The sequence below is a fragment of the Hemiscyllium ocellatum genome, chromosome 22 (genome assembly GCF_020745735.1).
Source record: "Hemiscyllium ocellatum isolate sHemOce1 chromosome 22, sHemOce1.pat.X.cur, whole genome shotgun sequence".
Classification (NCBI taxonomy): Eukaryota; Metazoa; Chordata; class Chondrichthyes; order Orectolobiformes; family Hemiscylliidae; genus Hemiscyllium; species Hemiscyllium ocellatum.
In genome coordinates this window covers 24,777,795-25,066,152 of record NC_083422.1, presented here as the reverse complement: position 1 = coordinate 25,066,152, position 288,358 = coordinate 24,777,795, and the positions used below count along the sequence as shown (strand labels likewise).

The 288,358-nt window shown below is 40.8% G+C and overlaps 1 protein-coding gene across 18 annotated transcripts; it reads left to right on the top strand.

The window, feature by feature from the left end:
- The first annotated feature begins 101,740 nt into the window (after positions 1-101,740).
- Positions 101,741-286,263, top strand: jakmip3 (Janus kinase and microtubule interacting protein 3). 18 transcript variants are annotated; one of them, XM_060842406.1, is made up of 21 exons: positions 101,741-101,875; positions 119,843-120,340; positions 201,390-201,617; positions 203,148-203,258; positions 209,082-209,228; positions 228,997-229,128; positions 232,296-232,331; positions 233,276-233,335; positions 237,474-237,602; positions 247,931-248,059; positions 251,494-251,577; positions 253,017-253,079; positions 253,227-253,325; positions 254,991-255,089; positions 255,220-255,273; positions 263,506-263,571; positions 265,418-265,486; positions 265,578-265,655; positions 269,368-269,571; positions 285,730-285,795; positions 286,213-286,263. In XM_060842406.1, the coding sequence occupies exons 1-21, from the start codon at positions 101,741-101,743 to the stop codon at positions 286,261-286,263; spliced, it is 2,538 nt and encodes an 845-aa protein (XP_060698389.1). The 18 variants fall into 18 exon arrangements, with proteins under 18 accessions (XP_060698389.1, XP_060698388.1, XP_060698383.1 ...); XM_060842405.1 differs by having other exon boundaries at positions 203,145-203,258; positions 247,931-248,053; positions 255,220-255,279; XM_060842400.1 differs by having other exon boundaries at positions 203,145-203,258; positions 265,388-265,486.
- Positions 286,264-288,358: the final 2,095 nt, after the last annotated feature.

Genomic DNA, 288,358 nt, shown 5'->3' with positions numbered 1-288,358 from the left:
GCTCGGTAATATTTAAACTCTGTTTGAAATGGAAGATTCTCATTCAATGATGCTGTAAATTTCATTTTAATCTCATTCCACTCACTGTTTTGTAATTGATGTAAAGCCTTGCGTCTGGTAACTGTTTAATATGCAGACTGCAGCTTTTAGACGTGGGACATTCGGAACCTGAAGGATCAGTCAAACCTGCCATGGTTCTTCAATGTATAACCATGTATCTGTTTTTAGTAAGGGCATCCCTAGTACTTTATCTGACAATTATAATTGAATTAGATATTTATTGCTGCTATTTTATTGTGCAATTTTTTATGGTCCTTGGTTACTGTGTGTGACGCGATGTTTCTCTCACTCTTGCTTGTTAACTGCTGAGATCAATATAATTATTTATTGAAAGCAACAGGAATGTAATTTTGTTTTATAATTGATACATTTCCTTCAAGTTGTGCATAAAAATGCGATGGAAGATATTGTGCTGTGGTTGTGATTTTACATGGATTGCAAAATGCAGTTAAATGCTCTTTAAATGTAACTTTCATCAGAGAAGATGGTAGCTGCTTCGCTCAGAGACAGGATGGTAGGAGTTAAAGACTCTACAAATATTCTCAAGATCTAGCAGGCATTTGTATTCTAGAATGGCATTTCAAGCCTGGTGATGAAGAATAGGATTATTGTACCACCACTATAAAGCTCTTTTGTAAGAAGGCTTACATACAGATGTAATTGTAACCCTAAAGTTCTTATTAATGTTTGTTAAAAAATTTTAAACATAACAAATCAAAGCCAACATTTGGGTGTAATAACATAATTGCAGTTGACACAAAATGATAAATGAGAACTGATTCTTCGAAAAACTAGTGTATTATCAAAGATGTTGAACTCCAGGAAAGCTAAGTATTAGCACCATGTTTGCCTGCACAGCCAGCATGATATGGCACCTTTTTCTGTAATGTTATGCCTAAGAAGCTAACAGGGCATGGAAGAAGCTACAGGTTATATTTGTTGCTTTCCCATTTTCCATATCGCTTCCTCAGACCATACTTCAGTTATTTCAGAAATCCTTGCTACCCCCATATTGGAAATCTTTTCATTTGAAATAATAAATAAGTAGCACAGATGTGCAAGGGCAACTGTTACAAATAAAGCAATGCCTGATGTAAAATTTGCAATGCTAGTATTATCCTGTGTTTGCAATTTTTTTTATGACAGCAATTAATTCCGTTCCTAACAGCACTGCTGAAGCTTTTGCTGGATACCCATATGCCACATTATATAAAGCACTCGATTTTTCTGGTCACTGCTGGATTTGGAATGGTAAAATGAGATTATACGTGAATCTCCCAAATTTAAGTTACTGTGTGTTAGACTTTTGAGGGGTTATATCCTGATTGTGTAGATAATGAACAATGTGATATTTGCTCAATTGACCAAGCATGAATAGAGTAATTTAGTATCTATAGTATTATTACCTTCTAATCAGATAATTGCATGCTGAAAATATGTCACTCTGATCCACTGAAGTTTTAAATGCATTTCATTTCCATAAGAAATAAATAAGGCATTAGGTTAAACAATTATTTCATTAAATGGAAATGTGCTATGTTCTATCTTAAATGAAATGCAGACTTCTGTTTTGTGAACCATATTTCTATTTGCAAATGTACATAGTTATCTGCAGTTATCAAAAAGGCCAACTAATCACAGAAAAAAAACATCATTTCTATTAATATAGTTGTTTTGAACCAATGCACAAATATATGTTTTTCAATGGTAGATTTTACAAATTGTGAAATGCTAGAAAGTTCTATATTCCTGTTAGGGTGAAAGGAAAGGCTGTTAGGTTTAAGGGATGCTTGATAACTAGAGAAATTGAGGGTTCGGTTAAGAAAAAGAAGGAAGCGTATGTCAGGTAGAGACAGGAGAAATTGAGGGAATCCTTACAGCATAAAGGCAGAAGGAGAATACTTAAGAGGGAAATCAGGATGGCAAAAAGGAGACATGAGATAAGGAGAATCCAAAGGGTTTTTACAAATACGTTAATGACAAAAGTTAGGGAGCAAATAAGATCAGCAAGGCAGCCTTTGAGTGGAGCTGAAGGAGATGGGGGAGATACTAAGTGAGTATTTTGCATCAGTGTTTACTGTGGAGAAGCACATGAAAGATATAGAATGTGGGGACATCTTGAAAAATGTCCATATTACAGAGGAAGAAGTGTTGAATGTCTTGAAATTCATAAAGGTAGATAAATCCCCAGGACCTGATCAGGTGTACTCTAGAACTCTGCAGGAAGCCAAGGAAATGATTGCTGGGCCTTTTGCTGAGATAATTGTATAGTCACAGGTGTGGTGCCAGAAGACTGGAGTTGGCTAACGTGGTGCTACGATTTAAGAAAAGTGGTAAGGGCAAACCAGGAACTACAGACTTGGGAACTTGACATCGGTGATGGGCAGGTTGTTGGAGGGAATCCTGAGGGACAGAATTTACGCATATTTGGAGAAGCAAGGACTGATTAGGGATAGTCAACATGGTTTTGTGTATGGGAAATTGTGTCTTATGAACTTGATTGAGTTTTTTGAAAAAGCAACTATAAGCATTGATGAGGGCAGGGCGATTGACATGATCTATATGGACTTCAGTAAAGCATTCAACAAGGTTCCCCATGGGACACTGGTTAGCAAGGTTAGATCTCATGGAATACAGGGAGAACTAGCCATTTGGATACAGAACTGGCTCAAAGGTAGAAGACAGGGTGGTGGTGGAGGGTTGTTTTTCAGACTGGAGGCCTGTGACCAGTGGAATGCCACAAGGATTGGTTCTGGGTCCACTACTTTTCTTCATTTACATAAATGATTTGGTTATGAACATGAGAGGTACAGTTAGTAAGTTTGCAGATGACACCAAAATTGGAGGTGCAGTGGACAGCAAAGAAGGTTACCTCCGATTACAACGGGATCTTGATCAGATGGGCCAATGGGCTGAGGAGTGGCAGATGGAGTTTAATTTACATAAATGTGAGGTGCTGCATTTTGGGAAAGCAAATCTTAGCAGGAATTATACGCTTAATGGTGAGGTCCTAGGGAGGCTGCGGAGGGGACGAGACTGTATGGAGATTGAAGATGGACCGGGTCCGAAGGGACTCAATGTATAAAGATCTGGGCAATGGGAAAAAAACACACCCAATGCCACCCTCACCCTGATGGCCACCTTTGTGTGTGGCTGCATCAAGCTGTGCATGGATCCCTGGTATGCAAACACCAAGTGTCACTATGTACTGAGGTTCTACCTGTCCCTGGTGTTGCAAAGGATGGGCCTGGCCTCGCTGCCGCGGAACGCTCCGAGTAGTTGGACTGTTCTGTATCACCCGTCCTTCGTGGAGAAATTTATGAAGAGAAACACCTTTGACCACAAATCCATCAGGAAGTGGTCAGCATGTAGTATCCTTGAGACCCTTCGGGAAAAGGAGAAGGCAGATCCTATTGAGCGGTTCCCTGGGCAGACTGTCAAAGCCATTTGGCAGAATGCCTCATTGCCAGAACTTTCCAACAAGCACCAAGACATGGCTTGGCTGGTGGCAAGAAGGGCTCTGCCTGTGAGATCCTTCATGCATGCCCGGACTCTCAGCTGCACCGCACGTTGCCCTCGAAGCAGCTGAGGGGGGGGTGTGGAAATGAAACTGTCACACACCTCCTTCTGGAATGTGCCTATGCAGAAGAAGTCTGGAGAGGAATGCAGTGGTGTTTGTCAAGCTTCGTCAAGAGCAGCGCCATGACGCGGGACTCCGTGCTCTACGGTCTGTTCCCCGGGACGCACACCGAGACAAACATCAACTGAGCCTGGAGGATCATCAAATCGGTGAAGGACGCTCTCTGGGTCGTCCGAAACCCATTCATCTTCCAGCTGAAGGAGTTGACCCCAACTGAGTGTTGCAGACTGGCATATTCCAAGGTCCAGGACTACGTTTTGAGGAATGCGCTGAAGCTTGGGGCAGCTGCCGCCAAGGCGCGGTGGGGAAGGACCACCGTGTAACATCTGCCTGCCAAAGAACAGTGGTCCCACTCAGTAAGTGGGCTCCGCTGCCGCCTTAGCTAAATATATGGATAGTAAACGTACAGACCTGTATATACAAATGATTACTCGACCTTTGTATGTAAAGAAATGGAATGTTACGTATGTATGGCATGACCAATTGTATAGATCATCAAAATATTTCATGAATAAAGTATATTTTTGAATTTAAAAAAAAAATCTTGCAGTGCAGGTTCATAGCTCCTTGAAAGTAAAGTCGCAGGTAGATAGGATAGTGAAGAAGGCATTTAATATGCTTTTCTTTATTGGTCAGAGTATTGAATATAAGAGTTGGGAGGTCATGTTGCAGCTGTACAGGATGCTGGTAAAGCCACTGTTGAAATATTGTGTGCAATTTTGGTCTCCTTCTATTGGAAGGATGTTGTGAAACTTGAAAGCATTCAGAAAAGATTTAGAAGGATGTTGCCGGGGTTGGAGGATTTGACCTACAGGGAGAGGCTGAAAAGGCAGGGGCTGTTTTCCCTGGAGTGTTGGAGGCTGAAGGGTGATGTCTTAGAGATTTGTAAAATCATGAGGGGCATGGATAGGATAAATAGACAAATTCCTTTCCCTGGGGTGGGAGTGTCCAGAACTAGAGGGCATTAGTTTAGGGTGAGAGGGAAAAGATATAAAAGAGACCCAAGAGGCAACTTTTTCACACAGAGGGTGGTATGTGTGTGGAATGAGCTGCCAGAGAAAGTGGTGGAGGCTAGTACAATTACAACATTTAAAAGGCATCTGGATGGGTATATGAATAGAAAAGTTTTAGAGGAACTTGGGCCAAGTGCTGACAATTGGGACTAGATTAGGTTGGGATATCTGATTGGCATGGACAAGTTTGACCGGAGTGTCTGATTCTGTGTTGTACATCTCTATGACTCTATAAGATCAAAAGATGTAGGGGCAGAGGTAGGCTATTCGGTATGATCATGTCCAATCTTATAATCCTCAATTCCTCTTGCCTGCCATAGCCCTTAATTGCCTTCTCCTTGAATATACTTAATGACCCAGCCTTGACAGCCCTCTGAGATAAAGAATTCCACAAATGGTCAGTCCTCTAGAAGAAGAAATTCCTCCTCATCATTATCTTAAATGGATCACCCCTTAGTCTGAGATTATGTCCTCTAGTCTTCGACTCTCCCACAAGGAGAAATAACCTCCCTGGAGCTGTGTGAAGTCCCCTAAGAATCTTGTACATTTAAATAAGATTGCTTCTCATTCTTCTAAACTCCAATGAGTACAGGCCCAACCCACCCAACCTCTCCTCACACGACAGACCTTCCATACCCAGGATCAACCTAGTGAACCTCCCTTTAGGCTTCCTCCAATGCCAGTATATCTTTCTAATCAAAAGGTGTAGTGCTGGAAAGGTGCAGACGGTTAGGCAACTTCAGAGGAGCAGGAGAATCAACGTTTCTCAGCAACATTACTGATGAAGAGCTTATGCTTGAAACGTTAACTCTCCTGCTCCTCAGATGCTGCCTGACCAGCTGCGCTTTTCCAGCAACACATATTTTGACTCTGATCTCCAGCATCTGCAGTCCTCACTTTCTCCTAGTATATTGTTCTATTTCAGTTTTAATAAAGAATTAACTTTTAGATAAGGGGCTACAACTGTCCACAGTATTTTAGCTGTGTTTTGATAGTGACATGTAAAGCATAAACAAGGTTTCCTTGTTTTTATACCAATATCCTCTGAAATAAAGGCCCACATTCTGCTGGCCTTCCTGATCACCCATCGAACTTACGTGCTAGCTTTCTGTGATTTATGGATGAGGATTCCCAAATTCCTCTGTCAGGTAGCTTTCTGCAGCTTTTCTCCATTTAAATAAAATTGAACTCTTCAAGCCTCTTGCCAATGTGCACAAACTCACATTTTCTCATGTTGTATTTCATCTGCCAAGTTTTTGCCCTTTCTCTTTACCTATCTATATCCCTCTGCAGACTTTCTGAGTCATTCTTGCCAACTGTCTTCTTGTTCTCAACTTTAATACATTCACTTTCCTCATCCAAGTCATTGATGTATATTATAAATCATTGTGGCCCCAGCACTGATCCCTGTGGCACCCACTAATTACAGGATACCAACCTGAAAATGCCCCTCTTATGCTAACTCTGTGACTTCTGTTAGTTAGCTGATCTTCTGTCCATGCTAATATACTATTTCCAATGCCATGGACTCATTTTATTAATTAATGTAATGTGTACTACCTTATTAAATGCTACATGAAAATCCAAATGTATTACAACCATTAGATTATCTATTGTGCTTGTTATCTCCTTCAAGAATTCTAATAAATTTGTCCCTCATGATTTTTACATCATAGTTGGGTAGTTTTATGCTTGATTGTATTATGTATTTCTAAATGCTGTGCTATTACATCCTTTATAATAAGTTTAAACATTTCCCAATAACAAATGCTAAACTATCTGACCTATTGTTACCTTTTTTAACCTCCTCCTTTATAAAATAAAGGTATGTTGTTGGCAGTTTTCTAGTCCTCTGAGACTTTTCCAGAATCTAAGAATTCTATTGAAATTACGAGTTGTAGAGATTTACTGCATGGAAACAGATCCTTTGGGTCAATTCCCTCCAAACCTGTCATATTCATGCACTTTATTTAAATGTCTTTTAAACTTTGTAAGTATGCCCACATCCACCACTTCCTCTGGAAGCTGTGCAAATACAAATTTCCCCCATGTCTTTTTAAAAATCTTTCTCCTCTCTCACCATAAAAACCTGTTCCCTAATCTTGAAATCCCCTATGTTAGGGAAGAGATAACTGCCATTCACCTTGCCTATACCCTCATGATTACCCCTTAACCTCCTATGCTCCAATGAAAAAAGTCCCAGCCTGTCCTTATAACTTGAGCCCCCATTCCCGGAAACATTCTCGTAAATCTCTTCTGACCCTTCTCCAGCTTGATAATATCCTTCCTATAACTGGACCAGAAGTGGGCACAGTACTCTGGAAGAAGCCTCACCAATATCCTGTACAACCTTTAATATGACATCCCAATTCCTATACTCAAAGTTCTGAGCAATGGAGCCAAGCATGATAAATGTCTTCTTGACTACTCCATCTATATATGATGTAAACTTCAAAGAATTATCTACCTGAACTCCAGGCCCCTCTGTTCTCCAACACTACCCAAGGCCCAACTTTTAGTTGTATAAGTCGTGCCCTTGTTTGTTTTACCAAAATACATTATCTCACATTTATGCAAAATAAACTCCATCTGCCACTCCGCAGCACATTGATCCAATTGATTAATATTTCTTTGTAATCTTAGATAACCTTTTTCACTGTCCACTGTTGGTGTCATCAGCGAACATACTAACGAAGCCTCCTAAATTTTCATCTAAATCATGTTATATAAATGACAAATAAAAGTGGACCCAGCACTGATCCCTATGGGAACAGGCCTCCAGTCTGAAAAACAACCCTCCACCATCACTCTCTATCTCCTGCTGTTAATCCAGTTTTGTGTCCAGTTGACATGCTCACCTTGAAACCCACATGACCGAACTTTACTTATTAGTCTACCATGTGAAACCTTGTCAAAGGCTTTAGTAAAGCCCTAAGAGAGGCAGCAAAAGGCACAAAGAGCCAAGATTTAAGTGGAGCTTTCAGCATGAATAAAAAATGGAATATGATGATGCCAACAATATCATATTGGGAGTCAAGGTGGCTGAGAACTCTGTCATAAAGTCATAGAGATGTACAGCACAGAAACAGACCCTTCGGTCCAACTGGTCCATGCCGACCAGATATCCCAACACAATCTAGCCCCACCTGTCAGCACCCGGCCCATATCCCTCCAAACGCTTCCTATTAATATACCCATCTAGATGCATTTTAAATGTTGCAATTGTAGTAGCTTCCACCATTTCCTCTCGCAACACATTCCATACACGTACCATCCTCTGAGTGAAAATGTTGCCTCTTAGGTCTCTTTTATTTCTTTCCTGTCTCACATTAAACCTATGCCCTCTAGTTCTGGATTCCACCACCCCAGGGAAAAATGCTTTGTCTCTTTATCCTATTCATGCCTCTCATGATTTTATAAACTTCTGACAAATCAGAAATCAAAGCTGCTGGAGTACTTTTCTAAGAAATTAAACCAATATGTAAAGAAATGTTCTATGGTGGAAAAGGAACCTTTAGGATTAGTATTTGATCTTTGCAAGTTTAATTCTATGCCTGTCATGATTGTAAAGAAACGCTGATCTATACTTACCATAATTCCTTAAATTTAACAGACAAATAAAAGAGTCAAAATGTGACATTATTGCAGTGGTATTTGTCAATTCAACTTTATAATATCAAAATTGTTTATATTGCTGAATAAAATTAGCTATCAGAAGACATAGCTTCTCCCTGTAGCTCAGATCCTCCAACTCTGGCAACATCCTTGTAAGTTTTTTCAGAACCCTTTCAGGTTTCACAACATCTTTCCGATAGGAAGGAGACCAGAATTGCACGCAATATTCCAACAGTGACCTAACCAATGTCCTGTACAGCCGCAACATGACCTCCCAACTCCTGTACTCAATACTCTGACCAATAAAGGAAAGCATACCAAACGCCTTCTTCACTATCCTATCTACCTGCGACTCTACTTTCAAGGAGCTATGAACGTGCACTCCAAGGTCTCTTTGTTCAGCAACACTCCCTAGGACCTTACCATTAAGTGTATAAGTCCTGCTCTGATTTGCTTTCCCAAAATGCAGCACCTCGCATTTATCTGAATTAAACTCCATCTGCCACTTCTCAGCCCATTTGGCCCATCTGGCCCAGATCCTGTTGTAATCTGAGGTAACCCTCTTCGCTGTTCACTACACCTCCAATTTTGGTGTCATCTTGAGAGCTTGAGAATTGACAAAAATAAATAAGATACTATAGTCACAAACATATAGAATATATTTGGTGACCTGAAGCAGGAAGAAAGCAGTGAAAATTCAAATAAGAGTATCTGACATTGTGGAATAACTCGCAATATTAGCACATATTTGGCCAAGGCGATACATATTGTGTGGTTGTGAGTTGAAAGGTTGGTAGTTGGTTACATAGAGGTTGAAGCTATTAAGGATTGGCAATCAGTCGAGTCTTCTGCAGTCATAACTAATATGGAGGTGGGGTGGATTTTGTGATCGTCTAAAATCTAAGGGAGTCTGCCAGATGATGTGGGGATGGAGAGAACATTGGAAAATACTAAGTGGAAGTAGTTATCAATAAAGAAAAGGAGTTTCAAGTTTTAATGATTGTCCTGAAAGAAGATTGTGATTTTACCATCCTCTGTAATTACAAAGTGTAAAAATAAAGCTGGCACAATTCCACAGTCTCATCAGAAAGAGATGACTGGTGATGGAGGAAGTACCTTTTTATGGTGACCTTAGCCAGTGCAGGAATTGAAATGTATGTCACAAACTAGCTAACTGACCCCCTTCTGTAGTAAAAACAAATAAAGCCACTAGAAGACCTGTTTATGCAACTATAGTTAGTTTGCTTAGTAATAAACATTGCTAAGTGTGAATTTGCAAACACAAGGGTAACATACCTATGATATACTCCAGGGCAAAAGCAAGTGTTGTGAAGAACAGTTAAAGCCCAGATAGAATTCTCCATTCCTAAAACTAAACATGGAATCATGAGATTTTTTTTGGAAATGTGTGGGTTTTATCAGAAATTCATGCCTAACCTCAGCAATGAGGGATGTAATTTTAGCAATTTGTTTCCGAAATATGCAAAGATACTTCGGTTGACTGAATGCCAAACAGTTTTTGAGAAATTGAAGGCAATCATAATAATTGAACTGGTGTTGACCTTCCTGTCTTTAATGAACCTTTCAAAATGGCAATTGATACTAATAGGCTTGCAGGTATTACAAGATAATACATGGCTTGGAAAGGGTGGACGCTAGGAAATTGTTTCCATTAGGCGAGGAGACTAGGACCCGTGGACACAGCCTGAGAATTAGAGGGGGTAAATTCAGAACAGAAATGCGGAGACATTTCTTCAGCCAGAGAGTGGTGGCCCTGTGGAATTCATTGCCGCAGAGTGCAGTGGAGGCCGGAATGCTAAATGTCTTCAAGGCAGAGATTGATAAGTTCTTGATGTCACAAGGAATTAAGGGCTATGGGGAGAATGCTGGTAAGTGGAGTTGAAATGCCCATCAGCCATGATTGAATGGCGGAGTGGGCTCGATGGGCCGAATGGCCTTACTTCCAGCCCTATATCTTATGGTCTTATGGTCTTAGGTAGGTGCAATCCAATTAGAGAATGACGAATCAGAAATCGAAGCCACTGGTTCTATGGTGGAAAAGGAAACTTTAGGATTAGTATTTGATCTTTGCAAGTTTAATTCTCTGCCTGTCATGATTGTAAAGAAACGCTAATCTATACTTACCATAATTCCTTAACTTTAATAGACAAATGAAAGAGTCAAAATGTGACATTAATGCGGTGGTATTTGTCAATTCAACTTTATAATATCAAAATTGTTCATATTGCTGAATAAAATAATACAAATGAATCATCAAGAATGTAAAAATGGCAGAATAAATTAGGAATTATGTAAGACAGGAATAAGGATGAATAGATTTAAGATTCATGTTTTGTTGTGTAAGTCATAGATCTCATGCTGAAATGCATTTTTGAAATGGTATTTTATTTCTTTAAAGGGTGGAATAATCCACCTATAATCAGTGTTTTAAGTGATGTGTGTTTAATAGCTACCAAAACAAAACACACACATAGGAAGGGGTCACATGGTTACGGGAACCCAGCAGTAAACTAAGGATAATTGCATTTCCCCAAACGTGGCACATTTCAAATAAAAATATACACTGCAAGTTACGGTTAAGTTAATCAACATAGGTGGTCACAAAGAAAGATCTTTCATTGACAAAATAATATCTTAACCCCAAACGTTCAACCTTTATTCATCATGCACCTACATTGCACAAAGCCTTGATATCGTGCAGGTCTCCTATTGGTACATGTGTACATTGTTACTGGCTGTTTCCCTGGTATCTGCTGGTCACTAGGGTGATATTTATTCTCTGGGCAGGTATCATTTACATGGCAAGGGCAGTTGTCTGAATTTGATTGAATGAGAATCCTCTTTTTGTCCCCAATATTTCCTCTTGATTACATAATTTGAAGAGATGAGTTAGGATAAGCAGAATAACCTGTCTTGTCCTTAATTATCTGAGTGCTTGTGACAAAATTCCATGTGTATGCACCTCATACATAATGAGGGTGCAACTGCTCAACACCAATAGCGTGAAGCATATTAAATCAACAGTCAAATTAACATTGAGTATGGATTTTTTTATTTTCAATTTTTAATGGAAAATATTGACAAGATTTGAAATTTCAAACCCAGCATGAGCAATCACAAAACTAGGAAGTAAGTCTACAAAAAGTATAAATTATTGTTCCATGTGTTACAACCCCAGCTGATGTAATTCCTGGACAAGTTGGATGCCAGCATGAACCTGTCTTTATAGATCATAATTTTGTTTTTAACGAGGTGGTCGCTAACTGAAACAAGCTCACCATGTGACAGATTTTGTTTTAATGAGGCACAGTCTTATGTTGAATCAATGACCTCTAATTCTAGATTCTCCCAAAAGAAGAAATATTCATTTTGCATCGATGTTTCAATCTGGTCATCTCCTTACCCTTTTTAAACTGCAGCAGATACAAGTCTAGCCTGTCTAACCTTTGATTATCATTTTAGTGGTTCTGGAAAAGCTCAGCAGGTCAGGCAGCATCCGAGGAGCAGAAAATCGATGTTTTGGGCAAAAAGCCCTTCATCAGAGCTTTGGTTATGGGATGTGCTTTCTGTTTCATCTAGTAAACATCCTCTGAACTGGTCCAATGCAATTTCATCCTTTCATAAATAAGGAAACCAAAGTTGTACATGGTAACAAGGTATAAATAGCCCTGTAAAACCTGCAAAGTCCTCCTTCATTACATGTGGGGAATAGTGCCAAAATTAGGAGAACTGTTTCACAGACTAGTCAGCAATTGCTTAACACTGACTATGACTATGTCGCAGACACTGTCACCATCCTTGGTATGGCATGGTCCACCACTAGGCTATCCCAAACAAAGGCCAGCACATCAATACAAAAAATAATGCTGAAGCATTTGCGACAATCTTCAGCCAGCAGTGCCAAGTGGATGATCCATCCAAGGTGCTGCATTCTTAGCTAGCTAGTCAACTCCAGGTACAATAAGAGGTAGAGTTAGTAAGTTTGCAGATTACACCACAACTGGAGGCGTAGTGGACAGTGAAGAAGGTTACCTCAGATTACAATGGGATATTGATTAGATGGGCCAATGGGCTGAGGAGTGGCAGTTGGAGTTTAATTCAGATAAATGCGAGGTGCTGCATTTGGGAAAGCAAATCTTAGCAGGATTTATACACTTAATGGTAAGGTTCTAGGGAGTGTTGCTGAACAAAGAGATCTTGGTGTGCAGGTTCATAGCTCCTTGAAAGTAGAGTCGCAGGTAGATAGGATAGTGAAGAAAGATAGAATAGTGAAGAAGGAGTTTGTATGCTTTCCTTTATTGGTCAGAGCATTAAGTACAGGAGTTGGGAGGTCATGTTGCAGTTGTACAAAACATTGGTTAGGCCACTTTTGGAATATTGCGTGCAATTCTGATCTCCTTCCTATTGGAAGGATATTGTGAAACTTGAAAAGGTTCAGAAAAAAATCCGAATTTGAGCTATAGGGAGAGGTTGAGTAGGCTAGGGCTTTTTTCCATGGAGTATTGGAGGCTGAGAGGTGATCTTATTGAGGTTTATAAAATTGAGGGGCATGGATAGGATAAACAGACAAGTTCTTTTCCCCGGGGCAGGGGAGTCCAGGATTGGAGGGCATGTGTTTAGGGTGAGAGTGGAAAAACTTAAAAGGGACAACATTTTTACACAGAGAGTGGTGCATGTATGGAATGAGCTGCCAGAGGAAGTGGTGGAAGCTAGTACAATTGCAACATTTAAAAGGCGTCTGAATGGGTATATGAATAGGAAGGGTTTGGAGGGCTATTGGAGAGCAAGTGGGGCTAGATTTAGGTTGGGATATCTGGTTGGCATGGACGAATTGGACTGAAGGGTCAATTTCTGTGCTGTACATCTCTATGATGATACAAATTTATAAACCCGAAGAAATAAACATAGAATAAACTGTACTATTTGTTTTGATACAAATTCAAAGATTTTTAACACACAGTAATTGTATAATCTCAATCCCAAAACATTCCTTTTTATAAATTTCAAAGAACCCCAACATCCCTAGTACAGTAGCCCAAAGCACTCCTTTCACTGCACACATATCAGAGAACAAATCTTTCCCTAACACTTAAGGTAAATGTGCCTTTTACGTTCAAGAATCAAGGTGTGTACAGCTTCTTCCTGGAGCTATCACACACCTGAACTTAAACATACTATGTTTTAAGGAGCCTTTTTATCCAAACACTTCTGTTTGGAACTTGGGAAAATTCTCCACATGTTATGAGCATTGCTGTACACAACCATCTCTATTCAAGGACTTCACAGAAACGGCCACAAAAAAAAATCAAACTACAACAAAATGTTTCTCCCCCTAAGCTATGGATATTTCCTCTATCTTTAAAAAAGCCCTAAGTCTAGAAATTTTCAATTAGATCTTAAAGTACAATGGTCTACCTTGCTAAATCATAAAATATCCTGAGGTAAACAAAAAACCCATTAATGCTGCCTAAGTAGTGCTCTCAAGCTGTTTTAAAAGAAATCATATAAGCCTGGTTTATACTATAGGCATAAATCAATTTAACTCTCCATTTCTCTTGACTATTGCTGCTTTTCAATTCACAGTTTCTCTTTATTCCCGAAATGTTCTGTTGCAGGTGAAGGACATTCTATATTACTTTATGTATCATCTGATTATATTTGACCATATTTTAGGGCTCATTCAAAGAAACGTCAACATCGCCATATTTGTAAAGAAAGTAGACATTAGGAATAATACAAGACAGTTACCTAACAGCAGTTCAAATGTCTGTAGTTTGGATGGCATTCTTTTTTACTGATATCTATGAGATTATTGTATGATAATGTTTACATATTCTAATCTAATTCTTCAACTCCAAATTACTTTTGCTTTTTAGATTTCTAGATTGACAGGAAGCTACAAAACATGCAGTTTGTCCTTCCACCATTGAATTAGATTGTTTCAGCTATTTGATTTCTTCTTCAATAATAATGTACAAACATTTGCAGCCAAGTCAGAATCTCTACATTGGGTAGTTTATACGTAAAGATGAAGTTACCATAGTCCCTGATAGAGGCATACAAAATTGAGGGGCATGGTTAGGATAAATAAGCAAAGTCTTTTCCCTGGGGTTGGGGAGTCCAGAACTAGAGGGCATAGGTTTTGGGTGAGAGGGGTAAGGTATAAAAGAGACCTACGGGGCAACTTTTTCACAAAGAGGGTGGTACGTGTATGGAATGAGCTGCCAGAAGAAGTGGTGGAGGTTGGTACAATTGCATCATTTAAGAGGCATTTGGATGGGTATATGAATAAGAAAGGTTTGGAGGGATATGGGCCAGATGCTGGCAGGTAGGACTAGATTGGGATATCTGGTCAGCATGGACAGTTGGACCGAAGGATCTGTTTCCATGCTGAACATCTCTATGACTCTATAACATTAGAGCTGCTGTTTCATTAGAGAGACAACCGGTGATGAGTTTAACCTAAGAGTCATCATGTCTTAGGTGAAGGCTGACATTGACAAGGTGGGACCTTTATGGTGACCTCAGCCAGTAAATGAATTGAACTCGTGAGGTTGGTGTCACTCTGCATTACAAACCAGCCATCTAGCCAACTGAACTAGCTGTTCCATTTAGTTCTTGGCCTTTCCATTGCCTTAACACAATTTGTCATGTTATCCTAATACCTCTAATCAATCCATATTTCTGTTGTTACTCACTGGTTTCTGTTCCTCCCTCTTCATAATTAGGCACAAGTAGGTATTTTCTTGATTGACAAGGGAAAGTCAAGGTTATTGAGGGTAGTTGGGAATGAATTGCTGAGGCCACAATCAGATCAGTCTTAGCCTTTTGGATGGCAGTATAGGTTTGAGGGGCCGAATGGCCTACACCAGTTCCTAATTAGCGTGCATTCCAATAGCGTGATTACAAGCCTTAAGGGTGCTTCCTCGCTTCACTGATCACCATGAGTTACCTTTTGGTTCTCAGCTCAAACCTCTTTGTCTATGTATTTCTTCTTGATGGTGTAATTTGAATAGATGAAAGAAGATAGAGGAATAAACATGCTCCTTCTTAATTATATTGTGATTTTATGGTCAGATTCTATCTATATGCTGGTGATAGAGCTTTATATTCCATTCTGTCAAGTGACAGTTATCTGCTTCAATCGTTTGTATGACATTGTGGTCAGATTTGTCATCTGAGTTCACTGGGTGCAATGCCTGCTGGATGTCACTATTGAGAGCCCCAAAATCTCTTAATGATCGTCTCCTATTTGTGTTCAACTAGTGAGCTGCCAGAGATTCCAAAGCTGAGAGGCAGCTTAGTGTTTTGTGTGGATGTAAGAAACCTAGGTCCTGGCAATTGATTAGAGGGGAGATTAGTGCTTATGGTATAAGAGATGAAAATGTGGAAGGGGGATGAATTACAGATTAAAAACCATCAAATTAGTAATTATTCCAAGGGTATCCTCTATCAAACCTTGCAATGGGTGCTGATTTTTGGCCACTCCCTGCTCTGTATTTTGACTGCGCCTAACTGTATTAAAAATAGTGTCCTGGGTCCTAATAATAGTTATATTGAACAATGAGACTTTTCCTGTTTCTGATAAGGGTGCAGAGTAACTATACTGAGGTGTTCTTGAAAATTGCAAAAAACAGACGTTAGATCGAAAGTTAGAAATATGTTTATTTTGTCACGTTGTTGGGATGGTTGACTTATTCCTGCTGGAGAAAAAAGGGCACTGGAGAGACCAGCACCAAAGAAACTATTGTGTCTTCAGTGAGCCAAACTTTTCTCTAGCTTAATATTATGTTAGATCCAAAATATATTTCTAAGCCAGATGAATTCATTTATGTCCCTGAGCCAAGAAGGTCACCTCAACTCATTCCATCACCAAAAGTGCCTTGTTCTACTTTTGTGGCATTGCCGGTCTTCATTCCACCTGTTCTCAATGTTCCTGAAACATTGAAATCTTACCACTGCATGCCTATGCAGAATATAATGTAGATTAGATTGTTACATTATGTAAGTGTATTAAAATGTCAGTTCCATTGCTGACCAGCTCTGGCAATAGCTCAGCTTGTAATGTGGCAATGTTAAGAAGGCAAATACTTGGTTCCCTTCCTGAATGTAACCCAAAGACCTTTGCTAGAAGTACATATATGTGAATATCATTTGGAAACATAGTCGGCTCAGTCACAGTGCCCTCCAAAGTCAAATGTTCCACCCATATGCAGCTTTCTTAAAGTATTCTCTTTAATGTTACATCACAATAATTAGTATTGTGCTTATTGTTGGGAAGTCTTAATGTCTTCATTTAGCTTGTCAAATCTTACATTTTGCCTAAGCATCATTTTCATCAATTCATATCCTGGGATCTGTGGTACCTGCATCCTATTTGAAATGCACCTTGTCATTCTGGGGCTTTTTTTCCTTTACCTGCACAAGCGCTGACAGATATACCAATTTTATCTAACCCAGTTCCCCCCTTTCTATCAATTCTAATAGAAAACAGCCCACAGTATAGTAAAATGAGCCCAAACTGGTCCAGATTTTGGCTGCGCACGTCCATAAGGATAAGACCCTGACCCTGAATGTCAAGAGCAGTCAAATGACTACACCTAATGCCTAGCCCGATAGAGGAACATTGTCCTTAACTAACTGTGATGGAACTCCTGATGAAGACTGTCTCCCTTAACATGACTGAAGATGAATCCTTTTAGACTTTGAGACATGGGAATTGGGTTGAAGTACATTCAGCGTGTTTGCCACGTACACTGTTAGTATATGGCACAGGTGTGAGATTGACATAGCAAGGTGTTCCACAGTAACGTGTCTACCCCTTTGATTGAAGGTTGCTGATTACTTTTGTCTTGACTTACATTTTAGCACAGACACAAAGACAGAAATGTTATGCCTGTCTGTTAGCTCTGGCTGAGGGGGCATTGCATTCAAAGGATGCCATGGAGCATGCCCTGCGACATTATATTGGGTTTCCAAGATGGAGGTTCAGAGGAATAAGCAACAAGTTGCAATTGCTAGATACTAGTTTCGATCTGGTGAATGTAGAATACGAGAATGCATATTACTGAGATGAGATTAAGTAATAAGGAGAGTGATAATCCCTCTTTACATGCTTTTCCCTGCTTGCTAGCGAGAATCTTGACTTGACATCCAGAACTTAGTTAGAAATGCGACTTGTTATGCCTGACATTGAGAAAAAACATTGATTGACCCCTCATGATTCTCCCAAATGTCTGATCATAACTCACATCATTCAGAAGATTCCACCCTTTTTAGTAATGTTTAAGATTTCTGTTTTGTGTAGATTCCTTCCTGGACAAATGACTGAAGCTGTAATGACCAAGCAAATTTTACATGCTGATTCTCACTTTAACTATTCTCTGTGGATTTAGGTCGTATACCATTGATTTTTTATTATTTCAAATGTTTTTCTGCAAAGCAGTTTCAGTACTTACAAACTCAGACTTTTAAATCCCCAGGACCAGATGGTTTCCAGGGAAATAAAGGTAGTAGGTCAACATTGCAGATTATAAACTTCCGAAGTTCTTTTGATTCAGAAACCTTAACATTAAGTTGTATAATTTCACATGACACTGCACCTTAGGAAAAGTTAGAGAGAGAAACCAAATTGTAGACCAGTTACACTAACATATTGGCAGGAAATTTCTAGAATGTATAGCGAAGGAAAGTGTGACAGCACCTTTTGAAACTGGTGGAAAGATTAAATGGCTTATCAGGGAGTGCCAGCATGGATTTGTAAAGAGTAGGCCAAGTCTTCGCAAATCGGATTTAATGTTTTGAAGAGGCTAAAATAATAGATGACATATATCTACTAATCCAGATGGCATTTGATAATGTCTCATAATGGTGTAGCACATTGAATTGAAGAAATAGGCTGAGAAATAAGAGTCAGAGAGGCAAGCTTATTGGCAGGTAATTTGAGTACTGTAGTAGGGTGTGACTTGTGACATTCTACGAGAATCAGCTTCGAGCCTGGAATAGTCAATACTTATTAACGGCATACATCATAAAATAGAAACTCATCTCTTCAAGTTTGCTGATGAAATGAAGATAACATAGTAGGTAATTGGAAACAGTAATGAAAACATGAATTGGAAAAATGGCAAGTGTATTTCAATGTAGACAAAGAGGATAGAATGGTGAAAAGTTGGAATCATATCAGGCAGAGTTAAGTGGTCCACATTATAGAAAATAGTCAAAAGATTAATTGAATGTTGGCAGGAGGTTGTGTATTCGTTTATGAAGCCGATGTGCTTTTCTGCAGACTTTACGCCATCTTACTGGGTGATATCGTCAGTGCGCCTCTGGTGAAGCATTGGTGGTCTGTCCTGGCTCGTATTTGTGTCTATTTTCTGCTACTTCGGGAGGAGTAGAAGTTATGTTACAGCTAAACAAAACCCTAACGAGATCATTGCTGGAATACTGTTCAATTCAATATACTTGTGCTCAGTGCTGTACTTTGTTGCACATTAGTCAGAATATATGGTTTGGAGGAATTACAAATTATTTTGAACGGAATGATTTGAAATTACAAAGAGAGGTTACACTAACTAGAGTTATAATGCCTGGAATGATCTTAAGGTGATCTGCTAAGATAAATAGAAGAACATTTTTTATCTGATTGGGAAATGTAGGACTAAGGCTATATCGAAAACTTTAGAGCCAGAGCTTTCAGGTTCTTTAGTTGGGAGTTAATTCTGCACTCAAAGTAGTAGAAATTTGGAATGTTCTTCTGCAAGCAGCAGTTGATGCTGAATCAACTGTCAATTTTATATCTGAGAATGATAAATTTCTGTGCAGCAAAGATATTGAGGGATATAGAGCTCTGTTACAAATCAGCTATAATCTTTTCAAATGGCAAAACAAGGTCAATGACATATTCCTTTTCTGTATGCCTAAAATTGAAATGAGAATGAGATACATTTATTTGGAAAAGGTGTGGAATAAACAGCAACTGCATAGGTAGGAATGAAATTCACTAAGTTACATAGTTCTTGTTCTGGGCTAGAGAAGTTGAGTAGCATTTCATTGTGCGTTTTAAAGGGTATGTACTCCGATTACTATCAGCTCTGACTTACTGCAGCAGTTTAAATTGAACTTAAAAATCAGGGGTGCTGAGGATTGAGTGGGTTTAACCGTTTCTTGATGAAAGATACTCCAAGTTGCGGCTGGTGATTAGTAACGAGAAAGGAGAAACATTATGGTTTGTCCTTTGAAATATCTTTATTTATCACAGAATGAGCATTGTGCTTGATCTGAGTTTGTATTTAAAAGCTTTTCATGCCTAATATATAAAGTGGTTTTAAAAAAAACCTTGACTTTGACTGCTGCATCATCACAAATTCAAAAGCAATTACAACACAGAAGGAAGTCCGTGGCCCACTGTCTCTACACTGGAGCAATTATTCAGCTGGAATTACCTAAAGCCAATTTCTTTCCTTTTTCCTTTTTGGATAATTCCACAATTATGTCTTAACTTTGCCTAGTTTCTGTCTCCAGACCCAGTTACAGTGAAACATTCCAATCTCTGACTGTCTATGCATGACCCGTTATCTTAAGTGCTAGCAGCCTGTGGGCTCCCAGTAGCAAGCATGTGTATAGCCAGGCACAAGCTTGACTTCCACCATATCAGCAAAGAAACAGAAATTGGCATCCAGGTTTACATCTGAAACCAGTTTTAGTCCTTTTGCCCATAAGTAAGGAACCTCATGCCTGTCTAAGGCAAACTTTGAGATTGCATTGCATTGAGCCAACTGAAACCAAAGTTGATTGTATTTAGAGGTCTGGTTTCACTGACCCAAATGAGACTGAGTGTGAAGCCTGGAGATGTTGGAGTGCTTTACTCAGGACTACGTTTAATGAATGCAAACCAGTTCTCCCATCCCAGCCATCAGAACACCACCTTCTTGATTCACTGGCTGTACGCTCTTTTCTCAGTTTTTGCCCCTGAGATTCCTGGAACCAAGCCCAGTCCTGACCTTCAGATCTGACACCTGGACAGACCAGGAGCTGGTTTGCTGATGTAAGTAGGTCTTAAAAGAAATATTTCTGATTATAAGTATGACGCAGTATCACAGAAGAGTTTGGCTGGTTGTTTATCAGCAGTTTACCTACTTCCCAAGACTTTGGGCATGCTTTTGTTTAACAGAGTAGCTACATTGCTACCCTGAGAATCTATTTGCGCTGCAGTCTTGAGAAATCAAACAAATGGCCAAAATCATGAGTTCTCTTAACACAATAAATGTCTGACATTCTCTTATAGATGATTGCTGCTCTTGAGTCATTAACTTTTGTTTTCAAATTTCTTATTTCAAATGTGACCAATTCTAATTGCTTGGAGGAAGCTGTCAATTGGCAGCAGTCACAGGCAGGAGGATGGTATTTTATGCTGTGAGCATTGATTCTTTAAGAGGAGAGTTCCATGGAGACTTAGGGTTAGTCAATGCTGCATGATGTTAGTGCTTCAAAGCAATGTCCTATGGAGTGCCTGCTTTTGGATTGTAAACAGTTGCCTGCATGTTAAAGTCCTGAGGTAAAGTGGAAAGGCAGCAAGAGAAACCAAGTTGCTTGTTTGCTAATAAATCACAAATGACTCTGAGAATTGGACAACTTAATGTTGGATAATGCCTGATTCAAGCTGTTGAGTTTCGACAAATCTTGTGTCCTAACCACCTGAGCTATCTTCCTTTCTGGAAATTTACACACACTCAATGTCCAACATCAGCGTCCAAACTCGAAGCTGAACTGTGCTTCGTTAAAGTATCTACTTTTACATCTGGAAAGTTGGCCATCTCTTTTCTTCACTCACCCGTATCTTTGCTGAAACTCTCTTTGAATAATGGGTGCAGAGCTTCCTGAAGTCATTGTGTGTGGAAGATGAATGCTTCTATTCATGTCACAGCATCATTTTGGAGAGGAGGAGAGATTCTGTGAATTGTGAATGGCTGATTTGTTGCATTCCACATAAGAGTCAGCCACATTGCTATGGGTTTGCTTTCATATGCACACCAAGCCAGATAAGGATAGCAGAACATAACTTATGATACTAAACCCAAGAAATAGGAGCAGGTACAGAATATAAAGCTAGTTAGGATAGCTGCATCAGCAATGCTGACCACATCAGCTATACTGATTACTAGGTAAGGACAACTGCTACCTTTACCTGATATGGTCTGCATGCAACTCCGGACCCATCACACTACGACTGACTCTTCATTATGCTCTGAAATAAAACAAGGTCTTTTGTTTTAATGGAAATCTGCCAGCAACGTCCACACTCGGTGAAAGAATAAGGAAAAAATCCATGTGGACAATTATCGGTCTGCCTAATGATCATGCCACAAGGTGCCTGCTGCAGCACGATCTGGTCCTATGTGGTCTTATATAAATTTAGGGCTACCCATTCAACACTAATTATCAGCCTCCTCCATTCCAGAATCTGTGCTTAACTCTCAAGTCTTGTGCCTCTCGCTTTGCTCTGCCATTGGTGGGTAGCCTTTAGCCATCATAACTCCAGAGACTTGAAATAATCATCTCAGTTGCTTTACTTTGCTACACCTCTTGGCACTGTCAATTTCAAAGATTTTCATTTTAGCTATCTCTCTCACCCAACTCCTTCAGTCTGAACCTGATTTGAGTAGCAGCTTGGTGCATTTTGTTTGTGACTTGCTGTCATGTCTCCACACCAAGTTACAGCTCTAGAGTCTACACAGAGGAACCTCAATTATCCAAACGGGATGGGTGGGCACTATTTCGTTCAGCTAATTGATTATGCGGTTAATTGATTCAATGCCTTGACTCTGGGGCTCGGAGTTTTCTGAAGTTTCCTTTTTCCTCGCTCTGCCTGCCTTGCTCCCTCTCTCTGTCTCAGGGTTTGTTTCTGAGCAGAGACACACTTTTTTGTGTATAAAGGACCTGCAGCATTGCTGAAGCCTCCCAACCCCCGCCCCAACTAGTTCAAAGGGATTGACACAGTGGGCACTTGCTAAATCTGCTCCCCGTTCAGGAGACTAGGCAGCAGCACACTGCGCGTGAGCTCCCACCTCCCCATCTCATCCAACCACACACCCATCTGCACCCCCCCCACCATCTACCCTCCAACCCTGTCCAAACCCGCCCCCAGTCCGCACCCACTCCCCGAACCCTGTCGAAACCTGCCCCACCCGTCTGCCCCCTCCCACTTTCCACGCCCCCCCATCCCCATCCCTTGCCGTTGCAGCCAGACTGGACACCAACAGTAAGACTGCTGTTGTCTTTGGCACTGCAATGTTTTGACAAGTTCCATCTTTGCCCTTACAGGACAATGTTGGAGAGATTATCTGGGAAGGGGGGGGGGAGGTTTTCTACCCCTGTGTAGAACTCCAGGGAAAGTGTGGGGAAAGAGAGGGTGGGCAGTCAGTCATTTGGCGATGGTGCCTGGGCTCTATTGATGTCCAGGACTGTTCTCAGCAACATTTCAGTGAGCCGAGTTCATTTTTAACCATTGTAAACAAAAGACGCGATCAGTGTTGGAAACATGTCTTTGATGTAATGTTTCTCTCAGGACCTTGAGATCTCCTTCAGATAATCCAAAATTTGGATAATTGATATTCGGATAATCGAGGCTCCTCTGTATTTTGATTTGATTATTACACAACAATAACAAGGAACCCAGAAGTTGACAAGTTATTTAAATTTTGCATTGGAGGTGAAAGATGAAAACAATATATAAAAGTCTATTTTCAAATTATTCCAGAACTATTTAATTGTATCATCAGAAATACTAAAATGAAACTAAGAACTGCGATCGCTGGAGATCGGAAACAAAAAGTGGTGGAGGAACACAGCAGGACCATGATTTACTTACTTCTGTATTGTAGGAAGATTAATTCATTTTCTTTTCTTTCATTTCTGTGTCTCGAGATGCACCAGCCGCTTGCATAACATAAATCAATGTTTTAAAGAACATTTTGTGCTCAGATGGAGATTTGCTGCTGGTTACCACAGAAAACATTTGTGTTAAAAGGAACCAGATTGATTCAATCCTTGAGGGGTATATGATCAAGAGTATAGCTAAACTGACTGATGCATTGTGAGAGAAGTGAAAGCAATGTTGGAAATCTGCAATATTTGATTCACTTTTGATACTATATTGGTATTACACTTCATTGTTCAAAGAATAGTCACAAAAGTGAACACATAATTGAACTACCAAAATAACTAATTTATTTGACTGTCAATTTCAAGTTAAATAAAATTCACTAAAAACAAGAATAAGAAAATAACTATTGTACCCGAACTGACTTTTTTAACCAATAGCAGAAAAATGAATTGCCATTTTATGGCTTGGCAATTTAAACCTTTCCCATTTTTAAATTACCTTCCCACACATGGAGACATCCCAAGAAAAACTGACAAGACATAAATTTTATGAATTGGAGAAAAAAGTCAGGGAAACAGAGCTCTGTGTCACCAGTCCAAAGCTCAAAAACTGGATAGACCATAAAACATAGGAGCAGAAATTAGGCCATTCAGCCCATCGAGTCTGCTCAACCATTCAATCATGATTATTCTCCCCATTTCAACCCCATTCTCCTGCTTTCATCCTGTAACGCTTGATCCCCTTTTACAGTTAAGAACTTATCTATCTCTGACTTAAATATCCACGATGACATGACCCCCACAGCCTTCTGTGGCAGTGAATTCCATAGATAAAGGAAGGATTGGTTTCAAAATCCTTTCGATTTTTCAGTGATGCCACAATATTTTCTGCACAGCAGAGGTATGATTTTTGTTTGTCTGGTTTGCTGTTTGGACACAGTCTTTCTTTTCCTTTCAGTTTTAGAATTATTTTTCTCACCATCTTTGAAGGTAGTTTTTCTGCTTGTTTGACACAATAGGAGACAGTAACTTTGCAAAAAGAAATCCTTGTGCAGCAGATTTCTGGAGATTCTTTTACTTTTCTGTTCTTATTTCCCGCAAAGTCTGTGCTAAACGGCAAACTGACATTCAGAGTTGTCACCATGATGTTTCCTCCTGATCTCATAACAAAATGGTACCATTTCATTCAGACTTAATGTCCTCAAGCATAACATTGCCACACATGCATCAGTTAGCATCACTTGGTTTTTTTCAAGTTGGAAACAACTTCTGCATTCTTCCTTTTTAAAGGCAGTGCCTATTTTTCTAATTTTCAGTCACGGTGCACAAATAAAATGATGTGGTCCTATGACTGAAAATGCTGGAAATACTCAGACAATATTTGGAGAGAGAGAGAGAAAAAAAGAAGTTACTACTTCATGTTTGTTCAGAGGAAGGGTCATTATTCCCATTACTTCATGTGTTTAGATAGCCTCGTGCAAAAATTGGACACAGGAAATCTCTCCTTATTCCCACATGTTGCCTTAAGGCCTCTATTGCAGCATCAGGCAACTTTGGTACATGCTCTTTCACACAGACAGCTAGAATTAATTGTTGCACAGCACAGTATTCTCAGTACCTCCAAAAGATCCAATACAAGCTGGCTTTAAGCACTGCAAGCTAGCTTCAAGTAATGAAGAAATGCTATCATGTTATTATTTTGTGCTCCCTCTTATGTATGCAACCAAAGAATAGTCTAGTCAGCATTGGCTGCAAGTAACAATCATCGTAATGAGCAGGCAGCATATGATTGATGTGCTGCCTGCATTATACTGAGTGGCCATAGGGTAGTCACGTATCGTGATCCCCACATCCATTTTTGGGGTTATCAAATGTAGCTGTCGTTTGTTTAAGCTCTACTCCCTTGAGTACATGACCGGGTTAAAGTATACAGTACAAGGATTACCAATATGTGAATGACCTCCTCTGGGAAATTCCTCCATAAATCTCCTGATCAACCTCATTAACTTGACAGCAATTGGTAAATAATATCTCTGAGATTTGATAAAATCTATTATTATATATGTTTTCTGGTTTTACATTACCATCAACAAAATCGCGTATCCAGAAAATACTATTTCGACTTGCTGCATTTTTTAGCAGCTGTAAATTAACAAGATAAAAGAAGAAGGCCTAAATCCAGACAGCTAATGGCTTTCACAAACAATAGCGGAAGGTTGAATAGGGCGGCTTTATCTATTATTCTCTGGGGATTGTTATTTGAGTTCATTTTACTTTTAGCTTTGAATACTGGTGCATTAATGAAGTTAGAATGTAAAACCATTGGAAGTAATTGTCTCTCTGAGACAGAGCACATAATCTATCCCACTAGAAGAATAGGAATTAGATAAACCCTCAACCACAAATGACCAAAGATATGAAAGTAGAACTTCAGTCATACATGTACTTTATTGCTAGACTACCAAGAATTAAATGACCGTCAACAAACCAGTAAACCAGCAGGAATCAAGTCAAATCATTAGGACCAAACCTTCTGTCTTGTGCTTCCTGAGTTCTAATTCTGACGATAAACTACAGCCTATCAAGATACAGTGAGTTAATGTAGAAGTCATGAGCGCCAACATCTTTTAGTGAGGCTTTTATGTGTGTGTGTGCTGTCACACCTTTATTTAAACAGGCCCATTTGAAACTGGAATGGTACAGTTGAGTGAGTCGTCATATTTAAAAATAAGAACCAGACTTATAGCAGCAATACTCCCTACTCTTCAAATGTTTCAAATACTAACAATTTATCGAACATTATTACAAAACATTATTGACTGTGTGAATTTTTCATGGATCAGCAAAGAAGTCTTAATATGTACAAAAAAAGTAACTATCTAATTTTTCTAAAAGCTGACTGAAGAATGACGGACAGGTAAATGAATAAAAAGTGATCAAGAAGCTGGGTATTCTGCTTATAAATATGCAATTACTGCAAATGTTGGAAATCTGAAATAAAAACAGAACTTGCTAAAAATGTACAGCAGGCTGGTCAACATCTAGGAAGAGAAAAGACAACTTAGTATGTCTTGGTGCAAACTATTTATCAGAACTCCAACTTTGAGGCCAGGATTATAAGGAAACTGTTTTCACCAGAATGGCCTACTCTAACTTAAGGAAATTTTGCAAAATGTTGCAACTTTCTATGCGTTAATATGGTCACTGAATCATGAAATATTTAAGAATACAAAGCACACCACCTTAGATTGGTGGAGAATTAACAACCCAAAATGGCCACATGAGCTGTGAGGCTTTGCAGTTTCAAAATGTAATCATGACTTAGAAACATGAATTGCCCTATTCCCTGAAGATGATCTTTAATATTGCAAGTGATCTAAGGTTAAAAATGTATCAATTCTTCAGTCCCTTTTCAAAGACTCTTGTCAGCAAAAGTTGATATATTCTGTTTTTGATGAAGTGATAGTTGAAGGAATGAAATCAAACTATATATCATATCTTCTCACTTAACAATAGAATCAATCACCTGTGATGTGTAATTTGCTTAGATGCAGCTGCCATCCTTTAAAAATCCCATTTCCCCCAGGATTTCCTTCAAAAATGTTAACACGACTCCTCAAAAAAAACCATTTTATTCAATTTAACTGCCACCCTATGCATCAGTTTCCCTATTTGTTGAAAGTCATGCACCTTAGTACTGTCTCAGATCATCAGTCTCACTCCTCTCAATGCTCCCATGAAGATCCACCAGCTTTCCAGATTGTACAAAGAACTGCAATGCTCTAGCCACAATCATTAGCTTCTGTAACTCTGACTGTGGCATAATTTGTGTAAAATAAGGTGCTGTATTACTTGTACTTCAGGTGCTACTAGTCACCTTAGCTTTGAAACTGGCATCTGTAGTATGTGCACACATTTATGGGAAATATGCTGGATCCCATTATTCGTAAATGTACATTTGTGCACATCTAATTAACATCAGTATGTAGGGCAAGGAAATCAGTACATCAATCAACACACATGCTGACTTAATTATAGTACTGTTACTTTAAGGCTGCATTTTCCAGATGTAACCTTGCACAGCTAACCACAACATTAACAGGCCTCCGTGGGACTGGAATATCATAGCAATTATAGACACGTGGCTCAGGATGGGCAGAACTGTCAGCTTAATGTTCCAGGGTATCGATGCTATAGGAAAGTTAGAAAGGTGGATATGAGTTAAGGGATTAGCGTTTTTGATCAGGGATAACATTACGTCTGTACTTAGGGAGGATATTCCTGGGAACACATCTAGGGAATTCATTTGGGTGGAACTGAGAAATAAGAAAGGGATGATCACCTTACTGGATTGTATTATAGACCCTCTAATAGTCAGCAGGAAATTGAGAAACAAATTTGTAAGGGGATTTCAGTTACCTGTAAGAATAATAGAGTGGTTATGGTAAGGGATTTAAACTTTCCAAACATAGACTGGTACTGTCATAGTGTTAAGTGTGTCCAAGAAAATTTTCTGATTCAGTATGTGGATGTACCTACTAGAGGAGATGCAAAACTTGACCGACTCTTGGGAAGTAAGGCAGGGCAGGTGACCAAGGTGTCAGTTGGGGAGCATTTTGGGGCCAGTGACCACAGTTCTATTAGTTTTAAAGCAGTGATGGAAAAGGATAGACAAGACCTACAAGTTGAGGTTCTAAATTGAAGGATGGCTAATTTTGACAATGTTCGGCAAAACCGTTCAGAAGGTGATTGGAGTAGGATGTTTGCAGGTAAAGAAGCAGCTGGAAAATGGGAAGCCTTCAGAAATGAGATAACGACACTCCAGAGACAGTATGTTCCTCTTAGGATAAAGGGCAAGACTGGCAGGTGTAAAGAATGATGGATCGCTAGAGAAATTGAGGTTTTGGTTAAGAAAATGAAGGAAGCATTTGTCCAGTATAGATAGCAGAGATCAAGTGAATATTATTAGAGTATAAAGCTAGTAGGAGTATACTTAAGAGGCAAATCAGGAGGGCAAAAAGGGGACATGAGATAGCTTTGACAAATAGGGTTAAGGAGAATCTGAAGGGATTTTTTAGTATACATTTTAGGATAAAAAGGTAACTAGGGAGAGAATAGGACTCCTTCAAGATCAGCAAGGCAGCCTATGTGTGTAACTGCAGGAGATGGGGAGATACTAAATGAGTATTTTCATCAGTGTTTACTGTGGAGAAGGATGTGGATAGAGAATGTGCGGAAATAAATAGCGACATCTTGAAAAATGTACAGAGGAAGAGTTGCTGGATGGCTTAAAACACATAAAAGTGGATAAATCCCTGAGACATGATCTGGTGTACCCTAGAACCTTGTGGGTAGCTAGGGAACTGACTGCTGGGCCCCTTGCTGAGATATTTGTATCATCGATAGTCACAGGTGAAGTGCCGTAAGACTGGAAGTTGGCTAACGTGGTGCCATTGTTTAAGAATGGTGGTAAGGAAAAGCCAGGGAACTATAAACCAGTGAGCCTGACGTTGGTGGTGGGCAAGTTGTTTGAAGGAATCCTGGGGAACAGGATTTACATGTATTTGGAAAGGCAAAGACTGTTTAGAGATAGTCAGTATGGATTTGTATGTGGGAAAACAAGTCTCACAAACTTAATTGAATCTTTGAAGAAGGAACAAAGAGGGATGATGAGATCTGAGTGGAGGATATGGTCTATCTGGACTTCAGTAAGGTGTTTGACAAGGTTCCTCAAGGTAGACTGGTTAGCAAGGTTAGATCACATGGAATACAGGGAGAACTAGCCACTTAGATGCAGAACTGGCTCAAAGGTAGGAGACGGAGGGTTGCTTTTCAGATTGGAGGCCTGTGACCAGTGGTGTTCCACAGGGATCGGCGCTGGATCCACTGCTTTTCATAATTTATGTAAATGATTTGGATGTGAACATAGGATGTATGATTAATAAGTTAATAGATGACACCAAAATTGGAGGTGTAGTGGACAGCGAAGAAGGTAACCTCAGACCCCAATGGGCCAAGGAATGGCAAATGAGTTTAGTTTGGATAAATATGAGGTGCTGCATTTTGTAAAGGCAAATCCGGGCAGGACTTATGCACATTATGGAAAGGTTCTGGGGGTTATTGCTGAACAAAGAGACCTTGGAGTGCAGATTCATAGCTCCTTGAAAGTAGAGTCGCAGGTGGATAGAATAGAGAAGGCAGCATTTGGTATGCTTTCCTTTATTAGTCAGAGCATTGAGTACAGGAGTTGGAAAGTTATGTTGCAGCTGTACAGGACGTTGGTTAGACCAGTTTTGGAATATTATATGCAATTCTGGTTTCCTTCCTATCAGAAGGATATTGTGAAACTTGAAAGGGTTTAGAAAAGATTTACAAGGGTGTTGCCAGGGTTGGAGGATTTGAGCTATAAGGAGAGGCTGAATAGATGGAGGCTGTTTTTCCTGGTGCGTCAGAGCTTTAGGGGTGACCTTATAGAGGGGCATGGTGAGGTTAAATAGGAAAGGTCTTTCTGCCTGGGGTGGAGGAATCCAGGTCTGGAAGGCATAGGTTTAAAGTGAGAGGGGAAAGATTTAAAAGGGACCTGAGGGGCAACATTTTCACACAGACAGTGGTACGTGTATGGAATGAGCTGCCAGAGGAAGTGGTGGAGGCTAGTACAATTGCAACATTTAAAAGGCATCTGGATGGGCATATGAATAGGAAGAGTTTAAAGAGATATGGGCCAAGTGCTGGCAAATGAGACCAGATTAGGTTGGGATATCTGGTTGGCATGGACGAGTTGGACCGAAGGGTTTGTTTCCCTGCTGCACATCTGTGTTTGTAATGGAATATCTATTAGCACTACTTAAAGTGATAATCAGTTTTTGGCTTAGTCATTGGTTTATTTTTTCCGGATGTTTCTGCAATTTTGTGCAAATTCTGTGTCTGATGCTTTCCTTTGGATTAAATTTACTATAATCCACAGGCCCGTAATGGTAATGTAACAGGTGCTGGAGTCATTTTCTCTTGATGTAAAGGCTCTCTACATCTCATTTTTTCCCAGATATGGGATAACTATTGGGTTTGCCTTTTGGAAAGCATCAGGAATGGAAGAATGAGCAGAGTCATTGTAGAGTAGAACAATCCGCTAGAAGACGGAGGAACATGGGAGAGAAGGGCTCTCAACAGATGGCCCATATCTACAGAGGGTGTTCGGACAGCACCTTGGAATTTGAAATGTACTTGAACTTCAGTAAGGAACAATAGTACATGAGCAGCCTTCCCTTTTCTGAAGAGATTGTCATGAATATTTGTCCATGCTTAAGCTACAAAGCAAGCTCACCAGAAAGCAAGGACTGGATTGCCTTTGCCTGTCCAAGTGACCATCACTCTGAACATTTATGCATTTGGCTTATTTGGAACTGCTGCTGAAGGCCTAAGCAACAATTGTAGATTGTAGAGTATTTTGGCATTTGTAAAGAAAGAGAGACAGATTCCCCTGATTTCTTGTTTGCAGAGAGAAGCAGGCAATATGAGTAGAAAGGTTTGTAGAAAATCTTGGCTTTCCTATAGGTCACTGTCTCATTCATTAAATACACATTCCACTGTGCTTGGAACTACATGCAGTGAATAATATAGGCCATTGCCTGATATCCTGGCAGCAGGTACAATGTACTCATTTTGAAACAGTCCTCTCTAAATTTTAGCCATCTTGAGCAAACCAGAGGATGGCTTTTGGAAGTTAAGGGTTATCTACTGACTATCTAGTCCATTACTAAAGATTTAGGAGTTAAGAGCATGAGTAGACCATTTGGCCCCTTTGAGAAGGATGCACCATTCAGCAATGATTAATACTGATATAGTTTTTGTAGGGGCTTGCTAGGATATTTTAAGAGTCAACGCATCTGTGAGTTTCAAGTCACATGGCGAGCAGACCATGAAAGACTTTGGTGAACTAGATTGCAATCCATAATGACGTCATGGTTAGCATTACTGAGGACTAGCCTTTAATATCTAGCTTTTTATTAATTGAATTTAAATTCAGCATGAAAGGTTGGGAATCTGGATCCCCAGAACACTTGTCTGCAAACAAATTTGCAGAGTTGTATTTACATTCTATTTTGCTCAAAAAGTGCACAATTTGCATGCAGTCAATCCATGTCATATTTTATAAATTCCAGTTTGGAATTAGAACCAGTCTGACTCAAGATTGGGATACAGACAGACTCTAACCTCACACCTTTAATGCATTGTCTGAGCTGAGATGTTACCTGTTGTTATGAAAGCTTAAGTTATCCTGAGAATGCGACTTTAAAAAAAGTTCTGGGATTTCCATATTAATGAACCGAAGCCTTCAACCCATTCTGAAACAGCAATCTAGGTTTGTTCAATAAATCATTTCAGTTGCAAGACATTGTAATCTTTTGGAATAAATTTTATGTCTTATGGTCCTGCTCCACAACCACCTGATGAAGGAGCAGCACTCCGAAAGCTAGTTCTTCCAAATAAATCTATTGGACTATAACCTGGAGTTGTGATTTTTAGCTTTGTCCACCCTAGTCCAACACCGGCTCCTCCACATCATGAGCAGTGTGGCAGTGCTAGGAATCTGAAACCTATCATCCTGAGGGAGAAAAGCAGGTTTGTGCTTCGTGGACCCACCGTTACAGCCCTGGGGCAGTGCCTCAGCAATCCCAGTACTCTGTTGTGTACTGGCCTTCTGAGTGATGAAGGCAGCATGTTGGAAAGGACAGAATCTAGTCTCTGCAACAGCCCGTAACAAAATTAGTACTGAATTCCTCCTTGACATTGAAGATAAGCTTTTTGGCAGGCATCCCAAAACACTAAGCATTATATTCATCACTCTTCATCTGTAAACTGGCTCATGAAAGCGATCTGCAGTAGAACTAAACATAGTTCCAGACTAACTGCAGTGTATTTGTGCTTCGTTCAACTGTGTACTGACCTGTCTCTATGATGTTCTTTCAGTTCCGCAGTTGCCGGTATCTGAGTTGGTGTCTGTAACTGTGAAGATATGTCATCGGCTTCATGGTCTCTTGCTTTTTCTCTGCTGAATGAATGGTTTGCAGTTCTTGGATATTTAAAACAAAAGTGGGGTGTGGTCACATTTGTGATATGGAGTGGAGAAAGTAAATGTTTGATTATACCATTAACAGTTTCTCAGTGGGAAAGGGGTCAATGATGGGGGAGGTAGGATGTATAAAGAAGCATTAGGCATGTGAATATGGTCAGCTTTCTTGGCCATAGCTCTACGCTGGCCACAATCTGAGCACTGGCCTTTCTCATGATGGTTAGAGACCAAAAAAAACTGCAGCTGCATGAATCCAAGGTAGACAAGCAGGAGGCGAGAAGACGTCGATGTTTTGGGTGTAACCCTCCTTCAGAACCTGAATAAGGGTTACACCCAAAACACTGACTTCCTCACCTCCTGATGGTGCATGGCTTGCTGTGTTCTGCCAACCTCCTGCTTGTCTACCTTTCTCATAATGGTAGCAATCTCAAAAAGCTTTTATGAGGTATAGCAAGTAGTCAGAAAGGCACATGGTGTATTGACATTTATTGCAAGGGGAAATGGAATGCAGAAGTGGTGAAGTTTTACTGCAGCTGCACAGTGACTTGGTGAGACTGAATTTGGAGTGCTGCATACTGTTTGGGTCTGCTTACTTGATAAAAGATACTGATGTGTTAGAGGCAGTTCAAGGCAGATGGAAGGCTTAATCTTATGAAGAAAGGTTGGAGTAATTGGAAACGCACTGACTGGAGTTCACAAGAACAAGTTGTCTTCTCAAAACATAGGTCTTGAATGGACTTGACAGTGTGAATAACAGGCTTGTGAGGGTAACTGGAACGAGGGTACCCATTTTAACATTGAGGTGTTTTTAAGACAACAATAAAGAGATTTTTTATTATTTGCGGATTGTTATTCTGTGGACTTTTCTTTACCTGTGAGCAGTGGAGGCTGGGTGTTTGGATTTATTCAAGACAAAATGAGATAGATTTTTGCTAGATAATAAGCCCAAGGGTTATGTGGGCTTTAGAAAGAAAAGTGATATCATGACCACGATCAGATAAAAGATGATTTTATTGAATGGAAGAGCAGGCTCAAAAGATTGAATGGCCTACTCCTGCTCCTAAGTTTCTCTGTTCTGTCACCTCCCTCGTGGTTAGATTATGCAGAATCACTTGACCCCTCTGGACTAACTCCAGGTACGTCCTGTTAAGTGTATGCTATCTTTTCTCGCAAAGCAGAGAAAAGTGTGTCAGTGAGCATGATGAAATCTGGTTGGGTGATGTGGTTAGGATTGTTGAAGAACTGGCAGTATGTTCAAGTTGTGAGATGTGGATTGAGGCTTGCAGCATTAATAAGCTTTTGAAACAGATGGTTGTGGAGTATGGTGCGGGCCCCTAGCCCAGAGCTTGTCTGCTCCCATCTGCTGTCTTTCTTTCTTAACTTCTGGTCTTTTTCTTTTTTATCTTTCAGATTTTTATTCTTGTTTTCCTTTCGCTTTAAAGTCTTTTGTGGTGGGTTAATTGGTGGCATTGGCACAACAACAAGAGTGGGCTTCACGCGGAATTGTGGCTGCCTCCCGTCGGTCAGAGGTGGTGGCAGATGCTGCTCCTCCCAGCGATTTGGAGGCATTGGCAAAGACATCCTCCTGGCATACCGGGCCGGCAGCAGAGGCAAAGATCCTCCAGTGATCAAGGACATTGGTGGCAAGAACATTATTCCTCCCAGTAACCAATTGTAAGACTTGCAGGCTGACTGAGATTTCAGGCCTTGGCTAGGTCAGGGGGCCTGCATTAGTAGTTGTAAACATCTTCATAGAGATAAGACTTAGACTTTGAGATCTGGATGTTTTTCTTATCTTTTTCTTACCTGAGAGTGGGTCATGCCTTTTTGTGGCTACTTGATGTTCATGTATCCTGGGGGCTAGTTTTCTGGCTGTTCATCCAATGTAGTTGGAATGAGACCCACTCTCATTAGTATCATTACATATGGATGAGGAAGGACACCACTTTGACTGGGACAACACATTCATCCTAGGACAAGCCAAACAGAGACATGCACAAGACTTCCTAGAAGCATGGCATTCCAACCAGAATTCTATCAACAAACACATTGACTTGGATACCATTTACCAACCCCTGAGAAAAACAACAGGAAATGACATCATCATAGGGAATGATGTCACCACAGGAAATGACAATCCCAACCCAAGGAAACCCAAGCACACAAATAGAAAGCGGGCTACACCACCAGTGCTTCATCCGGATGTTCATTGAAGATGTTACCTTGTATGATGACGAAACTCTGAAAATGAACCTTCCAGCTCAGTGAGCAAACTTACATACAATACTGTGACAGTTTGAAATGAGATATTTTTGTGCTTTGGTCTCATGGGTGTCTGAAGAAAAGCTTTTTTTCAGTTGTATTTTAATATTTAATGGCTTGTGGAATTGACAGAAACAACAACTTTGTGGCAGGTATTTGACAAAGCGTTTGGTATGCTTTCCTTTATTGGTTGGAACACTGAGTACAGGAGTTGGAGGATTATGTTGCGGCTGTACAGGACATTGGTTTAGCCACTTTTGGACCATTGTGTGCAATTCTGGTCTCCCTCCTATTGGAAGGATGTTGTGGAATTTGAAAGGGTTCAGAAAAGATTTACAGGGATGATGCTAGGTTTGGAGAATTTGAGGTATGAATAGAGGCTGAATAGACTGGGGCTGCTTTTCCTGGAGCGTCGGAGGCTGAGGGGTGATCTTTACAGAGGTTTATAAAATCATGAGGGATATGGACAGAGTAAATAGTCAAGGTCTTTTCCCTGGGGTGGGGATTCCAGAACTAGAGGACATAGGTTTAGGGTGAGAGGGCATCTTTTTCATGCTGAAGATGGTGTATGTATGGAATGAGCTGCCAGAGAAAGTAGTAGAGGCTGGCACAATCATAACATTTAAAAGGCATCTGAATGCATATATAAATAGGAAGAGTTTAGAGGGATATGGGCCAGGTGCTGGCAAATGGGACAAGATTAGGTTGGGATATCTGGTCAGACTGGACGAGTTGGACAAAAAGGTCTGTTCCCATGCTGTACATCTCGATGACGCATAGAGTCAAAGTTGGGATGCAGTAAAGCAAAATGTAGTGGAGAATGTACTTGCACTATAAAAATGATGTAATTTGCTCTGGCTGGATATCTAATCACATCTTCCCCTTGCATGTTTAGTAGGTGCATGGTTAGATTGATGTGATAAATATGTGGATGGAGAAAATTAGCAAGGGGAGAGAGAGAAAAGATTCAAGTAATTGTAATCGGGGATAGTATAATCGGGGAATAGACAATGTTCTCTTTGGCCAGGATTGAGAGTCCCAAATCCTATGGTGCCTGCCTGGATCCTGCTTGAAGATATGTTATCTGGGCTGCAATGGAATTTGGAGTGGAGGGGAAGAATCCAGTTGTTGTGGTCCACACAAAGTACTGTCAATGTAGGCAGATAGAAAAAGAGTTTCTGCTGAGAGAATATGAGCTGCTAGGGGCCAAATTATGAAGTAGAACCACAAAGTTGGTAATCTCTGAATTAATGGGTCACTGGTTCTGGAGTCACATGTGGAATAGACTAGACAGACAACAAATTTCTTTCCCTAAAAGACATTTAATGAACCAAGTAGTTTTTACAACATTCAGTAGTGATTATGTGGTCACCATGGTGCTAGCCTTTCATTCCAGCTTTGTTTTTATTGAATTCAAGTCTACCATCTGCCATGGTGGGAGTCAAACCTGTTTTCTGGTGTTATGGATTATAAGTCGTGATATTACTATTATGCCATCAACTCCTCTGTCGATACTAAATAGATTTTCCTTCATTATCTTCTCTTTGATGATCACCATTGTCTCCTTGGATGGAGGTGAGTATGCACAAGATGGGGGGCGTGGGGATTGTCAGTGTGTATGTGGACAAGCTTTAAGGAGCCAGCAAGCTAGTTACTTGCCAAAGTATTCCAAGCCTGTGACCTTCTATTGAAGCCACTGTGTTTATATGACAAGTATAGTTGAGTTTCTACTCAATCGTTTAACAAAATCCATCCCCACCCCTACCCCTACCCCCAGGATGTTGATATTGTGGGATTCAGTGATAATAACACCATTGAATGTCAAAAGGCGGGGGTTAGTTGGTTCAATTCCTCTTCGCATTTTTTATGTGGATAGATTGGCCAAGTTGGGGTGGGTCTATTTGGCCAAAAGGAAATCTTAAGGAGATATGGCAGAAAAATTCTGAGGGGTCTGGACAGAGCCAATAAGGAGAAACTGTTTCAGCGGGTAGAGGGCTGAAGAATCGTAGGGCACAGATGGAGGTGATTGGATAAAGATGTAACTGCCACATGAGGGGTAAAAAAAAGTTTCTTATGCAGGGAGTGGTTAGGATGTGGAATGAGAGGTGATGGAAACAAATTTCAAACAACACCAGGATAATTATCTGGAGTGAAAAAGATGCTGATAAAGGGGGAACGGTGGTTGAACGGGAGTAATTGAGCTGCTCTTACAGTGAGTTGACAAGGACACATGGGCTGAATGGCTTTCTGTATTGTTACTATTCTATGATTCTAGATCAACATTTTCTGTGACATTATTTTTCACACGGTATTAAGTAAACTATCCATATCTTTTCAAAAACACAATGTTTGGGTTCATTTACTGAAATGTAATAGTTGCTAAGTGCTGAAGGAGGCAATACCATAGTGGTATTATAGCAAGTTTAGTAATCCAGGGACCCAGATTCAAATCTCATAATGAATCTCAAATTCAAAAGAAAAGAAATCCAGAAATTAAATAAGTATAATTAGACAATGTGTTAGACTGGGTCTGTGACATGGCAACCAACAGGAGGGGGGATTGTTTTATCTGCACAGTTTGAAAATGCATGCACCAAATTTAAATGATGTAGCCATTTTATTTTTCCATTTTTCATAGTATATTAGTTATGGATTAAGGGTTCCTCAGAATAATTGTAGGGCTGATTTTAATCTTTTAGCTCAGATAGCACCACCATCTCTCATTTGACACTGGCTATCATCTGTAATAGTAAAATTTTATATGGAAATTTTTATTGATTTTGGTAATTTTGTACAGACAGCAGTTAGTAAGCCATTTGCTGACATTTATACAGCATGATGCTGCCAGAAAAGAATCAACAATATGGGTGTGCATTACTTCAGGTTAATGAAAACATATCTTGCTGCCATTTAACAGGAATAACTGTATTTTTTAGTAGCATGAGCAAACTTGCAGTCTTGCTGAGGTATTTACAAAACATATTTACGTGCTGTGCTGAAAGATCCTTACATTTCAACACTCAGCAGTGTTGAATTGCACCTCAGGTTATGGGCTAACACAGTGTATTTGTATTCAGCAATAATACAAGTGCAATGAGGTGAGAAATGGCTAGGCCATCTGCAATAACTCTTCATTGGCTGGATAGCTCATCATTGTTGGTGGTGAGGACTATTTAAATAGAACAGGTTAATGCTTTAACCTGGCTCCTGACTGCTTCTGGTATTAACACTGGACATTTATATCTGGATCTATCTGAAGATCAGAATGGGCTGATCTCCAGCAGTAATTCTTTTTTCCCCATTTATTTTTACTTACCGGTTGTTTTGCTTATGGGAGAACATAGGTAATGATGAAACCAGCAAGTCTTCACATTATATAATCAGAATCTTCCATATATCTGAACGCAGTGGAAGCTGTAGCTTTTCTGTGATGATCATGCACAACATCATTTAAGAACTTTTCTTTTTACTTCAATCGCCTTAAAAAGAAAATGAGCAACTTCAGATCGGTATGACCAAGCTTCAGGAGACAGCCATTATCAAATGACAAGAGTCAGAGTGAAAACAAGGACAATTTCTGTCATCTCTTCTAATGCCCAAATTGAATTATCTATTAATTGCACCTCATCTTGTTTCGGAGTGCGTTTTCTATATGTGTCAGAAAAGCTGTAGTTAGACAAATTTAATCGAAATGCAGATATTGTGAATTTGAAACAGTTCAAAAATGTTAGAAGTACTCAACAGGCAACATAGCATCTCTGGAGAGAACAGAATTAATATTTCTCCAAAATAATGCTTAAAATTGCAAAGAGGATATACTGAAACTCTGTATGTGTACTGTAATATGTTTTGTGCAGCAGGTCACCAGATACATTAATTCTGCCGTGCAAAATATAGGTATTTTCAAACCAATACTGTAATATTTTGGGTTACTTTTGGGTACAAAACTTGATTTGTACTCCATTGTGTTAAAAAGTCTAATCTACTCATGACAGAAAACAATTGTGGCTCTGTTTTTTGAGGTATTTTAGGTGTTGGAGGTAACTTCCTCGAATTCCAGGAGCAGCAATTACTCTTTTAGATTAGATTTCCTACTGTATGAAAACAGGCCCTTCAGCCCAATATGTCCACACCAACTTTTCCGAAGAGTAACCCACCCAGCCCCATTCCCCTACCCTATATTTACCACTGACTAAAGCATTTAACACTATGGGCAATTTAGCGTGGCCAATTCACCTGATCTGCACATCTTTGGATTGTGGGAGGAAAGCAGAGCACCTGGAGGAAACCCTCATAGACACTGGGAGAATGTGGAACTCCACACAGACAGTTGTCCAAGGCAGGAATTGAACCCAGGTTCCTGGTGCTGTGAGGCAGCAATGCTGACCACTGAGCCACCATGCTACCCTAACAGTTTCCTATGCTATTGCATTGGTTTGGAAATTTAGGGGACAAAAGATCAAAACAACGGCACTTTAAAAAGGTGGAAGACAGACAAAGGCATTAACCACATGGTCAGAGAAGGATACCTATATTTCTGCCTGACACAGCAGTGAATCTGCACAGTTACTGTCTTTGCTGTTTGAATTCAAGTATCTGTGGACATCAGAGTGCGCCTAGGAAAAATTAACCAAATTCACAGCTGACCTTGGAGGTACCTTGTGTGGGAGAGCTCACAGCACTGGAACAGATAAGTGCAGAGTATTTAAGTGTAACCTTGCTAGTTATATGTTTTATTGAGATCTATCTCTTGTTTAATTTTAAAAATATAAGCCATAAGTATTAAGCTAGCCTGGAGCAGTGTTTTGTTTTAGAGCAACAAGGTGATGCTATTTTCTGGGTCTGTAGATTTTTTAGGAGCAAAGATGGCCTTTAGTAGAGTGATATGCTGTTCCTGTCGGATATCGGATGTCGGTGTTTAGGGAGAGTTTCCATGTTACTGATGATTATGTCTTCAGGAAGTGTCTTTGGTTTTGAATCCTATCGGATCGCATGGATCGGTTGGAGCAGCAGTTAGAGGCAATACGTAATTTACAAGAGCTGGGGGTGTGAGGGATGACAGTCATAGGAAGGGAGAAAAGCTGCATATACAGTTGGGTAGATGGGTTAACTCCAGGATAGGTAGGAGGGATAGGCAGGTAGTGCAGGAGTCTCCTGTGGCTATCCCCATTTCAAACAAGTATGCTGTTTTGGAAAATGTAGGGGGCGATGGACTCTCAGGGGAATGTAGCACAAACAGCCAAGTTTCTGGTACTTAGAATGGCTCTAATGTAATGAGGTGTATGTCGGGTTCGAAGCGATCGATTGCATTCGGAGACTCTCCAGTCAGAAGCGCAGACAGACATTTCTGCAGCCGGCAGTGTGAAGTAGGAATGGTGTGTCGCCTCCCTCGTGCCAGAATCAAGGATAACTCTGAGAGGGTGCAAAATGTTCTCAAAGGGGAGAGAGACTAGCAAAAAGTTGTTATAGACATTGGAACTAATGACATAGGAAAGGGAAAGGATGAGATTCTGAAGGGAGAATATAGATAGTTGGGCAGGAATTTAAAAAGGAGGGTGTTGAAGGTAGTCATATCTGGATTTCTCCCAGTGCTATGAGCCAGTGAGAGTAGGAATAGGAGGATAGAGCTGATGAATGCGTGGCTGAGGAGGGGGGGGGTTCACATTTTTGGATCATTGGTGTGGGACCCAGGGAAATAGTGAGGAAAGAGATCCAGTTGAGAAAAGGAGCAAGTCAAACAGTCAGGAACAAAGCAGAGAACAAGATAGGACTGATAATTTAAGTTACATTTACATCAATGCAAGAGGCCTAACAGGAAAGGCAGATGAACTAGGGACATGGTTAGGAACATAGGACTGGAATATCTGCAATTACAGACACGTAGCTCAAGGATGGAGAGGACTGGCAGCTTAATGTTCCAGTATACAAATACTATAGGAAGGATAGAAAGGGGGGGCGGGGGCAAGAGAAGAGGGGGAGTAGTGTTTTTGATAAAGGATCGCATTACGGCTGTACATAAAGAGGTTATTCCTGGGAATACGTCCAGGGAGTTTATTTGGGTGGAACTGAAATAGGAAAGTTATGATCACCTTACTGGGACTGTAATATAGACCTCCCCAATAGTCAGTGGAAGATTTGAGAAACAAATTTATAAGGAGATCTCAGTCACCTGCAAGAATAATAGGATGATTTATGGTAGGGGATTTTATCTTTCCAAACATAGACTGGAATTGCCATTGTGTTAAGGGTTTAAATGGAGAGGAATTTGTTAAGTGTGTACAAGAAAATGTTCTGATTTAGTGTGTGCGGATGTACGTAACAGAGAAGCTGCAAAACCTGACCTACTCTTGGGAAATAAGGCAGGGCATGTGACTGAGATGTCAGTGGGGGAGCACTTTGGGGCCAGCGATCATAATTCTATTAGTTTTAAAATAGTGATGGAAAAGGTTAGACTGGATCTAAAAGCTGAAGTTCTAAATTGGAGGAAGACCAATTTGATGGTATTAGGCAGAGCTTTCTATAAATGTTTCCAGGAACAGCAGAAAAAATGGGAAGCCTTCAAAAATGAGATAATGACAGTCCAGAGACAGTATGTTCCTGTTGGGGTGAAAGGCGAGGGTACTAATTGGAGGGAATGCTGGATGACTGAGAAATTGAGGGTTGGTCATGAAAAAGAAGGAAGTATATGTCAGGTATAAACAGCAGAGATTGAGTGAATCAGAGTATAAAGATGTTGGAGTATACTTAAGAGGGAAACCAGGAGGGTAAAAAAGGGACATGACATACCTATTTGCCAAAGTTTAAGGAGAATTCAAAGGGATTTTTAAAAAAAATGTTAAGGACAAAATGTAACTAGGGAGAGAATTGGACTCCTCAAAGATCAGCAAGACAGCCTATATGTGGAGCCACAGGAAATGGGGGAAATACTAAACAAGTATTTTCCTTCAGTATTTACTGTGGAGAAGGACATGGAAAGTATAGAATGTGGGGAAATAAATGTTGACATCTTTAAAACTGTCCATATTAGATGTGGTGGTGCTGGATGTCTTGAAGTGCATAAAAGTGGATAAATCCCCAGGACTTGATCAGAGGGGTGGCACAGTGACTCAGTGCTTAGCACTGCTGCCTAAGTGCCAAGGACTTAAGTTCAATTCCTGCCTCAGGTGACTGTCTGTGTGGAGTTTGCACATTTTCCCTGCGTCTGTGTGGTTTCCCTTCGGGTGCTCCAGTTTCCTGGCACAATCCAAAGATGTGCAGGTCAGGTGAATTGGCCATGCTAAATTGCCCACAGTGTTAGGGGCATTAGTCAGGGGTAAATGTAGCATAGGGGAATGGGGCTGGGTGGGTTACTCATTGGACAGTCAATGTGGACTGTTGGGCCAAATGACCTGTCTCCTCACTGTAGGCAATATAATCTAAGGTGTAGTCAAGAATTCTATGGGAAGCTAGGGAAGTGATTTCTGGGCCCCTTGCTGAGATATTTTTATCATCAATAGACACAGGTGAGGTGCTGGAAGACTGGAGGTTGGCTAACGTGGTAAGGTTAGGAAGGTGATAAGGAAAAGTCAGGGAACTATAAACCAGTGATCCTGACATCTATGGTGGGCAATTTTTTGGTGGGAATCCTGAGGGACAGGAATTATATGCACTTGGTAAGGCAAGGACTAATTAGGTATCGTCAACATAGCTTTGTGTGGGAAATCATGTGTCATGAACTTGATTGAGTTTTTTGAAGAGTAACAAAGAGGATTGATGAGGACAGAGCAGTAGACATGTTCTATATGGATTTTAGTAAGGTGCTCGACCAGATTCCTCCTGGTAAACTGGATATATCTCATGGAATACAAGGAGAACAGAATACAGAATTGGATACAGAACTGGCTGGAAGGTAAAAGACAGAGAGTGGTGGTGGAGGATTGCTTTTCAGACTGGAGGCCTGTGATCAATGGTGTGCCACAAGGATCGGTGCTGGGTCCACTGCTTTTCGTTATTTATATAAACGATTTGGATATGAATACAGTTAGTAGGTTTGCAGATGACACTAAAATTGGAGGTGTAGAGGACAGCAAAAAAGGTTACCTCAGAGTACAAAGGGATCTTGATCAGATGGGCCACTGAGCTAAGGAGTGGCAGATGGAGTTTAATTTAGATAAGTGCAAAGTGCTGCATTTTGGGTCACAAGAGTCTTAAGGGGCAACCTTTTCACGCAGAGGGTGGTACATGTTTGGAATGATAAGCCAGAGGAAGTGGTGAAGGCTGGTCCAATTACAACATTTAAAAGGCATCTGGATGGATATGTGAATAGGAAGGATTTAGAGGGATATGGGCCAAGTGCTGGCAAATGGGACATAGATTAAGTTTGGATATCTAGTCAGCATAGATGAGTTGGATCAAGGGGTCTGTTTCCGTGCTATACATCCCTATGACTCTGACATGCAGTGTAACTTTAAGACAGTTATATGTATGACAACATGGGGACAGACAGCAGGACTGAATTAGCCTCTGGAAAATTAAAATTAAAATTAAAATCTTCAAAGACCATCAATAGTTACACAATGGTTCCTAACATGACTTTTGAATAACCAATCCCAGATTTTGTGAATAATTAATTCCAGACATCGGTTTTGCATCTTAAACAAAAGATTTAATGGTTTATTAAATATATAATAACTTTTAACAGAGAAAAAATTTAAACAGCATGGTCATCTAATTTACATCTCTGCTTTAAACAAACAACTTTTGTTTTCAGCTCCCATTCATGCAAAAGTCAGACAGACAAAACACAGTTAGGATCTAAATAAAAGGAAATAACAAAACCAGTCAGATTACTTTAAATTGTTTTCACGATGCTTTGTTTCACAGGCACTGGTGTGGACTCCTTGGTTGCTTTTCTGGAAGCATTGATCACGGTCACCTTTTAGTTCATTTGGACAGGTAGCAATACTTTTATCTCAGCCTTATACTTTTTGGGCTTCACAAGGTGGTGTGAGAGTGGTTAGAGAGAGAGCTTTCAAATCTTCTTGCTGTGTTCCCAACAGCTAAACTCTTCTCCCAGGAAATGGAGTTAAATAAAAGACAACGTCAATTTTGTTCCTGCCCCGATATTGCGATGGTCTATTCCTGAGGCCTCAATTACCATTCAACATCTCCATTTGCTGAAATGTAAATTCTGTTTCAGACCATTTCCCAGGTATTGATTGTGTTAATAGCCAGTAGACAATGAAAAATCAGTGATGGTTCTGACACATGACATCCCTACAGTATAAAAATATCCACCTTCCCTTCAGTTGCTTTATAATTGTTGTAGTTGCAGAACAATAGTAAGCACAGAACACTCTGGTTGACGTTACAAGAGCTAACATAGAGGAAACACTCAGACCATGTCATACCAGCAGTGGTGTTTTATCCAGAAACCATGTTCTCTTTGCTTTCCTCCTTTTTATTAAAGTTAAATGAAAAAAAGTCCCTGACTTTAAGCAAGTGGGATTTAAACCGTTAACTCAGGTTTAGTGTCCTAATTTCATTGATCCAATGAAATATGTAGAAATTGCTCTCTGGTTTTGCAATTTGGTACAAGTTGGTACAACATAATTATCCTACTTGAATCCATTCCATTTAAACATACATTTTTGTAAAATCCTCTGTATTTGATTGCTTATTCACAAGGTCCTTTATAAATCTCCTTGCTAATTTAGGATGCCTCAATTCTGACGCACATACAATTGGAAGCCTCATAATCATAGCCACTATAAATACATTTATTTTGATGACAGAAAATTACAAAAGCGAAGTCATCAACTGGAGGTGCTACACTTGTAATTTTGAAATAAATATGACAAAGAATTAAACCAATTCAATCATCAATGAATAATTGATTTGATCTGCTCTTTATATAATTTGAACAATTTCTGACAATCAAGATTCCTATATTATTGAAAGAACTAATACAATATAAGGAAGAGCAAACATATCTGCAATCTATGTTCTGATACTTCTAGATTTTATTATCGACAAATTTAAAGTCATTTATCAACACCTAGCAGATTCTTTGATAGGAAATGAAAATGTAGGCTGTACTTTTGCATAATCAATACTTTTTATGGAGTTTTAAACTGCTTTTAAGGGATGTTGATCATCTATTGGGAATCTCTTGCTCATAGCTTCAGTTGAATTCATGCAATAATCCAGGCAATAAAGCTTACAAGCTGCAAAATTGGTCCAAGCTCAAAAATGGATGTCACAATCTGGTTTTAATATTCTCACCCACTTGCTTCCAGTGCAAGCAGCGTATAAACTTAATGCTGTTTGTTGATTTGCATGGTAGCTGCACATTGTCAGCAATACACATGTTGATGTGTGTCCATGCCTCTCAGCAAGTGGCCAAGAAGCTCAGGCTTTTACTATGCGAGTACATTCTAAAGCTAACCTGTACTGCTTAAAGGTAGCCTGCATCTGTTAATGTGCAAACATTCAAATTAGCCTCGAGAGCAAGCAATTCACTTGACCTGTGGGAGGAAACCAGAGCACCCAGAGGAAACCCACATGGACTCAGGGAGAATGTGCAAACTCCACACTTTTTTTTATTTCCAAAACATACTTTATTCGTAAATTATTTTGATGATCTGTACAATTGGTCATGCCATACATAAGTAAACATTCCATTTCTTTGCATACAGAGACAGAGTAATCATTCAGATATATAGGTCTGTACGATTACCACCCACATATTTGGCTGGGGGGTCAGCGGAGCCCCCTTACTGCGTTGGACCCCTGTGCTTATGCAGGCAGATGTTACATGGTGGTCTTTCCCCACCGCGCCTTGGCGGCAGCTGCCCCAAGCTTCAGCGCGTCCCTCAATACGTAGTCCTGGACCTCGGAATGTGCCAATCTTCAACACTCAGTCGGGGTCAACTCCTTCAGCTGGAAGATGAAGAGGTTTTGGACCGCCCAGAGAGCCTCTTTCACCGAGTTGATGATCCTCCAGGCACAGTTGATGTTCGTCTCGGTGTGCGTCCCGGGGAACAGACCGTAGAGCACGGAGTCCTGTGTCATGGCGCTGCTTGGGACGAACCTCGACAAACACCATTGCATTCCTCTCCAGACTTCTTCTGCATCGGCACATTCCAGAAGAAGGTGTATGACAGTCTCGTTCCACGCCTGCAGCTGCTTCGAGGGCAGCGTGCGATGCAGCTGAGAGTCTGGGCGTGCATAAAGGATCTCACAGGCAGAGCCCTTCTCGCCACCAGCCAAGCCATGTCTTGGTGCTTGTTGGAAAGTTCTGGTGATGAGGCATTCTGCCAAATGGCTTTGACAGTCTGCCCAGGGAACCGCTCAATAGGAGCCACCCTCTCCTTTTCCCAAAGGGTCTCAAGGACACTACGTGTTGACCACTTCCTGATGGACTTGTGGTCAAAGGTGTTTTTCTTCATAAACTTCTCCACAAAGGACAGGTGATACGGAACAGTCCAACTACTCGGAGCATTCCACGGCAGCGAGGCCAGGTCCATGCTTCGCAACACTGGGGACAGGTAGAACCTCAGTACGTAGTGACACTTGGTGTTTGCGTACCGGGGATCCCCGCACAGCTTGATGCAGCCACACACAAAGGTGACCATCAGGGTGAGGGTATGTTTTCCCACATTGCCCAGATCTTTATACATCGAGTCCCTTCGGACCTGGTCCATCTTTGATCTCCATATAAACTGAAAGATGGCCCAGATGACTGCAGCGGCACAGATTCTGGGAATAGGCCAGACCTGTGCCATGTATAACAGCAATGACAGTGCCTCACACCTGATGACCAGGTGTTTTCCCGCGATGGAGTGCGGCCGTAGCTTCCATCTGCCCAGTTTCTGCCTCACTTTGCTGATATGCTCCTCCCAAGACTTGGCGCATGCCCCAGCCCCCCCGAACCAAATACCCAGCACCTTCACCTTCACGGTGAAGTGGATCGAGGATTGGTCGGCCCAGTTCCTGAAGAGCATGGCCTTGCTCTTGCCTCAGTTAACCTTGGCATGTGCAAACTCCACACAGACAGTCGTCTGAGATTGGAGTCAAACATGTACCTCTGGTGCTGTGAGAGGAGCAGTGCTAACCACTGAGCCATCGTGCCTTGGTAAGGTGGTTGTTCCCTTTCACGAGCCAAATTTAGAAGCACATTTTAAAAAAAATCAAGACATTATATTTAATCTGCTGTCTGTGTACTCCAGAAATTGAAAGACAGTGGGGAACATTTTCCTGTCTCTGTAATACTCCTGCGGCAAGGTAGCATGCTAATCACTTTCGCTCTCTGCTTTCGTCAAACCACAATTTTAAAACAGAGATGAATTTGTTGCAATACTGTGGATTTCTAAACAAAGAGCCTTACTCTTTTGTTTTTAGCTGTCAGTACCCATCCACTCATGCTTTTGTAGGTACCAAGAAATACATTGCTCAATTATATACGAGCACATACACAAGCCTCAGTCTTATGGCCTCCTTTGTTTTAGTATTTACTGTCAGCTGCTTTACGTCTTTAGGGTCTAAGCATCTTCTTCTATTCCTTCCTATCACGTTGGCTGCTTTCACCGGAGCCAACCCATTAGCAGCTTTTCTGTCTCCCGGCTCACCATTATCAGTTCTTTTGTCTACCCAATTACTGACCTCTCTTCAGCATAAATGCCAATCTTTGTCAAGCTACAATCAGTTCTGAAGAAGGGTCACTGGACCTGAATCATTAGCTCTGCTTTCTCTCTACAGATGCTGCCAGACCTGCTGAGATTCTCCAGTTATTTCTGTTTTTGTTTCAGATTTCAAGCATCCGCAGTTCTTTGTTTTCTTACGTCTCTTGCGTAGAATAGTTTTCACATTTCTACAATATCAAGAAATTGAAGTAGTATTTAATTAACTTTAGCTTCCCAGCAGCAGCAAATTGGCCAGTGGATCAGCACAGTTAATGCTTGTCCCTTTGTAAAATGGATATCAGTATTACAATCTTGGGTCAACATTATTAATCATCCCTGTAAGTGACTTCCTATCCCTCTTGATTGTGAGTTCACCTCTGGGGAGTTTTAGAACTTACTGGAGAAACACAGAAAATAAAGAAGATGGCCTGTACATTGTCTTCTCCTGATCCCTGAGTTACCACCTTTCCCCCCCGACTTTACACTGCTAGTTAAAGGTCACTTAAGGAACGCATTCCCCTCCAAAACCATGATACATTGAGTGTGGGAAGGTGGAATAAAGGTGAATGGCTTGCATCCCTAACAGCTTTGTTAAAATGTGAGAATGAACAACGGTTCACCTCTGGCCACTGGGGGCACCCTCCAGAAAAATAGTATCACCTCCACTGTGCTTCCAACCCAGCCTTTAAATCACAATTTTCCAAGCATCTTCTTCCTCTTCACAATTATCCTCGATCCCTTGACTAAAATCCCTGGCCTTGCCATGCAGTCTGGTATCCACCTTCCTTTCAGTTCAGATTGCTTGTAGTACCAGCAATGGCCACCACGGTGTTCAAGAGCTACTGGGCCAATTTAGCTGCGGACCACTCAGATTGAGTGAGCTGAAAGTCCCATTTTCAGTTTGATAAGGCCACTCACCACATATTATCCCTGTGGGGTATCCTGTTTTAGGTTGGTGAGGTGCTGAACACCTTTTTGATCAATACCTCCCCTTTAAAATTCATCCCCTCTCATCCCTTATCTCTTGTTATTTAATAACATAGTCCATTTTGTAAACCAGAGACCTGAATCTCCTTATGTCCAATATCTCAACCCTCCAAGATCTGACACATCAGTGAAACAGGTGGCTCAGTGGTTAGCAGTGCTGTCTCACAGCACCAGGGTCCCAGGTTCGATTCCAGCCTCGGGCAACTGTCTGTGTGGAGTCTGCACATTCTCCATGTGTCTGCATGGGTTTCCTTTGGGTGCTCCAAAGAGCCTCCTACCCTGACCCACCCAACCCCACACTTATCATGACGAACCCACTTAGCCTGCACTCCATTGGGCAAATTTAGCATGGCCAATGCAGTTAGCCTGTGCACCTTTGGACTGTGGAAGGAAACCGGAGCACCCGGCAGAAACCAATGAAGCCGGAGGGAGGATGTGCAAACTCCACACAGACAGTCACCCATGGTTGAATCAAACCAAGGTCCCTGGTGCTGTGAGACTGCAGTGCTCACTGAGCCACGATGTCACCTATTTAAAAAGCTTTATTTTCTAATCTAAATGAATGAACAGTGTATTATTTTTTGTTAAGGCTTGCCTTACTTTGATTTATTTTCACAATTTTTAAATTTTTCTCAAGAGATGTAGGTATTTATGTCCAACAAACAGGAGTCAATCACATTGCTGTGTGTGTAGAGTTACATGTAGGCTAGATCAGGTAAGAACAACAGCTTTCATTCTTTAAAGTAGGAACATTAGTGAAACTATGTCTTTATTATTGGCTGCTATTAGACTAGCATCTTTAATTCTAGATTAAAAAAAAGTTCCTCCAGTTCCAATGGTCAAATTCGAACCCATATCCCCAGGACATGAGCTTGGGCTCTGCATTACTTGACAAGTGACACAACTAGCTGATGTTGTACAGAATGCAAGGAAGTATGGTTTCCTATCTTCAACAGTAGGCAAATGCACTCATAATAATTATGGTCATTCTAAACATTATATGAATATAAGTGTTATAATGTTATATAACTCTAAACTCGAGGCAGCCGCCTACCTTCTGCAGGCCTGGCTTCCCTGATAGTTTAAATTGGTCATTGACCAAATGCTTCTCTATGGCTTTGTTGAACAGAAAGGCCAAAACATGATTTGTAACTCTCTCACAGCTCTCATTATCAGTGAATTGGCCATCTGAGCTGTCAATCAAACTAGTTACCAGACTCTTAAATGTTTACAGACAGACAACCTCATGCCAAATATGCATGAAAAATGGCCTGATATGAATACTCACCAGAAGTAGTGGGATGTAATTCTAATGCATGTTTTGTCCCAAATGGATACGGATAACCTATTAGACACCCATTAAGCTATTCTACTTCTCTGTAGTTTCAGCAGCTCCAACTTGTTTCTTCAAGTAAACTTTGAAAAAATTGCCTGTGAAATGCACACAAGCTTGCGGCTGATGATGTTATAATTTAAACCAAAAGTCTCTTCCAGGCCAAGCTACTTGAACCCCTGAAATGTGAGAGTAGTTAATAATGTATGACTGCCTACAGGTTCACAGGATTGTTAATGTTTATAGTGGAACATTTCAATACAAGGATTTCCATTTCTTAAAAAAAAGGCAATATCCTGCATTTTTAAATGAAAACACAGAAAAGCCAGTTTCATTTTCATGAATTTTCAAGAGTCAACTGGCTTAATGGTAAATAATTTATGTGTGACAAATGTAATTATTGATGAGAATGTACATGTTCAAGAGAAATGAGAGGCCATTGCTATTAGACAGTCAAGTAACCTCCAACCAATGCCATTCCCATAGGCAAGCTCAAGCCTTTCACTGCATTCTAATCCCTGCACTGAAAAAGCTGTGTTAACACAATTGTAAATCATTTTATGCAAATCCGTGTGAAAACAATTATCATGCTGTGGGATTTAGATTGTATATAGGCATTTTGGAAAAGATTTACTGCAGGGTATGTTAGTAAGTGAAATGCTTAATGCCATATATTTAATATGGGAACTTAACTTCTGTGATTATGAACAAGCTTTGCTTGTTTTATCCACTTTGAATATAGAACTATTATGATTGAGTCGTGACAATGTCACTATTGCATTCCAAATGAATACATCGCATGTACTGGCGCATTAAAACAGAAAACTTGCTAAATACAACAATCATGCACCACATTTAGAACACTTATTTTTGAATGTAAAATGATTTTGTGATAACAGGTTATAATCGCTGTTTCCAAACTGAGCGAGGATGATGCAGCTGCTGCCTGCTTTCATTTTGTTTACCTTACTCCTGAAATAATGTTTTCATAACCATTTCCAGAATTAATGTCACCAAATGTTACCTGTCATTCCACAAGCAGCAAACTGCCAATTGCAAAGTTGACAGTGAAAAAAGATCTGATACCTTCAGTCAGCAAGAAGCCTATTGTTTATCATAAATCTATAACATGGTTTGCAGTTATCATCTCAGCTTCATCTTATTGTAATGTTGTTCAGCATGTAACTTGCTTCCCCTTAAAAAATGTTTCTGAACTTTTCGGCTTCCATCTTTGCCTACTTACATATTGTATAAGTGAGAAAGCTGCTTTAAAATAAATATTATTACCCTAAAAGCTATCCTGATTATTAGTTTAAAAATTTATCATTCCATGGGGGAAAATCTATGGCACAGCAGATGTGGATGGAGTTATCACTTTAGTGTAGAAAGAGGAGCTGCAATTTTTTATTTCATGCAGACATCCTGTGCATCTCCTATTCTAATCACTCAATAAATGATGGTTATGCTTTTAGGTACCTATACCCTAAATTCAGCAATTCATTCCCAAACCTCCTTTAAGACACTCCATAAAATTTATTCTTCCACCAAACTTTTGTTTCTTTGACTTAATGGGCAGAACTTAACTCTGCACTTCATGATGAAAAACCTGGCAATCAGGCCCATAATGATGGGAGAGATTGTGTGTCAGCCTCCCTATGGCAGATAAGTCTCTTATGATTAAGTCAGAGGCAAGAAGGGACTGATCTGAGAAATGTATCCCCTCATTGTTGAATCTCATCATAGAATCTCCACAGTGCAAAAGGAGGCAACTACCCTCCAAAGAGCATCCCCTTCCAGATCTAACCCCCTATCCTAATCCCCCATTTCCCATGGCTAATCTACTTAGCCTGTACACCATTGGACAATTTAGCCAGTCCACCTGCACATCTTTGGACTGTGCGAGGAAACCAGAGCAGCTGGTAGAAACGAGGATAACACACAGTTATCTGAGGCTGGAATCAATCCTGGATCCCCGGCACTGAGGCAGCAATGCTAACCACTGAACCACCATACTGCTGTTCAGTCTGAATGGATTAATTGACAGAACCCAATAGCGAATGGGGGTGCTTAATTGGGTGAGAGTCCAAAATTCAGAAACTTGATGGAAGCTAAATATTTGTGGTTAAATTCTCTAACCTTAAAAGGAAGGCCAACCATTTTGACTGGAGGTACAGGGGAGCCTATCTGTATGTATTTTCATCTCATTAAAAATATAACTCATTGAATGAAGTGTCCAGTCCACATTAGGTTCCGTCCAATCAAGAAAACCCAACACTTCATAAAAGCCATGATCATCTCCTGTTGTCTTTCACTGTGTTTCATACCTGCACACACACAACATGGGTGCTGAGGAAAATATAAGCATTACTGCAGGTAGGCAGTAGTATGGGGGTAAATAAGAAGAAAAAAAGTACCCAGGAGAATTTTCAGGGAAAGGTGGGCACCGCAGGGAGTGGAGTGTATCATTTAAAAAAAAACATAACCAGGAAATAGCACTACCACTGTTGGGGGAGGGGGGAGGGGGGGGGTGGTTGGGGTATTATAACTGAAAAAAAGCCATGATCATGGTGAGTTTGATTTCTACATGGACTTCAGAATTTGTCCTTCTCATGAAATGAAGGTTAGTGGATGAATTACAGCACAGGGCCTCCAAGTAGAGTGAAAATAGTTTGGGAGGGTCAATGGGAAAAAAGATGCAATGGTTGGGCAAAGTTTGGGTACTGCTCTAGGAAGGAGGTGCCCTGTCCATCTGATGATGAAAGGGTAGACATGGCAGTCAGCATTTGAATTATCCTGTGTCATTTTGCTGTTGACTGGGCAGGATGTGCCAAAGAGAACTGGGTGCCAAGGGCATAGTGGTGTTGTTGAAAGTTTATGTTTTGGGGGTGGAGGGATTTGACTGGTAATACTACATGGCAGTACTATGGTACAGAATGTTCTCTAGCCTGCACGCAGCTAAAAGATAAAGAGTAGGCACAGGCTGTGAACCAAGAAGCACAAGATTCAGGCAAGTGAGTGTTACAGGAATGATGAGCATGGCAGAGAAACAAATCTACAAATATTGTTGCTATCGCTGAATGACAGCAAGACAATGGTACCTTAAGATGTCCCGAGAGATGGTGTCCTCCACATGCTAATTTTTCAGATAGACTCTTTTCTCTTGGATGCTATAGAGCTTCCTCAGTGGTGGAGCTGCACATATCCAGGCAAATGTGGAGTATTCTATCACACTCCTGGACGGAGGCATTGGAGAGGCAGGAGGTGGGTTGTTCACTGCAGAATTGCCAGCCTCTGACCACTTCTTGTGCACATAATACATCTTTAGTTAGTCCAGTTCAGTTTCTGATCAATGTCAACCTCTATGATGTTGAGGGGAGGGAGTTCAGGAGAGAGAAAGTCATTGAAGAAGCAGCTGCAGATGGTTAGGTCTTGGACACTACCCTGAGGAACTGCAGAGTTGTTCCAGAACTGAAGATTATTAGTCTCAAACAACTACAAGCATGTTCCCTTTTGAGTATGACACGTGGAAAGGCTTTTCTGGATGCCTAATGACTTTAATTTTGCTCAGGTTGCTTGGTACCATACTGGATCAATTGCTACCTTGATTTTATGGCCTCACCTAAGCTCTGATTTCCAGCAGTTTTCTCCATGCACATGTTAGGATGCTTGAGAGTTACAAGTTAGCCAGGAAAGATCTAAAGAGAACTAAGAAGAGTCAGGAATGGACATGGAAGTCATTGGCAGATAGGATCAAGGAAACCCCTAGGGCTTTCTATAGGTTTATCAGGGATAAAAGAATGATTGGAATAAGATTAGGGTCAATCAAGGGTAGTAGTGGGGAATTTGCGTGGGGTCAGAGGAGATAGGGGAAGCACTAAATGAATACTTTTCATCAGTATTCACACTAGAAAAAGACAATATGGTTGAGAAGAATACTGAGATATAGGGTACTGGACTAGATAGGATTGAGGTTCATAAGGGGGAGGTGTTAGCAATTCTGAAAAGTGTGAAAATAGATAAGTCCCCTGGGCAGGATGGGATTTATCCTTGGATTCTCTAGGAAGATTGCAGAGCCTTTGGCTTTGATCTTCATGTCGTCATTGGCTACAGGAATAGTGCCAGAAGACTGGAGGATCACAAATGTTATCCCCTTCTTCAAGAAGGGGAGTAGAGACAGCCCTGGTAATTGTAGAACAGTGAGCCTTACTTTGATTGTGGGTAAAGTGTTGGAAAAGGTTATGAGGGGTAGGATTTATCATCATCCAGAAAGGAAAAGTTGATTAGGGATAGTCAACATGGTTTTGTGTAGGATAGGTTGTGCCTCACAAACCTTTATTGAGTTCTTTGAGATGGTGACCAAACAGGTGGGTGAGGGTAAAGCAGTTGATGTGGTGTATATGGATTTCAGTAAGGCATTTGATAAGTTTCCCCATGGTAGACTATTACACAAAATACAGAGGCATGGGATTGAGAGTGATTTAGTGATTTGGATCAGAAAGTGGCTAGCTGAGAGAAGTGGTGATGATGGGAACTATTCATCTTGGAGTTCAGTTGTTAGTGGGGTATGGCAAGGATCTGTTTTGGGTCCACTGTTGTTGGTCATTTTTATAAATAATCTGGATGAAGGCATAGAAGTATGGGTTAGTAAATTTGCAGATGACACTAAGGTCGGTAGAGTTGAGGATAGTGACAAAAGATGTTGCCAGTTACAGAGAGACATAGGTAAGCTGCAAAACTGGGCTGAGAGGTGGCAAATGCAGAAAAGTGTGAGTTGATTCACTTTGGAAGGAGTAAGAGGAATGCAGAATAATGGTAAGATTCTTAGTAATGTAGATGAGCAGAGAGATCTCACTGTCCAGGTACATAGATCCTTGAAAGTTGCCACCCAGGTTGATAAGGTTGTTAAGAAGGTGTATAGTGTGTTAGCTTTTATTGGTAGAGGGATTGAGTTTCTGAACCATGAGGTCATGCTGCAGCTGTACAAAGCTCTGGTGTGGCCACACTTGGAGTATTGTGTACATTTCTGGTCATTGCATTATAGGAAGGATGTGGAAGCTCTAGAAAAGATTCAGAGGAGATTTACTCACCTGTTGCTGGGTTTGAAGGGAAGGTCTTATGAAGAAAGGCTGAGAGTCTTGAGGCTGTTTTCAATAGTGAGAAGAAGGTTGACAGGTGACTTAATTGAAACATAAGATAATCAGAGGGTTATGTAGGTTGGACAATGAGAACCTTTTTCCTCGGATGATGATGGATAGCATGAGGTGACATAATGTTAAATTGAGGGGTGATAAATTAGATTAGATTCCCTACAGTATGGAAACAAACCACTTGGCCCAACAAGTCCACACCAACCCTCTGGGTAAACTACCCAGGCCCATTCCCCTAACCTATATTTACCCCTGAATAATGTGCCTAACACTATGGGCAATTTAGCGTAGTCAATTCATCTGACCTGGATTGTGGAAGGAAACTAGAGTACCCAGAGGAAACCCACATAGGCAATGGGAGAATGTGCAAACTCCACACAGACAGTAGCCCGATGTGGGAATCATACCTTGGTACCTGGCACTGTCAGGCAGTAGTGCTAGCCACTGAGCCACTGTGCCACCCATGGATATAGAACAGATGTCAGAGGTAGTTTTTTAACTCAGAGTAGCAGGGGCGTGGAACGCACTGCCTGCAACAGTAGTAGACTCGCCAACCTTAAGGGCATTTAAGTGGTTATTGAATAGGCATATGGACAAAAGTGGAATAGTGTAGATTAGATGGGCTTCAGATTGGTTTCACAGGTTAGTGCAACATCAGGGGCCGAAGGGTCTGTACTGCCCTGTAATGTTCTATGATCTATACCAAGGTTCAGTGAGCAAGTTATTACTGTGTATAAATCAATTGATAGCTCTGTTGATGACTCCATCCATCATGTTGCAACAGTAGACCAATACTGAAGCCTTTCGTCAAACTCATTCTGTCTGATTTTTATGGCAAGGTAGTATCTGGATGATTTTCCACTTTGGGCAGATGTCAGTGTTGTATCTGTACTGGAGCAGCTGAGTTAGGGAAGTGAACAGTCATGGTGCTTGAGCCTTCAATACTAAGGCCAAGTAGACCCATGGACTTTTTTTATATCTAGTGTCTTCATGTCATTTTGGAGTAAAATAAATTGACTGAAGACAGACCTGCGTTGGGGAAAACTTCAAGGGAAGGCTTAAATGGGACATCCACCTGACACTTCTGCTTGAAGATAGTTGCGAATGCACTTATGTTTTGTGCTCCCCTAGTACTGAAGATGGGGATGTTTGTGAAGGCTCCTCTTTTGGTAAGTTTTAAATATCCACCATCAATTATGACTGAATGGAAAACTTTGATCTGAACGAATGGTCGTGGGCTCTCATAACCCCAAGTGAGTTTTGAGAAGATCTGACATAACCCCTGTCTAACACACCTTACTTTTGCTGTTTTAACATGCGTGTCGTCTCATACTGTGCCTTCAGGCTGACATTTCATTTTTGGGTATTCTGGTGTTTTGTGGACATTGGACCAAGTTCCAAGTCTTCTGGGAGTTCCAAACTTGCACAATTGGTTTTTTACAATACAGAATGTAATTGTGGTTTAAAAAAAATCAAAAATGCAAATTAGAATATAATCTGTTGATTGTCTCATGAATGCTGAGTTTTGAACTGCTAGGTCTATTCTGAATCCATGCCAATTATTATGGTAGTAATGTTACAAATGAGGCTGTCCTCCATCAAGGGCCGAAGGGCCTGTTCTGTGCTGTATTGTTGTAAAAGTGGACTTTACTCTGATAATGCTTTTATGGAGCTTGTTGGAACATTTTACCATATTAAATCAGCTGTATAAATGCATGCTGTACTTTGAACAATGCCTTCATTGTATGAATACAAATGTAGGCGTCTGATTTTTCTGCCTTAGATATATATACACATTTTCTGTAACTCAGTAGTAAACTGTCAATACATTCTGTGTTTATAAGCACAAACAATATGCATGCGTTTGTTTCATACCAAACATTGTCTTAGATTTAAGTGTTTAATATTGGAACAGTGTTGGCAATCTCTATATTATAGAGTTTTAATAATTCTAGACTTAGAAGAGATGTACCCTTTAATAAACTAAAACACAACTGCATAGAGTGTACTTAATGCATCTGCATTCATTATTAAAGGAAATTCTGAAGGCCACACTGGCCCATACATGTAAATAGCTGAGAGCTGCTTCTAGTGGTTGAGACTCTATATTTGGGAAATGACTTGACAGTAAGTTAACCTGCAGTGAAAGCACCAGGTTCTCATTGCTGAGATTTCAGTCTCAGCTTATGTAAAACCTATAAAAGTACAATTAACCTCAACAACTTGAGGTAATATGGGAAAACAAACAAGCACAGGACCTAACCTAACTGATGTTGATTGATCCCTGTTGCAATGTTTGCTGGTATGGATACACATTAGGACAGGAATGAGTTTGTGTTGGATGGTGGGATGTCCCATTTGCTGGGTGGTATTGCTGTTGGGAAATTGAATAACTAAAATTCATGGAGCGTACATTCCAACATTCTGATCGGCATCCCTGGCAGTTGAGGCTGTTTTCCAAGATTACACAATCTGTAGACTTGTCTCTTTAGAATGTTGGTCACATGTAAATAATGGCCACTTGGGTGGCTGCTGAGCATTGCCAACAACTGTGAATGGAGTTAAAAAAGAAAATCTCAATTTTAAAGGCAAGTGGAGAGAAAACCATGAAAATGTAGAACAAGCAATGCAAAATAGGAAGATTGAGGAAGCATGTGAATTATACGCTATTACTTTACAGGAAGAAATTTATTTAAACCAAATGTTAGCTGTTAAACTTTAATAAGTGCCTGTAATTTATACTATCAGTTGTTTGCTGCCATCATTTTGAAGTGTCAGCTCACTATTCAAATGAAATAGAATATTTGCAGAGAATTTGTGGCAGTGACTGTATAGACAGTTTTCTCTAAACAGTTTTCAAAGAATAAGCTTCTGTTCTTTTTGATTATTTTCTTTGTCAAATATTCAACAGTGGTGTACGTATTTCTTAAATGAACAAGGTTGTTTACTGTAAGTTTTCTGGTACTGTTGATTATTAAATTCTAGAATTATCCTTCCACATTTTGCCAAAAGCTCTGCAGTTCATCAAATACTTTTTAACTGGAAAGGTATCTGAGACTGCTTGTGATATTCCAGACATGACCTCATTAATCTATTTAAGGCAAGACAATTTACAGCACCTTATTCAAAAATGCAGGACATTATTCCTGGTACGTTGTTTCATTGGTGACAGCTCTGCTTGACTCAATGCGTTGAATGGGTATTATCACTCCCAAAATTTTCCATTTTGCTTTTGTCAACCATGTAACGTTATACTTGCACCCTATTTTCTGTTAAATATTCTTAATCTCTTGATTACTTAACTTTTCTTTTCCTTAAGTTATGCACTCACTCGTTTATGTCCCTTTTTAAATGTGAATTGACTCATAAATGGTTGCAGCACAGAATCAGGCTATTGGGCCCATTGAGTCCATGCTGGTCAGCAAAGATCTAGCTACACTAATCCCATTTTCAGCTTTTGCCAAATAGCCCTGGAGCCAATGGCAACACCAATGAATATCTAAATACTCTAGTTAAATATTACCTGCGTTTCTGACCAACCTTTCAGGCAGCGAGTTCCATACTTCCACCATCCTCTGAGTGAAAATAAAGCTCCTCAATACCTTCTAACTCTCATCATAAATCAATGCCTCCTGGTTATTGAACTCTCTACTAATGGTAAAAGTGCCTTCCTATTCGCTCTATCCTTTATCGTTTGTCACGTAATGATCTAGATTAGCATCAGTAACAATCGATGTTATCTATCCTGTCTAATTCAACTTTTATGGGTTGTTATTTTCGACTTCAGGTAGTGAGGCTGAAAGCAATTGCTTTAGGCTGAGGGGAATTTTATGTGGATTAGCCAGATTTGCTAAATATGCTGGCTGCCATTGAAGTAGATTTCTATTCCTGATGCACTGCAAATTGTTAAAAAGGCATGGCTCTATCTGTTGTCTATAGTAATATACATACATGAGTGTAAACAACATACCTATGGTTTCACTACAAATAGCAAAGGATCGCTCCCCTCAAGACATTTTTTGGGACAATACTTAGTTCAGTGTACTCTTTTTGTTAAAGGTTATAGCATCAAGCGATAAACAACTATATTTGCTTAAAATATTTCAAAGAATTTGCAATTTGGTATATTGGTATAAAACCAAAGAAAATGCTCAAATGACACATACATACCATAATTCCAAAACTGGTTCTTAACCAAACGACAATGCAGAGTTCAATTATATTCCCCTTAATCATTGACACATGCATTCATACACAGACCTGACAAATCATCACAACTCTACAGAGACAACATGGGCAGGGAAAAAAATAGATGGAAATTACTGCATCAAGATTCCAAACTAAAAGGTAAGAATGAGTTGACGTCTCTCAATTCTGTTGATGAGATCAAGTTGTTTTCAGCCTCAGAGTGGTGGAAGACTCTCAGTTTTAGGGAAAGATCAGTCAGACACAGGTCCTTGTATTCAGTGAACAATTCAGCTTTTAGAGTTCAGGAAGAGGCAAGAGTTACTTATGTCTTGATCTTTTGAAGCATTTCCTGGGAACGAACAGTGAGATATCACCTCAGCTGGTTTTCTTTTAAGGGTTTGTCTTTTACTCAGAGAGAGAAAGAGAGAGAGAGGAAACTGAAAGAGTTATTTTCCTTTCTGCCAGCTTTCTTCTCACTGTCATGTTTGGATTTTTACTGAAAATAGCATTGGTTGCTGCGAGGCAACCTTCAGCACAGATCTAATTTTTTTTCAATAAGTGAGCCATAAACCTATCTCTTATCGTTTCTTAAAAGCTTTGTTGGACATTCTTTGCACAAACACTTCTCTTAGACCCATGTAATTTTTTTGGAAATATAAGTTATCACAAATTCTTTTCAACTATTGTCCAAACAGTTCCATATTCAAGTTTCTCATAGTCCATAAATATATAAATGCATTTCTAATAGTTGTACAGAATTGGCTTCTGAAAGAATTACTTTTAGAGCTTTTGTCTTCACTCTGAGAAACAATTTGTTGACGCAGTAAGTTGTGAGTGAGGGGCAGTGGATGAGGGTGCGGTTTGCGAAGGAGGAACATTGATTTTAGGATCCTTGCTGTTTTTTTTAAACAAACAACAAAATACTGCATTTGGGAAAACATGATTAGGACTCTCTGTCCTAAACATAGCACTGTCCCAATCGGAACAGCTTCTGATTACCTAATCTCACTAGGAATATCACCACTCTCTGCCTAGTTTGAAAAGGTTGATGCAAGCTCCACTCCTTACAAGCTGTCAAACAAACTCCAGGAACTTATAAAGATTGCCAGAATCAGAAGAATTTCAGAACCTCTTCCTGTTAAGCTATGTCGAGCTTACGGTATTTACAATCCGAATTATTTATCTTCTTGTCAAGTAATATCTTGATTTTACAATTCATTTCCTTGTTGCCTCACCCTTTCCTACGTCTATAATTTCTCCAGTCCCTTAAGCCTTCAAGATACCTGCACTGGTGCTATAATTCTGGACTCTCAAGCATTCCCACGTTCAAGTGTCTCAGCTCTAAGCCGTACAATCTCCACTTCTCTACCCCACTTTCTTCCTTTTAAGATCCTTCTTAAAACCTAGCATTTTTCCCAAGTTCTTGACTATCTGACCTGATATTTCCTTGTGGGCTCAGTGTCATATTTGTTTCATAATGCTCCATGAGCACATTGGGAAGTTTGGTTGTATCAAAGATGCTACATAAATATAAATTGCCATTGTTGTATTAGGGGACTAGAGTCCTTCTTACAAAGTGACACAAACACAAACCCTCCTATGGCTCACTTATCTAAAATAAATTTAGTCCAAGAATCAGCTCCTTTGAGATGTGAAATGTTACATTGTTTTATCATTTAGTCTTCAGGGGCTGATGAAAAGCACAACAAAATAATTTCAACAAAATAATTTCACCACCAGATTTGCTTTTTCATCCATACGTTTCTTTAGACAATAATTTGTTTTGAATGAGTAATTCAAGGCCTTCAGTTTACTATATTTAAAATCAGTTTGAAATATACCAATAGATACAAGTGAAATAGTGTAGATGTAGAAACAATATAAAATGAAATCTATTTCATATATCTTTTAAAGTTGCTATGTCAAATATCGGTAATATTGTTGTTTGTCATAAATGTGGAAAATATTTCAGACACTGTAAATAGATCTAGCTAGCTGTTCGTCTCGTATCAATTTATAAAGATGCCAACCCATATCTCAGGCATTGATTGCATAGCTTTTGACTGAAAATTGTTTCCTATTTAGTATAATCTGCCTTCACTGTAACAGGTGACAGCAGGCAGCATTTCAGGATCTCGGCAGTAATATCACTTTTGAAGTCTAATGTGACTTAAATATGAAACACATAAAGTACACTCCCTCTCTCTTCAGGTACCATGCCTTTAGAACGCATTGGTGATCATGGACTTCTCTTGGATTGGACTATGGTTATGCTTGGCATAGAGATGCATGATTATTATTGCAGATCCTTTTATGCCTAGACTGATTGCCTTCAAAGCGGCTATGGTGGTGATAGAGACTGTCACATATCCCTTTCTGGAATGGGCCTTTGCAGAGGAAGTCTGCAGAAAGGTGCAGTTGTTGTGCTGAGGTTCACCCAAAAGGATTCGTGATGCAGGCCTCTGTACTCTCCAGTCTGTTCCCTGGAATACACACCAAGACAAACATCGACTGTGCCTGGAGGACCATCAACTCGGTGAATAAGCTCTTTGGTCTGTCTGCAACTTGTTGGTCTTCCAGTGTTGATCCCAACCGAGTGTTGCAGCCCGGCACATTCCAAGGTCCAGGACTATGCACTGAGGAATGTACTAAAGGCACAATGGGGAAAGGTTAAGGTCTTTCTGCCAATGTTAAATGTGGGTCCATTTATTTATCAGATTTCTTGGTACCTCAAATGTACGTAAGTAGAATCTTGTCCAAGAAACAAGTGTCTTGTGTTTGTTTGCTGGATACAGTCGAACTCCAATGCTTATTTCTTCATAACTGAGCTCCTTAAGTGACTGTATGTAAATAAAGATATGTTTATGAAATAGGTATATTTTTGAAATAAAGAAAATGGCTGACAAAACTCTCTTGCTCTTATTGCTTGACTGATTATCAGCCTGTAAATTTATCTATAAATGTCATAATATGAGTGCATCTTGCAAAGACATAAAGCCATGAAATGTGATTCAAACATGGAAATTCTGGCCAAGAGTTAAGGCACTGTTCAGCATGATTGCCTACCAAGTATATTTGTTTTTGTAATATATTTAACCCATGTAAGGTATATGTTTGGAATTGTCCCTAATTATGATAAATCTAAAACTTACCATCAATGTGCTAGCTCTGTAAACCAACCCAGTATAGGAACACATCATTCCTAAATTCTGAGACCTCCCTTTGTTTTTTTTTGTATGATAAACAGTCCTGCATTCTTACTGAAAATACCAAAGTGCAAAGTGAGGTTTATGTAATTTATTTATAAATATATTAGATCTTAAGTTCTGGAGTTTGTCACAAGGACAGCAGGATTGGACTTTTTTCTGGAAAAAAAAATTCTTAAAAAAAAGTGAGGAACAGATATGTAAATGATCACTAATCTTGGAAATACTGAGCAAAGTGAATGGACATCTTTTTAAAAATCATTATAATTGACAAAGTTAGTACACAATTCTACTTTTATACATGGTTCAATATTTATCAGTCCTTTATGCTCATTAATATGGTAAATACATTTTCCATAGATGAGTGAACCATTGTGTTACCAAAAGGTATTTAAGTGGCTAAAATGTTTCACCAGTCAGGAGAAACATTCTATCTGCATATTACCTTGTCTATCACATTAGGTATCTTGTAAGTTTGAATGAGATCATGTCTTGTTCTTTGAAACACGAGAGAATGCAGACTTTTTACCCAATTGCTCTTGATTGGACAATCCTGTCATGCTAGAAACAAGTCTAATGAACACTCATGACACTCCCTCTATGCTGATGATACCTTTTGTGAGGAGAAAAAAAAATTCAGACGATACTCCAGTTGTGGTCTAACCAACTGCAATGAAGGCTTACATTCATTAGCTTTCCTAACAGCTTGCTTGCACCTGCATATTAGCCCTCAGTGATTATCAACAAGGATACCTAGGTCCCTTTTACATCCACGTTTTCCAACGTTTTATCTGTTAAGAAACACTCTGTGCATCTATTTCCCCTACCAAAGTGGATGGCTTCAGATTTTTCTACATTGTTCAGCAGAATCTTCGGTTTCCCCGGCAATTCCTTTCAAGTCTGCTATGAGGTCCCCAATGTGCAACTCCTGTCTTTGCTAGAATATGGACTGCATGGCCAGTGAAAAACTCAGGCTAATATATTTTAACAATCCTACTGATATTTTGTCTCTCGCCCTGGTGTTGTACTGGAAATGTGAATGAACCAATGGTAGAGCAGATAAAGATGAAGACGCACATATGAAAAGAAATACTGTGCTCACAGTTTTTTTTCCCAAAGGACAGGTTTAACCAACTGTTTGCCTTGGAATTATACAGCCTAAGTTCTTTATTAGTGTGCATATGTTGAATCCATTTGTGTAAAATCCTTTTTTTTTGCAGTTTAAATGCATGTTTTTAAACATTTTTAAAGGTTTAAAGCTGGCATTCACAATACATCAAGTCCTTGAAGTAGTTTGAAGGTAGAATGAAACAAAATCTTTACAAATGGGTTTCTCATGTTGAATTCACATTGCTTTCAAATAAAGATTTGATTTTTACTCAGTATTCGTTTTAACACTGTAGTATACCATAACTTCTAATTGAAGTGAATATCAGTTCTTTCACATTAAACTTAAAATATGTGCATCGTTAACTTCATTCGACAGCTGCTAAATTGTTTACCTGCATATCTGTAATGATGGCTGCAAATCTGTAAAATATCTCAATTCAGAATATTCGAGGAATATTCGAGGAATAGATTAAACCAAATATTTTTTCATTGTGGCGATACATGCTACAACAATCCTCCAAGGTATAGTGCAAATAAAGTATAGAAAGCTCTCTGCATTTAATGTTTCTTGCATGGTTCTCCAGGGCATCTTTATCATAAATCTAGAGTGTCTGAAGAAAAACGAATCAGTTATTTGCAAGATAAAATATTGCAACATTTGTTTTACAAAAAGCGCCACAAGTGAATTACATTACAATTGTATTCTGTTTAATATATCTTCATTATAGCAGGGAGAAACATCAGGTAGCAATGCAAACATGATCATTGTCCTTCAGTCTTAAACAATATAATAGATTTTTCTGGGTCTCTATCCAGATGTACTGTCTGTCAAGTATTGGAACAATTGTACAAGTCAGAGGCATATGTGCAAAACAACATGCCTGATATTTTTCTGCTAATGTAAATCCTAAAAAAGGCAGCTTTTTGTACAAATGGTGCATGCTGACCCACCCAGTTTTTCAATATTGTTTCCACCCGGGCAATCTTCCCTTTGTGTAACATCCTGCTTCTTTGCACATTGTTTAAGTGCAGTGTTGGCAGACAGCAGTTCTCTGATGGTCAAGACTGATGTTGGATCCTGAACAATTATTGATTTATTTAGGTTTGCCCACACAAACCTAATCTTGATTCAAGCAATTTAAAATGCTCTAAGAGGTCGGTGAGCAGGCTGTGTTCCTGTTAATTATATAAACAGAAGATGGAAAATGGCATTATCCTATTGGACATGTATTTAAAGAAACTGTTCATGTGATGATAGGCACCTGATAGCATTTTTAATCATGTTTTTAAACTGATGTGAAGGATAGAAATGGAAATTAAGTCACAAGGGATATTAAGTATCAACATAACTGGTGATTTTTCCATTAGTTAAATAATACTATAGTCTTAGTATGAGTAGGAATCAAAAAAAGTCTTGCATAGTAACATAACAACAATGCATTTAAAAATGTTTGAATTTGTTTTAAACTTTGAAATTTAAAATTTATATTCAGGTTTCCCTTTGTTCCAACTGACCTTGCTTATGTGGGGCTGTTTCTTGCACATCTGCCAACAACACTGTCTGACAGAAGTTGACAATTATAATAGGAAAACTATTGTTTTTTCACTTCAAGGTTGGAATATGTCAGCAAACCAGGGCAACTGCACTGAGCAGACCGCTTAGAAACTGAGATTGTTCTGGAAGATACAGATGAGAATTACTTTCACTAAATACAGATTCTTTGAAATTTTCTTCTTCAAAAGGCGCAGTATCAGTCTTTGAATAGCTGAAGGTAGAAATAGATGGATTCCTGATAAGTAAGGGGTGAAAGGTAATTGGGGAGGAGTGGACGGGAAGAATGTGGGGCGATCAGATCCGCCATTATTTTTTTCGACTTTATTAACCGACAACAGGTTTTCTAGGGTCTGATGGCCTACTCCTGCTCCTAGTTTATATGTTCATTTGGTTGTTTATCTGTATTTCCAAGACGAGAGAGAAAACAATTTCTCTGCTGATAAGACTTATGCAATAAATGTCAATCTCATTAAGTATTTTTAGTTTTTAAATTATTATTTATTACCCCTAATTTTTTCAACATCATGTCTCTTCAGGATCTATTGTTTTTACATTTCAATAAGATTACCTCTTATTCTTCTAAACTCTAAATAGTGTAGGGGCCTGTTTTATGATAAGCCCTTAATCCCATGAATAAATCGATTGAACTTCTCTGAACTGCCCTTAATTAAATTATATCAATTTTTCAAAGCTGTGCTCAGTACTGCAGTTGAGAGCACACCAAGGCCTTGTACAGCTGCAGATAAACCTCCCTATTCTTACATTCGATTTCCCGGCCTTTAATAACAATATTCTACTTGCACTCCCAACCGCTTGGACTGCTTGAATATTAACATTTGTGATTGATTTATCAATACACCAGATGAAAGTTTAGGAGCAGATTTAGACCATTCAGCCTTTCATGTATGTACTGCCATTTGATCTTGGATGATATATTTCTCAACTCCATTCTCTTGCCTTCTTCCCATAATCATAGATCCTCTTATTAATCAAGAACCAATCTATCTCAATGAAACTCAATGACATGGCCTCCACAGGCCGCTGAGGCAATGAATTCCATGGATTCACTATCCTCTGGTAGAAGAAATGCCTCCTCATCTCAGTTCTAAAGGGTCATCCATTCACTCTGAGGCCATGCCCTCAGATTCTTGGCTCTTCTACTAGTGGAAACTTCTTCTATATGTCCACTCTATCCAGGCCTCTTATTATTCTGTAAGTTTCTACCAGAACCTCCCTCATCCTTCTAATTTCCATTGAGCACCAATCCAGAGACCCTGACGTACCACTGAACACCACTCAAATTTTTCTTCATTCAAATAGCATCTTGCTTTTCTACGCTTCCTACCAAAAAGGCCAAGTTCACATTTCCCATATTATACCCCATCCGCCAGCCTTTTTTTCCTGCTCATTTAACTGGTCTAAACCCTTTAGAAGGCTCTATACCTCTCCTGAACAACTCACTTTTCTACCTATCTTGATGTCACCAATCTTACAAGTCTGGTCGTCAATGATGTTAAGTAAGGCCAGAAAGCCTGAGTGATGAATGAAGTTCCAGCAGTACCTACGCTGTCTTGGAGGAATGTAGTGAAGGTATACACCTAGAAGACGACTGTTGTGCTGGGAGAAATATGGCTTCCTATAGAAGATGGGATCCCAATCCACCCATCTGTACTGAGATTTGTGACCTAGTTTGATTCTTTTTTTTCACTAAAACTTCTCTGGATTTGAAATAAATTGGTTAAATTTTCCAAGAAATTCTAAAATGTAATCCAGTAAATCAGATTTTAAAAAAAAATTGATGTGGAATTTCTTTGGAGTTTACAGTATTAATATCTTGATGCAGATATCACTTCAGATAAAAGAATAAAGAAAGCAATTGCATGTACCTAGTCTTTAGCAAATTCAGGATGTTTAATGGGTTTTTACAGTCAGTGAGCTACTTTTGAAGAGAACTCATAAATAAATTAAGACTGTAAATAATTGTAACATGAAGAGTGTCATGTAAAAATGATGTGTTCAATTTATACACGATGTTCACCTGTAAACAGAAATGTATTATTTATTTCGTTTCTGGAGAAACTCTTGACATGGCGCTGAGACGTGAAGTTGAGTCACTGGTATCCTTGTTGTGTGATCATCACTGAGCCCCATTCTCCACTTTACTCATTCTCCCTGTTTTCCAGATGAGAGTAGTGCTGGAAAAGCACAACTAGTCAGGCAGCATCGGAGGAGCAGGAAAATCGACGTTTCGGGCAAAAGTCCTTCATGAGGAATATTCCTGAAGAAAAGCTTTTGCCCGAAACGTCGATTTTCCTGCTCCTCTGATGCTGCCCGACCTGCTGTACTTTTCCTGCACCACTCTAATCTAGACTCTGATTTCCAGCATCTGCACTCGTTTTTACCTCCCTATTTTCCACTCCACTCACCACCTAACTTTGCCCAGTGAGCAGGCCAGTGGGTGGGTTTGAAATAGCTCAAGGGTTGGGGCAGTGAGAGGGTAAACAAGAGAGGCAGCACGTGTTTGATGAGTGGAGTGGTGAGTAAAGGAGGTGGGAGCAGCGATTGACAAACATCCAAAACAGGGCAAAATCTAAAGCTGAGTGCATTAAATAGAAACAGGCAACAGGTACGTTGTTTAATGAGATGGTGATGGAATTATGGGTGAGAGAGGTGATGGAGGTAATTAAAGCAGCTTTTAAAAATCTGATGCCACAGGAATGGTGACTGGTTGTGCAGTGAGTGCTTCCCTGCAGTTGCAGTGATACCACGCACACGTTTTAATTTTCAGCAGTTAGTTTTAGTGTGTGGAGGGATTAAATTTGGCCTGGACTCAGGAGAGATTCTGATATAGAGGATGTTAAAGCCTTTGCATCCACCTGTGGAAGTAGATGGGTCTGTGGCTTCATGTTTCGTCTGAAAGATGGCACCTGTGATAGTCCCTCATTACTACAGCTACATGCTGATCACATTTTTTAAATTTATGGGATGTCTATATCACTAGCTAAGCCAGCATTTGTTACCCATCTCTAATGATCTTGGAGAAGCTGATGGTGAGCTGCCTTTTGAACTACTACAGTTGTTGTGGTGCAGGTACTGTTCCAGTGCTCGGAGGAAGCGAGGGTCAGGATTTGAATCCAGCAACAGTAAAGGAACAGGAATATATTTCCAAATCAGGTTGGTGAGTGGCTTGGAGGGGAACTTGCTGATGATGGGGTTCTTACATATCTGCTGTACTTGTCCTTCTAGATGGTAGCTATTGTGCATTTGGAAGGTGCTATCTAAGGAGTATTGGTGAATTGTTGCAGACCAATTTGTATATGGTGCACACTGTTGCTGCTGTAGTGGAGACGGTGAATGTTGATTAGGGTTGGTGTTGGTTAGGGTGCCAATCATGAAGGTTGCTATATCCTGAATGACTTTGAGCTTCTTAAGTGTTTTTGGCATGGCACTGATCCAAGCCGTTGGAGAGTATTTCATCACATTCCTGACTTGTGTCTTGTAAACTATGGATATGCTTTGGGGAATAAAGATAAATTACTTATGATAGAACTTCTAGCCTCTGATTTCCTCTTATAGCCACAGTATTTATATAGCTGGCCTACTGCAGTTTCTGCTCATTGGTAATCCCCATTATGTTGATTTCGGGGAATTCAGTGATGGTAATACCATTGAATGTCAGGGGATGATAGTTGGGGTCACTCTTACTGAAGATGGTCATTGTCTGGCACTTGTGTGACATAAATGTTAATTGCCACTTTTCACCCCAAACCTGAATGTTGTCCAGGTTTCATTGCATCTGGACTTAGACTACTTCAGTGTCTGAAAAGTGGCAAATGATGTTGAACAATGTACGATCACAGTGAAATCCTCACTCCTGACCTTACATGTTAGAATAGTGATCACTGGTGCAACAACTGAAGATAATTGGGCCTAGCATACTACATTGAGGAACTCCAGCAGTGAGAAATAACTGTCCTCCAACAATCACAACAATCTTGTTTAGTGAAGCCTCTTTTGGGGTACTATGTACAGTTCTGCTTGCCCTGCTATGGGAAGGATATTATTAGCCTGGAGAGGGTGTAGAAACGATTTACCATGATGTTGCCTGGACTGGAGATTTTGTGTTATAAGGAGAAGCTGGATTGACTGGGGCTTTTTTCACTGGAGCATGGGAGGTTGAGAGGGGAACTTATAAAATCATGAGGGACATAGATAAGGTGACTAACGAAGGTCTTTTCTTTAGGGTAGGGGAGTTCAAAACTAGGAGGGCATATTCTTAAGTTGAGAGGAGAAAGATTTAAAAGGGACTCGAGGGACATCTTTTTTCAGACAGAGATTGTTTGTTTGTATGTGGAATTAACTGCAAGAGGAAGTGGTAGATGCTGGTACATGTTGAATATTTCAAAGACATTGAATAAGTACGTGATTAAGAAAGATTTGGAGTGATATAGGTCAAACACAAGGAAGTGAGAGTAGTTTAGTTTGGTTGGAATGGATGAGTTGGACCAAAGGGTCCGTTTCCATGCTGCATCACTCACTGACTCTATGGGTAGAGGGATATTCAGTATAGAGTTTTCCCCTGATTTCCATTGATTTCAGTTTTGATTATTTTCTTGATTCCATGCAGTCAAATGATGCGTTGATGTTAAGGGTAACTATCCTGATTTCTCCAGTTAAGTTCCACTTTTGTCCATGTCTACACCAATTCTATAAAGAGGTTAGGAGCTGAGTGGCCTTGGTGGAACCCAACCTGAGCAAAAGTTATGTTATTATTGTGTTATGTTATTATTGTATGTTATTATTGTGCAAATGTTGCTTGTTGGCCCTTTGATTAACTACAAAAATGGCAAAGAATTAATTTTAGTATTGAACTGAACTTCACTGAAATGGAATCAGGAAGCACTTTTTTTCACAAAAATGTATTGTGAAAATCTGGAACTCTCTTTCCCCAAAAGGCTGTAGATGCTGGTGGACAATTCAAAGCTTTCAACGTCAGTCTGGTTTTGATGGGCTAATTGCCTCTCTGCCCCATTCTGATTTTATGACTGAGAAATGTAGTTACCAACTGGACTCACCATACAAATACAGTGACAACAAGAGCAGGTCAGAGGTTAGGAATCCTGCAGTGAATAGCTCAGCTCCTGACTCCCCAATGCCAGTCCAACATCTACAAGGCACAAGTCAGGAGTGTGATGCAATACTCCCCACTTGCCTGGATGACTGCACCTCCAACAACACTAATGAAACTTGACACCATTCAGGACAAAGCAGTCCACGTGATTTACACCACATCCAGAAGCATTCACACCCTCCACCCCTGACACTCAGTAACAACATTGTGCACTATCTTCAAGGACAACTGCAGAAATCCTCCAAAGATCCTTAGAGAACACCTTCCAATGCCACAACCATTTCCTTGAAGGACAAGGGCAGCAGATACTTTGGAATACCATCACCTGCAAGTTCCCTTACAAACCACTCATCATCCTGACTTGGAATTATATCACTGTTCCTTCACTGTTGCTGGGTCAAAATCCTAGAATTCCCTCCCTAATCACATAGTGGGTCTACCTAGAACACATGGACTTCAACAGTTCGAGAAGGCACCTCACCATCACCTTCTCAAGGGCAACTAGGGATGGGCAAATAAATGCAATGACACCCACGTCCCACAACAGAATTTAAAAAATTCTGAGGTAAGAATATTAATGAAGTTAGAGGAAAGAGAGCGTAAATGGATTCAATGTACAGGTCAACCACGATTTAATGGAGTGACAGAACAAGGTTTATTCCTGGGGGATTCCTTGACCTCCTCTCACAAACTGCTTTTGGACAATAGACATGCTCAAGGTCATGATGCACCACCTTCTCACAACCAATTGGAACATGAATATAAACTTCAATGCTCAATTGAATGGTTGTTGAGAATAACGAAACAACCATTTTCTTTCTCCATCTCCAGCATTTTGATAGTTACTTATCAAAGTATTCAAAGAAAACAAACACAGAAAATAATGTCTATTGTCCCTGTCATTGGTTGTAGTTTTGTCCTGGAGAATAGCCCTTACATTCTGGAGATTCCCTGGGAACCCTGAAGATTTGATAACCTTTATGAAGCTGTCTGCTTGTCTCTTTCCACCATCCTATTTTCTAACAGTGACAAGTTTTTCAACAACCCTTTGAGAGGCTGGAGATAAATTTTATTGTGTAAATGCTGAAAAGTTGTAAAAATTCAAAAAGCTAGTAGCCAAAATATTCAAGCTGGTAGCAAAGCAGTTTGGGTATAGGAGATGTTGCCAGTCCCCTGCTTATATTCCTTGATATTGAGAAACATGGTTCAGTCGGTATTCAACACCATTATAATAGGAAAGGTGAACTCTAATTCTATACGTTAAGGAATGTATATGGCTGCAGAGACTCCAGCACAAATCAATTTATCACTCATGCCACTGGTGAAACTATCACTGTCTGCCATATGAATTGTCTTCTTGTGGGCGATGTTGAAAACGGAAGTGTTTCAGAATATGTTTATTATTGTTCAGTCATTCAGAATGTGTTTTTTTTGTGTAATGGCATTTTTTTTATGAAAGATCCTATCCTGCTGAGGCCAGAACACTGGGATACAATTATGATTCCAGATATTTGAAAGTATATTCAATTATGTCCTATATTTATGGCTGTACCTTGTAACCATTCTGTTAGCAAGCTGTTTGCACGTTTGAAATAACTCACTGATCAACTGGGATGCAGGATTCCAACACCGAACTGCAGAAATAAGTTACTTGCAAGTGCTGTTTAACTCTGGGCACGGAGACAGAAGATGGATGGGAAGTAGAAAAATAATTTGTATTTGCGAAAATGTAGTAGGGCAGGGGATTACTGTGAAAGGATAGACATTGTGGGGATAATTTCTGTCGGTCCTCCTGACTCCACAGAAACAAATTTTTACAAACCTGTTTCTTTTTAACTTATTCCTGAGTGGGCTGCAGCAATCTCCTTGGGGGATGCGTGGGGCCAACTATCTGAATAAGACAGACTCTTCATTCATTGACATTTCAGAATTATATTGTTGTTCAATTGATCCAATTGATTTGAATGGGCTTTGGATACTGCTGTTTCCAACAAATGCCTGGGAAGATTATTTCAAGAAGCTCCCAAAATGGAGGCACTCGGCTTTTGATAGACAAGGGACGATAAGTGCAATGATCACAGTTTCCCAACAGCCCCCCCCAGCAGGGAGATGGCAAGTCAGCCAGGATGTTGGTTAAGTATGTACAACTTATTTACCTACAGTGATTGATTTTCCTTTAGAGTGAATCTATATAATGTTGTCAAGAGGACAGTATTTTTCAACTTCATATGAAGTGAAGCCCACTGAAATATCATATGAAATTCTCATGTGGATGTCAGTGGGAGAGGTCAGATGCCGTTTGGGACAGTTACAGGTGCATATCAATGTTTGTCAAATGTTCATCGTTTTGTTTGAACTACTAAACTCATTGGAACTGTTAACAGAGCTGTCAAAAGGAGCACCCCCAATGCTTCCAGCATCATTCTTGATGAAGGGCTTTTGCCCGAAATGTCAATTTTCCTGCTGCTTGGATGCTGCTTGACCTGCCGTGCTTTTCCTGCACCACACTCATGACTCTAATCTCCAGCATCTGCAGTCCTCACTTTCACCTTGTTAAAAGGAGCTGTCAAGGCATTCAAGACTCCTGCCCTTCTAATATTTAGAAATCTGTCAGCGATGTTGCAATGATCAGTACTTTCTATTTCACACTATCAGTTGACATAAGCCTCAGGGTTATCATTAAAGGGTCAGTGCTGTGTGATTGTTTTAATAATATTTCATTATCACAGTGGGGGTGGCGTTCATAGGTTAGTATGAGTTGACAGAAGGTTGGAATGGAGGCTATGAGGGGTCATGGGAGTGTAGGGAGAGGAATATCAGTTAGTCAGAGCAACATGAGGGGCTATGGGTGTTTGGAATTAAGGCATTAGATAGAATGTGCCCATGTGAGGATGTAAGGGGTTGTGAATGGTGAGAGCTGGATGGCTATTGTTTGGCCCTTGCCACTTCTTTGGAAAATATTTCATAAAGTGCTGATGCACCAAGGCAGGCTTTCTGCCCAGTCTGCTTCTGCATTCCATATCTTCCACATTCTCCTTCCAGGTCATTTTGCCATTTCTGTTACTTTCACCATCCCACTCCCAACCCTCCCACAGTCCACAATGAAAATTCTAATTTCCAGGATGTTTTGTGCCAAGGCTGAGGGTATATCCTAAAATTGTGAGAAGGCTTCAATGATTTTCAATTCATGTTCATGGGAATCAAGGCTATAGCTTGCATTATGCCATCCCTGAGGGGGTAAGGTTCTCAATAGGAGCGCACATGCAGGAGCGCACATGTCAGTGGGAGAGGTCAAGTGCACTTTGGGACAGTTAAAGGTGCATATCAACATTCATCATTTCGTTGGAACTATTAAACTTATTGGAACTGTTAACAGAGCTGTCAAAAGGACCACCCCTGAGTCTCCCAGCCTCATTCCTGATGAAGAGCATTTGCCTGAAATGTCAGTTTTCCTGCTGCTTGGCTCCTTTATTGTCCATGTGAAAACTTTCCTGGATTAACCAAAATACTTGCTGGATGGACTGGAGACAATTGGATAAAATTTCATTTTAAATGCTGGGCAGTAATTCAGTGAAGCAAATTTGCTGCCAATTGTAGAACTCTTCCTATTTTTTGCACAGCTAAAATCAATAGGTTGAGTGTTGCAATGTTCCTACAAATAGGCAAATTTCATCAGAGTATCCTAAGTAGTTTAACAAATGAAATATAAGTCTCAATCTTGTTTTGACAAAATTCTGATGAGCTTTCTATTGTGTTGAATGTGAGGCAAAATTATCATTAAAATATATACTTTTATTGATCAGGATGAGAGATATTATTTAAATTAACAAACACCACCTTAAGGCGCTGCTTAGATTAAGAAACACATTGGTTGAATTTGGGATGAAGCATCTTCACTTGGTATGCTTTAACTCCAGCCTCAGGAGACCAGTCTGAGCAATACCAGTGTGACATTTCCATTTTTCACGTCAGATATTTAATAGTTTCTCTTGAATAGGACCAACAATTTACTGCCATTTAATCTTGAGTTATGAGCAATTTTGCTCTGTTGATGCATCCCCACTGGGCATGAAGACAAGACATAACTCCCATGAATATCAGCGCAATCTAAACCCAGGTTTGCAGTTTTCTAATTCAGTCTGTTATTTAAAGCATATCTTTCCCAGCAATTCTACTGGCACTGCAAAGTGAAATTGTGCATTCTTCTGGAATAGATGTCCATATAAATTGTTTGAATTGAAATAGATAATCCCCACCTTATATATTGCTAAAATAGATTATTAGCTCCTCATACAGGAATCAACCTTATTATAAATCACAAAATATCACATTCATGTTGGAAGTGTAACAGTACAACCATTTATTTAACAAAAGAGCACAGATGGTCGGTGGGATGTCGAACATCACCAAAACAGATTAACTGGTCACTTTGTCATTTGTAGCAACTTGCTGTGCATAATTGACTGTTATGTTTGCCTCAATTATAATGAAACAACTCAAAAATGATTCATCTGCTGTGAAGCACTTTGGATGCTGTGAGCATATGAAGGATGTTCTATAAATATTACTTCCTTTCGTTTTCTGCATTCAATTCAAATGAGAATCCCCAAATCCCATTTATCGTCTTATCTACACAACACCTTAATGAATAGTGTACCAAACTTCCTTTGTTCCTCTTTGATTTGGAAAAAAAATCATTCATTATTGTTCATTTTCGTGGCAAAAATACCCGACCTCCTATTTTACTATGTCAAGTTGAAAATGTCATATTTTCTTTCTCTTTTAATAAGGCTATAAATCACAAACTGGTTTTAGAACACTGGGGCAGAATTGTGGTTGCACTGTGGGCAGGGCAGGGACATGGAATGGTCAGGATAAGAGGTGTTTCCTGAAATCATTCTTACTATGATTCCACCTTATGGCCATTTTCCTAATGGCTTGTTCATGCCAAATACTGCAGCCCCCTGCAGGACGTAGCCAGAATAAAATAATCTTATAGTCTTTTAAAGGACATTGATGGAACAGTTATTGAGGTCTTAGATTGCTTGGTGATCAATCCTAACTGCTTCAGTTCCCCATGGTAGACTTAACAACTATTTATTCAGATGCTTACAGCTGGTAGTAATCACTTACATGAACAAGACAGCTATGAATTTATATTTCCATCTCCTAATGCAGTAACTCAATGGAGTGAAGCCTAATTTCCTCTGAATAAGCAGTTGCCTGGTGATGGGGATTGCCTGCCTGTTATAGAACCTGTTGCACGATCAGTCCGTTGATTCCAAGGAAAATCAGATTGTCAGCAATCCACTCTGCCAGTTTATTACGCATGCAATGAAGATCATTGACAGTGAAAATCCTAAACAAATCCGAGGTGAAAGCACTTTCAGCTGTCTTGGTCAAATCTGCTGAAATTCTCTCTTTAAACCATTCCAACTTTTTAAAGTTGCCTTTCAAAGCCTCCCTACAACCATGCTTATTGGGTGCTTGTCCCAAAGTGGTCACGTCCCTCTTTTTGGGCCAGAAGACTTGGGTTCAAGAAGCACTTTAGATGCTGTGAGTATATAAAAGATGCTCTATAAATACTACGTTCTTTTCATTTTCAGCATTTAGTTCAAAGACCTAGGTTCAAGGTGCACCTATTCCAGAGTGTCACAAGATATCTGGACAGGTTGATTAAAAATATCTTTGACTGAGCTCCTGGACTGTACTTTATCGTACTCATAAGAAAACCTGAATCTAATGCCAATTATGGTTGTGACTAAACCATTTATTGTGCAGCAAATTGTTTGATTTATGCCATACAAAAGGCAAAACACATTACCTGGAAATGAAAATTTTAAGATCACTGCTTCATAGCAAACTAATCATGTGTGTTTAAATAGATTGCTCACAGCTGCCTGTGTTCGATCACAATTGTAGCTTATTGAATCTGTTGATCTTTGTTCTCAATGTCCAAATCTTTCAGTTTCATTTCACAACCTTGAAAAAGACTGTGAGTCAAAGAGTGTGATTAGATTAGATTAGACTTACAGTGTGGAAACAGGCCCTTCGGCCCAACAAGTCCACACCGACCCGCCGAAGCGCAATCCACCCATAGCCCTACATTTACCCCTTACCTAACACTATGGGCAATTTAGCTCGGCCAATTCACCTGACCCGCACATCTTTGTGACTGTGGGAGGAAACCGGAGCACCCGGAGGAAACCCACGCAGACACGGGGAGAACGTGCAAACTCCACACAGTCAGTCGCCTGAGTCGGGAATTGAACCCGGGTCTACAGGCGCTGTGAGGCAGCAGTGCTAACCACTGTGCCACCGTGCCGCCCATGTGTGGCGCCAGAAAAACACAGCTGGTCAGACAGCATCCGAACAGCAAGAGGGTCGACGTTTCGAGCATAAGCTCTTCATCAGCTCTGCATTCCTGATGAAGAGCTTATGCCCGAAACGTCAATTCTCCTGCTGCTTGGATACTGCCAGACTGGCTGCGTTTTTCCAGTGCCACACTTTTTGACTCTGATCTCCAGCATCTGCCGTCCTCACTTTCTCCAAGTTGAAACATACTGCCCTAAGTAGAAGTATCTTTGAAAGCTGCATCCCTCCTTAATGCCTTCATCCCGACCATTTCTATCCTACCCCCTGTTAATCTAGTTTCTTCGAGAATGAGCTGGTTATATTTAAGATCCATAACCAACCACAATTACTGCTATGTTAAAAACATGATATCTAACTGTAGGTTTTATATGCTGATAAACAACACTTAAAGAGTTAAGATGCTATTTCCTTCTAATATTTAAAAATGTTAAGTGGTCAATATTGGATCTTAATTAGCAACAGTCATTTAACTTTTGTTTGGTGCAAATAATCATCTTAGTAAAGGAGTTAAAGGTTATGCTAATAACTGGTGGTTGAATGATCACTAAGAGACTCACTGACAATTGCTTAAACTGTTATTGCTCGTTGAAGATGCTTCCTGGCATCTTGCTGGATAGCACTCCAAATACAGCCAAGCTGAATAGGAGTAATCAAATCATTCAAGATTTCAAGCACTACTTGAAGCCATACTCAATCTTTGATGTTCACCTGCTGCTGGTGATCAACTAATTACTGCGATTGAAGAGGAATTTTGAACCATATAATGTAACATCTTGGAATATTTGTCAAGACTCCATCAATACTTTACCAATTTTTATTCAATTGTTTTTCTTTGGATTTCATTTAACAGGAGTGAGAGCTTTATTATTGCACAATATTGGACACTCCCAATAGCTTTTCCAAACTTTAAACTCTAGGAACTACCAAACACATCTGAAATCACAGCAATCTCCAGTAGCAATCAGTCAGCAGGTTGCCATACAGCTGGTAGGCTTTTAATGATCTCTTCAAGTGGTACTGGTGGATGATCCTTCTTGCTGCTGAATACGTATTCGTCCAGGATGAAGAGCCAGCATGAGCTGAAATATTGAGCCCTAAGGTGACAACACTGGAATCAAACAGCCTGTGGCATAACAGTATGCCTAGCTACTTTACAAAATGACACACCATGAGCTAATCACTTACATATAACCTAGACACTATTTTGAAACTGAATTGCATTTTCTGGGCATCTTCACCATCACAACATGGTGTATAAATAGCAAACTTGTCTGAACTTAATGATAAAACATGACTTTTAACAAAGGTTTCTTTGGTGGCACTGCCATCACTGTATCATCTTTGTTTACCATTGTTTCTAGTTTTGCAGACATTGGAAAGTGGCCCTTATCATTTGTTACACTTCAGAAATATATATGTAAAAACTATGACACAATTCTAAGAGTGGTCAATCCTGAGCTGATGCATTAATCAGAGTTTTTTTGCTAATACTTACAACACAGATGTTTCGACCTTCCAAAATGTACGTTCTTAGAACAGGAAACATTTCCAGTTACTTTTGCTCCTAAGAATTGTTATCTGTTCCAATATTTAATATCTAAGATTTTTTTTAAACTACTGTGCTATGTAGTTTATATACTGTGTGGATTGAGTTTAATGTCAGTGGTCCTGATGGGCAACCCTGCTGTGGGCATTTCTGGGAACCTCAAAGCAATTACACCTCAATTGATACCAAGAAATCGATTTAAATGTTACATGTGAAAGAGGCACTGAACTCACTGCAACAGAAACGAATACTTCTAAGGTCTCATATAAATTTAAAATGTAATTCCTAGTGTCCATGGTGCACCCAAGATGAAGATGCAATTAAAGGCGGAGGTTTCCTGTTGTCAGCATCTTCTCCTTCAGAAATGACCAAATAAAATTTGATGAAGTATGGGCACTAAGAATGGGCAGAATCTTTTGAGGCTTTGAGTTACATGGGCTGTGGAGAGGTGAACAGTGAAACTGAGTGACATGTTCGGTGAGTCCGATTTCAGCATTGAAATCATCTCACCACATTTTGTACAGTTTTCTGGGTTTGGGAAGATTTTCAAAAAGTAATGATGAGCTCCCAATTGCTACTCAGAGCTTGATAAGATTCTGCCATTGAAAATCGGCATGGATTCTTGGCTCAGCCAGATGCACCCTACAGCCATGGACTTTGGCACCTGACATGTTCCAGTCTATAGGAATCCTCATGGCACATGTTCACTCAACTTATAGGGCTCTTCTGCACTTCAGTTAATGATCACTAGTAACTGGCATATAGTCATACAAACTGGAAACAGACTCTTTGGTCCTACCAGTCCATGCTGAATATCGTCCCAAATTAAACTAGCCCCACCTGCCTGCTCCTAGTCCATTTCCCTCCGAGCCTTTCCTATTCATGTATCTATCCAAATGTCTATTGAATGTTGTGATTGTACCCACATCCACCACTTCCTCAGGAAGTTCATTCCACCTGTGAACCACCCTCTGTGTAAAAAATTTGCCTCGTATATCTTTTTTAAATCTGTTTCCTCTCACCTTAAAAATACACCCTCTAGTCTTGAAATCCCCATCCTAGGGAAAACACAACTACCATTAACTCTATCGGCACCTCATTATTTTATAAACTTCTATCAGATCGCCTCTTACCCTTCTGCGTTCCAGTGAAAACAGTCCCAGCCTTTCTGTACATTCCATTCCTGGCAACATCCTCGTAAATCTCTTCTGAACCCTCTCCAGCTTAATAATATCCAGAAGTATTCCAGAAGAGGCCTCACCAATGTCTTGTACAACCTCAACATGACATCCCAACTCCAATACTCCAAGGACTGAACAATGAAGACAAGGGTGGCGAATGCCTTTCGAGCCACCCTATTTAAATGTGATGCAAACTTCAAAGAATTATGTACCTGCACCCTAGGTCTCTCTGTTCTACAAACACTAACCATGACCCTACCACTAATTGTATAAGCCCTACCCTTCTTTGTTATACCAAAATGTAATACTGTGCATTTATCCAGATTGAACACCATCTGCCATTGTTCAGCCCATTGACTCATTTGATCAAATCTGTTTGTAATCTTAGAAAACTGTCTTCACTGCCTACTATTTTTGGTTTTGTCCACAAACTTAATAACTATGCCTTCTATATTCTCATTGAAATCATTTGTATAAATGACAAACAAAAAAACCCAGAACCGATCCCTGCGGAACACCACTGGTCACAGGCCTCCAATCCGATAAGCAACCCTCCACCATTGTGCTCTGTCTCCTGCTGTTAAGCCAATTATATATCAATTGACACGATCACGCTGAATCCCATGTGACCTAACTTTACTGATTAGTCTACCATGTAGAACATTGCCAAAGGCTTTACTAAAACCCAAATAAATAATGTCTACTGTTGTACCATCATCAGTCTTTTTGGTAGCTTCCTCAAACATCTCAATCAAGTTTGTGAGACTTGATTTTCCTCACACAAAACCAGGCTGACTGTCCCTAATCCTTTCTTTTATAATCATCTTCAACAATTTACCCACAACCGAGGTCAGGCTCACAAGTCTATAGTTCCCCAGTTTTTCCTTACAACCTTTCTTAAACAAAGGTACAACATTAGCCACCCCCTAGTCTTCAGGCACCTTACCCATCATTATAGATGATGCAAATATCTCTGCAAGGTGTCTCGTCATTTCATCTCTTACTTCCCATAATGTTCTGGGATATATTCGATCAGGTTCCGGTGATTCACCCACATTTACATTCTCTCTAAGACCTCCTGAACTTCCTCTTCTGTAATGTGAACTGTTCTTAAAGCATCAAAGTTTATTTCTGTGTCTCATTGTAATGCTGCAGCAAGAACACTGCACAGTTCACAGTACCTGGTTCATGGACTGGACAAAGCAGCATCTTTGAGCTCTTTGTTCACTGTTGTAGTGCTCACTCGCTTTGAGTTTACCTGGATGCTCACAGGATCCCTGCATTAATCATCACACAATGCTCAGTCCAACACCAGCACCTCCTCATCATCCCTGCATTGCATTTCATGCCTTGCCTTGCTTTTTTGCACGGCGCTCCTTCAGCTGGAGATACTGGTCTCACATTACTGCTGTCTTGCTGTGCCGTGTAGCACAGGCACAAAACCATGAAACTTTTCACCAATCTCAGCAGACCTCAGTCCAGTTAAGGGGAAAGACCTTTGCTCAAAGGTACCAGAACAGAAAGTCAATGGTCGCCTCTGATACTGGTTCAGGGACTTAGACACAGTTAATCAGTCACTTAGGACAGAAAAAAGTCAGGATGCTGTCAGTATAGCGGTGAGGAAGAAAATGTCAGGCAACACACGACCCATCCTCACTCCTTCTGTCCAATTGTAGGCTGTTTTCCTCCTGGAATGGGATAGAGGTAGGTTTTGGGCAAGAGTTGAAAGTGGTTAGCATTATCATGGGTTTTAGTGCAGATGGGAAGCTGTCCTGAGCAAGGGAGTAGGCAGCGCAGAGGGCATCCAGGGTTGGTACTCTTGAGCGTTGATGTCATAGAAGTGAGTGAGGTACGGTGTTCCAGGAAATAGTGAAAATGGTAGCTTTGGTGGGAGGTGGTTGCAGTAGTAGAGAGAGTGTGGGGTATTGGAGAGATGAATGGGAGGGAGCATTTCCCCAGATGGATGAGATCACTCCATGATGGGTGGCACCTTTGGATCAGGTTGGCGTGGCCTGTAGTCATGGCCTTTACTGCTGATCTGGTGGGGGCGAAGAAATCCCATTTGTGCAACTCCTTGTCCAGTAGGACATCCAGAGCCAAGCCCACAAAGCAGGGAGAATGTTAGGAACAGCATAGAGCAGCTCCAGACCAATGGTATGAGTCTGGGCGCACAACAGTTCTTTAAATACAGTGGGTGGACAGTCATTTTCTGGATCTCTAATGAGTGGCAAGTTGCTCTGGGAGTGGAGCACAGTAAAATGGAACAGAAAACTGATATGATACCTGCCTTAAGTACTAAAATGCAAATTAACGCAGCGGGTTTTGTAAGACATGCTGAAAACACCCATTCAGCCTCACAGTGAGAATTACTCCATCAAACCCGATGTGATTTATACTTAGCCAAAAAGTCTATACAATTCAACCCACCGCGTGAGAACGACAAAATATTATTGGAATAGCCGATTATAAATATTACGAAATATATACAATAATTAGTTAGGAATTAACAATAATCTAAAAAGGAATTTATCACTGCCATTTTATAAGCTGATGTAATTGTGTGATTTATTTCTCATATTGTTTACAGCAGCATCCTTTCAAGCCTCCTTGAATGGGATTACTTTCTCATATGTACAATTGTATTCACAAACGGTCGTCGGCCAATGGTCTCTAGGGGTAGATATTTGCTCATTTCAATTTTCATTGGTACATACATTGATGTCAAATGGGAAAGTGTAACTGAACTGTCAGCTTCTCTACAGGCTGTAAAAGCAGAAAGGGTGAATATACATGGAGGTTCTTCTGCTCACCTACTGTAGCATTTGTGAAACTTTGTAAAAATGCTGTAAACAAATTTTGACAGATAAATGGGAAAACCCTTGAAATCTATCCCCAAATGTCAGCTTGCACTCTTCAGCAGGGATGTCAAACCAGTCAGAGAAGAGCAATGGCTTTATCAATTCCCTCTCCAATAACTTCTCTGCAAGCCACGCATGTACTGAGTTATGACGAACATCTGTGACCAGAGTATGACAGGATAAAGCACAAAGCCAGGGAAAAATCATGAATAAATTATTTCATTCATTTTTCTGAGCCGTTACAGAGCCAACTGAAAAACATACAGAACAGCATTCTGCGGCTACCATATGGTAATGGCGTTAACTAGCAAATCTTGTACTTCGGTCATACAGCCATGTTGCAAGACATACACATCCTTAGCAGGACAGAGAACCTCCTTTGCCTTACTCCTTATCCTGTTTTAAATTGAATATGAAGACAAGATTACATAGTTTGGTTCAATCAGAATCCAGTAATCGGGTGGAGGCTGAAGTCAGTCAGAGGCTAAAGGGGAGAACTTTATTGTGGAATAGAAAAGCATTGGCTTTGGTCTTTTGACATACACGTTATATTTTGACTAATTATGATTTGATGGAATGTAAAAAGTTTGACAGCTCAAAAGGCATTGAAGGTGAAGCAAGTGGAGCATAAATACTGTTGGGTATCATTAGCATCCACTTGAAGCTGGACCAGTGATGCATTTGAAGGGCAGCAGATCGATGACAAAGAAGAAGGGGAGGAGGAAGCTATGTTTTTAATCATTTACATTTGGCTCTCAGAGATACTAACATAGTTTTAATGTCACTGGACTAGTCAGGCAGAGACTTGGATGAGTGTCTGATGGTAGTGGTTCAAATTCCACCCTTGTAGCTGTTTGAATGATAAAGTGACTCTCAGTAATGATGACCATGAAACTATCCGCACTAGTTATTAAACCCATTGGGTTTAGCACTTCAGGGAAATATGTCTGTCATCCTTATCGGTGTGGACTGTATGTGACTCCAAACGCACACAATGTGGTTGACTCTTACCTGCTCCCTGAAATGGCTCAGCTAGCCATTTAATTCAAGTGCATGAACAACAAATGCAGGTCCTGTCAGTGATTCTGACATCCCATGGAAGGCTAGAGTATAAAACACAATCTATAGGTGATTATGTTATACTGTGAAGTGAAGTCCTTCTTACAAATACACTAGCTGTTTTACAACTGGAATGCTTAATCTCACCCAGTGTCAGTTCCATTGAGAGAGCAGATTGGGAAAAATGTCTGTATTACACATCCATACAGTGAGTGCTGCTCATTGGGGATGTTATGTAAGGTTGATCTAATTGTCTTGGTGTTGAAGCTGGGCTGAGAGATTTGAGCAGGATTTTTGTGAGAGGTAAGCAGAGAACAGAGGAAGAAAGCATTTTGAGAACATTAAGAGATGGAGTGTTACTTCATAGAAACAGATGAGTTGAGGGTGGATGAAGTGGATGCTGACAGCTGTAATACAGGTGGGACAGATATTGTGGTACAGTGTGGAGGAGGCTGATTTGATGCCAACAATGCCATTGTTGATTTTCGTTTGAAAAGTAGAATCTGTTATTTAGTTATTTCTGAACATATAGAGAATGCTTCAGTTTCATTATTGTTGAGTGTTTGTAGAAACATGACAGGTCCTTTGCGGAATCTTACATATTAACTCTTTGAATGAAAATTGACTTTGTTATGCCCTATTTTCTTTTGATTGTATTGTCATCATAATGAGGAAATTTGTAATATTTAATATTTTGCTTCTATGTTATCTGTCATTGGCTATTTGTGAAACTTTGTACTGATTTTGCTGAAAGCTGACGCACAAGACTCACACTGTTCCCAAGAATTAATCAATACTAAGTGAATTGGAATGGTCTGAATTTTATTGCCAAATGTATAAAATCCCATCTTCAATGTGTTCGTGTATAGCAGAAAAACTGAAATTATGCACATGGAGTGCCTAAAAAAACAATTTTTACTGTTCTGTCTAGATTTTCTGGAAAATTTTAATCTGATTACAATAAATAACAAGATCCCTGCGGAATGTTGAATATTCAATGATATTGATCTGCTGGTTGTAGCAGAAAAATAACCTTTGAATGCTAGGAGCTGATTCTGATCCATCCTATGTCCATAACATTCAGAACACAATGAACCAAATAAAGACTATGATTCATATGTCGCATATTGTGGGGTTTTTTTTTTGGCTAATTCTCATTTCACTTACACTGATTATGAGGGACTAGGGAGAGTTAAATCATTGAAAATTATGCATTGCAGACTAATTGTATGCTGACCTTCCACCTGGAGGTAGTACAATAAGGGAAATCTATAATCTGTTTAAAATGTATGTGGAATTGTTGATGCATTTTAAGAATCTTTGAAAAGGACTTTGGAAAGAAGTTTTCAAAAATTGTAAATTGACCAATTGTGATTTTCTTTGATAATTAAAATAATCACACATTTGACCAGATGCAGTCTGAGCAAGAAAGATATTTAGAGACAATGAAGTCTCAAGACTGGTAAACAAGAACGGGCTATAAGCTGGGGAGTGAAAGTGATCAGTTCCTTGATGCACATACAAAGAGAAAGCAGCTATATACAGAAAGTGGAACAAAAAGAGCTCTTGTGAGGCGATGAAGCAAACCACTTTAAGGAAGTCATAAGTTTTTCTGATTGCAAGAAGACAGACAGCAGGTCTCTGAGATGCAGTGGCAGTTGTCTAAAAGGTCTTTGCTGAAACATGTAAAAGTTTGAAGACATTTTCTTCGTATTTGTGTACTTTTCTGGTATTTAGATAATTTTAAAATGCTTAAAATAGTGCCTACATATTTCCCGAAAGTTTACATACCTTCTGGCAATTCATATTTGTCTTCCTGGGTGTCCTTGTAGCAATTCTTCTCTCCCTGAAAGAGGGAAGAACAGCAACAGGAAGAAGGAACAAGCAGTTGTACAGCTTCTGGAAATACAACTTGTGGGATTCACGTTGAAAGGAATTTTTACTCTCCCAGCAAAATGTCTAGCCCCAGGATAAGCAGTTCTCTGAAAAGTAGCACATAACAAGGCAGTGCCTCTCTACAAAGGCTGTTGCAATGCTGTTATCTTGAGGCCTTCAACTAATCACCACAGCTAGCACAGCATTGCCAGTTCCAGTCAAGAGCACCAACTCTGAACTTCTTTGCCTCAGGCCCCTTCCAGATTGCAAAAGTTGAATCAGTAAAATAAAAGTCCATGGTTCATGCTTGCATTGAACTGCTGACTGAAGCTGTTTGCTGGAACAAGCAGATTATATTTTTTCTGTGGACACACAGTAGCAGAGTAGGGCCCTCAGTTTGAATACATTGTAGAGGCCCCACATCCAGAGTTTCAATGACTGCAGCATGTCACCTGAAATTCTTTCATAAGATCTCAATGAGACAACTGCTATAACCTTGTCAGCTCCACAGCTATTGATTCCTTTGTTACTGTACTATTACTATGTGATCACCAGCAGAGCTGCATGTAGCTCTGTGCCTTTTTTTGTGTCAACTGTCATGACAGTCTTGTATTCTGTCAATCTTCCAGTTCCCACTCTGACTCTGAATGACAAGTGAAAGACTGGATGCTCAGGGCCAGAGACTATTCTTTGCACATTCAGCTTATGATTCCTCTCAGAAAGCCACATTCAGCAGCCAAACACCATGACACTCAGATCCATGGTTTGACTACAGCCCTTACTAAGAAGGTGATTGAAGTCCTCAAGCCAGTGCTTGCCAAATCTTTCCTCTCTTTGACACATTTCAAAATTTGAAAATGGTTGTGGACCCCGCAGTGGAACCATTAGTATGGGAGGACAAGGGTATAACTGCTATAAACTTGTCAGCTCCACAGCTATTGATGCCTCAGAGCTCACGACCCAAAATGTTAGCTTGTGATTCCCTTTACGGTCCTGATGCTGACTTTAGGACGCCCTGTCTCAAGCAATTTAAGCACTGTCCATTCAATCCCCTGACCAATTACATGAAGAACATCGAGCTCAGAGCCTGCATCCCCTAATGTGAGCATCCAGAGGGATGCTATCCTTGCAGATTCCTACAATGAAGGCTCAATGAAGATATTTGTGTGCTCCGTTCTTGAGAGCTGAATGCTGAAGCTCTGTGTGAGAACTTTACGCAAGTTGGTAGTGGGTTGTTCCACACTCTTCAACATGTGGTAGCAGTTTGTTAACTGGCAGTCTATTTCTTTCAGCATTTGCCTTTAAAGAGTTTGCCTTTAAGGTCTGGAGCTCTGTCATTTTCAGCAGAGCTCGATTCTGAGTAAATCTTCCAGTCATCTGTTTCCTGGGTGGCCCTTTTGCCTAGTACCTGCTCCCACTCACTGGTGCACAGTGAATCACTCCATGGAGACCTCTCCAACTCATCTCTACCATGTGCAATATTAACTTGTGTGCTTGGAAAGTTAAGAGCGTGTTCATCTTTGTGAATCTTACCTTTCTCAGTTTACGATGCTCAATGGCTCAAATTGCCTAGAAAATACAAAGAGGTAAATAGTTAGTATGTAATGACAAGAGTATATGGGAGCAGATAACTGGCATTACATGAGGTTGTGGTGTTTGTGCCACTTAAGTGAATTTGAAAAGGAAGACAAGGGACCCAGAACTCAGCTATCAGTCAGTCTCCTGCATTACACCCAGGTCCATGGAACAATGTTATTGTCATTGTCTTGTGTAGTCCATCCTCTCCATTGTTGTTGATTAAATTGAATGGGAGGGAAAGTATGGATTTCCTTGCTGTTGCATATATCCTGTAAAGTGTCTCCTTGGTAGTGGTGAGGTCAAGGATGATTTGGAGATACTGGTGTTGATCTGGGGTGTACAAAGTTTGAAATCACACAACACCAGGTTATAGTCCAATAAGTTTATTTGGAAGCACTAGCTTTCGGAGCGCCGCTCCTTCATCAGGTGGTTGTAAAGCATAAGATTGTAAGACACTGTATTTATAGCAAAAGTTTATAGTAAGATGTAACTGAAATTATATATTGAAAAAGACCTGGATTGTTTGTTAAGTCTCTCATCTTTTAGAATGACCATGTTGGTTTCATGGTTGCTGGAGGAAAACTAATTATCATGCCGCCTGGTGTTTCAATAATTCCCAATCCAGCCACCATTGATGAAACTCTCAATTTAAGAAGCTGCAAGCTACTTTTATGTAGTGCCCACCCAATCAAATTTCCTCCCCTTTCAATCAGTGAACATAGAATGCTGGCTGCGACATGTTTTATTTAAATTAAAATTAATTGGCCCTTCCACAACATATCAGGTAATTGGAATGCATGCTTCATCCAGCCATTATGTAAAATTTGTTTTTCACTGTTTGTCAGTCTTCTGATTATAATTCAAATTGACTTTGCACATTTATTTTTAAATATATAAAATATATGACATTAAATTCTTGTTTTTTTTTGCTTTGACACCTCAGGGCCACATAACATTCACCATCTTCGTTACAATAATTATGTCAGAAATGTGCTGTGTGAGAAAATACAGTCAGACAGCTGTATATACCAGGGAATGACATGGTGCATTAGAGCTGAAACACATTCTACTGTAATGCCACCAAACAATTATTTACTGTGTCTAGCCTCTTCTATTGAGAATACTTAATTATTATTGCATGACAATATAGGCCAATCTTGTTTATTATGGATGTTCTCATTATTTCTTCCTAAGTGAAATCCTACTGACTTCATCCCAATTTATTTTTCATTAACTACATGAACACTGTTAAAAGTATTAAGAACTCATTGGACTAGAAGGAAAACCTTTACTGAATGAAATAGGTATGGAAACATTGCTGAAATTTAATAAACCTGATGTATAAAGTGTTGTAGGCACCTTGCACTACTCATGTATAATGTTCAAAACTGAACAAATGATTTTAATATTTTTACAAGAAAGATACCCATAATGACAGCCTAGAACCAGTTTAAAGGAGAATCTATTTGTGTGATATATGGGATATTATCGGAACCATTGTGTCACATTAGTACTGGAATGAGCTTTGGCTATCCAACTTTCAATTACCTCTCAAAAATGCATTCTCTTTTTTAGTTTGTCCAGTAAAATGTTTGGTTGAACCTCCTTTTAGTTAAGCTTGAACTTGTGTATTAAAGCCTCAGAATCTGCATCATAGGGTATTTTATACTCACTTCTGTCTTCATGTAAGCTGCATACTATTTCACAAAGAAGATTTTTGACTGCTGTGGAAAAGAAAGGATTATCACATTCTTACAGTGAGACAACTATGCCTTCTGCATTTGTACTTAGAAATAACTTGCTCAAGACTTTGCTTCTACACATCAGTTCCACCTTTAAATAACTGCGGAGTCACAGTTGTTTTAAAGTATCAGGAATGGACTATTTCCTAAGTATTGCTTGTTTTTGTAATCATAAGGAAATTTTCATACACTTCATTGGAATGAAAAACATAGAATGAGCACTACAGTACAAACACTCAGCATAACTGCTGCAGAAGAATGTAGCTGTTGTTGCCTCAAATGCTATGTTCCCTGGCTTTATGTTGGTGTTCATTGGAGACACAAATATTTTAAAAAGCAGAGCACAAACCTATTATTATCATTAGCATTGTCTCTTACAGCATTGAACCACCCAGTTTCTGTTCACAGATGGCTGGCAATTGTTTCTTTCTGAATTCTGCTTTATTGAACAATGATTGGAAAACAGCATATTTCTAGAATCTGAAATATACATTTAAGTCCTTTGTTTTGGGAATGCGGATTTTAACAATCATGACAGTTTGTGCCTCCAGACCCAACCAAAAAATATTGGATGCCGTAAAACATTTTGTCATGGCCTGGTGAGAGGGCAGAAAGTACATTATAATGTACTCTAGTTACACAGCAGAAAAAACAACTTAGGAGGAAAGCTTCTGCGAATAATTACAATCAAGTCAGCAGGGGGTATTAGCACCCATCTTTTTAACCCCCTCTCAGTTGGTCCCAGCAAGTTTTTAAAAATTTTGTTTTAGCACACAACTGTCACACTCCATTTAAAATAAAGTATTCACCCCATACCCGCAAGGGATACTTTCCAAGACCTATCGTGGAAGCCCCAAACCGCGGATAGGAGCGAATACATTCATTTAACTGGAAAACCTATCCTCCCAGCATCCCCCGGTGTCTGGTTCTGGAACGTTCCTTGTAATGTGTTCGTGCCACAGTAAACCGCAGGTAACCGAAACCGTGGAAAGCGAAGGTATACTTCGTAGAAAATGAAGAAGCCAATTACCAAGGTCATCTTGAGTGAAAGAATGAGGAGTGTCACTAGTTACTAACCTTGAGAAAAAAGAATAAAGAAAACAAATCATCAAGCAGAGACCTAAACAGGCGATAAGTTTAAAAGGGAGCAGCTGGCATGGCAGAGAGAATAACTATTACACAATTAAAAGGCTTGAGGTGTTAGATTCTTTACTTATGACCATAGTTGTTTAATGGTTGCTTTGTATCCTCAGCACTAGTGGAATTTGTAGATGTCTCTCAGTTCTCAGTGAATGGTTGCGTTCACAGTTTGCCTTTTTCCACTCTCACGGTCTTCTGAGATGGTGGGAGATACAGGGTCAGAGGGAGTTCAAGCTTTTGTCACATTTGCTTGTTCTCCTCTGTGCTCTGCTGCTCAAAAGCAGCTGTTGAAATATAATCCAGTGTGTTTTCTTGAGTTTAGTTCCATTTTTTTATCCTTGCTGGCTAACTGGCTTAGTGAGCCTTTTATTTCCCAAAACATAAAATTATCACGCACACGTAAATTAGAACAAGAAGTGTGAATTTTTTGACATTGACTCAGTTACGTAGTTTTGATGGTTGATGTTTTTGAGAATAAAAAACAATTTCACTGCAGATGGCTTTGTTTACTTCACATGGGATTTCCAAAACTGCCTCAGTCTGTGGTCAGTTAACTACTAGTTATTTCAGATTCATTTTTCTTCTTTGATCAAAAAGAAAACATTTAAATCCATGAGGTGTCTCCGGTATACCAATTAGATGGAGGAAATTAAAGCTTGATATTCCATATTTTACCTCTATCATAACTCTTGGCGGGGAGCTTCAGTTGAACCTGCGAAAGATTACCTGATCTTGTATTGCTGGAAACTAAACTAAAGTTATAGAGTTACAGAGATGTACTGCATGAAAACAAACCCACAAGGCATTTAGAATGCTTTCCTTTATTGGTCTGAGCATTGAGGATCGGAGTTGGCAGGTCATGTTGTGGCTGTACAGGACGTTAGTTAGGCCACATTTGGAATATTGTGTGCAACTCTGGTCTCTTTCCTATAGAAAGGATATTGTGAAACTTGAAAGTGTTCAGAAAAGATTTACAAGAATGTTGCCAGGGTTGGAGGATTTGAGCTACAGGGAGATGCTGAATAGGCTAGAGCTGTTTTCCCTAGAGTGTCTGAGGCTGAGGGGTGACCATATAGAGGTTTATAAAATCATGAAGGGCATGGATAAGGTAAATAGACAAGGTATTTTCCCTGGGGTGTGGGAGTCCAGAACTAGAAGGCATAGATTTAGAGTGAGAGGGGAAAGATTTAAAATGGACCTAAGGGGCAACTTTTCCTCACAGAGGGTGGTGCGTTGATGGTATGAGCTGCTAGAGGAAGTAGTGGAGGCTGGTACAATTGCAACATTTAAAAGGCATCTAGATGGGTGTATGAACAGAAAGGTTTTAGAACCATATGGGCCAAGTGCTGGCAAATGGGACTAGATTAATTTAGGATATTTGGTCAGCATGGACAAGCAATCAGGAGTCAAATCTTTGCAACAATTTACAACCAACAGAAGGAATTCTTTCTGAGTAGATGCACTAAATTGTTTTGCATGCTGTTTCATGAATGCAAGCAAAATACAGTTAATATCTGTTAAGTGCCATTATGAGGACTCAGCAAGTAGGCAATAGAGCTGATGATGCAGAATTATTCTGCATCAGTTTGATGTGATGCTGGAAGTGCACAGTCAACATGTTGTCCCATCACGTCCTGATTGCTACATGCCGCTAGCACGAAGCCTGTCCTTGGGTAACTTGTGTCCTGACCGTGTCAGGGTGGCATGATTTAATGCTAGCCTGCTCTGCATCAAGCCAGTCTTGACTGTTTTCATGAGAGGTACACTGAGGCTGGGGTTTTACCCAGAAGTGCTTGGACCAGCCATGTGTTAAATATAGGAAAGAATATTCTCCAAAACTTTCGGTTGCTGCACTCTGCGGTCCAATGGAGAGGGGCAAATAATTTATGTTCTATATCAAAAGAGAGCCAGGAGGCACTTTAGATAACATGAGAGTGAAGCGGTGGCCAAAGCTATAGGGCTGAATGAGGCAGCAAAAAGTTCAATGGCCATTCATGTGTGGCCAAGCTTAGTGAATTCATCTGCCATCAGTTGCACTACTCGGCTCACATGTTGCTCAGGGAACTACACCTCGATCATCTTCCTACCAACAATCTTGATCAATTACAACTCCTATTGGTGTTTATAGCCTTAACCCTTACATATGTGGCACTGCTGAAAGTCTCACAGCCACATTCTCAAGGTGCACCTGTATTGTTAGATATTCGACCATGACAGCCAAAATACCCAAATGATTGTATCAAACTCACTGATGGAGTCCCTGCTTTTCAACACGTCAGGGCAGCCCACCAGAGTCAGTGGGTGCTACTGGTGGGACACATCAGGACTAGGACCATGGGCAGTGAAATGGTGGTTTCATTATATCTAATCCTTTATACACCTGTTGGTTCCTCATCCCACATGCTGTTCTGATTTACCAGCTTCACACGAGGTAAGCATATACCTCTTGTTTTTTTCTAATTCCCAGCATAATCTTACCCTTGCTCCTTTCTCCCTTTCAGATAGCCACAACTGCAACCTGAGCAGGCAGTGGTGGCAGAACAAGAATACATCAGCTCAGATATCAAAACAGTACATCACTTGGAGTATTGTGAATTGCTTGTGGTTAGACATCAGGCATGACTGGCCTGGTGTAAGTAATAAATTTCTTTGTGATAAACCTTAATATTTAGAGGTTCTACATTTGGCCCTTGTTTGTGACTGTGACCAAAATGTATTCAGCTCAAGTAAGGCTTGATGTATTGCAGTATCTAATCAATGATTTACAAAGTATAATTGAGAGCGACATCATCGCTCTTGGGTCAAAGATTGTATTGATGAGTACTCACACCTCAGGCCCAGATACTTTGCTCATCCTCTTTTAAAGAAAAACACTTTTATTTTGGACTGTGGACTAAAATTGGAAAAAATATGCCTTTAAACCAAGGACACAATGTGAGAAGATACTTGCAGTTTTAAAAACAAGCTACGAAAACGCATTTTGAGTTGTGTCTCTTCAAACAGAATGGCACTGCCTGGCTGGGTGAGGCTCAGTGTTGCTCAGCCGCAGCTTTTGGTTAATTTTCAATTGGAATCAGTTATCGGTTCAGGAGGGCTCAGCAACCATTTAATTATTCCCTGTGCAGGAAACCATAATCTGTTTATGTGGTTAAGAAACAGAAGCTTCTAGCCCGCAAGGAGAAAGGGTCTAAATCTTTGTCTCTCCCTCCAGTATGGAGAATAGCAGAAAATCTCACAGTTTCTCTGTAAATTGCATTTGCTGCAAATTCTCCAATTGAAAGAAGAAAGCAAGGAATAAAACCTTTAGAGGTTCGGAAAGGACAAGTCCTCAACCAGTGAATGAAACTCTGAGAATCTGTGTATCCACAACCTTGTGTCATTAGCAAAGAATTGGAAGGGTCATAAGAAAGGCAAAAGAAAACAACTCATTGATATTTGTAATCTAGCCTGATGCCAGGACTGACCTTTACTGACTTGTTTTTCCTTCCTGACCCACAGTACATGTATCTTGTGTTGTGTCTTTTGCTGTCTGTTTGTGTGTGTGTGAACATCTTTTTAAAAGTGCAAAGTTGACATTGTAAAGTTGGGGAGGTGATGACCTAATGATATTAACGCTGGGCTGTTAATTCCAATGATTCAGGTAATGATTTGGGGACCTGATTTCAAATCCCACTACTGCAGATGGTGGAATTTAAATCCAATAAAAAAATTGGAATTAAATGTCTAATGATAATCAAGAGAAAACCCCCTTAGTTCACTACTGACCTTTAGGAAAGGAATTCCTGCAATCCTTACCTGGTCTGGCCTAGATGTGAACTCCAGACCCAAAGCAATGTGGTTGATTCTCATCTGTCCTCCGGCCAATTAGGGATAGACAATAAATGCAGGCCTCATACTGTGCATGTTTTTTTTTTGAAAGTCCAAATTAACATTAATGTTTCTTTCTTTCCATCGACTGTAAACCGTTTGATCACAAGAATCAGTTTTCTTCTTGTTTCTGAAAAAAACATGTAAGCATACTCTTTAAATCTGAATGAGACAGTTACATTGAAGTGCGCAATTTGGTAGATTAATCTAATTTTCACATTTGTGATGATTTTGTGAGCGTGAGACTTGATTTTCATCACATAGCCAACGTGGCTCATGATACTCCAAGTATCTTTTCAAGTGCTTTCTGTTCATGGATACTGTGGACATTGATTGCATCAGTTTTTTTTTTGTGCAGCTTTCACATTATAAAAATACTAAACCTTGCTAGTGCAATTAATGGCTTGCAAAAGTTATTTCATTTTTTCATTAATAGGGATAACATGTACACAAAACCCTGTTCTTGCTTAGATCGAATAATCCCTGACTCTGCTTATTTCCCCACTGCCAAATTTTGTTATCACTGCAGCTATGACAATGTAAAGGCATGTGCTTTACATTGTAGACAGGAGTGTCCTTGACGGTCTAATGATTTTGGCTAAAGCTACACCCTTGTCTTGAACCAGGAAACCGATTCCTCCTTCTTCATTATCACCTTTTAGTTAAGGTATATAGTCTACATTCCTGTATGAAAACGCTGCCTCGATCTAATGCTCCATTCTTTTCTTTGATTTGTTCTTTTAACTTTATTGACTTATTTACATTTTGTTGAGTGTTGCACTTCTTCTCATTTTTGTGTACTTGCAAGGCGTGGTATTTCCTCGGATTAAATTCAGAGGCCAAATCAAATCACGTGTATCTGTATAAATTGGGATTGTGTGGCAGCAATATTTAAGCAGTGCTATTTTTAATGACATCTGTATCATAAGCAATGAGTGAGTTACCCAAGGATCCACAATTAGCCCCACACAGGGCTCAAAGCAAGCATTGTGCAAGTTCACCACCGAGCTTGGATTCTGCTGTTGAAGTCTGGGATATAACCTGGAGTGAGCTCCCTTAAGATGTCAGCATTCATTCTCCAATCATGCAACTCTGCTGTAGAAGGAATAAATTGGCTTGGTCACTGGAAGGAGGGGTCAGTTGGATGGATGGAAGGGAGGGGGAGGGGATGGGAAGGGTGTCGGGGGATGGATGGGAAGATGGTTTGAAATTGGAGAACTCAATGTTGAGTCCTCCGGGCTGTAGGCTGTCCAGATGGAAAATGAGGTGGTGTTCCTCCGATTTGTGGTCTGATTCACTCTGGCAATGGACATGTCAGCGAGGGAGTGGGAAGGGGAATCGAAATGGGCGGTGACCTGGAGGTCAGGCTTTTCCAAAGCATGTAGAGGACTTCTACTCTTCTATTTCCGCCGCGGAATCCACAAGCTCAACAAACAACTTTGCTGTTTTATATCTGATATAACCCTTCCCCTGTCACCTCTCTTTATCTGCAACCCTCCTGACCCCATGTCCATTCCTGAAGAAGGCTTATACACAAAATTTCAGACTTCTCCACCTCCTGATGCTGCCTGGTGGGCTGTGTTCTTCCGGCCTCCTACTTGTCCATTTTGATTCCATCATCTTCAGATTTTTATGTCTCTAACTCTGCTATGGAAAGCACCAAGTACAGATGCAATTATAGCAATAGCCAATAGAAATCCATCAATAATTAACCTGTAAGTACTTTATAATTCTTCTAAGTAGTCTTGGTGAAGAGCTTTTTCCTGGTGCTTTACATGTGTTGAGGCTTTGCGTGGTTAGGAGGCAGTATTAGCTGCAGCATTGAACTCCAAAATGGCAGTTACATTTGTATGTTCATACACCATGATGTAATTGTGATGTTTTTATTTCATGGGTTGTGGGTGTCACTGGCTAGGCCCGAACTTACTACCCATCATTATCTGCCCTGGAGAAGGTTGTCTTGATCTGCATTTTGAGTTGCAACAGTTCTTGAGGTGTGGGGACAATAACAGAGCTATTAGGAAGGGAGGCCCACTATTCTGAACCAGCAACTGTGAAGGAACATGGATGCGATTCCAAAGTCAGATGGTGTGTGGTTTGAAAGAGAACTTTGAGATGGTACATTTCCATGCTTCTGCTGCCTTTGTCATTCCAGGTGGTAGAGATTGCAGGCTTGGAAGGTTCTGTCAGAGGAACCTTGGTGAGTCAAGATATTTTGTACACTTTGATGCCACTGTGTTTTGAAGGAGAAGGAATCGAATGCTGAAGGTGGTAGCTGAGTGCCTTAATGGTGTTGAACTTTGAGTGTCATCCAAGTAAGGGGAGAATATTCCAACACACTTTTGCCTTGTGCTTTGTAGATGTTTGGACAGGCTTTGGGAGAATGGATGTTACTCATTGCAAAATTTCAAGCTTTTAACCTGTTATTCCAGTCATTCTATTCATATGACTGGTCCAGTTCAATATCTGGTCACTGATACCCCCATTGATAGTTGGGTTTCAGTAATGGTAATGTCATTGAACGTTAAGGGTCAATGATCACATTCTCCATTATTGGAGATGGCCATTGCCTTGAGCTTATGAATGCTACTTGCTTTCTATAACCTCACCCTGGATATTTCTTGCTGCATTTGGACATGGGCTGTTTCAGAATCTGAGGTGTCACAAATGGTGCTGAATATTGAGTAAGTATCATCCTATTTCTGTTCTTGAGATGGAGGCGCTGGATGAACCCAAACTGAGACTTAGTGAGTGGGTTATTCCTTTATCAGAGCCATGTCATAGCACTGATGATGACCCCATCCATCAATTTGCTGATGTTCAAGTATAGACTGATAGGATGGTTGTTGGCTAGTTTATATTAACCCTGCTTTCTGTATACAGGATTTACACAGGCAATGTTTTACATTGATGGGCAAATACTTTTTTTTAGTTGTAATGGAATAGCTTGGCAAGGGGATTACGAGTTCTGGAACACAAGTGCTTAGTACTTTGCTGGAAATTGTTGAGGTCTAAAGTGCAGTTTCCAGTGCCCTCATCTGTTTCTTGATATCACATGGTGTAAATAAAATTGGTTGAAGTCTGTTGTCTGTGATGTTGTGGACCACAAAAGCAGGTTGAAGTGGATCATCCACTTGGGACTTTTGGCTGATGATTGCTGTGAATGCTTTAGCCTTATAGTTATACTGATGTGCTTGGCTCTTCTCTCATTGAGGATGGGGATATTTGTGGAGCCTCCTCCTTCACTGAATTGTTTAATTGTCCACCACCCCATTCACGACTAGATGTGGCAGGACTGCAGAACTTCAGTCTGATCCATTGATTATAGGATTGTTTAGTGTTGCCCATATCTCGCTGCTTAGGCTATTGAACACGCAAGTAATCCTGAGTTGTTACTTCACCAGATTGACACCTCACTTTTAGGTATGTGTGGTGCTGTACTTGGTCTTCACTCCTGGAGCCTTTGTTGAACCAAGGCTGATCCCCTGGCTTGATGGTAATGGTAGAGTCGGGGATAGGTCAGGCCTTGAGACTGAGATTATGGTTGAGTATAATTTTTCTCCTGCAGATGCCCCACTGTGTTTCATGAATGCTCAGTCTTGAGTTATAGATCTGTTCAATACCTGTCCTATTTATCACAGTGCAAACACACAATGAAAGTTATTCCATTATCAAGATGAGACTTTGTCTCTACAAGTACTTCAGGGTGGTCACCTATGGCAATACTGTCATAGATAGGTTCATCTGTGGCAGGCAGAATGGTGAGGACGATGTAAAGTAGTTATTCTATCTTGTTGGTTCCTTCATTATCTGCAGCTTAATCAGCAGTGGTACTGCCGAGCCACTTTTAATGGTGGACATTAAAGACCTCCAGTTGGAGTAAGTCTGTGTCTGTGTCTGTGTCCTTGCCACGTTTAGTGCTTCCTTGAAGTGAGGGTTGTTCAATATGCAGTAGCACTTCAGCTGAGGTACTGACAGGGGGGTGTTAGATAATAAGCAGGAGGGTTCTTTGCCCACATTTGGATGTGTACCACCTTGGGCTTGGGCTGGTATGAAGCAAGTAAGCTCAAGGCAATGGCCATCTCCACTAGGTTGGGCGTATCCTGCTGGTGAGACAGAACATCATCCAGGATGGTAATGGCGCCCCAAGTTGACACAAGCCCCTAGATGTTGGGGAGGAGGACTTTGTAAAGTTGATAAGGCAATGTTTTCTGTGGTTGTACTGTATTAGCAGTAACATGGTCAATGCCAAATGATCTGTCTAGTTTCACTCCTTTCTTTTAACTTTGTCATGGCTTGACACAATTAACTGCCTTGCTGAGCCATTTCAGGAGGCAGTTCAGCATGAGACCAAAAATGCTTTATTTGACCTTTCCAGATCCACTGCTGCCCACCTTCATAACAGATATCTGATAAAATTCTTCCTCCTCCAGGCAAGGAGTAAAATGACTCAAGTGTTAGTCATTGGCTTCTCCAGTACCGTGACCAGATTGTGAGAGATATGCGCATATGTTGCTGAGTGAAGTGGAGGAGGAAGATGTGAAGAGAAGAAACTTGTCCTCTCAATTCTTTCTGGGTTCTGAAGTGGGGTCCTTTGTTAGTGATTGCCACTTGTTTTTATTCACTCACAGGCTGAGGACACCGCTAGCTAGGTCAGCATTTGTTGCCCATCCCTCGTTGAGTTAAGAATCAGCCACCTTGCTAACTGTTTTGGTAACATTACCAACAGCAACATGTAGGCCAGAGCAGGCAAGGGTAGCAGTTCCCTAAACGACATGAGTGAATCAGATGGTTTGGGGCTTCTCCTGACAATCAACAATGATCACAATTAAACTCTTAATTCCAGATTTTTAAAAACATTAAATTCAAATAATACCATCTGCTGTGACAAGAATTGAACCCATGGTCCCAAAATATTACATGGGTCTCTGGATTAATAGCCCAGTGACATTGCCATTAGGTCATCATTTCCCCATCTTCTCATGGCACATAGTACGTACTTATCCATTTTATCAGACTAAGGGATTATTAGCGTACAATAAACTTTCAAAACAAAGAATGGAATGACAGATGAAATGCCAAAACTCAAATATGAATCTTTTTTTATTGAGAATGTTTTACTAAAATTATATTTTACATGCGATGTTAATAAAACAATCTGTTCATGGTGATAGCCTGATTAGCCCACTTACCAGTGACGTCATCATGTTAATAATCAGGGTTTTATAACAATGCCAACTGTCACTTGATCATCAGATTTTGATTGGTTAATTTTAATATTGCAATAATACTTGCCATGGACGCTGAGGTTTATAGATCAATCACATTTTAAAATGTCCACTTTTATTTAAGACTTAGGTGAGATAGAACATTCTGAAAAGGGGTTCAAAGAGTTGCTTTGGAAAGGCGCTTAAAAAGATGTGATTAGTGAGATAAATGGTGCATGGATTTTAATTTTCCAGAGCTCCATAGATTTGAGAAAAATTGGAAGATTACAAATGTGATCCTTTTATTCAAAAAGGAAGGAAGATAGACAACAAGTGGCCTAATATCTGTCATTGGAAAAATGTTGGAAGTTGCTATGAAAAAAACTATAGCAAGATACTTTGATCAAAATTAAAGGTACTCAGGCAAAATCTCTGGGGAATTAGATGGAGTCTTTTGTACTATCAACTGAGCAGGATTCTGATGAAAGTTTACCTTCTGTTCAAAAGGAAGGAACCAGTAGGATGTTAAAGAGACCACGGAAGGAAGAGAGTTGCCAAGTTCTACCCTGCTAGTGGTGGTTATATCCAGGAAAGTTTAACTTGAGCAGAATGATACGGGAAATTGTAAAATCATAGAATCCTACAGTGCAAGTAGAGGCCATTCAGCCCACATCAACCCTCCAAAAAGCATCCTACTTCCCCACCCACATAGCTAGCCAATGAAGGCTGGAATTGAACCCCAGGTCTCTGGTGTTATGAGCCACTGTGCCACCCATGGAGAAGTGAGTCCTGGATGGAATGGTGAACCTGTGGGAGAATGTGGAATAATTTATTCCTATAATGTTACATATTTATTAGAAGTGTGGTACACAGTGAAAGAGTTTCTTCAGATATATTTTGGTTATGTTAATCAATGCAAAACTTACCTTTTTATATTCATCAATGGATTATTTGCCTGTTAATCAGCGATTGATTTATGTTAAACCTTTTAGGAAAAATCTTAAAATGTGAAATCCAGTCATTTGATACTTTTCATTGTTTACTGGAGAGTTCTTTCCTTTTTAAGAATTATCCATCTCTATGGGGATCATAACATCAGTGAAGTCAGGTGGAATGAAGAGGTTGATGCAGAAACTGCCTCATTTCTATCACCACCTCAAGCACAACTGCATTTGAATTTCATTCCATCTAATGAATACATTGCTTTGGGAAAACAAGTGCGGTGTAAACATTGAGGGAGTCAAACTCAATGTGGATCAACAGCATGAAGTGTGACTTTAATATTATTCACATTCCACTTTTGAAATGTTGCTTCAGAGTCAACACAAAACCTGTCAATATTGTTTCTGTCTGTCAGCAGTGAAGGCCTTGTACATGGAAAATGTTGTTATCAAGACGGTGTTAATGAAACCGAGCTCAAAGTTGATTAAGATTGAAAGTAAAAAATGAAGGGAAAATATTCAATTTTTTCTGATTGGTGGTAGTTTTGGACATTTTATCCATTAGGCTGTTGAAAATATCATGTGTCTAAATCTTGCAGTTGCTCTAAAATGAATCGAATGAACTCCCTTAGGGATTCTCTTGACTGGCCATCATGAGTACAATCTTATGGCTTTCTCTGTGGTGAGTTTTGTGGTACAGTTTGCTACTATTTGTAGTAGCAATTAGGGACCCCTCCAACTTCCTGCCTCTACCTTAGGTCCATGGCAGGAAAGACTGTGGATAGCTTTCCACATTGCCACCAATTGAAGCCCTTAAGGGGTGGTTAATGCCCACTTTACCCACCTAGTAGCTCTCACCCTGCCACAGCTTGTAATAGCCCAGCATGTGACAAAGGGATTGCCATGGGGAAAGCTAATACATCCTCACAGACTTGTTTAGAGTCTCCCAGGCGTGGCCCCTGCATTCAGTGGCTAACAGAGGAACCCAGCAATGCCAAAGGGATTTCGCTAATGAGAGCCCTGCCTTTCCTTACTCATGCCCTTTCTTCTCCACAGCACCACAGCTCCCCTCCCCACCTATGACACCCTCTCCCACCATCCCCCAGCTTTGTCTTGGAGTCCATTGATGATCCCAGGCCTTAGATGATTGACCAGCCGCAGATGCTAGTAGCTCTCCACAGGTGGGACCTCTGCCTCTGGCGTCCTTGATCCCAGGTGATCACCTGCTGCTGCCTGTCATTTGCCAACAACTCATACCTTTAGTGGAAGCTCAATCTCCATATGTACATGGGATTTGCTTTGGCTGTTATGGCCACAGACAGAGAACCCCTGAGGAAGTTCACAGCTGAGGAGTTATAAGTAATAAATTACAATCCACAAAGGACAATACATCTGTCTCACCACAGAATTAGCTGTATATATTTGGTGGTGCTGTTTTTTGCAAACATGGGGAAAGATGAGGCCTCCACATGAACAACTACAATTGATATGGGGATGAAACCCACGGTGTTGGTATTATCCTACATCACAGTTTAGCACATTCATGAAAACCCTGCCTATGCATTAAACTAGGTTTCACTGAGAAACTAGTATGACTTTCACACCATTAAATGAATGTATTGCTTTGGGAAAACAGCTGTGTGAATGTTGAGGAAGACACACTGAACATAGATTAACAGAGTCAGGTGTGACTTCAATGTTTGCACTCTCCATCTGAAATACTGTACCAGAGCCAATGCAGAACCTGTCATCATTTATTTCAGGAAGTAGAATTAAAATGAGACTGAAAGTTGTAAACTCATATTTCCAACATCATTATTTGAATCAAATTGTACCTCTGTAATTGAATCTGGCAACTTCTCCAGTTCACATGGAGGCTACATCTTAGCCACTGAGATTCTTCTGCTCAACAAGCTGAAGAAATTCAAAATCCTTGGAAAATTAACATTCACCTAGATATTCTGTTGCTGTTACACCAAGATTGCAATAAATAAATAGAGGAACCTCTGTGTAACTGTGTCTGTATTAACAAGTGTTCACTGCATGTGTTTCAGTGTGCTGCCATGTTTCAACATTAACTGCAGCTGAATTCTAAATTGTATATTGATACAGCATTTGAAGCTATAAGCCCCATTTTTAATGCTGTATTTTCTAAAGCGTTGGGCAGGTAAAATCAGTGATTTTGAAGCCACTTACTTCTGCTGTTCACAGAATTATTATTAGGGAGATCTAATTTTGTTATACCTCTGCATTGTTGTCGCAAATAATAATGTCTGCATTTGCCAGCAAGAACTGCTGATCCATTCAAATTCAATTTTGAAGCTGAAAGCTCCATTGAATGGATAAAACCTGACATGCCTTGTTTTGTCTTTCTTTTAAAGGTGGAAGTGAAAATGTAGATGAAAGGCAAGGGGAAAGAGAAGTCTCCAGCTTTGGAACGGAGAGTTCTCTGTCTGGGTTTTTGCCCTCCGGAACACAGCAGCACACAATGTCAAAGAAGGGTGCTGCCGTTCGAGCTAAGGGAGACAAGCCTGATGCCTTAGCTGCTTTGCAAGCTGCCAATGAAGAGCTCAGGGCCAAACTGACTGACATTCAAATTGAACTTCAACAAGAAAAGAGTAAGGTGTGCACTTTCCTCTTCCTAATAATTATTATTAGTAAAAGAAATTAGCACTGAATCTAGCAACAGCGCAGGACACTTGTCACACATTGAATGGGATATTTTGCAAATATAATATGCATCCAGGCAAGAATTAACAAACTGTATTTTTGCTGCAAATAACAATCTATTGGCTAGACAAAACGTTCAAGCTCGTTGCACAAAATACTTGCAATAAATAGAAAATTCCATGATGCTTAAATCATCAGTTTTAATCAGTTCTACCATTGGATCGTGGGTTCTTTTCACATACGTTATACAGAAATCCAGTGTTGTCAATCAAGGGTTACAAGAGCATTTAAATAAAATATTAATATGTTGTAATTCTGGGAAATTTCAGAAGTCAAAGGTCTTCGAATAATTCCCATAAACAAATTGACGCTATTCAGTTTGTCTCTGAAGTATCTGCCTACTTTCTTTGATGGTGAGATGGGGAAAGAGACCTTGCAGAACCATCAGCTTTGGTGTAGTGAGGTGATACTAGAGTGTTCCCAAGGCTGGCGCACATGTGGCTGGACTAATAATTCTAAACTAAGATGACTGATTTGAAGATGTGAGTTCAAATCCCGCAGTAGCAACTGCAGAAATTTAAATTAAGTGAATTAAATGAAAAGACATTCTAGAATAAAAAGTTAACATTTGTAATTGTGATTGTGAAACCAATGGATTGTTGTAAATCTGATCTGGCTCTTTAACATCCCTCTGTGTCTGATCTATCTTTAACTTCAGTTGTCCTCTGAAATGCCATAGCAAACCATTCAGCTGTCACAATCCACTTCAGGAAACTCAAGAAAGATGACAAAACTTATGGATCAAATGGCAACAATGAGGCACCAGACACCACAAAGGTACCCAGTCCAGTCAAGTTTGCAAATTCCTCCTTGGGCACCTCGCCAAAATTTGGTCAGCTATTCCCAAATAGTGAAACAATAGCCTGGCACAATGGTACTTAAAGAATCATAAGCTTTAACCAATGTACCAGATTCCTCCATCACTACTTCTGAGTACATTCAATTCCATTAATGAAACACCACCACCCTAAACCTTCCCCTGCAGCACATTGTTGGGAAAGAGTTCCTCGGGAATGTTTGACATTGATGCTGAGTGCCATGAAGTCTCATACCATCAGATCAAAGCATAGGCAAGGAAGCCTCCTGCTGATTACCACATACCACCCTCTTTAAGTTAGTCAATCAATGCTTTTCCATTTTGCATATTGCCACCATGAGGAAGAAAGATTGATGTAGTATAGGCATAGAATGAACGCTGGTGTACCTCCTCAATGTCTTGTCAGTAAGAGTATTGTGGTTGAGTCCTAGAGGTCAATGCTGCCAGACTGGTCTTGAGGCAGATGGAGCGAGAACCAACATGAAGGAAAAACCCAGTTGGCTGCATTCTTATCAAACTACCTGATGCAGATTTATTTTTCCATGGCAGTACTGGCAGGAGTGATCATTGTATAGTTCTCGTAGAGACAAAGTTCACACAGAACTTTGACAACTTTCAAAAAACTCAGAAACACCCAGGATAAACCAGCTCATTTAACTGACCCATCATTCATCAACTTAAATATTCATTCCTTCCACCACTGGCATTGCACAGTGCTGGCAGTGGGGCCAGTTAATAAAATCTACAGCAACTTTCCAAGTCTCTTTCAGTAACATCTTTACAAGGTAGAAGGATAGGGCAATCTATGCATGAGAGTATCACCAATAGCATCTAAATCACATGAGAACCCAATTTGGAAATTAATCATCATTCCTTCTTCAATGGGTTAAAATCTTGGAACTACCTCCCTAAAAGCATCATTGATGTACCTACACCATTTGGATTGCAGCAATTCTAGAAGGCAGTCCATTAGCATTTCCTTACAGGCAATTAGGAATGAACACTAAATGCTCACCTTGACAGCAATACTGATATCCAACAAATTAATGAAACATTTCGAGGGTATATAGTTTCCAAGACAGGTTATTAGATTTGAGTCAGGAGCAGGTGCCTTGACTCATTTTTTTCCTCTCATTAGTCAAAGAACCCTGAAGTCAACTATGCTGCAATGATTGGCTGAATCAGCATTAACCAGGAACTTAGTTTAAGATTTTCCCATTTAGTACAGATTTTTATGCCACATTGTCCGGATTGAGGTACCAGAACACTCTTAAACTAAAGTACTGTTAATCTGAAATCAATAAAGTGCCACATCAACAAGTGCCACATCAGCTTTTCACTTTTTATTCAATGTTGTAGAGTGAAGAAGGCGTTTGGTATGCTTTCCTTTATTGGTCAGAGTATTGAGTACAGGAGTGCAGGACATTGGTTGGGCCACTGTTGGAATATTGTGTGCAATTCTGGTCTCCTGCCTGCCGGAAAGATGTTGTGAAACTTGAAAGGGTTCAGAAAAGATTTACAAGGATGTTGCCAGAGTTGGAGGATTTGAGCTATAGGGAGAGGCTAAACAGGGGCTGTTTTTGCTGTACATCTCTCTGACTCTCTGCCTCTATGTTGTATAACAGCTAAATTAAACTTCAAGATAAAGTTCATACTATATACCACAAGTGAGATTAAGAAATGAGGACTTTCAATACCACAAATGATCTGAACTAGGAACTCTCTTTGATTGAATGTGTTTACTGGGAATGACAAAATTGAACAAGAGGGTACACAGAAGAGCTTATATCCCTGTTTTACTGTGACATCATACAATCATACAGTTCTTCCTTGAGGATTTTTGTTACCTGGTTTGTGCTCTGGAGCTACAAACTGGGGGAAAAAAATCTTATTTTTACTTGGAATTTTCATCTTACTGAAGAGGCTTCAGCCCAATCCACATCCAAAAACCTGCTCTGAAAACTCTGCTCACACTTTGACAGCTGTGACAAATTTCATCATAGTACTCGACCAATCTGCAACATTGCAAAATATCCAACAATATTCGAAATAAAACAATCTGTGATTTGTTTTTAGAGGAAAAAAAAACAATTCACCCCATCTCCCAATGTTAGCAAATTCTTCATAAACAATACCAGGATCTGGATCCATATTTGGATTTGTACCCTTGCCAATGTGTTTTCCTTATGCCGTACCATATCTGTGCACCAAGTTCTGTAAACATCATTCATTAGATCTTGAGATATGTTGTTTAAAAACAGATAGGCAGATTTAAAGGCACAACATTACCTATACTCACCTTATGTGGCAGAGGTAATGAGGATTAGATATAAAGGATACAGTGAGGCAATGATATTCTGCTAAGAAGATGGAGGAAAAATTATACAGTTCACAAATCAAATGCAGAATCACATGCAACATGTTAACTCAATTTAAATTATGTCAGCTAATTTTCAAATTAATTTTAATTGGCAATAGTATTCTCTTAAATTGACAACAACGTTTTAATTTTCTTGAATCACTTCTGCTAAACTTTCAAATTAGCATCTAGATGCATCTCGAGACACAATGGGCAGAGAGGGGAATGTTTTTGTTATGGTCAGTACTTTGTACCCTATCTGCAGAAGTGTCGGAGCACCCATGGTGACTCCTAAAAGGAAGTCTGTCAGATCTTGTTCCTGCTAATGGTTCCTGATGGGCCTTCCACCCAGGTTCAGTACCCTGGCTGCCTCAATCAGAGAGAATTAGCAGCTCCAGCGCTTGGCAGTGCCGTGATAGATGCCCTGGATCTGCTGATACAGCATTACCTGAACTCCCAGGATGGGGCTCAACAAGTACTAAAGGTCCTGGGTGGGAGAAAGGGGAGGGGTTTGTATGGTGGAGTTTGTGGGGGACGATGCACCATGATAGCCACAAGCAAGGGCTTTTGTGGAGGAGGTTGGCGGCTGGCCATCAGCAAACACAACTCCTCCATTTCCATGACTTTGGACATGCAGAAATTATTGCAGATTGAGAGCCCATGCGCTTCACGTGAGAGGGAATCCATAGTTTACTTGTTGACTGCCAGGAGGTGATTCCTGGCAGAAAGCCTGCCTGAGAGCTCCTGCACTCGGATGTAAGGTTTAAAAGTAAATATAAAGATAGTAAACATCCCTCCTATTCTTACTGCCTCATTTTAACCCCCCACCCTTGCCAGTATATAACCCTGTACCCACCCCTATGTGTGATCCATGTTTCATGGCTCCTCAGACTGACTATGCCAACCTATGCCTGCATGATGTGTCCTGACTTTAATGAACCTTTCAAAATGGCAATTGATACTAATAGGCTTGCAGGTATTACAAGATAATACATGGCTTGGAAAGGGTGGACGCTAGGAAATTGTTTCCGTTAGGCGAGGAGACTAGGAGCCGTGGACACAGCCTGAGAATTAGAGGGGGTAAATTCAGAACAGAAATGCGGAAACATTTCTTCAGCCAGAGAGTGGTGGGCCTGTGGAATTCATTGCCGCAGAGTGCAGTGGAGGCCGGGACGCTAAATGTCGTCAAGGCAGAGATTGATAAATTCTTGATGTCACAAGGAATTAAGGGCTACGGGGAGAATGCTGGTAAGTGGAGTTGAAATGCCCATCAGCCATAATTGAATGGCGGAGTGGACTCGATGGGCCGAATAGCCTTACTTCCACTCCTATATCTTATGGTCTCGTGTGGATTTTCCTGACTGCACAAGAGATCACTCCTATCCCTAATTATTCTGGAGGTGGTTTTGGTGAGCTACCCTTTTGAACCACTGCTGTTGGGAAGGGATTTTGATTCATTGACAGAGCAGGAACAGCAACATAGTTCCGTGGGCACAAGGAGGGGAACGTGTGGATGGGGAGTTCCCATGTTACTGCTGCACTTGCCCTTCTATGTAGTAGAGGTCAAAGGTTTGTAAGATGCTGTCAAGGAGCCTCATAAATTGTTGCTATTATTCTATAAACGGTACTTATTTCTGTCCCAGTGTGTCAGCTGCAGAGATTGTAAAGATGTTAAATAGTTGACAATCAAGTGGGTTGCTTTGACCTGAATGGTATAGAGCTTCTTGAGTATTGTTGGAGTTACACTCACCCAAACGAGAGAGGATGGGGAGTAGGGTGGGGGGTGGGAGTTATATTCTGTCACACTCCTGATCTGTGTCTTGTGGATAATGGGCAGAGTTTGAAGATTCAGGAGGTGAATTATTCACAGAGAATGCCGAGCCTCTGACCTGTCCTTGTAGTTACACTCATATGGATGGTACAGTTCAGTTTCTAGCCAATGGTAATCTCAGACTTTGAGACTTCGGGACACTCATACAAGTTCCAAAGTGTTCATGCACAATTTGCACAATCTTCTCCACAGTTAACCATCTCAAATGTCTGTGACCATCCCCAAAACATGTATATGCCCTGCCCTCTCCAAAAGAATCCCTGACCCCCATGTCCAAGGCATTCTGAGACCACATTCACTGGGGCACCTAAGCTGTCCAAAGGGATGAACTGACTAAGCAGAAGAAATACACTGGGAATAAACCTGCTGTTACCTGCTTTGATCTTTGGGTTGTAGGCATCAGGGACTCTAAAATCCCATTTCTGTGCAGACAAATGAATATTTAATTGGCCAGCTGCCTGGGGGATCTATGCATGCATGAACCATAGCCCACACTTAATCCCATCCCTATGTAAATGAGAGGGGCCTGGTTCAGGGGCAGGAATGTGACTCCTGATGCCTTCTAGCATATTTGCCATGGTAGAGATGCTCTCTGACCAAATGAAAATTGAGGTGCAACAGTTAAAAATGAATTAATACAAAGCTAATTGGTACAGTCAGGGCATAGGCATCATGTTTGTAAGGACATAACAACTGTATGAGCCCAATGCCGGAGTGCTGTCACACCATTTTGATACAGTTGAGGAGGCCCAGGAGAAAGCTTCATTGAACAAGAGCAGCAAGCGTCACTGGCTTTCACTGTAAAATAATTTATAGAATCATGCAACACAGAAATGAGACCATTTGGCCTATCATGCCGATATCAGCTCCTTGAAACAATCACCCAATGAAACCTCTGTCCCTGCTCTTTTCTCAAAGTAATGAAAAAGTCTTATTCTCTTCGAGACACAGAATTCTATTCCAAGACCGCTCCATCATCATTGGGATTGCACTTGCTCGCTTCCATTTTTAACCAACTCTTTGCAGCCAGATAATTTCTCTGTAATTGTGTTATGGGAAGGATAGAGAGGGGGGCAAGAGAGGAGGGGGTGTGGTGTTTTTGATAAAGGATAACATTATAGCTGTACTTAGGGAGGATGTTCCTGGGAATAAGTCCAGGGAAGTTATTTGGTGGAACTGAGAAATACGAAAGGGTTGATCACCTTATTGGGATTGCACTATGGACCCCCAATACTCAGTGGGAATTTGAGAAATGAAATTGTAAAAAGATTTAGTTATCTCTAAGAATAATAGGTTGGTTATGGTAGGGGATTTTAACTTTCCAAACATTGACAGGAACTGCCATAGTGTTAAGGGTTTAGATGGAGCGGAATTTGTTAAGTGAGTACAAGAAAATTTCCTGATTCAGTATGTGGATATACTGACGAGAAAAGGTGCAAAACTTGGCCTACTCTTGGGAAACAAGGCAGAGCAAGTGACTGATGTGTCAACTGGGGAAGCTGTATGGAGCCAGTGACCATAATTCTAAAATAATGATTGAAAAGGAGAGACTGGATATAAAAGTTTAAGTTCTAAGTTGGAAGAAGGCCCATTTTGAAGGTCATGATTTGGAGGTGCCGGTGTTGGACTGGGATGGACAAAGTTAAAAATCACACGACACCAGGTTATAGTCCAACAGGTCTCCTATGTCAGGCAGCTAGTGTAGCAGGACAGTATTAGACAAGAACTTTCAAAAGCTGATTGTGGGTGGATGTTCGCAGATAGAGGCATGGCTGGAAAATGGGAAGCCTTCAAAAATGAGATACTAAGAGTCCAAAGATAGTATATTCCTGTTCGGGTGAAAGGCAAGGCTAGTGGGTGTAGGGAATGCTGAATGACTAGAGAAATTGAGGTTTTGGTCAAGAAAAATAAGGAAGCATATGTCAGATATAGACAACAGAGATTGAGTGAATCCTAAGAAGAGTATAAAGGCAGTAGGAGTATACTTAAGAAGGAAATCTGGAGGGCAAAAAGGGGACATGTGATAGCTTTGACAAATAGTATTAAGGAGAATTCCAAGGGATTATATAAATACACTTAAGGACAAAAGGGTAACTAGGGAGAGAATAGGACCCCTCAAAGATCAACAAGGCAGCCTATGTGTGAAACCACAGGAGATGGTGGAGATACTAAATGAGTATTTTGCATCAGTATTTACTGTGGAAAAGGACATGGAAGATACAAAATGTGGGGAAATAGATGGTGACATCTTGGAAAATGTCCTATATTACAGAGGAGGAGGTGCTGGATGTTTTGTAACGTATAAAAGTTTTAAAGTTGTCCCTTAGGTCCCTTTTAAATCTTTCACTCTCACTCTAAACCTATGCCCTCGAGTTCTGGACTCCCCCACCTCAGGAAAAGACCTTGTCTATTTATCCTATTCATGCTTGTTGTGATATTATAAACCGCTATAAGGTTACCCCTCAGCCTCTAACGCTCCAGGGAAATCAGCCCCAACCTATTCAGCCTGTACCTATAGCTCAAATGCTCCAATCCTAGCAACATCCTTGTAAATCTTTTCTGAACCCTGATCACATGTGCCCTAGAACTCTGTGGAAAGCAATGGAAGCGATTGCTTGGCCCCTTGCTGAGATATTTAGATCATCAATAGTCACAGGTGAGGTGCTGGAAGACTGGAGGTTGGCTAACATGGTGTCACTATTTAAGAAGGGTGGTAAGGAAAAGCCAGGGAACTATAGACTGGTGAGCCTGATATTGGTGAGCAAGTTGTTGAAGAGAATCCTGATGGACAGGATTTGCATGTATTTGGAAAGGAAAGGACTGATTAGGGATAGTCACCATGGCTTTGTGTGTGGGAAGTCATGTGAAACTAACTTGATTAAAATTTTAAAGAAGTAGTGAAGAGGATTGATGAGGACAGAGCAGTGGACATGATCTATACGGACTTCAGTAAGGCGTTCAACAAGGTTCCTCATGGTAGACTGGTCAGCAAGGTTATATCTAGCCATTTGTGTACAGAACTGGCTCGAAGTTAGGAGACAGAGGGTGGAGGGTTGATTTCAAACTGGAGGCCTGTGACCAGTGGTATGCCACGAGGATCGGTGCTGCATCCAATGCTTTTTGTCATTTATATATATGATTTCGATGTGAACATAGGAGGTATACTTAGTAAGTTTGCAGATGACACCAAAATTGGAGTTGTAGTGGATAGTGAAGAAGGTTACCTCTGAGTACAACGGGATCTTGATCAGATGGGCCAATGGGCCACGGAATGGCAGATGGAGTTTAATTTAGTTAAATGTGAGGGACTGCAGTTTGGAAAGGCAAATCAGGGTAAGACTTATACACTTAATGGTTAGGTCCAGGGGAGTGTTGCTGAAAAAAGAGACCACTGAGTGCAGGTTCATTGTTCCTTGAAACTGGAATCTTAGGTCGATAGGATAATGAAGAAGGCATTTAGTATGTTTTCCTTTTATTGATCAGAACATTAAGTACAGGAGTTGGGAGATTATGTTGCGGCTGTACAGGACACTGGTTTGGCCACTTTTGGAATATTGTGTTTAATATTCATCCCTCTCCTATAGGAAGGATGTTGTGAAACTTGAAAAGGTTCAGAAAAGATTTACAAGGATGTTGCCAGGGTTGGAGGAGTTGAGCTATAGGGAGAGGAACATCCCTCCAACATCTAGTGCTGGATGAGTAGAATTTTCCTCTCATTAAAGTCTGGTAGAAAAAAGCCATTGTTCACTGTACCTATCACAACCTCTATTCCCTTGCTGACTGTGCCTTGGTAGCTGTCTGAGGCTAAACTGGAGTTGTCACAATTTGTGTTCTATTCGAGCCCAGGATGAGCTTCCTGCCCAATATTCACATCATTCATAAGATTGCTTATTTCTATCTCAGTAACATCACTTGACTCTGTCCTTCCTCACTGATCTGCTGCTAAATCCCACATTCACACCTTTGTTATCTGTGGACTTGACTGTTGTAATACAGTCCTGACTGTCCTCTCTAGTACTTCCCTCCTTAACTTGAGGTTACTCAAAGCTCCCCTGCCTATGCCTAACTCGCACACTTCTCCCTTTTTTTTGCATGTATCTTTTGTGGTTTTGCACAAAAGAACCGACTGGATTCTGTTCATCTCCCATGATAAGGTTGATCTTCTTTTAACATTGACTTATGAAGCTTCAGTTTTTTGTATCAGTCACCACTTGAATAGTTTTCTCTGAAGTCAAATGTGATGAAAATTCATCAGCAGTTCTATCAACAACCCAATTGAAATCATGTTAGTCGAATTTTGCCACTAATCTGCGCAGATCATGAATGGAATATTCAATGGATTACCCTGGAAGCTGAATTGTTCTGGTAAACTTTGCTGTTTCAAGATTTTTACTTATTCTGAGGATAAAGTAACCGTCAAAGGATTTCAATACTTCTTCAAAAGGATTCATTGCTTTTTTTAATCAATGGCAAGCTGTAGCCTCATAGTTCTAATTGTATTTAGCATTGAAATAACTTGTTCAGCTTCTGATTCAGGATCTAATTTGGATGCAGTTCTATATGTGGGCGGCATGGTGGTGGCACAGTGGTTAGCACTGCTGTCTCACAGCGTCTGAGACCCGGGTTCAATTCCCGACTCAGGCGACTGACTGTCTGGAGTTTGCACGTTCTCCCTGTGTCTGCGTGGGTTTCCTCCGGGTGCTCTAGTTTCCTCCCACAGTCCAAAGATGTGCGGGTCAGGTGAATTGGCCATGCTAAATTGCCCATAGTGTTAGGTAAGGGGTATGGGTGAGTTGCGCTTCGGCGGTCCGGTGTGGACTTGTTGGGCTGAAGGGCCTGTTTCCACACTGTAAGTAATCTAATCTTCAGAATTGTTTCCTCCAAGATGTAAAACTCCATGTTCTATTTGGCTCACCTCTGAAATTAAATCTCCTGGCAATACTACTTCAGATGCCATGTCTTTCTGACTTAGTTATTTCTTTTTCTCACTTAAAATGCATATAATTTTGGAATGCATCAATGCTGTGTACTGCTGTGTTGGAGGTTTTCCCACATTTTTGTGGTCATAGTGGAGGACTCCCACCTTGTGACCTTTCTAGATAAATCCCAGCAATCATGGCCTTAATAAGTGATAGCTTTACTGAATGAATCTCACTACCTTCAGCTTTAATAAATGATTTCCACTCTAATCAGTAAATGAGTCCCACTATTTACTGCTTTAGGTTGTGAATCCTGTTAATTTAACAGATTTTCCTAGATGAACTGTAGTCTTTAGTTTGTATAAATACTTCCTGCCTTTAACCCAATTTGATAATAGATCACCTACCTCTTCTGCAGGATTAGCAGTTTCCTAACTTTCTTCTTCTGTTAGATCTTGTCTGTTTCACCTTCTAAAATGCCACATTTATTGCTTTTGCTCTGGCTTTGTGACGTTTCCTCAGCTGTGACCTCATTTTACATTTCATTTGTGGCCCTTAATTTTCCTTACTGCTGCTCGCTTGTTGTGATGACAATCTGAACTGCAATAGTTCTCTTGCATTTTGTTTTCCCAATCTATATATCTGCACTATTTTTAAAAAAAGTTTTCCTTTACCCAGCAAGGTTTTTACCTTTACTCACGGAGCCTCTGATGTCAGTTTGCTCTGTGGCTGAACCCTGATTTGAGCCCAATCCTACAGACCATGAGGACTCAATGGGCGGCACGGTGGAGTGGGCGGCACGGTGGCACAGTGGTTAGCACTGTGTTCAATTCCCGCCTCAGGTGACTGACTGTGTGGAGTTTGCACGTTCTCCCCGTGTCTGCGCGGGTTTCCTCCAGGTGCTCCGGTTTCCTCCCACAGTCCAAAGAATTGGCCTTTGAATTGGCCATGCTAAATTGCCTGTAGTGTTAGGTAAGGGGTAAATGTAGGGGTATGGGTGGGTTGCGCTTCGGCGGGTCGGTGTGGACTTGTTGGGTCGAAGGGCTTGTTTCTACACTGTAAGTAATCTAATCAATGCAATCTGTATCTGTCCTGTAACTGTAATCTGTAACTACTACTCCAGTCCAGGGATCTCTGAACACTCTTCTGTTGCAACATGTCTCTTACCATCCCTGAAATGCTTTCTCCATTAACTGCAGGCTGTGTCCTTGTTGAAACTCACTGTGATGTTATCTTCTGTCTGGGCCCTTCAAAGTCCAGCGTTTCCGATTGTGGAATTTGCTTTAAGAAATCTTCAGACCTCCAACAATGCCTGCATTGTATAAAGCTACATTGCATCAGCCATTGGTACATATTTTGTGAGCTCTCCATCAGGTAGATTTAAATCGAATAGGTAGATTTGCCATCACCATCCTGTTCCAGGCTAGGGTGGGGTCCTGCTTGGTCTAGTGTAGTGGAGAAAACACATTTACGAGTCTAATGAAAAGAGGCTCTTGTTTTAAGTGAAGTATAGTTTATTGTACAATAGCAACTATTTACAAGTGACATTAATATCATGGACATTGCTACAGAATCTGTAAGGAAGCTTCAGATGATTGGTCTTATCTCTTCAAGATCCTGAACTGTATTCCCATCGAGCATGTACTAATTCCATTAGTACTTAAGGCATTCCACAGCATTGACTCTTTTAGAACTCTGCAACCCTTATCTAGCAATCTCCATCATACACCAGATCTTCCCTTTTGATCCTCCAGCCCTCAACCCACTACCACTGGCGTAACATTTCTTACTTTAACAACTCCCTTCAGTTCTGATGAAAGGATGCCAACTTGGAAGGTTAACTCTGTTTCTCTTCAAAGATGCTCACTGACCTGCTGAATATTTCCAGATTGGGGTCTCACTAATCTCATCACTTGATCCCTTTTGTGAGTGGTGTCGATGTATCTCATTTTGCAGCTCCGCCCCTAACATGGCTATTAAATCTGAGGGAATCAGGTCCAAGGTAAAATTGTAGATATATGCTGCTTCAATAAATGCCAATGTTGCTTATATTGAATGTTGAAAACTTAGAGTACCCAAATGGAATGTGTGTACATTTTGAAATTTATTAAAGTTCTCAGAGGTGAAACATTCAGGTGGCTTTGATATTCTTATGTGTAAAATACTCTTAGTCAGCCAACAGTAGTATTGCTTAATTAATCTGACTTGAATGAAATGTTATTTTTACCTGCTCATTTCTGTTGCCTAAGAAGAACATCCATAAACTCCTAGTTTGACATGTCCTGGTTTTACAGATGACAAATTTGATCTCCCACTTGCTAATATTTTTTGTGTATTTGTGTGAAACGGGCAGGCCTTATGCCACATTGGGCAGTGTCCCTGCCTCTTGGCCAGAATCTCTTATTGACCATAGAAGGTGCATTCATGGCATGGCCGAATTAATTTTCAGCCCGTAGATCCTTCCAGTCCTGATAGTGGGAGGGAAGTGTAGAAGAGTTGCTTGGCAGCCATCCTCTAGAAGGCAATTGCAAGCCACTGCAGTACTCTGCACATACAGACGGAACAATCCAACCAAAGTCCAGCCATCAGATCTGAAACCTGCACTCGACATGACAGAGCATCATACTTGATTGGCTCCCTATTCACCAACTTAAACATTCAACTCCACTCCTCCCTACCCCGCCCAACCCCCACCACTAGAGCAGGGGCAGGTCTGTATACCATTTGTCAAATGCACAGCAGCAAATTGGCAAAACACTCAAACATTACCTGAAACCTGCAACCTGTCACACTTAAAAGGACAAGGAAAGTAGACACATGGGAATGCTACCACCTGCAATTTCTCCTCCAAGCTAATGTCAGGATAAAATATTAGATTAACCTGCTACTCCATGTAGCGTTAATCTAGTTATGTACTTCCACAGTACAACTCCCACTCCCATCAGGTCGTCCAGCTGACTACACACATTATAACTAAGCAATGGCAAAAAAAAATGTGAATACAAAAGCATATTGTGTAAAAACAGAAAATGCAGCAACTAATTTGAGGTGTGAATTCTTTGGATGATTCCATGGTGTTAACTACAAGGAGCAGTTGAAGTATGTACCTTGCTTCTGTTTAGGTGTCTATAAAATGTTATGGAAAAGCTGATTATCTTTGATGTGGATGAGCTAGAAATGTGGATGAAGTTGACACATCTTTTGTGGCACGTAATCTTGGGCCATCCATGACATGAGAAGATTGTTTTACATGGTCAGATTTCTGAAATGAAGGGGTTTCTCCTCAAATGTATTCCAAGTTCTGTGGGTATTACATCAGTCTTGCTGCAACCTCTGGGCAGAACAATGTTCTGAAATGAATACCCTGGAGAATTAAGCAGTGTAATCCTTTTCACACCTGCCTCCTCCAGTCTCACTTCCACTTTGCCAGACTCAAGCAAGGAAGTGGATACTGTACTAGTCTGTCCCTTTGGTGTAAAGCATTTACATGATTTGTACTAAGTGTGATATTTCACAGAAATTCTTTTCTCAACTCATGTCTCCATTGCACTTTGCCACACTTGATTTTTGCAAGCTATGTTTTGCTCTCATCTTTGATAGTGTTATTTTTAAAACTTGGAATGCTGATTAAATCTTTCCCCTTGTTTGTGATCACTCAGTTTTACAGCAACACCTCCTGCTAATCTCCCCAGAACACAAAATGGTTTGTGTATTGTATCCTAATCTAGGCATATTCTTTGATAAACTGCATGCTTAAATTAGGCCAGAAGCTAATAGCTTTGGAACTGCTCCTTGTGATGTACGGTGATTTGACAATTTTCTTAATGCTTGTTTGGATGAATCTGTAATGACTCCTCCATAGTTTTATCCTGACTCACTCCTCAATATGCATTTTTACTTTTTGAAATGTAAACAAGTCACTGCAAACATCAGCAGGAAAAATTATTTCTATCTGTATATATAAAAGAGACACTGATAACGTGGCATAACATATATTGCAAATCAAATTGTAGGAAATAACAGGGAGTCCGTTTATTTTTTCCAGATCTTTACAAAAGCTGTGGAACAGTCTCAAATTGAAATGAAGTTCTTCAATTATATTTATAATAATGGACTCTCACAGCATTAGGGATGATCCCATCCTCAGGAATTAGTTAACACTGGGATGAATTGAGGTCAACTGATGCATCCACCTCATAATGGTGTGAAAGTTATCCATGTCAGGGCAATAGACCATAAGGATAATCTTTGATCATCACTATTTATCTTCAAACAATAAGGATATCAACATGCAGAGAAAAATATAAGTCTGGAAGCCTTCCTGTACATTTGAAAGTTTTAAGTGCCCTTAAACATGACAGAACACATGACATTCCAAATTCCTTTTCAGAAACAGAGAGAAGCATAAAAATAATTGACGTAGTTTGATTTTTATTTCAGGATTATAGAAGTAGATTTATGCATACTCAAACCATTTTCCTTTCCACTTACGGCATTTTTCAAACCCAATCTCAAATTAACTTCATCACTAATCCTTGATTTCATGTTACATTTTTCTTTTAATGCTGCACCTTTGGGAGGAGATGCCACATGACGCTGTCACTAGAGTAATATTCTAGAGGATCAGATAAATGTTCTGATGAAGTGGGTTCAAATCCTGGCATGGCAACCAGTGGAATTTAAAATCAATCTGTATAATCGGGAATATAAAACCAGTCTCAGTAATGGTGACCATGACAACTGTTAGTGATCGTTGTTAAATATCTGTCTGCTTCACAAATGCCATTCAAGGAAGAGAATCTGCTACTTTTATCTGGTTTAGTCCCCATTCCCAGCAATGTAGTTCACTCTTAACTGCCCTCTGCAATGGTCTAATAAACCATTCAGTTCTAGGGCAGTTAGGGATACGCCAGGGTGATGCCCACATCTTACGAAGGAATAAAAAAAATTGCAGTGGACATGACTGTTCACCTAGATTTAGCTCTGCACCACGGTATAAATTTGCTAAAGTAAGGAATTCATCATTTCACAAGCACAATGTGAAGGCATAATGTACACGATCGAAAATCATACAGGAAGAGATATTTGATGCAAAAGCTCTTTTTGGAATAGAATCCCTCCAGTGTTGAAGCAGCCATTTAGACCGTACTGATCCTCCAAAGAGTGTCCCATCCAGAACCCATCCCCCATAACCTATCCCTGCAGTTCCCATGGCTACCTCACCTAGTCTGCCCATACCTCACACTAAAGGCAATTTAGCATGGCCGGTCCACCTAACCCGCACCTCTTTGGACTTTGAGAGGGAACTGGAGGAAATCTGAGGAGAACATATAAACACCCAACAGTCATTTGAGGGTGGAATCGAAAATTGGTCCCCGATGCTGTGAGGTAGCAGTGCTAACCACTGAGCCACTATGCTGTCCCTTTCTTCATTTGTTGTTGTAATGTCTGTGCCATATGGTTACAGAGTCATACCGTACGGAAATAGACCCTTCGGTCCAACTCATTTGTGCCGACCAGACATCCCAAACTGACTGAGACCCATTTGCCAGCACTTGGTCCATATGCCTGTAAACCTTTCCTATTCATATACCATCCAGATGTCTTTTAACCTTTGTAATTGTACCAGCCTCTATCACTTCCTCTTTCCATACACACACCATCCTCTGCATGAAAAAGTTACTGCTCAGGTTCTTTGTAAATCTTTCCCCACTCACCTTAAACCTATGCCCTCTAGTTTTGGACTCCCCTGACTGAGGAAAAGGACCATGGCTACTCACCTTATACATGTCCTTCATGATTTTATAAACCTCTATAAGGTCACCCCTCAACCTTTAATGCTCTGGGAAAAAAGCCTTAGCCTATTCAGCCTCTCCCTACAGCTCAAACCCGCCAGTCCTGACAACATTCTTGTGAATCTTTTCTGCAACATCTCAAGATTAATAACATCCTTCCTCTTGAAGGTTGACCAAAATTTCAAAATGGCTTCACTAAAGCGAGGACTTCAGATGCTGGAGATGTAAGTTGAGAATATGGTGCTTGAAAAGCACAGCAGGTCAGGCAGCATCTGAGGAGCAGGAGAGTCGATGTTCCAGGCAAATGCCCTTCATCAGGAATGAGGCTGCAAGCCAAGGGGATCGTGAGATAAATGAGAGGGGGGTGAGGCTGGGGAGAAGGTAACTGAGAGTGGGATAGGTAGATGAAGGTGGGGGTGAAGGTGATAGGTCAGAGGGGAGGCTGGAGCGGATAGGTGTGAAGAAATATGGACAGGTAAGACAGGCATTGGTTGGCACAGGAGTGGCAATGGAGGAAGCCTAGGACCTAGGAGGGGGCATTGAAGTATTCGGCCATGGGGCGGTGGGGTTGATTGGTGCGGGTGTCCCGGAGATGTTCTCTGAACCGCTCTGCAAATAGGCATCCTATCTCCTCAATGTAGAGGGGACCGCATCTGGAGCAACAGATATAATAAATGATGTGCGGAAGCGCAGGGGGTGGTTGTGGAAGGATCCTTTGGGGTCTTGGATGGAGGTGAGGGGGGAGGGTGGGCGTTCAATGTGTGTGATATTTTAAATTGAATGGAATCAAACACAGTTGCCTAACTGCATCTTCCCCATTAGACAATTCAATCTGATGAACAATGTAAGTCGCTGTATAATAACTGATCAGCTTATCTAAACCAGTTGATATTTTTGACTGTTACTAGCTGGAAGCCTGAGCTAATGACAGAGCAGCTGAAATCTGATTGAATGATTGGGACCATTGACTTCAACAGGGGGTAAACAACAGGTTATATGTAAATTGCTATCAAATTTAATTAATTTCTCAGACTAATGTAACCGTTTAATTGTAGAATGAGAATGCAGTTTACAAGCATTAAGGAAGACCAGAAATGAAAAGACAGCCATTTCATGTGCTAGTAGATGTGTGTAATGTTGTGTGTAATGACTTCAGAGCAATAAAATGTCATTAATTGATTGTGTTATGAAAAAATCTTTAAGAAAACATTTAAAAAGGTTAACAAAAATATATAAAATCATAAAGGAGGCCAAATAATGAAAGCCATCACATTTCATTTCCAGTAGTTTAAATAAATTTGTCTCTCATTTAGCTGGGAAAAAAAAATGACTGTGTTGACCAACTATCCTATTTAGATCAACAAGTTCAGGGAATTACAAGATAAGCTGTGAGTTGCAAATCTTCGGAATTTGCTGGACAATTTCTGCTGTTCTGCATCAGCTGGTCTTTCTTGAAGTTATCTGAAGTTCTAGCCCATTCTCCTCCCCACACCATTACAAATTCTACTTCCAGACTGCTGTAATGCAATTGTTTTCAAGTTGAAATGTGCAGATTAATATCTAATTAATGTTTATTCTATGAAACGCTCCGTTTTATCAAGGACTGATCTTGTATTTCTTGAAAGCATTCAATTAGGTTCACAATATATTACTTTGTCATCTGGCAGCTTAGGACAGGTGATGACATTAAGAAAGATGGGAAAATAAGAAAATGTTTTTTTTTAGAGGTTAAAAAAATTGTGTAAATTCCAATAATCTCATTAGAAAATTCTCAATAGAAAAATAGTCACATTGCTCATCCTACTATGTTGGGATAACTTAAAATTCTAGGAATATTTTCTTATCAATGGTATTTTTCAGTGTAAAACGTTGTTACTTACATAAATCAACACATTTAAGTTTTTAAAAATTGAAAGCAGTTGTCTTGATTACAATAAGCATTGTGAAATCATGACCATGTTTATAACATTCCCTCGGTTGGAATTAGTTTGCCTTATTTCCTTTCTATACGCAAATAGAGACATAACAGTTAGGTTATTCAGGAATAAAGCTACAGTAAAGAGCACACAGCTACTTAGTTTTGTGTTTGAAGACTTAATCTGAAAATACACGTGGGTTTCATTGTGCTGTGTTCTTCAGGTTGCCAAGTTGGAACGAGAAAAAAATCAAGAAGGAAAGCTGATCAGGGAGCAGGAGCAGCATAAGCACACTGTGGTAGTAACTGAACTCAAAGCCAAGCTGCACGAAGAAAAAATGAAAGAACTCCAGACTGTGCGAGAGAGTCTGTTACGGCAGCATGAAGGTGAGCTTCTCCGAATCATCAAAATAAAAGACAATGAGAACCAGAGACTTCAGGCACTTGTTAACGCCTTGCGTGATGGAGCTGCTGACAAAGTTAAAACAATGCTTTATAATGAAGCTAAAGAAGAGGCCAAGAAAGTATTTGAGGTTGAGAAAATCAAACTGCAACAAGAAATCTCTGATTTGAAGGGAGCTAAAAAACATGTGGAGGAAGCATTAAGTCAGGCTGTTCATGCTGACAAGATGAAGGCTGCAGAGATAAGAAGTGTGTACCACCTCCATCAAGAGGAAATCTCCAGGATAAAAAGAGACTGTGAAAGGGAGATTCGTCGGCTGGTACGTATCGATTTCTTAACCTTGTAAATACTGCTGGTAAACATGTGTTTTATCAGCAAGTTCAATATAAAGATTATTTTAAATGATGGTAAGTGTGAGATTTGCTGCAATAAATCCTTGACCCTATACCTGAGGTTTGCAATAGCATTTAACTAAACAATATACATCTTTTAACCCACAGTTTTATGAGATTTAGTTCCGAACAAGTTATAACTTTTTATTTACTTAAAAAAATAACCTTTAGGTTGTACCATAAAGGACTGCAGTTCACTTTGAAGAGTTGCACGATCCTACCAATAATTCATAGTGTCCCACAGAGTGCTGCATGGCACCAATTGACAGTGTAACAAAGAGAATGGCTAACTATGAAATATAAATCTGAATATTTACCAAGGAATATTTTGCTCAACCTTAATTCCCAGAATGGTTGTGATTGTTCATAGTCTAATTTGATATTTGATTGAATTTCAGGTCAGTCTGAAGCCAATATTGCCAAGGTCACATGATGTGTTGTCAGCCATATTAATAACTATTGTGACTATTTGAAAAAAATATACAGCTTTATCATTTTTGATATTGTCTATACTGGACAATATTGGACATAACTTAATTCAGTCAAGAGTAATGATAAGGCAAGTGAATTAGACAAGATCAGCACCATTAGTCAAAGTAAGTTAATAACTAATGCAGCTTCAACACTCCAGTCACTAAATGCAATAGATCAGGTTTGATGTTAAAATGACATATCTAGAAGGTAATAACATACACATGTTGAAATACTTTTCTCTCATATGGGTCTTATCTAGAAACGATTGGTGCTGGAATAAGAGTGTGATAATTTGCATAAAGATAAGAATCCAGATATTTGAAAACGATGTCTGTGTATATTTCAGCAATTACACATGCAGGTCTGTCCCACAGTCCGTTACATTAACTCAACCACATGTGCTGGGCTCACCATGCAGGCAGTATGGTACTTACAAGCCCCTGGAGGGGTGACTTATTTAAAGCCATAGTGCTTGATTGTGGGAGTCAGCAATGGGAAAGCAGGTGGACACTATGTGCTTGTTGCTGAATCTCTCTCCTGTGAGCCTCCTCATCTTCTTATTCGCCTAACCGGAAATACATCCTTGTCTCTTACTCTCTGTTCCATACTACTCAGCCAATTTTATATCCACATTGTTAGTGACTCTTTAATTCCATGAGCTATCATTGTCCAGTCTGTAGTGTGGCACTGTCATTAACGCCTTTTGAAAGTCTGTGTACAGCTCATCGAAGAACTCCAGTAAGTTAGTTATTTGCACCATATTTTGTATTTTGCTTGGAATGACTGATTGTAAAGCTTATCTCTTGGTGGCTACTGAAGTTGATTTTTAAATAAATCAGCATTTGAAAGGAAATTGTTTGGGTAGTGGAACCTGCCACTCATTTGATGTGCAGCTGGAATTAAAAACAATGTCAGGAAACTTCCATTAGACATGTTAGTTTTTTTCAGAGTAATGCAGGGAATACTATTGGAATACTACGATAACAAGCATTTTTCAAACATTGCATAGTTACCCTAGAATAATTAAAATCAAAATTGGAATGTGTGATATGAGTTACAGTTGCTAAAATAGGCTAAATGCCAAAGTAATTAATAAAGATTGACTTGCCTTTTCCTCACACTTTTATCATTAGACTATCAAAGAATTTGGCCATATACTGCTGCTCAGATGCCCAGGACCTCAGATATCGGGATAATTGCAAAGCCTGAACTTCAAAGGGATACCACACAGCTATGCCATTAAGTAAAATAATTAACTGTTATCCTTCCTTCTAGCCTCAACCAGACATATTTCTCCAAATTCAAAGATACAATTTACGAGGAACTGCTGAAAGCACACACATTTATAACATGCCCTTCTGTACATGAGAAGCAGTCCTTTTCTCTTAGAATGGCGGTCAGACTGCTGAATGATGTACATGTAATGCTGTACTAGATTTGCCTTTAACCGTGGTAATTAAGTTGTCAAATCTAGTCAAATCAAAATGATCAAATCTTAAATTATTAAATGCTAGTTGAATTGCATGCTGCAACCAAGGAACTTTCAAGTTCTACAAGGTTTTGAGCAAACGTAATTTTATTTCAGAATTTTTTTTTAAATTTAGTGACTTAGCTGGAATTACATTACCCAGCTTTAATCAACCATTCTGAAGAAGGGTCAAATAGGACTTAAAATGTTAACTCTTGTTTCTCTCTCCAGGGATACTGCCAGAGCTGTTGATTTTCTCGAGCATCCCGTGCTTGTTTACATCTCTATCGCGTTCTGTTTCAGTCTTCTTGGATTGACTACATTTAATTAAAAAATTAAAATTTCCGATCATTTTATCAATCAACTGCTTATAATATGTCTGGCATCCCTGGTGCTCTTTTACAGTACAAGTCTGGTCATCTTGCTGTAGGAAGGATGTTATTAAACTGAAAAGATGCAAAGCAAGGATTTTCAGGGATGGGCAGCATCGTGCTCAGCACTGCTGCCTCACACCACCAGTGACACAGGTTCTATTCCAGCCTTGGGTGACTGTATGTGTGGAGTTTGTACATTCTCCCCTTGTCTGTGTGGCCACCCTCCAGGTGCTCCAGTTTCCTCCCATAGTCCAAAGATGTGCAGGTTAGGTGGATTGGCCATGTAAAATTGCCCATGGTGTCCAGAGATGTGCAGGCAAGGTGCATAGAAAATGCATAGAAAGGATAGAAGGGTGGGTCTGGGTGGAATGCTCTTCAGAGGGTTGGTATGGGTTCGATGAGCTGAATGGCCTGCTTCCACACTGTATGCATTCTGTGATTCTATATTGCTGAGACTGGAAGGTTTGGGTTACAAGGTGGGGATGAATAGGCTGGGACTTCCCTGTAATGTAGGAGGCTGAGGGGTGACCTAACAGAGGTTTATAACATTTTGAAGAGCATAGATAAGATGAATACAACCAAGGTCATTTCCTCAGGGTAGGGGAGTCCAAAATGAGAGGGCATAGATTTAAGGTGAGGGGGAATGATTTAAAAGTGACCTGAGGGATGGTGGATCTAATGCAGAAAGAGCTGCCAGAGGAAGGTGTAGAGGCAAGTACAATTACAAAATTTAAGAGATTTGGACAAGTACATGGCTAAGAAAGGTTTCGAGGGATATGGGTCAAATGCTGGCAAATGGGACTACTTCAGTTCAGGAAACCTGGTTGGCGTGGATGGTTGAGCTGAAAGTTGCTGTGCTGTATGACTATGACTCCATGACTCTATGCTAAGTAAATGATTTTAGAGGATTGGATGATGATGGAATTGGTAGTAGTGACTGCACAATCCTTATGTAGACAAACACTGTTCACTCTGAGGGCAGCTTCCACCATGTTGTATGATATGACCAATGTACTAAATTGAATAGATTCAGGGCAGATCCAATGATTCAATTTGATTTCATTTATTTATTGTCACATAGATTTTGTTACCAAGTACAGTGAGAAGTGTTGTATTGTGTCACCACTCTCCGGTGCAATCTTAAACCACAGAAAAATAAACTAAACATTGAATATAAAGGCAGAAAAATAAAGAAAAAGTGTTCAACTTTACATTCCTTCTTGTTAAGTGCTCTGCCATGGGCCATAGGCCTAGTGGACAGGCATGAGTCCTCTTTGCCATGCTGCTGCTAGAAGGAAAGTCATCACTCTTTGACGTCGTCTCACCTCCACTGACACTCCCATTGCTATGAATCCTCACTGGGCCTCGCCTATGCAGACACCAGCAATGCTGCCTGGTACTGCACTGGCCCAAACTCAACTCTGCCACGGCCATGAGTTCACTTCGGGCCCACTTCATGGTGGAAAATTGAAAACCTAACCAGAAGAGCAGATTCAGTGAGCACCTCAATTATCGGTAATGGTGCAGCCCAGGAAGTGTGTACAAAAGACAAGGCTGATAAGGGACAACTTTTTCACACAGAGGGTGGTACATATATGGAATGAGCTACCAGAGGAAATGGTGGAGGCTGGTATAATTGCAACATTTAAAAGGCATTTGGATGGATATATGAATAGGAAGGGTTTGGAAGGATATAGGCCAGGTGCTGGCAGGTGGGACTAGATTGGGTTGGGATATCTGGTTGGCATGGACGGGATGTACCGAAGGATCTGTTTCCATGCCGTATATCTCTATGACTATGACTCTGTGTCTTTTAACCACTTTTAGCCAGAAATGGTCAAATCATTTCAGCCTCTGCCTTATAATCACCACTATCACAGAGGATAGTTTTTCACAAATTTGACTGACTTAATTTGATACCAAAAAGTCACTGAACACACCAAGTACTGCAAAGACCGTGGACCCTGACAACATTCTGGCTATATTACAGAAGACTCTCGCTCTCGAACTAGACATGCTTCTAGCTGGGTTATTAGAGTACAGCTGCAGTACCACAATCTATCTGACAAGGTGGAAAATTACCCATGCTCTTCCTGTCTGAAAAAAAGCCAATCCAATGTGACCGTCACACTTTCATCACTCTCATCTTGAACATCACGAAAGTGATTAAGGAGTCACTAACAGTGCTATTGAGTGTGACTTACTGACCCATAACCTGCTTTTGATATTTGAGTTCCACCAAAGACACTCAGATCCAAAGCTCAGTTCAGTCTTCAATCTTCATCCAAATACAGGTGGATTCCTGAGGAGGAGTGAGTGTGACTGCCCTCAATGTCAACGCAACAGTTGATTGTTTGTGTGACATCAAGGGACCTGGTAAAATTAATGTCAATGGGAATTGGAGAAAAACGTTTTACCAGCTGATGTCATACCCAGTACAGTAGAAGTTTGTTGTGATTATTGGAATTGAATCACCTCAGCACCAAGATATGTTGCTGGAGTTCTTCAGTATAGTCTTTTAAACCCAATCATTGACAGGTGCTTTGCCTTCTACCATGATAAAGGACAAGGACTACAGACACAAGGGGCCATCATCATCTCCAAGTACCCTTCCAAGTCACTCACCATTCTCACTTAAAAATTCTTTCAGTATCATTCAGTCAAAATCCTGGAACTCCCTTTTCAACAACACTGCAGGTATACCTATGCCACACAGACTCCTTTGGCTTAAAAAGGTAGTTCAGCATCACCTTCAGAAAAGAATCAGGGAGTTATACAGCACAGAAACAGACCCTTCAGCCCAACTAGTTGACGCCAACCATGTTCCCAAACTAAACTAGTCCTGCTTACCTGTGTTTGACCCCTATCCCTCCAAACCTTCCCTATTCATGTAATTATCCAAATTTCTTTTAAACTTTATAACTTACCTGCATCCATTATTTCCTCTCACAGCTTATTCCATGTATGAACACACTCTGGTAACAGAAAGTCGCTCTGCATGTCCTTTTTAAAATGTTTGCCTCTCACCTTAAATATATGCCCTTAGTTTTGAAATCCCCTAGCCTAGGGAAAAGACTTGCTATTCAACTTATGTATGTCCCTCACGATATTAGAAATCTCTATAAGGTCACCCCTCAACTTTCTATTCTCCAGTGAAAAAGATCCCAACCTCTTTCGATGACTCAAGCCCTCCATTCTTGGCAACATCCTGGTAAATCTTTTCTGAATCCTCTCCAATTTAATAATATCCTTCCTATAGCAGGGCATCAAAGCTGCGCATAGTATTCCAGAACAAGCCATACCAACATCTTTTACAACCTCAATATGGTGTCCCACCTTCTAAACTCAAAGGTCTTAGCAATGAAGTCAAGTGTGCAAATTTCAAGGAATTATGTACCTGAACCCGTAGGTCACTGTTCTACAAGACCAGCAAGAGCCCTACTGAAAATTGAATATGTCCTGCCCTTGTTTGTTTTACCAAATTAAATTCTGTCTTCCACTCCTCAGCCCATTGACCTAGTTGATCTAGAACCCTTTGTCACCTTAGATAACCTTCTTCACTGTCCACTATTCCACCAATTTTGGAGTCATCCGCAAACTTGCTAACCATGCCCCTTACATTCTCATCCAAATACTTAGATAAATGACAAACAAAATTGGACCCACCACTGATTCCTGTGGAACTCCCGCTCGTCACAGGCCTCTAGTCTGAAAAACAACCCTCCACCACCACCCTCTGTCTCTGGCCATCAAGTCAATTTTGTATCCAGTTGACAGGCTCACCCTGAATCCGATGTGATCTCAATTTGCTAATTGGTCTACCAGGTAGAACCCTGTCAAAGGCTTTACTAAGGTCCATGTAAACAACATCTACCACTCATCAATATTTTTGATTACTGCCTCAAAAACTCAATCAAGTTTGTTAGACACGGAATTATGCATGGGGAATAGAATCCTAGAATTCTCTACAGTGTGGAAACAGGCCCTTTGGCCCAACAAGTCCACATCTCCCTTCCAACGAGTAACCCACCCAGACCCATTCCTCTACCCTATTATCCTATATTTAACCCTGACTAATGCACCGAACCCACACATAAATACTGTCCTTGCCATTGAAGATACTGGAGAAGGACGTTCAGTGAGCATTCCTATCCTTAATGACGGTGGAGTAAAAAGTGAGGTCTGCAGATGCTGGAGATCAGAGCTGAAAATATGTTGCTGGTTAAAGCACAGCAGGTCAGGCAGCATCCAAGGAACAGGAAATTCGACGTTTCGGGCCAGAGCCCGTGTGGGCGGCACGGTGGCACAGTGGTTAGCACTGCTGCCTCACAGCGCCTGTAGACCCGGGTTCAATTCCCGACTCAGGCGACTGACTGTGTGGAGTTTGCACGTTCTCCCCGTGTCTGCGTGGGTTTCCTCCGGGTGCTCCGGTTTCCTCCCACAGTCCAAAGATGTGCGGGTCAGGTGAATTGGCCAAGCTAAATTGCCCGTAGTGTTAGGTGGGGGGTAAATGTGGGGGTATGGGTGGGTTGCGCTTCGGCGGGTCGGTGTGGACTTGTTGGGCCGAAGGGCCTGTTTCCACACTGTAAGTCTAATCTAATCTAAGATAAAAGGTAGGGAGGAGGGACTTGGGGGAGGGGCGATGGAGATGTGATAGGTGGAAGGAGGTCAAGGTGAGGGTGATAGGCCAGAGTGGGGTGGGGGCGGAGAGGTCAGGAAGAAAATTGCAGGTTAGGAGGGTGGTGCTGAGTTCGAGGGAATCGACTGAGACAAGGTGGGGGGAGGGGAAATGAGGAAACTGGAGAAATCTGAGTTCATCCCTTGTGGTTGGAGGGTTCCCAGGCGGAAGATGAGGCGCTCTTCCTCCAACCGTCATGTTGTTATGTTTTGGCGATGGAGGAGTCCAAGGACCTGCATGTCCTCGGTGGAGTGGGAGGGAGAGTTAAAGTGTTGAGTCACGGGGTGGTTGGGTTGGTTGGTCCGGGCGTCCCAGAGGTGTTCCCTGAAGCATTCCGCAAGTAGGCGGCCCGTCTCCCCGATATAGAGGAGGCCACATCGGGTGCAGCGGATGCAATAGATGATGTGTGTGGAGTTGCAGGTGAATTTGTGGCGGATATGGAAGGATCCCTTGGGGCCTTGGAGAGAAGTAAGGGAGGAGGTGTGGGCACAAGTTTTGCATTTCCTGCGGTTGCAGGGGAAGGTGCCGGGAGTGGAGGTTGGGTTGGTAGGGGGTGTGGACCTGACGAGGGAGTCACGAAGGGAGTGGTCTTTGTGGAACGCTGATAGGGGAGGGGAGGGAAATATATCCCTGGTGGTGGGCTCCGTTTGGAGGTGGCGGAAATGACGGCGGATGATACGCTGTATACGGAGGTTAATGACGGTGGAGCCCAGAAAGCTATGCAAAAGACAAGGCTAATGTGTTTGCGATCACTTTGATCTGGAAATGTATAAATCTTCTCAACTAGACTAATGTATATTGATATACTTCAGTCTCTATGCTAAATTTGTGAATTATTTCCTTGTTCTGATATGATACCTTGATTCTAGTACAGACAATGATGTTGAGAGACACGAACTGAGGCACTGTAGTGTCAACTCAGTGTTAAATGACAATTTCACAAATTCACATAAGCAGTTGAAATTGTTTTGTGGACATTGGGATTTCTAATGGGACAGGTTGACCCATGAGTGTCACACAGGACATTGGGTTTTGTGGACAGGAACAGCACTCAGATTTCAAGAATTAGTTTTAATTAGAATTAAGATTGCTTGTCCATTCTTCTATTACATTCTTGTATCACATTTTACAGATGTCTATCTCTGGGCAAATTTTAATGACTAGATTCAGTACTATCCTCTGTAGCTATAAATGCTAATAGCTGTGAGTTTCCCCAGAAAACAAGCCAAAGACCATTGTATTGAAGTCCATCCATGGAAGAGCGAGTATCAAGGAACCAAGGATTCCATTCAGCCAGCCAGTGCCTTAGGGCAACAATCATGCTTTATCCCAAGCTCACCAGCTCAAAAGTTAAAAAGTTAAAAAGTGGATAGATTTCTGTGCAATGCATATGCTTAACTAAGCTCTTGCATGATGTTACTATTGTGGAGAAGATACGATTTGAAACAAAGTGATGATTTAATTCAGTAGTTCTCTTGGATTTAATTAAAATCGCTACCTTTACTTAATTATTTGTCAAATAGAAATGGTTTGCAACTATGCCAGTTAGTAACTTCAGATGCCTCAGGTGTCCCAGAATTTCTTGCTGACTGTTGTACCAGAAATGACCTTTCATAATTCATATAGCAAAATACAGACTCAGTGTGAAGGAGACCTAAAGTCTCTCTGAATAATGGAACTTCAAGTGACAACTAGTGATTATTCTAACATTGTCTAATCAAATTGATTTGTGTATAGAGCAGTCACTGACCGAAACTAATCTGATCTATTAGCATGCTGGCATAAAGTAATGGTGGATTTGCAAAGCATGCACTATCTCTATTCTAAAACCTTGCTCACACAGAGCAGAATCCTAGCCTGCAGTTATATTTGCCAACCTTATACACATATAGATCTCAACAGCCCATTATTCAGCAAGCTCTCCCATCTACCATTGTTCAGTTCTGTTTGCTATTGTGTTCCTACACAAAATGAGACAACATTGAAGGATGTAGAGAGAAATGAGACTTAATTAATTGGCTCCATGGTGCATATCCTTTTTTTTAATCAATTTCTTTGGTAAGAGGTATGTACTTGTCTAAAAATCAAATATTTTAGCCTATATTTTAAGGTTAAATTTATGACATGGATACTAGTTTTTAGGGATTGAAATTTATGTCACAATCCAAAATACTGTATCATTAGCAGAAGCCCAATTGATTTCTAAACAAATAAAGAAAAAAACTCAATGAATTACAGCAGTGGCTGCTACATAGTTACTTGTCTTCACTGCAACTTTGATAGCTTTCTCTTTAAACACCGATGTATATTTTTTGGTTTTTCTGGAGGATATCTTTACACAAAATGAAGAAGTAGTATCAAAAACCTCAACTAGGTATATGGCTATATTCCATATGCTAGAGGGGAACTGAGCTCAACTGAGCTGCACACAAAGGGAGGTTGTCATCTGACTCTGACCTGATGCGTCTTAAACTTTCGCGCCAAATTCTTCCATTTCACTCCGTTTTCTCTCGTCTACTGTTGTTTTAGTTTTTCAAACAAACATTTTAAGCTTTTATTTCTGATTTAAAAAATCAGACATTTGACTCTTGTACAATCTCACTGATCAAGGGAGGCACGGTGGCACAGTGGTTAGCTCTGCTGCCTCAGCGCCAGAGACCTGGGTTCAATTCCAGCCTCAGGCAACTGTCTGCATGGAGTTTGCACATTCTCCCCGTGTCTGCATGGGTTTCCTCCGGGTGCTCCGGTTTCCTCCCACAGTCCAAAAAATGTGCAGGTTAGTTGAATTGGCCATGCTAAATTGTCTACAGTGTTAGGTGAAGGGATGAATGTAGGGGAATGGATCTCGGTGGGTTGCACTTTGGAGGGTCGGTGTGGACTTGTTGGGCCGAAGGGGCTGTTTCCATACTGTAAGTAATCTAATCTAAAACATTGTAGCTGTAACATTTATGCACAGGATAAGACCTTTCCTCACAAATGTTGACCAGTTATCTGTGAAGAATGAGAGTTGACTTTTACGCAAGATGTATGGAAAGTTCCCGATTTTGTGGCCAACAACAGGGGGTCAACCTTTACATGAGGTTGACTTTTACTGGAGGCATTTGCTCTCTTAGCTTGATGTACCAATCCCTTCTAAGGCTGCAGATAGTTTTATCCTGTGGCTTTTTACAAGTTGTGTCTTTTTCCATCTGGAACAAGGGAATAGGGTGTGTCAGGATTCTTTTAAGGTGTGATCTGAAAGAATAATAGTGTACATGAATTGACCTAAAAGGAGAAGAAATTTCACACATATGAGATGCATGGTGCAAACAGAACGACAAGATCAATTGTAACAGGGCCCACATCCAACCCTGTGGAAATTGCTAATCAAAATCAAGAGTGTGGTGCTGGAAAAGCACAGCAGGTCAGGCAGCATCCGTGGAGTAGGCAAATCGATATTTCAGGCAAAAGCTCTTCATCAGGAATTGCCAATCATTCCACTCATGCAGCATAAGTAGCTGCCATTACAGGTCGATGAAAGTTCTGTTATTGCAGGTCAATAAAGAAATTCTTGGAAATGACTGAGACATAACAAGGTCTTAACCAAGTCTGCACCATTTTCTGAAATCAGGCATCCCAGTGAGGGAGGATTCAGGACACCCCTTATGGGATTGTGAGTTGAAATGTTGGGGTCACGAACTCTGATACAGCCAGGGCTGCTGCAGAACTCTTCCACTTCCCACGCCATCTCCTGCTGTCATGTGCCCTCCCCATCCCTGCTCGCACAATTCTGCCTGAGATGTCACAACAAGTTTCAAGCCTTGAAGGGGCATTGGAAAGGGAGAAGGTTTAGTAAGGTATTTCCTAGGGATTTGCTGATAGTCCTGTTTAACTAGCAATCTCAGAATTTCATCCTCATTAAGTCTTGACAGCTCAACATTATTTCACAAAATTAGACAAAGTCATATATAACTGCTTCATTATAAATCATCAAGCTTAGGGAAAAACAACACAGCCAGAAGTATAACAGCACAGCTTGACTGAACTTTGTTCCATTTCAAAATTTTTACAGCACCATGCTTTCAGCTATAATTGAATAAACCCATTTAATTGAGCATGACATTTGTATCAAATACAGAATAACTCAAATGAATCCTCTAAACTTCCTAATAACCAACCATGAATAGAATGAAACCATGTTCCTTTATTGATCTCGGCAGGTAGAATGATGCATGAAACATCTTTGAAAACCTTGTTTTACTTTATTAATTTTTCAACATCAGGCCGGAAGAAGAGTTACACCCAAAACATTGACTTCTCCACCTCCTGATGTTGCCTGGTTTGCTGTGTTCTCCCAGCCTCCTGCTTGTCTTGGATTCCAGTATCTGCAGTTTTTTTTGTCTCTAGGTGGGACTAGTTCAGTTTGGGATTATGTTTGGCATGGAATGATTGGACCGAAGGGTCTTTTCCCATGTTATACAACTCTATGTGTTCAAACAAAATCTTCTTCATCTGTTTTTGCTTTATTTTCATTATCTTTGATAGTTCACTGTTCTCTTGCCTATTTTGCTAATATTAATTAATAGTAACTTGAAATTGGTCATTTACCATTCGGCCTATAATCTGAGATTTCCCTAACATAATTTTCCGGAATGGTTGGATCACATGGATACAGCAGCATGTATGGCAAGTTTGCTACTTATCGAACAGTGATGGTAATGCTGAAAAAAACGCACCAATTTGAAATATATTTCTTTGGAGGCAAATTTAATTAGAAATTGATTCTGTGATATTCTTTCTTCTGTTTTTTCAACAAAAGATGCCACACAACTTACTGAGTCAATAGTGAAAACCCAGTTGTTCTACTGCTAAATTTGTGAATATCAAATCAATTTTCATTAAAGCTTTCAATAAACTTTTAATGAATCATAAAATCAAAACATGGTTATATGTAGAAGTAGCTCAGTTGACCTCTTTGCTCTCTGAAGGAGTTATCCACTTTAGATTAGATTAGATTTCTTACAGTGGGGAAACAGGCCCTTCGGCCCATCCAGTCCACACCGATCCTCCGAAGAGTAACCCACCCAGACCCATTTCCCTCTGCCTAATTGACCTAACACTATGGGCAATTTAGCTGATCTGCACATCTTTTGGACTGTGGGAGGAAACCGGAGCACCCGGAGGAAAGCCACACAGACACAGGGAGAATGTGCAAACTCCACACAGACAGCCGCCTGAGGCTGGAATTGAACCTGGTGCTGTGAGGCAGCAGTGCTAACCACTGAGCCACTGTGCCGCCCTGCTTGTTCCATTTCTTTGTTATTTCTTTGTAGCCCTGAAAATTTTCTCTCATAATAAATTTATTGAAAAATCTTAAACCTGCCTACGTCACATGCTTAGACATTGCTTTCCAAATCCTATCAACTCAGAATGTAAAGAAGTTGGCCCTCATGTCGCCATTGATTTTATTTTGCTAATCACCAATCATTATTGCATTGCAAATACTAGGTTGATAAGCTAATTAGGTTTTTGAGCAGTCCATTTAATTTAAGGTAAAATGAAGTTGTAGAGGAGCTCATGTGACCTGTTCTGAATCTTGCTTGCCAACAAGTCTGTGAGGCCCAGCTTGTTTTCCTATGACAAAGGACAAGATGTTTGCTTCCGTAGACAATCACCATTTCCTAGCTCAGTGGGTTGCACCGAAATCAAATCTTCTTTCTCAGGCATGAGGAGGAGAAGCAATGAGGGCAAGGCCATGTCTCCAAGAATCTGCAGCTCATGTTGGCAATGGCTATGGAGAATTTTGGGGCTCAGATCATTCCACTCTCATGATTCTGATTGGCTAATGCCTGAAACGTCGATTCTCCTGCTCCTCGGATGCTGCCTGACTGCAATGCTTTTCCAGCACCACACTCTCAACTCCCCAAAATGTCACAAATTTATAACTGTGATGTTATCCATTTTTGCAATAAAGGCTAATCTTGCTTTCTAAAAATTAACACAGAATCCTGCAGAGGAGCTCCTCAGAAGTCAGATAACTATCCTTGTTGATGAATTATAGCCAAAAAAAAGCAGACAGACTGATTTGTTAACTCAGTATCAATCACAAAGGCAGATGTTTAGAATTTGATTAATGCATAGACAGCACAATGGTTTATTCTTAAATTTAGAAATTTAAAGCTTCTGGGAAAACAGGAGATGTGGAGGACTCCACAGATAATTCCAAAAAGTTGACTTTGCTTTGTTGAACAATGATTCATCAAGGTTTGCACAATTTTGTTTTGGTGGAGATAAGACAGGCTGCTGATGTTTTATTGCTGTCCTGAATCAACAAAGCATGTGACGTGACTCCTGAGAAACTATTTTATAGAATTCTATATCTATTTCTAAAAAGACAGATTTGCCTTCACACAAAACATAAAATGTTACAATTACAGATTTATGACATCTCTTTCTCTTCACTAGAAATAATAGAAATAATAGTTTCATTCTTTTTCACAGAATTGCACAGTGGAAGGAAAAGAGAAGACATGCACTTTCCTTTTCCTTTACATGCACAAATGGTTAAATCAATACAGCTTGCCCTTAAACTTTTCAATTAAGTTTTATTGCGAAATTCTTTCCTTTTCTTTTTCCCATTTTTACAACTGTTTAAATTGCTTTTAGATTTGGACTTCTGTTACAATCACAATCTATGATTTCCTCACCACTGAACTCTACTAATAATGTAGCAGACAAATAAGTCATGGTTCTGACAAAAGCTAACTGGACTTGAACTGTTACATCTGTCTTCCTCTCCAGAGATGCTGCCAGACCTGCTGCAGCGCTCTTGGTCTTGTTTCAGATCAGTAATTTATCTGTGACTTTTTTTTAATGCTTTATGGTATGTCTAACTGCATTAATTTCTAAATGGCTTTTCTTTCATTTTCATCTTTTTAATAATAAACCTCAGTTCTATAGTTGAAGGAAGGTTAGAGTTTTGTGTTATTAAGTTTCAGTGAAAGTAAAACTAAAAGATCTATGAAGCCAGGCTTCACTGGCTGGAATTATACAGCCCCCACAGTCTGTTTGAAACCAGCAGCTACTTCAGGGAATAGGGTGTAATGCGTTTCTTGTGTTTGTCTGTTAACTGACTCTCAACCATCATCAGTTCTTGGGCCAGAGCATTTCTTGGATTAAATGCAGCTGAACTACTACTCTTAAAGAAGGATATGACATCTCCCTATTTGAACTTGGGAACATGTTAGGAAAATCTTCCGATTTCATGGCCTGTTTCAGAGATTGTTTTGATTTTGACTGTTATTAGGCAGAGTGAGATTATTTTTAGTCACTTTGGTCTCTGTCTGCCTGTCTCTCTCTCTCTCTCTCTCTGTGCTTGTAGCTCCAACTTCAATTTATATAACTGGAAATCCTGTATTTTTTACTTTCTCAGGCTTGGAGCTCCAGCTCCATTTCTCTGCATGTCTTTGAAACTGTCTTTTCAGCTCATTTCCTCTGTCTTGCTTTTGTTCCCTTTTCCTCTGAACCTTAATCTCTGATTTAATTTCCAGTTTCTTTCCCATCTCTATTTGTGCTAAAGTAACCCTGTCTGGTACAGATTCAATTTCTGCTTTGGCTTGACCGAATTCAAATTACTTAGCCAGCATTCTGAAGAACTTCTGTCTCATTACCTTATTGGGGTTCTCCCTCTGTTTTCCAATGGCTTTTAAGTGGTCCATGTCTAAGGGCACTAATTTCTGCCAACTTGAGCCCTCTTGATTAATAAATTCTTGGGCATCGTAAGTTACCATCTGATATGATTACTTCTACTTTGTTAATTTTACAACAAAGCTTTCTGCTGTAATGTCTGACTTGGTTGCAAGCAGTTTTCACTGAATCTTCTTTTCAACTGCCAAATTCTTTGCAGTTCAAAGCTTGGCTGTTTTTCAACAGACTGAATCCTGGCTTTTGGGACAAATTTAGATTTTGACTCATTTTGTAATTGGTGCAATCAGCACATGTGACTCCAATTTGTCATGGACCACTCTCCTTACAGGCCTGGTGCTATTGTGAAGGAAGGAAAATATACAGAACAACCCTGGTTATCCGAACGTCAATTATTCAAATTTCGGATTATCCGAACAAGATCTCAAGGTCCCGTAAAAACATTATCCGTTATTCGAGCAATCAGTTATCCGAATAAACAGTTCTCCAAACAAAATACTCCCTGCCTGTTCCATTCGGATAATCGAGATTGTTCTGCATATGGTTGCAGTAGGTAAATGGTAGACCATCAGCAAATTGCCCAAATCAAGACAGTAAACCAGATGACAACAACAAAAAGGAAAGGAAGATTAAATAATAGTATAGTATTAACAGTGCCTGTAAACCTTGAATTTAGCTGCTTTGATTTCAGTTGGATATCTAATTTCTTTGATTGCTGTACTAAATTCTTAAATTCTCTAACTACATCACCACAAAGATTATAATAGTTCAAAAAAAAATTCTGTCAGGCAGTAATTGTGATCTTGCTAATATCACATATATCCTGTTGACAAATAATAATTTTAAAATTCCCTCTAGCTTCAAGTTATCTTCTACAACTGAGATTGTCAGTTTCCTACCTGGTTGATGATGATCCTAAGTAAATGAAGCATAATGATAGATTATGGATTGTTTGATTGTTCCACTTGGTTACTGCTGCCTTTAGCAGACTCTTTCACTGAACTGTGAATAACAGAACGAGTGCAAAGGTGAGGAGGAATCCAACATACTTGATCACCCGCACATTCCTTCTGCTGCGTACCAGATTAGGTAAATAAAATCAAAGAGTTGATGGAAACTCCAGGTCTAGGTTTTGATAAATAATAAAAGTAACACTTTTCTGAAGGTGATTCTGAGGTAAGCAAAAAACATTGATTTCTACATTGGTCATGGAACTGACGGATACTTTTGATTTAATAAAGAGTGAGTGAGGGAGAGATCTCAGTGTGAAATGTATCCATTCTGGGAGAGTAACTGTGAAGAACTGTTCCATAAAGTGCAGCATCATGAAAGAATTGACATGTTGAGCGTTGGCCAAGATGGCTAAATAATCTACCGGAGCACCATCCGGAGTCTCCACAGTGAACAAAGAGCCTGCATACAATCCAATAACTTGACCATAAAATTGATTGATTGAGTTAAATAACATGAAACAAAGGTTGTACTTCTTTTATTTCTGTCCAAACATATTTTTGGAAGTGATTATCTTTATCATGTAATTAGTTTGTAAGAAACAACTGGCTAATAGATAACAGTTCTTTGGCAGGTCACGTTGATTAAAGGGGTAACAGAGAGCTTTGAATAGATGGTACAATCAATAAGTAATAAAAAACTGGGATGTTGAAGTATAAATCAGCCACATCAAACACAGAAGCCACTAAACACATACTTTCCTTCCAGAGTACTGTTTAAGAAATTGCCAAAGTAGGACCAATTTGTGTGCTAATTTATCTGTAGAGTTGGCTAATATCAGATGGGATGACAACAGAGGACTGCAATTAGCCTCAATGTCTTGGGGCAAGTGATTGAAAGAAAATTCAGCAAGGCTTTTACATAGCCAACGGAGTGAAGATAATTGTCAGGCTATGTGGACATAGCAGGGTGAGTTTCCATAGACAGTACTTGCATCCAGCTCCAGGCTTAGGTTTTGAAAGATAATAAAAGTAACGTGGACAGAATAGGCTGAATGGCCTCTTTCTATGTTGTGTGATTCGGTGATTCTGCTGAAAGGATTTTGCATGTGAATGTTAAGAGAAGTTTATATCCCTTTCTGCTTTGATGCTCTTAAAGTTGAGTGACTCACTAATGTGAGGAATGTCTCCCTTGGTGAAATCCAAGGACGGTTCCTGTTGAACCGCATCCGTATGTAAGTACCTTCAGAAAGGAGAATTTAAGAGAGATAATCAGAGGATAAAAAATACATTCTCCTGAGTTATGTACCCCACTTTCATTTCTCAGGCAGTGTGTTTGAAGAGTTTAACCTTTTGTTTGGATGTCAAAAGACATATTTACATGACTACTAACTGGCACCAGTTGCTACCATTGTAGCGTAAATGCAGGCTGAATATCAAATCAACTCCTGACTCAAAAACACAGGAAAGAGTCTCATTCTGCTTTGAATTGACGTTGAATTGGGCTTTCAAGAGAACTTGTACACTCATTGAGGAAGTCAATCGGGGAGACTAGTTCTGGCTCAGTTGACAGCATTACCATCTCTGAACTACAAGTTCCTGGGTTTAAGTCCCCCTGTAGGGCATGACAACATTAAAATAAAGGCTACTGTTCCAGCACAAGTACTAACGGAGCACTGCACCGTTGGAAGTGTTTTTTTTAGATAAGATACTAAAACTCCAAAACTCATCTGCCTATTCGGATGAATGTAAAAGATGCTACAACACTACTTTGAATAAAAACATGGCATTTTTTCAAGACATCCTGGTTGATATCAATTCCATAATCAACATCACAAAAGCAGTTTGTCTGTTCAATAGCATATTTTAACCACATTTGTAATAAATGAATGCTAGTCTGCGATGTCAACATTTACATTCAGTTAAAAATCACACAACGCCAGATTATAGTCCAATAGATTTATTTGGAAGTACTAGCTTTCAGAGCATTGCTCCTTCATCACGTAGGAGAAAGTGAGGACTACAGATGCTGGGGGTCAGAGCTTAAAAATGTATTGCTGGAAAAGCGCAGCAGGTCAGGCAGCATCCAAGGCGCAGGAGAATCGACATTTCAGGCATGAGCCCTTCATGCCCGTAACGTCGATTCTCCTGCTCCTTGGATGCTGCCTGACCTGCTGCGCTCCTTCATCACGTAGCTGTGGAGCAGGATCATAAGACACAGAATTTATAGCAAAAGATTACAGTATCTTGCAACTGAAATGATATATTGAAAAAAACCTAGATTGCTGTTAAGTCTTTCATCTTTTAGAATGGGTTGCACATTTCAGTTCATTAATATGTAAATCCTAGAACTTATTTTAAGCCATGTCCTCGAGATAACTTAAGGTTTTATATAAGACAGGGTGACATCTCAGCTCGGAAAGTGCATATAGAGTCGATCTATATTCCAATCATGAGTCAGACTGGTTCTATTTCCAAAGTAGGAATTTATAAAATGTTACATGGATTGACTGCCAACAGGTTGTGTGCTTTTTGAGCAAAATAGAATGTATCTGCAAATACAGTTCTGCAAATTCAAATTCACCCCATAGACTTATATGTGTATGTCTGTGCATGAGAGAGAAAGAGAAAGAGAGAGAGAAAGAAAGAGAGAGAGATTGTGTGCATGTGAGTGTGTGACTGAGTGCATGGGAGAGTGTGTTTGTTTGCGTGTGTACATGCTTGGTAGAGTGTGCACATGAGTCTATGGAGTTTAAGCCTGTGAGAGGGTGTGTGCGTGGATGTGTATATGTTTGTGTGAGAGAGAACGTGTATGAAAGAGGGTCTGCGTGAGTATTTAAGAGTATGTGTGTATGTGTACTTGTGTGTGTGTGTGAGATTATATATTGTAGTGGGGTCACCTGTAGTGTGACATGAACCCAAGGTCCCAGTTGAGGCCATCCTTATGGCTACTGAACTTGTTATCAGCCTCTCTCATCTACAGCGTTGCTGAGTATCCTGAAGTCCATCTTGGAGGATGGTCACCCGAAAATCTGAGGCTGAGTCTCCTGGACCACTAAGTGTTCCTCGACTGGGAGGGAACATCCCTGTCTGGCAATTGTTACACGGTATCCATTCGTCCATTGTTGTAGCGCCTGCTTGGTCTCACCAATGTACCATGCCCCGAGGCATCCTTACCTGCAGTGTATGAGATAGACAACTTTGGTGGAATAACATGAGTACCTGCTGTGTACACAGTGGGTGGTGTCCCCATGTGTAATGCCCACCCCTATGTTGACACTCTGACAGGTCTTGCAGTGGTTGCTATGACAGGGTTGTATGGTGTTGTAGTTGATGTTGTCCTGAAGGCTGGGCAGTTTGCTGCAAACAATGGTCTGTTTAAGGTTTGATGGATGTTTAATGGTGAGAAGTGGGGAATGTTTTGGTGAGGTGCTCATCCACATCAATAATGTGTTGCAGGCTATGAAGAATATGGTGTAGTTTCTCCACTCCTGGGAAGGTCTGGACAAGAAGTCTAGGGGTAAATTTGCATTTGCAGAATTGGATTTGTAGAAACATTCTATTTTGCTCAAAGAGCACACAATCTGCTGGTAGTCATCCATAAAACATTTTATAAATTCCTACTTTGGAAATAGAACCAGTCTGACTCAAGTTTGGGGTACAGACAGACTCTAACCTCACACCTTTAATGCATTGTCAGAGCTGACAATGTTATCTATTGTTATAAAAGCTTAAGTTATCTCGAGAATGTGACTTAAAAGAAGTTCTGGGATTTACATATTAATGAACTGAAACTTGTAACCCATTATAAAAGATTTAACACCAATCTAGATTTATTCAATATATAATTTCAGTTGCATGACACTATAATATTTTGTGATAAATTCTGTGTCTTATGATCTTGCTCCACAGCTGCCTGATGAAGGAGCAACACTCCAAAAGCTAGTACTTCCAAATAAACCCTGTTGGACTCCAATCTGGTGTTCTGGGATTTAGTCCACCTCAGTCCAATACCAGCTCCTCCACAGCACATCTACATTCAAGCAGAACTACTAAAACTCCAATGAGGAATTCAAGGGAAATGCCTTCACCCAAAGAGTGATAAGAAGCTTGTTGTTGTTACCAAGGACTAATTGGGGTGAAACTTTATGCATTTAAGTGCCATTGTGATGTCATCTTGTGTCTCTATGCACTTCCCTTTGGCTGTTCAAAACAAGCAAAGCACTTGCAAAACTTGCAACTCAGTCTCCAGCATTAGCTGTGACTCTGTCTTTGGATAATCCTAAAAATTCAAAGCCCTGTTTAACTCAACAATGTAGGTGACAGCCATTTGCTGTTTCATTTCATAGGGCAATATTGTGACAAATTAGTCAAGCAGCCTCATTTAACATTTTAAAAACCTTGGCCGTTAACTGTCAATCAGTTTTCATGGCATACTGTCTGTAGCAACTGCTCTGAGTCCATTTGCTAATCAATCAACAAACTCCTTTCATGCACTATAAATTTTGACCTTCCTCTTGAATTTGTATTTGTATGAATTGTCCTGATGAATGCATGATGAAAAGCATTGACAAAATGTATCTTTTTTCAGGATTGCAAGTGCCATCAAGTGGCAATGTGAATCCATACACTCATTCATGCAGAAGCTAAATAAACACACAAGGGAGACATGTTTAAAAAGTTACAAGGAATGGAAGGAGATTTGGGTGCAGTGTAGAAAACAGAGTAAAGCAATGATGCCAAATGATCTGCTTCTGTGTTACATATTCTGCCATTCCATTTACTCTTTCCATATCTCTGCTTTGCACAAATGCTAACTGAAATACCTCCACAAAGGCTGTTATCCTGTTACCTAGTCATCCTTTATTTGAATGTTCATAGTCCATGACACTGATGCAGTTAGGTCAGAGCCTGTTCCTAGAGTGAACAGAACCTTTGACATTCCTGTTTAAATCTGTCAGCCAGGACTCCCTGTTTGGACCAGGTTAACAGTCCCAATCACGGAGTTCAGAGTCTATGAGGTCCACCTAGCTGGCCTCGTTCCAATTACTCTATTAACCTTCTGGGCTGGGGATTTCTGCCTCTGTATTCATCTGCCAATGATCCTCGTCGATAGAAGTGAATGTCAATGACCATTTACTGGGCACTAGAATTTACAACATTGCCAAAAGGAAGTAAGTTGACATGCTTACTATTGCATAACTGTCTAAAGTTTTTAAAGCTTGAAAGTAGGAACTCAACGTGATTTACACGGATTATTTTAAATGACAGTTTATAGCTGTATGAATGTTCCTGTTAATGTAAAAACTTCTCAGGGTCATCTGTGGTTAGATGTGATTTTTGTACAATCTCATTACTGAAATGAGGGAGCTGGAAGAGATGTAAAATTTCTTTGCTTTCCACATGGAAAGTAGTTCCTCGATAATATTGATATTTAGTGTCAGATACAATCGTTTGCAACAATATTTGACAGCATCTGATCACAGCTCATTTTTGAGTGCCTCATTTCATCTAGCATTCTATGTTTTTACCAAAAAAGAAAAGAAACACTGTATTTCCCTCAGCTAAACTATTTTTGTAAAACAAAAATGAATGCAAAGACCCTGTACAATTACTGGCTTAATTCCAACCATTCCCAGAATCTATTTAAGAAGACAAAGTAAGAAGATAAAAAAGAGGGCTAGATTTTCAAGGGGGGATGGAGGTTACGTAGACCATTAGAAATAACAGGAAGGACCTGGGTCCTGAAGCCTCACCCATATTTAATCAAATCCCATTTTCATTGTATCAAGGGCCTTATTTTGTAACAGGGAATAACACATTTATGGAGGAGGAGTGCAGGCTCATGAAAGGCAGATAAAGTCTGTAGAACTGTAAAGCTGTGAAGTTGTTTAAATCTCCAGCCTTTTAAACTTTTCCTTAAAAAAACTCTGCCTGTGTCAGTGAGAATTAAAAAATTTACTCAAGTTGTGAATCTCCAGCACTTTAACATATCTATAAAAGGTATAACCAGTCTGCATTCCGATTTAAAAAGATATCTCTTAATAATATGAAGATGAATTGGAAAACGAGTTGGGAGAAGATTAGAAAGATATGCAAAAGGGTTTGAGAAATGTTAAGTTACTGGGAAATATTTTGTCAGATGGAGTGTAATGTAGGAAATTATGAGGTTCTCCATTTTGGCAGGAAGAATAGAAAAAAAAAATCAGGATATTGCTTAGTAACGAAAACTGCGAATACCTGGCAAAGAGGGATTTGAATGTCCTTGTAAATGGATTACAAAAGGTTAACGTGCAGGAACAAGTAATTAGAAAGGCAAATGCAACGTATATCTTTAATGCAAGGGAAATGGAATATTATAGTCGGGAAGCTATGCTCGAAATATACAGGACATTGATGAGATTGGTGTGTGGACTAAGTTTGGGGTCAGTTTCTTAGTTACTCAGCAGTTCAATTATGTAAGTAACATTTCCGAAGGAATTATTTTACTTAATTTCAGCAGAACTTTCTGAAGTCTATGACTTTTGGACGATTCCAGGCATAGAAGAATTACCCAGTGGAATCTTCAGTTTCCTAGAGTCTGGGGATTCTGCAGGGTCCCACGTGCTAATCAAATCTACATTGCATTAACATCTACCTTGGAAAGTCTAGCCCTTAAAAGTTAGGTTAGACAGGTTTATGATCTAAGTGAATCAGAAATAATGGCTTGTAGGCAGGAAAGTGGAATTAAGACCACAGTTAGATCAGCGGTGAGCTTCTTGAATGACAGAGCAGGCTTGATGGGTGAATGGCCTGCTGCTGCCCTTATGATTGTGTGATCTGACTGTTACTGAGAGAATAGAATCATTTAATGTGGGAACTTTTAATGCATCTCAACTATCAATAAATATTGCTGTATGAAACCATTGTCTTAAAACTCATGCTTAACCTAGATCAGCAGCACAAAGTGATGAACATGTTTGTTTCCAGCACTTAGAGTCGTAGAGTCATAGAGATATACAGCAAGGAAACAGACCCTTCCGTCCAACCCGTCTATGCTGACCAGATATCCCAACCCAATCTAGTCCCATCCACCAGCACCCAGCCCATATCCCTTCAAAGCCTTCCTATTCATTTACCCATCCAAATGCCTTTTAAATGTTGCAATTGTACCAGCCTCCATCACTTCCTCTGGCAGCTCATTCCATACATATACCACCCTCTGCATGAAAAAGTTGCCCCTTTCCCTTCTCACCCTAAACCTATGCCCTCACCCACCCCAGAGAAAAGACTTTGTCAATTTACCCTATCCATGGCCCTCATAATTTTGTAAACCTCTATAAGCTCACCCCTCAGTCTCCAACGCTCCAGGGAAAACAGCCCCAGCCTGTTCAGCCTTTCCGTATAACTCAAATTCTCCAACCCTGACAACATCCTTGTAAATCTTTTCTGAACCCTTTCAAGTTTCACAACATCTCTCCGATAGAAAGGAGACCAGAATTGCATGCAATATTCCAACAGTGGCCTAACCAAGCCCTGTACAGCTGCAACATGACCTCCCAACTCCTGTACTTAATACACTGACCAATAAAGAAAAGCATACCAAATGCCTTCTTCACTATCCCATCTACCTGCGACTCCACTTTCAAGGAGCTATGAACCTACACTCCAAAGTCTCTTTGTTCAGCAACACTCCCGAGGGCCTAACCATTAAGTGTATAAGTCCTGCTAAGATTTGCTTCCCCAAAATGCAGCAGCTTGCATTTATTTGAATTAAACTCCATCTGCCACTTCTCAGCCCATTGGCCCATTTGAACAAGATCCTGTTGTAATCTGAGGTAACCCACTTCGCTGTCCACTACACCTCCAACTTTGGTGTCATCTGCAAACTTACTAACTGTACCTCTTTTGCTCACATCCAAATCATTTATATAAATGACGAAATGTAGAGGACCCAGCACCAATCCTTGTGGTACTCCACTGGTCACAGACCTCCAATCTGAAAAACAACCCTCCACCACCACCCTTTGTCTTCTACCTTTCAGCCAGTTTTGTATCCAAATGACTAGTTCTCCCTGTATTCCGTGAGATGTAACCTTGCTCACCGGTTTCCCATGGGGAACCTTGTTGAATGGCTTACTGTAGTCCGTATAGATCACATCTACCGCTCTGCTCTCATCAATCCTCTGTGTTACTTATTCAAAAAACTCAACCAAATTTGTGAGACATGATTTCCCACGCACAAAGCCATGTTGACTATCCCTAATCAGTCCTTGCCCTTCCAAATACATGTACATCCTATCCCTCAGGATTCCTCCAACAACTTGCCCGCCACTGACATCAGACTCACTGGTCTATAGTTCCCTGGCTTGTCCTTCCCAACTTTATTAAACAGTGGCACTATGTTAACCAACCTCCAGTCTTCCGGCTATGTTAGCCAACCTCACCTGTTACTATCAATGGTACAAATATCTCAGCAAGGGGCCCAGCAATCACTTCCCTAGCTTCCCAAAGAGTTCTAGAGTACACCTGATCAGATCCCGGGGATTTATCCACTTTTATGCGTTTCAAGACATCCAGCACTTCCTCCTCTATAATATGGACATTTTTCAAGATGTCATCATGTATTTCCCTACATTCTATATCTTCCATGTCCTTTTCCACAGTAAATACTGATGCAAAATACTCGTTTAGTATCTCCCCCATTTTCAGCGGCTCCACACAAAGGCTGCCTTGCTGACCTTTGAGGGGCCCTATTCTCTCCCTAGTTACCCTTTTGTCCTTAATGTATTTGTAAAAACCCTTTGGATTCTCTTTAATTCTATTTGCTAAAGCTATCTCTTTTTGCCCTCCTGATTTCCCTCGTAAGTACACTCTTACTGCCTCTATCCTTCTCTAAGGATTCACTCGATCTATCCTGTCTATAGCTGACATATGCTCTTTCTTTTTCTTAACCAAACCCTCAATTTCTTTAGTTATTCAGCATTCCCTATACCTACCAGCCTTTCCTTTCACCCTGACAGGAATATACTTTCTCTGGATTCTCATTATCTCATTTCTGAAGACTTCCCATTTTCCAGCCGCCCCTTTATCTGTGAACATCTGCCCCCAATCAACTTTGAAAGTTCTTGCCTAATACTATCAAAATTGTCCTTTCTCCAATTTAGATTTTAATTTGTCTTTAATTGTGCATTTAGAATCTTTCAGTATGATGTGAGCATACTCAAATTCACTAAAAATTAAACTTTTGACTCTGATGCAAATTTGGAAGTGACCATTCTGGTCATAGCTCTGGTTGTATGTTTTATTGGTTGCTAATATGCTGCTTTGCACAAATTTTAGTCACGGCCCTACAAATTAAATTGCACACCGACAGCAGAAAAATTATATACCTGAGAGTAAAATAAATCAGTACATGATTAGTTAATTGTTATATTTGAATTATTTGAGAATCAGAGAACAGCTCTTACACAATGAAAGAGACTGATGACTGTTACAGTGTAGGTAACTACACTGCAATTTTATAATTGTATAAGCAGTTTAACATTCATTGGTTGTCAGGGTATGTAACCAGAATAAATAATCATTTCATAGGAAATTGTATTAAAAAGATAAAACATCAAAGATCTCAGCTCAAGCTCTAATCACCAACTTTAAGGTGCCCTCCAGTCTGCATGCTACAGAAATGCTACACATTGCTTCCTCCGCTGTGCCTTCAGTTCATTTCCCTCCTTACCACTGAGAGGTGTCGGGATTGCCACTACAATATGAAGGAATGGGCATCTGACTTTGTGGGGCTCCATCTTCTTTTCCAGAAATTTGCATCTAAGAAATCTGTGGTCTCTGGAGGACCCTAACTTTTCATTTTTCCATGGGAGAATATGACTCATACTGTGGGACAGGTAATATTTTTTATTAATGGAGATATAGCATCAATGGATATTCACTTCTCTTGCTATTATTTCTAAACAGCACTTGATACTATCCAGTTTCAGTAGTCTTTCAGAGATATTTGTGTACAAGCTGCTACCAAAGGGATTGCACCTTTATCTTTCCGGATTCTAAAATTTATGAGCTTGAAGATAAAGCTCTTTCCATCCATTCCACTTAAAAAAAGTAACAGAAAATACATTCAATCCAACTGCAAATACCTTACATAATTATAACGTTTAAAAGCCATCTGGATGGGTATATGAATAGGAAGGTTAGAGAGATATGGACCAAATACTAGATTTTATATAGGAGATCTGGTTGGCATGGACGAGTTGGACCAAAGGATCTGTTTCCCTGCTGTACTTCTCGATGACTCTAATTGACAATTGCCAGCAAAGATTTTCCTGAGTTGTATTACTGCCTGAGCAGAAATTATGGCAAAATTTTAAAGATTGTTCTGAGTCCAATTTTATATATTAACTGTTTGTTCGAGGAAATAAAACATTTCTCCCAATGTGAAGGTTTGTTGCTTTAGCTCATTGTTTTGAAGTTGTAGTTCTCCAGTCTGATATCTGCACTTCCCTTTTCCAGGGATATTTTCCCAGTGGATGCCCAACACCACTTGCTAAGACCATCGGGTATAACCTCCCAAGAGGTAGCCTCCCAATACGCTTGATGGACCTGAGCTGAAGGATTGTGTATAGTTCTGGGCACCCTATCATTGGAACGATGTGAACATCGTGGAAAGAGTGCAGAAGTAATTTATGAGAATGGTTCCAGATTTAGGAAACTACAGAAATGAGGAGAGATTGAAAGAATTAAGAGAGTTGTCTTTGTAGAGAAGAGCCTAAGAGCAGGTTTATTAGAGCTTTTTAAAATCACAAGCTGAATGGATAGAGTGGATAGGGAGAAACTTGTAAAAGGAACAAGAATGAAAGGGCGTTGATTTAAAGGGAATTGCAAAAGAAGCAAATATGATGTGAGTAAAAACTTTTTCACGCAGTGAGTAATTAAGATATGGACTGCGTTGCCTGAAAGTGTGGTACAGATATATACAATTGAGACACCATTACAGATTGGATCACTAATTGGATAGAAATAATATGTAAGGATTAGGAGTAAAAAGCAGTGGTTGGTATTAAGTAATGATGCTCATTTGAAGAACCAGTGCCGACACAGTGGGCTGAAAGGCCTCAATCTGTGGGTAAGCCTTCAATGATTCTATAACTGTGATTCAGTGATCATTACATGGGGTGAGCCTCAAACTTTTGGCACTTATGACTCGACTAAAGAGGCCCCTGCTACCATCCCTCCCCCCCCCCCCCCCCCACCCATCACTACCAGCTTCCCTTTAGCAATGCCTCCCCCATCTTCTGGACTACCATGCACAAGTCCATTTCTCCTCCTCTTGAGGGGAATCAGCTGTTGTTGTACGCTTACCCTCCAGGTGACTGAGGTTGCAGCTCTTTAACAGAGACGGCAGACCTGGTGATAATTGGCTGGTTCAGGTAAAATGCCACCTACCGGAGCATGTTTACCCCTCCCTCCAGCTTTTAGCCCCAGGAGTTTTGCTGCCTCTGCAAAATGCTGGCCCAAGCCAAGATTCATCAGGTGACTGTTTCCATTATTAGTTCTAACATCTCATAATTTGAAACTTTGTCATCCTGTTCGCTCTGTTTGCTGGGGAAACAGCATGAATGCCAGTTTGATCTGAATGATTCTTTGGCTGGGCTGTAGGATTTATGTATTCAATTGAGAAAGGAGAATTTCACCTCATCATAACTTCTCACTGAAACATTTGGAATGAAATTGTCACAGTGCTGCACTTGGCAGAACCCATTCTTTCAATCTCAGTTTTCACAAGTAATTTAGTGGAACAATGTACCATCATATTGTGCAAGAGTTGAAGTTGATGTTGTTTGTGTAATTCCAGTGTCAGCAACTTGCCACCAGCTATATTAGTGTATGAACCATTCAAGCAGAGTAAAGCATGTTACTTTTAAATCATGTTATTTGTCAAGTACAAGTGACTTACCTGTTAGAGGGTAAAATACATCTAAATTAGGCAAAAACTTTCTAACTCTAAAAAGACAATACGTATGTGTCTCCACAAATCACATTTCTCAATGACTTTCTATTAATGTTTTTCATTTAAACCTCTGTCATGCTATAATTTAGCTCATAATGCATGGTTTGTACTGTTAAACCATTAGTTTGCAAATACGACCATTGCTGCTGTTAAAACGTTTTTTTAAATTACCTAATGACATTTTCTGAAGCTAGTAGTTACTGCTTAAGTATCTCTGTTTATTGATAAAGATGCTGAAATTCTTATTAAGATTTCCAGCTGCCATTGAACTCCATGAAACGCAGTTGTTTTCAGAATCATAGTGGTTTGCCTGTTCCATTGGGGATGTACATCTTAGTGACTTATGCTAATAATCTGGTGGAAGATAAGACCATAAGACATAGGAGTGGAAGTAAGGCCATTCGGCCCATTGAGTCCACTCCGCCATTCAATCATGGCTGATGGGCATTTCAACTCCACTTACCAGCATTGTCCCCGTAGCCCTTAATTCCTCGTGACATCAAGAATCTATCAATCTCTGCCTTGAAGACATTTAGCGTCCCGGCCTCCACTGCACTCTGCGGCAATGAATTCCACAGGCCCACCACTCTTTGGCTGAAGAAATGTCTCCGCATTTCTGTTCTGAATTTACCCCCTCTAATTCTAAGGCTGTCTCCACGGGTCCTAGTCTCCTCGCCTAACGGAAACAATTTCCTGGCGTCCACCCTTTCCAAGCCATGTATTATCTTGTAAGTTTCCATTAAGTCTCCCCTCAATCTTCTAAACTCCAATGAATACAATCCCAGGATCCTCAGCCGTTCCTCGTATGTTAAGATGGAAGCTGTCACTGAAGTACAAAGCTTGCGAAGGTGGTGAACCACTGCAGTCCATTTACTGTAGGTAGACTCACATTGCTGTTAGGAAGGGAACTACAGAGATTTTAATCTCACCACACTTAGGGAAGGATGATATATTTCCAAGTCAGCATGGTGAGTGGCTCTGGGAACTTGCAGGAGATGTTGTTCCCGTGAATCTGCTGCCAATGTCCTTTGAGGTAATAGTGGGTTTGGGAGTTGCTATCTAAGGACCTTTAGTGAATTTCTGCACAGCATCTTGTAAGTGTTGTAGTCTACTGCTACTGAATATTGGTGGTGGAGTCAGTGGGCATTTGTGGATGTTGTGCCAGTCAAGTAGCCTCTTTGTCCTGGATGGTGTTGTTACAGCTGCACTCATTTAGACAATTGGGCTCATTTGGAGTTAACATATGAAGAATGGTTGAGGATTCTGGGTCTATATTCGATGGAGTTTAGAAGGATGGTGGGTGTGATCTAGTTGATACATAAAGAATACTGAATGGCCTGGACTGAGATGATGTTTGGAAGATGTTTCTGTTAGTAGAAAAGACTAGGACCCGAGGGCATAGCCTGACAGTAAAGGGAAGACCTTTGAGAATGGAGATTAGGAGGAACTTCTTCAGCTAGAGAGTGGTGAATCTATGGAATTCATTGCCACAGAAGTCTATGGAAGCCAGGTCACTGAGTATATTTAAAACTGAGATAGATTGGTTCTCGAGTATCAAGGAGATCAAAGGTTATGGGGAGAAAGCAGGAGAAAGGGGTTGAGAAACTAATCAGCCATGATTGAATGACAGAGCAGACTTGATGGGCTAAATGGCCTAATTTCTGCTCCTCCGTCTTATGGTTTTATGGTCTTAACATTCCATAAATCCTGACTTGTGCCTTGTAGATGGTGGACAGGCTTTGGGGAGCCAGGATGTGAGTTCCTTGCTGAAGTATTCCAAGCTCCTGACATGCTGTTAAATCTACAATATTTATATGACTAATCTAGTTCAGTTTCTGATCATTGGTGACCCCTGGAATATTGGTAATGCGGTTTCAACGAGGGCAATGCCATCGAATATCATGGGGCAAAAGTTAGATTTTCTCATGTTGAAGATAGTCATTACCCTGGATTTATGTGGTGTGGCTGTGACTTTCATAATGTCACAACCTGAATCTGAAGTGCTTGTTCAGGCAGTAACGCTATGAAAAACCTGACCCCACTTCTCCTCCTCAATAAAATTTAAGATGGCAGCTATGGGTGTCAGAAATCTGCTAGATACAGCAGATTGCAAAATATCCTCAGGAGCTTGCTATTTTGATTTTGTCTGTATCAATAGACTTTATCCCTTCTTAATTTTTGAATTTCAGTTATTGACCTTATTTAAATGGATGAAAATACTGAATGTTATAGAGGATTTAAATACAGAAGCAATAAAGTCTTGCTGAGTTTGTTTAAGATATTGGTTCAGCCATAATTGCGGTGTGATGTGCAATGCAAGCCATGGAAAGTGTACAATTTCAATTAGAGTCATAGAGATGTACAGTATGGAACCCACCCACGGCCGACCAGTTATCCGAACCCAATCTAGTCCCACCTGCCAGCACCCGGTCCATATCCCTCCAAACCCTTCCTATTCATATACCCATCCAGATGCTTTTGAAATTTTGTAATTGTACCAGCCTCCACCACTTCCTCTAGCAGCTCATTCCATATATGTACCACCCTCTGAGTGAAAATGTTGCCCCTTAGGTCTCTTTTATATCTTTTCCCTCTCACTTTAAACCTATAGCCTCTAGTTCTGTGCTCCCCCACCCCAGGGAAAAGACTTTGTTTATTTATCCCTTCCATGCCCCTCATAATTTTGTAAACTTCTATAAGGTCACCCCTCAGCCTGCGACGTTCTGGGGAAAACAGTCCCAGCCTATTCAACCTCCTCCCTATAGCTCAAATCTTCCAACCCTGGCAACATCCTTGTAGATCTTTTCTGAACCCTTTCAAGTCTCACAACATCTTTCTGATAGGAAGGAGTCTGGAGTTGCATGCAATATTCCGAAAGTCGCCTAACCAATGTCCAGTACAGCCACAACATGACCTCCCAACTCCTGTACTCAATACTCTGACCAATAAAGGAAAGCATACCAAACGCCTTCTTCACTATCCTATCTACCTGCGACTCCACTTTCTAGGAGCTATGAACCTGCACACCAAGGTCTCTTTGTTCAGCAACACTCCCTAGGACCTTACCATTAAGCCTATCAGTCCATCTGAGGTTTGCTTTCCCAAAATGCAGCACCTCGCATTTATCTGATTGAAACTCCAACTGTCACCTCTCAGCCCATTGGCCCATCTGATCAAGATCCTGTTGTAATCTGAGCTAACCTTCTTTGCTGGCCATTACTCCTCCAATTTTGGTGTCATCTGCCAAAGCAACAATCCTTATGGCATTCCACTGGTCATAGGCCTCCAGTCTGAAAAACAACCCTCCACCACCACCCTCTGTCTTCTACTTTTGAGCCAGTTCTGTATCCAAATGACTAGTTCTCCCTGTATTTCATGAGGTCTCACCAGTCTTACATGGGGAACATAACCTTGCTTACCAGTCTCCCATGGGGAACCTTGTTGAACGCGTCACTGAGGTCCATATAGATCACACCTACTGCTCGCCCTCATCAATCCTCTTTGCTACTTCTTCAAAATACTCTATCAAGTTTGTGAGACATGATTTCCCATGTATAAAGCCATGTTGACTATGCCTGATCAGTCCTTGCCTTTCCAAATACATGTACATCCTGTCCCTCAGGATTCCCTCCAACAACTTGCCAGCCACCGAGGTCAGGATCACTGGTCTGTAGTTCCCTGGCTTGTCCTTATCACCCTTCTTAAACAGTTGGCACCATGTTAGCCAACCTCCAGTCTTCTGGCACCTCACCTGTGACTATCGATGATACAAATATCTCAGCAAGAGGCTCAGCAGTCACTTCTTGAGCTTTCCACAGAGTTCTAGGGTACAACTGATCAGGTCCTGGTGCTTTAACCACTTTTATGCATTTCAAGACATCCAGCACTTCCTCCTCTGTAATATAGACATTTTTCGAGATGTCACCTATTTCGCTACATTCTATATTTTACATGTCCTTTTCCAAAATGAACACTGATGCAGAATACTCGTTTAGTATCTCCCCCATCTCCTGCCGCTCCACACAAAGGCCGCCTTGCTGGTCATTTGCATTGCAATGATAATTAATGTGACAATAAAGAAATACCTGAAAGTTAGGATTTTTGGCAAGTGAATATATCATTGATGTCAAAGGAATCCGGTCAATGTCTTTGAGATGACTAAAGGTTTTGAGAGTCAATCGTGAAAGAGTATTTTCTGTTGTTGGTAAATCAATAACAAGAATACATAAAATATAATTATACCCTGATAAATTAAGGGAAAAGTCAGAAATTATTGTATTACTTATGGTTATAAGAGCTTAGAATGATTTACTACAAATGCCTCTTGAAGTTGCAACCAAGCATAACTTAAAAGATAAAGGTGTACTTCTGTTCTTAATTCATGTTCATACATGCACACTGCCCAGCAGTAGCTACCAGGTAATGGACAAGTATGGACATGGTGAGACCAATTGTAGCATTCCCACAGCCATTATGGACAGACCAGTTTGTTGAACCCATCTCACTGATTCACCAGTGTCTTCCCATAATCAACACTGTTCCATGTTTGGTAGTGCCAATGAAAACATTGACCTTTTCTTTTCACTTGTGAGTGTCACAAACTATACAGCATGTATTGCATGTCTCTAATTGCCCTTGAGAAGATGTTGGTGAGCTGCCTTCTTGAACAACTACAGTCCATTTTCTGTGGGTTGACCCACAATGCACAAAGAAAGGGAACTCAAGAATTTTGACCCAGCAACAGTGAAGAGACACAATAAATTTCCAAGTCAGGATGGTGATTGACTTGGAGGGAAACTTGCAAGTGGTGGTGCTCCCATTGATCTGCTACCATTATCCTTCTAGATAAAAGTAGTCATGGGTTTGGAAGAGGCTGCGTAAGGATCTTTGGTGAATTTCTGCAGTGCATCTTGTGAATAGTATGCACTGCTGTTACTGAGTGGTGGAGTGAGTGGATGCTTCTGGATGTGGTGCCAAGGAAGCAGACTGCTTTGTCCTGGACTCGAATCTATGTTCCAGAGTGTGGGGCATTACAGACAAACAAGGAGCAGCCATTGACCATTCAGCCTGTTTGATAGTTCTGTTGACGAGTCACCGGAATCAAAATATTAACAGTTTTCTTCTCACAGATGCTGCTAGATCTGCTGAGTTTCTCCAGCAATTTCTATTTCCGTTTCATATTTTCAGCATCAGCATTTGTTTTATTGTAGATTTTGGGTGTGTTGTTCTTTGTTATTTGTCTGCCACTGCAATATCATTGGGAATATACCCACATCTGGGATTATTTTCACTTACTCTGTCCATGTGTTGCTGGAACAAATCCTGAATGGCAGATAAACTGAAAGCTAGTCTATGAAAGCAAAATCTTTCAAATGGTGTTCTGAATGTCGTGATTTTGTGGATTTGTTTCTCAAGTGAGCTGATCAGTATCAATGCTGGGATCCAACTGGCAAATAATTGTAAGTTTGAGGTTCTTTTGTGGTAGGAATTTTGTGAAGGGATCACTTTAGGGAAAGATTTCGATGTCTTGAATAGTGATGTACTTCGATTGTGCCATTTTTCTTCAGCAGGCATGTAGTATATAGTAGGGCCATACTGTTCTGTGTGTGCTGATGTACACAATGTGTAATTACCATTCTGTATCATCCAACTTGCTGTTATTTTTCTCTTAAATCTGAATACTGTACATTCTGGGAGGGCCGAGTAACAGATTTGCATCTTTCTGCGATGCCGTACAGTATCTCATTTGAAATTTCTTGTGGTGTCAAATCTGTCTGGATATTTTTGTTATGAGTTTGGAAAAACTTAATGTAGTATTCTTGATCTCTTTTGTTATAGTTAGCACTTTGGTGATTTTGAGCGTAGTTCAATGTTGAGTTCTGTATACACTGGCAGAGCTCTTGTTGTTGATCTAATCATAAATGTCAGGTAGAATATGTGTTGTTTCCATGGAGATTCGCCAAAACTGCATTTCATTATGAATGCCCCAATGTAAGGGATGGGCATAATTAAAATTAATGTTGTAGGTTGTATGCCATTGATCTAGGTATACATCCTTCAGGGATCTGATTGATAGGATGCTTGTCGTGAGTGTGTTGCTGGAAAAGCACAGCGGGTCAGGCAGCATCCGAGGAGCAGGAGAATCGACGTTTCAGGCAGGAGCCCTTCATCAGGAATGAGGCTGGGAGCCTTGGGGGGTGGAGAGTTAAATGGGAGAGGTTGGGGCTGTGGAGAAGGTAGCTCAGAGTGCAGTAGGTGGATGGAAGTGGGGATGAAAGTGATAGGTCGGAGAGGAGAGTGGAATGGATAGGTGGGAAGGAAGATTGACAGGTGGGACAGGTCATGAAGGTGGTGCTGGGCTGGAAGGTTGGAACTGGGGTAAGGTGGGGAGGAGGGGAAATGAGGAAACTGGTGAAATCCACATTGATGCCCTGGGGTGTAAGGGTCCCGCGGCAGAAGATGAGGCGTTCTTCTCCAGGCATCGGGTGGTGAGGGAGTGGCAATGGAGGAGGCTCAGGACCTGCATGTCCTCGGCAGAGTGGGAGGGGGAGTTGAAATGTTCAGCAACGGGGCAGTGGGGTTGATTGGTGCGGGTGTCCTGGAGATGTTCTCTAAAGTGCTCTGCAAGAAGGCGTCCAGTCTCCCCAATATAGAAGAGACCGCATCGGGAGCAGCGGATACAATAAATGATATGTGTGGAAGTGCAGGAGAAACTTTGATGGATGTGAAATGCTCCTTTGGGGCCTTCGTTGGAGGTGAGGGAGGAGATGTGGGCACAGGTTTTGCAATTCCTGTGATGGCAGGGGAAGGTACAAGGAGGGGAGGGTGGGTTGTTGGGGGTCGTGGACCTGGCCAGATAGGAGGGAACGGTCTTTACGGAAAGCGGATAGAGGTGGGAAGGGAAATATATCTGTGGTGGTGGAGTCCATTTAAAGGTACGAATTGGGGTCCACTTGAGGGTGCTTTCACTAGCTCCATGTTGACTTTAGTTTTGAGTGTATATTTACCAACTTTGTTTGGGCATATGATGTTAATGATGGCAACAGCTTCTAACGGTTTGAATTTGTCTACACAATGTGTAATAGTCATAACGTGGAAAGCCTTTATCTCTTCTGGTTGAAGGTTCTTTCACTTTGAATTATCACCTTGCCTGATTATTTTATTGATAATCTCATGCATTTATGCAGATGTCTGATACAATCTCTGCTGTTGCTGCAGTAAGCTGTACATACCTTTTGTTTGGTTGTCTCCTATCGTAACCTTGGTTTTAACTCTAGAACCAGATTTTATTACAAAAATGAACTGAGAGTCCTTTTTGTACCACATGATAGGCACAAATGGCATAGCTTCACTCAAGGTAGAGTACAGCACAGGCCCCACACAACTTTCTTGTGTTCTGCATCATGGCTACTGCTCCAATACACGTAATGCTTGTCAGTGATATTTTCTAGCTGCAAAGGCTTCATATTTTCTTCCATCCTTTATGACCATTTTCTCTTTTCAAGAGAAAAGCTTTGGGCATTCAAGCTATAACCAACGCCATTATCCACATGTCTTTCTTTTGGGGAATAGCACCTGAGCTACTCTCAATGACCTGATAGCTTCTACAGTCCAACTCAGAACTGATTCACTGTCTACAGAAATCACTGACGTGGCCAGTTCGCAAATTAAGTCCTCACTGTTTAGCCAGCAACATTTGTGTAGTTTTTTTTCTAGGGTCCAGTGTAAATGTAACTTCTACCATACTTCAAATCTTATTTGAGGGTTTTTCCAGTGACTTTCAAGTTCATATCTCCATCTTCATTTTTTAAAGAAAAATCACTACAGATCACTATGTTGTATTCTTGTGTTGTTTTCCTTAATACTGAATTACCATCCATGAACTGGATTGGTAGAGTAAGTGTGACAGGATTGGCAGCTGTGGGCTCTTCAAGAGACTGGGTGGAGGCTTAGAAGGGAGGAATAATCTAATTGGGGGGAGAGGTCCCCCAGTGGAAATTCCACAACCTTGCCCAACAGTAGCCTGAATAGCTAAAAGTGCCAGTGCTTCCTGAATTGTGTGGGCCTTTCTCACCTTGCATAAGATATCACCGTTGGCATGTTGAGGACCTGAAGTGACTATTAATTGACTGCTAAAAGTTCTGATTAGAGTCAGAAGCGCAAGCCCCAACCACCTGTAAAATTTCAGAGATGACAGGCATAGGTGGGTAGACTGCAGACATGTCACTGGTTGCATTTTACTAGGCCCCTGACTTCAAGCCATAGAGAGGGGAAAGAATATTAAGCAGCCCCAAGGAAATATTGAGTGATGAAAAGCTTGATCACAGAAGCAGATTTTTAACAGCATCGTAAAGAAGGAGGGGAAATTTGAAGATGCTAAGGACTAGGGGGAGAATTCTCGATCTTCATGAACCCAGGTGGGGAAATTCTTGGCTGCCAGTGATAGAGCAATGAAAAGCACAGTAGAGTTGTAGAGTTAGAGGAAGGGACTGGGTTACAGGCATATGGAAGGCATCCAGCAGAGGGTGACAGAGGGGGAGAGGCATCTCTTCTGCTCATATATTACAGTCTGGAATCAGTCACCTGCACCTGCACCATTCCTGAAGAAGGGCTCATGCCCGAAACATTGATTCTCCTGCTCCTTGGATACTATAAGACCTGCTGCACTTTTCCAGCAACACATTTTCAGACCTGCACTAAAGAGTAGACCATCATGGGCCTGATTCTGGATCAGTGGTGCTGGAAGAGCACAGCAGTTCAGGCAGCATCCAACGAGCAGCGAAATCGATGTTTCGGGAAAAGTCCTTCATCAGGAATAAAGGCAGTGAGAGTTTTTGATGTTTGAGCCTGAATTCATGGGCCTGATATCAAGGACCGGGCAGAAACTGAAAAGTGATGTCACAGGAAGGCTGTGACTTGATTGGCTAATAATGGGTCTGCTAAATTTGAATCCGTGTTAAATTGAATCTCATTAATTTATTGGTTACAACTTGCATAAGCAGGGATAAAAAACAGTTAAAAATTTAGAGAACTACATTCAAAGCTATTAAATAAAATAAGGATGGATGGTCAGATGATGTGTTGTTTCTGCTTGATGTTGGGAGCTGGTGAACCCCATTGTGGTTCCCAGTGATCATGTCTGTAGGAAATATTGGTTGCTAGAAGAACTCTGGCTCAGAGTCAATAACTTGGATGAAAGTGAGGACTGCATATGCTGGAGATTATAGAGTCCGAGAGTGTGGTGCTGGAAAAGCAGAGCAGGTCAGGCAGCATCTGAGGAGTAGGAGAATTGACATTTCGGGCAAAAGCCCTTCATCAGGAAGGAGCTGGGGTCTGAGCTTCAAACATTGTGACACATCAGGGAAGGGAGAGTTATCTGGACGCTGTGTTTCAGGAGGAAGTCACATACCTAAGACTAACTCAAATTCAGCCATTGGTCAGGGACAAGAGCGTTTGGCTGTGAGTGAGGTAAATAGAGGGAACCTGGAGGTAGAGTTGCAGCAGCCTCAGTCCCTATTTTTGTCCAACAGGTTCAAGAGTTTTGGTCCCTTTGTGGACGGGATTGGGGACTGCAGAGAGGATGAGCCAACTAACTGCAGCACCCTGGTGCAGGGAGCCATTCAAGTGAGGGGCAAGAAAGGAAATGTTGTTGTAATTGGACATAATATAGTTAGAGACATAGACACTGTTCTCTGTGTCCAGGATCAAGAGTCCCAAAGGTTGTCTTGACTGCCTGGTGTTTGGGATTGGGTATCTCATCTGGGCTGTAGAGGAACTTGGAGTAGGAGGGTAAAGATCCAGTGATCATGGTCCATGTAGGTACCAATGACATAAATAAAACTGAGGCAGAAGTTCTGCTACGGGAGTATGAACAGCTAGGAGCTAAATTTAAAAAGCAGAATCAAAAAGGTAATAATTCTGAATTGCTACCTGAGCCATGAGCTAATTGGCACAGGGTCAATAAGATTAAACAGGTAAATGCATGGCTCAAAGATTGATGTGGGAGAAATGGGTTGAATTCATGGGACGTTAGCACAAGTACTGGGGAAGAGGGAGCCTGTTCCGATGGGATGGCCTTCATCTGAACCGTGCTGGGATTCGAGTCCTAGTGAATCACATAACTAGGGCTGTAGACATGGCTTTAAACTAATTATCGGGGTGGGGTGTGCTCAATTATCGGGGAAATTAGAAAATCAGAATTGAAGGAGGAGGTAAGAATGCAGAACTCGGGTTATTAAAATCCCAGCACAGACACGAATAGGACAGAGTGTTTGGAAAAGGTTAGCGTAGAAATGGCTGGGGAACTGAATAGTTACTTTGCAATAATACTTCGCAGTAATAACTGAAACATTCAAGAGAGTGAGGGGACAGAGCTGAGTATGGTGGCCATCACTAAGGAGAAGATGCTAGAAAAACTGTCTGGCCTGAAGGTGAATAAATCACTTGGACCAGGTGGACTACAACCCAGAGGTCTAAGGGAGATAGCTGGAGAGATAGCGGAAGCATTAGTGGTGATCTTTCAGGAATCACTAAAATCAGGGAGGGTCCCAGAGGATTGGAAAATCGCTAACGTGACAAAAGAGAGTAAGACAAAAAATGGAAAATTACAAACCAAATAGCCTAACCTTCATCATGGCTAAGATCCTGGAATCCATTGTGAAGGATGAGATTTCGGAATACTTGGAAGTGTACGGTAAAATAGGGCAAAGTCAGCATGATTTCATCAAGGGGACGTCATGCCTGACAAAGCTGCTAGAATTCTTTGAAGAAGTAATGAGCAGGTTAGACCAAGGAAAGCCAACTGGATGTTATCTGGACCTCAAGAAAGCCTTTGGCAAGTTGCCGCATGGGAAGCTACTGAGTACGATAAGGGCCCCTGGTGTCAAAGGGAAGGTGCTAGCATGGATAGAAACTTAGCTAGCTGGCAGAAAGCAGAGAGTGGGAATGAAAGGGTCTTTCCCGGGATGGCAGCCAGTGACAAGTGGTGTTCTGCAAGGCTCAATGTTGGGACCACAACTTTTCACTTTATACATTAACGATCTAGATGAAAGAACTGAGGGCATTCTGGCTAAATTTGCAGATGATACAAAGATACATAGAAGGACAGGTCATGTTGAGGAGATGGTGAGGCTGCAGAAGGATTTGGACAGGTTAGGGGAAGGGACAAAGAAGTGGAAGATGGATTACAATGTGGGAAAGTGTGAGGTCATGCACTTTGGTAGGAATAATAGAAGCATAGACTATTTTCTAAATGATGAGAAAATTCAAAATTCTGAAGTGCAAAGAAACTTGGGAGTTCTAGTCCAGGATTCTCTCAAGGTAAACTTGCAGGTTGAGTCAGGAGTTAGGAAGGCAAATGCAATGATGACATTTATTTTGAGAGGAATTGAATGTAATAGTGGGGATGTACTCCTGAGGCTTTATAAGGCTCTGGTCAGAACACATTCAGAGTATTGTGTATAGTTTTGGGCCCTGAAGTGTATTCAGAGGAGGTTCACGAGAATAGTCCAAGGAATGAAAAGCTTAACATATGAGGAATGTTTGAAGACTTTGGGTTTATACTCAATGGGGTTTAGAAGGATGGAGGGGGTGTAGGGGGGAATCTATTTGAAATATACTGAAAATACTGAATGGCCTGGACAGAGTAGATCTTGGGAAGATGTTTCTATTGCTTGGAGAGACTAGGACCCGTGGGTGTAACCTTAGTGTAAAGGGAAGACCTTTTAGAATGGAGAAAAAGAGAAACTTCTTCAGCCAGAGAGCGGTGAATCTATGGAATTCATTGCCACAGAAAGCTGTGGAGGCCAGGTCAAGGAGTATATTTAAGACTGAGATAGATTGGTTCTCTTGTATCAAGGAGATCAAGGGTTACAAGGAGAAAGTGAAGAATGCGGTTGAGAAACCTATCATCCATGATTGAATGGTGGAGCAGACTTAATGGGCTGAATGGCCTAATTTCTGCTCCTATCTCTTATGTTCTTAATTTAGAAACAAGGATGAGAATTTAAATTGAAGCTTTGCCTGACCATGAACCAATGTAGACCAACATGGACAAGAGTGAAAGGTGAATGGTAGTTAAGCAGAAATGACTGACCAGAGTAAATCTATACCTTTTCAATTTTGCTTTAACATTTTTCTTAAGTGACATGAATTACACTTATGTGATACTGTGAACTATGTACATAATTGTCATAACTGTTCACAGTACAGTGTTGTTGTCACTGGGCCTCTTGTGTTTTTGTAAATTTTTTAAAAATATACATTTTAATAATTTTCTTCAAGTCTGCCTGCACTTTTGTGATCCAACTTTTTTCTGTTACTGATTTTCTTTAGTTTTTACATTAAAAAGAAGACTTGACTCCCTCTTGTTTCCACCAGTATCACCATCAAGTGTGCAGCTAAGCATACAAGTAACTAATATGAAGACTGTATCTTCTTATTTATATCCTATTTTTGATTGTGGACTCAAATAGGAAAAAGACTTAAGAATTGGTTTAAAAGTCAAGGATGTTGAAGAATTGCTGCCCTTTTCAAAGGCAAGTTACCTAATACTCTGTGTAAGTGTTCTTTACATATTTGGTGATTTAAGCAATGGGTAAAGTCTGGTTACAGAGAAGGTGGAATCAGGGCAGTTGTGTACGATGGATCTTTAGCTGGCAACAGGTAGCTGATTGATAACTGGTCACTAGACTACAGACCAATGACAAAGGCCTTCTATTTGCCACCACCAATGTGATTCTCTCTCAGGAGCCAGAACAGCTCCAGGGTGTAAATGTTCGAGTCAGAAGACATCGGACCTCTGAATGGCAAGAAGCTGTTTCCTCTCTCTGCAATAAAAAAAGCATCTCAAGCTTGTATGTAGCTGTTTATTTCTACTCATCAGTTACTGTAAAGCTGTAACTTTTAGTTAATAAGTTGAGACATTGTAAGAATGAATCAGTCACCCTGAACCTCCAGTGAAAGACACCGGGAGAAGGACAGTCAAGAAGCAGTGTCCAGATCAGCAAAACGATCATCTCATGAAACCCTATGGACAGGGAACACGCCCCTGCTTTTCCAGTCTTTCCCTCCACCCATAATACCATGTTTTTGTATTGTGTGAATGTGTGTAGAGGGGGAGATTATACATGGGTTAGAGTTTTAACTAGTAGTTATATATCTTCAGTTCATAACTGTTTATCTAAAGTTAGAATCTATTCATTTTTTAAAAAATCACAATTCTTATTAAGTACAGAAATCTGCTTGATGCTTTCTGTCAATGTGGATCCAAAATATAGGAAGATTGGAGAATTTGCATACTTTTTAACATCTTTCACTTTTGTGATGACTCTGGGAATAGTGGAGCTTGATTTCCAATGTGCGTCCTCAGTCAGGCTTAACACCAATTTTAAGAGAACCTATAAATTGACCTTTAATTTTGAAGCTCCATATTCCAATAGATAGATGGTGATTGGACTATTTATAAATGCCAATACCATGGGAAGGACTCAACATACTGTATTAGCCAAATGTGATCTTTCCAAACCATTCTATGGCTGGGAATAATCATTTTGTCATAACATTATCCCTGATATTACATGTAGATTGTTTGTAATTCTTACTTGCAACAGCCATTTGGCCAATTGTCTATTTGGAGGTTGTCCTGCAGATAATTAAGGAGAAAGTGAGGACTGCAGATGTTGGAGATCAGAGCTGAAAATGTGTTGCTGGAAGAGCGCAGCAGATCAGGCAGCATCCAAGGAGCAGGAGAATCGACATTTCGGGCAAGAGCCCTTCTTCAGGAATGAGGAAAATGTGCCAAGCTGGCTAAGATAAAAGGTAGGAAGGAGGGAATTGGGGGAGGGGCGTTGGAAATGCGATAGGTGGAAGGAGGTTAAGGTGAGGGTGATAGCCCGGAGTGGGGGTGGGGCAGAGAGGTCAGGAAGAAGATTGCAGGTTACGAAGGCGGTGCTGAGTTCAAGGGTTGGGACTGAGACAAGGTGGGGGGAGGGGAAATGAGGAAACTGGAGAAATCTGAGTTCATCCCTTGTGGTTGGAGGGTTCCTAGGCAAAAGATGAGGCGCTCTTCCTCCAGCCGTCGTGTTGCTATTGTCTGGCGATGGAGGAGTCCAAAGACCTGCGTGTCCTTGGTGGAGTGGGAGGGGGAGTTGACGTGTTGAGCCACGGGGTGGTTGGGTTGGTTGGTCCAGGTGTCCCAGAGGTATTCTCTGAAACTTTCTCCAAGGAGGCGGCTTGTCTCCCCAATATAGAGGAGGCCACATCGGGTGCAGCGGATGCAGTAAATGATGTGTGTGGAGGTGCAGGTGAATTTGTGGTGGATATGGAAGGATCCCTTGGGGCCTTGGAGGAAAGTAAGGGGGGAGGTGTGGGCGCAAGTTTTGCATTTCTTACGGTTGCAGGGGAAGGTGCCGAGAATGGAGGTTGGGTTGGTGGAGGGTGTGGACCTGACAAGGGAGTCACGGAGGGAGTGGTCTTTTCGAACGCTGATAGGGGTGGGGAGGAAAATATATCCCTGGTGGTGGGGTCTGTTTGGAGGTGGCAAAAATGATGATGGATGATACGATGTATATGGAGGTTGTTGGGGTGGTAGGTGAGGACCAGTGGGGTTCTGTCCTGCTGGCGATTGGAGGGGCGGGGCTCAAGGGAGGAGGAGCGGGAAGTGGAGGAAATGTGGTGGAGAGCATCGTCGATCAAGTCTGGGGGGAAATTGCGGTCTTTGAAGAAGGAGGCCATCTGGGTTGTTCGGTATTGGAACTGGTCCTCCTTGGAGCAGATGCGGCGGAGACGAAGGAATTGGGAATATGGGATGGTGTTTTTACAGGGGGCAAGGTGGGAGGATGTGTAGTCCAGGTAGTTGTGGGAGTCGGTTGGTTTATAGTAAATGTCCGTGTTGATTCGGTCGCCCGAGATAGAAATGGAGAGGTCTAGGAAGGGGAGGGAGGAGTCTGAGACAGTCCAGGTAAATTTGAGGTCGGGGTGGAAGGTGTTGGTAAAGTGGATGAACTGTTCAACCTCCTTGTGGGAGCACGAGGCAGCTCAGATACAATCATTGATGTAGCGGAGGAAAAGGTGGGGGGTGGTGCCAGTGTAGCTGCGGACGATGGACTGTTCCACATATCCTACGAAGAGGCAGGCATAGCTGGGGCCCATGCGGGTGCCATGGCTACTCCTTTGGTTTGGAGGAAGTGGGAGGATTGGGAAGAGGAGTTGTTCAGAGTGAGGACCAGTTCAGTTCCTAATCACTTGACCCTTCTATTACTAGAACTAGTCTCTTTCCCTTTACACAGTCCCATCGCTTCATATGATTGAACAGATTAGATTAATCCTCAAATGAAAACATTACCAGTCTCTCAATCTTCCTTCACATTTGTATTTCTTCAATCCAAAAAATATTCCAGTGAAACTGCACTATACTCTCTCTATTACTTCCTCTAATGTGGAGCCTAAAATGGCACATTATACAGCAAACATGGACTTACTGAGGTTTCATAGCCTTAACATTGGACCTTGACTTCTATGTTTGCTACATTTTGTCATTAATTTCAGTATGAATTTTTGGGGCCTGGTCCACTGAATGCTTTTCCCTCTTGTGAACTTGAACTCTCTAGATCCCTGTGATGTTTCATTTTTCTTTTATTCCATTCAAGCCTAATCATTACTTTTATACCTCATATAAATTGACATTACAGTCCATCTATTACTTCTTTTGTCCATTTTACCACTATATTAATATTACCTATAATTTTCTTTGGTTCCCAAAGCGACTCACTGTCCCTCCAGATGTATGTCATCATCAAAATACTTCCAAGCCCTCAATACAAAGTATTGATGAATGCAATTTATAGAAATGTTTCCAAAACAGAGTCCTGTGAGATGCCACTCGCTTCGAAGCCTATCCTTAATTCATACTCTCCCCTTGGCCTTGATCTTATTTGCTCAAAAAAATCTATACCCTTAACAAGATTTAAAATAAACCCCAAATCTATTTGAATTAAATCATTAGCTTCATTTCTTAAAAGAAAACTGTGTTGCAATGAACCCACAATTTACTGCCACAGACAAAAGTGATACACATGAAACCAGGCTGACTTTTTATAATGTATTTTTATAACAATTACTTCTATTTACATTATTTATTGAACAATTATTGTCTATAAATTGCTCACTATAATGAAAAAATGCCACCTGTAAAAATCCATTCAGTGTTATATTGATTCTACACTGTTATGACAGTACAATGTAGAATATCATTTTAAATTTATTTCTAAGAGGAAAGTGTTGATTCACTTGAATTTTAATTGGCCTGTAAATCTGTCATAATGCTCTTGAAATGCTATGTGTGTCCTTCAGTTACCTTCAGTTCGACCCAGCAAAATAATATGACTTTGAACACATTCGCACAAAACATTTGAACATGCTTCGTTAAACAAACATTGCAGACCTTCTGGGCATGGACTCAGCAGTAATGATATATTGTACTCTTTGGCTTTTGTCACATTTTATATTGACATTTAGAAGGTAGATTTGATGTCCAATTTATTAAAGGAACGCAGGCAGTAGAATACAGCAAAATCACTGCAATGACTAGAATGGTGGGTTACCCAATATTTTATGCAATTTGCCTTTAGATATGCCAAGAGACACAATGGCTCAGTGGTTAGCATTGCTGCCTCATAGCTCCAGGGATCCAGGTTCAATTCCAACTTGGGAGCAACTGTCTGCATGAAGTTTGCACATTCTCTTTCTGTCTGCATGGGTTTCCTCTGGGTGCTCTAATTTCCTTTCACCATCCAAAGATGTACCGGTTAAGTGGATCAGCTGTGCTAAGTTACCCCAGGATGTGCAGGCTAGATGGGTTAGCCCTGGTGAATATGGGGTTAGGGAAAGCGTTCTTTGGAGGGTTGGTGCAGATTTGATGAGTTGAATTATCTGTTTCTGCACAAGAGGGACTCTATGACACCCAGAAGCAGTCTAGAACTTAACTGTAGAGCATTTAATAAGCTCTTCATGGCAGTCTCATACATGGAGCAAGACAGTAATCAGCTCCTTCAAGTATTTAGCCTTGAGTTTGAAAGATCAAGAATTGATCATTCATTTTCAAATAGTATAAGAAACCCGGTGGCAAAACATGTTAATTCTGGACATGAGGGAGTCAACATCCAGACAAATTTAAATGGAATTGATATAATAATGTCCAACAGACACCTTCTATAACATTTGTCTTGGGAAGAATCTGTATTTCCTGACATTTTTCTGTTCATATAATATACTCTTAAAATATTCAGTACAGAGTATCTGTTTAAATGAAGCAAATGTTTTTATTCTGAAACTTTAACACACAAATTTACTTTCAGTGACATTGAATGCTTTACATGCAGCATTCAGCTAAAGAGTTGATCATGACACTGACAAAGATTCTGCTGAGTCACTCAGAAAATGATTTGGGAATATGTTAATGTGTATAAAGTGAGCCAACCCAGATGTGAAGTATGCTGCTTTTGTGCAAAAATTAAATAATGTGGATGAGCAAACCCTTAAAATGAAAAGCACATTAAAGTGGTAACTAGAGACATATTGTATCAACATTTTCAACATTTAAATGCTAATATTGCAAGAAAAAAGAAGCTTTGGACTCCACAGTAATCAGCATTAATTTCTGGTAATATTTTCTCCGTGAGATGAAGAGAAAATCAAGGATACAGAGAATACCAAAGTGACAATTATGCAGTAAATGTCATGTTAGCCATCTCCCACACATGGAAAGCAATTAAAAAGGGGTCTGGTCAGAATGGAGATATGAAACTAAGACTGATGTGTATTTATAAATAAATATAGTTGTAGGATAATGGTGTAATGGAGGCAGACTGGTATCATTCACCCTCTCCTGGCACTGGCCTCAGGTCCTCTTGAGTCACCACATATGTGGCCTCATTCCAGGTTATTTTTGTCAGTTGGGGTAGCCTGCAGCTGCCATCCCATAGAAATAGGACTTTAATTTGCTTCCTGATGGTCTGCTGGAGAATTTCTAGCAAGGCATTGCTGAAGTGTGAAGCACTTTCCATCTGGTATCAGGCATCTTCAGGGTTATGAAGGGGTCGAGGTGACTAATCGAGGTTGCCCCTGGCTTGCAGAGAGTGAAGTGCTATCCAGATGTATTTTATATATGGCGTCTGTGCATTGGAAAACAGGAAACCTTGTTGGGGGCAGAACCTGTCCTTAAGATTTGCTGTTGTACTCACATGTGCAAATATAATGGCGAGAGAAGAACACAATTGCACAAAACAATACAACCCATCCCCTGAGTATAACTGTTTCCCCCTTTTCAGACAGACACCACAGTGAGAAAAAAAAACAAAGTCTTGCCCAGGTAGTTAAAATTTATCCAAGATTCTGCTGATCATTCAATACTAATGTAAATAATGCAGATTGTCAAATATTCCCAGAAAGAGATTTGGGGGGAAAAGATTGAATTGTTCATGTTTAACTTACAATGTTAATCGTATTAGAAATTTACTACCAAGACATTGTTATTCATGTTGAATTATATTGAAGGGTATCTGTAATGTGCTGTACCCTGAACTAATTACAACATATTAGTGGCTCATTTGGTGAGGCTGGTTATTTTTTAAGCAGGAAAAAGCTGACTTGAACAAAAATCAGTGCCCCAGAACCGGTGCTGTCACACAATGGGTGTAAAATCACCTGTATCATCCATAAAGTGACAGAAACAATTGAATTTCCAATAGTTTGTACAATTATACTTATTTTTTAATTCAATCATTGGAATGTCACTGCTGGACAGCATTTCTTGCCATTCTTAGATGTCCTTGAGAAGGTGGTGGTGAGCTGCCTTCTTGAACCGCTGCAGTCCATGTCCAGTAGATTGACCCACAATGAGTTTAGGAGGTCATTCCAGGATTTTGACCCAGGAAATTTGAAGGAACAGCTTTGTATTTCCAAGTCAGGAAGGGAAGTGGCTTGGAGGGGAATTTACAGCTGGTGCTGCCTTTGTTCTTTTAGATGGAAGTGGCTGTGAGTTTGGAAGGTGCTGTCTAATGATTTTTGGTGAATTTCTGCTGTCCATCTTGTAGAGATTACACACTGCTATTTCAAAATGTTGATAGATGAGGGAATGAATCTTTGTAGATATGGTGTCTGTCTAGCAGACTGCTTTGTCCTGGATCATGTCAAGCTTCTTGTTTCACACATTCAGGCAAGTGGAGAGTGTTCCATCACACTCCTGACTTGTGCATTGTAGATGATGAACAGGCTTTGGGGAGTCAAGAGGTGAATTACTCGCTATTATTCCTAGTCTCTGACCTGTTTTTGTTGCCACTGTATTTATACAGCAAGTCCATTTGGGTTTTGGGTCAATGATAACCCCTAGGATGTTGATAGTGGGGGATTCAGTGATGGTAACTCTATTGAAAATCAAAGAATGATACTGAGATTGTCTCTTATTGGAACTGGTCATTGCTTGGCACTTATATGGTGTGAATGCTACTTGCCATTTCTCAGCCCAAGCCTGAATATTGCCCAGATAAAGTCATAGAGTTGTACAGCATGGAAACAGATCATATAGTCCAACTCATCCATGCCGACCAGATATCCTAAGTTAATCTAGTCTCATTTGCCAGCACCTGGCTCATATCCCTCTAAACTCTTCCTATTCATATACCCATCCAGATGTCTTTCAAATGTTGTAATTGTACCAGTCTCCACTACTTCCTCTGGCAGCTCATTCCATACCCACATCACCCTCTGCATGCAAAGATTGTCCCTAAGGTCCCTTTAAATCTTTCCACTGTCATCTTAAACCTATGCCCTTTACTTTTGGACTCTCCTACTCTGGAGAAAAAGTACCTTGGTTATTCACACTATCCATGTCCTTTATGATTTTATAAACCTCTTTAAGGTCACCCCTTAGCTCCAGGGAAAATAGCCCCAGTCATATCAGCCTCTCCCTACAGCTCAAACTCTCCAATCCTGGCAACATCCTTGTAAATCTTTTCTGCACCCTTTCAAATTTAACAACATCTTTCCTATAGCAGGGAGACCAGAATTGAACGCAGTATTCTAAAAGTAGCCAAACCAATATCCTATACAGTGGCGACATGACAGCCCAACTCATGCAGAGATGTTCAGAAGCTGAGCTGACTGACCTCCAACAACCACAACCATCTTCCCATGTGCCAGGAATGACTTCAACCAGAGGAGAGTTTGCCCCCTAATTCCCATTGATTCCAGTTTTTCTAGGGCTTCTTGATGCCGCACTCAATCAAATGCGACCTTGATATCTAGAGCTGCAATTCCCACCTCACCTCTGGAATTCAACTCTTTTTTTCTGTGTTTGAACTGAAGCTGTAATGACATCAGGAGTTAAGTGGTCTGCTGGAACCCAAACTGGATGTCAGTGAGCAGGTTATTGTTGCATGCTAGGAGCAGCGGCAAGTTATTTTTGTGGAATTGCTTAGCTCTGTGTATGACTTGCTGCTTATGTTGCCTGGACCACAAATAATCCCATTGTTGCATTCCAAATTTGACTTTGGGTATTCCTGGTGCTGCTCCTGGCAAGCTTTCTTGCACTCTCTTTTGAGCTAGGATTGATCTCCTGGCTTGATGGTAGTGGTTGAGAGGAGAATATGCTGGGCATGAGATTACAGGTTGGGCTGAAATACAATTCTACTGCTGTTGATGGCCCACAGCACCTCATGGATACCCATTCAACACATTGATACTACCACACAATACGCTGAAGGGTATTTACAATGTGAAGGCGGGACTTCATTTCCTCAAGGACTGTGCGGTGGTCACTCTTACTGATACTGTCATGGACAGATGCACCTGCAGCTGGCAGATTGGTAAGGGTGAAGTCAAGTATGTTTTCCCCTCTTGTTGGTTCCGTCACCAATCTAGCAGCTTGACCAACTTGATCAGTAGTACTGCTGCCAAGCCACCCTAGGTGGTGACAATGAAATCCCCCACCAGCGAACATTTTGCACCCTTGCCATCCTCAGCAATATTGTTCAATATGTTAGGAGTACTGGTTCATCAGTACTGACGCACTCTCGCAGAGAGCTTTAGACCACATCTCTGGGACACCCGCATCTATCAATCCAATCACCCTGTGGCTGAACATTTCAACTCCCCCTCCCACTCTGCCAAGGACATGCAGGTCCTGGGCCTCCTCCATTGCCATTCCCTTACCACCCAACGTCTGGAGGAAGAATGCCTCATTTTCCACCTCAAGACCCTTCAACCCCATGACATCAATGTGGACTTGACCAGTTTCTTCATTTCCCCTCCCCCCATCTTACCCCAGTTCCAACCTTACAGCTCAGCTCAGCACAGCCCTCATGACCTATCCCGCCTGTCAATTTTCCTTCCTACCTATCTGCCCCAACCTCCTCTCCGACCTATCACCTTCACCCCCATCTCCATCCACCTATTGCACTCTCAGCTACCTTCCCCCCAGTCCCAACCCCCTCCCATTTATCTCTCCACCTCTGAGGCTCCCAGCCTCATGCCTGAAACATCATATTTCCTGCTCTTTGGATGCTGCCTGACCTGCTGTGCTTTTCCAGCACCACTCTAATCTTGTGCTGGCTTATCAGTCAAGGGAGAACTGTACAGGAGGCTTTCTTGTAACCACGGACACAGTGACTCAGCAGTTAGCACTGCAGTCTCACAGAGCCAGAGATCCAGGTTTGATTCCAGCCTTGGGTGACTGTCTGTGCGGAGTTTGCACATTCTGCCTGGGTTTCCTCCCACAGCCCATAGATCTGCAGGTCAGGTGGATTGGCCATACTAAATTACCCATAGTGTTAGGTGCATTAATCAGAGGGTCGGTGTGGACTTGTTGGGCCGAAGGGCCTATTACCACATTGTAGGGAATCTAACCTAATCTAGTTCTAAGTGTGCATTACTCTGTATACGTTTTCTCTTTTTATTATAGAGTCTTAGAAACAGTAAGATACTAATTTGGAAACTGAAATAATTCGCCTGAGTCATGACCAAAACATGAAGCAAAGCACATGTTTAGATGGAAACCATTGAGATAGCATTAGAAATCTAGAGGAGACGACACAGGTTGAGTCAGTTATGAAAGATAGGACAGACAGAGATGATGACCATAGAATATGCTGCCACTGAATGGAGCGAAAAATCATTTAGATTAGATTTCCTACAGTGTGGAAACAGGCCCTTCGGTCCAACAAGTCCACACTGACCTTCCAAAGAGTAACCCACCCAGTCCCATTTCCCTAATGCACCTAACACTACGGGCAATTTAGCATGGCCAATTCACCTGACCTGCACATCAATCATGCCCATAAATCTGTCAGTATTCTGACCTCACAGGGCCAGCAACGCAACAGAGTTCCTGAAATTGGTAAGGCCTGATGAATTTGTTGCAGAGTGAATTGGATAGTTTGATGTTTAACTCCAGGCTTTGGATTACAGTGCAATGAGCGCCTGTTCTGTAGCCTTCTGTTGTGCAACTAGTGGCATCAGTGGTATCTTCGGAGAATCTTCATCAGAGAGAGTACCAGCATAGTTATCTCTGAGAAATACTCAATCTGGTAATTAAGGTGTTGGGGTTAAAATACAACAATTTGCAAGCTGTATATGGTTGGAAACACAATCGGATTTATCCTTTGGCAAGCTTTAGAAGATGTGGAACAATAGGGGTCTTTTTTCACAGAGATACTTGTCTAACCTCAAAAAAACAGCCATTAACAGCAAGCTGCATGAAAATCTCAGAGAGCAGACAGGTGGCTGTAAAGGAGCCAGCTATCACATGTCCTCAGGCAGCTGACAAGCAAAGCACACAGGCATTTACTGCTGCGTAGGGCAGGTTATTCCTGGCACACAAGCAGCATAGTTAAAGACAAACAGCATGTACAATTACTTGGCTCCATGAATCATAAGAACATCCTGAGGGTGAATCTAAACCTATGTCTTCCAATTAGGCAACACTCGCAAGGTGGTAAATCAGATAGATTCTGGTGAACATCTATGGGGAGGAGCAGCATTATCAATCTTGTTAAATAAAATCACAACAAATAAATTGAAGCTTTGCAATCTGTTTAAGTTGTAAAATAAGATTGGGGAGAAAGAATGAACAAGAGAAGAATGTTGGAGTGGGCCTCTTGACCCTATTCATGATTCAATGACATGGCTAATCTACAACCTAACTCCATATATCACCTGCCTTTGTCCCATATCTTAATAACTTGAATGAACAAAATCTATCAATGTCAGGTTCACATGTACTAAGTGATCTGACATCTATTGCCATTTGAAGAAGAGAATTCAAAACTTCAACTACCCTTGTCGTGAAGAAGCATTTTCAAATTCACTCCTGAAAGGTCTGAATCTCGGCTATGCTTGCCAGGTCTAGACTCCACAACACGCAATATTTAACAACTTTATTTGTCCCCAGTTAATAGCTTGAAAAATTTGATTGAATCAGATTTAAATATCTAAGTTCTAGGGTTTTACAAACATTGTGCATTCTCGCCATGCAATTTAGCCCTCAGAGCTCAGGTATTTTTCTGTTAAATCTATATTCTGTTCCCTCCAAAACCAATATATACTCATGGTGCAGTGCCCAGAACTGCTCATGTATTGTAGCCTAACCAGAGATTCACAGAGCTGAAGTCTGAAACATCTCCAAACAACACAGGAGTTATGGGTAAGAATAGACCATTCAGTTCTTTGAGCCTGCTCTGCCATTTGAGAAGATCATGGCTGACCTGATTGTAGCCTGAATTCCACTTCTCTGTTTCCCAAACTACATCCCAAAACCCTTAACCCTCTTTTTGTTCTAACTTAACCTTGAACATATTAAATGGCAAAACATCCAATGGTGTCTTGGGATGAGAAGTTAACAGACCAGAAATAATATTGTGTAAATTCAATACTGATTCCGATTGCTGTTTGGTTAACCATATGGTCACCACTCATGGCTGTTTCTCAGCCACTTGATGTATACCTGTCTCTGTGGCTTTGTTGTTCAGTATGAATCCATTCTGTCCACTGCCTGTCACCACAGTGCATATGTCCATTCAATCATCTTTCATTTGACTTGTATGATTGATAGTAGGGGCCAGGTATTAATGTTCTTACTGCATTGCCTCTATATAGCCCATTGATCAAATGAATCATTCAGTTTGTTGCCTTGCAGAGTTGTTGAACAGACCCTAATTCCCTTAATGCGTTAGAATGCCCTTCAAAACCTGTAGTTATATATAGAACCTTTTGCTAGTGAGTCCAAGTCCATTTGGATTTCCTTTGAGCATGAGTTCTTTCTGTTAATTGTTGGATGCCAAAGGATATTGCTTCAGTGCTTTTGTAACCACATTAAATGCCACTAATGTACCCTTGAAAAGCCACATGTTTTAAGAGAGTGCCGTCTAACATACAGACTCTAGTTTGCCATTTATTTTGAGATAGGGAATAGATGGCAGCATCATGGTAAGTCACTGGACTAGTAATTCAAAGATCCTGGCTAATGTTTTTTGACAAAGGTTCAAATCCTACTACAACACCTGGAAAAATTTGAATTGAATTAGCACATCTGGAATTGGAAGCTGGTCTCAATAATGGTAATGTGAAACAACCATCAATTGTTTTAAAAACCTATCTTGTTCATTGATGCTGTTTAGGGAAAGAAATCTGTCATTCTTACCTGGTCTCGCATTCATGTGGTTCCAGACCTGCAATATTGTGATTGAATTTTTCCTGCCCCCAGAAATGGTGTGTCAAGCCACTTAGCTCAAGTGCAAGGAGGAATGAATGATAAATTCTAGCCTTATCAGTAATGGCCACTTTCCATGAAGGGAAGAAAAAAAAATTGCTACTGCCAAGTACTAAATGTAGTTTCTTTTAAAAAAGGGTCAAAACACAGCATTTGTGGACATTACAAATGTTGATAATCAGTTAAGCCTTGCTGATCTTTGCAGATCTCCTGCAGTTATCTGAAAGAACTATATGAAATAAAATTTCGTACTAATTTCACTTCTGCCATGGTTAACAGTTCAATATTGATAATTTCTATGACCTTGCAAGTCTCATCCAGAATCTCTTTATAGTTCATACACCTTTGAGAATTTGATTGTTTTGTAACTGGAACTGCAACTTGGACGAATAGTTGGCCCTGATAGCCCAGGTGCTGTGATGTGCACATACTGATCCCTTTTGGCCAGCTCCTCTTCCTCCAGCACATCCAGTATGCTGGTAATGGCTGCTGCACTCATGCAGAAGTAGTTATGCTGCTCCATTCAAAGCAGAATGTTGCACAATTCACTTCACACAGTGGCAATCACAGCTTTCATTTGAGCCTCATTAGGATAATGTACAGTTGAAGCCGCTTCTTAGTTATTTTGCACAAATTGAGTTAAATTACTGCTCAATAAACCATTACCATGCAATACAAATCCCACCAATGCTGGCTTTATGCCTCAATCGTCACAGCACTCTCTTTTCCTCGGATCAAGTGCAAGGAAAAGCAAAATACTGCAGATGATGAAAATTTGAAATATAAAAAAAACAGGAAATTCTGGAACTACACTCCACATCTGGCAGAATCTGTGGTGAGACGAATAGAGATTGACAAACCTATTAAATATTCCCAGCATCTTTTTGTTCAAATCTGAGGATTATGAGCAAAAGTTTTAAATATTTAATTAATGCTAACTCAAGATGGAAGAGAAATTAATTTTCATAGCACTGTTCAGATTTAACTCAATCTCACAAAGCAGCAGCACTGCAGCAATTACATACATGGTCTACATAGCCCATACAAGATTGTTCATTCTGTCAGTCAGGAATGCTGTGTGGACCTTGCAGGTAATAGCCTGCAGCATTGTCTGCCTCAGTGATTTGAGATATGATTGTATAATACCATTCTGCTAATGAATCTCTCCCCCAGTATCACTTCATTTATTTGAAGTAAGTGGTTTACCCAAAGGAATATCACGCACAAGATCCAAATGTTCATCCGTTAATATTACCATTAATATTACTAGCCTTACACATCGTAGTTGGACAAGCTTTTACGAGTCCAACATGGCATTCAAATTCCTTTATCGTTATTCAGTAATGTCTTTATGCTTGAAACATTTTCTTGAACATTCTGGAACAAAAGTACCTGAAAACTTTGATACATTGTAAATAGTGAATGTCTTCTGGGAAAAAGTGCAGGTTAGTAATTCAGAAAACTTGACTGTTCAAAAGCAGTAAGCTTCGTCTTTATCATAGATTATAATTCACATCATTTCTGACAGGGGTCCTGTGCATGAGTAAACCCTTGTATTGATGTTCTCGGTTGTGACATTCTGATGGTAACAGTGATAATTGACTATGATGAGGAGCTGTGTTGGAGCAGGTTGAAGTGAATTTTATTCCTAATCGCTTCGTAGGACTATCTTGGATCAGGTGTTCTTCTCAGATCATCTCTCTTACCTTAAAATAGAGGAAGACAGACCCAAAATATGCTTATAGAGAGGAATCACCTGAGAATATTATTATCTTCCCAATGGTCTTTTTGACAAGTTTTAGCCAGATGATGACAAGCACATATTATAAATTTCTAAGATAGCTCTGCTGAAGAGTGAACATAATTGGATCTCATTATCAAAGATAATAAGACAATGTGTATTTTCCAAATTGTATAAAAGGATTGTTAAAGAAATATATGTGCCAACAGCATTTAGAGTCAAAGAGTTTTAGAGATATACAGCGCGGAAACACACTCTTCAGTCCAACTCGTCCATGCCGACCAGATATCATACAGTCATAGAGATGTACAGCATGGAAATAGACACTTCAGTCCAACCCGTCCATGCCGACCAGATATCCCATTCCAATCTAGTCCCACCTGCCAGCACCCGGCCCATATCCCTCCAAACCCTTCCAATTCATATACGCATCCAAATGCCTCTTAAATGTTGCAATTGTACCAGTCTCCACCACTTCCTCTGGCAGCTCATTCCATAAGCATACCACCCTCTATGTGAAAAAGTTGCCCCTTAGGTCTCTTTTATATATTTCTCCTCTCACCCTAAACCTACACCCTCTAGTTCTGGACTCCCTGACCCCAGAGAAAAGACTTTGTCTATTTATCCTATCCGGGCCCCCCATAATTTTGTAAGCCTTTATAAGGTCACCCCTCAGCCTCCAATGCTCCAGGGAAAACAGCCCAAGCCTGTTCAGCCTCTCCCTATAACTCAAATCCTCCAACCCTGGCAACATTCTTGTAAATATTTTCTGAACTCTTTCAAGTTCCACAACATCTTTCCAATAGGAAGGAGACCAGAATTGCACTCAGTATTCCAACAGTGGCCGAACAAATGTTCTGCACAGCCGCAACATGACCTCCCAACTCCTGTACTCAATACTCTGACCAATAAAGGAAAGCATACCAAACGCCTTCTTCACTATCCTATCTACCAGTGACTCCACTTTCAAGGAGCTATGAACCCGCACTCCAAGGTCTCTTTATTCAGCAACACTCCCTAGGACCTTACCATAAAGTATATAAGTCCTGCTAACATTTGCTTTCCCAAAATGCAGCACCTCGCATTTTTCTGAATTAAACTTCATCTGCCACTTTTCAGCCCACTGGCCCATCTGGTCCAGATCTGAGGTAACCCTCTTCGCTGTCCATTACACCTCCAATTTTGGTGTCATCTGCAAACTTACTAACTGTACCTCTTATGCTTGCATCCAAATCATTTATGTAAATGACAAGAAATACAGGACCCAGCATCGATCCTTATGGTACTTCACTGGTCACAGACCTCCAATCAGAAAAACAACCCTCCACCACCACCCTCTGCCTTCTACCTTTGAGCCAGTTCTCTACCCAAATGGCTAGTTCTCCCTGTATTCCGTGAGATCTAACCTTGCTGATCAATCTCCCATGGGGAACCTTATTGAACGCTTTACTGAAGTCTATATAGATCACGTCTACTGCTTTGCCCTCATCAATCTTCAATCCTGTTTCACAAACTAATCTCGTTCCATTTGCCAGCACCTGGCCTATATCCCTCTAAATCCTTCCTATTCATATACCCATCCAAATACCTTTTAAATGTTGCAATTGTACTAGACTCCACCACTTCCTCTGAGAGCTCATTCCATATACGCACCACCCTCTGCATGAAAAAGTTGCCCCTTAGGTCTCTTTTATATCATTCCCCTCTCACCCTAAACCTATGCCCTCCGGTTATGGACTCCCCATCCCAGGAAAAGACTTTGTATATTTACCCTATCCATGCCCCTCATGATTTTATAAATCTCAATTAGGTCACCCCTGAACTCCTGACGCTCCAGGGAAAACAGCCCCAGCCTATTCAGCCTCTCCCTATCGCTCAAATCCCCCAACCCTGGCAACATCCTTGTAAATCTTTTCTGAACTCTTTCAAGTTCCACAACATCTTTCCAATAGGAAGGAGACCAGAATTGCACTCAGTATTCCAACAGTGGCCGAACAAATGTTCTGTACAGCCACAACATGACCTCCCAACTCCTGTACTCAATACTCTGACCAATAAAGGAAAGCATACCAAACGCCTTCTTCACTATCCTATCTACCAGTGAGTCTACTTTCAAGGAGCTATGAACCTGCATTCCAAGGACTCTTTGTTCAGCAACACTCCCTAGGACCTTATCATTAAGTGTATAAGTCCTGATAAGATTTGTTTTCCCAAAATACAGCATCTCACATTTATCTAAGTTAAACTTCATCTCCCACTCCTCAGCCCATTGGCCCATCTGATCAAGATCCCGTTGTGATCTGAGATAACCTTCTTCATTGTCCACTACACCTCCAATTTTGGTGTCATCTGCAAACTTACTAACTATACCTCTTATGCTAGCATCCAAATCATTTATATAAATGATGAAAAGTAGTGGACCCAGCACTGATCCTTATGGCACTCCACTGGTCACAAGCCTCCATTTGGAAAAACAACCCTCCCCCACCACCCTCTGTGTTCTACCTTCGAGCCAGTTCTGTATCCAACTGGCTAGTTCTCCCTGTATTCCATGAGATCTCACCTTGCTCATCAGTCTCCCATGGGAAACCTTGTTGAACAGAAATCAATTACATGAGTAATAATTCTATGAAAAGAAAGCATAATCCTCTGGTAGAGATTCCTATTCTAAATAATGTTACAGCAAAGATGATTAAGGTACCTAGCAACAAAAAAGCAACATTTATCTTAAACACCTCAGCAGAAAGTTACAGAGTTTGAGCAAAATTCTTCCATCCCAGTTCAGGGGTGGTACTATTGTCCATGCCACAATAACAATATCCTCATGGTGAGAGACAATGGGAGTGAATCCAAAGAATCAAAAAATCCTATGTATGTGATCTCAATAATTATATGATTAAAAAAGCTGAACCAGCTGCAGACTCATGAGCACAGGTAAAGTCTTCGAGTAAAAAATGAGGTCTGCAGATGCTGGAGATCACAGCTGCAAATGTGTTGCTGGTCAAAGCACAGCAGGCCAGGCAGCATCTCAGGAATAGAGAATTCGACGTTTCGAGCATAAGCCCTTCATCAGGAATAAGAGAGAGAGAGCCAAGCAGGCTAAGATAAAAGGTAGGGAGGAGGGACTAGGGGGAGGGGCGATGGAGGTGGGATAGGTGGAAGGAGGTCAAGGTGAGGGTGATAGGTCGGAGTGGGGTGGGGGCGGAGAGGTCAGGAAGAGGATTGCAGGTTAGGAGGGCGGTGCTGAGTTGAGGGAACCGACTGAGACAAGGTGGGGGGAGGGGAAATGAGGAAACTGGAGAAATCTGAATTCATACCTTGTGGTTGGAGGGTTCCCAGGCGGAAGATGAGGCGCTCCTCCTCCAGCCGTCGTGTAGTTGTGTTCTGCCGGTGGAGGAGTCCAAGGACCTGCATGTCCTCGGTGGAGTGGGAGGGAGAGTTAAAGTGTTGAGCCACGGGGTGATTGGGTTGGTTGGTTCGGGCGGCCTGGAGGTGTTCTCTGAAGCGTTCCGCAAGTAAGCGGCCTGTCTCACCAATATAGAGGAGGCCACATCGGGTGCAGCGGATGCAATAGATGATGTGTGTGGAGGTACAGGTGAACTTGTGGCGGATATGGAAGGATCCCTTGGGGCCTTGGAGGGAAGTGAGTGTGGAGGTGTGGGCGCAAGTTTTACATTTCCTGTGGTTGCAGGGGAAGGTGCCGGGGGTGGAGGTTGGGTTGGTGGGGGGTGTGGATCTGACGAGGGAGTCACGAAGGGAGTGGTCCTTGCGGAACGCTGATAGGGGAGGGGAGGGAAATATATCCTTGGTGGTGGGGTCCGTTTGGAGGTGGCGGAAATGGCGGTGGATGATACGTTGTATGCGGAGGTTGGTGGGGTGGTAGGTGAGAACCAGTGGGGTTCTGTCTTGGTGGCGGTTGGAGGAGCGGGGCTCAAGGGCGGAGGAGCGGGAAGTGGAGGAGATGCGGTGGAGGGCATCGTCGATCACGTCTGGGGGGAATCTGCGGTCCTTGAAGAAGGAGGCCATCTGGGCTGTGCGGTGTTGGAATTGGTCCTCCTGGGAGCAGATGCGGCAGAGACGAAGGAATTGGGAATATGGGATGGCGTTTTTACAGGGGGCAGGGTGGGAGGAGGTTTGTCCAGGTAGCTGTGGGAGTCAGTCGGTTTATAATAGATGTCTGTGTTGAGTCGGTCGCCCGAGATAGAAATGGAAAGGTCTAGGAAGGGGAGGGAGGAGTCTGAGACAGTCCAGGTGAATTTCAGGTCGGGATGGAAGGTGTTAGTAAAGTTGATGAACTGTTCAACCTCCTCGTGGGAGCACGAGGCAGCGCCGATACAGTCATCGATGTAGCGGAGGAAAAGGTGGGGGGTGGTGCCAGTGTAGTTGCGGAAGATGGACTGTTCCACATATCCTACGAAGAGGCAGGCATAGCTGGGGCCCATGCGGGTGCCCATGGCAACTCCTTTAGTTTGGAGGAAGTGGGAGGATTGAAAAGAGAAGTTATTCAGGGTGAGGACCAGTTCAGTCAGTCGAAGGAGGGTGTCAGTGGAAGGGTACTGGTTGGTGCGGCGGGAAAGGAAGAAGCGGAGGGCTTTGAGTCCTTCGTGATGGGGGATGGAGGTGTACAGGGACTGGATGTCCATAGTGAAAATAAGGCGTTGGGGACCGGGGAAGCGAAAATCCTGGAGGAGGTGGAGGGCGTGGGTGGTGTCCCGAACGTAGGTGGGGAGTTCTTGGACTAAAGGGGACAGGACCGTGTCGAGGTATTGGGAGATGAGTTCGGTGGGGCAGGAGCAGGCTGAGACCTCGAAACGTCGAATTCTGTATTCCTGAGATGCTGCCTGGCCTGCTGTGCTTTGACCAGCAACACATTTGCAGCACAGGTAAAGGTCAACATCCTTCAAACTAACAACACACTGAGAGGTTTGGATTCTGATGTCTTCTTTGCAACGCAACTGTTTCTTAAGATTAGAATTCACCTTCTCGGATCCAGTTGATCTTCTTAAAAAATAAAAGTTGTCTATTATGAGATTGTGGCAACCTACAGTGTAGATGTATGATACTTTGCCATCAGTACCTTATTTAAAAGACGCAGATGATATGATAGAGATGTTTCGAAAAGGTACTAGTGACCTCGAGCATTAGAGTTTGGTAAGGCTTTTTCTTTCCTTTGCTGAATATGTGTTGCTGGAAAAGCGCAGCAGGTCAGGCAGCATCCAAGGAACAGGAAATTCATCAGATTCCTTATGCCCGTAACATCAAATTTCCTGTTTCTTGGATGCTGCCTGACCTGTTGCGCTTTTCCAGCAACACATTTTCAGCTCTGATCTCCAGCATCTGCAGACCTCACTTTCTTCTCGAAGATTTTTTTTCCTTTGCCAAATGAATGAACTCTGATTTTATTTTTTAAAAATTTCTAAATCATTAAGGAATAATTTTCATAATCTGTTACAACTTTTTGCTCTGATTAATCACATCCCAGCACAGTCCAATCTCAATGGTAAGATTCTTGGTAGTGTAGATGTGCAGAGAGCTCTCGGTGTCCATGTACATATATTCCCTGAAAGTTCCCACTCAGATAGATAGGGTTGTTAGGAAGACATACAATGTGTTAGCTTTTATTGGTAGAGGGATTGAGTTTTGGAGCCACAAGGTCATGCGGGAGCTGTACAAAACTCTGGTGTGGTCGCAATTTGAGTGTTGCGTACAGTTCTGGTCATAGAGTCATAGTCATAAAGATATACAGCACGGAAACAGACCCTTTGGTCCAACTTGTCCATGCTGACCAGCTATCCTAACCTAATCTAGTCCCATTTGCCAGCATTAAACCCTTCCTATTCACATACCCATGCAAATGTCTTTTAAATGCTATAATTGAACCAGCCTCCACCACTTTCTTTGGCAGCTCATTCCACATACACACCACTCTCTATCTGAAAAAGTTGCACCTTAGGTCCCTTTTATATCTTTCCCCTCTGACTCTAAACCTATGTCCTCTAGGTTCTGGACTCCCCCACCTCAGGGAAAATACTTTAGCTGTTTATCCTATCCATGCCACTCATGATTTATAAACCCCTATAAGGTCACCCTGTAGCTCAAATCTGCCAACCCTGGCAACATCTTTATAAATCTTTCCTTAAGCCTTTCAAGTTTCACAACATTCCTCCAACGGGAAGGAGACCAGAATTGCATATCCAGGGAATTTGATAGTGGTGCCTGAGACATTGTCTTTCAGCTGTGTCAGTCATTGGAAAAATATATCTGGCTCAGTAATGTTCCTCAGAGAACGAAATCTGCCATCTTCGCCTGACATGGCCTATGTGATTCCAGAATCACAGGACTCTTAACTAACTTCTGAAATGGCCGAAGCAGTTGTACTAATTGCTACAAAGTCTCAACAGAGAAATGAAACTGGACAGACCACTAAGACATCAACCTGGTCACTGGAAAAGACAATGACAGAAACAGCCCAATCAACCGTTCAAAGTCCTCTTCACTAATATCTGGGGGTTAGTGCCAAAATTGGGAGAGCTGTCTCACAGACTAGTCACGCAACGGCCTGACATAGTTAGACTGACAGAATCACCGCATTATAGGAGGGATGTGGAAGCTTTGGAAAGGGTGCAGAAGAGATTTACTCGGATGTTGCCTGGTATGGAGGGAAGGTCTTATGAGGAAAGGCTGAGGGACTTGAGGCTGTTTTTGTTAGAGAGAAGAAGGTTGGGAGGTGACTTAATTGAGACATATAAGATAATCAGAGGGTTAGATAGGGTGGACAGTGGGAGCCTTTTTCCTCAGTTGGTGATGACTAGCATGAGGATACATAGCTTTAAATTGAGGGGTTATAGATATAGGACAGATGTCAGAGGTAGTTTCTTTACTCAGAGTGTAGTAGGGGCATGGAAAGCACTGCCTGCAACAGTAGTAGACTTACGATTTTAAGGGTATTTAAATGGTCATTGGATAATCATATGTATGAAAATGGAATAGTGTAGGATAAACAGATTTCAGATTGGTTCCACAGTTCAGCGCATCATTGAGGGCTGAAGGGTCTGTACTGCGCTGTAATGTTCTATGACTATTGGGCTAATTTACAAGCATTGGAACTGAAAGGATTTTAGCTGGTGACTGATTGGAGGAGGTTACGAATTTGAGGACCAAATACCAATGGCCAGCCCATTCTGTGAGGAAACCACCAGCTCCACGGAGGCAGCCTTCATGTTGTCTCCCAAGGGAAGGCAGGGTCCTCAGAGCCAGAGCTCGGTCATCCAAACAGGGAGCAGTCAGTGATAAGGGTTGCCCATCCCCCAACCCCACCCCCATTGCCACCAGCAGAGGTTAGCGTACCCATCATAAGGCCCTTGGCTAAGGAAAATTATTTCCAACTACTTGGGAAGGGGTCTCAATGTGTAGCACAAATAGTAATCACATGTTTTAGTGTAAAAAGGTCACCTTTGAAAAGATTGATGCCTTTTCCCACCCTCCTCATGGTTGTGAGTTCAGAACTGGCATGCAGTCTGAATTTGGATTTAGCCTTGCTGAGAAAATTCCGCTGAAAGTGATATTTGTTGCAAAGCAAAGTAATGAAATGTGGTCTGTGCCCAAACATAGCCACGACTTTAATGCTTACTGGAACAACAATCTGTTTACAATCCACTTCAAAAGCTGTCACTTTCAACAGTTCATCACTCCTTCAGTGTTATATTGAAGTGGTGGTCCTAAATTATTTGAAGTTTAAAAAAGACAACTATGACTTTTCATTAAAAGTTATTATTATGGGTAGGGTGAGAGATAAATTGAACTCTTATACTTGCTTCTCCAAGTACTTTTACTGGCTTGCAGAAGGCACAGAACGACAGTTCATAACCCACGAAGTCGCTGCCTTATGGATTAGAAGTGGCAGTTTACAGCAAATAGTGAGGGAAAATAAACAGGCTTTCGCCAGACTTGAGGGAGTTTTTGAAAAGATCCTTTATAGTTGGCACTGGAATGAGATTAACACCAGGAAAGGTGAAATCCATGCCTTGACGATTACTAAAACGGTAGGTTGCTATTTTTGAGGTCAGGAGCAACACCATCACTTCATCATTTGCTGCAAAATTAAGGTCACTATTTTTCTTATAAAACACTCTAACATAAATTCTGACCAATTAAATTACATTTTGCACCTTCATGAGAATTCACCTTCCTCCCCACAATATAATCTCTACTCTTTGTACTCACTATCATGATGTTGTTAGCAAGTATGATTGGGCACCAGGGAAATTCCATGTCACTGGTCATGTGTTGTGTTAGTCTTTGTGTGTCTGATGAGTCTGATGCTAGAACCATGTTTCCATCCACACATTTGGCAAGTGTTTCCAGAAAGCGTAATTGGTCCTTGACCTTGAGATCATTGGCATTCCTTTCTGCAATTCCTTTTGTATACTTCCTCTTGCTGACGGGTGTTCTCAAAGAATTTGTGTCCCTTCATTCAGGAGTTTCCACCAAGTTGGTTTTCTCTGAACCATGTCTCCTGTGTGTTGATGTCTGTATTTTATTTCTTGAGGTATGTCTTGAGTGAGTCTTTAAAAATCTTCCTTTGTCATCTTCTCGATAGAATCATAGAATCTCTACAGTATGGAAGCAGGCCATTCAGCCCATTGAGTCCATACTGACTCACTGAAGAGCATCCCACCCTGACCCACCCCTATGCTATCCCTCTAACTCTGCATTTCCCATGGCTAATCCACATGGCCTGCACATCCCTGGATACTATCCTGTGTGCTGTGAGACAGCAGTGCTAACTACTAAGCCACCATGCCACCATGCCACCCCAAAGCATTGACCAAGGACCAAGAAGGTTGCTTTTGTAGTCAGAACTTAGGCATCCTAATCATTGGTCAGCCCAGCAGAGTTAGTTTTGGATGATCATGGCCTTGAAACTGGTGCTATGAGCTGCTTCAAAGACAATGATGTTAGTACACCTGTACTCCCAAGTGATGTGGAGAAACCATTTCCAACTGCATTAATGGTATTTCTCAAGCGTATTGAAGTGGCATTGATACGTAGTCCAAGTTGCAGAGTGAAATAGAAGAGCTGGAAAGATGACTGCCTTATACAGAAGGACCTTAGTATCTGCGCAGATGTCACTGTCATTGAATTTCCAGATCAATATCTGCCTTAGATGCATGGTGTCTTCTCAATTAAGGGAAATGTTCCACATTTGACAGAATTCCTCTGCTGATCTTAATGGAGGAATAAACTGGAATGTGATCTGGGTCAGGACTCATCTTGGGGCAGCAAGGTGACTCAGTGGTTAGCACTGCTCTCTCCCAGCGCCAGGGACCTGGGTTCGATTCCAGCCTCGGGCGACTGCCTATGTGGAGTTCACATGTTCTCCCCATGTCTTGTGTGGGTTTCCTTTGGGTGCTCTGGTTTGCTGCCACATCATGGCAATCTAAAGATGTGCAGGCCAGGTGAATTGGCCATATAAATTGCCCATAGTGTTCAGAGATGTGTATATTAAGTGAATCATTCAGGGGTAAATGTTGAGTAACAGGATGGAGGGAATGAGTCTGGGTGGGTTACTCTTTGGAGGGTCGGTGTGGACTTGTGTCAAATGGCCTGTAGGAATCTATGAGGACAGTAAAGGATTTGAGTCATTTTGAGGTTAAGACTGAGCACTTCATAATTTTGTATTCATTACATCAAAATAGTATCCATCTTTATGATCAAAGATCAGCATCAAAATCCAAGCACAGTGCCAATGAACCACTGTCTCCCCCTTACTCTTTGCAGAAATGTCAGCTTCACCACCTTTTAGAATTTGACCAATCACCTTAATCTCACAGAATCTTACGACTCAGAAAGAAATTATTCAGCTCATTGTGTCTGTGCCAATTCTTTGAAAGAGCTATCCAACTGGTTACACTGCCCTGACCTTTCTTCATAGCCCTGCTTATTCTTCTGTTCCAGTATATTGTACACCCAATTCCTTTTTGAACCTAACTATCAAATCTGCTTCCACAACCTTTTCAGGCAATACATTCCAGATGACTGTGTCCAGTTCTGGTTTCCCAGTTATAGGAAGGATAGAAGCTGGAGAAGGTTCAGAAGAGATTTACCCGGATGTTGCTGGGTAATGGAAGGTTTGAATTACAAAGAAAGGCTGGATAGATTAGATTAGATTACTTACAGTGTGGAAACAGGCCCTTCGGCCCAACAAGTCCACACCGACCCGCCGAAGCGCAACCCACCCATACCCTTACATTTACCCCTTACCTAACACTACGGGCAATTTAGCATGGCCAATTCACCTGACCCGCACATCTTTGGACTGTGGGAGGAAACCGGAGCACCCGGAGGAAACCCACGCAGACACGGGGAGAACGCGCAAAACTCCACACAGTCAGTCGCCTGAGTCGGGAATTGAACCCAGGTCTCTGGCGCTGTGAGGCAACAGTGCTAACCACTGTGCCACCGTGCCGCCCACTCCACACCGACCCGCCGAAGCGCAACCCACCCATACCCCTACATTTACCCCTTACCTAACACTACGGGCAATTTAGCATGGCCAATTCACTTGACCTGCACATCTTTGGACTGTGGGAGGAAGGCTGGGACTTTTTTCACTGGAGCAGAGGAGATTGAGTGGTGACCTTATAGAAGTTCATAAAATAATGAGGGGTATAAATAGGGTTAATGGTAGTTGTCTTTTCTCTAAGATGGGGGATTTCAAGACCAGGGAGCACATTTTTAAGGTGAGAGGAAAGAGATTTTTTAAAAAAAAGACGTGGTTCATTGGCACTGTGCTTGGATTTTGAATTGCTAAATGAAAAGGCATTTGTAAAAGCAAACATGAAAAGAGGCAGAAGTATAAATCCTTTCTAAATCTTGGTAACTTGTATAACATGTCTGTAGCAGAGTTTGAAAATTGACCCTGAAGTCAAATTATTGATGAGAAGCTTTCAGACTGCTTTGTCAAACCAGTAATATAGTTATGTGGCTCAGGTAATGCAAAATGACAAAAAATTCTTAAAGGTAATTTGAATGCTTTTATAAAAGATTTGGATTTCTGCTTGACCTTTAAATTAAGTATGTATTTAAGCAAATATTGATTGTAAAGATGGATACTATTTTGATGTAATGTCAGCTGAATACAAAATTATGAAGTGCTCAAACTGAAGCATGCTGTTCATGTAAGCAAATATAGAGGAAAACATTGTTTTACTGATCAGAAATCACCAGAGGATAACCTTTCAAGCAGCATTCACTCATAAAATGAAAATCTATGCATTTGATCAGTTATCATATCTAAGTAGGTTCATCAAGATTTTTATTTGTTCTTCCATTCTGGAATACCAGACCTGCAAGGCCTGGAGATGTATATGCAATTTGTGCTTTCTTTTTAAAGGAGATTAATGAACACCCAAATAAAAGTACTCCACAACCTACTGAGTAGAATAGTGTTTATATGGTAGTAGGATAGGAAGGGGCTGGTTTCTGCCTGGAGTACAATCTAATTCTGGGATAAATTGCCCTCAAAATTGTACTGCTTTGAGAAATGATATTTATAAGTTTTGACTCAAATGCATTTAATTATCATTTTCTCATATAAAATCTGCCTTGAATCAGCAGAATTAGGCAGTATTTTAGAACATAATTATGTTAAGAAGATGTTTTGCTAAAAGAAGTATTCTTTGATGATAGATAATCAGCTTGAGCATTTAATTCAGCTGATAAATGGATTTAATCACAAAAAGTGCATTTTTAATAGTGTCTAGTTTATCCTTAAGTAACCAGATTCTGAATAACCAACACTATACCGAACCAGTTTCTAATTATAACATCAGAAAATGCGAGAACTCCTTAGCTGTTCTAGCAGCGTCTGTAGCGCAGAGTTAACAGAGATGCTGCCAGATCAGCTGAGGATTCTAGCATTTTGTGATGTTATAATTAGAAAATAGTTCTATATAGTTCTAGCAGCATCTGTAGTGAGAGAAATGGAGTTAATGAATGGAATCTTCTGGTTGCATGGGTGATGAGCTTGGAGGCAGGAAAACAATGTGATTAGTCGGCAAGGTGGCATATCTGAAGCCCACTTCCGCTGGCGTTAAGTTCAAAAATGGCCATAGTCGATCTTCCCTCCCCAACACTAATTGCACGCTTTAAGTGAATAATGAATAACTGCTTTAGAGTCTGGTCGTACTGCTTGTGGTTTTAACCCAGTTGCAGATCAGCCTGTCGCTATATGGATGGGTTGCAGTTGCAGGGATCAAGGGATTGCATATTTGGAAAGGGAGCTCACTGAGAACTTTGCTACCTGCACTATGGCCTCCAGATTCCTGTGACCATTTCTCCACAAAACAAATGTTACCCTCCCCCACAGCCCCCCCACACCCATTCATTACATACCCATGGCCATTACATACCTGTGTTCATGCTGAGTCCAAGCCCAGCAGTTATAGGCATTCAACTCATTCACCTTGATTCCAGAGGTCGGCTCACCAGTGACTTCACAACTTCAAAGTTTGGGAGAAGATTTGAAGCTCGGGTGCTCGTTGTTGTGGTTCTGTTCGCCGAGCTGGGAATTTGTGTTGCGGACGTTTTGTCCCCTGTCTAGGTAACATCCTCAGTGCTTGGGAGCCTCCTGTGAAGCGCTTCTGTGATCTTTCCTCTGTCATTTGTAGTGGTTTGAATCTGCCGTTTCCGGTTGTCAGTTCCAGCTATCCGCTGCAGTGGCTGGTATATTGAGTCCAGATCATTGTGCCTATTGATTGAATCTGTGGATGAGTGCCATGCTTCTAGGAATTCTCTGGCTGTTCTCTGTTTGGCTTGTCCTATAATAGTAGTATTGTCCCAGTTGAATTCATGTTGCTTGTTATCTGCGTGTGTGGCTACTAAGGATAGCTGGTCGTGTTGTTTCGTGGCTAGTTGGTGTTCATGGATGCGGATCGTTAGCTGTCTTCCTGTTTGTCCTATGCAGTGTTTTGTGCAGTCCTTGCATGGGATTTTGTACACTACATTGGTTTTGCTCATGCTGGGTATCGGGTCCTTCCCATTCTAGTGAGTTGTTGCCTGAGAGTGGCTGTTGGTTTGTGTGCAGTTATGAGTCTGAGTGGTCGCAGTAATCTGGCTGTCAGTTCGGAAATGCTCTTGATGTATGGTAGTATGGCTAGTAGACTAACATGCAGGTACAACAGACAGTTAGGAGGTCTAATGGCATTTTAGCCTGTATCACAGGAGGATTTGAGTGCTGGAGCAGCCAAGTCTTGGTTCAATTGTTAGATCACATCTGGAATATTGTATGCATTTTTGGTCCCAATTCCAATGGATATTTATCAGACTTGCTACTGGAGTGGCGGTACTATTTTATGAAGATATGTAGACATCATCTTCCAAACCAATGACGACTACCATCTGGAAGGACAATGGCAGCACATTACTGCATGTTCCCCTGCAAACCGCTCACCATTTTGACTTGAAACATATCACCATAATTCCATACCTTTGGGCCAAAGTCCTGGAACCTCTTTGCATTGTAAGTATACCTATACTACATGAACTGCAGTAGCTTTGAAGGCAACTCATCACTACCTTTCCAAGAGCAACTACGGATAGGCAATAATCAGTCGGCGAAGTCACATCCCATGCACAAATAAAATATAATTGGGGAAGCTGGACTTGTATTCTTTAGAATTTCAAATAATGAGAGGTGACCTCATTGAAATTTATGACATATTTAAAATGATAAACATGCCAGGGGAAATATTACCTCTGATTGGGAAATTCAGAACCAGGGGACAATATTTCCCAAGAACAGGAAAGCTTTTTAGGACGAAGATCAGAATAAATGTATTTTTTTGGTCTTTTGGATTATTTATCCCTGAAAGCTTCGTAAGCTCAGTCGTTGTATATGTTGAAAGTAGAAATTGACATATTGCTAAATACCAATGATGTAAAGGGACATGGTTTTAATATGGGGAAAAGATAGTGAACTGGAGGATTAGCCATGACCATATTGAATAGTGGAGGAAGTTACACAGGCTGAATGGTCTACTCATGTTCCTGTATTCTTACAGTCCTTGTTTTTATCACTGTTAAATACTTGCTGATGAAAAGATTATTAAAACTATAATCGTGTTCCATTCCAGTGCCTGATTGCTCTTGTAAATGCAAAAGTTTAGGTTAGTGATTATTAACAGTGTTTCAGCAAAAACTTGGACCTTAAGAGGCATTGTGCAACAGACAATTGCATTTTGGCCTCAATTTCTGAATTGAACCCAAAGCACAAGCTTTATCTCGAAAGTGTTTCTTTAAGTTTATGGAATTCAATTTTATCTTTTTAAATTGTTGCATAATTTCTTGATATTGCGTTTTTTTTATGGCTATTATTGTTTCTGTGTTATTGTGGCATATGACACAATGTTGATCAAAGCATTCTTCTACTGGTGAAGTTCTCCTGACCCTGACAGGCTTTTACTCCTTGCCAAGCAAGTCTATGGTATCCAAGGAGATGGACTGAAAGAAGGTAAATCAGTCTATAATACAAAGGAAGGGGAAAGTGATATTGAAAACCACTTAATGATCCCGAATGAGAATTATTATGGTCAGGACTTTTCACAATACTTCCTGTTATGTTCCCTGTGAAATGGCAAATTTTATAATACATATTGTAAATAAATCCTACAAATAGTTTCAGCCTGCATTCCTTGATATTTTAATAATGAGGAGGTGCTGGTGTTGGACTGAAGTTGGCAAAGTCAGAAGTTACAAATCACCAGGTAAAGGAGCAGCACTGTGAAAGCTTGTGATTTCAAATAAATCTGTTAGCCCATAACTGGTGTCGTGTGACTTCTGACTTGGTCTTGTAATGTAAGACAATTCACCTTTAATGTAGTAATGTGTCCAGCTTTCATTATTAATCCCATTTGTGATTGGCAATTTCATAAGGAATGAATGAAATGCTAAGCCCTGATACACAGGCTAAAACTATTTTGTGAGAGTTATTTACAGAAAGCTGTAATCCCAGATGATGTCCATACTGGACATGTCAGACCCCAATGTGAAGCCCTACCTTGTTAGACCCTCACTCTGTTTTATCTTAATTGTGAAGATCAGTGTACTTTTAAAATGGTTATTAAACAAGAAAAGAAATGAACTAAATTATAGAAGCCAAGACAAAAGTTTGTAAAGATATCAGAAAAGGATTCAGGCTCATTCTCTCCCTTTTTTTCAGCAATATGATTACAAACACCCAAACCTCAGTGAAGAGTTACCATTATCTCTGCATGCAAGCTCTACATTCAGACTCAGCGGAAACAGGATTTCTTTCAGCAAACTAACCAGAAGGTCACTGGATGTTTATTCCTTTCATCCGGTGTCCTTTTCAAGTCACCTAAAACAAATTGCAAATTAAACTCGCAACTAGTTTAATTTCAAAGCAAATACACAAGTTCAGCAAACCCAGTTTCCAGTAGTCCCTCACACTCTGGGAAACAGCACACTTTTTTTATGGATTGCTGTCCTTTCCCTGTATTACTAGACTTACATTGGGGAGACTGGGTGCCTCCTAGCAGAGCGCTTTAGGGAACATCTCCGAGACACCCGCACCAATCAACCACACTGGTCTGTGGCCCAGCATTTCAACTCCCCCTCCCACTCTGCCGAGAACATGGAGGTCCTGGGCCTCCTTCACTGCCGCTCCCTCACCACCAGACACCTGGAGGAAGAACGCCACATCTTCCGCCTCAGAACACTTCAACCCCAGGGCATCAATGTGGACTTCAACAGTTTCCTCATTTCCCCTTCCCTCACCTAACCCTAGTTCCAAACTTCCAGCTCAGCACTGTCCCCATGACTTGTCCAGACTTGTCCTACCTGCCTATCTCCTTTTCCACCTATCCACTCCACCCTCTCCTCCCTGACTTATCACCTTCATCCCCTCCCCCACTCACCCATTGTACTCTATGCTACTTTCTCCCCACCCCCACTTTCGCTGCTCCTTGGATGCTGCTTGAACTGCTGTGCTCTTCCAGCACCACTAATCCAGAATCTGGTTTCCAGCATCTGCAGTCATTGTTTTTACCCCTATCCTGTTGCTTGGCAACAGTAGATTATTTTAAAGAGTTGAAGTTTTAATCCCCAAGAGTTCAAGTTAGAGTTATAAAATCTCAATAAAATGCATATAAACAAAACAGACAAGCTGTTTATTCAACATCATAACCCTAACTTCAGAAATGAAGCTGTAACAATGGCCAGCCATGTCTTCCCCATCTTAACACAATTTTAACTTAACAGTATATATTGTTGTTAACCAGTTGAGGTAATACTTCTCCGGATGCTCCGGTTTCCTCCCACAGTCCAAAGATGTGCAGGCCAGGTGAATTGACCTATAGCGTTAGCTGCATTAGTCAGGGTAGGGGAATGGGTCTGGGTGAGTTACTCGTAGGGTCGGTGTGGATGTGTTGGGTCAAAGGGCCAGTTTCCATACTGTCGGTAATCTAATCTTTAATAGAATGTGGCAGCAGGTTTTTATTTCCTTTGTTGCCCTTTTATTATCCACAAAAGAGTAAGTTCTCCCTGATTGACAAACATGCAATTCAATTATGATGAGATTCTCCTCTTAATTTTCTGTTGACTCAATAATCTCACTGAATTTAAAAGCCATTCTCCGTCCTACCTTTGGTGGCTTAACATAATCCTATTTTTAAACTTTGTGAGCCAATTTGAAATCTGGAATGATTTGATCTATAGGTTTGCAATCAGCTTTGCCATGTACTGGAAGGAAATTCTGATTGAAGTTTAAATATAATATATGACAGATTGTAACATTTGAAAAAAACTGTTCAGGGGTGCTTTCAATCCTACTCACAGCATGCACACGTACAGTGGTTGAGCATTTTGTAAGAAGCCATGTTGGTTACTACGCCAGGAACTGGTGGCTTGGGATCTGACATTGTATCTCCTGCCAATATATTTGAAATGCAAGTTAGTATCTTGATATCATCATTGTGCACCCACCCTAACTGGAACCAAAGGTGGTAAACCTGTTGCTGCCTCTTCCTAGCCAATATCCAATCCTTTTGCTGCCCTTGTTCTCTGTTCCCTCATCACTGTTCTCTGTCCTGTTTCTCGTTTCACTTTCTCCTGTCTTCACTGTTACTTTTTCTGTCTCACTGGAGTCCTAATGTGGGAAAGTGGAATTAGTGCAGGTGGAGTGGCAGTAAGATTCAATGGGCTGCAGATCCTCTTCTGTACTGTATGAGTCACTGTCTCCCCTTGCAGTCCCAGTCAGCTTTTGGGTGACAGCCCATACATTGATTGCTGTATCAGTGATTAAATAATTTTATGTCTTATGCCTTATGGATTCAATCAAAATCAGATTGAAACACATTTTTATATTCGTAGCTAAGGCTTTGATGTACAGTGAGTGCAGGCAACAAGAATATCTGCCCAAAACTGCCAGGATCCTTCTTCATGTTTATATATTGTATTCAAGTGAGCTGCTGGAAGTTGCAGGGCATTTTGTCAGGCTAATGTTGCAGAAAAATGAGTTGGGGTTTACAGAAACTTGAAAATAAAAAGCCTTAAAATGATTTGTGACTTTCCTTGTGGATCAATCCATAGTTGCACGATTTGTTTTGGGTATCACTCTGTCCGCAAGAGTTATCACTTACCTGATCCTGTCTGACAGCCTTCTGGCCGTGTACTCTTTCACCACTTCCTGCTCAGACAAGACTGCTCAGCCCAGTTCCTCACAATTGTGAGGTTTATAAGATTATTTTGTTTGGTGACTGTACCTTTAAATTTAGCTCAAATGTTGGAGGTTGTGTGACTTAGTCTCTAGTCTGTTTGACAGTAATCTTCGGTGGTTTGACTTCTAAAAATAAAGCAAAACTAAGATTGTTTTACTGAGAAAAAGGCTCAAAGTATTCACATCTTGGAGATGGTTGTTTCTGAGTTGAAATGAATAGATTCTGAATCTCCTAAAGTTCAGAAAGGTATTGTGAGATATTGCATTGTAAATGTTTATACTGTTATCTATTCATTGTGGTAATGCTGTCACTTTAAAAGATTATTTTCTCCTTTTTTTAAAGAGAGGTTGTAAGACAGAAGTGATGGACTAGCTACTGAAGATGACTTGAATAAACAACTTGTGAGGCCTTGAGGTTTTTGTTTCAATGTTGGAACAATAGAAGCAACCTGGGTGTGACAAGCTCTCACAGACCAGGCTTTCTAGTTCTGTTTTAACTTTCAGTAATGTAAGAAGCAGGTCTCAAAGCTTCAGTGAATGATACCTAGCTGCTACTTTTTCCGAAACTTCACGATGCTTTTTATCCTCCTGGATTGGAGAACTGCATGTGAGAATCTGTGTCTGAATTTGCCTTTTTGCCAAGGGGTGTATTTATAGCATGTTACAATCTTGGAACAGTAGTTACTGCATCTATTATTTGGTTAAGTTTTCCAATAGTTAGGTTTTTCTAAATTCCTCTTTCTTTTGTTAATGTTTTAACTGTAGTATTTAAATAAACTGTGTTTTGCTGAACATCAAATAGTTTGACAGTCACATAGATTCTGGAACATGGCACTTCACATCTACCTTTAAGATAAGGAAAGTTAGGGTCTAGGCTACCTTCTTAAAACATTTTGAGGTGGTCTGGTCCATATCATTGATTTATACCATCAAAAGGAATTGAGACAATTCAAGGCTGAGTCTCTCCCTCCATCCCTCATCCCCAGATCTATTTTAGCAATCAGTAAGGCGCCATTATGTATACCTGTTGAGGACAGAATGAATCAGGACAGTGGTCTAAAGAGACTCTTGAATGTTCATTAATTCCACAGTCCTTTGGTTTAAAGCAATATCTTTTCGTATTTTTAAGTCCACAGCTCAAACGTTAAAAATACTTAGTACACCATGGGGATAGCTAGAGAGATGGGTTGGAGATTAATACTCAAATGCTCCAGGTGACTGTTTAATCATTTCTATGCACTAATATCATTAAAAATTAGAGGAATGTTCCTTTACACAGTTTCTGCTGTACAAGACTTTTTTGAATGTTATTTACTGGATTGTAAATAATTTGTTTTTAAATTCATTAGTTTTGCAAACTATTAAGAGTTTTAAGCTGACTGAAAAATTCTTGACATTTTAATGAAAAACTAAAAACATTTGTTTTATATTGATAAAAATATATATGGTTGAGATTGCACAGAAAGGAAGTTGCAAGATTTATCACTGAATACAAAGCAGTATGGAAAGATATAGAAAGCATATTAAAACAATTTTTGCATTGTTCAATATTCAACTGATGTAATAAACATAACTCGCAAAGGTAATACAAGAGAGGGTTCACCCATAAGATATCAACGCCAAAAAGTGCTATAAAATAAATAAACTTCATTTTCTTCCTATCAAATGGATTTGTTCATGTCAAATGAAATTCACAATGAATGAAAGATACTTCAAAGTGAAGGTCAGAATGTATATGTCCGAATGCAAATAATATGATTGAAGGTGGTTCATGTCTTGATATTGGACTTATCTCCAGTGTTTCATTTAAGATGTTTTCTGTGTGTTCAGCACAGGTATTTTTCATTAAATGTAGGCCTTTGTGCAGAATCAAGGTCACAAATCTATGAGTCTAGAATCCATGAATATTGTTAACTCTGTAGGTGGGGGATTTTCAAGTTATTGTTCCAAATAGGGATACTGTGCAGTCTTTACACAAAATACAGAATTTATTAAATTTGAAAGGTGCAATATTAGTGTCGCATTGATATTAGATCATATCGAGATGTTATCTTTTCTTGCACCCAACTCAAAAAGAATGACAAATATGTAGTTTATAAATTGGACAATTTGTTGACTTGGATGCTAGAGTACAGATTGTGAAGGTGTTGTCAACACTGACGATGATAACAATTGTTGCAGTAAGACATAGGTAGGCTGGCAGAATGGGCAGATGAATGCCAGGTAGAATTTCACACAGACTTTGAGAAGGCTAGATGGTAGACCACAACATCTTGGTCGCTATCAGTCCAGTCAGGTCGAGATGGCTTTCTGGCATTATATTCTTGCTTGTGATATGTTGCCTTCCAAAAACAACCAGCAGCAATGCTGATTAATGTGAAAGGAAAGGCTAGCATTTGTGCAGCGCTGATCACAGTCTCAGGCTTTCCCAATGCACTTTATATTCAATGATGCACTTGGAAAGTGTGATCATTGTGGCAATGGGGGAAAAGAATTGTATTTGACTTGTGATTGGACACCAGATTTTGCTCTTCAATTCAGCATTCTGCTCCTCACTGCTGAAAACTCATGGGTAGATTAACAATGAAAAATAAGTGGGGCTCACTGCCAAAACAGTTCAGATATTCTGCTGTTGTCTTTGGGTAGGCAGCCCATTTACATGGTGTGCGCATCTGTAAGCCATCCACACTGAAAATCTAGCCCATTTACTCAGTGATTGACAGGCAAGTATGAGCATTCCTCTTTTTCTTGCTATACTGAGAAATATTTACAGAAGCAGCTGAAACCAAATGTACACCCAAAACCCATTCTGTCTCTCTTTCTTGAATGTATTTTTGTTTGTTACAACATGAATTACTTTAAAAGTGACATACAATTATATGAGTTAAATTGTTTGATTCTCACAACTTTGTCATGCACCTAAGAAAAGCAAGATGTTGAATAGAAGCAGTACCTGGCGGATAAATAATAACATCGACTACTTGGCTGGAATAGTTCATATCCTTGTAGTATTTAAAAGAGAAAATTCTCTCTGTATCTGCTGATGAAATGGTCAAAATAAGTATGACAGCTGTTGAAAGTTATAATCTAAAGGATAACTAAGAAGCAATAAGCATTTGACTTTACATGACTTCCTTGCCATTTGAACATGGCATATTTTTATCAAAAATTAATTGTAAAAATGCAATAAATAATTACTGAAGGGACCTGAAGATACAGGAACTGATCTGAGTCAATGTCTATCCAACAAAAGTGTAACCTAGATTGTGGTCTTTCAATAGGTTCAAGTTTGTGTTTCTGGGAAGTACAATAATCTCCACTTTCATTACAAATGCTAAGAAGTAATCAAACTATAGGTGTGGCCAGTTCATTTGGGGTCATTAAGATATTTTACCATAAATCAGCAGTAGTAAGCTAAACTGATCCAAAAGCGAATGCATGAATTCGTTAAGACATTTTTCTAAATGTACAAAACAACTATTGTATACTGATAACTTCAACTTAAATGCTGAGAAATCACAAGACTACATTTAAATAATGACAACAAATAAAATGCTAAGTTAGTAAACAGGATTTAACTGGTAACTGTTCCCGTGGGAACAGTTTCTTGTGCCATTGCTGAAGAAGTCTTGTTTATTTGATTTGCTTAAACATGCACGAAACAATGTGATGTCATGATATAACTTAGTACTTATCATATTTAGATTTAAACTTACACTATTACATTAAATTCAGCTCAGCAAAGAGCTAGTACACTCATTTGACTGCTGGCTATCCATAACTTGCAAGTTAGTAAGATAATTCAGAGAGTAGCAGTACAATTAAGTAGTGAGATAGTATGTGGTTCAGATGAAGATTAACAACAAGACTCAATTCCCATTCCATCTGTGGTAGACTTGGGGCCGGGCCTTGCCTTGCCTCCTCGACTTGTCCCACAGTAAAATCAGAGCATTGGTTTTGTGGCCTCTGAATGAACGAGAATGCTACCTACTGATGAAGGGCTCATGCTTAGGTTGAATTTTCAACTCCCCTCTTTGCTAACATGTCCTGCCCCATGATGATATGGGACAAGGACATAAATGAAAGTCTTGATAAGCAGCATAGAATTAATCCAACTTGGTTGCTGTCACACCTGGTTTGTGTAGGACTTACTAAAATCAGATAACAGTTGTATAATTGATGAGGGAACTAGAGTCAAATAGGACAACTTATCAAAGTAATTAGCTGGAAGATGCCAGAAGACTGGAGAATTGCAAACATTACACCTTTGTCTTTAAAACGAAAGGTACAAAGATATGCCCAGTAGCTATAGGTCAGTTGGTTTATGATGTTTCTAAAAGTTTCCCCGTAAGCATTTAGGAAAAATGAATTCCACTTAGGCAAATGTGCATTAACTAAAGAAATCCAGCATGAATTTCTTAAGGGAAAATCATGTTGAACTAATTTGTTGGAGACGTTGAAGAGATTTGAGGGTTGACAAGGGAAACATATTAATGCTGTGTCCACGGACTTTTGAAAGGCACAATGGACATTTGGACTAAATTATAGTTCATGGAATAAGAAGAACAATAACAGCATAGATAAAGAATTAGCAGATTAACAGGAAATAAGGGCAAGTGCTAAATGGATGTTTCATTGGCTGGAAGAATGTGTGGTATGGAGTTCCCCATCAGTAAGTTTGGAACTCTTGCTATTTTTTTCATTTATTACTGACCTAGATCTTTGTGTACTGACACAATTTCAAAGTTTACCATAACCTGAAGGTATTGTAAGTTATGAGGAGTATGGTACAGAACTTCAAAAGGACATATAAACAGTTTGGTGAAATTGGTGGGCATGAGGTGCAGTTCAATGTGGAAAACTGTGAAGTTTTTCACTTTGGTAAGAAGAACATGAAGAAACAATATAAAGAATTCAACTCCAGAGGGGATGCAGGAGCATATGTGCATATCACCAAAACAGAGCTTGTTGGAAAAGCTCAGCAATTCTGTTAGCATCTGTGAAGAGAAAACAGAGTTAATGTTTCAGGTCTGGTGACCCTTGTATGTGCATAACTCATTGAAGATGACAGAACAGATTGTTTTTACTAAAGTGTACAGTACCCTAAGTCTTATCAATAGGGACAAACAATACAAGAGTAATGAGGTTTTGTTGAACTTTCTTAAAAAACACAGATTCAATTTCATCTGGAGTATTGCGCACAGATAAGGACATTGATCTGTAAACATAGAGAATGCAGAACAGATTCAAAAATATAGCTTAAGGTATGAGCAACTTCAATTATGAAGGTAAAGTGCAGGAGAACAGAAGGCTGACAGAAAATTTGATGACTGTATTCAAAATCGTGAGGGGTCAGACCGAATAAGGAAGTAAGGATCAAGAACAAGAGGGGGCAGATTGAAAGTAATTAGTAAAAGAAGCAAAAGCAACATGAGTAAAAAACCTTTCCATGCAGCAAATGGCTATGGTCTGGAGTGCATTGCCTGAGAGTGTGCTGGAGGTGGGTTCAGTTGAAGTATTCAGTGAGGAAAGTCAGGCAGCATCTGAGGAGCAGGAAAATCGATGTTTCAGGCAATAGCCCTTCATCTATTCATGATGAAGGACTTTTGCCCAAAGCGTTGATTTTCCTGCTCCTCGGATGCTGCATGACCTGCTGTGCTTTTCCAGCACCAGTCTAATCTAGACTCTGGTTTCCAGCATCTGCAGTCCTCATTTTTACCTATTCAGTGAGGAAGTCAGCTATTATCTGAGCATCGGCTGCAAGATCCACCACCGCTGGCTCCGCGATACCAACTCTGCATGTCACTTCCGACCCCACAGCTGGCACCACTGCAGCCACCTCCGCCCCCAGAGACGTCACTCACTGGAACATCGATGACTACATCACTGGCATCACTTCTGCCACCAGTGATGTCAGTCACCGGAACTCAACTGGCGACATACTGATGTCACACGTTACATCACTTCTGCGCCTGTAGGCACCGCCCGCTTAGGCCACAACTCCACCCTCATGGTGAACATCAGTTCCGTTGGTGATGTCACATCTGACCCCATAAGCACGCCCACTCCAGTGGCAGTCTCTGTCCCCATCCCCACCCCAGGTCCTAGCTCCCAGCCCTGCTGTGTTTTTACTATTCCCCCAGGCCTCCCCCTTACTGAGGATGAACATTTAGTCCTCAGCAAAGGCCTCACCTTCATCCCTCTATGCTCCCGAATGATGAATTTGACATGTGTTGCAACATTGAACATTTCTTCCGCCACCTCTGGGCCCAATCTTTCAATAAAGACTCCCACCCACCCACCAAGGACCTCTTCTCTCACCTCCAACACACTCCAGCCACCTGGACACCTCATGCAGGTCTGTTACCTGCCCTTGACAACCTCATTCTTGATGAAGGGTTCATGCCCGACACGTCAACTCTCCTGCTCCTCGGATGCTGCTGAACTGCTGTGCTTTTCCAGCATCACACTCTTGGCTATTATCTGAAAGGAATAATGTACAAGATGAGGGTGGGAAAATAGCACAAAGTGAGTTGTTCATTTGGAGAATGGTTTGGACATGCTATGCCAAATGACCACATTCTGCATTGTAACAATTCTATGTGGGTTGAGTAAGTAATGAATATCACAGTCATTGAGGACTTACACTTCCTATGAAGCAAGCAGTGGTTCTACAGCTCCATGCTTTCAACTATTAGAACCTTATTCAAAATGGAAGGTGTCTGTTGTGTAACTGGAATGATGATGGAATAGAACACAGAACATAGAAAAGTACAGCACAGAACAGGCCCTTTGGCCCACCGTGTTGTGCTGAGATTTAATCCTAATGTAAGATATAGTAACTTAACCTACGCACCCCTCAACTCATTGCTATCCATGTGCATGTCCAGCAGTCACTTAAATGTCCCCAATGACTGCTTCCACCACCACAGAGGGCAACACATTCCATACATTCACAACTCTCTGCATAAAGAATCTGCCTTTGACATATCCTTTATACCTTCCGCCTAATATCTTCAAACTAAGACTTCTTGTACCAGTCAATCCTGCACTGCAGAAAAGTCTCTGGCTATTGACTTTATCTATTCCTCTCATTAGCTGCACATTTATGTTGAGTTGCTTATCATGCCCTTGTCAAGAGCTTTTTACATCTGCAGTCTGCCTAGCAAGGATCCCAACCAGCTCTCATCCATTGTCTAATGGCCATTTAGTGAGTATTTGCTTTAGTGGAATAATTAGTAGAGTCATAGTATTAATTGGCTACATAACAGAGTCCTTCATGACAAGCTCACCAATGAACTAAAACTGATAAAACTGCAGATGCTGTAAATCAGAAACAAAACAGAAATTGCTGGAAAAGCTAGCAGGTCTGACAGCATCTGTGGAGAGAAATCAGAGTAAATAGAATTAGTGCTTTAGTCTAATATTTTAAAATTTTGATCTGGGGTCAACAGATGTTGCCAGACCTGCTAACCTTTTTGAGCAATTTCTGTTTTTGTTACCAATGATCTAGTTGGATGTGGAGTGTTCCAATACATTGTTGACGATTGACCGGCCAGCTGTATTGTTAATGAGATCTGGAGTCTAGACCCAACAACGGGACTTCAGATTCTTCCAGTTTTTTGATGATAACTAGCAATGGTACTCATTGAATAATGGGTAACGTGGGTAAGAAAGAATTAAGAAGCTGCAATATTGTATTTGCTACTCTGCAGCAATACCATTGGGAGAAAGTGAGGACTGCAGATGCTGGAGATCAGAGCTTAAAAATGTGTTGCTGGAAAAGCGCAGCAGGTTAGGCAACATCAAAGGAGCAGGAGAATCGACGTTTCTGAAGAAGGGCTTATGCCCGAAACGTCGATTCTCCTGCTCCTTTGATGCTGCCTGACCTGCTGCGCTTTTCCGGCAACACATTTTTAAGCAATACCACTGTGCAAACTTGGGAATTCCTAATATTTGGCTCTTGCCAAACATGCCCAAACAATGTGTTAAGTTTTTAAGGGGAATGCGGAACTGGCAGGGAATATGTATCCTTGACCAAGCACGTAGGAGACTCATAGATATAATGATGGGCTTCTATATAGATCTGATATCTAAAGTGGAGAGGTTGTTGGCCTGAAGTCAATATGGCTCAGATGCTGGGCTTCACTACAGTACATAGTTAAATCGCTTTACATTAGCACTCATATAGCACTATACTGAACTTAGCTGTGAAAATGACAGGCACCTTTCAAAATGTTCTACATGAATTCTGCTATGTTAAAAAAATAAATATTCACTGAGGAAACCAAGCATGACAGCTGCTACAAGGACTTTCTTTCAGGGTTGGGATAAGGACCAGCCATTCGTATATGCAAGGCTTTAAGCATACCATGATTGACAGAACAATCATCAGTTGCGAAAAAATAAAATCAAGAACAATTAATTCATTTTCAGCACGACGAGATGTAACTAAACCCTTCAGTTATTCTGAACTAATTGAACAAAAACTGGTATAATGCAGTCAAAAAAGAACGGATCCTATACATTGCCATTTTCCTTTGCAGATCAATATGTCTTACTTCAAAATGTAAAGGATATCATCAGATTTGCTTGATTGCCTTTGCTCAGAACAGCTTTTGATAAAGATCTAGTTTACGTGAGGTTATTGCTTACAGAACTTTATAGTTTCTTCCAAAAACTATATTGCAGTTGTGATTTATGAATAAGTTATAAGATTCAACTGTGAATGCCATAAAACATTTTAAATGATGGTAGAAATATTTTTTCTAAAAAAAATCTACATATTAGCTTATGGACTTATTATTCTGGAAGGATGAGACCAGTTAGAATAAAGGAATGCTTTTCATCCAGACTTCTTTTGTGATTATAGACCGACTAACTGAAATTGCATAAAAGCAACAGGAGATGACTAAAATGACTTACAAATAATGAAGGAATGGTACACTCAGAATGTTTTTATATAAAATTACATTACTTGGCCTCAAGACTCAATAAATACCCAGTCACTACTCCTCTCCCTTGAGTTTTAGCTCGGCAGAAGAATTGTCTTACGCCAACCGATGAAATAAAATGCATGCATGTGTGATTGTGTTTTGTTCTCATTGTAGATGGATGAGATAAAATTTAAAGACAGAGCAGTCTACGTGCTGGAAAAAGAGCTGGGGGCTCAGGCTGGGCATGCTCAGAGACTCCAGCTTCAAAAAGAGGCTTTAGATGAACAACTTACCCAGGTCAAAGAGGCTGAAGCATGGGAAAAACGACATCTGAGTAGCCCGAAAAGGGAACTTCCTTGCGCATGTGGTGCAGGAGACGCCTCAGATCATTCAGGATTCCCTGTAAGCAATTTCACATGGTATATAACTGCCCGATTCAACACACTCTGTAACAAAATCTTGATGAGGGGCATATTAATACCTGCTGCTTTCTTGGTAATACTTAAGCAATACTATCACATTACATCATTCCTTGCATACAAATTCTTTACATTGAAGCCAAATATTTGGCATTATTGAAATAGAATTAGTGCTTTAGTCTAATATTTTTAAATTTTGATCTGTTTGAGGACACAGATTTATTCGCGTTGCAGCTTGCTTGTTCTTCTACAACCAACTAATAGTAGTGTTTTGAAATATTGCTTCATACGATTTAAGCACTTCCAGAAAGGAGGCATTGAGTATAGTTTATTGAATTTGGCACCAGTCACACATTCCCCAGCCCTGATCTTGCTTCAATGTCTCTCACTTTCTAATATTGTACAATAATTAGGAATCTCCATTCCTACTTAGGGCACTTACATCTTCAGGGCTGTGCAGTTAGTAACATTGTATTGACAAAGGCAATGCTTTTAACCACCATTCTATGTAACTATGCCACTCTTATGCTTTGACCTTAATTTGCTAATGATACAAACTGCTGCTTACTTTTAAGACAAACTCGCATGTCTGTAAACATACTTTGACTTTTTTTGCCATTGTTGACTCTCATCAAGATTCTTTTTCCACTGGTTCTTGGTTTTCTTAGCACATGGAATGGAAATATAACGAAGCACAATCTATAGTGATATGATGCGAAGCCTCTCCTGCACCTATTGAATGAGGAATCATTGCACACGTTAACTAAGGTTTAAGGATTACTAGCTCAGAAAATCATCCATCTGCATGCTCTCAACGGCTTTTTGCTTTTTTTTAAGTGTGCTGCAGAGTATAACAAATAATGGTATGGGAAATAATTGGCAGAAGATGAACCTGCTTGAAATGTGATCTGTTACATTGTGAATTTTGATTCCACGACACAAAGAAACAAAAATGACTAACTGGGGCTTCCAATGTAAATAATTTATTGCAACATTTGCTTAAATGCCATCATATCTGATGTATTAAAATATTAATGAGCATTCTAACACTTTCTCAGCCCACCCACTGTCACTACCTGCAGCTACTGCCAACCACATTGTCCCTTTCTGTAATAGCACAATTATATTTTTCAACTGTCATAATACATGTATAGTCTCATGTTTTGTATTTCACTTAATTAAACAAAAATTGTCTTGAGGTAGCATTATACCTTTGGAAATCACTCAAAAATTGGAGCGCTAATGTCAAGAGTACAATATCACTGCATTTCCTGTATTGTTTTTCTGTACCTCATTTGTTATTTCCTTCATTGGGCCTAAGCCAATTTGCTTGAATGTTCAACCCATCATATAAGAGCATAGTTTACATGATAATACACAGGCACAAAAAGATCTACTTTTAATTGAATAGCTATGACAAAGCCTTCAGTCTCTTTGGTTGTGGTCGGTCAGACATGCGTGGTTATGTTGATGTTCAGTTATTTGCAGTTGATCTATGTTTCAGGAACAGCAGCTGGACGAAAGGGATACTCGGCGATTCCAACTTAAAATTGCTGAATTAAGTGCAATCATCAGAAAACTAGAAGACCGAAATGCTCTGCTGTCTGAAGAAAGAAATGAACTTGTAAGCACTTCTGATTACATTGATTATTGATCTATCTCCTGAACTATTGCCATCAGACCTGTACCGATCACATTGTTGCAACAGTAGCATTTTTCCTCCTGTCAGACCAATGTTCATACAGAGGTAATATAATCTTAGATCAGCTGGGATATAGTTTGTAAAGTGAGCATCAGTTCTTTTCATGAAATTCCACATCAACAAGTCAGAGTTTTGAAATATTACCTTTGCCAATAATGTTTGCCAGTAATAATTTGCAAATTTTGTACTCATGACAACTTTATATGAAAATTATTAACAGATGAAATCTGACTCTTTAGGTGAGACGTGAAAATTGTTGGATTTGAGGATATATGTCAACATTACACTTTTGAGCCATAAACGTTTCAATTGAGAAAGGTTATTCAGGTTATTAGGCCCACTAATATGGCCAGGTTCAAATAGATGGAGAAATAAATACAAAATATTGACCCGTTAATATTGGACCCCCAGCATGATCTCTGACCAGAGAGTGTAAGGGCAGTTTTGTTTTATCACATCCTTTACTCTTGGAAGCATGTTTACGAGAAGCTGACGGGGAGGTTGTGTGATCATATACTCTGGAAGAGTGAGTTTCCCTCAGGTTGACAGGAACTAATTTTCATTCTTGAACTCCATTTGCCTGGCTGCAACTAGATTGAGATACTCTCTGGATCCAGCTGAAAAGCAGAGAGGAAAGAAGAGGGGAGACATTCCACATACTTTGTGGAGCAGCTTGGGCCATTGATGGGGGAGCCTAACGTGGTCAGGCTTTGAGATTGTGCTGGGAACCTGGAGATGATAGAAGTTGGACAGTGGGAGGAGAGGACCTGAAAAGATCTGGAGTGGAGACACTGATGTGGGACCCAGAGTGATAATGGGAGGAGGGAAGCCAGAGAAATCAGAAGAATTTTAAAAAATCGAAGACTCAATTTAACATCAGGTACACAACACAACCTTGACCACCTTTCATTTTGTCCCCACCGAATGATAAATCTTTAAGAGTTGTTAAATATTTCTAGCTTGGTTGTGCCACCATCACAGACTACCAACACTTATAAAATTAGTAGTGTAGTTAACGTTGTGTTAATGATCATACAATCTATTTTTTGTGGTGTCAATTGATTGATAGATATTGGTCAGGATGCAGTTCACATGCTTTTCTTCAAAATAGTATCAGGAGATCATTTACATCCACCTGCTAAATGGCTCCTCATCTTAATGTCTCATCTGCAGGATGATATTGCAGAGCTCTCCTAATACAGCATGGAATGTCAGCTTTGGTTAGTATGTGCTCAAACCCAGGAGTGGGACTTGAAGCCAAGCCTTTGTTTTCAAAAACTAGAGATGAGTCATGGCTGACATCACTGTTAGTCATCCCATTTACAGTAATTACAACAATCCATTGCAAAAGCATACAATTCAACAATTGAAGATATTCATTGAGTTTTTTTTGTTTCTCTGTAGTCTTTTGCAAAACAACGCATGGCTAAATTCACATTAACTGTTCATATTTCTTTTCCAGAGTAGGTTTCTTTCTCTTCCCTCCTAATTCCTGGATCTTCCTGGGTTTTGCAGCAATTGAAATTCATAGAGTAGATGAAGGGTGGAGTTTGAGTTCACATCCTGTCCCATTCGTAGATCACATTTCATCAAACAAGGTGCGCGGTGGTGTAGGCAGAGGAAAGCTCAGATGGGTGCAGTGCTGGGAAGAGGGACAGGTTGGGGAGGAAGATATGGAATCAAGATCACACTGCTGTCTCCCCTACTCCAATCCAAACCAGGCATGAACACTCTCGGATGGCCTTCCCACATGGAGACCAATTGAAGCCATTAACTGGATACTTAGGAGGCACATAAAGGCCTCATTGCACTGCCACTGATCTTTAAATTGAAGTGTGCTGGGTTGGGGAACCTTTTGGCTTCGTCCATGGCCTTCAGTGGTGGTGGAGCATCCCTTTTCCAAAGATACTCTGTGCCGGGCATTGGGAAAGGGAGCCCACAGGAAGACAAATCCCCCTCTTGTTTTGGCCGCCTTGTTCTTCCTGGATAATAAATTCCTCCCTGGGAATCCCATCCCTCCCCACTGCCTTGTCCCTTCCCTTACCTCTTAGGACGTCCCTCAGTAAGCTGAGTGCAATACCGGTACACACCAATGATGCTGCTGGCATTGTACTGTACAGGAGAACTGTTAGCGTCTGATTGATTTGCAGATCTTCTGGGTGGGACATCTACCTTTCTGAGCCTTAATTCAAAGTGTCACTCAGTGCTGTCCAGGTAAGTGCCTGATGAAGATCATCATGGGACTCCCAATGGTTCTGCAATGTGCAGACTAAATCACTGTCACCTCCATTAAATTTTGCCGTATGAATTTACTAGAGATTTACAAATTTAAGATGTTTGCAAGTTTAATGTACAAGTGAGAAGTCCAACACTGCAATCTTCTTTGTAAGCTTCTTTACTCTTTTTTTTAATGGGTCTTAGCTCATGCTGTTATAATTTATGCTGAAATATACTGCAGTATTTCTGCTTGCCTTTGTCAAATTATATAATTGTAATATGTGATTCAGGAACACAAACCAAAACAAATGGTGCTCTACAAGGACTTGACAATTCAGGGAGTTTGTTAGCTCAGTTGGTTGGACAGCTGGTTTGTTATACAGAGTGATGCCAGCAGATTGGGTTCACCTTACTACTCTAGCTGAGGTCACCATGAAGGACTTTCCTTCTCAACCTTTTCCCTTGCCTGAGGTGTGCTGTCCTTCAGGTTAACCTATCACCAGTTGTCTGTCTCTCTCGAAAGAGAAAGCAACTTTATCAACTGTGGTGACTTGACCTTACCATTTTAGTCCTGAGTCACACATGGCTTAATCTAGAAAATGCATATGTTGAATATTTCTTGCCACACCCCAAGAACATTCATTTTCTACTTTAATCCATTAAATCTTTATTTTGCTTCTATAATTTATTTGTCCTTTACATCCTAATCTATCTTTGAGTCCAATTTCAAGGTTTCTTGGGTAACCTAAACCCAAAAGTAAAGAACAGAAAAACAGTAGAAATACAACTTAGTACAAAGGATCATGTCACTTTTTCTGTGTAGAATTGCTGCAACAATGAACTTTATAAAACAGAATAACCAAACCTTCATTGTTTGGGATCATGGAAGAATCATGGTGGGCGGCACGGTGGCACAGTGGTTAGCACTGCTGCCTCACAGCGCCTGAGACCCGGGTTCAATTCCCGACTCAGGCGACTGACTGTGTGGAGTTTGCACGTTCTTCCCGTGTCTGCGTGGGTTTCCTCCGGGTGCTCCGGTTTCCTCCCACAGTCCACACTGTAAGTAATCTAATCTAATATGCCAGCTGAACAGGGTGCATTGAATCAACCAAAAACTCCACTGGAAATGAGCCACATAAAGTCTATGGCTACACAATAAAATCAGAGTGTGGCGCATTTCTAACTTCTCTAACCTCCCCATTACCTATAAGTATAAATCAGAGGTGTAATATCGTATCGGCAGGTTAGGCACAGTTGCAACAGTAATCAAAAGGCTCAACACCAGCTAGGGCAAAGCAGTCCACCTGACTGGCTTTGGGACATAGAGTTTGGGGGATGCAGTGGTCTAATGATATTATTGCTGTTCTGCTAATCTGCGGATCCAGATAACGTTCCAGGGACCTGGGTTCAAATCCTGCCACAGCAGATGGTGGAGTTTGATTAGATTAGATTAGATTAGATTCCCTACAGTGTGGAAACAGGCCCTTCAGCCCAACAAGTCCACACCGACCCTCCGAAGAGTAACCCACCCAGTCCCATTTCCCTCTGGCTAATGCACCTAACAATGTGGGCAATTTAGCATGTCCAAATCACCTGACCTACACATCTTTGGACTTGTGGGAGGAAACCCACACAGACACGGGGAGAATGTGCAAACTCTACACAGACAGTCGCCCTAGACTGGAATTGAATCTGGGACCCTAGTGCTGTGAGGCACCAGTGCTAACCACTGAGCCACCGTGCCACCCTCAATAAATTCTGGATTCAGTAAAATTTTGAGATTAAGAGTCTCATGATGACCATGGAACCATGGTTCACTAATGTCCTTTAAGGGAGGAAACTGCTATCCTTACCTGGGTCTGGCCTACATGTGACTCCAGATCCAGAAATGTGGTTGAATCTTAACTGCTGTCTGGGATGGGCAATAAATGCTGGCCCAGCTAGTGATGCCTTTATCCCATGAATGAATTAAAAACAAGTTCTACAGAATAAGGAGTAAGTTGAAACCTGATTTATTGAGTATGTGGCACAGAGACCTTTTGAAATAGCACAAAAATTATGCCCTTCGAGATGAATTTGAGTCCAGAGGAGTATCTTACTTCTCAGTTAGAAGTATGGGGATTTAGGCAACTGTATATAACATTTGGAACTGCTTAGTTGCACCATATCCTGGTGCTAAGATACCATACCAATCCCAGTGTTGAGTTTGGAGCTTAAGTACACAACAAACCTTTTAATATTGCAGATTTGAAACACAGCACAGCAATAATATATCATGTAGATAAGTGTTGGCTGTTTTAAAATGGGGTTTCCTAATTACAAAATCTAGTATGGGAGTTGTTAGTGTAATTTAAGAAAGAATATTGCAATATACTTATTTTAAATATATAATAAAATACAACACAGGAACAGGCCCTTCTGCCCACCAAGCCGATTCCTCATCCTAATGTAGACCCACTATGGACTGACTGTATGCAGTTTCTATCCCTGTTTTTCGTACGTTCATGCATCTATCAAGATATGCCTGAAATGTTGCTAACATGCCTGTTTCCGCCACCTCCACTGGCAGTGCATTCCAGGCACCCACCACCCTCTGGGAGAAAATTTCCTTGCACTTCTTCCCTAAACTCATCCCTTAACCCCACAATGAACCTGTGCCCTCTTGTAGTTGACCTTTCTACCCTCTCTATGCCTTTCATAATTTTGTAGACTTCTATCAGGTCACCCCTCAGCCTCCTTCTTTGAAAACAATCCAGAATGAGCCAACCTCTTCTCATAACTAAAACCTTTCTGATCAGGTAATATTCTGGTCAACTTCCTCTGCACCCCATTCAAAGCATCCAAATCCTTCTGCTGCTGTGACGAGCAGAACTGCATGCAATATCTTAAATTTGGCCTAATTAAAATTTTATACAGCTGTAACAAGACTTGCCAACTTTTTATATATATAATAAATTATTAAAATGATCTGTTATATATCATATGCAAGGATTGATATTGTAAGTAAACACTGCATGTATTTAGGACAATATTGCATATATATTTTAAAGCAAAATACTTTCAATAATTTAAATAAATGCAGGTTTACAACCCATACAAATGAATGAAAACAGGGATGGAAAATACCATCCTTGTTTTTATTTCAATTTGTAGATAAATGATCTAGTTAGAGATTTTGGTTTTTGATTAAAGTTTGTGGTCAGTAACAGTTCTATTAATGTAGTTTTTATTTGAACAGGGAACGTTAGCCTGACAATTTGCGTATGAGTTGAGAGTATGGTGCTAAAAAAGCACAGCATGTCAGGCAGCATCCGAGGAGCAGGAAAATTGACGTTTCAGGCAAAAGCCGTTCATCAGGAATGAGGCTGGGAGCCTCGGGGTTGGAGAGATAAATAGGAGGAGGGTGGATCTGGGGGGAATTTGCATATTACACTGTTCACGCCAGTATTTTCATTGCTGAAGCTCAGGCCTTTGAGTTCCAAGTCAGTGACTGTTCAGATTAATTCTTCTGATATATTTTTATTTCAGCTCAAGCGTTTACGTGAAGCAGAAAGTCAGTACAAACCTCTCCTAGACAAAAAGAGACGCCTTAGTAGGAAAAATGAAGAAATGAGCCATGCCCTACGCCGTATGGAAAATAAACTCAAATTTCTCACACAGGAAAATCTAAGAATGGTAGGTTGTCATACAAATTCCATTCTTTATCAGGTGGGAGCTGTGTTGTATTTTCTCATGAATTAGAAGTATTGTACACATTTAAACCACAAACACTGGGATCATCCACTGCATAGTCGTTTACCCTGTCTTTAATATGTTCTATCCCTGTCAGTAATGCTTACCAACAGATAAAGCCACAAAGTTGCCAGACGCAAATGATTCTGGCAGAATAAAGTCGAGTGATTGGTTAACAGAATTACTGCAGGGCATTTCAATGCCCTTTTCATATTAATAAATGGCAATTACAGCAGAAAGAACCTATTTTTTGAACCCTCAACCAACCAAAATGTACATTTGTTCACTTGCTAATTGAGATTTTCTCTGTTTATAAATCATTAAAATGTCTCCAACTATCCAGTCCATATTTCAGCATCGTCCTCTGCTTGCTTTATGTTCTTTCTACTAACATTATTTATTATGAATGATCAAACAAAAGGACAATAGTATGAAAAAAAAGAATTCACTTCATTAATCCTTCGATAGTCAGCATTGCTGAAGAATTGCATGTTCTCTTTGCCAGCTGCTATTTTGAAGGCTTCAATGTTACTGAGGTTGGTGATCTTCACAATTGACTTGTAATCTCTGGAAATTAATCTCCTGGACATTAGTAAAATAATATTAATTTTTAAAAAAAATTGATTTCTCTTTCTTTGAAAATCTCTTGTCGCTAGTTGCAAAAATGTTGGAGATGAAGATTAAGGGCATTTTCACCACTTGGGTCAGTTAAGCTAGAGACCATGTGATAAAACCTGCAGGAATATAGACAGTCAATCACAGCAGTGTGTCACATGGTGTGAATCTTGGCGTTCAGGAGAGTGACCAATTTAGCATGTTTGCACGTTCTGGTGATGAAGAGGCAACTTGTATTTGGACAACACTGATTCTTTTAAATTTGTCAGTTGAATATTCCAACCCAGCACCAATTCATCATGAACTGAAAATCAGGCCAGAGCTGTCATACAAAGTAAGTCACAGTTGCCACCTTGGATGTTGGAGGGGCAGTGGTCAAAACATTTTCATTGTACACCCAAGAGTTGAACACCTGCTGCAACTTTAGAGAGCTAGGGAAATGAGAATGTTTTCTATACCATTGGAACCAGTTTCCATATTAAAAGGAGCCTATTGTCAGAATCCATAGGTGCTGTGGGCACCAGGCTATAGTCTAGTTCAAAATGGATTTTCCCACTTGACCAATGTTAAGTCGGCAATAAGTCTACCAAACCCACATCAAAGCTATGAATGGGAAACATCCTGAAACTGATCATGGAGCCATGGGGTGGGGTGATGAATTACAGGAAGCATTGTGAGTGCAGCTGATCACAAGCATGATAACATCTAGATCTAGGATTAAGGTACACAGACTTAGGAAGAAGTACAAATGAGGATCATAGTTTACAGCAGCAAATGTACAGCCCTAGGCATGGGAAAGGCAGAGAGGAGGATCAAGCAAGACAATGAAGACCATGCCCTCTGCATCCAATGTACTGTTGAAAATGAAGCTGTCTGGATCTGTCAGAGGGCTGGGCCAGAAATGGATGTGGATGAGTTCAGAATTTGTCTCCACCTCACCCCCTGGTCATTTTTGCAGATTGCAGGGGTTAGAGGGAGGCAGCAAGTTGGCCAGTTGTCCCAAGTAAATATAGTTGTGGAATCCCTGGGTTTATTGTAGATATTAATTGTTGACTAATTTCTGGAATGTAGATAAAAATTCAAAAGGACTGAAAAGAAGAGACAGGGATGGGCCATATGAGGGCATAAAGGGGATCAAATTAGAAATATAAGTCTCAGTGAAAGCAGGAGTTAGCATCAACATAGTCATTAATGTTCCAATGCGGGAGGTGCAGAATGGAACTCCAGTAGGACTGGAGCAAAGAATACTCATCAGATGAAAATTTAGTTATAGATTGAGCTAATATGGCAATTTGTCATTGAAGGAAGTGGAAATTATAGGAAGAGGAGAACCATAGATTCAGTGCTGTGTTCTGCCATTCAATAAGATCATGGTTGATCTGGGGCCTAACTGCATATCCCTATCTTTGGCCTATATCCCTTAATACCTTTGTTTAACAAAACTTTATCTACCTCAGATTTAAAATTCACAACTGATCCAGCATCCACTGTCCTTTGTGGAAGAGAGTTCCAAACATCTACCACCCATTTCTTAGTTCCAGCATCTCTAACCAGTGGACATAATTTATCTTTGTCTACTCTGCCTTTCCTCTGAATATCTTGAAGATTTTGATAAATCACCTCTTCAGCTTCTAAATTTGAAAAAAAAACATGGCTAATTTGTGTAATTACTCCTCATAACCTAACCCATGAAGCCCAGGCATCGTTCTTGTTAAGTTACATTGTACTCCAGCCAAGGCCAACATATTCTTTCTAAGGTGAGGTGGCCCGATCTGCTATCCTCCCAACAGGATCTAACCAGAATTTTATTGGATAACCAGCACCAGTACAGCGATCTTTTTAATCATTTCTTGGCATTGAAGTTAAAGTTGAATGCTGATACTCAGTCATTTTTGTTTTGAACAATAATGAATCCCAATTGTGAATTTTTTGTTGCAAACATCTGCATTGTGGCATGCTGTTGGAATTTCTACATTGACATGAGTTAGATTAATACCTGCTAAGTTTCGGCAGGTTAGTAAAAACATGCAAGCATATAAATCAGGAGCAAGAATAGGCCATTTGGCCCCTTGAACTTGTTTCACCATTTAACAAAATTATGGCTGACCTGTTAGGATGACAAATTCCACATTCCCATCTCCCACTGATAACCTTCAATTCTATTGTTAACAAGCATCCATTCACCTCGACCTCAAACATATTCAAATACCTTGGCCCCGTCATCTTCTGCGGCCGAGTTCCAAAATCACACAACCCTCTGAGAGACGACATTTCTCCTCATCTCTGTCACAAAAGGACACATAAAGAAACACCAATATAGTAATGCATTATGTAAGTATAAATGAGGAATATGTGCTTTAAATTTGATTAAGAAAGAAATAACGTTTTTCTCTATTATGGATGAAAAATTTGTTGCCAACATGCACAACACCAGCAGCCCTCTTTGTCTTGTAACTACCTTCTGCCTGAATGAATAAAATATCCTTTGATTGTACATGACTTTTGTACTGTGGTATCCAAAGGCAAATATTTATAGCCTACCAGCAATGATTATAAATCATCTTTAAGTGATGACCAAGCAACAGTGATAGGTCCAGGAGTCTGTTCAGCTTCAGGGATATGTGCTGCAAATAAATTCACAGTGACAGGGCAAGTGCTTTTAAACCAACATTGTTAAATCAGCAATATTATTCATCTTAAACATTGCCATAGTGATTCAGCTGTTCTGAGATTTTATTTTGTGTGCAGAAAGCAAAATTTGACAGTAATGTATTTTGAGAACGAGGGTCACATGTCCTCTTTATCAGAAGAATTAAGTTAAAGGGCAGAATTTTATAGGTGTGTGGGTGACATGAACTATGGTGAGATGTGTGGCAGAATGGGAAGACAGGTTGGCGAGGCTCATCTCAACATCAGGATGGTTTTCCTCCATCTTGTATGCTTTTCAGAAACGACATGCCAAGCTTCTTGCTGGACAGTTTTGAGATGCCATTTGACGGGGACTAATGCTTGCTTTAATGCCACAACTTGCCTCATTAGTATACAGACTCCCACCCTACCAAACTCTTGAAACAAGTTACACATCAGGAAAATCCGATAAGGAAACCAGAGCGTGTACCGTGCAGATTCAGCTGTCTGCATATTGTGCACACTGGACAGCAATGCCACAGGCCACAATCCACGGGCACTCACACATACATTCCTATATCAGCGCATGTAGGCAGTCAGCATCTGCCACCCCATCGTGGCACCTCTCTGACACACTGGCAGGCCATTCACAAGGCAAAGAAATGCATTGCAGAGTGCAGGGGCAAATAGTACGGAGAAGGCTGCAGCTGGGATACTTTGTGTGCACATTCAGAGACCCAACTCATGGAATAGACAAGGCTGTTCTCTTGGTATTTGCTCATTCTGCAGCTACCTACATGCTCACACAATCCACACTCCCCCTTGCCATGTTGTGCCATACCTGTTAATGCATCAGTGCTCCATGCAGACAGAATCCTGATAAATCACCTCTGCATCCTCTCTTATGCAATCACACCTTTCTGATAATCTTGTGACCAAAACTACATGCAGATCTGCAGTTATGGCAAAGCAGTATTTTATACAATTCCAGCAAAAGCACTTTATCATGTATTCTATTCCTCAGCTAACAAAGGCAAGTCTTAAAAAAAGGCAAGTAATCCATTCATAACCACCTGTGCTGTTGCCTTCAGGGATATGTGGATAAGATCTCTCCTAACCTGAGTATATTGCAGCTTCCAAGCATTTATAATGGAATCACTTGCTTTGTTAGCCATCCCCAAGTGCATTGTTCCATACTTTTTTGGAGGTGAATTCCATATCCTACTTTTTTGCCTACCTGACCAGTCCATCCTGTACTTATGTTTATCCTCCTCATTATTTATTACCCAGCTGATTTTCGTCTCACACTTCTTGATCATACCTCCTACATTTACGTCCAGATCACTAATTTACTATGCAAACTGCCAGGGCCCAGCACCAAGCCGTGCAGAACCTGATGAGAAAAAGTCTTCTAGTCAGAGAAACATCGGTCTGCCATCATTCCTTGCTTCCTATCTCTCAGCCTGAAACAACAGCCTGGACTTTTAGCAAATCAGACTGATTTGAGCTGGAGCACAAATTCATGTTTCTGACTACATCTGCGGACATGGGATAAGGGTGCCAAAAGCAGCACTCCTGCCTTAGATGGCTTGAGGAGTTAGTAATCTAGTCATTCCCCTCCCCAGAAACTTAGATTAATTGGGCCAGCTTTGGTAAGAATATGTGGTTCTCACTACCTCACAGTCCCAAGTAAACCAGTCACCTGCTGGAGTTCTTTCATTCACAAACTTTAAAATACACAACAAAAAACGCTTTTGTCTCAGTAGTTCGATACTGCATTTTAAGTAATCTGTTTTGTTATTCGATCAATCATGTTGACCACCATATTCACCAGCATTGGGTAGGTGTTGAGAAACATTAGAGAAGTTTTCTCATTTAAAATTGTGTTATTTTCAAAAGTGAAGCAAATACTGTTTGTGTACTTGAAATGTCTTTATTGGAAGTCTTAGCCTTTTAAATTTGAAAAAAATAACTGTCTGCACCTTTCATTTAGAGAAAAAAAATGACATCTGCTGGCGTGCATTGATTGACAGGCCATCTGATGTAGCAGCTTGGAAAAGAAAAGCTATCTGTTTATGCAATTTGAATAGACTTCTTTGTCTGTGAGCTGTACTGGTTTGTTATGATAGCTGAACCCATTAAGGATGGTTAATCAAGTTTCAAAAGCTCCAGGTTCACTTATTTCAGTGGAGGGAAGAGCAGACAGTTTGATTGACAGTTTTAAGAGATTACTAAAGGATTGTTTGTCTTCCATTTAGCAAGTGGAGAGATGCTTGTTTTAAAAGAGATTGCTGCCAGTTGTTTTCTCCCATCAGATCATCTCTGTCACGACTCTTGAAGTCAATTCTTGGCCTCTTCTCACCAATCTACTGAGAGACCCTAGCATTTTAACACTTAGAATTGCTGGTAATCCCAGCAGTGAACAATATTATCAGCATTTCCTGCCAAATTTGGAGCATGAGGTACCTACATTGGAAAAGTACATCATATACCAATGACCTTGTACATGAATAGTTGTTTCCTAAACAAGCTATGTAGAACATGTATTATCAATTATACAATATGTTTAATATAGCTGTAAATTTCTCTCAGATGATTAAAAAATGAATACTTTTTCTATCAATAACATTGTGCATTATTATGCCTTTTTATTTACAATGGATATACAGAATCGGAACAGAAGTAGGCCTTTCTGCTCACTGAGCCTGCTCTACCATTCGACACTGTCCTTTATTTCACCGTGCTCCTGTTCTCTCCCTATACCTCTTGACATGTCTAGAAATTTCACCATTTCTTTCTTAAGTATGTTCACTTGACTTGGTTTTCACAGCCTTTTGTAGTAAAGAATTCTATAGGTTCACCAGCCTCCGAGTAAAGAAACACTTTCTCAGCCTGAAATGGCCTACCTTATGAGACTTTAACACCTTGTTATTGATGCAAAAGGTATATATAACTGTTTTAATGCAAGCATTCTCACTCGAATATTACCCATTGCCTATCTGGATCATTTTCGTATTTAATGAAGTTACCTAGTCTATCAAATTTTAGAAGATATTTTGTCATTCCTATCAACAGAGGGGAGATGGTCCACAGACTGGTTTGTATTTGATCTCACCAAATAAGAGAAGACTGCACTGTGAGCAGCAAATAGAACAGAATACTCCAGCTCCCCCTGGAGGAATGCCCCGACCTCCCAGTTGCTTGCCCTTTCAATAAACTATCTCGCTCTCACACTAACATTTCTATCCTGGACCTGCTCAAATATTCTAACAAATCACAATGCAACCTTAAAGAGCAGCACTTCTTTTTCTGCTAAGGCACTTAAAGCCTCAAAGAATCATTATTTAATTTCACAACTTTAGTATCTGAATGCCCCCCACCCACACACTCTTTCTCCCTGCGCTGGACTCACTTTCACACCCTGGGCTTTCTCTCTCTCTCTCTCTCTCCCCCCCATACAGGGTTCACGCTCTCTCCCTATGCTGGGCTCACTGTCTCCCCTCCACACCCCACCACTCTGTACTGGACTCACTCTCTCCCCCTGCGCTGGGCTCACTTTCTCCATCTCCACTGGGCTATCTCTCTCCCTCCGCACTGGGCTGTCTTTCTACCCCCTGCTCTGAGCTGTCTCTTTACCCCCTCCACTAGGCTGTCTCTCTCCCTCCTCACTGGGCTGTCTCTCTACCCCCTGCACTGGGCTCACTCTCTCCCTCCACTCGGCTGTCTCTCTACCCCCTGCACTAGGCTCACTGTCTCCCTCCACTGGGCTCACTCTCTCCCTCCACTGGGCTATCTCTCTCCTCCGCACTGGGCTGTCTCTCTATCCCCTTGCACTGGGCTCACTCTCTCCCTCTGCACTGGGCTGTCTCTCCACCCCCTGCGCTGGGCTCACTCTCCCCCTCTGCAGTGGGCTGTCCCTCTCCCTCTGCACTGGGCTATCCCTCTACACCTGCGCTGGGCTCACTCTCTCCCTCTGCACTGGGTTGTCCCTTTACCCCCTGCGTTGGGCTCACTCTCCCCCTCCACTGGCCTCTCTCCCTCTGCACCGGACTGTCTCTCTAACCTCTGTGCTGGGCTCACTATCTCCCTCCACTTGGCTGTCTCTCTACTCCCTGCACTGGGCTCACTCTCTCCCTCCACACTGGGCTGTCTCTCTATCCCCTGCACTGGGCTCACTCTCGCCCTCCACACTGGGCTGTCTCTCCACCCCCTGTGGTGGGCTCACTCTCTCCCTCCACTGGGCTGTCTCTCTATCCCCTGCGCTGGGCTCACTATCTCCCTCCACACTGGGCTGTCTCCCTAACCCCTGCGCTGGGCTCACTCTCTTCCCACCAATGGGCTTGCTTTCTCCCGATGTGTTTCCATGGCTCTAATGTTGGAGGAGCCAACTGTGTTGCTGTCACTGACGCACATGCTCAGGAGACTGGGCCACCACCCACCTTGCTGATGATGCCAGAAAAGGCTTTTCGGGAAGAAAAAAAATCCAGCAAAACTGAAAAGGAAAACAAACAAACAAACAAAATAGACAGAGGTGGACAAGCCCCAGACCAGGAGCTCGAATGCAGCGCTACTCTGTCGCCATCTTGAACAGCACATTGCCAGAAACTGTTCAAACCCTCTTCAGGATCGAATGGTCACAAAGGAATCTGACAGAGTGTTGGTGGACTCAGAAAAGTTCCTGCTTCCTGTCACTTCAGTTTAACCTTGAATATGACTGTCTTCCAAGTTTTCTACTTCCCTCTGCCCTCAGTTCTCCAGACTGCACATCATCTCTCCCTCAGGGATGAAAATTGAAAGCTGAATTTTTTTTACTTCCAGCATGTAGAGTCTGGCTGTGGTTTCTGATATAGCTGTTCGAGTTAAGGATTTTTATAAGTGTTATATGGTACAACAATGGTGTCTGGTTGAAGATAACTATGTCATGAATTGATTTGCCCAATGCCCCGTCCACCTATACAACCCCCACCATGTGCTTTATTGAGACCAAAGAGAATTGCCTAAGGCACAAATCCATAAAAGACAAGTTACCAAACCACCATAGCCTACAGCAAGAGATTAATAAGTGCACATCGGGACTATTGACCAGTATTCTTTGTACTGTTAAGGATATGTTTACAACTATAGTAGTATTTTTTCAGTTTCATACAACTGAAGTGCATCTTGGGAATTCAAATGATCTTTCACCCATTAATATTAAGAGAAAAAAACAGACACTACATGAAGTCCCCTATGTATCTGTATTTTTTACAAATGTTACTTTGTGCCTGTGATGCTTCAAGACTAGAGCAAACCTTATTCCAAATGTGTACATATGTTGTTCATATTAAATAAATTAACACAGAGCATAAAGTGACTAAATGCAATACTTGCCATTAAACAGTAAAACAGTGAATCTGCTGTTGGTATACATCGGATGAACTTCAAAAGATTCCAAAGTGATTAATCTCAGGGCTTGCCTTAAGCATGTCCTTTTTCACTGAATATCTAAACGCCAAGTCTACTCTTCTACTTATAAAGCAGGTCCTTATAATCAATTTCTTATTAATAACTTAAAAGTTATCTGTTCTACTCTCTTGTTCCTGAACTGAACCTCCCAGGCATCCCAAAAACTGTCCCACAAATGAAAAATAACAGGAGTGGCTAGAAATCTTCTTTATTCAACATATTCCTTCACCAAATCAAACTTCAATTTGTTTAGTTGTCTAATTCAGCTATTTATTACTTGTTATTCATTTGTGAGATACGAGTGTCGTTGGCTGGTCAGCATTTATTGCCCGTCCCTAGTTGCCCTTGAGAAGGTGGTGGTTTGCTGCCTTCTTGAGCCGCTGCAGAGTACCTCCTGTGGGTTGACCCACAATGCCTTAAGGGGGGGAGTTCCAGGGATTTGACCCATGACAGTGAAGGAATGGTGATATATTTCTAAGCCAGGATGGTGAGTTGCTTGGAGGGGGGACCTGAAGGTGGTGGGGTTCTCACGTATCTGTTGTCCTTGTCCTTCCAGATGGAAATGGTTGTGGGTTTGGAAGGAGTCTGTTATAAAGGATGAAATTACGACACATCTGGATAGTAGTAACAGGATAGTTAAGAGTCAGCATGGATTTATGAAGGGGAAATCATGCATGACTAATCTTCTGGAATTTTTTGAGGATGTAACTCTGAAGATGGATGAGGGAGATCCAGTAGATGTAGTGTATCTGGATTTTCAGAAAGCTTTTGATAAAGTCCCACATAGGAGGTTAGTGAGCAAAATTAGGGCGCATGGTATTGGGGGCAAAGTACTGACTTGGATTGAAAGTTGGTTGGCTGACAGGAAACAAAGAGTAGTGATAAACAGCTCCATTTTGGAATGGCAGGCAGTGACCAGTGGGGTACCGCAGGGATCAGTGCTGGGACCACAGCTTTTTACAATATATATTAATGATATAGAAGATGGTATTAGTAATAACATTAGCAAATTTGCTGATGATACAAAGCTGGGTGGCAGGGTGAAATGTGAGGAGGATGTTAGGAGATTGCAGGGTGACCTGGACAGGTTAGGTGAGTGGGAAGATACATGGCAGATGCAGTTTAATGTGGATAAATGTATGGCTATCCACTTTGGTGGCAAGAGCAGGAAGGCAGATTACTACCTAAATGGAATCAATTTAGGTAAAGGGGCAGTACAAAGAAATCTGGGTGTTCTTGTACACCAGTCAATGAAGGTAAGCATGCAGGAACAGCAGGTAGTGAAGAAGGCTAATATCATGCTGGCCTTCATAACAAGAGGGATTGGGTATAGAAGCAAAGAGGTTCTTCTGCAGCTTACAGGGCCCTGGTGAGACCACACCTGGAGTATTGTGTGCAGTTCTAGTCTCCAAATTTGAGGAAAGACATTCTGGCTGTTGAGGGAGTGCAGCGTAGGTTCACGAGGTCATTTCCTGGAATGGCGGGACTACCTTACGCAGAAAGACTGGAGCGACTGGGCTTGTATACCATTGAGTTTAGAAGACTAAGAGGGGATCTGATTGAGACATATAAGATTATTAAAGGATTGGACACTCTGGATGCAGGAAACATGTTGCCGCTGATGGGTGAGTGCCGAACTAGAGGACACAGCTTAAAAATACAGGGTAGACCATTTAGGACAGAGATGAGGAGAAACGTCTTCACCCAGAGAGTGGTGGCTGTGTGGAATGCTCTGCCCCAGAGGGCAGTGGAGGCCCAGTCTCTGGATTCATTTAAGAAAGAGTTGGATAGAGCTCTCAAGGATAGTGGAATCAAGGGTTATGGAGATAAGGCAGGAACGGGATACTGATTAAGGATGATCAACCATGATCATATTGAATGGTGGTGCAGGCTCGAAGGGCAGAATAGCCTACTCCTGCACCTATTGTCTATTATACTGTCTGAGGATCTTGGGTAAATTTCTGCAGTGCATATTATAGATAGTATGCACTGCTGCTACTAAGCATCGGTAATGGAGAGAGTGGATGCTTGTGAGTACGGTGCCAGTCAAACAGACTGCTTTGTCCTGGATGATGTCAAGCTTCTTGAGTGTTGTTGGAGCTGCACCTATCCAGGCAAGTGGGGAATATTCCATCACATTCCTGACTTGTGCCTAGTAGATGACAGACAGGCTTTGGCGAGTCAGGAGGTGGGTTCTAACCGCAATATTCCTATCCTCTGACGTGGTCCTGTAGCTCCTGTTTTTGTGTGACAATTCCATTTGAGTTTCTGGTCAATGGTCATCACCAGGATGTTGACAGTGGCGGATTCAGTGCTGGTAACTCCATTGAATGTCAACTGGCTGTGATTAGATTGTCTCTTATTTGTGATTGTCGTAGCCTAGCATTTGTGTGCTGAAAATCTCACTTGTCAATTGTCAGCCCAATCCAGATCTTGTTGCATTTGAGCTGCTTCAGTATCTGAGGAGTTGTGAGTGGTGCTGAGCATTGTATAGTAATCAGTGAACGTCCCCACTGCTGACCTTATGATGGTGGGAAGGTCATTAATGAAGCAGCTGAAGATGGTTGGGCCTAGGACACCACCCTGAGGAACTCCTGCAGAGATAGCCTGTTGCTGAAGTGAATGACTTCCAACAACCACAATCATCTTCCTATGTGCCAGGTATGACTCCAACCACCGAAGAGTTTGCCCTCGGATATCCATTGATTCAGGTTTTGCTTGATGTCACACTCAGCCAAATGCAACTGATGTTTAAGACCTGTCAGCTCACCTCTGGAATTCAGCTCTTTTGTCCATGCTTGAAGCAAAGGTATAATGAGGTCAGGAGCTGAGTAGTGTCGTGGAGAAAATATAGAGAATCACCAGGAGGCGCAGAGAGTTCTTCAAGAAGAAGGTCTTTTATTTGCAAACAAAAAACCATGACACTGAGAAAGCAGATTCTCGAATGCCCACGAACCTCAGGGTCTGTGGATTTTTATGTTTTTTTTATCATGTTCCTGTTAGCTTCTCAGCATGTCCAACTATATTAATCAAAGTACCTCACTCTGGCTGCACAATAAACCAATGATGTTAGTTCCCATTATCTCTTTAGTTGTACATTCTACTTAATGTTATTCTAATGTCATGGTTAGATATTTATTAGCACCTCTTTGCAACAATGGTCTTTATTCCAGACCCTACTTAATATTTTCCTAATGTCATGATTAGATATTTATTATTACCTCTGCTGCAGTGATCTTCCATTCCAGACTAACCTGTCATGATAGATACTTACCTATCCCATCCATTACAATAGTCTTCAAGCTGACTCTACTAACTATTAATTAGCTATTTTAATGTCATGTCCCAAATATTTATAGTCCCAATCCTGTCATAATAACTCTTAACAGGAAAACTACCTCTACTAACTGTTATCTCATCTCACCATAGTGACCTTTCGGCCTTAACCTTACTCTGCTCATTGGTGTAAGAGTATTCCAATATTCTTATCCCATTCTGCCTTTCACAGACCACAGATTGCCAGTGGTCTTCATGCTTTAACCCTTCCCATGCTTTCATGCTGTTTATTTTTCATAATGGCCCTGGTGAAACCCAAACTAGGCATCATTGTGCCTGTGCTGCTTATTAGCAATGCTGATGCCACCTTCCATCACTTTATTGATGATCAAGATGGGGTGGTAACTGAATAGGTTGGATTTGTCCTGCTTTTTATGTACAGGTCATAACTGGGTAATTTTCCACATTGTTGGATGGATGTCAATGTTGTAACTGCACTGGAACAGCTTGGTGAGGGGAGCAGCAAGTTATAGAGCCCACGTTTTCAGTATTATTGCTGGAATGTTGTCAGGGCCCATAGCCTTTGCAGCATCCAGGGCCTCCAATTGTTTCTTAATACACATGGAATAAATCGAATTGACTGAAGACTGGATTCTGTGATGCTGGGGACCACTGGAGGAGGCCGAGATGGATCATCCACTCAGCACTTCTGACTAAAGATCGTTGCGAATGAATCAACCTTATTAGATTAGATTAGATTACTTACAGTGTGGAAACAGGCCCTTCGGCCCAACAAGTCCACATCGACCCACCGAAGCGCACCCACCCAGACCCATTCCCCTACATCTAACACTATGGGCAATTTAGCGTGGTCAATTCACCTAACCTGCACATTTTTGGAGTGTGGGAGAAGACCGGAGCGAACCCACGCAGACACGGGGAGAATGTGCAAACTCCACACAGTCAGTCACCTGAGGCGGGAATTGAACCCAGGGCTCTGGCGCTGTGAGGCAACAGTGCTAACCACTGTGCCACCGTGCCGCCCACTTTTGCACTTATGTGCTGGGCTCCTCCATCAATGAGGATAGGGATATTTATAGAGCCTGCTCCTGCAGCGGGTTGTTTAATTTATTCTTTGTATAGAATGCTTCTTTATGTCACAAACCATAAATTTTAATCCTGAAGCTTTATTCTAAATTTTTTTTCAAAAATAAAAGCGCTCAATACATTTCGAGTACACTTTGAAATCTTTACAGAGTGATACTGGAAGCCTGAGTTAGAATTAGAATCCCTACAGTCTGGAAACAAGCCCTTTGGCCCAACAAGTCCACACTGACCCTCTGAAGAGAAAGCCACCCTGACCCATTCCTCCTACCCTATTACTCTACATTTCCCCTGACTAATGCACCTAACCTACACATTCCTGAACACTATGGGCAATTTATGATGGCCAATTCACCTAACCTGCACATCTTTGGACTGTGGGAGGAAACTGGAGCACTTGGAGGGAACCCATGCAGACACGGGGAGAATATACAAATTCCATACAGACTGTCGCCCTAGGCTGAAATCGAACCCGGGTCCCTGGCGCTGTGAGGCAGCAGTGCTTGAGTAGAGTAGCTAAAAATCACACAGCACCAGGTTATAGTCCAACAGATTTATTTGGAAGCACTAGCTTTCGGAGTGCTGCTCCTTCATCAGGTGGTTGTTGAGTAAAGATTGTAAGACACAGAATTTATAGCAAATTTATCTTCAGTGTGATGTAACTGAAATTATGTATTCAAAAAGACCTGGATTGTTTGTTAAGTCTCTCATCTTTTAGAATGACCATGTTGGTTTTAGTTCTTTCATGTGTAAATTGCAAAACCTTTTTAAAAGTTACATTCTTAAGTAAACTTTAACAATTAATGTCATCTCAGCCCAGAAAATGCATTGAAGGTGTGAGGTGCCCTGTGTGAGACTGTCTGTGTCACAATGGTCAGACTGATTCTAATCTAAAAAACAGGTTTACAGAATCTTACATGGATGCATATAGTTTTTGAGCAAAATAAAATGTGATTCTGCAAATGCAAATTCACCCCACAAACTTGTATATGTGTGTGAGATTGTGGGTGTGTGTAGGGGGGACAGGGGGTGGGAGGCGTTGGTTATGACTGTCTGTGTGTGTAAGTGTAAAGGGGGAGATGTCAGTGAGAGGGTGAGAGTGTGTGGTGTATATGTTAGCATATGGAGAGGATCTGTGTGAGTGTGTGTATAAATATATATATATATGTGTGTGTGTGTGTGTGTGTGATAGAGTACAAAAGGGTCACCTGTAGTGTGACATGAACCCAACGTCCCAGTTGAGGCCATCCGCATGGGTTATGTCATACTGTAAACTTTTGCTATAACTCCTATGTCTTTCAATCTTATACTCCACAACTACCTGATGAAGGAGCAGCACCCTGAAAGCTAGTGCTTCCAATTAAACCTGTTGGACTATAACCTGGTATTATGTGATTTTTAACTTTGTACACCCAGTCCGGCACCGGCATCTCCAAATCAAGAGCAGAGTAGCTTTTTATTTGTCATTTCTACCATATACAATGGATACAGTAAAAACGAGACAGCATTCTTCCAGAGCCGAGGGTGCTACATGGACAGCACAGACTACACAATCATACACGGCATAAAAAGTGCAAAACATACACGTTCCAGTGTAATAGGAGAATGATAAATAATAATTATTAATAATAATAATAATAATTCAAAGTCATGCAAAGAATTTCAGATTGGAAAGAGTCCGATCAAACTGTGTTAAGGAGCCTGATAGCTCAGGGGAAGAAACTGTTGCACAGTCTGGCTGTGAGAGACCCGAATGCTCCAATATCTTCTGCCAGACAGCAGGAGGGAGAAGAGTTTGAGTGAGGGATGTCTGGGGTTTCCACAATATTGTTAGCCTTTCGGATGCAGCATGTGGAATAAATGTCTGTAATGGAGGAAAGAGAGACGCTGATGATCTTCTCAGCTGTCCTCACTATCCGTTGTAAGGTCTTACAATCCGAACCAGGCAGTGATGCGGCAGCTCAGGCTATTCTCCATGAACCCTCTGTAGAATGTGGTGAGGATGATGGGGGGGTGGTGGAAGGTGGGCTTTCCTTAGCCTGCGCAGAAAGTAGAGATGCTGCTGAGTTTTCTTGGCTAAGGAGCTGGTGTTGAGGGTCCAGGTGAGATTTTCTGCCAGGTGTATGCCAAGGTGGATGCTAACCACTGAGCCACCATGCCACCCCAAAAATAGAGGTAGATGTGCTTCTAATTGTAACTTGTGAAAAGGTCAATATCCATGCCATAACGCTCTGATTTGCAAAATGCACTCTGACAATAGAGTAGGACATCAACATGAAGCCAAATGGCTTTCCATGGTTTGGGTCTATACTGAATACATTTGTTCCATGGCCTTTGAACCAGTTAAGTCTGCAATATTCCATAACTGGTTAAGGATAGAATTTATAAGTTATTGATCTTGTAACCAATGATAAACAGAGTTGAATGTTCCCTTAATTCTCTTCAGTACTGATTTAGTGCTATATTGTGATTCAGTCTCCCAAAGGAGTTTCAATTATTCTAATGGTCTTAAATAATTAGGAGCAGGAGCTTTTAAATTAAGCCTTAACACAGTTTCCAAATGGTGACACATCAAACCCTAAAGGGGCATTAGTGAGGGAAGAACTGTCTGAAATGCAGCACAAGTGGCAAATTCATTTTCTTTCCAAAATGAATCATTTCCTTTTCTTTTTAGATGATTGAAAAATAATATTAAATTCCCTTAGGCAAGATAATTATGCTTTTATTCACAATTTGTTTTAAAATGTCTGCACTTCAGTGCTCCAAATGAGTGAAATATGGAGCAGAGCAGCAGTTCTGGTCACAATGAGTGCTTTCCCCTATCTATTGTGCGCTACATCTGTACATGACCCAAGCATGACACTGAAAAATCTTACATGGATATGCCTATGGAAATTCTCATGTTACAATGAACTTGGTAGGGCTGTTGCGGTGCAGTGACATTGTCCCTAGCTTTGACCTGGAAGGCTCAGGTTGAAGTGCTGTTTTAGAGGTGTGTCATCACAAATCTGGTCATAGAGTCATAGAGATGTACAGCATGGAAACAGACCCTTCGGTCCAATCCGTTCATGCCAACAAGATATCCCCACCCAACCCAGCCCATATCCCTCCAAACCCTTCCTATTCATATACCCATCCAAATGCCTCTTAAATGTAGATATTGTACCAGCCTCTACACTACATTATAGTCCAACAGGTTTATTTGAAAACACTACTTATACACTCAATGGTAAGGTCCTAGGCAGTGTTGCTGAACAAAGAGACCTTGGAGAGCAGGTTCATAGCTCCTTGAAAGTGGATTCGCAGGTAGATAGGATAGTGAAGAAGGCATTTGGTATGCTTTCCTTTATTGGTCAGAGTATTCAGTACAGGAGTTGGGAGGTCATGTTGTGGCTGTACATGACATTGGTCAGGCCACTGTTGGAATATTGAGTGAAATTCTGGTCTCCTTCCTATCGTAAAGATGTTGTGAAACTTGAAAGAGTTCAGAAAAGATTTACAAGGATGTTGCCACAGTTGGGGGATTTGAGCTATAGGGAGAGGCTGAACAGGCTGCGGCTGTTTTCCTTGGAGTGTCGGAGGCTGAGGGGTGACCTTATAGAGGTTTACAAAATTATGAAGGGGCATGGATAGGGTAAATAGGCAAAGTCTTTTCCCTGGGGTCGGGGAGTCCAGAACTAGAGGGCATAGGTTTAGGGTGAGAGGGGAAGGATATAAAAGAGACCTAAGAGGCAACCTTTTCACACAGAGGGTAGTACAGGTATGGAATGAGCTGCCAGAGGAAGTGGTGGAAGCTGGTACAAATGCAATTTAAGAGGCATTTGGATGGGTATATGAATAGGAAGGGTTTGAAGGGATATGGGCCGGGTGCTGGCAGGTGGGACTAGATTCGGTTGGGATATCTGGTCGGCATGGATGGGTTGGATCGAATTGTCTGTTTCCATGCTATAGCATGCTTTCTATGACTACTTTTCAGAGCGTTGCTCCTTCATCAGGCACTATATCATGAAGGAGCAGCGCTCCGAAAGCTTGTATTTCCGAATAAACCCGTTGGTCTGTAACTTGCTCTGTGATTTTTGACTTTGTCCAACCCAGTCCAATATCGTCACCTCCAGATTGTAATAAACCTGAGCAGATTGATTAAAGTGAAGTCTACAATGGCCATGATTGTCATGACATTGTCTGTGACAGTGACTCATCATATCAGCAGGCAGATTCTTTTTTCAGAAATCGAGTGTTAAATTGATCACTGACTTGCAGCATAGCCTGCATCACAGCCAGTTTTTAGTGTTTGGCAAGTATCTGTGCCCCCCTTTCCTGCAACCTCCCCCCAGGTAAAACTATTATCCCTTCTTCTTTTAACAGCTGGTTTACAGCACTAACTCATAGGTACCAGTGAAAAGCTACTTAATCCATCTTCCTTCGAGTTCTTTGCCTTTTTAAGTTCCTCCTTAATTATCAGGTTTAATGATCTGATCAACAAAATGATATAAATTTTGTACATTCACTTGCCCATAGATCTTACAAACAGAGACATTTTGGATTTATCCTAACCTGAGCAAATTATGAAAGAAAATTGGAATTAAAGCTGTGTAAATTCCATCAGGAAAGCTCATTGACACACTCAAAGCCATTCTTCTCAAAGACTTTTCTGCACAATCAACTCTGGCCAAAAGCACTTTCAATTTCTGGAAAAGGTCAGAGCACAAAAATACCTCAGCAATAGGATGACAGTTGGATGTTGCTTTAAGGGATATAGATCAGACTTAGTTAAATAACAATGAACAAAAATTGTAAAAACTAAAGGAAATAATTCTATACATTATGGAGAAAAGCTCAAAAGTTGGCAAATTCCAGCCCAAGAGTCCTTGTTTTATTCGATCCCACAAAATTAATGAGCAGAAAATCAGTGTTCGACTTTATAACTATTCATGAGAGCTCTGATCCCTGCCAAGAGTCCCAGCACTTGGAACAACTGCTCATAAATTATTTGTCTTTGAGTGCTTGCAACTCATTTTAAATTGGCCACTGAACTTCAGGGAAGATTATCTATGATTGAGCAGAGGTTGATGCTGGATTGAATTTCACACAGCCGAACCATGGAGATGATTGAGCTGGAGAAGGCTAAGTCACAGCAGTTCAGCGATTGGTGTTTTTTCTGAAGCTGCTGTTTGAGAAACACAGAGGAAGATTCCCTTGATGATTGGATCCAGCAACATTGTAAATGCATTCAGGAAAAATTGCTTCTGATTTCTCTGTGAATAACAACCAGAATGATTATATACCCGTTAAGGCAATTTTACATTAAATCCAGATTTAAATTGGATGAGGGACTGCTTGATGTTGACACTGGACAGAAGAGTGTTCCTGCCCTCAGCACTAGCCATCACGCCCTGTATATCGATCTGAACACAATTCATTCTCTGTCGTCTCCAGGAGAAGCCTGCACAAAGAAATAGTCACTGATGCTGCAGTTGATTTTGTTGATTTTGGAGATTCGTAATCACAGTTATCTAATGTGGGCAGTTGATAATTTGTATCAATTTCAGATAGTTTATTGAGTTTCTTAAGAAGCGACTGTTCAATATAATATTTTAGTGACTTAGAGAAAGAAACTATGTGACTGTGACAGATGAAAATGTTTCGCCAATCCTGAGGCTGTCTGTAAATCGGAGAAGCAGCAGTTTTGAAGTGCTGGGGTGTTCACCCATACTTCATGTGGTCTTTGAAGAAGACAGTCTTTGTTCTACCCTTGGGATAATGTAGAGGAACTCCTGGTCTTCTCCTAAGAAGATGGTGGCTTGTTTCCCTGCATCCTCTTGCCCCCCCTCTCTCTACCTACCACTGTTGATAGACATTATTTTGGGTGCTGACTGTCTGTGCTGTGTCAATCACCTGTGTAAACCCTCTCCAGGAATGACCATGGACAACTACTGATAATGCTAGGATAACACTGTTCCCTTGCCCACCTCCATTTGAAAGTTAGTTTCCATTCTTTCTAAGAATAAAAATAAATTTGCAAAAGTACATTTTTGGCACCCAATGAATCTTTTGTTTATGCTTATGGAAGGCTGGTTATGACTGTAACATAGTTAAATGAGATCTCATACTATACATGGAATACAAAATATGGAATACAAGAGAACACCATTTTAAAGGGTATTCCAATTTCCAACATCTTAAAAATCCTACTAAACTGTCTCTTTCTTATCCATTATGAGGTGCATTCAAAACCTTTATAAATTCATTGGTGTATTGCATTTGGAACAGAAAGCGTTGTTTTGGTGGTGATGTCCTATCAACAGACAATCCATTTACTGCCTTTATTAAATATATTTTAACTTCTCAATATGAGGCTGTAACTCTGCTGTTACCATCATAGTCCACACACACCTTAAGACGTTTAATTTAAATGTGGGTCATTCTCAGTTTTCTCAAGGAGAGGGCATAAAAAAAATTAATCAGGACTCACCACTTCTGTTTGAAACTGGGAAATTGTAGTGAACCATCAAACCATAAAAAGGAAAGGCAAAAGTCACAACAAAATAAATTGAAAATGTACGCAGGATGTTTACCACACTTTTGAAGAATTTTTTCAAATGTGTTTTCATTTTCATCTGTTTTTATTGTACCCTCTATGTAGAAGGAAAAGGTGGGGACTATACGCCGACCAAGCTCCTTAAATGATCTAGATCAGAGTTATGAAGAAAAAGAAAATGAACTTCTTCGAATGCAAGTTATTGAACAGCAAAATATCATTGATGATCTCAGTAAGGTAATAAAGCAATTATTTAAATACATTGGGGCAATGTTGTCTTCATTATTACTTCCAGATTAAATTGTTTCCTTTGCATAGATTTGACTTCAGATAATTTTCAATAAGTAATAAATTTGCAATGACTAGCTTTTAACGTGCACATTCAACACTTGTCCAGGATCAAACATTTCTGGTTAACTAAATGGTTTGCTTTATGGTTGCTGCTGAGGTGTGCAAATAAGAAGATCCCAGATTTGGTTTCTGGACTGTGCTGGATTTTCTGATTTCAGAGCAATAGGGGTTGACTAAAACTTCCATTGGAAGATATGTAGCTCTGGATGTTAGCACAGGATACAACTGTGCTTGGCTGCGATATTACTTCTACCACATCAAATTGGTGGTCATTTTGTAACTGCTTTCCCACTGCAGTACTCACATTATTAACCAACTCTGCAAAGTTCTGATCCATATTCATTAGTGCACAGTGCAGTAGAGTGGAATATTTCATCTGATGTAGTTAAGTGGAAAAAAACTAGATCGGACATTTGTGATCTTGTCACATATTGTTTAATATTATTGATTCTCATTTGTACATCAAAAGCATTAGGGTTAGGGTTAGGTTTTTGTTGACAGGTAACTGATGCAGCACACCTCCAAGAACAAGCTGCCCTTGTTTTTTCAATTTTGATGCGTTTGTATGGCCCAATGCTATGTTAGTTTAACCCTGACGCCATGGTTGGAGAAAGTAATATCTGAATGTTGCTTCAAGTCTCCCAGGCCTGCAGGTGTTTTGTGGATTACTCAGATTATTATAAAGTTAAAAAGCACGCAACACCAAGTTATAGTCCAACAGGTTTACTTAGAAGCACTTGCTTTTGGAGCGCTGCTCCTTCATCAGGTAGTCGTGGAGTGTCTGTGGCGGTATGTATGATCTTCTTGGAAATCCTTTGCACTTTGAGCCAGCCGTTAGTGGTGTCTATGGTAATCATGATGTGGAGGTGCCAGGGTTGGACTGGGGTGAACAAAGTTAAAAATCGCACGACACCAGGTTATAGTCCAACAAGTGTATTTGGAAGCACACTAGCATTCAGAGCACTGCTCCTTCATTAGGCCGCAGCTACCTGATGAAGGACCAGCATTCCAAAAGCTAGTACTTCCAAATAAACTTGTTGGACTTTAACCTGGTATTGTGTGATTTTTAACTTTGTTCACCCCAGTCCAACACCAGCACTTCCAAATCAGATTATTCCGCTGCTGAAAAAAAAACAAAAAAATGTTCAAATGGAGTAACATTTCTTGGGGAATCTTGGTGTTTTGTTACAATTGAGTTCATATGCAGTATATCTTTAAGAGGTATGTTCATGATATCATTAGTGTATCATAGCATACAACCTGAGGGTATAAAGGTCTCAAACCCCAACCTAACAAGGGCCACTTGAAGCATGACGCACTGATGAAAGCATGCTACCATTTGTAGCTGAAGTGCTTAATATTAATCCAGACACTGAAGTTCCTGGGAGTGTCTTGCCTCCATCCTGTCCAAGATTAAGATCCACAAATCTTTCAGTTCTATAATGAAATAAAGAACTCTGGATGCTGGAAAGCTAAAACAAAAACAGAAATTGCTGTAGAAACTCTGAGTCTGGCAAAGCTTTAATGTCTAAAAGGAAGAGAAAACGTTTCTTGTTCAACTGTTGAATGTGCCAGAGAATGAAGTGGAACTGCAGTGCAGGCCAGCTATGAGATAGTATGAGGCAGTGCTGGTGGAGAGCGAGAGTGCAGTGCACCACTGTACAAAGTGTGGATCTCAGGATGTTGAGTTTCTCCAGCAATTTCAGTTTTTGATTCCATTCTTTCTTAGCCATCTCCACTGGTTCCCCAACCTCCAGGGCACTGATGGCTAAATCTTTGCTCACATTAACAAATCCCTCCTACCTTAAGCCTATCTTTGTGAATTCCACTTTTCCCAAGTACTCGTTGGTATTCTGTCTTTTCATGGCACTATGTAGACATACTTAACCACTCTCTACCATTATTGATACAGCCCATCATTCACACTGGAATTAATTGCCTAAACACTTTCTTCCCCCCACTTTGAGTATGACTTTAAAAACCTTCCCCTTAGACTGGGTGGGCCTGCTTGTTCAGAGAAAGTGAGAACTGCAGATGCTAGAGATCAGAGTTGATGAGTGTGGTGCTGGAAAATCACAGCTGGTCAGGCAGCATACGAGGAGCGAGAGAGTTGACATTTCGGGCACAAGCTTATGCTCGAAACATCGACTGTCCTGCTCTTTGGATGCTGCCTGACTGGCTGTGCTTTTCCAGCGCCACACTCTTTGACTCTGGCCTGCTTCTTTGTCTGATGTTCTATTCAGTTGGCTCTGCTACAAACATGTCCCTGTCCTAATTTATTCATTAAAAATCAAAAGATGCTGGAAATCAGAAATAAAAACAGAAATAGCTGGAAAAGCTGAGCCAGTCTGGCAGCATCTGTGGAGAGAAATCAGGGTTCACGTTTCAGGTTCAGTGACACGCAATTAATTTAGGATATCTGGATGAGTTGAATCGAAGGGTCAGTTTCTGTGCTATACAACTCTATGACTCTATATTTAAAATAAAGTTGATCTAGCCTAAGCAAAGCAAGATACCTAATTACAGCGTACTGCAGTTTTAAAAAAGAAATGGTGGCAGTTCTTAATGTTGCTGACATAAAATATGGCTTTATTGGGCATGAAACATTAACTTTGATTTCTCTCCACAGATGCTGCCAGACCTGCTGAGCTTTGCCAGCAATTTTTGGTGTTTTTGTTTCTAATTTATTCATTACTTGCTTTATGAAGTGCCTGGCATGTTTTGTTTAATTAAAACTGTGATTTAAATGCTACAGTTTCCACTGTTGTTAACCCAATCTGTCAGTCTATTGAAAGTGTTTGTTCTTTATTAAGCCTGCCATGTCAGTGCAAGTTATTATCCTGGCTTCCTGCCATATGAATGAAATATTTTGAATTCCAAGTTTGAAAAGTCTAGTTTCAGTGTGACATGACAAATAACTGAAGCCAGCAACAAAGAAATCAGTAAAAGTATGGCACTTCTCCATGTTTCTAATTATGGTCCTTTTACCTTGCCTTTTGTTTTACAGTCAGTCATTTTCTAATTACTGTTGCAATTTTTAACTTCTTTTATAGGCATTGGAGACAGCCGGTTATGTCAAGAGTGTCATAGTAAGTAACAGAATGCCTATAAGTAACAGAATGTTTAGCTCAAAGGTGTCAGAAGTACACATAGTGCGATTGACATCGGTTTCTGAGAAATGTGACATCCTGGGTATCCCAAAGTTCTCTCCAGCCCTGGCTATGTTCTTTCAGCAGGATGAAGATGCTAATGTTAGAGGAGTTTCTTTATATACCTGCAAGTAAAGTGGGGAATTATGTACTTCTGAATCTTCATAATAACACCAACAGAAATATTTTTGTAGCTGGGAAGAAATCAGCAAACCAAGCCTGCTCACTAAATTCTTGAAATAAAGTCTAGTCCAAAGCAGGTGGTTCTAAAGAAAGCTCCAAAGACTGAGAGAGAATGGTTTCTAATATTATATTCACCCCTACCCATCGATATCCTGATCTTTAAGTATGGTGCAGTGACAAGCCAAGTACCTATGCATAGGTCAGAATTGCTCAGGACTGTTTTCTTCAGAAGTCATCCAAAATGCATTAGGATTTAAAGATCCTTCAAAATCCAGCAATCTAGAGACTTGAATCACTATCAAGTATGAAAGGTTCAACAAATCTTCTTCATAAAATCTGATCTCAGAGAAGTTCCTAATCTCAAACATCTGTGCATTGACCTCTATTTCCTTGACTCATTTGTGGTACAGGATCAAGAGGGTTTGGGGGTGTTGGAAGGGGTAAATATTTAGTCAAGGAAACATTTAATCTGACATAATTTGAAATGTTGTCGAGTTTTATTTATAACATTGGTGAAAGTAATGCAGACAATGAATCAGCAATTAAAATTTCAGATGCCTGAATAAAACTTCAGTCTAATCTTGTAAACTTAATTAGTCCACATTTTTAATTAGTGCTGAAAATGGATTGTAATCTTACACTATGAGATGACATTTTGGACTATTTCATTTTTGAATCAACTCCGTCTGCTTTGATTGCAGGATCGGGATAAGCTTCTACATTACAGAAAACAGAGGAAGAAAGTTACAAAATCAAGCAAGGTAAAATGAATGGGCTGCTGTCCCCTTCAGATAGTGGTTAGTAGTTCAATGTGGAAACAGAAGACAATTTGTAATTGACATAAACAGTTGGAATGTTTTAAGCTCTTTTAAAGAAAAGGATGGGAACTTTCCTGTGTCTGCACCCCCCTCCCCCCACCAATTTGTTGTATACAAAGCCTAACTGATGTAATTTCCTATGGGAGTTCACCTAAGTTCACTTGCTAAGTGTAACCTTCACTTAAGCATTCAAGCATCAGATTACTTCCTACAAAAACATCTCAAAAAATGTGCACGTAAACTATTTCAAACAAATGTACGTAAGTTAAAGGCAATTTGACCAAAAAGGAAATGTGTCATTGACATTGCAAATATAAATCTTAAATACAGCATGCCACATTTTGTGTTAAAAATCACACAACACCAGGTTATAGTCCAACAGGTTTATTTGGAAGCACAAGCTTTCGGAGGGCAGCTCCTTCATCAGGTTGACAACCACCTGATGGAGGGGCAGCACCTCAATAGCTAATGCTTCCAAATAAACCTGTTGGACTCGAACCGGCTGTTATGTAAGTTTTAACTTTGTCCACCCCAGTCCAACACTGGCACCTCCACATCATGACATTTTATGTTTGCAACATTAAGATCTGACACCGCTTTTTTTAAAACTGCAGTAGGCTGAATTAAGTGTCTGTCTTTGCTTAGGCTAGATTTGACAGTCTTCCTCATTCAGCTTTATTTTCAACATTTAGGGGTAATTACCAAACAAGACAACTGTTTGGAATTGGCACACATTTAGTTTGTGCCATGCAAGTTATGTGTTGCTGTCAGCCTTAAACAGCCTGTGATGGCGGGTGATAGAGAAACCCCATCATAATCATTGGAAATCAGTTGCCCAATGACTGTCAGTTCTGCAGTGAATTCCATCTGTCTGTAAATTCACCCCTTAGCTTTATGGACATTTGAGCAGATAGTGGTCAATCTTCTAATTTGAAATGTCAGGTCCACAATATATAGTGTACCCTTTCCTTGTGAGATATGCTGTTCTGGCATAATATTCATCCCACGTAATGAATATACAATCCAGAGTATTTAGGAGAAGTTTCCTGCCCATTCCAGATATGCCTCTGGGAGTGTGTGCTAATCACAAAGGAGATAGAATGTTTAAGTCTCTGCATCTTTTCCCTCATCCTAATACCCAAAAACTAATGTACACAGAGTGCCAAGATTACAAGTATCAATCTCACAGAATTCAACTATACTGATTGGAGCTAAGTACTGGTTAGAAATTAAAAACTGTTGAGTTTCTCCGAATTTTGAGAGTTTTTTTCACAAAATAAACAATTGTCATTTTTTTGTCCTTGCTATAAATTGAGAATGAATTATGATGGGTGCTGACAGGCCAATAATAACCCTTCACTAAAGCCATTAAGCGCTGTGGGTGGGCTCAGTTGGTGTATAGTGAATTCCAGAGTGGGCAAGGCCCAGGCAGGAGGCTCGATGGGTTCAGGAATGAGGTTTAATCAAGGTACTTAGTTCAGGGAGATCTTTAACCCCTCAGGGAGGAGGTAGCTTTGATGGGCAAAGGTCACTCTTCCATCCCATGCCTTTAAACACTTTACAACAGAAAGGAATCCCACTCCTGCCTCATCACACCTACTATGGCAATGAATTGAATTGAACTGAATTGAATTTATTGTCACGTGTACCGAGGGACAGTGAAAAGCTTTGTCTTGCGAGCAATACAGGCAGATCACAGAGTTAAATAGCATAGTTAAGTAAATAATAGGTAAACAGCGGCAAAAACAAAAACACAGGTACAAGCGAATGTTATGAGTTTGTGAGTCCATTCAGTATTCTAGCAATGGTAGGGTAGAAACTGTTGCGAAACCAGCTGGTGTTAGTATAATATAGGGCTCAGCTGAGTTTGAAAGGAATGAAATTGATTCTTAATTGATTATTGATTACATTTCACAGGAGGACTACTAATTTCAGCACCTGCCCACTCTCTCTATTGTGAGGGTGAGTTTGAGGGATAATCACTGACTTATATTACATCCCCTTCTGTCGAAAGCACATATGGTGGTGACATGTAATATTTAGACCAAGGTCCTTGGACTTTGAATCCTGTTTTTCAAGCAGATATATTTAGCCTTAGTATTTAACCCTATTACTCACTGATAAACTACATAACTAACTATTGATGAGAAACAAAACTCCCAGAGTGCACTAATACTGAAAAAAGAAGTGCTGAAAATTTCCAGCTTGACCATTTGTTTTTAAAACGCTCCTTGATGTGCAATGCATTTCCAGAATTATGGGGAGTTTCATCTGGTCATATCAGACTGGTTCCTTGCATATAACCCTGGCTGACAAAATAACCTGCAGACATTCCCTTAAGTCCACTTGCACATTTTAAACCCTGTTCCAGTGTACAAATATCCATATTATTTAGATGACTTTCCACGAAAGATCCGAAAGAGATTCATATAATCTGCATCCTGTAGTATTAAATAGGCTGAAGCTAATTCTTTAGGAACATAAGGAAACATGCAGTTATGTAAGTTTTAAATACAACATATTGCCACTGATCTTCTGATGGTCAGATAAATGTTCCTAAAGTGTACATGGAAGTAGAACATGGGCATGCCAGAAAATCTCTGCCATAGTAGATGACAAAGGAATTGCCTGGAAAATTGAAGATCATGCTGAATAATTCACCGTTTAGATTGGAGAATTTGGAAGGTTCTGCTGAAGTTAAGTAAACAGTTAGCCAGGAAATGTTGAAATAATTAGTCCAACTGCTATTCAATTGACCCACAACTTACCGCACACCCCTCACCTTGACCCCTTAGACCTCCAGATCCTGACCTGACATTGAGGCGCATGCGCGAGCGTAAACACACACACACACACACCTTCTGCACTAGAAAGTGATACAATACTTACTAATATCTGGATTATAATGTAGAATAGCCAGTACATTTCTCCTGCTCAATGTAGTTCTTTTTAATACATTTGGCAACATTTCTAGTTGGAATGAAAATTATGTGATTTTAGCAGAAAACAGTAAAACCTTTACTTGCAGGTACAAGAAAGAAAAGAAATTTATTCAGTTTTAGTTTATTTTATTTTTAAATAAGAAATATCTTTACTCAGCTACCGTTAAGAAAATATTGAGCAATGATCTTCAAATACTATTTCACTGTTACCAAAAATCTATTATGTTCAGATTTTCTGCTTATATTTCAGTATTTTCAATAGATCCAAAAAAGAATTTGATTGATTGACACTTGATTTGTATCATTCTTGAAAATTAGTCAAATTTGATCATCCAGGACTGAAATGTCAGGAATGCTCAGTGCTGCCTCTCTGTGGAAACATATAAAAACAAAAGATGGCATGTCCCTAAAATCATTCCATTCCTATTAAGCATCACAAGAACAACAGGAATCAAATCCTTGCTCCAAGGCCCCTTAAATAACCAATAGAAAAGGCAAATGTTCTTACTCTTTTTTTCTTATACTGAACTTCAAGTCCAAAGATACTTCGAGGCTGAATAGGCTGGGGCTAGTTTTCCTGGAGTGTCGGAGGCTGAGGGGTGACTTTATGGAAGTTTATAAAATCAGGAGGGGCATGGGTAGGGTGAATAGCCAAGGTCTTTTTCCCAGGATAGGGGAGTCCAAAACCAGAAGGCATAGATTAAGATAAAAGGGAAAAGATTTGAAAGGGACCTAAGGGGCAAGTTTTTTTTCATGCAGAGGATAGTGCATGTATAGAATAAGCTTCCAGAGGGGATGGTGGAGGTTGGTACAATTACAACATTTAAAAGGCATCTAGATAGGGACATGAATAGGAAAGGTTTAGAGGGATATGGGCCAAAAGCTGGCAAATGGGACTGGAATTATTTAGGGTATCTGGTCAGCATTGATGAGTTAGACTGAAGGATGTTGTACAGCTGTATGACTCTATAATATACCTCTGTGGAGAGATCAATAGACGTCTCAACGTTGTGAGATGAAGATCATTCCTAGCTCTTGATACTTGTTAAAAAAAATCTAATTAAAGTTTGATTCAGTCTTCTTACCATTTGCTTGCACATGTTCCATGCATTAATGAGTCTTAAATTTGTAATCTACAGAAGCCAGTTGTGGAGACCTTTTTTGGATACGATGATGAAGCCTCACTGGATTCTGATGGTTCATCCATTTCCTACCAAACTGATAAGACGGATCGAACCCCTTGTACTCCTGAAGATGATCTTGATGAGGTGATATAAACTAGATTGATCCCTTCTTCAATATGACAATAGGCTTTTACTGAGATTACAGCCACCATTAAAGTGAGCTAGTGGAGGTTGCACATTTGAAAGGCTCTGTTATCAGAGTCTTAGTAGACAAATGCAGTGCATTTTGTAGATGGCACACATGCTGCCACTGTGTTTTAGTGGTGAAGGGGAATGAATATTGAAGTTGGTGGATGGGGTGTCAATCAAATGGGTTGCTCCTAGATGCTTTTGATCTTCTTGAGTGTTGCTGGAACTGATTCTTCTGCCTTTGCCTGTAAATAGGCACTCGTTTTGCTAATCTTTTTACATTGTATATCAATTTTTCGTATCTATAGAAATGTTTACAGTTTGTATTTATGAGTTTTTGCAGTTTACTTTCATATTCTGCTGCCTTTCAATTTCACTTATTATTTTTCTTCCTATCATGACAAGATTTGATTTGCTCCTTTTTGAATTCTCTCTCAGGTTCCCTGCTTTTGTCAAGCTTGTTTAAATCTCCCCCACCCACCAACACGAGCAAATTTCCTTGTGAGGTTATTGGTCCCATTCTTGATATAGTTTAACCTATTGTCCTTAAACACGTCTTAACCTGTCCCAGAACTGATCCTGCTGCCTCAGAAACCAAAAGCTCTTCAGCCACCTATTAATTTACTGTATCACGCTATTTTTATGCTCATCTGTGGCACAGGGAGTAATTTGGAGATCACTGCCTTTGAATGAAAGCTCTTTCCCAGCTTTGGAAAATCTGCTTTCAAGACCTTGTCTTTTTTTTTAAATCTTTGGTGTCAAAGTGGACCATCACCTCTAGTTATTAACTCTTTCCCCTACAAGGATATCCTCAAGATTGGCATCTGTGTCTGCAGAATTACCTATCTGTGCCCTGAACTATAGAATCCCCTACTTCTATCCTTGCACTTCTCTTCCTCCATTCCTGTGTAGCTGAGCCACTTGTGGTGGAATAGACGTGGCTGTGGCTACACTCCTGTAAGGAACTACTGGCCTCACCTGTATCCAAAAGGAAAATTCACTTCGTGAGAGAAATGGACTCAGGATCAGGCAGGTAATGCAGGAGTCCCCATAGACTGTCTGGCAGTCACTCATAAGAACAAGAACTAGGAGCTTGACTGGACCATCTAGCTCGGTCATTCAATAAGATCATTTTGACCTTTTTATGGCCTCAGCCCCACTTACCCACCCATTCACCACAACCTTAATTCCTTGACTGTTCAAAAATCTTTGCCTTAAAAACATTCAATGAGTTCGCCTCAACTGCTTTACTGGGCAGGGAATTCCACACATTCCTAACACTTCGGGTGAAGAAGTTCCTCCTCAACTCAGTCCTAAATCTGCTCCCCCTTATGTTGAGATATGGTCAAGTTTCAATCCTTGCTTCTATCTTATCTATTCCCGCCATAATTTTATATGTTGCTATGAGATCCCCCGTCATTCTTCTAAATTCCAATGAGTATAGTCCCAATCTCCTCAGTCTTTTTCTGCTTGCACTCTCTGAACCTGTGGTGTGACCACTTCAATTAAGATGTTATCCATGTTATTCTCACCCTTGTAGATGCACCATAATAATTCCAAACGACTTTCAAGTTCCAAAACCCAGAGGCCTTGGAAAACACCCAAGACTTCCCAATTGGGACAGTTTGTGCATTCCTCTACTGTCTGTAAGATAGTACCATTCACCTCATCCCTCCCAATCACTTTCTGTGCAGTCCTGGTTATCTAGCTGCTTCCTGACTGCATGTCCCATTCTCCCTGAAGTGGTATGCACATCGTTCTGGGATAACATGTGGTTCATCAGCATTAATTCGCTGTAACACGACTGGGGACTCTGTTAGGATAACGTGAACTTCCTGCTGAACGGGTATAGCAGTACTCTGTAGCAATCTTCTACAGCGTGCTTTTCTATAGCGGTTCTCCATAGAGCAATTTTCTATCACACGAGATTGCAGAGGAACCCAACTGTTGCATTATAGCAGAACGCCCTGTACCAGAATGCTGCTGCATCACTGACAGTATTAAAGTCATCTCAGTCTGGTATTGGTTGTTTGTCTTTCTCATGCTTTGGATCTACCCCTTCTAGTAAAGTCTTCATAAGTGACTGACGCTGGTAAGCTCATGCAACCCAATTTCTAGGCCCAACTCTTGGAGACTGTTCTGGCTGTAGTGTTCATAATTTGCCACAGGATGGCAGTGTAGCAGTGCATTCCTGAAAGAGCACCAACTATTTCATTAAAGAGAAATAGCACTCACCCAAGGGCTCACGAGAAAACAAACACTTATTTAGGAATCAGTAACCACCTTTGCCAATGTACCATTGCTCTATTTTTGGCAAGTTTGGATTCTTCAACTTGCTGGCCACTTTGTTTAGTGTTTGCATTTGTTGTAGTGTTACACTGAGAAAGGACAATCCAATGCTCAACTGCTGTCAGCAAGTGTTGGAACAACTTTATTTACACCTCCCCCCACCCCCCGGCAGACACAGAGGGTCAGCAGACAGGCATCGAGAATATCCACAGTCTCTTCCTCTACTGAAAGGATTAACATCAATTAAAATGTGAAATTGTATATTTACATAATACGCCAGAATAATATCCCAAAAATCATTATCGACAAGCTGTGAAATTCTGCAAGACTTGCTTTACAGTAATTGAAACCAAAAAATGAAACTGATGACATCACCAGAGTAATCAATATATTTAAAAAAAAGTATCTTTCCTTGACAGTATATGTTTAACACGAATATCATTTGACAGTTTCTTTTTAATTCTATTTTTGTGCTACATATTTACATGGATCTGGTTAATTTTTCTTTCCGTCTGGATATTTTCTTCCATTTCTATTAGTTGAGCTCTTGTTCTTTCAATATCTGACTGTCAAGTTAGTCAAAGGACTTTGATTTTGATCATCAATTCTACTGAATGGTCAGAACAGTGACATGCATTAGCTAGTTATACCCCAGCTTGTGGTTTTTCTCTGCGATCAGAAAAGGAGCGTCAGGATAATTCGAAACTCTGCAAACCCAGAGATACAGTAGTCAGGTTCTAATGATTATGGAGGCTGACAGGTACAGAGGCAGTCTGGGTAAAAGGTAAACCTTGGTGCTTTGGCACTACTTGGAAATTTTGGGCAAAACAATGAATAAACCACAAAATAGTCCTTTTGTCCTCAGTGTCTCATTACTCACCCCATGCCCTATCCATGCCAACATTTTCTACCTCATGCCCCCCAATCCTATGGTTTCTGTGGCACAATTGGTCAGTGTATTCAGCAGTCAGCCAGATGGTTTGTAGCTCCAGGCCACCCAGGGGGCGAAGTCTGAGTAGCACAGTGGCTCAGTGGTTAGCACTGCAACCTCACAACGCCAGGGACTCTAGTTCAGTTCCACCCTTGGGTGACTGTCTGTGTGGAGTTTGCACATTCTCCCCATGTCTGAACGAATTTCCACTGGGTGCTCCGATTTCCTCCAAAGATGTGCAGGCAAGGTACATTGGCCATGCTAAATCCCCATAATGTCGAGTGATATGCAGGTGGGTTGGCTAAGGGGATGCATGATTACAGGGATAGGACAAAGGGTTGAGTCCGAGTGGGATGCTCTTCAGAGGGTCATTGTGGGAGTCTATGACTCTGTAACCCCCATACTGTCCATGCAAAGCTATGCCCATTCACCCACCCCAATGGCCCTATTTAACCCCTGTGGTTTAGTCAAACTAATGCCAGTTCATTCCCTCCCCACTCGCCAATTTTGCCCTGACACTGACTGTGTCAACTCATCCAGTATCCACACTGGGTACACCTCAGGACCCATTTTGAGATGAGATAAAATAGTATTCCTGTGTGTCAATTGAAACATTCACTATGAAAAGAAAAGCATGCTCATTGATAAAAATTCACCAGCACCTTATTAAAAAGAATCAGTAAAATTCATAGCCTTACTTCAAACAGTCTACAACTACCTGGTGAAATGGCAGGCAGCTGATTGAGATGACGGAGAGTTGTTAAGTCATTCATGTAAGAAATAAAGTTGACCAGGCAACACTAATCCAGTTATGATTACCCTCAGACTTATACCAATAGAGTGAATAAGCAAGAAATTCGTTTTTTTTCCTAATATTGTAGACAATTCTTTTTCTTTTAGATATTTAAAGAGCAAGGTTTTAGGTTCTTTAAATGTCTGGCAATTTCCTTTGACAGGTCTGCTAACAAATCCTTTGATATCTTTGATAGTTCCTTTTGGTACTTTTGACTATTGTTTTAGACAGTTCCAAGAGTTTATGCTCATTTTTTGCATATTCATTCCTACCTTTACTCATGTTAAAACACTGTACCTTCCCCTAATTGCACTCCAGAATGATTCATGAAGGGGTATCCTAGCTACCCAAACAAGTGTGCAAATTTCTGGTCTGGTCTGACCCCAAACTGGGTCCAATCTGTGTGCACCTTGTTTCTCACACCTGTGTTACCAGAATCAGACAGGAGTGCAGATAGCTGTTGACGGTGAGCTGTCTCCACGAATACACATGCGTGAAACTCAATCTTTCCCCAGTTAAATGAAATGGACTGTTTTTGGGGGAGAAACTTCTAGAATTCCTTACTTTGTTATTTTCATACCAACTGAGAGTCTTTTCATTATTGCAAAATTTAAGGCCTTTGATTTTCCATTGAATGCTGTAATGCTTTCAGTTTCTGTGTGAATTGTATTTTCTTTCTGATCTTCACTTTTGACCTTAAACACAACTTGGACTCTGCAGTGATTGTAACATGGTCAACTAGGTACACCTCATATATTATGAATTTCTGGCTGACCGATATAAACAGGCGTGTTAGCTATCCTGTCACTCTGAGAGCTGGCTCTGAGGGAGCTGGATCAGTGTCAAGGATTCTCCCATGTGCAAATAAAAGGTGATGGAATATCGGCCTCTGCGTAGTTATTTCATACCCTATGTTGGTAACTAGAATATAAGATCATAGAATAGTACAGCACAATATAGGCCCTTTGGTCCTCGATATTGTGCTGGCTTTCTAAAGTCAGACTAACCAACATACGCTTTTCTGTACCAACTCCCATGTCCCTCTAACTAAGCTCCTCTATTGTCAGATTTCCTTCTTCAAACAAATGATTTATGTGACAAAGTCTCACCAATTATCTATATGGAACACCTAATGTCTTTACAGCTCTTCAAAAACTTCTCCTTATTACCTTGATTGTTTTTCATCAGGACCTCTGAGGAGCACTGAATGTTCTATGTTTCAAGTCTCGTGTAACATAACTCAGCTTCATTTTGTTTTGTTTTTCTGTTGCTTTGCTGTTGATGTAAGCCATATGTAAAATAAAACTTTTCCTAGGTGTGAATATAAATGCTAACTCAGAAAGTGGGCAACCTCTTGATGGCTGTTGGTGTTAAAGACCATCAGAAATAAGCTGTTTGGCCCCTTGTGCCTGTACCACCATCCAATAGGATCATGGCAGATACAATATTCCTCATGTCAACTTTCCTGCCCTTTCCCTGTCACCCTCAATTCCTCTGATGATTAAGAATCTATCCATCACAGCCTTAAATATACACAAGGATTCTGCCCCCACAGCTCTCTGTGGCAAGGAATTCCAAAGACTTTCAACCCCTGATAGAAAAAAATACCTTCCCATCCCAGTCTTAAATTGGCATCCCTTTATTCTGAGATGATGCTCTCTGGTCCTAAACTCTCCCATAAGGGGAAATGTTCTCTCAGCATTTACCCTGTCAAGCCTCGTAAGGATCCTATATGTTTCAATGAAATCACCTCTCATTCTTCTAAACTCCAATGAGTAGCGTTCCAATCTGTTCAGCCTTTGCTCATAATCCTCCGTATCAGGGATCATCCTAGTGAACCTTTGCTCAACTGCCTTCAATGAAATGATATCTTGCCTTACACGAGGGTTCAAAAACAGCTCACATACTCCAGATGTGGTCTCACCAGCAACTTGTTCAGTTGCAGCAAGACTTCCCTTCTCTTATACCCCAAACCCCATGAACTGAGGGCTCACATTCCATTAGCCTTCCTGATTACCTGCTGTGCCTGTGTGCTAGCTTTCTGTGTTTTGTGCACAAGTGTCCTCAAGTCCCTTTGTGTTTCAGCTTTTTGCAGTTTTTCTCCATCTAAATAATACTCTGTTCTATTGTTTTCCCTTTCAAAATGAACGACTTTGCATCTTCCCACATTACATACCATTTGCCAAATTTTTGCACACTTAGTTGACCTAGCAATCTCTCTCTGTAAATTGTTTTTACCCCTCCCACAATCTGCGTATCCACATATTTTTGTATCATCGGCAAATTTGGCAACAGTACATTCTCTTCCTTCCATCAAGTCATTCATCTATATTCTGAAAAATTGTAGTCCCAGTATTGATCGCTGTGAAACCTCACTAGTCATGGGTCACCAACCTGAAAAAAGACCTCCTTATCCCTTCTCTCTGTTTCCTGTCCAAAAGCCCATTCGCTGCCCATGCCAATATACTATCTCCAATGCCGTGGGTACTTACGACTCAACCTTTTGTGAAGTACCTTGGTGAATGTATTCTGGATGTCCAAATGTAGCAGATCTACTGGTTCCACTGAGAAAGGACTAGTTATTCTCAACAAAGGGCAACCATAATTGAACAATATCTCATTACACCTTCATGGTTGAATCAGAGAGGACAATAGAGATATACCTGTAATATGCTACACTATTGTCATGGTTAATGTGACTGTCTTCCTCTGTACTTACTAAATGGCACCTTCAGTTGTTAGTCACTATGGCTGCTCTTACTGGCTGCTTGATTGCTCTCATTCAATCACACACTGTCCCACACTTTATTCCAACACCTCATCTACTATCCAGTTCCAAACCCATTTCTCTTTACCATCCTTGGCTTTGTTTATTGATGTACTTGTCCAGTTGTCCACTACAATTTATGCTTTCTTTTCCGTGCCACTGGGCAGCACGATGGCACAGTGATTAGCGCTGCTGCCTCACAGCGTCAGAGACCTGCGTTCAATTCCTGCCTCAGGCGACTGTCTGTGTGGAGTTTGCACATTCTCCCCGTGTCTGCGTGGGTTTCCTCCGGGTGCTCCGGTTTCCTCCCACAGTCCAAAAATGTGCAGGTTAGGTGAATTGGTCGTGCTAAATTGCCCGTAGTGTTAGGTAAGGGACAAATGTAGGGGTATGGGTGGGTTGCGCTTCGGCGGGTCGGTGTGGACTTGTTGGGCCGAAGGGCCTGTTTCCACACTGTAAATAATCTAATCTTCCCGCTGCATAAATTAAAGCATAAACAGCTGGTGTTATTTGTTGTCTGTTTGGAATCTATCTACCTGTTGCCTTGATGTTTGTGATAGTCAGCTTTCAGATCCCTTCAGTGCTTACAAAATCTAAAACAAATTGTCTATTGTTAGATGTGACTTTCTGAAAAACATTGAACGCACAGTTAGCTTCAGCAACAATCAATTGAAGATAATTATCCAAGGTCATGAATAAAAGCAAAGTACTGTGCATACTGGAAATCTGAAATAAAAGCAGAAAATGTTGAAGAAACTCGACAGGCTTGGCAGCATCTGTGGAGAGAGAAACATTTCAAATCTGGTATAATGCTTCTTCAGAACAAAGCTTTAGTTTTGCTGGAAGTAACATATTTTCATGTGCAGAAATTTGTTCTCTGCAAGCAAGAGCAACATATTTAAACTTTGTGAAGGAAGAAGAGTCACTGGACCCAAAACTTAACTTCTACTTCATAGCATGGAATCCCAACAGTGTGGAAACAGGCCATTTGGCCCAACTCATCCACACTGACCCTCCGAAGAGTATCCCACCTCGACCTATTCCACAAACCTGTTACACTACATTTCCTTTACTAATGCGCCTAACCTACCCATCCCTGAACACAATGGGCAATTTAGCACGGCTAATTCACCTAGCCTGCACATCTTTTTACTGTGTGACGAAACTGGAACACACCTATGCAGACACGGGGAGAATGTAAAATCTCCACACAGACAGTTGTCCGAGGCTGGTATCAAACACAGGTCCCTAACGCTGTGAGACAGCAGTGCTAATCACAGAACCACAGTATTCTCCAGAGATGCTGCCAGACCTGTTGTGTTTCTCCAGCAATTTATGGGTTTTTTTTCCAAGCTGTATGCCTGTTACAAATTGCCTGGAAGCATAGAGAAGCTATCATTCACCATTGTTTTTCTCATGGTTAAACTTCAACCAATAACAGTTTATATGCCAACCAATAGAACTTTTTTCTCCAATTGCATAAATTGTTGCTATAATTTGAAATTTGACATTCCTGTATTTCTTTGTATTGATAAGGGGCCATACAGGAGGCTGCTTATTAAGATAAGGGTCCACATTAGGGGCAAGGTTGTGACATGGCGAGAAGATTGGCTGACAGGCAGAAGGCAGTGAATGGGGATTAACGGCTTTTTCTCAGCATGGCAATGGGTGACCAGGAGAGTTCCACAGGGGTCCGTTTTGGGACCACAACTATTTACGTTGCATATTAAAGGTCTGGATGAAGGAACTAAGGGCATTGTTGCAAAGTTTGCAGACAAAGATAGGTGGAGGGACAGGGAGGCTGTAGAAGGATTTAGACAGGCGAGGAGAGTGGGCAATGAAGTAGCAGATAGAATACAACTCGGGAAAATGTGAGGTCATACATTTTGGTAGGATGAATAGAGGTATAGATTGTTTTCTAAATTGGGAAAGGCTTTGGAAATCTGAAACACAAAGGACTTGGGATTCCTAGTTCAGGATTCTCTTAAGGTTAATGTACAGGTTCAGTTGGCAGTTAGGATGGTAAACCCAACGTTAGCATTCATTTCAAGAGGGCTAGAATACAAGAACAGAAGTGTACTCCTGAGGCTGTATAAAGCTCTGGTCAGACTGCATTTGTAATATTGTGAGCAGATTTGGGCCCTGTATCTCAGGAAGAGTGTGCTGGTGTTGGAGAGGGTCCAGAGGAGATTTATAAGACTGATTCTGGAGATGAAGGGGTTGTCATGTGAGGATTGGTTGAGGACTCTGGGTTTGTTTTTGACGGAGTTTAGAAGGGTATAGGGATATCTGATTGACACTTACAGAGTACTGAGAGGCCTGGATAGTGTGGACTGGAGAAGATGTTTCCACTAGTGGGACAGTCTAGGATCTACGGGCACAGTCTCAGAGTGAAGGAACAGCCCTTTAGAATGGGATGAAGAGGAATTTCTTCAGCTACAGATGGTGAATCTGTGGAACTCATTGCTGTAGAAAACTGTGGATACTGCCATTGAGTGAGTTTAAGCCAGAAATAGATCGGTTCTTGATTAGTAAAGGGATCAATTGTTATGAGGAGAAGGCAGGAGGAAGGGATTGATAAACATCACCCATGATTGAATTGTGAATAGACTCAATGGACCAAATGGCCTAATTCTGCTTGTTTTATCTCATTGTTTTATAGTTTTTTAATCCCCTGAGGAGGGTAAGATGAAAAGGTTAACCATTACCTCTCCTATCAGCAATATTCAAGTTCTGCACTCCCAGCAACCCTCTGAGATACCTGCAGTCCTCTTGTTTGGACCTCTTGAGGATCCTTGATTTTAATTGTTCCAACTTTGTTCCCATTAACTTTGTTTACGTGCTTTCAGCTGCCAAGGCCCAAACGTTCCCTTTTGCCCTTAACACCTTCCTTAAAGCCTATCCCTTTGACCAAGCTTTTGGTCTTATGCCCTAAAATTGCATTATATGATTATGAATCAAATTTTATTTTTATTTATACTCCTGTGATGTACCTCAGGATGTTTATTAAATGAAAGGCATGTTATTAAAATTAAGGTGTTGTTCTGATTCACGTAATTTTTTTAAAGTGTTATTTTACAGCGAAGAATGAGCAGTGAACACATTCCCAGACCATTTTGCATTTTGTACTCAAAGTGATGCATTTGAATTATATGGCAATACTGGAAGATGCAAAATCTCTCAGTTTTCATTCTCTTTCAGTGATAAATATCTCACCTGAGCTTAGTATCATTTCATGGTTCATGTAATATCAGAAATTCATCAGCATTGCTTGCTGACTCTGACAGAACAGCTAACACTTTCCAAATGCAGTATGCCAATTGCCCACAAAAGCAGTGTCATGATTAATATTAAAAAACCATAAAGCACTCCTGCTTTAACATCCTCCTGGATGTTATTACTAAAAACATAGCAGCGCGATATTCACTGTAACACATACATTTTCGCCAATCTATGTCGACTAATGAAACTTCCATGCGCATTCATTTTGCTTTTGTTTTTAGGGAATGGCAAAAGAGGAGACTGAACTACGCTTTCGTCAGCTGACCATGGAATATCAGGCTTTGCAAAGGGCATATGCTTTGTTACAGGAGCAAGTTGGTGGAACCTTGGATGCTGAACGAGAAGTTAAGGTGCTGATGAAAATAATCTTGCGTCAGATTGAGCCTAGAGAAACACAAAATTCTGTTTCATTACTGTAAGGACATATTCTTGCTTGTTAATTCTAACAATAAAATAAATGGGTGTGCGTAGGCAAGCAAGCCTTAAACATGTAGGGCTAATTACTATACAAAGGCAGCATAAATTACTCAAAGTAAAGAAGTATCTTCCATGAAGATGTAGATTAGAGATCTGATCCCATAGTACCTCAATTTTTAATGTTAAATTATATCTGCAATGTGCACACACCTCCAGTGTGAATTACACCAGACAAGATTTAGATGAGGCTGATAGTACACAGGAATGGAGTGTCTGCCCGAAGTATGCAAATCACAATGTCAGTCAGTGTGGAACACTAATTTGACACCAGTGCTGTCATTTTGATCTCAAGGCTTCAGCTAACAAATGTCATAAACACACATCACTGAACATCGGTCAGAGCAGGAATGAGCTCCCACCTCCAGCAGCGAGACTTAAACAAATGCTCAGTTACCTACAGCTGAGTTGCTGCATGATTTCCTCTGGCTGTTGTTGCCATTAATAGGGGCCTTCTCGGGTTTATTTTTAAGCTGCGGAAGTTTACACTTAATGGTTTGGCATGTGCTTCAGGACTTTGTCCCAATTTTAAAAACGGTGTGTCAATAATGTGCTCACAAGTATGATTGAGATAGGTGACAGAGGGAGAGAAAAGTTTTCACCATGGTCAGAATCACTCAGCAAAAGATTGTGTGAGTGATACCTGCATTTGACTACGGTATGGGTTGTAGGGGGTGTGTTGGGGGTGGGGGTGTTGGGAATGGCTGACCAACATGACAAAGAGTTTTGGACAGAGTTTGAAACCTAACCTTTACAGGATGCAAGTTTATTAGTTCACAGTAGACCCACATTCAATTTTTCATGATCTGATTAACATTAAAAAGGAGGTTTAAGTGATCTTCTTACTTTTTCTGCTCCTCACCTGGTTGACATATAGCTAATGGTAAGGGCTGTGATTTATAAAGTTGCACAGCATGAGGCAAACATGACAGATCTCAATAGCCTCTTTGCTGAGTACTGCAGGGCCCCTTCAGAGCAGATTGGCCGGCCGGGGTCGGGGGGGGGGGGTGGGAACATCCTTTCAGTGTACCAATGGTACATTCCATCACATTGATCTTGCAGCATGAGCATAATTGTTTCCATGCTGACCATAAGCACACAAATTGCTAACTGGAGCCATGAACCACATCAACAACGCCTACCACCAGTCTCCACCTCTAATTTATTGTAATGGTTCAAATGCAGAAAGCACCATGGATTTCCTTAGAATGGAGTGATACATGGCATTTAATGCCAGGAAGCACAGTGTATGGTCACATATCAAACAGGCACTGAGGTAGTGCAATTTTCCTGAGGTTATGGTATGGGGCACAGTTGATATACAGTGCCAGGAAAGCTACATGTGTACAATCAATGACACTCAGTACCAGCATGAAGTCTGCAAATCGCACAAGGTTATATGTTCATGCTGTGTGCTCATCACTGGCAAAACAGAATGAAGTACATTCAGTTCTAGAGAATCATAGAACATAGAACATTACAGCACAGTACAGGTCCTTTGGCCATCGATGTTGCGCCGACCTGTTTTACCAATCTGAAGCCCATCTAACCTACACTATTCCATGTACGTCCATATGCTTGTCCAATGACAACTTAAATGTACTTAAAGTTGGCAAATCTACTACCATTGCTGGCAAAGCATTCCATACCCTTACTACTCTCTGAGTAAAGAAACTAACTCTGACATCTGTCCTATATCTATCACCCCTCAATTTAAAGCTATGTCCCCTCGTGCTCATCGTCACCATACTTGGAAAAACGCTCACCCTGTCCACCCTATCTAACCCTCTGATTATCTTATATGTCTCTATTAAGTCACCTCTCAACCTTCTTCTCTCCAACGAAAACAGCCTCAAGTCCCTCAGCCTATCTTCGTAAGAGTGTAAATGTCTTCCTGTCTGTAATAGCTGACGGCAAACTGGGTGATATTGAAACTACCAAGTACTCCTGGTCGATGCCAGACACCAGACAGCCTCATGGCCACAATCAGCTCCATGGGCACTGGCTGTGTTACCCTCAACTTCCTCTGAGGTTGCATTTGTGACTGCAGCAGGTGGTAGATTTCACTAAAGACATTTCCCTCTGGCGAAGTGGAGATATCACTCACACCATCTTTTACTGAGGTTGATTTAGGGCAATTGTTCCCTGAACATCCTGATTGATTCTGGACATGATGAAAACTCTTGTCTCCTCTGTCCCAATCCTGCTTGCGAACACGTCGTTGACATGCTGTTTTTAAAATCAGGCCAAAGTCCTGAAGCACATGCCACATCATTAACTGTAAACTTCCGCAGCTTAAAAAAAGCCCTAGAAGGCTCCTATTCATGACAGCAACAGCCAGACAAAATCATGCAGCGACTGTGCTGGGGATCGCACAAAAACCACTGAAAATATCATCTGCCAACCCTACCAGCTGCCCCCCATGTGGCAGAGTACGGACATCATGCGTTGGAATTACAAGAAGCCATCCAACTGGAGTGGAAGTGAGTCCTTCTTAATGCTGAGGTGTTGGTTAAAGATGATGCTGTACCTGTTCAGTTATTGCAGTATTAGATTAGATTAGATTACTTACAGTGTGGAAACAGGCCCTTCGGCCCAACAAGTCCACACTGACCCGCCGAAGCGCAACCCACCCATACCCCTACATTTACCCCTTTACCTAACAATACAGGCAATTTAGCATGGCCAATTCACCTGCCCCGCACATCTTTGGACTGTGGGAGCAAACCGGAGCACCCGGAGGAAACCCACGCAGACACGGGGAGAACGTGCAAACTCCACACAGTCAGTCGCCTGAGGGCAGAATTGAACCCGGGTTTCTGGCGCTGTAAGGCAGCAGTGCTAACCACTGTGCCACCGTGCCGCCCTATTCATAGGCATGATTAGACAGCAATTTTTTTCAAATAATTAGCTGATTCTTTTGCATGAACAGAGATCTCTAAATTCACTCTCAACCACTTTTTTCAAAATCAAAACAAACATCTTTGGTTTAAAAAGTAAGAATGGTTGGTAGGAAGCCAAAGATATTAATGTACAATACAGATGTTTTTGACAAACTTGTTCAGAGATGTTATGACACAGCTCTAGAGCAGGTGGGAATTGAACCTGGCCTCCTAGGTTCACATAGAGGGAGGAATATTATCACTGCACCACAAGAGCACATACTGAGGCATATTAGTGCAACATGTTAGGATATTTTAGTTTTCATATGGGCATATAGCAGAGCAGATAGTGTTTGAAACTAACATTTTGTAAAAGGTGATTGTAGCAGAAATATTTGTTCACCTTCCCCTTTATATTCTTCTTTTAGACTCGTGAACAATTACAGGTAGAAAACCACAGATATCAAACTAAAATTGAAGATCTGGAAAAGGCTCTTGCACAACAGGGGCAGGTAATAATTAACCACATTAAATCAAACAGCCTTCTGAAACCCTGGTGGGTGATCTTGAGTTATCTTTCCTGAGTATAATGTTGAGAATCTGTCCAGCACAAAGGACTTCTATTTGGTGCACAAATATCATCTTCAGGATTCTCTTGTCATATCAAGGAAATGACTAGGTCAATTTTCAAAGTTCTAGATGCAGTTTGCCTTAAAATCATTTGGGTCGACTATTTTTGAACAATCAGGTATTTACAATTTTCTCACCTTCCACCAGCTAAAAGCTTTAAAATGAGTTTTTAATCACAATGTTATGGAAATGATAGATAAGAGATATTGCATAGAAGTTTGTGAAAACTAAAATAATAGATGGACAAAATAGCAAATGAAAGTCATGCATTATTTGAGTCATAGATTTATATTAAGAACACTTCAGCCGAATTACTGCATCATTAGCTTCTGTTTCATGATGCTAGGTTGGACACAATCATTTTCTAAAAGAGTTAAAAAAATTGGTTTTCCAAATCTGTTTTCAACAGTAATTTCTTTGTGGTTCCCTATTCAAATCCTATACCATTTAAATATTATTAACATTATTTTCATGATATTCAGACTAATATCTATAGAATTAAAAATGTTTTGTCTGACGTGTCTATAATTTTGGACCTTTCAAAAAATATCACATCAAAATGTGTAACCTCAAAGACATCCACAATATGTACTCATCATGACTGAATTCCCTACAGTGTGGAAACAGGCCCTTCGGCCCAACAAGTCCACACCAACCCTCCAAAGAGCAACCCACACAGACCCATTCCCCTACATTCACCCTGACTAATGACCTAACGGTACAGGCAATTTAGCATAGCCAATTCACCTAACCTGCACATCTTTAGACTGTGGGAGGAAACCAGAGTACCTGGAGGAAAACCACACAGACACGGGGAGAATATGCAAACTCTACACAGACACTCACCCAGGTCCCTGGCACTGTGAGGCAGCAGTGCTAACCACTGAGCCACCGTGCCACCACTGAGTTAACATAAATACTTGCCTGTAAAGTTACCAATTAAGCTTCTGATTCACAAAATTTGAAGAAATCAGTAACAGCAAAGTAAGGTTTTACAGCACGGAGATGCTTGTGTGTTAACAGTGGTGTATACGATTGAACCGGGTGTCATCTGCATATATGTGTAAATTGATCCTACCTGAGGATAATATACCTGAAGGGCAGCGTGTAGATGAGAAGGAGAAAGGGGAGGGGGACAAGGATAGGGAAGCATTGGAAAGCCCAGATTAGTCATAGTAATTAAAGAAACTGTTCATTTTGTATTTTGACATTTAAGAATAGCATATAAACCACATTCATTATAGATTGGGTTATGAACAGCAAGCATTTTAAAATCTGCCTGAGAACTTCAAAAACAGGTTTTGTCCATTTTGTTTCTGAGGACATGAAATGGATCGAGGAGAAACAAGCACTTTATCGCTGGAACCAAGAACTACTTGAAAAGGTATCTCTTTCCTCCAAACGCAAGTAGAATTATAAAACATCACTTCACTATCTAAATTTCCATGTGGCTTGATTCAAAGTCAAGGCATCCTCAATGATTGAACAGAAACAGGAGTGAAAATGAATGTGATGTTTTTAATTTTCACAGATTCGGCAAATGGAGTTTGAGGAAAACCGCCTTAGACATGATGTGCAGGATGTGAAAGATCAAAATGAGCTTTTAGAGTTTCGTATCCTAGAACTTGAAGTAAGACAAATTTGAGGATTTTCTTTGCCTTTTCCTATTTCATTGATGGGGAAGAATTTCTCTGCATGGTATATAACAACATTGTAAGTTCATTGATGAAGATTTCCTTTCATTTTTACACACATCTTTCTCAATTACAGTAGAACTGCTGAAAAGAGGTAATCTTCACTAATTAATTCACATCACTGTACCTGCCTGGAGCAGAAACATTCTTCATGATGCAATAAGCTGAGCTATTACATTACTGAACATGCTTTATGATAGACTGATGCAGCTGCCAAAAATTAGATCACTTTGGACCAGATTTTGTGGTCAACAATGAAGGGACAGGATCCTTGTTATCCTTGATAAAAGCTACTCACAAAATCTTAGCAGGCTCAAGACTGTCAATTTCTGCTAGTCTTGTGCATTTTGAATCTGACATCACAGAAATCTGCAATGTTCAGGAACTGTGCAATTAGCAAGGCAACTGACCAACCAGTTGGATTGAAGAATTCTTACAGGCAGCAAAACAGAAAGTAAAAGGCAATATTTATAATTCACATTTTAATCATTTTACAAGTAGTTAAAAAGGAACATATGCATAAAATTGAGGTAGAAGCTGAAATATCATAAATATACCTTAAAAATGAAAAAGATGGAAATTCTGCTGTTTTTCTGAAAGACTGCGGTCCAGACTTATAAAATTAGTTTTTCGGGACCAGAGGTGTTGTTCATAAGTTTATAATTCAATATGTTTTAAAGTCTCAGTTACGTCAATCAATAAGGCTTATTATTTTCAATTGTTATGCAAGAATAGTGCATAAAAGATTAACATTTGCGTCAGACCTTTGATTCTGCGTAGGTTGCTTTTTCGAAGATTATAGCACCTTGTGGGGGAGCAGGGGGACACTAGAGGTGACTATTACATTTATAGAGCAATGATGGCAAATATGAATAGTTTCACTGCTACTGCTATCACAAATTCCAGGCCAATGTTATGATCTTGATGCATTCATTCAAAACTTTGCAAAGCATGTTTTCTTACCATTTGTTCAAAGGACCCCACTCCTTGTTTTACCTAAGTGGTTCCATGTTGGGAATGCCAGTGCAATCATGGTGAAATTATTAGCCCAGATCAACCTCATTATGGCTACTCATTTGATAAAGTATTTAGTGGACTGGGTCTTTCAATTGTAAACCAACAAAAATTGAGATATTTGCCATTGTTACAGCTAAAGATCACAACAAAGTCCCAGGTCACAAATGTGGAATACTTGCAAATGAAATTCACATTTCCAATGATTAAGATACACTACCTTGAACTCTGAGCAACTACCTCCAACACTGACTCAGCCATTGAAGACTTGTGGAAGATGCCTGAATTTGATGTGAGATTTGGATAATTTTACTGAGAACTTTAAATCAATGGCTTAGGACCTGGTCTAGGCTATCTCCCATCTCTACCCACCCCTTCCTCACCCACTCAGCACTCCCTCATCTACCTCCACTTCCACATACAACTCAACAATCCCCACTCAATGATCTCACCTCGCAGTCCCCACCCCCAAGAAGATTTGAGCTACAGCTTTTATACACTAAAGAATTCCTTTTCCTTATCAGGATTTGCTTTTCAATTTGAAAAAAGGCACCTATTTTCCTCAAAAAAGTGTTATTGTGTTTCAGGAACGTGAACGACGATCACCTGCCATTAATTTTCATCATATCCCATTTCCAGAGGAAATGAGTCCTCTCCAAGTCTACTGTGAGGCAGAAGGAGTACAAGTAGGTGCCACCTCTTGCCGCACTTCCGTAGAAGGCAGAACTTTAATTCATCTTAATAATGAGACAGACTGAGATGTTTAATGCATCAGAAGACATTTTTTTTAAATCATTTTCCTTCTTTTCTTTTCAGGACATCACAATAGCAGACCTCATGAAACAGTTGGATATTTTAGGAGATAACGCCGTAAGTGTAGGTTGCATTTCTGATCATGCATGAATTCTTTTCTGTTTTATAATCCTGTCAGGGGAATTTGCCTGAGTGAATTTTATAATTAGTATTAATCAACCTTGTGTGTTATACAACAGCAAACTCTTATGCCACAGATTGCCAAGTGTTTATTTAGTCTGGCAGGTGCCATTTCAGTTCCAAAATGGCGTCTGTGCTGTTGGTGTACAGTTCTGCTCCTGACTACATGGAGTATCATTCTAGGAACTGTGTCAACATGGGCACAGAATACATGTGCTGAGTGCAAAGCGACGTTGGTCATTATGTTAGGCTGATTTGATGCTGACGGTGCGATTTTCAATCTCAGTAACACAACTGATGTTCTTCTTCTGCTTTGGGCACAGCTGAATGTGTGTTCACATGACCCTCCCCTCCACCATCCCTCCTAGTGAACCCCTTCCCCATCCCCAGGAGGGGACACCATCAGGTTAGTTGTCAACTGATTTCAGTTGGCTGCTGCTGAGTGGATAAAAGCATTTGGTGGTGCATCGTGATTATTTAAATTTGTGCAAGGTAGCAGGAATTGAGGTAACACACACGCTGAAGGATTTTGTCTTGACATCAAGAGTTCTGCTTGGATCTCCAATTGCTCCCGGGAATAGGTGTGAAGTTTGGCTTCCAGCCTGGGGATTGCTGCAGACAGAGAGAATGAGAAAACGTATTCCAGAGAAGGGCAAGCTGTTGGAAAAGAACAAAGCAACTTGGAAAAGGGGAAGAGAGTCCTCCGTAGGAAGCCATGTCCATTTAAGGTCTTCAGTGACCCATTGTCCTCCCTCAATATCAGTGAGAAAGAGTAGCTAGAATCATGTATGCTCCAACATGGGTGGTATGGAGGGGTGGTTTAGGGGGTGGCATTTAATCAGGTGGAGGAAAAGTGAGTCACTTTTGCACCTTCGCTCCAATGCAGTCCTTGTCAGGAAGGCCTGCAGGTGGCATTGCCACCTCACAGTCCATTGTGGTTCTTAAGTGGACTCTTAATGCACAATGGACATCCTCATCCTGCTACCACTGGTATTAACCCTGCATTGCTCCAAGCAGGAAGCACCATAAATAAACCTTATTGTGTGGGCAGCGTGGGGAGGAGGATCCCTCACATAAGTTATGCAGAGCCTGAATGACGGTCCACAGGAAGCGTGGGAGATGCTGAAAGCCATAGTGTTGCCCTCGCTGTCGACCTGGTGATGTTGTTCAGAGTCAAAGAGTTCTGAATGGCCACCTGTTTATGACGGATTTCAGGGGGAAGGCGCACCCTCTGGCCTTTTAAGTATATGAGTGTCACAAGATGGCAGCCTGTCTCCCCGAAAAACATGGCCAGGGATCTCACTAGATCTCTAGCTGATGGTCAAGGCCCCATCGCCTCCATGTGATCTGTCCTAATTATCGAAAGTCCCTGTGGCATCAAGAGATTCTTGTAGAAGCCTTCCCCTTTAAAAATCCGAACTGCTGCCCAGAAAAGGTGAAGGACCACATTGCCGCTGTCTGTGCAGGTGATTGTCAGTCACGTGATATTTGCAATATCTCCCATTTCGCCATAGCGGAGTTTGCAGATTCTGTATGCAGCAAGAGCTGAATATGTTTCATTTTCCCTCACCAGAGAGAAACTGGCCGAATGCACGTGTGATTTCACAACACCTGCAGGCTGCCCAATGCCAGCTGCTGCTGAAAGGGCATATGTCTCTATCTTGGGTACTGCAGGTCAATTGTGGGATGTAGCACAACCAGAGTGGACTCCACTGCCTTGATAACTAGTCAGTATATGCAGCATGCAGACCAGTGCTTAGTAAATGGGAAGCTGATGGCATTGCGGTATTATTGCTGCACTGTTAATCCAGACAGCCAGGGAAAAATACTGGGGCCTCTATTTCGAATCCTACCATGGCAAATAGTGGAGCTTGAATTCAATAAAAGCTATCTGGAATTAAGGATCTAATGATAACTATGGATCCATTGGCCTACGTGTCATTCCAGACCCAGAGCAATGTGGTTGACTCTTGACTGCCCTTCGGGCCATTAGGGGTGGGCAATAAATGCTGGGCCTAGCCAGCAATGCCCACATCCCATGAAGATTTTTGTTTTAAATCCTGGCAGCAGTTGAGATTCTTTTGTTCCACACCAGTTCTCTGTGCCATCTACGTTTGAGCAAGCCGGGGTAGCTATTGATCCACATTGCCGCTGACCAGCTGACTCATGACTCCATCATGTGCCAAGCACAGCCAGCAGAATGGAAAATATCACGCAGTCACACACAATGTGATTGAACAGGCTATTAGAGTTGTTATAAAAGAAAACTCTTTCACTGCTTGGATAGCTCTAGAGACTGATAGTGCTATCACAGTTCATGTTAAAATTTACAATGGTCTGCTGCATGCTGTACAACCTCGTCATCACTAAGGGGAGGCATTGATGTACTGGTCTTCTCACGGGATTAGTACTCCAGAGACTTAGCTAATGCCTTGGGGATTTGAATCCCACCATGTCAAATGGTGTAACTCAACTTTGAAAAAAATCTGGGATTAAAGGTCTAATGATGACTGTGAAGCCACATACAATTGTTTTAAAAATCCTTATGATTCACTCATGTCCTTTAAGGAAGGAAATCTGCCAAGATTATTGGGTCTAGGTGATTGACTCATGATTATCTTCTGAAATAATTGAGAAAGCTGTTTAGTGTGTCAAACCACACAAAAGTCACACAAATGGAATCTGACATAGACTGAGGCGCCAGAAATGACAAAGTAAGGCCTGTCGATCCTGCAAACTCCTAACACCAGAGGCTACCAGTGGTACCTGTTTAGGAGGAAATCGCTCTGGGAGTCCTCAACAGTGACCACAGACACCATGATGTTTCATGGCAGAAGGCCAAATATAGTCAAGGAAATCTCTTTCTAATTACCAAGTACTGATACTTGCTGCTGATGAATCAGTAGTCCTTCACATTGAACAGCCCTCGTAGGAAACACTGAAGGTATCAAGGAGGTAGGGGGGACCTCCATGTCCATCGTCAAGAATGGCTTGACAGCAACCAATGCTTTCTGAGCTGGTCAATTCCTAAAGGGCACAGCTATATGCTGGAAATCTGAGCTTCCACTGCATAATCTAGATTTTGGATTGTTTCTGCCTGTACAGTCAGGCACTGTATCATGGAAAAGTTCACAAGTGTTCTTGCAGAGTTGGCCAACACTTCCCAAATGGAGAGGAAAGGCTGCAATCACAGTGAAAAGTTCTGTGCCCAATTAGAGGCTGACTCTTACGTGCTTCTTGCCACTGACTGCTTCGTTAGGTGTGCCAATACACCAAGCACTTCACCACACACAACCATCAAGCCTACCTCTGTCAGCCACTTCAACAGGGTGTTCACCTGAGTACTTTTGATCAAAATTCACACTACACTTCACACTCTAGCAAGTGCTAGCACAGTCTGGTACCTAAAACTATCCTTAACCCCAGCACTTGCTGAAGTCTACTCTTGCCTGCTACCTCTCACCATGCAGGTCCCAGCTCTAATGTGTCATCATAAGTGAGCGCCCTGTCAGTCTGTGAATAGTGTGAGAGTGCTGCCAGTGTGAGAGCAAGTGGCAGTGATTCTATTTCATCACTACCTTCCTGCTCTTCTACCACTTGATCTTCCAACATTGCCTGGTCAGGTTGTTTTCTTGGTTACTTGTGAGGAGAATGTTTGAGGGGAGGTGGCGAAAGCAACAACTGCATGCTTCCATCATCTGAAAGTTGTAAATCAGAGAAGGTCGTTGTGGAGGAGTGGTGAGTGCGATATGAGATGATGGATCAGACACAGGTATATCGCCAACTTTTTCATTTTCAGCTCAGTGCTCGTGTCTAGCTCAATCACTCCCACTCCAAAGATAGTGAATTTTTAGATTCTGCTCCCTCTGGTTATGCATCAGCTTGTTCTGCGAGAGAGTGGGAAGGGTACAAATGAGTGTAGTGCAATCTGTTTGATGATAAGGCTATTGCGGTTGAATAACTGTAAACTGTGGATGTTCAGCTTGCATCAGTGCTTACTGAGTGAGGCTGAGGCAAAGCTGTCAATGTTCAGCATGATTCTCGATTGAGAGAAACTCTTGTTAAGTGAGTGAAGATGTATAGCACATTGAGCATTATCGGAAGCTGTGATTCAGCTGGTAAGATTGGAATGTAAAATGATTTCATTGACTTTTGGCATTTGTGTGGGATCATAAAACTTTTCATAGCACTACATTCAAGTCCTCAGCATTGACTGCAAAGGCTTTTGAATCCCATGGTATATCTCTAAGTATCTCTTTGTGCCTTCTGTGAATGGGGGACATCTCTGCACTTCTCAACCTCCCACTTCAAGTGCAGTTTTTAAGAACTTTGGAGCACTCTTTCTCTCCTGTTGAACCATTGAGTCACAGTCTGGGCGAATGCTCTTTGGAGAGTTGGTGTGGACTCGTTGGGTCAAATGGCCTCCTTCCACACTGTAGGGATTCTATGATTCAAAACAGGTGGGTTTTGATTGGGTCAAACGTAATTATTTCTAAAATCTCAGACCTGACCTGAGGCTCTCTTGAACCATCACTCTAACAAAGATAGAAAAATGGACAATAGACAACCAACTCACCACTGTTCAGCAAACCTGGTGATGAAGACCAGAACCAGCCATGATCTTTATACACTAAGACATTTACTTATACACTTGCACACAATTAACTGATACCTCCTAAACTAGCAATCACAGTTTCAGCCTGTTGCTACTTACAGGGAACAAATGAGTTCCCAGTTCATGTCCATTCACTTTTGTACAGTTAAGTGGAATTCATACACAAGACATAGGTGGATTGTTTATAGCGCTATTTTTAATAAGTTGTATACTTTATTTATTCCCCCCTATTTTAATGTTAACCATGGCCTCAGGAAATCCAGGAAGTTGGTTCTCAGCAGTATTTGTAGATGATGGCTGCTTCCTCTGTGACCACCTGTTTCCTTCATTCCTTCACCATGATTTGAGCTTTTCCATCCTGTTATCTGACCTCGTCTTCCAAGGATGAAGCAGATTGTCACCTATGCCTCTGCCCCAATCTGTCTCCTCTTACCTCACAATTAGCTCCAGAGGTCTGAGCAGTACAGCTCCGCTCACTTCCTCACGCTGTCTAATGTAGCAGCACAAATGGGGCGGCACGGTGGCACAGTGGTTAGCACTGCTGCCTCACAGCGCCTGTAGACCCGGGTTCAGTTCCCGACTCAGGCGACTGACTGTGTGGAGTTTGCACGTTCTCCCCGTGTCTGCGTGGGTTTCCTCCGGGTGCTCCGGTTTCCTCCCACAGTCCAAAGATGTGCGGGTCAGGTGAATTGGCCAAGCTGGATTGCCCGTAGTGTTAGGTAAGGGGTAAAATGTAAGGGTATGGGTGGGTTGCGCTTCGGCGGGTCAGTGTGGACTTGTTGGGCCGTAGGGCCTGTTTCCACACTGTAAGTCTAAAAAAAAAACCTGTCTTATCCTTGGCTGTGATTTCTGCGCCAGAGTTCCCCACCTGACAAAGAGCCAAGTCTATCAATCTAGTGGCTTCAGGTTGGGAATTCTGATGGAATAAAAAAGCTACACTGGTGTCCAGAATCCAATGTTCAGGGAAACCTGGGCTGCTGCTGCCCACTCATAAATCATGCTATAAGAATGGTTGGGAACTCAATTGCTGTGAATTTAGACTGTGACTATTATTAAATCATGTACTTTATCCATAATAATTATGGTTGACAGTTTATGGCTTGAGACATTATCCTTGTTAGAATTCCCATGAAGACTGATTTTTTAAAAAAGATATTTATATTTCCAGTGTCTGACTAGAAGGATCACATGACAAGATTTCACATTTTCAGAATTTCACTGTAATAAACACTAAAAGCAACATTGTGCAACTCTATTCACTGGATAACTTACATTTTAAAGTGTAGAAAAAGATACCCCTTCTAACTTTTAAACTGCCCAAAAATCCATCTCAACAATTATGTTATTGCATTTGCAATTAGAAACTTTAATCTTCAGGAATTACTCCAAAATTATTCTCAACTCCCAATGGATTGCTTTCTTTTTCCTTGCCAGTAGGTAACTTCTAATCCCTGCACTGAATTCCACAGGGAGAATCATCTTAGCAATTCCATTTTTAGGCGAATACTAGGGAAATCTTCCAGCCTTGTTTAAATCCTGATGAATTTAGTATCTTTGATCCAAATGTGTACCTCTTCCATAGACATTATCTTTCTCTCAGATTCCTGTAACTGAATATGTCTGTGAGGTTTAGGAAAACCTGCAACTCAAACCTACAATGGCTCACTATAGACTTCTTCTTTCCTTAAGGCATGTAAATCACATGAGCCTTGTAACCAGGTAGATATGCTAATTGGCTATTATCTAAGCCACACACCCTCCACAGTTCATTTTAATTTGAAATTGTCTATAAAGGTTAACCATTCACAAAATGTGATATTCCTAACACCTCCCCTGTGCACCTTGAAGACTAATAGCATACCCATTGTCAGCACATATGCTGTTGCCATTGTTTATTCGTTTGAACATCCTTCACCTACTCAGCAAATTTCTTCACTTAAGTCCTTTATTCCCATAGCAACCAAGTCACCCAAGCTAGCGATCAGCAGAATTCAGAGCTGGTCACATGACCTCCCTTCATTCCTCCATTTCACCTGAAAATAGAGAGACTTTCCCAAAACATAACAAATGTTATTAACTTTGTATTTGCACATTGTATATTTACTCTGCTGCATTCTGATGTTGACAAAAAAAAATTGTCGCTGTGTTCAATATTACATACTCAGATATTGACCTGAGGTGCTGCAAGGGGTAAATATCTTGAGGAGAAAGTGAGGGTTGCCAATGCTGGAGATCAGAGTCGAGAGTGTGGTGCTGGAAAAGCACAACAGGTCAGGCAGCATCTGAGGAACAAGAGAATTGACATTTTGGGCAAAGGTCCTGATGCAATGCTTATGCCCAAAACATCAACTCTCCTCCTCCTCAGATGCTGCTGGACCAGCTGTAAATATCTTGATTCAAAATTCCCCAACAAATATCACCACGATGAAAGGTAGTGTATCTTAGATATCTGAATAAATAAAAATCCCTTTGTTAAATATGCTGAAAACTGTCAAAATATAGTTTTTGACCCCATTGAGACATGAGGAACTGGTCTCTATGTATACTATAAATAAACACTAGCGCAGTGTTGGCTTAATGAGCTTGAGTCCATTTCTCCATTGCTTTCAACTTTGAGAAATAATATACTGAAGGTCAATGCAGATGAAATTCATCCCTACAATTAACCAGACTCTACAATAATAGATTTAGAATGCTATCTTGCTAATATTAATGAGGTTTTGGTGTAATTGACAGGGTTTGTGCAATCACTTCTACTTCTGACCACAGTCAGTAGTCGCTTTGGAGATACCTGTGGGGCTAAACAATCTCCATCAAGTTGCCATTGCCAATCTTCTTCAATCACGTACTAACACTGTCTGTCTTCCTATTCAAAACAAATTGTCTTGTAAACTGATGCAAAATCTTCAGACTGACCACAATCAACTTAGTTGTAATTATAAGGGGCAATTGGTCAGTCAGACAGAAGTTCAATCATTTATCAAATTAGAGGAGGTACATATTTGTGTTATATTTGCCCTAATTAAAACAATTATCTACATTTTGAACAGAGTTGCGGACTTAGCTCATCCATTTCTGCTGGGTTGGGCACACCACCCACAATAATGTCAATGGATGCAACTACTGGGTTTATTGGTGCTGCCATGTATTTATTCTGAATCTCGCTGAGTGTATGGTTTGTTTGTCTGCATGACTCATTCCTTTACAGAGATAAAATAAATCAGTAGGAGAAAGTGAGGGCTGCAGATGCCAGAGATCAGAGCTGAAAATGTGTTGCTGGAAAAGTGCAGCAGGTTAGGCAGCATCCAAGAAGCAGGAGAATTGACGTTTTGGGCATGAGCCCTTCTTCAGGAAGAAGGGCTCATGCCCGAAACGTCAATTCTCCTGTTCCTTGGATGCTGCCTGATCTGCTGCACTTTTCCAGCAACACATTTTCAGCTAAAATAAATCACTGGCAAGGAAAGGGGAAAGAAGCACACAGTGTTTAGGATGTGAAGAAAATATAAAAAGTGTTAATTTTAATTATTTTCTTTCTTTATTTACTTGTTAATTAGAACTTGACCAATGAGGAACAAGTGGTTGTGATTCAGGCCCGAACAGTTTTGACATTGGCAGAAAAGGTAACATTTTTAATTGTTGATTAATTTGAAACAATCTTTCACAAACGTTAAGCACTTGAGTCGAACAAGGATTTGTAAGGAATGAGTGCACTGAATGCGTTAATGTCAAAAGAAAGTGAAAGAAATCGAAGCAATGTTTAGAAAGGTACATTAAAAAGAGTTTGAATCATACATTATTTTGTTGAAAAATGGCAATCAAGCTCATAAAATTCATGCCCTGCAGCTTAAAGTACAGACAGTAAACAGCAGTAAATGTAAGCAACTGGACTGGACTCTCAGGGATGTTAATTGTGCATGTAAAACATATCAAGCCATTTTTGTGTAGGCTATGTTTGAATTCTACAGAGTGAGAATTATTCACATCTTGGCATTTGACTTCCAGCCCAAGTTGGCATTGGTGTTGGGTGTTTACGAAGTGTCTCACACTGGGTCAAAAGCATTTCTGGGGCACAAGCAAGACGACTAGAGGGTTCACTTGATGATGACTGCAATTACTGCATCTGACTGTCTGCTCATTGCACCATATGCTATTACTTGGTAATAGACCTCTGACTTCATATCGAGATGAGAGAACCATATTTGGATACATTTCACCTCGAGTGCAGGCCAATGGTCTTGGCCTTAGGCCCACTGCTCCTCCTCAGTTTCTTTATGGAACACTTAAGTAATTTCTCTTTGTGAAAGTTATTCTATTCCAATATGGACCAACAAAATGGTAGAGTCACAGAACTCCTGATACAAAATCTCCTGACATTGCAACATTTAAGAGGCATTTGGATGGGTATATGAATAGGAAGGGTTTGGAGGGATATGGGCCGGGTGCTGGCAGGTGGGACTAGATTGGTTTGGGATATCTGGTCGACATGGATGGGTTGGACCGAAGGATCTGTTTCCATGCTGTACATCTGTATGACTCTATGACAAGCTAAGTAAACTGAGAGGTGAAACATTATAAAGAGTCTGGAGAAAGGTTAAGAAATAACCAAAAATGCTGCTATAAATCCACAGATGTAATCATATAAAGGATACTCTTGACTTTTTCAGTTTCAAGTACATATTTGAACATGGTATGTGTCTTTTTAAGTGAACTATCAATTCAACACATACTTTATGCCCATTTTATTTATACTGATTCTAATTCCTATGTTGCGGAAAACATCAGGAATTTACGTGACTATGAATATCATGGTTAGTGTTAATTTTAATGTGAGTAACTGTATACTGTCAAACAATTCTAGTACTACTACAAAATATGTTGTAGAAGAAAGTTGTTTTGCTGTTAACTGGACAAACGTCAGATGGAACAGACACTTGCCTACTCCTCCAGTTGCCTACTGTCTATAACAGCAAAATCATTTAGTTATTTTACCTTGGGACATCAAGTGGGATAAATAAAGGGAGCGTTAGAAAGAGAGGAGAGGAGGATTAAAAAAATGCAGTGGTTTGCACAAGAATATCAATTTAAACATAATCTCTTTTTTACTCCCAATAATTCCTAGTTTCATTGTGTGGGTGAGTACAGTGCATGGGTGCGTACACCACCCTTCTGAAAAAGCAATTAAACACTTTGATTTAAATCTCTTTATGTTTGCTAGATGAGAAAAAGTAATCATAACAGTCAGATTGAAACATAGCTTTCTATGTTTTGTGTTGCAAGTACATTTAATTCAGAAATTAAGCCAAACTGGGATTGTAATTAATTGATGATGATCCATAATTAATGTGGGTAAGGCAGGTGGGAACCCAAAAGGAGTCCTTTATGGAAATATTTAAACATATTCAGAATTGAATTTCACTGGTTGTTAAATTCTGTAAGAGGTTGTTTGATTTTTCACTCAACTTCCAGTGGTTGCGACAGATTGAGGTGACAGAGTCTGCACTACAGCAGAAGATGAATGACATTGAAAATGAAAAGGTAAGCAGAACTCACAAACAATGTCAGTGATATTGAAGCCTCTGCACAAGACACATGGCAGTTTCTGAATTATTTCTCTACCTGTTCACAGGAGCTCTTCAGTAAACAGAAGGGCTACCTGGATGAAGAACTGGACTACAGGAAACAGGCCATGGATCAAGCTCATAAGGTGCGATTCCTCATTTTCTGCAAATCTTCACTTTTGAAATGGCACTAACTTGTTGGCATTTTTGATTTATTAAAATAACATCCACTGAAGGCATGGCAAACTATTAACTCAATAAAAACTGTGCCTTAAATTAAGTAATGAAGATGACTCTCGAGTAAGGTGTGGTGATAGTTGATAGTGATGGTTTTAATGGTTGCAGTCAAGTGAATGGGAGAAGAGGTCAGTAGGGTGCACAATCCGAAGGCCAGTTTGTAACTCAATGCTTACTGACCACCATTCTACAAATTGGATGCAATTTATGGTCATAATGCAAATATGGTCATAATAAAATATGCATATAGTTTTTAAAATAGCTGTTGATGCCACTTCATGCACTTAGCATCAGGGAAGTGCTAAATACATTGAATATGTGCAGAAGATCCCTTCAACTACACTGAAAACAGCAATTCCTAAGGAAACTGGCATTATTTGGCAGTATTACGCATCGTTTCTGTTTACAGTTTCAATTATATTTTGTACTTTTTAAGTAATTCAGCTGCTTCCTATTTTCTGTGGATTGAAGTGGTACAACCACAGTTCTGAGAGCTGTATCTACAAAGCCCAGCCAGCTATTTGATAGCTTTTGAGAAGGATTTGAAGAGGCATAACAAAGCGTTTATAACTGGAGTAACATTTACACATACCCATACTCTCCCACTCTTTATCTGTAGACCATGGTATAGCAACCTAGACATGACTGCAGAGGACTGCTGCATATACCAGTTATATCTCACAAGGGAATCAGCTTGAAATATGGTCTTTTTCTCGAGGTAAACCTTGGTGGCATAAGTAAAGGTGACACCATCCAGAGGGAAGAATCAGTTAAAAAAAATTACTTGGAAGTGAACCTACTAGTCATACTGGAGCACAGTATTGAAATTTACAAAACAAATGAGACCAATATGCGTCATTAGGCAGCATCCGAGGAGCAGGAAAATTGACGTTTCGGGCAAAAGCCCTTCATCAGGAATGAAGCTGGAAGCCTCGGGATTCTCCTGCTTCCTGGATGCTTCCTGACCTGCTGTGCATTTCCAGTACCACACTCTCGACTCTGATCTCCAGCATCTGCAGTCCTTGCTTTCGCCCAATATGATACTTTCTCAAACTATACTGTTTTTCCTTCTGGGCAGTTTTGTGTTTTACAACTACTAAATCTCGTTCCATGCTGTGTTTGTCCAAACCTAATCCTAATTGCTCCTTATGCCCCCATAAGCAAGGTTGTTCCCTGAAGCCATGGAGTTCACATGTGGCAACTACATTGTGAGTGACCACAATGGCAGGATAGAGGGCTATGCAGTGTAGGCACTGCCAACAAAAATAAGACATGAGGAAGGAATGTAAGATGGCCCATTTCTTGGCTGTGGAACCTTAAACTTTCTAAGTGGAAGCAAATATATTATCATCTGAGACAGTGGGGAAGGAGCCAGGGTAACTACATATTTGCAGATTGATTAGAAGATGAAGAAGACTATTTCATCCTGTACTTCAAATACTTATCCAGCTTCCGTTAAATAGATGTTATTCCAGAGGGAATGCAAGTTAAAAAGCACCTGGAGATGGTCATAGTGGAGTGCCTTTTTGAAGTATAAAAATATAAATCAGACTGCTGGTGTCATTCGCAAGTTTTACTCATTCTTCCTTCTGGGATGATCTCTGCCTTAAACATTCTTGATGTCAATATTGAATTTCCAACAATCCGCAACATAAATGATTATTTATCCTAATCTCTCTCTATCTCTCTCTTTATTCTCTTGATGACAATTGTAAATTGATGGCTTTTTCACACTGGTTCTTTAACCTAAAAAAAAGACCTTCGCCAACTGGTGGTGGTTTTGAAAATTCTTGGCATTGAGACCATTTCCATGTCTTTACCACGATGATGTTGGAGTCTGTTACCCTGCACAATATTCTCAAAGCTCAACGTCTATTCTCCTGCTCCTTGGATGCTGCCTGACCTGCTGCACCTTTTCAGCAACACATTTTCAGCCACAATATTCTCAAAGGCAGCCACTTAAACACCTTACAATCCAGTGGGGAATGGTGGGCAGGCTGTGCAGGCAACAGGTCAATTCCAGATTTTGGACAATTGACACGGGGGGAGATGCGTGTGTGATCAAGGCATGTAGAAGATCACAAGCGAGCTTCAAGACAGAGACACCTCTGATAAATCTGAGATTTTAAAAGTTCCAAATATCCTGAACTGTGAGGGTATCATCCTGGAGGGTGATCACCATCACAGGTGGCCTGCTGCCATATCTGCATTGCTCCGATCTCCATGGATCTGGAATTTAAAGAAGGTGCTGATGGACTTTCCCATGGCCTAACACCAGGTGGCTCCCTTCAGCATCTGCCAGGCTTTGTCTCAGGAGGAATGGGGACCCATCTGCACTCTGGAATTTCCCAACCAAGTGGGCATTTCATTGTCACGTATTGACTACCTGCTGCTGCCAGCAATGTGGCAACTACATTGTCTGACCTGTCTCTGACAAGACCATTTAGATGTGGCAGTGTTACAGTAAGCCACCACAATACATTATTTTCCAAGTTTGATCCCAACAGTGACCTATTTCAGTAGGAGTTAGAGGATTCTGTCAAACCTGTTAAAACCAATTGTATTACCAAATCTCCAAGAAGCCTTTCTTGCTCACTGGAAATAAACATAGATATCAAATCTCTAATTATCTTGTCTTTTGACAAGAACATCAACCAGAAAAGGGTGGATAAATATGACACAGTCATTGAAGAGGACAACAAACTTTAGTTTGGGTTTTTTGATGAAAAGACTGATGTCAATTTTAAATAGGGAGATAATAATTAATCTTGGCATGCACTGTGACACTGGAGACTTCTTTTCTAGCTATGCATCTTTTTCATAGCCAAGGATTTCTACCCTGAGTCTTCCAAATGGGAGCCAGAACTTTCAATTTCTAAATATCCTCGCAGACAAAAACTCCTCTTTCAAATTTCTCAATTCTCTAAGGAAATATCTTTCTTTCCACTTCTAGCTAATGTAAATTGACAGTGGAGCTATATTGCTGTATGTAGTATTACAACCATATATTTATATTATGCCTTGATGTGTCAGTAGAATTACCTATTCCAGTCATTCATATAATGAGCCCACTGCTTTGTAATTTTCATAGCAGCTATAAACTTGAATAATCCTGACTGTTGTAAAAGACAAACCAAATGAAGTTATAAAGACAATGTTTTAGATAAGTGTATAGTGAATATAATAAAATGTGTTGAATAATTCAATGACAGATTTGTATTTTATTAAAGGTAGTAGTGAATGTTTTGATAATTTTGCCATGTGTCAGATCAGTTTTGAAATGAGTAAAATACATAAAACAATGAAAAGTGCAATTTCCATTTGTTTGTCTTCATTAGAGCCATTAAACCTCTAGAGCCTGTTTTGAGAAGTATAGATCCAAAATAAATAAAATCAGGAAACAACATGAAGGTGTAATTGAAGCATCCATTCAGCACACTGGAATTGTTGGCATATTTTTCACAAATGTTAATTTCAAAAGCCGATCACTCTTCATGTTCTGGAACTAAGTTGAAACAATTCTTGACTTTGAAAATTGTAAGCTATTCCACCATCAGATACCAGCAACAGCATTGTAACTGTAGTACTGTATGAGAAATGTGCATGTTCATTTTACAACAGCGGATTCTGGAGCTGGAAGCCATGTTATATGATGCTCTGCAGCAAGAAGCTGGTGCCAAGATGACTGAGCTTTTGTCTGAAGAAGAACAAGAGAAGCTGAAGGGGGCAGTGGAGCAATGGAAGCGGCAGGTCATGAGTGAGCTCCGGGAACGCGATGCACAAATACTGAGGGAGCGAATGGAACTTGTCCACCATGCCCAACAGGTAGATATTTATAAGCTGTTCACCATCTGAAGGCACCTCATTCAGAAATGGCTGGCATTTCAAAATAAATGTATGCTATAACTTGCAACCATCTGCACTAACCAAATAACCTGAAGTAAGCCGTAAAATGAAAACAATGTGTCAAGCAGTCATCCTGCATAATTGGGATTGAAATAATGGTTGTTGTGGGACTGATGTTTTCACAATGCCTTCAGAAAAAGTCCCAGAAAAATTTGATGAATTGTGGCAGAGAAATGCTACTAATTTAATGTATTAAAGCCAATCTCTGTACTAAATATTCAAACTTACTCTCAAATCTCTTGAGTTACATGCATAAATCCTCATTTAGGCTTTTGTAGAAGATTCTGACTTATTGTGCGATTAGAACGATGCTTGTTTTGGTAGGAACCAGATTCTAGTCCAGGGTAGGATCACATCTGTCCAAGAATTAATTCATAGACAATGGGACAAATGTCAATGATGCATGATGTTATTAATGGACAAAGCAACCAGCAAATTCCAGGGACTAAGATATGTTACAATTCTGAATCTTTGTAACTTGTTGATCAATTTATGTCACTTAAATATTTGCTTTACACAAATGGTATCTTGCCCTTAGCCTCCCTGTTATTTTAAAGAACTTTCTTCATTTGCACATTAATTTGCCAATGAACTTCTGACAGGAATTTAGTTCTACAATTTAACAGCATTAATATTTTTCACAATATGATAACTGTTAATATCATGCCTCTCTGGCTCTGAAAAAGCTGAATAGTTTGAACTGTTTTATCTAATTTATGTATTCAAATTGTCAAAGATCGATTTAAAAAAGTTAGATTTTTACATTTTATCATAATTTTCTTAGTTTTCCATTGTGTCTCTTTATCCCTATTTGATATAATTCAATCATTCTGTCCTTCTCTTTGAGCAGAATCTTTTGGATTCTTTTTAGAGTGAGTGGGAAGGCAGGAAGGGGAATGTACTTGTGTAGGGTGGTGTGCAAAATTTAAACAGTGGCTTAAAAGTTTGGTATTCATTTATAAAGAAGCCTCACTAATGATTGAGAAGCTCTTTTGCATTCATTACCATGGCATAGATACTCGTTAACATTCCATATCAGTGGAATTACATTCATAGTCAGAATCCTTTTCGTGATCATTGTTAAAAAAAGTATTTTCACAAACTTGAGTGTATATATGAGTTGTGTACCTGATGGATGGACTTCTACCTGGACACTCTGGTGAGTACATGCTGCGATATGCTTCCTACTGAGATTTCTTCATTAGCAAGATGATTCAGAATAGGGGTTGCCAGATTTTTGTATTATTATGATTCCAGCTGATGATGTTACTGGACAAGTCAGATCCCAGGCTAAAATCTAGCTTGATAGAACTTTTTACTTTCTTTAATGTGTTGGTGTTTCACTGAAAGAAATGCTGCAGATTTTGTTTAAACAATATAACAGATGTTTATGACACAAAATTAAGACAAACTAGAACAAATTAAGCAATTTATAATTCAATTTGAAAGATTTTAAAATGCATGGAAAATAAAAATCTATTACGTACATCATCACTTTTCAGTGCACATTTGCCAGAGAGAATTCTCTTCTCTGTCAGATCTGAAGCTGGACTCTACTGCTTCTTTCAATTCGTGATCTTGTGAGATTGATAGCCTCCTCCCTGATTATCCGTATAACAGACGTTAAACTTTCTTAGCTTCAAATAATCCCTTCATGATTTTGACCAAACACTTCTGGTCTGGAATATTCAAACTAAAACCCTTCTACTGAGGTAATCTATTTCTTAACTGCTGAACTAACTCCTATCAACAGTGCAAATTAAAGGGAGCATTGATGGTAATGTGTGCTGGAAAGGGTGAGGAAACAGGTGAGTTGGACAAGGGATGGTGCTAGGTTAAGTTGGACATGAGCAGCTGGTGGAGTATGAGCTCCGGGCAAAACTTCATATAGGTGAAATGAAATGGTAAATGGGATTAAAACGTCTGGGAGAGATTGAAACATGACAGAGGGGAAGCCAGTGGAAAGAAGACTTTTGTCAATAGTAATAAAGGTCATCCTATGTTAGAGCAAAGGACTGAGGATGAAGGAATAAAAAAAATGTATTACTTTATCGGGAGTTGGGTCTCTACACAGTCATTTGCTGAGAATTTGGAGATGGAAGGGGCCTCAGGTTTGGTGGCACATGTTCCTACACAGCTCAGATAACCAAACCTTTATGAAGTAAAACAGAAATAAAAATAAATCATTGTGTGAAAACACTGTTGGGGAGTGTTTGCTGAAATAAAGCTCTCACAACAGCGTAAAGGTTAGGATGCTCTAGCATCTCATAACTCTGATATCCCAATCTGGCCGTGTAATGCAGTGAAGTCTAAGCTATGAAGTGGCTCACAGTCCGGCAAGATGGCTTGGGGACGTGGGGTAGTTCCACATGAAGTTGTGCAAGAGCATTCGCTGTCCTGAGTACTTCAATCTGATCAAAGGAAAAAGGGTTGAAGCTATTGCAGGGGATAATGAAAGTGACCACATCCCACGTGCACGGAATATAATCTTATGCTCAAGGCTAAAAGCTGAATATGACAGAATGACAATGGGCCTCACCATGAACAGGCAGGTGCAGAGCAGGCTTTCATCCAAGATCAGAGCAGCTAGATTAAAGGCCCAAATGTTATGGGTGTGAGAACAAGTTGTCTAGTTGAACCAACCATATCGTTCCTGTTATTTGTCATTGATCTATAATTGAATGCAAGATTCTTAGCAAGCTGAACCAAACCAGCAGCTGTCCTGACTTTGTTGTACCAAAGAGAAAATGAAAGAATGCCCAGCAACAACAATAGCAGGCACCTGAAGCTAATGGGCACCCAGCTGTGGACCAAAATATTATATCTAAAGAGGAGGATTTAGGTCTTCAGTACCCTTGAGTAGTCTACCACAAGAGGGTCTACGGAAGGCACCATAGCTACCTGCAGATAGATGAATGCCAACACTGCCAGTATCTTCCCATGATGAGGAACTGAATCAGCTCCATCTGACATCCTCCTACAAAAGGTCATTTGGAAGGTAATGCTGTGCCTCTGTCATTCAAGCTTACAGTGGGATAAAATTTCCTCCGATTGGTCCTTTCAAAGCGCAACTGGAGACTTGGGTAGTATCTCCCAATCAACCACCCACGAGTGCATTTGAGAGTTAATGGATGTCCTTCTCAGAAAAGCATATCTGCTCGTGCAGTTCACCAGAAAGTCAAATTACCTGAGCCTTTGAATTTGCATCTGTCACTGGGTTCCTTAGCTTCAAGAGCCAATCAGCTGCCCACAAGTACCCTAGCATCATCCAATTGAACAAGAAGGGATGTCCACTCCCTCAATATCCAGCTCAGTTGTATACACAGGCAATAGCTCCTGCAGATTTGTACCGGTTATCCATGGAGTTGCTACAATCTCGCATTCTGCAACTCCTAGGTTCCTCAAATTGTTGACCCCCAATTCCACCCCCCCAACACACACACACACACACAAGCCTATCTCGCTGTCAAGCACAAATGATAATGTTGGATGATATGGCTAATGACCAAGGAAGGAACCTCCAAATTGATGCCAAACAGCAACACAAAGCAACCTTAACATCAAAGGCCAGAACTGACCAGATAATTGGTCTCCTGAAAGTGAGTTGCTGTTACCTGGACTGCTCAGGGGGAGCACTGTAATACCAGTTAGACAGTCCTCGTCTAGAGGGCTGTGGCCTGCTAGGAGATGTCTGCATTGATCTGGTTGTAATCTCCTCAGCCTGAGGTGATGCAGACATTGTGGTCACAAGCTGAGGACAAAAGGAGTGACAGAGAATCTCTAGAATGTCCTGAGGTGACAACCACTGGGTGCCATTCCTCCAACCTTTTGTTTTGCAATGACGCATTCCTTGAGAGAATGAGATGTTGGAGGTCAGTCAGGGTGCCTTGGCTACCTCTCGTTCAACCATCAAATGCATCTATGCAACGATGTGGAAGTCACTGTACACATCCTGAACATTCCACTGGACCTGACACTTCACAAAGCGACTGCCCCCATTTCATGGAGGCAGTAGGTATTCCAGAACGTTAGACAGAACTAGGCTGAACACTTACACCCTCCACGTCAGTCTTTACTCATCTTTGGCACCTCCGCTAATCATTCCTCTGCTCGCTTCTGCATCTCTGTCAGTTCATTAATGCTTAGACCAAAGCATTCTCATCTGTTGTAGGCTTATCAGAGGCTCAGCAGTCCTCCAAGGATCAAAAATCCCAGTCCTAATTTTCTCCACCAACAGTGAGCCCATGACAATGTTGTGTTCTGGTTATGATTCCATGTTTACTCTAGATACATTAACAATTAAGGTGAACATTATTCCCTGTCGGAGGATAAAGGGGATGGCTTGATAATGTTTTCTCTGAGCTTCCCTTTGACTTTTACTCATTGGACGTGATACTGGAGATTGTGATGGAAATAGATCTGAGGGTTTTCTGTTGTTATGCCTTAAGTAAGAGTGTCTGTAGAGGCTGTATAGAAGAATATAAAAGTGTATCAATATTACCAGCTACTGTGTTTATGCCTGTTATGCATATCTATTGCTGCTTTATGTGCAACAGATAGCAGAGTGAAAGACTTCTTACCAGATGGCTGCACAAATCCAACCACCTCTTCAACACAGGCCTAGTCTCCTTTATCTCCAGTCTGCTCCATGGCCTGTTTCTCCAATAGGGTTACCATAATAAAGTCAGATATTCCTCTCCCTGTCTAGGCAGGTTCATGCTTATTGTGCATGTTCATGACCTACAGATAGACAGAAACATTGAGTAACATGGGTCTGCGTGCATGAGTGCTTTCCCTGCATTCGTAGCTATAGATTCTGTTAATAGGTCTCCGAGTTGTCAATCTGTCCCTATGTCTGACTGATAAGAATTTCCAAAGTGGCAGCTGACATGCCCCATCTAACCTTTAGCTATCATGTGTTTAAGATTTCATAGTTCTGATATTAGACATGGGCACCTGATGGTATTTGATCTGCTGCATGTTCAACATCATTTGTTGTTTTTGCTGTTAGAGCCAACATCACTTTCATAGGTGTAGGAGTAGGCCACTCAACCCCTTTGATTCTGCTTCAATATTCAGTTAGATCATGGCTGATCTGACTACTCTACACTCACACAGAATCCCAATAACTTTCATCCCATAGCCCCACAGGAAGCTGCTGAGGGCCCATGGTGTTAGAGGCAAGGTACTAGCATGGATAGAAGCTTGGCTGTCTGGCAGAAGGCAGAGACTAGGGATAAAAGGATCCTTCTCAGGCGAGTGTGTTCCACAAAGGTCAGTGTTCTGACCACAACTTCTCATTTTATTCTTTAATGATCTGGATGAAAAACTGAGGGCACTCTAACTTTGCAGATGATACAAAGGTAGGTAGAGGGACAGGTAGCATTGAGGAAGCAGGGAGGCTGCAGAAAGATTTAGACAGGTTAGGAGAGTAGCTAAAGAAGTGGCAGATGGAATACAATGTGGGAAAGTGTGAGGCCATGCACTTTGATAGGAAGAATACAGGCATGGGCTATTTTCTAAATGGAGAGAAGATCCAGAAATTGGAAGTGCAAAGGGACTCGGGAGCTCACGTCCAGGTTTCTCTTAAGGTAAACTTGCAGGTTGAGTCAGTAGTTAGGAAATCGAATACAATGTTTTCACTCACCTCGAGAGGACTTGAATGTACTTCTGTACTTCTGAGGCTTTTCGAGGCTCTGGTCAGACCACCTTTAGAGTATTGTGAGCAGGGGGTTTTTGTTGCAAATGTTTCGTCCCCTTTCTAGGTGACATCTTCAGTGCTTGGGAGCCTCCTGTGAAGCGCTTCTGTGCTGATTCCTCCGACATTTATACTGGTTTGAATCTGCCGCTTCCGGTTGTCAGTTGCTGTCCGCTGCAGTGGCCGGTATATAGGGTCTAGGTCGATGTGTCTGTTGAAAGAATTTGTGGATGAGTGCCATGCCTCTAGGAATTCCCTGGCTGTTCTCTGTTTGGCCTGCCCTATAATAGTGGTGTTGTCCCAATCGAATTCGTGTTGTTTGTCATCTGAGTGTATGGCTACTAGGGATAGCTGGTCGTGTCATTTCGTGGCAAGTTGGTGTTCATGGATGCGGGCTGTTAGCTGTCTTCCTGTTTGTCCTATGTAGTGTTTTGTGCAGTCCTTGCATGGGATTTTGTACACTACGTTGGTTTTGCTCATGCTGGGTATCGGGTCCTTTGTCCTGGTGAGTTGTTGTCTGAGGGTGGCTGTTGGTTTGTGTGCTGTTATGAGTCCTAGTGGTCGCAGCAGTCTGGCTGTCAGTTCAGAAATGCTCCTGATGTATGGGAGTGTGGCCAGTCCTTTGGGTTGTGGCATGTCCTCATTTCGTTGTCTTTCCTTAAGGCATCTGTTGATGAAATTGCGCGGGACCCGTTCTTAGTGAATACCTTGTGTAGGTGCTCTTCTTCCTCTTTTTGCAGTTCAGGTGTGCTGCAGTGTGTTGTGGCCCTTTTGAATAATGTCCTGATGCAACTTCGTTTGTGTGTGTTGGGGTGGTTGCTTTCATAGTTCAGGACTTGGTCTGTGTGTGTGGCTTTCCTGTATACCTTCGTGGTGAATTCTCCATTCGGTGTTCTTTGTACCATATCGTCTAGGAATGGGAGCTGGTTGTCCTTTTCTTCCTCTCTTGTGAATCGGATTCCTGTGAGTGTGGCATTGATGATCCGGTATGTGTTCTCTATTTCTGTGTTTTTAATGATTATAAAGGTGTCATCCACGTATCTGACCCAGCGTTTGGGTTGTAATTGCGTTAGAACTGTTTTTTCTAACCTTTACGTTACTGCTTCTGCTATGAGTCCGGAGATCGGTGAGCCCATGGGTGTTCCGTTGATTTGTTCATATATCTGGTTGTTGAATGTGAAGTGTGTTGTGAGGCACAGGTCCAGTAGTTTAAGTATGCCAACTTTATTAATAGGTTCAGCGTCCTGATGTCTGTTGTGTATGTCCAGCAGGTTGGATATTGTTTCTCTGGCTAGGGTTTTGTCAATAGAAGTGAACAGTGCCGTTACATCGAATGAGACCATGGTTTCTTCCTTGTCTTTGTGTATATTTCTGATGATGTCCAGGAATTCTTGTGTTGACTGTATAGAGTGTCTGGATCCGCTGATGTCACCTAGAAAGGGGACGAAACGTTTGCAACAAAAACTCCCAGCTCGGCGAACAGAACCACAACAACGAGCACCTGAGCTACAAATCTTCTCACAAACTTTGAGTATTGTGAGCAATTTTGGACCCCATACCTCAGGAAAGATGTGTTGGCCCTGGAGTGGGTCCGGAGGAGGTTCATGAGAATGATCTCAGGAATGAAAGGCTGAACAAATGAGAAACATTTGAGGACCCTGGGCCTATACTCAATGGAGGTTAGAAGGTTGGAGGGGAGGATCTGATTGAAACATACAGAATACTGAATGGTCTGGACAGAGTGAACATTGGGAAGAGATTTCCATTGGCAGGAGAGACTAGGATCCGAGGGCACAGCCTTAGAGTAAAGGAAAGACCCTTTAGAATGGAGATAAGGAGAAACCTCTTTAGACAGAGAGTGGGGAATCTATGGAATTCATTGCCACAGAAGACTGTGCAGGCCATGTCATTGAGTATATTTAAAACAGAGATAGATAAGTTCTTGATTGCCAAGGGGTCAAAGGTTGCGTGGAGAAAGCAGGAAAATGGGGTTGAAAAACCTGTCAGCCATGATTGAATGGCGAAGCAAACTCGATGGGCTGAATAAGTCGATCTGTTTTTATGGTCTTATGGTCTTGTCAAGAGTATATCTACCTCTGCCTTAAAAAGTTAAATGACTACTTCCACAGTCTTTTAAGGAAGAATTCCAAAGACTCTTAACCCTCTGTGAGAAAATTATTCTTTCCTTCTCTGTCTTAAAAATATATGAACTCTTACTTTTAAACAGTGAGCTTAATTCTCAATTCTTGTGGTAGAAAGTAAACATTATTTCCACATGCACCTTTGTCAAGAATCCTCAGAATTTCAAATGTATAGATCAAATCACCTCTTACACTTCTAAATGTCTTAATGTATTATCTTTAGTATAGCTCGTAACATTTTTCATATAATAGATGTTAAGCTAAGTAGCCTGTAGTTTCCTGCTTTCTGCCCAACATTTTTGAACAAAGAAGATATATTTGTTATTTTCCAATCTAATTGAACTTTTCCTGAACCTAGTGAATTGTGGAACATTAAAGCTGAAAATATGTTGCTGGAAAAGCGCAACAGGTCAGGCAGCATCCAAGGAGCAGGAGAATCGACATTTCAGGCATGAGCCCTTCCTGAAGAAGGGCTCATGCCCGAAATGTCGATTCTCCTGCTCCTTGGATGCTGCCTGACCTGCTGCGCTTTTCCAGCAACACATTTTCAGCTCTGATCTCCAGCATTTGCAGTCCTCACTTTCTCCTGTGGAATATTAAAACCAAGCATCAACCATCTTGCTAGCCATTTCTTTTCATACCATCAAGGATGTTGCAGGTACTGAGTTTTGAAGGATGAAGTAATGGGAGACAGTGTGAGGGAAAAAACTTTCTTCAAACCAAGGAGGACTTGATGTTGGAGCAGGCAATCTAATTCTCTATGCAGGCAGAAATAAGGGCCCCAAAATGGAATTGTCACCCTCTGGAATGTCCATCAAAATGCCAAAACAGTGGGAATCAGTATTATCAAGTATATGAGATTATACAGGAAGTGGTTCTAAACCGAAACACAAAACTATCCTGTGTGTGTATGTGTGTTGCAGTGAGTGCTGTAAATGTGGCAGTTTGAAGCACTAGAAAATATGACTTTGAATCCTCCATCCTTTTGGCTAAGTGCATGTTGTTGGGAAGTTTTTTTTGCTTTGAAGTCGAAGGAGGCTTCTCCCCATATTTTACGAAACCCATTTAATTAATTGCCGACCCCACCCTCATTACACCACATCGTAGTTCTACTCTATCACTCAGCAAACCTGGAACAAATTGCTACTTTACCAGATCTTCTGGAATTCACAGTATCTCTGTACAACGCCATCTTTCAAAGCACACTGTGCAGTCCACAGTAATCCTGCATGGCTCTTGGCCTGGACGTGGTAGATAAGGGAAAATTGATACACTTTTTTGTAATAGGGACCTGGATGCTCTGCCGGATGGGGTGGCGCAGAGCTAGAATAACCTCTCCACCTGCCCCCTCAAGGCCAGCAATGGAGGCCACAATGCCACACCATTGCCAAGCTGATCCAAGATCAGTGCAGTCTCAGCCATCTGGAAGACAGCAGAGTTGGGAAGAATGTCAACGACCTTCTTTCTACTCTGCCATGCTAAATCCTGCCCTATTCTCTTTAGTACTTCACACTCATTCTCTCTCTGCTACTGTATGCACCTCCCACCCAGTCTCTTGCCACAGCACACCCACTACAGCTGCAACATTTTCCCACATTTGCTTTCACCCCAGTTCCTGATATCACTGAATCTGCATGCCCTCAGCACTGCCTACTCACTCACAAGGCTACAATGCGCCACCTGCACCAAAAACTGTGCCACCCATTTTCAGCTCCTTTAACGCTCGCCTGTTTCTCATTCCAGGAGGAACACAGCCTACAATAGGGCAGAAAATCTCAAGGTGGGGGATGAGCTGCCCACCTGTGGAGTTAAGTGGAGACTATCCTGACTCAGACTGCCCTGAGTGACTGACTGTGTCTAAACATTGGACTGGTGTCCGAGTCTGCCCTTGGCTTACTGTGTTGGGAACCTCTGACCCAAATGCTACTTTCCTTGACTTGACTGAGGACTGTTGACAACCATGACAAGCCTCCTTCCTTTGTGTCTGCACAAAACACCAAGGTAAGACAGAATTAATGTGAGCCTGTTTGTTTTCTGGTGGAGGAGGGGATGTTAAGCAAAGCGCAAAAAGGCAAGGAAAGGCAGGAATGCGGTGAGTATCATGTAAACTCAGAATATGGAAACAGTAGAACAGCAAGGCAACAGGCAAAAATGTAGCCTAGCCCATTCCTTGAGCTGGATGCATGTCCCTGAGCTGCAGAGTCCTTGCTGCAGCTGTACTGTTATAGTTGCTGGTACAGCTCAATGTTCTGCATTAAAATGCAGGAGTGACCTGTAAGTAGATTGAAGATGTGCCGTGAATGTTCTTAGAGACTGGCACATCTTGGATGTCAAACAGGCTGGTGCCCATAGGGCATTCTCTGAGGTGTTGGTGCCTGGTATCCAACCTGGAGATCCTTCAGAGCAAGAAGGGGTTGAGTTGAAATTGTTTGGTATCTGCTCTGGCTTTCGTGTGAAGCATCTCTAGCTTGTTTGGCACATTTGCTAAGATAGGAAGCAGTCTATTAATGAGGCAAATGTGTCACTAATTCAACTGAATCTCTTAAAAAGAATGAATACTGTCCTTCAAACTGAAGACAAGAAAGAATTTTGGCAAGAGTTTACCAAACTCTTTAAAGGCATATTGAACCAGGATGATGGTGCCAAACCATCTCCTTGCAAAATTTCAGTTAAATTGTGTGATGCAAAGTCCAGTCGCATTACCAGCGACACAAATAAAACAATGGTGTCCAGATCGAGGAGCTTTTGCCAAGACAAATGGAAAACTGTAATTGTGTGTGAATATCATTCTGTTAAATAGAGGAATATAAAGGGAAATCTATCCTATTTCATATGTCAACTCTAGCTTGGCAAAATTGGTCAGATGTAAGTTTTCACACAGCTGGAGGCCAACAGTGGGTTCTGACAGGTTCTCTTAAACCAAGCATCAGATTGCTGACTCCATGTATTATACCATTTGGTCAGTATCGTTCCAGCCATCTCCCAACTGGGATCTCCTCTCCATCAGACATTTTCCAAAGAGCAATATATGATATCCTGAAGGCAAAGCGGGCACCATTTGCCATATGTATGAATCTGAGTGCATGGAACATGACCAAAGGGTCAGGCATGTGTTAAAGACACTACAGAGAGCAGGCCTTGCACTAATGATAAATATTAATTCTCTAGAACAACATTTATGTTGTAGATCCATGGAAGCTAACAGCCAGCAGTGAAGGTTTGGGACCACAGTGTGTAAATATTGTACAGTACCTCTTTGGCATGGTAAATTAAATTGGGATGTTTATCCCTAACTGTGTCAATCTTCCTCAATCTATAAGAGAGTTTTTTTTAGAAAAGGACCAGAAATGGAATTGGAGGCAAGAGCAGACTTCAGCATATCAAAAAATATGGAAGAAGCAATGAGGGTTCTTAATATATTATTACTACTTGGGAATTGGAGTTCTCAAGTGGAGGAAAAATGGGTTTTAGTTTTCAACTCTATGTACAGCTGACTTGCTTTTCTAAATGGTCAGAAAGTTATTTTAAATGGTGAGTTAACAACAGCATTTAAAAGTAGTCATGTGATGTTAGCCAAATGACCAGCAAACATACAGGAGGTAAAATTTGTAAAGCTGTTTGCTGACTTGAGTTTTATAACCAGCAAAGAGAGGGTGTGTGTGTGTGTGTGTGTGTGTGTGTGTGTGTGAGAGAGAGAGAGATGAGCAGGTTGAGAGAGAAAGGACCAGAAACAGGTTCTTTCAGAAAGGAGAGGTTGATACCAGCAGAGGTACTGTTAGTGGCAGGGTCCAAGAAGCTGGGCCTATGGGTAAGTCCTGGGGTGCTTAGAAATCTCTGGGGAAGAAAAAACAGTTTCAGAAGCAGAAAGCTACAGAAATATCAAAGAGAAAGACATTTTCCAAGATTGTTGAAAACATGAGTTTAAGGAATCCATGTGAGGTGAGCGAGCAGTTTATTTTACTGGTCTCAGTGAGAGAGACATTGACAGAAGGAAATAGCGTCTAATGAATGTTAAGCAGTTTGCCAAAAGGAAACCATTGACAGCTGTGCCAGCGGAACGAGAGGCTTTAGTATGGAGGCAGGAATGACTCCTCACCTATACAAGGGAACCTCGATTATCCGAATGAGATGGGTGGGCACTATTTCGTTCGGATAATCAATTATTCGGTTAATTGATTAAATGCTTTTCCTCTGGGACTCGGAGTTTTTAAAGAATGCTCCCCGTTCAGGAGACTGCAGCAGCACACAGCATGTGAGACTGTTCCCCCAATGCCGCCCGGCCCCACCTCAGTCCAACACCGCCTCCCAGCACAAAGAGCGCGAGACCCAGACCCCATCACTGCCCCCCTTCCACCTCCAGAACCCCATCCAACACCGCCCTCTGACCCTCCAACCTTGAACCCCATCCTACACCGCCCTCCGCCCCACAGCACCGCACCCTGACCCTCAGCCCCATCCAATACCACCCCCAGAACCCCATCCAACACTGCTTCCTGCCCTTCAAACTTGCCCTCCATCTCTGAACCCCATCCAATACCACCCCCGCCACCCAACCCTGTCCAACACCGCCCTCTGCCCCCAGCACCAGCCCCTGTCCCCAACCTCATCCAACAATGCCCCCTGCCCCTGACCTCACCCCCGCACCGCGTCCAACACTGCCCCCCACCCACCGCCGCCCCTCAACCCCATCCCCCCACCCACTCCCCAACCCTGTCCAACACCCCCCCCACCCCTATCTCCAGGGCAGCTGGACTGTACACCAACAACAAGACTACTGCTGCTGCTGCTGCGTTTGTGGTTCCGTGACTGACATCTATGGTTTAAAAAACCTAATGTTTACCAAGCCAGGTTTAACTCTGGGATCTGATTTGTCCACTGTTACTATCAACTGGGAGTTTAACAGAAATAAGTAATGTTTTACTGATGCTTTAGCGCATGACAATCCCATTTTATGCACTGTCATAGCCACAGCCATCATACTTATTCAAATCGAAACTAATAGAACATGAAAACCAGTTTGTTTTATGTCAAAATCTTTGATGGAAATGAAACAGAAGCACACAACCATAGAGAAGGAAGGGTGAATGATTAAATGGGATGTGAAAAGTTTGCAGACTACTTTGTGGGACTGAAACTCAAGATCAAGATGGACCACAAGCTTTGGTAACATGCTTGGGCTCAAAAGAAATCTCAGACATACCTCTCTGCATTCAAAGATTCAGACTTAATCAAATGAGATGCAGTTATAGTGTAGTTTATATTCCAGGCAAGGCACAAGTATTGAGCGTAGAAGTGAACCAATCAAGAAAAGGTTATCCTGTTCTTGTCGAAACAGGGTCTTATTTTACAGCTATAACCAACACTTTACCATCTGAGGGCAAAGTTCAACACTTTTGTACAGCTCAAAATCTGACAAGGAAAGTACAAAGGTTGGAAAACTCTGTCTGCAATGGTGGTCAAAATAAAGCTGAGCAGACCAAGTGCTGAAAAGGTACCACAGGCAAAAACAGCACTTGGTTTTGGTGGAAGGTTTACTGGTGTACAGAATGATTATAGCCAATTCAAAGTGAAGAGTAATCCCACAAAAACTACAGGGGCCATCTAGGTATCGCAAAGTACAGAGCAAGAGCACTGCAATCAGTGTGGAAGCCAATCGTTTTGGAATAGACATGACATTAACATTCTGTCATCCCAACTGCATGCCATACAGAGCCAAGTGCAAACACACTCAATTATTTTAACAAGACTTTGCAAAAGATTACCAGAAAAGCCAACAAGACACTTGTTTGATTTTAGAGGGGAACTGCATCTAAACCTTGTCAATTATTATTCAAAATGGATTGAAGTGGCAAGGCTTTATTCAACCACAACAGACTCTATGATCAAAGCACACTGAAAACAATCTTTGTGATACATAGCAACCAACAATGAACTTATTGATGCATAAGAATCTAGACTTGAAATTAGTGTGATTCAGTTACAGAGCAACATTATTGAATAATGGGTATTCACCAGGAGGATTGTTTAGGAGTGGACATTAAACCTGGATATATCAGTTTTAGAACAAAAACTCAGACCAAACATAACCTTTCAACACCACGAGAGGGTAAAATAGCTAAAGAAAAGCCACTGCAAAAAGCAGCAGAGTTGGGATATTTGCAGACACGGTAAAAAAAAACTGGAACCTCACAGCCAGGGCATAAAGTCTGGTTAAAAGAGCAGAAGTCAAAAGCCATGTTCATCAAACAAACACCAGTGGTAGTAACACTGGTGGAGATGCTTTATTCTCAGAACCCTGAAAGACTTTCAGGAGGTGTTGATCTTAGCCAAGCCAAAACCAGTTCTAGTTATCACAAAATGTGGAACACTTCTCTCAAGACTATAACAGACCATGTACAGGATGCTACAGCTATTCCAGTCATGATCTGTGTTCATTCTAAGCTGCACAGCCATGCAGCCACCAAGCCCCACACACCGATCAGTGTGATTGAAATGCCAACACATTGACTTTCGTTTCAGATATTGCTGGCATACAATGGACCTTGGAGGTCTATGCACCATAAAACAAAATTAAAGGGAGTTTTGGCCATGACACAATACTCTCATGTAGGTTGAACTGAAGTGAACACAATTGGACTGTCCAATCAAAATTCTAACTTACCTTGACCTATGAGATTTAGACTTTGACAGGACATGGGGTGATGGAGATAATGATGATTGTGGTGGTAATGATAATAATGATAATGATTATGAAAACAATGTAAGGAAGTAAATGTAAACCATTGTAGAGAGGGACTTAAGGGAAGACATAGTATGGTGTGATTCATGTAAGTCATGACAATATAATTGATCACATGATTGACAGCAATAAAAGGAAAGGCACCAATCTAGAATGCGCATGTCAAGAGAAATGTTTAGATACTACCCTGGAGAGTTGTATTTGATAATCTACTATGTACAGATGTAAATAAAGGAATATTACTGTACATAAGGAGTTGGGAGCTTTATTTAGAGATGAGGAGCAAGCAGTGTCAATACACTATATGTACAGACACCACTAATCTATGATACTCCAGAGCAGTATTTCAACATAGAGGTAGTAACATTGGCTTAAAGCAACAGATATAATTTAAAAGTACCTTTAATGATGGCCAATTAATTTATATTGTGTGAGCTCAAGAGAAATGATCTGGTCTCAGTTCCAGAAAGACCCCATAGATTCATCATATTTACATTGTAATTAATTAAATAATTTTATCTATTATTGTACCTCAAGGTATTGAAGAAAACAAAGCTACATCTGTAATTTAGTAGCTTTTAACCCCAAAATACAAAAAAGAATCCTTATTTGCTTACCAAAAATGATAAGCAACAAATGTGGCTCTTGAACAAGATATATATTATGAATCCCTTTAATTAATAAGATATATAAAGAAATAAATTACATTCAGTCTCAAGTGAGTTTGATTTCTGTGAAAACTAGATTCACCAAACTGTCATCTGCTGTGTTATCTCACATGTTGTACCTGAGAGATTGACATTGTAACAGCTCATTGTCCTTAAAATACTTTTCTTTAAATTCATAATAGAGTTAACTATACTCACTTCAGTAATAAATAAGAACATCTAATAATTGTACTGGTGCACAGAGTTAGAACAAATTCCATTATCTTTTTAACTTTGATTTGCATTAGATCCAGGTTTTCCTAACTTTAATAAAGCCACTAATATAATTATTTATGGAAATTTATTTCAAATAATGGTGTAGAGTGGTTAATGAGTCAGAAACTCAGCACTGAAAAGATGTGCTTTCTCATCACTACAGGCTAGAAATTAGTTGGGGGCAAGATGAACACTTTATGTATTTGGTTAACATTCTGTCTTCCTCTATTTTTCACACCAATATTAACGTTGTAAATTTTAAGGAGATTAGCTAAATGCTTGACAGGCACCTGCCAGATGAACATACTCCTCTACTAATATGGCATCACTGCATTCTAATCTTACATCTAATTTCTATCGCCTATTTCTAACTGTATTAGAATTGGTATTTTCTAATAGTTTTGTTTTTGCAGGTATGTTTTGCATTGGGAATACCTCAGTATTGCTTCACTAACCCACAAAGAGACTTCAAAAGAACTTGCATCAATCGTTAATTTTTTGCACTTAGTTCTGAAAATAACTAGCTGATTAAAACATTGCAATATAGTATATTAAACTGATAATTTCATTTTACAGAAAATAAAAGAGCTAGAAGAAAGAATTGAGGCACAAAAAAGATTGATAAAAGAGATGGAAGAAAAGGTAAAACCAAATTTTTCAGGACATGGATAATGCAGCAATAGATTAAATGTTTAATTTTTTATTGAATTGGATGGAATATCTGTTGGAAAATCTTACATAAAAGTCAATGTATTTTAATACAATATTTAGAGCAGAAATTATTAACTCATTCAATTATTCATTTTGTGAGAAAGCTCCAGCTAATGTTTCTTTGCCAATTAAAATCCTTTCAATGTTTCTTTGCCAGTGACTATTATATGAATATTGTAAAAGACAGAAATTGAAAATCTTGCTTTAATGTTTTTGTTGTTGATTCCCGCAATGCTTAATATGGCAGATGGTTTTTATTTCAGTTATTTTACTTCTGTCACATTTCATATGGCTTAAATTCTTGTTTTCTGTCTGTTCTTCCCTATCTCCTTTCCTGTTCATTTTCAGTTTTTGTTTTTGTTTTTATTTTTTTCTTTAGCTTTCATTCTTTGGTCGTAATTCTTCCAGGCAGTCGGCAAGGAAGGTAAGGTTTCTACTATAGTAGAATATTTTTCATAGACGGGATGTGAAGTGGATGTGCATGCACATTTAAAACTCAATCTAAGTGGACTAAAAACAGTTATGATCGGGATACTGCTTGGTTGCTTATTATACTTTGGCAAATCATGGCTGAAAAATGTGTTGCTGGTCAAAGCACAGCAGGCCAGGCAGCATCTCAGGAATAGAGAATTCGACGTTTCGAGCATAAGCCCTTCATCAGGAATGAGAGAGAGTAGCCAAGCAGGCTAAGATAAAAGGTAGGGAGGAGGGACTTGGGGGAGGGGCGATGGAGGTGGGATAGGTGGAAGGAGGTCAAGGTGAGGGTGATAGGCCGGAGTGGGGTGGGGGCGGAGAGGTCAGGAAGAAGATTGCAGGTTAGGAGGGCGGTGCTGAGTTGAGGGAACCGACTGAGACAAGGTGGGGGGAGGGGAAATGAGGAAACTGGAGAAATCTGAATTCATACCTTGTGGTTGGAGGGTTCCCAGGCGGAAGATGAGGCGCTCCTCCTCCAGCCGTCGTGTTGTTATGTTCTGCCGGTGGAGGAGTCCAAGGACCTGCATGTCCTCGGTGGAGTGGGAGGGAGAGTTAAAGTGTTGAGCCACGGGGTGGTTGGGTTGGTTGGTCCGGGCGTCCCTGAGGTGTTCTCTGAAGCGTTCCGCAAGTAAGTGGCCTGTCTCCCCAATATAGAAGAGGCCACATCGGGTGCAGCGGATGCAATAGATGATGTGTGTGGAGGTACAGGTGAACTTGTGTCGGATATGGAAGGATCTCTTGGGGCCTTGGAGGGAAGTGAGTGTGGAGGTGTGGGCACAAGTTTTACATTTCCTGCGGTTGCAGGGGAAGGTGCCGGGGGTGGAGGTTGGGTTGGTGGGGGGGTGTGGATCTGACGAGGGAGTCACGAAGGGAGTGGTCCTTGCGGAACGCTGATAGGGGAGGGGAGGGAAATATATCCTTGGTGGTGGGGTCCGTTTGGAGGTGGCGGAAATGACGGCGGATGATACGTTGTATGCGGAGGTTGGTGGGGTGGTAGGTGAGAACCAGTGGGGTTCTGTCTTGGTGGCGGTAGGAGGAGTGGGGCTCAAGGGCGGAGGAGCGGGAAGTGGAGGAGATGTGGTGGAGGGCATCGTCGATCACGTCTGGGGGGAATCTGCGGTCCTTGAAGAAGGAGGCCATCTGGGCTGTGCGGTGTTGGAACTGGTCCTCCTGGGAGCAGATGCGGCGGAGACGAAGGAATTGGGAATATGGGATGGCGTTTTTGCAGGGGGCAGGGTGGGAGGAGGTGTAGTCCAGGTAGCTGTGGGAGTCATTCGGTTTATAATAGATGTCTGTGTTGAGTCGGTCGCCCAAGATAGAGATGGAAAGGTCTAGGAAGGGGAGGGAGGAGTCTGAGACAGTCCAGGTGAATTTCAGGTCGGGATGGAAGGTGTTAGTAAAGTTGATGAACTGTTCAACCTCCTCGTGGGAGCACGAGGCAGCGCCGATACAGTCATCGATGTAGCGGAGGAAAAGGTGGGGGATGGTGCCAGTGTAGTTGCGGAAGATGGACTGTTCCACATATCCTACGAAGAGGCAGGCATAGCTGGGGCCCATGCGGGTGCCCATGGCATCTCTTTTAGTTTGGAGGAAGTGGGAGGATTGAAAAGAGAAGTTATTCAGGGTGAGGACCAGTTCAGTCAGTCGAAGGAGGGTGTCAGTGGAAGGGTACTGGTTGGTGCGGCGGGAAAGGAAGAAGCGGAGGGCTTTGAGTCCTTCGTGATGGGGGATGGAGGTGTACAGGGACTGGATGTCCATAGTGAAAATAAGGCGCTGGGGACCGGGGAAGCGAAAATCCTGGAGGAGGTGGAGGGCGTGGGTGGTGTCCCGAACGTAGGTGGGGAGTTCTTGGACTAAAGGGGACAGGACCGTGTCGAGGTATTGGGAGATGAGTTCGGTGGGGCAGGAGCAGGCTGAGACAATGTGTCGGCCGGGACAGGCAGGTTTGTGGATTTTGGGCAGGAGGTAGAAACGGGCGGTGCGGGGTTGTGGGACTATGAGGTTGGAGGCGGTGGATGGG

Excerpts from the sequence above, each read along its gene's own strand:
- jakmip3 (XM_060842400.1), top strand. The coding sequence starts at position 101,741 with ATGTCAAAGAAGGGTGCTGCCGTTCGAGCTAAGGGAGACAAGCCTGAT. Across the intron at positions 253,326-254,990 it reads TTCGTATCCTAGAACTTGAA|GAACGTGAACGACGATCACC; the intron begins GTAAGACAAATT and ends ATTGTGTTTCAG. Across the intron at positions 285,796-286,212 it reads TAAAAGAGATGGAAGAAAAG|TTTTTGTTTTTGTTTTTATT; the intron begins GTAAAACCAAAT and ends GTTCATTTTCAG.